Consider the following 217,500-nt stretch of genomic DNA (forward strand, 5'->3'; position numbering starts at 1 on the left):
ACACACACACACCTATGCACATATGGTTGTAATTTGGGTGGTGGAATGTTTTTTCATTAACCCACAGAATGCCACCATAATACATTGAGCTGCATGTGATGAGCTACAGCAGAGAGAAGAAAATATTTTGTGTCATCCTGCAGGAATCATGTTAATTTCACTTTGGAGTTTTCACTGACTGGTGATTCAGTGTTATCTCATCAGGAAGGGCAAGCAGCATTCTCTAAATGGGAAAAGATATATGTAATATGGCATACTTTCATTTGATCAAAAAATCAAAAGACAGAAAAGCTCAACATTTTGAAACTCAAAATATTGAAACTGTAAATTTTCCATTTCCCCGACAATTTTTAGATCTTGCAGTGTTTATATATGATTAGTAGTTCGTATGAGGGATGTAGGGAAGTCACAACATGGATGAAGGAGGAGTCAAAGGCAGTGAAAAAAGGTTCTTAATAAGAAGGACACACAGCAAAGTCTTAGTAATTCTATTTCTTTTGCCAAAATGTTCGAATGGAAGGTACAAAGATTTTTACAAAGAGTTGTACAGAGTGTATCTCCCTGACTTAAATGGTTTAGTCAGTACATCACAAAATGGCAAATGAATGATGTAGTAATATTGGAGGAAATAGTACTTAACAAACTGCCTTTGGATAGAAAGCAGGAAGCAATGAACTGGTTAGAAAAGGGAAAGGTGCAGAAAGTATAGAAAATGATTCTACTTAAGAGAGGTAGAAATTCTTTTGGAAAAATAAAAAAATGCGCCTAAGGCAATCACAAATAAAAAATATAGAACCATATGGTCTCACTTGCAAATATCTACATATTACAAGCAGACAGCAAAGAGTCCTTCTGGTATGAATTTGTGGGCATTATTTTGTACAGAGTAAATTCACAGTGTGAAATAATGAAATGGTATTTGTAAAGAAATCTGCTGTTCAGAAATGTATATGGTGGTGGTGCTGCGGTAGCGTTGTCGCCTCACAGTTAGACATTGTCCCGTTCCATTCTCAGCTAGAGCGTCTTCTGTGTGGAGACATGCGTGAATGGGCGTACCTTCATTGAAGGCTGTGTGTCAGGCCTGGCAACTCGGCACGTAAAAATCTACTGCCAATCATTAGTGGACCGGAGTTCTGCTGTGGCGACCTCTAACCGGGAAAAGCCGAAAGACACAACGACAACAACAACAATACTACAAAAAAGTAAATAAATAAAACAAAGGTTTCTTGCAGTAAGGGAAAGGGGTAGAGCATTGGAAAATAATTCTGAGTATACTCTAAGGAATGGGGGCATTCTCTTTGTTCTCATTTTCAAATTGAGATTTATTGAAAGATACTTCAGCAAAGCAGTTGTCTTGTACTAAAACATGAAAAGATGCTGGGCCAGAAGAGTAATGGTGGGAATGATTCTTCAAGGAGAGATAATAGGGTCTATATCATGACCTCAAAATGTCATAATATCGGACACCTTTTCATCGCTAAATATATGTCAAATCACAGATAACCAAGTGGCCAGATCTCCAATTGCTTTCCCATGGAAAGAAATTGGTAGGCCAACTGAACACAACACACCAGTACAAATATTACAAAGTGGGGGTCTTCACCCCCACACCTCCTAATGTGGGGGGATGTACCCACCACACCCCACCTAACTAAATATACTAACTCCGAGATCACACTATAGTGAGGAAAAGGGGAAATCTACAGTGACAGCCAACTGTTTTTTCCTTAGGCAAAACACTCTGTGATCTGGCTGTTCGGTTAACTGGGATTCGACATATATGTGTCGATGAATAGGTATTTGGCATTATGCCATTTCAAGGTTGTGATATAAACCCAGATAATATGATGATAATTCAACTTCAGCCAGTTAAATTAATTGCTACTGCTTACATTTCTTACACAGAAATAGTAAATTTCAAACTTAAATTGAGATTGGCACACAAAATTTCCTGCCAGCATAAACATACATACATGCATATATATATATATATATATATATATATATATATATATATATATAGATATATATATATATCTATATACACACACACACACACACACACACACACACACACACACACACACACACACATGACTATATTTTATAAAAGATGAAAGACTGTTCATGCATTTTTTGAAAATAAGTAAATTATTACAATGTTTGAAATTTATATGTAGTATTGTAGATCAGTGTTCCAGCATTCTTGTAATAAGCTGTATAAAATAGGATATAGACTTGTTTGGAGCATCTCATGCTGTTGTATATTACTGAATTAAAGAGAGAGTAATCATTTTTATTTCTGAAGCTTTTTCTTAATTTAGCAGAATGATTCATGACCTAGATAATGTTACACATAAATCTGTAGCACAGAAAACCCTGTAATACACATAGACTTCTGGGATTCAGAGATTAACATTAGTACATTGCAAGAACTGTTTCCAATAATTGTAATAGTTATATGTGTGCCCATCTTTCTAATGCATTGATAGAACTTAATTTGGCTTTAGTTATATTCTTCCATCATGTATAGGTGAGAAGGGAATGTAGACAAATGAATTATGAAATTATAATGATTTCTGTTATGTCACAGATCTGCATAATGCTGAGCATCGGACATGCAAACAATAATGCACAAAACACAGAAGAATGAAAAATATTAACTTAGCATTGGGGGGGGGCATGGCCCCCTACCACCTGATGAGATGGAAAGCCCCCCACATTCCCCGAACTTATATATACCAACTGCATGGTTGCAGTAACTCACTGAAGGGAGAAATCTACCATAAGAAGGGAACTGTTGCCAGTGCACACTTAGAAGTTGTATTAGCAATGATTTCCTATGGAAAACAGAGACTGAAGCTGTATTCCTACATAACATTTTCTTTGGTCTTCTGACACTTGTGGAATTTCACCTTGTGACCAAACCAAGAGAAGCCGTTCTACTGTATACCTTGCCACAGATTAATGTTTAAAGGTCTCAGAATATACTGATATGGGATGTTGCTCTTTAGCCTTGTGTTTCCATCATAATCTCAGAAACATAATCTGTTTATCTCCCACACTAATTCTAGATTCTGACTTGCCTGAATACTTTCAAAAAAATTAAGGATTTGTGGGTGCTCTGTAATTTTCCAGTGTAAAACACAACAAGCTCCTTAAGTTACCAGAGGTAATACGCTGAAATTTTCATTACCAAATGTACACCTTGTTAACAGCATATACATGTGTATGTCTATGTATACACATCTCTCTCTCTCTCTCTATATATATATATATATATATATAGATAGATAGATATAGACAGATATGGCTATATATATAGAGAGAGAGATAAAACTATATATACTGTATATATAAATAAATAGATATAGATATAATACAGAGAGAGATAACTATCAATGTTTAAGCTCTTAGACCCTTTGTTCAACATTTTACTCCATGATGTTGCTGTAAAACCATGGTGTTTCCTATTAAGTTCCTGTGATTGAAAAAGCTGTCATTGCAGACCTTGTCTGGTTATTAAGAAATTATCACATAGGCATGTATTTTATCAGAAATCTCAGATCTTTATTTTCAGACAGACGAGTGCTGCAGCTGATTTATTGAAGAATTCTCACATTCATGAAATCTTTTTCACCAGAATCTAATCAAATTGCTTATAACGCTGGATGTTATTTGAACAACTTTTGTGTATAAGCAGAGTCAGAATTATACATTGTTACAGGGAACTGTGGTCTGAAATCAGACTCTAGAATCTTTAATTATTCTATAAATGCATATTAGTTTATTTATAAAAATGAAACATTCATCTTGATGTGAATAGTGGTCATCCTTTTTGCAAGTTAACCAAAAGGGTTTTTAAATGAAATTCTGAAATTTCAGTGAAGACAAGCCTACACTAGAATGTTTAGTGACTGCCTGTAGGAAAGCCACAAATGGTGTCTTTGACATTTAAAGACATGATTTTCAACTTTTTACTATAATAATATTTCTACAAACCAATGATTGGAGAAGACTCTGATGGAGCATTGCAGAAGTTTAACAAAACAAAGGAACAAAAAGGCTTACAGAGAGTTGGCATTCATATGTTATTATCACCACCTGAGCAGCAGAACCTGATCAACCAGAAAAACTTCCTAGACTTCTACTGTTGCCGAAGGTGTTGTTGAGTAGCAGCAATACAACAAGATATTTTAAATATACCAGCAGACAAAATAGTTTGTTTTGCTAAATGACCTGTGGATGTCTTAATTTATACTAAAATATTTTTCCTCATAATGGAATGCAAATGATAAGAACATCATTTCATAGTATTATGGTCTGTCTTGCCAGTTAAGTGTTTCCTGGTATTCTTTTCTGGCTTCAACAAAATAATGTAACACTTAGGAACAAATATTGAGCAGAGCAATCCAGAGCCAGAAGCCAAGATAGCAAATACTTCTACAGCAACCATGTATTTTCCCTGAGTGCTGAGGTAAGCTGGGATAAAAGAAGCCCAGAGACTGACAAAAACAATCATACTGAAGGTTATTAGTTGTGCTTCATTAAAAGTAGCGGGTAACTTCCTTGCCAGGAAAGCGATTGCAAAAGAAGTAAGGGAGAGAAAAAACATATATCCCAGCATGCAACCAAATGCAGTTGAGGACCCTTCTTGACACTCCATAATGATTGTTCCAGGCTTTATGACCATGTTGGCATTAGGAAATGGGGGGTCAGTAGAAAGCCAGGCAACACATATGATAACTTGGATCAATGAGCAGAATATAATCACAGAGACGGGTGTCTTAGTTCCCATCAATTTCCTCATAGGGCTGTTAGGTTTGGTGGAAGTGAAAGCAATGATGACTGTAATTGTTTTAGCCAATATGCAGGAAACACAGAATGAGAAAATAACACCAAAAGCAGCTTGACGAAGGAGGCATGTTTCTGTTTTTGGATAGCCAATAAATATCAAAGAGCACAGGAAGCAGAGAATAAGAGCAAACAGAAGCAGGTAACTTAGGTCTCGGTTGTTGGCTTTGACAATTGGTGTTTCTTTAAATTTGATGAAGATGCAGAGGACAGAAGCAGTAATGATGGCACAGCTTATACTGGTAGCAGCTAAAGAAGCTCCCAATGGTTCCTTGTAGGAGAGGAATTCGATTGTTTTAGGAATGCACTTTTCATGAGCATAGGTTGGCCACTGATCATCTACACACCTTGTGCAGTCATTACTATCTGTTGGAGAAAAAAACTTGCATTAATACCAGAGGTATTGCCATTTAACCAGACTCTTAAATCAATTGAGCAATATGTTTACATCCTTATTTTGTTACTTCTGTTCTTTCACATCACTAAACAAGACAGAGACCTTCAAACTGCATGACATTCCTTAGCACCATAAAAAATCAATTTTGGAACCTTCAACTTTATTAGTAAAAAATTATAAAGTACAATGTACCTCAAATAACTTTATATCCATATTGTACAAGTCCCACAGAAATCTCTTAAGTCTCTCAAAACTGAATCTGTGTGTAAATACATTAATGATGAGCATATAAGCAAGTTACTCCATTAACTTCAATGACGCGTACTTAAAACCTGTCATGAAACCACAACTTCAGCTTCCAATAGGAAATTGCCTAGCATTTCATAAGCAGATTAATGACAAAAAATATTTAAACTCTGTTGGAGATGTCATATCCAATAAACAACTACACCAGTTATCACATTTTACCAGTGTTATGGTCTTACTGATTTCAGGCAACAAGTGCAAAAGTCCGGTCAATGTCTATGGAATGAAATCTATATATTAACTCTATAACTGGCCTAATTCAGTGCACCATATCCAATATGCATACTCAATACCCAGTTTCTCATTTTTTTTTATTTTTGCAAGCTTCTTCTTCTTTCGGCTTTTCCCACTTAGGGGTCGCCACATTGGATCACCTGTCCGCTCATGATTGGCAGTGGAGTTTTACAGTGTCAAGTTGCCAGCCTGGAACCCAGCATTGCACAGAAGGCACACACATGCACACGCTCACACTTAGGGCCAATTTAGAGTGTCCACTCCACCTATAGCATGTCTTTGGGATGTGGGAGGAAACCCGAGCACCCGGAGGAAACCCATGTGACCACAGGGAGGACATGCAGACTCCACACAGAAGGCACCCCAGCCAAGAATCAAACCAGAGAACCTCTTGCTGAGAGGCGGCAATGCTAACCACTGCACCACCATGGTCACCCAGCAATGAAATATATTCCCAAGCAATGGAAAATAGCCATTTCTCCCACTCAAGAGAAACGGGTATCAGTGGTATATAACAGTTAGTACAAGACAATTATAGTTAGTGTGACATAGTATAAAATGCAGAGTTTTAAGATTCTTGCCAAACCTGTTATTTTGGACAAATACAAGGCCCCATACTTAATTAAGTAAATTGCAGTAAACATGAAAGTGCTATGTACCATTGTTACACCATATATTTTTAGTCTGCTGTTGTTTAAGACTGAAGTGCATACAGACATACAATTTGCAGAAAACTGTGGAAGCTTAGTAATAGGCAACCAGAACAGCTGATATATATATATATATATATATATATATATATATATATATATATATATATATATATATATATATATATATATATATATATATATATATATATATATATATATATATATATATGGGTTCCTATTATGTAATCAAACTTCCAGAAGGTTGAACACCAGAAGTTCAAACCTGGAAGATCGAAAGTTGAAAATGTCGAAGTAGCAGAAGTCTGATATTCTTTCTCAGGGAAAGAATTTGGTTGGATGTTTCTGTGGCTTCGACATTTTCTCCACTGTGGTGCGAAAATTATAGAACAGGTTAAGGCAAGTGTGTGATTGTGACTGACATTGGGGTTAGGGTGTGGGTAAGATAAGAGTGCAATAGCAATGGACTTTAGGGTTAGGGTGCAGGTAAGGTAAGTGTGCAATAGTGATGGACTTTAGGGTTAGGATGCAGGTAAGGTAAGTGTGCGATAGTGACGGACTTTAGGGTTAGGGTGCGGGTAAGGAAAGTGTGTGATAGTGATGGACTTTAGGGTTAGGGTGCAGGTAAGGTAAGTGTATGGTTGTGACGGATATTAGGGTTAGGGTTTGGGTTAAGGTTAGTGCATAGATAGTTGTGTATGCAAGGTTTAGTGTATTTGCTATTCTGATGTTTTGATGTTATCACATTTCGATCTTCCAAGTTCGAACATCTGGTGTTCGACCTTCTGGAAGTTCAATAATGTAATAGGAACCCAGATATATATATATATATATATATATATATATATATATATATATATATATATATATATATACTGCATATTACATTGTTATCTAGCCAGTTGTCATGCCAAGCATGTAATTTTACCTATGGTCAGTCACTGCTGACATAGTATCTATTTGTGTACCATAAGTGATTCACTGTGTGTGTGTGTGTGTGTGTGTGTGTGTGTGTGTGTGTGTGTGTGTGTGTGTGTGTGTGTGTGTGTGTGTGTGTGTGTATGTGTGTGTCTGTGTGTGTGCTTGTGGTGGTGGAGGTCTTTTTCCAATATGTTGGTGACCATTTGGTTAGTATATTTAAGTAAAATGGATATGGCAGCAAAAAAACTCCATAGTGGTAGCACAGGGGAACTTTTTCATCTCCAAAAATCCATTCTTGGTTACTTTTACTTAGTATATTTTCTATGAATTTCTATTTGAAAAACAGAGTTTTCAGTGAAGTGAGTTTTCAATGAAATTTTTCAATGATTCTTGAGAATGTGAAATGTGATTCAATGAAAATATGTTATTATATTTATTTATGTGTGTGTGTGTGTGTCGATGGTTTTTGTTTCATTGCATGGTCACTTCAAATAAACTATGCTACTGTATGAGTTATCAAACATGCAATGTTATTGAACACTGTCGGTATTATGAGAGATCACTTTATAGTGGTGATGGGGAATTTATCTTTTCTTCATTGCTGTATGATCCTGTAGTTTGTATATCTATTTTGCAGAGGGTTTGGTAGAGGCATCCTTCCACATCGGGATAGGGAGGGGGTAGAGTCCTGCAAAAAAGCTTTTATTTACCTTTTTTTTAATAAGTTTTGGTTTGATCCATGTTGCTGAAATCATTTCAGCTTTGATGGATGTTCATTTTCTTACACAGGAAGAAGTCCTAAAATCAATATCTCTTTTTGCTGTTACAGTGTATTCATCATATTAGTTTCAGAATTTCCTGTATGACGGGACATGTACATGGTATATTAACCTTGCTTTTAATTGCATGACTGTTGTACCAGTATTAATATTATGATCACAATTAATTGCATAAATCACTGTGCAGGAACTGTAATTTGTGAAAATAGGATATTAGTAAAAATAAGGTAGGTGCATATTTAATAAATAAAAACAAAGATTATAGTTATCTGGGTTCTTTCAACATGTTTTTGGTTTTGCTAAGTTTGTTGCTAAACCAAGACATTCAGTGCACTTGGGCATTTTTATTTTCTTGTTAGAAAGAAATGTACTAAACAAAATACATTCAAAATAGTTATAGACTTCACAAGGCCTTGTTTCTTCTCTGGTTTGTGATTTTCATGGACAAGGATATGAAGGTGATGCTCTGTTTTGGGGAACATTAAGTTTGAGGTGCTAGGGTTACATCTCAGTTATTTGCAGATGTAGCTGTCCTTTTGGACTTAAGTGACTCTGATTTTCAATGTAAACTGCAGTGGTTTTCTGCTGAGTGTGCAACAGATTGGATGAGAATCCATGCTTCTAGGTCAGATAATATGGTTCTTTCCTGGTAAAATAGAAGACTGTTTTCTCTAGTTGAGGGAGCAGCTTCCTTAACAGAAGAGCTTAAGTATCTTTGGCTCTTGCTCACAAATGATGATAGAGGGGATTAGGAGATTGACCAGTGGAACAATGCAGCTGCTATACTGCTGTAGACCTTGCACTGGACTGTAATGGTGCATCAGAAGCTGAGTACAAGGTAGAAATGCTCAGTTTATTATTTATTTATTTAGGTTATCTAGGTATATATATGCTATTTGATAAGTGGGTAGGTGAACTGGTACATAAACTATTTTCAGTGATGATCCAAGCACAAAATCATATAAGAAAAAACTGAATTCATGGAATTACCTATCCACAATATAGTAGATCAAACAAACAGGTACAGAATAATAATATTCATGAAAGTATGAACTGAACAGTTTTACAATATGCAATATATTCATAAAGAAGATGAGTGATAGGAACAGTTTATCAGTCTATGTCCTCATCCACATATATAGTCAGTACCTCTGAATATTAGCTTGTGTTAAATATTAAATTATAAATATTAAGTTATAAACATTAAGCATTAAATTATTTTGTTAATGTTTTAAAATAACATACATGAGGAAACATCTCTAAGAAATCTATATTTCAGGAATACATACCCCCAAATTTAATAAAATCTGTGTAGGCATAGTGTGCAGCCTACATGGAAGGTACAGTGGCCATGCATGCGGTTCTCCATCAGTAGCGTGCCATGCATATTTATGAAGGTGCATTACTGAGGGAAAGCCATGTAACATGGTTACTGAATCAGTGTAGGAAGTATGTTACTGTGTCCAAAGATGAGTAACACAACCCTTGCACTGTCAAAGTGCAGTAAATCAATGTATGAATATGTATTACATTTTTTTTTTTGTTATGTTTGCATGGCATTGCACACTACACAGCAATGGACATGTGCCAGACATCTAAAAACAGAAACCGGATACATTTAATTATAAATCTAAAGATCAGGATTAAGAATAGCTGAGTGAGTTTGCATGGTGCAGAGCAGTACTCAGTAGTGCTTAAACGTAGGTGAGAGATAAATGTAAAAGTATAGCATTCTACACATCACTGTAGCCAAATGGTAAGAATAACAGCCTTATGTGCAGTAGGTGCAGGGTTTGAGTACACAGAAGGATTATTACACATTTATTGTCCAATTACAAATTATGCCAATTACTTTTTAAATCCTGATGTGCTGTGTTCAGAAAGCACCTCAGCTTACCACCATCAATGTTTCTTGAAACATCAGTTACAACCATTTATTTTACACTCTTCCAAATAATCTGCCAGATCTGATTAAAAGAAATACACACCTCAAAATTGTATACTCTCATCCTTTCTAGAACACTATTTCAGAACTGTTTATCCTAGCTACTATACTAATAGTCATATACAGCCAATTCAATTAAAATATTACATAGAAATACTCAAAATGCTATTCATTCATATTAATCCTGAATATTAGCTTGTGTTAAATATTAAATTATAAATATTAAATTATAAAAATTAAGCATTAAATTATTTTGTTAATATTTTAAAATAACTTACATGAGGAAACATCTCTAAGAAATCTATATTTCAGGAATACATACCCCCAAATTTAATAAAATCTGTGTAGGCATAGTGTGCAGCCTACATGGAAGGTACAGTGGCCATGTATGTGGTTCTCCCTCAGTAGTGTGCCATGCATATTAATGAAGGTGCATTACTGAGGGAAAGCCATGTAACATGGTTACTGAATCAGTGTAGGAAGTATGTTACTGTGTCCAAAGATAAGTAACACAACCCTTGCACTGTCAAAGTGCAGTAAATCAATGTATGGATGTGTATTACATTTTTTTTTTTTGTTATGTTTGCATGGCATTGCACACTGCACAGCAATGGACATGTGCCAGACATCTAAAAACAGAAACCGGATACATTTAATTATAAATCTAAAGGTCAGGATTAAGAATAGCTGAGTGATTTTGCATGGTGCAGAGCAGTACTCAGTAGTGCTTAAACATAGGTGAGAGATAAATGTAAAAGTATAGCATTCTACACATCACTGTAGCCAAATGGTAAGAATAACAGCCTTGTGTGCAGTAGGTGCAGGGTTTGAGTACACAAAAGGATTATTACACATTTATTTTCCAATTACAAATTATGCCAATTATTTTTAAATCCTGATGTGCTGTGTTCAGAAAGCACCTCAGCTTACCACCATCAATGTTTCTTGAAACATCAGATAAAACCATTTATTTTACACTCTTCCAAATAATCTGCCAGATCTGATTAAAAGAAATACACACCTCAAAATTTTATACTCTCATCCTTTCTAGAACACTGTTTCAGAACTGTTTATCCTAGCTACTATACTAATAGCCATATATAGCCAATTCAATTTAAATATTACATAGAAATACTCAAAATGCTATTCATTCATATTAATCTTGAATATTAGCTTGTGTTAAATATTAAATTATAAATATTAAATTATAAACATTAAGCATTAAATTATTTTGTTAATGTTTTAAAATAACTTACATGAGGAAACATCTCTAACACATCTATATTTCAGGAATACATACCCCCAAATTTAATAAAATCTGTGTAGGCATAGTGTGCAGCCTACATGGAAGGTACAGTGGCCATGTATGCGGTTCTCCCTCAGTAGAGTGCCATGCATATTAATGAAGGTGCATTACTGAGGGAAAGCCATGTAACATGGTTACTGAATCAGTGTAAGAAGTATGTTACTGTGTCCAAAGATGAGTAACACAACCCTTGCACTGTCAAAGTGCAGTAAATCAATGTATGAGTATGTATTACATTTTTTTTGTTATGTTTGCATGGCATTGCACACTGCACAGCAATGGACATGTGCCAGACATCTAAAAACAGAAACCGGATACATTTAATTATAAATCTAAAGGTCAGGATTAAGAATAGCTGAGTGAGTTTGCATGGTGCAGAGCAGTACTCAGCAGTGCTTAAACGTAGGTGAGAGATAAATGTAAAAGTATAGCATTCTACACATCACTGTAGCCAAATGGTAAGAATAACAGCCTTATGTGCAGTAGGTGCAGGGTTTGAGTACACAGAAGGATTATTACACATTTATTTTCCAATTACAAATTATGCCAATTATTTTTAAATCCTGATGTGCTGTGTTCAGCTAAGCTCTGCTAAGGCCTGCTAAGCAATGCCCAGCCCTGATTAAACAAGATCCATTTTAGCACCGCTTGGCACTGCACATTTCCACCTAGCTGGTTTGTGCACTGCTTAGGTTTGTCAGTTTAAGCACTGCTGAGCTCATCTCAGCTGGTTTGAGCAGTGCCAATAATTGCAAAGCATTAGCAGTTTAAGCACTGCTGAGCTCAGCTAAGCAGGTTTTTTCAGTCCAAGTGCCACACCACATTTTTAAACATGGCCAAATGGTGTGTAGGGGTGGGAAAACAGGCTATATTAAGTGCAACACGCAGGAATACAGCATAGCCAGTTTGAGTTTAAACTGTGCAGGAACTATGGCAGGTGTAGGAAAGGATGCACACTTCTTGGTGCAGTTGTGAGGCTTTCTGCAGTCCAGGGTCATGGTTGGACTCCTAATGAAAGACCATGAACACTGGCTGCTGGAGGGCTAGTTCCAGGGATAAGTGTACAAGGCGGAGGTCTGGGACTGGCTGGCATGCAATCTCACCAGTGCTACAGGTATCCTCTGCTCAGGTAAGCAGGTCCCTCATCAGTATAACAATCTGAAGCATTGGGGGGGGGGACTTCTGGTCAACTGGGTCCAGGATGCTCGGGATGGGAATGCCCCACAAATTTGTAAGTATTGTTACCATTGTTTTACCAATACCTACTCTGAATATGTGATAGACAGGTATGCATAATGATGTTCTTTTCCATGTACTGCTGCAGAGGAGAGAGCTCACAACCTAGAGGCCCATGCAGGGTACCTGGCCAGGCTGTGCTGTGAGTGTGGTAAGTACAGCATAATTTGCAATCTGTAGTGAACTACACAAGTCAGAGTAATAATTTCACTGCCAGTAGGTACATACATTACAGATTTGGGTATTGCAATAAATGGGGATGTAGGCCTGTTCTGCAATAACTGACTACTGCCAACTATAGTGGAATAAAGATTAAAGCATTACACTTGATAATGTTAATGAAATAAAGTTTCTACTGCAATTGTGGAATTACAGCTGCATTGCAGCACCTGCATTATATCAACTGTTGTGCAATAAAGAAACAAAAATATGCCAATAACTGCATTAAGGTATCCCGAAGAAAGCTGTGTTGTGCAATATGTGTGTGTAAGTAGGGCTGTTGTTCATGAAACTGAGTATGACATCTCATGTTAAATAAAAACACAAAGAGTACCACTAACTGACTCAAGGTTTACCTAAGAAAGAGTGTTATGCCAAACTGTAGATTTAGAGCTATACTACAAGATATATGCATCATGACATTTGTTCTGCACTAACATCTGAAGCAATACCAGGAACACCCAAGTTATATTGTATATATTAGGACTGTCTTGTATGAACCATTGCATTTCAACTATTTGCATTCCTGCTCCAAGGTACAGAGCTGCAGGCAAGTATGAATCTGTAATAGCTGTAGACTGCAAATATACTAGCTGAAACTGTATAAGGGTCAGGTAGCCAACCAATACTCTGATATGGTCTGTACACATCACACATATTTCCACCCACTCAGAGTTTATGGTGTATACCTGCATTCTATGTATTAATGCACAGTTTACCTAGTATCTCTGTCATGCATGAATCTCATGCATGTGTGTTCAACTGCCACTGCAGTCTTGTATGCAACTGTACTACTATTACCAGGTCATACTTTGTTTTCCAGGTAAGCTCTAGGCAAATATCAGTCAGTCGATAGCAGTGACTTGGTAGCTTAGTTTGTTAAATGCTGTGTCTGATATACATTTGGTCACACACAGACTAGGATTAGAATCCAGTGGCAAATACTAATAAGTATTAATGAGTCAATTATGTATTGTTAACAGATGTTCACCCCACAGGAATTAAAGGTAATTACAGTAGCCCTTATTATGGGTTAATAATTTGTGTGTTCAAATGTAACAGACTAACAGCATTGATTCAAAATGTGCTAAGAATATAAAATTTTATAAAAGAAAGGCAACAAGTACAATTGTAATAAAAGATAATACAATAAATATAATGTGTAATCTTGGTATGGATGTATGCCTTGTGTGTCTCTGAACATTTCCTGATGGTCTAACCCCATGCCTGAAAAGGATGGCATGATAGTTGTTTACTCTCTGTACTGTACACGATACATGTCTCTCAAGTGTCACGCTGTCATGGACTGTAATCACTGTTGCCTAATCACTCTGTCACAGCTCTATCATCATCATGATTATGTCAATAGCGCAGTCACACTACATCAGTTAACAGTACACATTGGTAGTTTTATAGATCCACCTGACATATAATAGTCCTCTGTAGTTGTGTACCTTTAGATATTACTGCTTCACCCATACTGTCCCTTGTGGATAGCTTGAGAGGTATGTACATGCTACACCAGCTATTAAGCACTATTATATATAAAGAAAGCACAGACTTGTAGAGTATATAACAGTACTGTTGCAAACTATTTAGCCTATACTGATATTAGTGGACTGTATTTCTCCTCCCCCACCCCTTATCTTCATCATAATTTATTATTGTTATATATTGGTTATGGTTTACTTTTAACATATGCTGTACTCTAAATTTTATGTTGGGCCTTGTCTTTTATTATTGTTATTTATTACAATGGTTGCATACTAACATATCTTGTTGAATTACCTATGTTGTTGACCTAATGCCATAACTATTACTTGCATGCTGTTACTACACTGACTGTTATCATACTTATTGTTGTGTTCCATATACTATGCATTGTTATGTTACTCTGTTATTTGTAATGTTCTGGCATGCTGTTATAACTAATTAATGTTTTGTTCATTACTAACACATACACACTAAAATACCTCAACACCACAACTCAACTGGGTAGGCCAATTCATGTTGATCTGCCTACACTACCTCAGCTAACCATGGCACCGGGTGCCACCATGTATGGGACCCAAGCCCATGGTGTCCCTCCAATAGCCTGCACCAACTATGGTGGAACTGCCTCAGGGGACGGGGCCCGCCCACCTGGGAGTGTGGGTGGAGGGGGTTGTCGCTCAGGATAGTTCATTGTGAGTATGAACAATGCCTGCACCAAACTGAGGGCAGACTCATCAACCTGGAGGGGCCTGGTGGCCCCAGCGCCCAGCCTCCATCACAACCAGCTTCAGAGCAGTGAGGCAGCAGTGTTGTCTGCCCATGGGTGGGGAGCTCAGACACACTGCTGCAGTCTGGGGGCACATGGACCTTTGATTTCACAACACCATCCCCATCCATGGTGTTTACTCTGCTCATGTGTCACACACTGCCCCTGAGTGTTGTCTTGTCTGTCTGAAAATGCAAACTTTTTTACTCAACCTACCTCCCCACACATTACCTATATCCTTTCTCCAATATTCCACTCTCGCCTTAAAAAAAGGGCACCTGTCCCACAAAAAAAACATTGCCCCATACATAGCTCTCCATATTGCACACATGTCCACTGGACACAACTAATTATTACATTAATTAGTGAACACATATATGTTGACTAAGCCCTCCATCTGGGGTATGAATCTCAAAATTCCAAATTCTGTAAAACCTACTCAGCTGTTGCTGTACAAAAAATGGCAACTATCGTCCTTTTCTACACCCTTCCCACACAACCCTACCTGAATTTCAGTTTATTTTTACCCTGCTCACCCCCATTTTACCATTTTCCTATCATCCCCTTTTTCTTTTCCTTTTTAAAATTTAGCACGCATTTAAGCATAGTGCAAACCTGAGCAAACCTGCTTAACACTGTTTAAAAGTGCCTTAATCATCTTATGTGTTTCTCACAATGTTAGGCACATCTGCAAAATAATCTTCCCTGCCATGTCTTGGACACCAGCCCCTGTCTACTACAGCATAGTGCATTAGCCCGCAAGGCCACACAGCTCTGAACTAAAACAGGTGTTTCCAGAAATATATACTGATTGCCACTGACACACTGCAAGTACATGTAGTGGGAATGATGGGAGTGTATTTGCGACTGTGATGCAAACATTACACCAGTACACAGCCATATAAATAAAAATGGATGTACAGTATGTGAGGCCTGGGATAGCAGGTATATCTGTCAACTATATGCACTGCTGCAGAATGTCCACAGTTGTAACCCCTACATTTGGCACAGTTTCACACAAACATATCTGGCTGGTAAAATACTGGCATTCAAGACTGAATTTAAAAAATCATGACTGACTTTTGAGTGTCATACCTCATACCCTTCACAAAACACATGCTAATGCAAATCCTGTGTCACAGACTCTAGGCATGCACATATATCTTGCAAACACACCTACTGCAGTACTGACTCTGTAGCTCAGTCTGTTAAATGTTTTGCAGGCAGTACATTTTGCCACCCATAGTCCTGGGTTTGAATCCAGTGTATTGCACTTCACCTACATTCTTGAGAGTACAGCATATAATGACTGAGTCATGAATTTTAACCACAATAGGTTGCTGCTACTGAATTAACTGCTACCCATGTTTGCAAGGCAAAGGCCTATAGGTAGGGACACACTGCACATATTGGTATAGCCTACCTGTATGTTGCCTAATACTCTCTGATTGGCACTGTTACATAACATATGTACCTAAGCACATGCCTCAACTGGACTATTATGGGTACCCTCACCCTGGCTCTGCTGTAATGAAAGAGCTGACACTACCCACTCAGTGACACATACAGGCTGCAGTCCTCCAAAGTGTTCACATTGCCCCTAGGTGTCTTAGGCTGCATCAGCAGCTGCAACCTGCAGCATATGCAGCTGTAGGTTAAGCTACCTGCTACAGACCTACCATACCTCAAAACCCACTAAAACAAGGGATCCAGATGACACCCATACATAAATGGGTGGGGGCAAAGGTTGAGCGACAAGGACATGTTTCATAGTTAGCCCCTACAGACATAGTCAGCTGACAGACCAGCAACTACTGCAGCAGCATGAATATTCTGATGGGTATGATGTCTGACACTGACATGTCTCTTCCTCTTTTTTGAATACAACCCATAATGTTTACCACTGAACTGCCAGATAATCACAATGTCATTTGATAATGGACAAACTTAGCATGCAAAACTGTGGACATACCTCATAAATCTCAATAGTGGACAGTATTTGTACCTACCATCTGCGTTGCTGTAGTCTCCACACCTCAGTAATGTCCATCTCAAAGCCTAAGAAAGGGGCCAAGGCCTACATGAAGGCCTTAAATATTGCACTGTGGTGTCAATGTCATGTCATTGGCTAATGAAAGTGCAACTCAGCTATTCTGGATGCAATTAGCAAGTTGGAGCCACAAATTGGTGGACAGGTAATTACCTGTTAATGAGCATTACCTTCAAAAGGCAAACAACTGCCTATGGGAAACAGGTCTGTAACTTGATTTACCAAGCATTTTTCTTGAGGATTTGCTCACAAAAGGATTATGTCACTCTACCAAGTATATAATACAAGTCTCCATATAACTGGATGCAGATGGGAGGATGCAGTTATGCGGAATAGGAATTACAACAGTAGGCCTGTAGCACATCTCAAGGAATGACATGTTTTTGATACTTTGCTGTCCAATAGCTACATGCATGCCTTTCAATTGTGCCTGCTGTGAATTACATCACAAGTGTGGCGCTCTTGCTCCCACCTACAATGTCCAGCTCCTGTAAGATGTCTACTGAATTATGTGCTAGACATATTGACAGTAAGTAAGGGTGGACAAAGCTGTCATATCACATGATGCACTGTCATTCAGCTCCTCTCAGTCTGTGAAAGTCACACAGGAATAGTTCAGACATTATAAAGGTGTCCCTGACTGTCCCTGATGTACTCTGCTCAGGTCACAGTTTAATCAACGTTCATATGTCATCACTTGAGAGCTATGGCTAACATACCTGGCAAACCCATACAGCAGGAAGTGAGGTCATAGCCATTATTCATGGGGGACACAGGCCAAACCTCAGCAAAAGAGTATGCATATTGGTCATACAATATAAGAGTATGAATGGAGTAACAGATATTACTGTAGAATAACTGTTTTCTGAGGGTTCTGGCATGTGACAGCTGGATGCTCTATATTCTGAGAACAACCATCAGTTATTGGCCAACCACTTGCCAGACATCCATAGGTTTGTGCCAAAAGGCCCACATAAATCAGGCACACATACACATTCTGCAAACATCTGTGTACTGGAGAAGTATGATGCCTACAGGTAGGATATACTACAGCAGGTTTGCATTGCTATCTGTTATTGTGGCACACTGATGTTGCTGGACTGTCCCCATATACTTGTAATAACACACACTTATGTGTTTGACAGTGGCCATATGACAAAGTAGTGGGACTTTGCCCACAAGTGACACACCACAATAAACTACATTGATGGGTGTGGAGACATACAGCACACTCTGTCAAGGCACACAGGAGCATAACTGGTATTTCTACTATTTTAGTGATAGCAACATACATAGTGTGTTGATAGACTGTGGGGTATGGCGTGGGAGTTAGCAGTGGATAGTGCAAGCCAGTTTGGATGTGCATAGTCTTTACATAGTGGATAACATTGTATCTGGTCCTGTGATGTGTTCCCCTCTTGTTGTCTTTCAGAAAGGATGTATCAAAAAAGGCACCCACCATTTTCAGAGGCTGAAATTAATGCCATCCTGCATGGCCTCAGACTGCATCACAACATTTTGCTGTCCAGGACTCAGCAGCATTGTGATCAATGTGCATCACTGTGGGCTGACCTTGTCACAACAGTCAACCAGGTAGGGCTACAGGACATAATCTATGAGCATGTCCAACACTGGGCTAAAGATATAGTCAATGCTGCATGGCAAAGGACTGCTGCTGTGACCAGGGATGATGCTGCCACTGGTGGAGGGCCTGCAGAAGAACAACCACTCTCAGCCACAAAGGAATTCCTGCCATATCTGGGATCAACCACCAGCTCACAAGCATCCATTACCCCATACATCGTGGAGGTAGGTGTCACAGTATCCACAGCAGAGGAGCACCCAGGTAAGCTTCCTGTGTTCATCAGTGTAATACTGTATCAGTCATTGTGACAGCCGCTGCATACCAGTACATGGGTGCCAGCTCTATCTACATTAGGGAGGGTGGTTTGGTTTTAATGTAAGTTTTGCACACATACTCAGAATGTTAGCAATATAGACAGTATCACATTAGCTACCCTACATGTTGATATACACACATATTACCCTGTAAGAATGCCACATTTGGTATTTCTGACAATACCTCTCCCTCACATTTCCATAGGTACGTCGGGTGTAGCCGGAGTCCAAGGTTCTGAACCTGGTAAGTGTGATACTGTTGATTTATGGATCATATATACCCTATACTCACTGAGCAGAGTGGAGGAGAGGTGTTGATTACAACTCTTAGCTGAGATATATAAGTATCCTGTTTTTTTTCATTATTTATACTGATTATTGTTTCTAGCAATTTATATATAGCACTTATTATTGCCTGCTGCTTAGTTTTTGAGTGTATTTTATTGCTATTAACTGATCTGCATGGGTAACTGATTTGTTTGCAGTTGAAAGTATTCTGTATCTTTACAAATCTTTATCTGTTTAAAAACTTTCATTTTGTGGCTTTCTGTAGTGCTTTCTGTCTGTAGGCTAATAGCATTAGTATCTGTCCTAGTTCAGAATTGCTGGCTCTGGGATTATTTGTTTATACAGAAATTGTTCAAAGCACATGAACAGGCCATCTTGAATTAGATGAAGCCTTTCTTTACCTTGGCTAGACTGTGTTAATTGGCTGCTGGCTAGTGGGGGTTGGTTCTTTTGTGTTTTTGTAAAAAAAAAAAAAGTTGTCTAAGGTTGTATCTTCTGGTATTTAAACCCTAACTTTGAGAGGGTTTCTGTCTATACACACTGAGCAGAGTGGAGCAGAGGTGTTGACTACAACTCTTAGCTGAGATATACAAGTATCCTTTTTTTTTTTTTCGATTATTTATACTGATTATTGTTTCTAGCAATTTATGTATAGCATTTTTTATTGCCTGCTGCTTAGTTTTTGAGTGTATTTTATTGCTATTAACTAATCTGCATGGGTAACTGATTTGTTTGCAATTAAAAGCATTCTGTATCTTTACAAATCTTTATCTGTTTAAAAACTTTCATTGTGTGGCTTTCTGTAGTGCTTACTGTCTGTAGGCTAATAGCTTTAGTATTGTCCCCACCCTTCCTCCCTGTTGGTGTCTTGCTGTTATACTTGGCGGCTTTGTAGCTGCCCGCCCCTACTGTAAATCTGATCTGGGACACTCCTCCCAGTCTAGTGTCATTAGCTCATTCTACCTAATACATAGAGAACATTTGATAAGGCTTTCTGTTTCTCCTTTTTCCCTTTCAAAAAAAATTTGCCTGAATCTCCTTGTGTTCTGACTGTGCTTCTCAAACATTTTGGAAATATAGAGTATATTTTAGAGAATTTATTATAACTGTAATTGCCTTAATATTGCTACAACTCAAATGCTCTAGGCTGCACTGCATCTGAAGTGTTTGTGTGTTTTAGCTGCTTTTCTGTATATATAGACTTCTCTGTATATGTAGACTAGCTACTTATTCTGCTGTGTTACTGCCTCTTAAATCATTTTTCAGTTGTGCACTTGCCTTGCTTCATTTAAAAAGTTTTAAATTGCTAATTTTGTAGAGTTTTAATTACATTTACTGTTTAGGAGTACACACTCAAGTGTGTTAGCCTTTTCTGTGATTATTTACTGTATTATTGCATTATTTAGCCTGTTTAAAAAAAAATACTATCTTGATTTCTTGTTTGTTCATTTCCCACCTTTGATAGCCAGTCCATATCCCAGGCTTTGCTTGTCTCAGGACTTTATTTTCTGTGCCCAGAGCTATCCAGACCTTGCTGTGGTACAGGGAAGTCCTACTGCTTACCAGTGGGACTGGTGAGCATTGTACTGCCTATCTAATGCTAGAGGAGTGATTTCCAGCTCTGGAATTGTAATTTTATTAGCCTTTTTGGGCTGATTTCTATCCCTTTCAACTTTCTGGCTTAAAAACACGTGTGCTTGCACATTTTTCACATCGTGCAGCACTGTGAGGCTACAGTTAAAATATTCCAGGTGCCAGAAAGTCTGCTCTTCAAATTTTCCCTTAGAACTAGCTGGATTCTCAGTAGTAGCACTAAATCTGAACCCCTGTGACTAGCACTTGATCTAGATCATTCTGGAAAACACTAGGAAGCCTGAAACTGATACAAGCACTCAGCTCTCCTTGTCAATAAGGAGAAATTAATCATAGGCACTAAACAGCCTATAATTGCAAAGTACCTTGCAAAGGTAAGGAAAAACAGCTCTTAAAATTTACATAAAAGCATCTAAACAGGCATGTCCAAGGGTCAGCTTCCAGTGATTTCTCCTGTCCACCTGGTGAATCTTGGCATACTGGGGCTGAAGCCTGAAACTGATACAAGCACTCCGCTCTCCTTGTCAATAAGGATAAATTAATCATAGGCACTAAACAGCCTATAATTGCAAAGTACCTTGCATAGGTAAGGGAAAACAGCTCTTAAAATTTACATAAAAGCATCTAAACAGGCATGTCCAAGGGTCAGCTTCCAGTGATTTCTCCTGTCCACCTGGTGAATCTTGGCATACTGGGGCAATATGGCAACTGCCTCATGTACTCAGACAATCCTCTCCCCCTACCACCCAACACTACAACCTGTGAGAGATGCACTTACATAGCCAAACTGGAAGCAAAGCTCTCTCCAGCCAAGATTGTGGTAGACAATCAAGAGGAGAAGGTTAACACCTGCATTACACCTTAAGCAACTCATAGCCCTTCAAAACCCACAATATCAACACCCACACATAGCAAAACTAAACCCACATATGCGGAGGTCCTTAACATTAACCTGCCCAAGCAACAAGGACCTCAGAAGCTGAAATGCAAACAAACACCAGTCACAACCAAAGTGACACATAGCTCACAACACCAGTGTGCCACACAACAGCCCCTAAGGCAAGACAATGTACCCAAGACTTTAGCCATAGGTGGCTCTATAGTCAGGCACACTGATGTCCCACTCACCAGGCTGAACAAGGAGAAAATTACAGTCAGCTGCCTGTCGGGTGCCAGGATCCACCACATAATGCATGCACTCAAGTCAGCCCACAACAAGTACAAATATGACTCTGTCATTGTCCATGCTGGAGTGAATGACTTGAGACATACCTCCCTGGACTACATGAAAAGAGACATGGAAGAGCTCTTGGATCATGTGACCCAGGCAGGTATGACCCTAGCCCTGAGTAGCATCCTGCCCTCACCCAGAATAATACCACAGTATAAGGACAAAATGATTGACTTCAACAATTGGCTAAGCTTCTGGTGTCATTCAAAGGGGATCCAGTATTTGTCTGCCTGGGATGACATGATCAACAAACCATAATGCTTTGCCAGAGATGGTCTGCATCTGTCACCCCTGGAATTCAGGTTACTGGCTAAAGCTCTTGCCACCCCTATAGTGCCTTTTTTAGGCAAGATTCAAAGGATAAAACCACCACCGTAACAGATACAAGCATGCAAAATCTGAAGGTAATGCTACTCAATGCTAGAAATCTAAACCTCAAAATGCACTCTCTCGAGGCACTCCTAAAAATGGAGAACATCGATATCTGTGCAGTAACTGAGACCTGGTTCAAGGCTCCACAGAGCACCCCTGCAATACCAGGCTACAATTCTTACCACAATTTTCGGCCACAAAACCAAGACTGAAACACTAAATGTTGAGGAGTGTCCATATTGACTAAGGATAATCACACCACCAGGCTAGTTGCCCAACACAATCCATCTGAAGTTCTCCAGGTGCAACTAACACTAGGTAAGACTGCAATCCAAATTGTAGCTTGCTACAGATTCCCCACCATGCCCGAAGATTTTCACTACACCTTTCTAAACATACTGGAAAATATTAAGATACTAGCAAACACCCTAATACTGGGTGATTTCAACTACCCTGCCATTAATTGGGAAAACTACTTGGGTACCAACTCCTTTTCCCAATGGTTCTTGGAATGCATAAATTCCAACGCACTGGATCAACTAATCCATTGTCACACCAGGGGCTCCAATATCCTAGACCTGGTCATTACCAACATGGGAGATAGATGCTCCATACCAGTGTTCACCCCCTCATTGGTCAGGTCTGACCATAAGCAAATCACCCTTGACATCCACATCCCACCCCCACCCCCCAGTAAGGAAACCTCCTTAAAAAACTTTGCCAAAGCCAACTTCATGCTACTGAAGTCAGAAGTGACAAACTTCACAACACCCACGCAGATGGGATCTGGAAGTTCAACTACAGCATACTACACTGTGCGAGCAGATCCACTCGTGCATGAATCGTGCAATGTCAAATAGAACCAAGATGCTCTTCGCCAAAAAAAGGAAGACAATCTGGTGGTCCCCTGCTATAAACAAACTATACAACAGAAGGAAGAAACTGTTGCAGAAAAGAGAAAAATCCCAGGATGCAAAAAACTCCCTCACCAGCCTCAGTAAGAAGCTGAGATCCCTCATAAAATCCTCAAAAGCTAATTGCGAAAATAAAATTGCCAAAGATTCCAAAGACAACCACAAGGCATTCTATAGCTATGTCAAGAATCTAAATGGCAATGCCCAGACCTGATCTCAGCTACAACAGAATGGCATTAAATATACTGATCCCAAGGATATTGCCAATATCCTGGCAGATCGCTTTAGTGCCAACTTTACCCTCCTCTCACCCCCTAAAGGACCCATCTCAATACCAAAAGATTGCCAAATTCCGATAATCACAACCACACAGGTAGAAACCGCACTCTCCAAATCTAAGATTACAGCATCCAAGGGACCAGATTAACTCCCAGGCTGTGTACTACATGAACTACAAAATGAACTGGCACCTCACCTAAGTGTCATGTTTAATCATAGCCTCACCTCAGGCTTCGTGCCCACTGAGTGGCGGACAGCTACAATTATCCCGCTCCACAAGGGAGGCTCCACCTTGGATCATGAGAACTACAGTCCCATCAGTCTGACAAGCCTGATCTGCAAGGGCATGGAACGCATTATCATGGAACTTATAAACAAAGACATTGGCAACCTTCAAACACTGGACTTCACCAAGTTTGGGTTTGTGAAGGGCCGATCTTGTCTCCTGAATCTGATTGACTTCTTCAAATCAATCTCCAGAGCTGTGGACGAGGGTAAGGCGGTCCACACAGCCTATCTGGACCTCGCCAAGGACATCAACACCATCCCCCACTCTGGAATCATAGATAAACTTACCAAGCTGGGCATAAATCCCTACGTCACTCGATGGGTTGCCAACTGGCTTACTGACAGAACCTAGACTGTAAAAGTAGCCGACTCCATATCCAGCTCCAGACAAGTGACAAGTGGAGTATCTCAGGGTTCAGTCCTGGGACCACTCTTGTTTGGCATCTACTTCTCTGAAGTACAGGCCAACACTAAGGGAATCTGGCTAACAAAGTTTGCGGATGACTGCAAAATGGGAGCCATTATTGAATCCCCAAATGATGTGGATATTCTTCAAAAGGGCCTTACAGAAACAGATGCCTGGTTCCAGAGCCATGGGCTCAAGCTTAATTCCAAGAAATGTATAGTTATCCCCTTTGGAAAAAAACATGTACCCATGAATTACCACATAGGTGGCAGGACACTAAACATTGAAAGTGTGATGAGAGACTTAGAGACACAGGTGGTCAGTTGTCTCACTTTCGATAACCACATCACCACAACATTCAGGAAATCCTTCTATGTGGCACACCTCATCACTAAAGACTTTTCATCCAGACAAAAGGAGGTCATTGTCCCACTGTACTCACCCCTCATTAGACCCATTATAGGGTATAATGCCCCATTTGGTATGTACCTCACAAGACATCTGCAGCAGCTGGAAAGTCCACAGAAATACCTCACTAGAAGAATCACAGGCCTAAAGCAGATGTCATATGCTGACTGTCTAAAAAAACTGCAGCTATACTCTATTGCATATTGTTTACTGAGAAGCGATCTCTGCTTAACATACAAGGCCATGTCAAACCCTGAGCTGTTGGACATGCTCCACTTAAAGAAATCCCAATCCCTCAGAGCCACACGCTCCAGGGATCAAAACCTTGTCATCACAATGAACAAAACATGCTGGAGGGATAGGTTCCTGACCCAGAGACTCCCCATACTCTGGAATAGACTGCCCATGCATGTCTAGCAGAGCGCCTCATTGGCCCTCTTCAAAAGGAAACTTGATGATTGGATAGGAGATAGGAAATTCACCCCAGGGATCATGTCAGTCACCCTGCTAGACAGAGACCCAGAGAAGTAAATATTGTGGGAAGAAATATCCAGGGAATTGTTATGGCTAGGCTTGCATAGGCCCTAGGGCCGATAGCCTAGTACCAACCTATGAACCTATAAGAATGTTAACAGCTGACATTTTGCCCTAGGAACCACTGTTCTGCTTAACCAGAGTACAATACTTGTATGTTCAATTTTTGAGGGGTTAACTGATGTGCATTGAATGGGTAATCACAATTATGTATTTGCAGGAGCAGTAACACATTTGCACTTATTTTTGAGAAGGTCTTTGCAGTCTGCTATACAGGAGGCAATCACTCACATATGCCTGTTCACACACAATATGGAGATGGTACATACCTAAGGCAGTGATACATGAACTGGCATAGTATGCTCAAGACACGTGCACTGTGTTTTAAGTGTAGGTCTATCACATACACTGACATATTGCTTATCACACAGGTGTATAATACTGGAAACATTAACCAGACATAGCTGCAGTGCATGTTATAAAGGGCCTGTCTTGTCTGTGTATGTTGTAGTCTGTGTGTTGTGCATGGGATCAGAAATAAGATGTCGTATGTGTAATGCAGTTGTGGCTTCTCACCTGTGTGTGTATGTGTGTGGATTACCATACGTAATGGTGGAGATAGTGATGTACTTATTTTGTCTTCCTCCTCACAGATTAATGTTGGGATTGGAGTGTGCCCCCTTCACAAAATTATGTCAGTGTTTCATCAGACTCTGATGATGATGGTGGCCATAGTGAGATACAGGTGGGATTGTTGGGGACTGAATCTGTCCCATGGGTTAACATCAGACTTCCTCCCCCAGTGTCCCCGCACACAGTCAGTATGCCCAAACATACCCTTTCTCCTATGACCACAAATATTGGACAGAGTGTGGCGACATTGAACAGGAGAGTGTGGCAACTATGGCATCAGTGAGTATAGACATTAGCCATAGCCAGAGAGCTGGTGAGGTCCCACACAGGCAGATTGACAGGAGTGCTCAAAGGAGAATTGCTGCCTATACACCACCTGTCACAGGTGTCACATCATAGGTCACTCAAAGCATGTTTTGGTCCATCATGGAGACACAGGCATGTTCTGAACACAACACTCGATGGATGCTCAGGATCATGGGTGCAGCACAGTCTGACATCTGTGACTTCCCCCACCACATTGGTGATGCCATGGATCGTTTCACTGATGTAGTTGTCAGACCATGGGATGAGACATTGTCAGTCCTTAAACACACATTGTCTATGCTGGAACATCTGGTGGGAGTAGGGCATCAGACAGGTGGACATAGGTCAGCAACACCATCTACTGAGAGTCCACATGGTCGTGCACATGCACACTCCCATAGTGCCATTACCTCTAGCACTACATAAGGGAGTGTACTGTCCACACCACAATGTGGCAGGCCATGGATACGTGATCCAGAGTGGTCTCATGTGGGACACAGGCCCAGCAGATACCAGTTATCAGCTACTAACACCACATCTGACCTTGAGCATGGTGGTGCCAGTGCCACTCCTGGCAGAGTCAGAAGTGGCACTGGCACCACCATGCCAATGCCACTCCTGACAGTGTCACTCCTGGCAGAGTCAATTCCCATGTTCATGCCCAGAGATGGTAAACTGTCCACTCTGCCATGTACTGTCTAAAGCTGTCCAACATACACAGGTGTAGGGCTAACATGTGGCTTGACTGTGTGCATGCACACACTCAAACATCACTGTCACATGCAGGACACCAACAGACACATAGAGCACATCTCCATGGCCTAGCTAAGCAGCACCCCTTCCTGACTCACACACATGCTGTCAACTGTTTGACACAGCCTAGGCCTCTGGCAACCCCCAAACCACACCCTGTACATGTGATGATACCTGTGCCACATGCATGCCATCAATGCCATTGATGCAGGGACATACAAATATGTGTCCGATAAACAGGGTGACTATATTACATTACATGTAGTTTTGTAGTGTGGTAGAGTTATGCCATGACAGGTGCTGTATACTTGCATGTGTCATGAGTACACATCAAAGTTTGTTTACCTTTGTTGCATGATGTTAGATTAGCAATACTGTTGCAGAATGACAGACGTCTCACAGAACTGTGTATCTTTCTGTTCTTTGGTCTAAGTGGCTAAGCTATGGAGACTTGGCAGCAATACAGCGGCACAGGACAGCATGGCAGCACAGCAGAAATATGACATCAGCAAGGTATGGCTGTATATGTACATTGTTTCCTAGGTGCATATGTGTAGAACAGTGTGTTGGGGGCAATGGGGGCAGTCAGCATAATATTGCATGCATACCCTGTCACAAGTGCTGCTACCCTTGATACATGTTACCTGAGTGTTCTGTACATACAAATTTATGTGGTAGCAGATAGCATGTATGCCTTGGTAGATGTGGGCTATTTAAGGCCAGCACCTAGTGACAGGGCAGTAAAATGCATGACAATTGCACACCCATATAGCCATATGTATACTGCTGCATTGGAATATATTTGTGCACTCACACAGTGTTTCCTTTAGGGACATTAGAACCCCTACCTATCTATTAGTATACACTATAGCACTAATTACTTATTGCATGTGCCACAGAGCTTATCAGTTTTGACATTTTCAGCCAGTGGTGTTAATGTGCATGACATCAGCAGGTTTGACAGGGAGGCCAATGTTGAGGAAGATGCTAATCACAGGGCCAGAAAATGATTGGCCATTGTAGAGACATAAGCCAGATGGGCATGTCTATACCACTGTAAGGGAAATATCTACACACACACACAATGTGGCTAATATGAGATTAGAACCACTACCTACTATTACACACTACAGCTCACAGTGCTAATTACACATACCACTGATTCCATGTGTTGTACATGTGGCTGCAGCTCCAGTACTTGTGGGCTACATAAACTGGTCTTGTATAACAGAGCCTGTGTGGCTTGCAGAGTGAACCAGCTTGATGCTGTTATTGTATCTAGTATCCTAGCAGTGGGTTATCTCTTAATACCCCTGCTATGTGTGTATGGCTACCAGTATTGCGATTTATGGCCAGTTGCAGTGCAGCCTCCCACAATAGCAATTTCAAGTTTTGGAATATTCGGTCATATGAGAATTCAAGACATTGATCGTTCATTTTTCTGACATAGACCTGGTACATCAGTGGCAAATCATTATATAGATTGACATTAGGAAATGATGACAGACATTTGAGATACTGAGTCCATATACACCAGGAAACCCATGCTACTGGATGATCTGTTATTATCTAAACTTTCTACATTTATCTGGCTATTAGTTAAACCTTCTCCTTATATTTTGGACTTTGTTCCACTACTGTTCATGGGTTTGCCCAGATTTCCTGCTCTAAGTGGTTGTAGGTATGCTGTGACTGGGGTACATAATCTAACACCACACACAGGGTGACAGTCTTCACACCTCTGACTGTACATGTTTTGCAGACTGTCCACCATTCCACCAGATATGTCTGTTCCTCATACAGTTTTGTTTTTCTGGTAATATGCTATTAAATGGAGCCCACTGAATTGCTGTCTGTACTGACACAGTTAAGTGATGGCTTTTACATCTTACTGCTACTCTGACTTGCAACCTGCTGTTATACTAGCCACCTTCTCGGTTACTCAGATCATGTATAATGTCTGTAGGTTTGGCCCACTGTCCCTCCATTGTCTTTGGCTTTGTCCAGCTTTCTTGAAGTAACAGATTGCAACATATTGGCAGTCTGTGGAACTCATACCATATGAGTACCCCACTTGCAAAAGTTGTAGATGTAGCCAGCTTTGAAACATGAATACCATAAACCATGCTAATGTACTTAGCCCAATGAGCCACACCAGCCACCAGAAAGTGAGGTTTAATTCCTTACACTATCAGCAGCAGATAGACATATATGCTTTGAACCCTGCATATTGTGGAAAATAGGACATGTAGCCAGGTTGTTTTGGACAGCCCCTGGGATTGTGTGGTCTGCTGATATATCCTTGCAAACATACTCTGTTACTGCAGTTGTATGTGAACACTGATGTTTTGGGTGTTGGAGACTGCAGCACTGAGAGTCATGCATCTGTCCTATGACCCTACTGTTTGGCAATTTCCTTACATACTACGGTGGGTTTTGCTGCCTTGTGGCCTACTGCATATTATGGGGCAGTCACTATTGGACAGAGTTCCTGTTGTCCCACAACGTGTTTGCTCTCTGCAAGTAGCCCAGTTGCCCACTCTATTCCCTTGCATAAATGCAGCATGTCCATACATATGCTACCATAGTATAGTAGCCCATACATTTGTTGCAAAGGAGAGTGACTTACCTTGCGCACACAGCAGTTGAGATACCTGTGTTTCAGGGCTGACTCTGTCTGACACATGCAGTACACATCCAATACATCATAAGGTACTGGTTGTTTGGTGTGGCTGGCATCCTTTTTACTATGTATGGGAGTCGAAGTAAGGTGTCAGTCCCCAGCATTCTAGGTTGTCAGTGCATGTGCTAAGCATTGCCTCTTTGCCAAGGACAGGGCATACTGGGCATGCTTACAGGGACAGCCTCAGGGGGTTCCTCCTCTGAGTCCCTCTGTGGATGTGGCTGTGAGGACCTTGGCACTGGTGGGGGGGGGGTTGTGCCCTTTCTCTGTGATTACCCTGCCTCAGCTGTTTCCACAGGATCATATTTTGTAGCGTAGCACATACTGTGAATATCTGTGCACATGTGGCAGGAGAGTACTGGAGGGCTCCACCAGATATATCGAGGCACTGTAACCATGACTTGAGCAGCCCAAACACATACTCTATGATGTTCCTATTTTAAGCATGTGCCTCATTATGGCATTCTTTGGTAGGTGTGTGCATTTCTGATGGGTGTCATCATCCATGGTTCCAGTGCATAGCAAGCATCTCTCACTAGATGGCTACATGGGATGTTCCCCCTGGCAAACATCTGGTACAGCCATGATGCATGCCAGAGATGGGAGTCATGATAACTGCCAGGGCTGTCAGCATACACATTCATGATGCCCTGGGCATTGCACATGACCTGGCAGTTGATGGAGTGATACCCCTTGCAGTTGACATAGACGCTACCCTGTTCACTGGGGCAGTGCTTTGATGTGTACATTTGTGCAGTCTATAGCACCCAGTACCTCAGGATAGTGTGCTACATGATAAAAGAGATGCATACTGCTTTCCATCTCCTCATGGGTGTGGGGAAAATAAATGTGCTCAATGGCATGTGTTTGCATGGCAGCCACAAACTGGCAGAGTACCCTGGATGCTGATGTCTGTGAGACCCCCACCCATCATGTCCCCAGTTGGTCTTTGAAATTCACCTGTAGCTGGTATTCTAAGGGTACATATGCCTTTGTTTCCACTGGGATGGGTTCCCCTCTGTTGGGTCTGAGTTGAGGGCGGCAGAGCTTGGTGAATTCTTGTAGTATGTCCCTGTCCACCCTGTAGTGCTCTGTAATCTTCAGTTCATGTAGCTCCTGGAAGGTTACCCTGGACCTGAACACTCTTCTTCTTCTCAGTCTAGGCCTACTATTAGCAGCAGCAAAAGCACTGACCTCAGCATCTAGCACATACAGATGTAGCAGAGTTGCAGCAGCCCCTAGCATTCTCTCAGTTAAAATTCCCAAGTCTGTACTCCAGTGGTTAAGAGTATGGGGAAAAATCAGATTGTAGTTTGTATGCATACTTTATAGTGCTCTGCTGCAGATGCAGCCTCTGAGACTGGCTACCTTTGATGCATTCCACCTGACAGGTACATCATTGAGGGGTGTAACTGGCTCAGTGTAAGTGGAAGAGGGGTTATCACTTATTTATAAATGATTGGCTTTCACAGGCAATTACTTTTTTTTTTTTTAACTGCCTTCCCTGTTAAGCACAGCAGTGCAATGTGCAAATCCGTGCTGATGGCATAAATGCTGCTCAGTAGTCAGTAGACACACCCCCATGTATGTACACACTTAAACAAGCTAAAATACCCCCCCCCAAAAACTAAGCAATGCTAAGCAGCACTGGACAAACACCCCTGCTTAGCTGAGTGGCTCACAGTGCAAACAGGCATTGTTGAGCTCCAATGTTCTTCAACATATAGTAACACACACCCTTTTGATGTCAGCTGCCTCTTCTGCAGACACCAACATGGTTCTGGAGCTGCATGGATTTTTATCTGTGGGCAAGGTAACCCATTTTTCCTATTCAGTAACCCCAGCTCATTTGCATACAGATCTGTGCACACCTCATGGATACTTCAATATTCCAAGGCCTGCCTCCTTAGCAACCACAGATATCTACCATTGTACATACACCATGCAAGACCCTATAATGCATTATTGTCACATATTTATTATTTTCCATTTTTACACTTTTTTATATGTATATATATATATATATATATATATATATATATATATATATTTTTTTTTTTTTTTTTTTTGCATAACAGCCGTTTAGGGGGTGAGGGGGGGTGAAGTTGGCACTGAATTGATCTGCCAGGATACTGGCAATATCCTTGGGATCAGTATATTTAATGCCATTCTGTTGTAGCTCAGAGCAGATCTGAGCATTGCCATTTAGATTCTTGACATAGTTATAGAATGCCTTATGGCTGTCTTTGGAATCTTTGGCAATTTTATTTTCATAACTAGCTTTGGAGGATTTTAATGAGGGGTCTCAGCTTCTTACTGAGGCTGGTAAGGGAGTTTATTGTATCCTGGGATTTTCCTCTTTTCTGCAATATTTTCTTCCTTTTGTTGTAAAGTTTGTTTATGGCAGGGGACCACCAGACTGGCTTCATTTTTTGGAGGAGAGCATCTTGGTTTTATTTGGGATGGCCCAATTCATGCATGAGTGGATGTGATCGTACAGTACCTTAGTGTAGGATTCAGCAGTTGAACTTTCAGTTCCCGTCTGCATGGGTGTCATGAAGTTTGTCACTTCTGACTTGAGTAGCATGAAGTTGGCTTTGGAGAAGTTTTTTTATGGAGGTTTCCTTACTGGGGGGTGGGGGGTGGGATGTGGATGATTAGCTTATGGTCAGAACTGATCAACAAGGGGGTGACCATAGGTGTAGAGCATCGATTTCCCATGTTGGTAATGACCAGGTCTAGGATGTTGGAGCCCCTGGTGGGACTATGGATTAGTTGATCCAGGGCACTGGAATTTATGAATTGTTGGTTATGAAGTGTTGGTACATGAGTAGTTTTCCCAGTTAATGGCAGGGTAGTTGAAATCACCCAGTATTACGGTGTTTGGTTGCATCTTAATATTTTCCAGTATGTTTAGAAAGGTGTAGTGAGAATCTTGGGGCATGGTGAGGGATCTGTAACAAGCTACAATTTGGATTGCAGTCTTACCTAATGTTAGTTCCACTGGAAAATTTCAGATGCACTGTGTTGGGCAACTAGCCTGGTGATGTGAATAGCCTTGGTGAATATGGACACTCCTCCACCTTTAGTGTTTCGGTCCTGGTTTGGTGGCTGAAAAGTGTTTGCTCACTGCTGTCTGCAGCACAAATGTCATATGAGTATTAAAAAAAAATTATATTATTTTGGGATCCAGGGAAGTAAATACTGTGGGAAGAAATAGCCAGGGAATTGTTATGGCTAGGCTTGTATAGGCCCTAGGGCTGATAGCCTAGTAACAGCCTATGAACCTATGTACCTATGAACTATATGTTTGTCTTGAAATAGGTAATACGTATGACCATCTGCTTTCTGCATTATTAATTTTATTTCCTATTAAAACTATGTTGAACAAGGTATGGAAATCAGAAGAAAGGAAAGGACTGAAAAAGCAACAGGAACAGAACATTAGTAAAGTCATTATTTGCAGATTAGTGCCCCTTTCCTACATCTAAAACAGGAAACATTTTACCCCACAAAATAAATTGCAATACATGTTTTTGCTGAGGTGCCAGGTCTTTAAATCAGGCTCATGAAACTATAATACTATTAAATATTATTTATGAGTAAATCATCTATGAAGGTTTGAGCAGGTGGTAGCACTTGTCCATTTGAATGAAGAAAAGATTCAGCATATTCTGGAATATTTATTTTTGAACATTATACCAAAACATACTATATCTCTCTATTGCTGCACATATATATATATAGTGAGAGAGAAAGCTCATCCAGTCATGCCTGTATTATTGTGAATGAAATCAGTTATTAAACAGCATTTTTTTATTGCTAGCACTGTGGTTTTACATGCATAATACACACACACACAAACACACACACACACACACACACACACACACACACACACACACACACACACACACACACACACACACACACACACACACACACACACACACACACACACACACACACACACACACATACACACCTCTGCCATGGCAATGTCAGGAGTTCTTATTCTTCCTCACATGAATTATAAATGTGTGAGAGCAGACAGGAGGCATAGTGGAGTGGTTATTTTATTTATTTATTTATTTTACATTTGTTGACCGGGAAGGTCTGACGAGATATAAGTCCATTTTCAGCAGAAGCCTGGTGAGAAAAGCTCCATACAGAAGACATTAAGACAGAACAGCATAATACAATGTGAAATACAATAGAGAAATACAATGCAGAGAAATTGTTACCTATTTACATATTAAAACAATTCAACTATTACTAAAATTCGGGATAGAGGTATACAATATATTTTTAGGTCACTTTCCAAGTTCCCAGCCCAACATTCAAAAAGTTCATATATATTTGTGTGTCTCTTTATAGGTTACTTAAAATACATGCTAGACTTCACTTAATCAACAAGTTTGTACAGAGTAACTAGGTTACTTGGTACTATTTTGTATGAAGAAACCTTCCCCCAGGATTGTTATTAGTGGATTTTCCCCTAAAAGTTATGTTACTGGAACTCGTTGGATATATAGATAGGAATATAGGAAAGATTATGTAATGTTAGAAAAGTCTCAGTATTCCTATATTAGACTAACAGGAACATATAGAAAGTGTAGGGAAATGTGCTGACTATGATATCTTGATTATTTTAGTAGACTTTAATTTTTGAAACAAATTAGAAAAATAATGCTCTATCTACTACTACAGAAGAAGAAAAGAATTATGTACTCTTGTTAATAAAAAAAAATTAACTGTCTGACTTGCCTTCTAGAGAGAAAAGCATACTAGATTTGTCAATAATAAATATCACAGTGAAGGTAGTTAATATTGAACAACCAAATCCACTTGGAGATTTTGACCATAATGTGATCCATTTCTCTGTACTGGTTAACTGAGCAAAACTACTATATTCTTAGTTTTGACTGATCAAAACTGCACTGTGAATAATTCATAGTAAAGGTCAGTTTATATGGGAATGCAATGGAAAATAAAGGAAATGTTAAAGTTCTTCTTCTGGCTTTTCCCGGTTAGGGGTCACCACAGCGGATCACCTGTCTGCTCATGATTGGCAGTGGAGTTTTACGGTGTCAAGTTGCCAGCCTGGCACCCAACCTTCCACAGAAGGCACACACATGCACACACACACCCTTAGCACCAATTTAGAGTGTCCAATCCACCTGCAGCATGTCTTTGGGATGTGGGAGGAAACCAGAGCAGCCAGAGAAAACCCATGCGACCACAGGGAGCACATGCAGACTCCACACAGAAGGCACTCAAGCCAAGGATCAAACCAGAGAACCTCTTGCTGTGAGGCGGCAATGCTAACCACTGCACTATTGTAGCCACTCAAAGGAAATGTTGAACTATTTTGGGAAAAATTTGAAGCTACTTGTATGTATCATGTGAATAATTGCAGTAAGTTGATTGTAAGTAAAAAAGACAAACTTTCTCCTGAAAGATGATCATTTAAAACATGAGAATCAAAATAAGGAAATGTAGTGCCTTAAGCTTAAACAAAAGAATAAGACTTCTTGTGAAGTCTTCCAAAGCAAACTATGAATCCAAATTAGCTTCCTCAACTAAACACAACCATAAGGTATTCTTTAGTTACATCTGTAATCTAAAAGGAAAGTTCCAGATTTATGCCGAACTGGTAGTTAATGATATCACATATATACTGAGCCTGTGAGCATAGATAACCTGTTGGCTAACAGGTTCTGTGAAGACTTCACTCCTCTGTCCCTGCCACACTTACACCATGGCATCCCTCCCACCTGTCTCCTACCTTGTATCTCTAAAGAGCAGGTCAGAAACCTGGAATGCTTTGCCAAACTATATGACCCAATAATTCTCCAAAAGTCTCTTCAAAAAAAAACCTCAAACAGTATCTCAAATTGAACTGGCTATGCCCATGTACCAACCTGGATTAAGTTATAAAACAATAGCATAATCAGTAATTATCATAACATCTAACTACATCACCATGCTATGCATCCAATCTTACTTGTAATTGAGTCTGTCCATGAGAACTGTGAGTCCCTACTGGGGAACATTACTAAACCAATGCACATAAGATATATTACCACTTTGTTTTTATATATTCTAATTGTTTTCTAACTTCTTGAGTAACTTTTGTATGTCTGTCCATGAGAACTGTGAGTCCCTACTAGGGAACACTTCTTAACCAATGTACATAAGATATATTACCACTTTGTTTTTTATATATTGTAATTGTTTTCTAACTTCTTGTGTAACCTTTTGTATGTTTGACTATGTGGAGCTTTTCTCCCTGGGCCTCCACTGAAAATCGACATGTATCCAGTCGGACTATCCTGGTAAACAAATGCAAAATAAATTATCATCTTCTTTCGGCTGTTCCCGTTAGGGGTCGCCACAGTTGATCACCTCTTTCCATTTCTTCCTGTCCTCTGCATCTTGCTCTGTCACACCAACCACCTGCAGGTCCTCTCTCACCACATCCATAAATCTTATCTTAGGCCTTCCTCTTTTCTTGTTACCTGGAAGCTTCATCCTTAGCATCTTTTTCCCAATATACTCACCATCCCTCCTCAGCACATGTCCAAACCAACGTAATCTTGCCTGTCTGGCTTTGTCTCCAAACCTTCCAACCTGGGCTGACCCTCTAATATACTTATTCCTAATCCTGTCTACCCTTGTCACACCCAGTACAAATCTTAACATCTTTAACTCTGCCACATCCAGCTCAAACTCCTGCCTTTTTGTCAATGCCACTGTCTCTAACCCATATAACATAGCTGGTCTCACTACCCTCTTGTAGACCTTCCCTTTCACTATTACAGGTACTCGTCTGTCACAAATCACTCCTGACACTCTTTTCCACCCACTCCATCCTGCCTGTACTCTCTTCTTCACCTCTCTTCCACACTCACCGTTGCTCTGAACTATTGACCCCAAGTATTTAAACTCATCCACCTTCGCCACCTCTACTCCTTGCATCCTCATCATTCTTCTATCCTCCCTCTCATTCACACACATATATTCTGTCTTAGTCCTGCTGACCTTCATTCCTCTTCTCTCTAGAGCATATCTCCATCTCTCCATGGTCTCCTCCACCTGTTCCCTACTCTCACTACAGATCACAATGTCATCTGCAAACATCATAGTCCATGGGGACTCCTGTCTGATCTTGTCTGTCAACCTGTCCATCACCATTGCAAATAAGAAAGGGCTCAGAGCTGATCTTTGATGTAACCCCACCTCCACCTTAAATGCATCCATCACTCCCACTGCAGACCTCACCACTGTCACACTACCCTCGTACATATCCTGTACCACTCTTACATACTTCTCTGACACTCCTGACTTCCTCATACAATACAACAAATAATAAACACCCTATCTAAGGCCAAAAACAGAGCATCTATGGGACTTGATAACATTCCAGGTTGTGTCCTACATGGGCTCCAACAAGAATTAGCAACAGCATTGGGTACTCTTTTCAATCATAGTCTGCACTGGCTTCATCTCAGCTGAATGTAAAATGACCACCATTATCCCCTTGCACAAAGGTGGTGCTTCCACTGAACCTGGGATCTATAGACCTATTAGCCGTCCTAGCTGTATCTGCAAGCCATGGAGCACATCAACTTGGACCTTATCAGCAAAGATATAGGTAATATCCCAATACTTGACCATACTCAGTTCGGATTTGTCAAAGGGAGATCATGCCTGCTAAACCTGGTGGACTTCTTCAAGACATTCAACAAGGCCCTGGATGAGGGAAAATCTGGGCATACAACTTACCTAGATTTAGCAACATACCCCCCATTTAGGCATCATTGACAGACTCATCCAACTATGTATCAACCCTTATATTGTTAGATAGGTTGCTAAATGGCTCACTGATAGAACCCATATACTGCAGTCAAAATAGGGGAATCCACCTCCAACGGTAGACCTGTAACCAGTGGTGTTCCACAGGGATTAGTCCTGGGACCTCTACTGTTTGGAATCTATTTCTCTAAAGTACAACCAAAAACTAAAGGTCTGTGACTGACAAAGTTTGCTGATGAATGCAAACTGAGAGTGGTCATAGAATCTCAAAATGATGTCAACCTCCTATAAGAGTATCTTACACAAACAAACAATTGGTGCCAAAGGAATGGCCTTAAACTCAATGAAAAAATGTATTAGCATCATTTTTGGCAAGCTCAGTGTTTCTGCTAACTACCACATCAATAGCAAAACATCATAGTTGACATGATCAACCATGAAAAATTTCTTCATACACTAACCACCCTAAATCTTAGCTTCTCTGGTATTTCTTGGTTTAAGAGCTACCTAGATGGTAGGCAACAAGCTGTAAAATGGCAAAATCACCTCTCTCCCTTAATGCCTATCTCCCTAGGGGTAGCCCAAGGCTCCATCCTGGGACCTCTACTCTTCACCCTATTTACTAATCAACTACCATCCACCATACCCAAAGCCTCAATAATCCAATACGCAAATGATACCACCATCATCTGTGAAGCCAAATCCCTTGAACACCTCCTCTCCCTAACACAAGAATGCTTTTCCCTGGCAGAAACATGGATCACCAACCAAAACCTCATTCTAAACCCAGACATAACTAAATTACTCCTCTTCAGCCCTCATAGATCTCCACCCTCCTCATCTAACTTTTCAATCTCCTCTCATAACAACACCACCATCCCACCCAGGAGTCATGCCAAACTGCTTGGCCTTGAAATTGACAATTGCCTTTAATTTGACATTCATATTTCCCAGACCATAAAAAGAGTCCACAGAAAAATGGGTCTACTCTATCGCAACAAGCAGTTTCTCACCAGTCACTCTGTTACCACAGCCAGGACACACCTCCTATCAACCCTACTTTATATCTCTCCCATGTTTACCAATCTCCAAAAAACTGAGCTCAACAAACAAGATAGCTGCTACAATAAAATATCCAGATTCACCACAGGATCACCTTCTAGAACCCACCATTGTGAAAGCCTCAAAAAACTCAACTGACTAGAACTCCCCTTAACCCTGCAAGTCAACAAACTAGCACTTGCTCACAAAGTACTACATCATCCAGGCAATACACCAATTCTGCAGCAACTACTACAGCCTTACACCACTACCAGATCCCTGAGGTCAAGTACCCAACACCTTCTTAAGGTAACAGACTTTAAAAATGAAGCAGGTAGATCCATTTATAGTCACTTTACCTCCAAAATCTGGAACTCACTTCCAGCCCACATAATAAATAACAACTCCACCACCCAATTAAAAAAACTACTCAAAACACACTTCCTAAATCACAGATTATGTACCTGTACTACCCCTGGATAGTAACTCAAATGTCGCTGTCTCCAGCTACTATAGTAACAGCTTATCTACTTCTTTTGTAATGTCTGCATAGGGTATAGTATAACTGAACACTGTAAAGAAACTTAAAGGACATAACATGTCTCTTGTGTTGAAATGAGTTATGGAAGTTATATACACTATCTTTCTGTCATACTTGCTGTTAAACACCTCTGTAACATGTATATATTAATGCAGCCTGTGAATGTTAGCAAATACACACTCTGCTTAACTCTCTATCTTATATGTACTATACTTCTACAAGAAGTATCAAAATTGTATACTCTATATATTGTCTAATGAACCTTTTGTTTAACATGTCTTTCTCTTGTTAATAATTTTACTGCTCCGGAGCTTTTCTCCCCGGGCCTCCACTGAAAATGGACATATCTCCAGTTGGACTCTCCCGGTTAACAAATGTAAAATAAATAAATAAAATAAATAAATAAATAAAACCTTAAGTATGCAATCAGTGGTGAGAGACCTGGGCACACAGGCTGACAGCAGCCTTACCTTTGACCACTTGTCTCCACAGTGGTAAGATGGGTATTCTGTACTGCTCGTCTCATAAGTAAGGGCATTGCCTCCAGAAAAAAAAAAGTTATAACCTCCCTGTGCTCTTCCCTCATCAGGCCAATAATTAAGTGCAATGTCCTTTTGGTATGTATCTTTCCAAGCACCTGCAGCAATTAGAGAAACAACAAAGGTTCCTCACAAGGTAAATTGAAGGTCTTCAGCATCTGTACTATGTGGCTCATCTGAAATCACTGTCACTTTATTCTGTTTTATACAGACTACTCAGAGATTACGTCTGCCTTGCATAAAAGTCAATCTCTGACCCTGCTTCATTAAAAATGCTGTATTTCTGTAAGTCAAATGGTACATGGGTCACTCGCTCTAAGACCTTAACCTGGTATTTGACATTAATAGAACCTGCTGGCGAGACAGATTTGTCTCCCAGAGGTTATCACTCCTTTGGAACAGACTCCCACTTCATGTCAAACAGATCACTTCTTTGGCCCTCTTCAGACTCAATCTGGGTCATTGGATGGGTAATCATAAATTCACCCGGGGGGTTCCACTTGTGTCCCACTTGGACAGGGACAATAAGTGCTGATCATGGAAATAAGGATAGAACTTGACTAGACTTGTAAGGGCCCTAGGGTCATAAGCCTAGTAACTTCCTATGATCCTATGATCCTACTAAATATATCATCTGCAAAGAAGGCATATATCTCAATCAGTAGAAACAACTGAAAATATCATTAAGATCAGCTAAGAGTGGGTATGAAAGCACAGTTTTGGAGTCAGGAGATAGTAAGAATTTTTGTCAACTGTGTTGGGACATTGACTCACAAAGGGAAGGTAATATAAAAGGGGAGTGAGTAAGCAAAATGTTTAATGTTTTGCTGGTGTTTGTAAACAGCCTGAATATAACTGTCTTTTAGTATTAGAGTTGTGGTTGCCCATTTTGAATTGCCAAATGCCTTTGACAGCCTTTCCCATTTTGTTATCATTAGTTCTATGTAACATATATAACTTAACCTTTATATCATCCAATGGGTAGAAAACTGGCCTAGTAACAGGTGTGAGAGATTTATGATCAACTAATGTTACTCGATATGAGAGCTAGATCATACAACAGTCCAAAATGTGTCTGTTTTAAGCCTACTTCTAATTATTGCGGTCTTTTCACTCTTTCTGATATCCAATTCCTACTGGTTTGCCAAATATGTGGAAGATATTAAAATAAGGGTCTTCTTTACAAGTTCTGGTAATAGAGATGAATGTAATGTACATCTGGGAAAGCTGTGTAACATGCTAAGAGATCATGAATTACAGATTATCAATGACAAATGTAATAGTTTTTGAAAAACATTCCCTAATTCTAGTATATGCATCAGAATTGTAAATCTTAATGTAGTGAATTAATATAAAGATCTAGGAATTTCAATATGTAGAGATCTAAATTTAAATCTCAAGTATAGATAACCAACTCAAAGACTATTTGAGTAATGAAACTTAACTTTTAAAAACTTGAACTCCCATGATCATAAAACTATTTTTACCATTTATCAGACCAGTTATTTAGTATAGCTTACTTTTCTGTATTTATAGCAAGTGTGACATGTCAGTCTTGTAGATAGAGTAGACAAAGAAAATATACTAAATTAATTTCTTTTGCTTTAAATTTTCCATATAATACCAGACTTGATCATGTTGATTTATATTCAGATTGATATAAACACTTAAGAGAAAAACTGTGCCTGGCTTTCAAGAAATTATAGGCTGAGGAATTTTGAGTAATGATGATTGCAGATCTTCTACAATCTACTTTATGATCTAGGGGAGGCAGTAGACCTCGAAAATCACTAAGTGCAGAACTGCACTGAGATCTACATTTTTTTCTCACTATATGATTTGCTTGTGGAATAAGTTACCTCTATATATATATATATATATATATATATATATATATATATATATATATATATATATATATATATATATATATATATATATATATACCTAAAGTGAGTCCTTAGCCACCTTTCTTTAAATTTAAAGTTTGGTCAGCAAACTTTTTTTTCTGAGCCCAGAGTCTGTGTTTTAATAGGTCTTTAGGTTCTTAAATAGTTGTCACAAACTATGAACAATGAACTATGATTCACAAATAGACTAAGACAAACAATGGAAGCAAAGTTTACAATTAATATGTCTAAAACTCAAAGTGGTATTTAAGGAAATTTGCACGTGAAGCAGTCCCCTGCTGCACTGGCAGTTCCTTAAGCATATCTTTTCTAAAACAGAAGCTCCTCTGAGCTTCCAATCTACATATTTAACTCAGTTTTCACATTTCTCATTTACTTAAACAATTACAGCTGTTTGAATTAATGTTTGAATGAATACATAACAATTCTACTACTGAATAATTCTATCATTTGGCAATGGTGATACTTCACATCTACAAAAGGGTTGTTGGATAAAGTGAATGTTTTAAATAATGAAATTTTAAATGATACATGTTTTGCTAGTTTTGAAGCCAGATATGACAGTATTTTTAATAATATTGAGAATCAAGTGAAAGAGAATGTGGCTAAGAAGTCTAAGAAGCTCAAGAGGGATAAATTGGAATATAAACACAAAGAGGCTTATCCTCTTCCCAAGAGTTACTATGGGTCCAACACAGATAATAACAGGGAAGGGTTGGACGATTTTTATTCTGGTTCCCTTATTTATGACCTTAGAAGGGCTGAGGAAAATGCACAGCCTGCCTTTCAGGATATGGAGCTTGATGAAGTTTCTGAACAGGAATACCTTCAACTAAGAAGGTCAGAAAGGATTTTAAATCAGAATAGGAACAGGCAACATTTTTTACGGGGACAGCAGACCCCAAGGGGGCAGCCCATGAGGGGAAGGAACAACTACTGGAACAATTGGAACCAGAACAGGTTTTAGATTATCAGAATAGGACTGAGAACATTATTTCTTTCTTTGGAGGGAAATTGTTAAGCCTAAATGACTTCAACATGTTTAATTATACAGATTTGAGCATTACTGACACTCATTTTTCTCTTTTTGAGAAGGGCTTTAAGTTTGTTCCAGCAAAGAAACCTGACATTTCTAATGTATTAATCGATTTAAAACTTTACATCAGAAAACTGACATTTCAATTATTCTTTAAAGAAAATAGGGAACACATAGATAACCCTAACAATTTTAAGAGAAAATGCGTCTATAAACCTCCTTTGCACCTGCGTTTGGTTCACTATTAAAAAATGTGTACAAAAGACATCTTTCATGAATATCAGGTACACAGAAATGATTATTTTAATTTGACTAAGGAAGAGACACTTTTATTGGATAGTTTTAGGGTGATGTCTGAGTTATGAAGCCTAACAAGGACAGAGGGATGGTCCTTGTGGACAAATTTGATTATGTGAATGACCTCACTACAATTTTATACGACATTGAGAAATACACCCTGGTTTCTTGGAATGAGATACACATAACCCATAGAGGGTTACAACTTTTTCTGGAGGATAGTTTGTACCAAGGTGTTATCAATGAAGAAATATATAACTTTTTAATAAATGAATTTCCACTTATTCCCAAGGTGTTTGGAATTCTGAAGGTGCACAAAAATGTGTAGCGTCCGCCATACAGACTTATGGTGGATGGACTGGGATTTTTTGACTAGATTAAATTGCATTATTTTGCTGAGACTACTGGCTTTTTGACCATTGATGTAGTCAATTTGTTCAGTTCTATTCCACACCACGTGGATTAGAATTGTTCCATGAGGCTTTAATGGAGTACACTAATCTTTGTAACACCTCGGTTAACTTTGTTATGTAAGTAATGGAACTAATACTTCAGATTAATTTTATAACCTTTGAAATGAGTATTTTAAACAGGCTAAGGGTGTGGCAATGGGGGCCAGTTGTGCCCCCATTTATGCGAACTTAGTCGTGGCAAGGTGGGAAGCTCACTTTGTATTCAGTACTAGGTTTAGTCAGGAATGGCTATTTTATGGATGTTATTTGGACGGTATTTTCATCTTGTGGAAAGGTAACAAGTCAGTTGTGGATAGATTTGTTGAATATATCAATGGAGTTTGTCCTTACTTTAAATTCACACACAGTTTTAATGTGAATAGTATTGACTGTCTTGATGTGAATATCACCAGAGACACTGACTTGGGAATTTTTACTTCGAAGGTTTCTCGTAAGCCAACTTATTCCAATTGTTTTTTGAGGTTTAATAGTTACCATCCTTATCACATAAAAATAAATCTAGTCCAGGAGCAGATGATTAGAGGGGCGAGAATATGTTCCACCAAGGAGAACTTGGAAAGGGAATTGGCCACTTTGGTGCAGATGTTTACATCAAGAAGTTACCCTGAGTGTTTGGCTCATTCAATGTGTTTAGAAGTTTTTCACCCTTGCTTGGGCAGGATGAGTCGACATTAAGAACCAGTTGTGAAACATTGACCACAGATAATAATTCCCTCATTAGATCATGTTGATCCAGTATGGTTCATTTGGTAAAAAGGTGAGAACTATTTTTAACAGAAACTGGGTGATTTTGGAATGTAATAATGAAATTGTTAGCTCTTTAGGGAAAGGCCCAACTTTTACTTATAAAGTGGGCAACAATTTGAAATTATTTTTTGAGTACCCAATTGTTAAGAGAGACGAAAGGGGTACAAGACCATGTGGGAGATGTAAATATTGCACTTACGTGGTTAAAGCACTAGATATGGAGGTGGTTAAAGCACTAGATATGGAGGTGGGGGATCCTCCTTCTAATGTTAGGTTAGCTGGGGGGTAATTGCAACACTTGTGGACTCATCTATATTAGTGTTTGTAACACCTGTAAAGGGTTTTATATAGGGAAGATGGAGAGGTCCCTCAAGAAGAGAATATATGAACATTTATATGCAATCAACACTGTAAATATGAATAATGTTCTTTGTACACATTCCCTTACCTGTATAGGATTTACTGGCTTTAGATTTGACGTTTTACAAGTGGTTCTTAAAAACACTACAGGGGTAATTGGGGCAACCAGGTGGATAAAAGTGAGTTAAAATGACAGGTTTGTTTAAATTCATGCCAACCCCCTGGCTTGAATGAAAATTTGTCCTTGAAACCCATTTTGGTTGAAAGAGCTGCTAATTTATAACAGAGTTTTTACAATAAGTATTTATATACGGTGTATTATTTGTACTGCATTGTTATTAATTGGCACACTGTATTTTTAAATGACTGGTGGGTTAATTGGAACCATTATTTAAATGTTATTGGTTACAAGCACTTTTTGGTTTGATAAATTCTGCAATGAGACAGATGAAAGCGCTTATCCAACTTGTTTTCTACTGTGCTTCATTATTTTGGTGGTTTCTGTGAACTGTTTGCTGGACTATACATTGTTTGTGTGGAAATTGCTATTAAATTATTTACTCCACTGGGGTCATTCATTTCTGCTGCTGGTACTAGTGTCTTTTGAATGGTTTTTGGTTTTTACTTGTTCATTGGTTTACCACTCTGACCCATTTTGTTTTTTTACATCTACAATACTATTTGAGCTCCCATTACATCTTAAAGCTGGGGCTACCACCCCTCCCCCACACTACTTTATCTACTTTTCTGCTGAAAAAGGAGAAAACAGCCCTGCAGAAAAGAAAACATGTCATGTATTATAGAACCCTCCCTGCTCAGTAATTATCCACAGGGATGCTAACATTTAGCAAGAAAAATAGTGCAGAAGGCATTGAGAAGAAAAAGAAAGGTTATCTGTGTCAGGTATCCATCTTCTGCAGGTTTTGAAAGTTTAAAATCAGTGAATACAACTGCAGGGTATGGACGGGGTGGGTATGGTTTAGTTAGAAACTGTGGACAAATCTGATACACAGATTAGTTCCATACCTTATGGGGACTTTATCACATTTATAAGTTTATATTCATATTCTGCAATTAAAATCTGGATTAGAAAGATATATATATATATATATATATATATGTTTAAAACTAAATAAAGTTGTTTGAGAAGGTAATAGGTGGTCAAGAAAATATGACAGGAGCAGCAAATAAGAAAATATTATGCTAATTCAGAAGGTAAAGTGGGGATAAGAAGAATTTAGAAAAATTAGTATATAGATATGGACAGACTGCTCTTTAAAGAAGAAGTGTGTGCGAGACATATGAATGGAGGAGGCATGAGAAGACAAAGGATTTTAATGAGGAATGCATGATTCCAATGTATAAAAACAGAGAAAATTATGCACATTAATGTCAATGTAGGATACTGACATAACTGACTGACAGAAACATGATCAAATTATAAAATTGTCTTGGATGATTTAAAACTATACAAGAAATGGCAGAATTTTGAATGTGGTCTTAAACAAGGTGGATGGGATCAGGGATGTCCAGGTGAATGCACTATTAACTAACAGTGATCTCATACATCTGTGAACTGAAGGGTAAAAAATGGTTTATGGGGTGAATTGTGTGTGTATGGGGGTAGAAGAGGATAATAGATGACATGGGAGAATACAGATAAACTGAGTGAATGAAAAAGCTATTGAAATAGATCAGAGATAGTATTCTCAGGGCTATGGACATGGATTTGAGGAATATGTTACAAGAGAAAACAGTGGCTACACAGAAATGCAAGATAAAAATAGTAAAATAGAAGCCTAGAAGTGAAAAAAAGGTAAAGACACTTAATAAATAGTTGCGGAGTACAAAAAATAAAGACATGAGTGACAAAAGAGATAGGGATTCAAAAATGCAAGTCAAGGAACATTTATCAGGAGGTGACAAAAAGTTGAATAAAGGCTTTTTAGGTAAATAGCAAAGTCACACCAGAGAGGCAACAACAAAGTACAGCTACTGAATGAACACTCAGTAATAGTTTTATTAAAGGAATGGAAGGGAGGGTACCATGCTGTGATGGAGTAATATCAAAGTGCAGAGAGCAGTAGATAGATAGTAGGATAGATGGGTCTATATGACTCTATCGAATGGACTAAATAGAGAATGCTATTTAGTTGATCTGATAGTGTCAAAATGGCAAAATAGTGAAGTCAGGGAACATCTAATTTTTTCCCAGGGAAAAAATTTGGTGGGCCGTCTTTGGGACTTTGCCATTTTCTCCACTATGGTGCGATCTTGGAGTTGGTATATTTAATTAGGAGGGGTGTGGGGCACAGCCCCCCACATGGTGGGGTGTGGGGGGGGTGAAGCCACCGACTTAAATTTGTGTTTAATTTTTTTTTTTTTTTTTAAGGAGCAGCAAATTTTTTCCCTGGGAAAAAATTCACTGTTCCGTTTATTTGATATTTTGTTGTTTCAATATTATCGGTACAATGAAATACCGTTCGCTATTTACATCACACGATAATATGATATAGACGCGGATAGAGAACTGATTGACCAAAGTGTTAGGACCAGAGGGTTGCTTATTTTCTGAGATACTCAGGAATATGACCAATGTACTAGTGTTTCTCCTGAAGAAGAGCTTCACTAGATGATTGGCCAGTGTTTTCATGGCCAGGTAGTGCTGCCACTCAACCTTGTTCTTGTCTTCTGATTAAGTTACAGGAGATTTTGAAAGCAACATACCAGTAAACATGAGTCTGCTTCATTTAGTCAAACTCATTAATCGTTGAACACCTATTTGTTGACCCCTTTTTATAGAAGTCACAAATCAGTGAACAGACTTTTCATTGAAGTTTTTCCTAGGGCAAAGCAATGGTTGGCCACCATCAGGAATGTGCCCTTTTCCCCACTGTAGTGCAATCTCAGAGTTGGTATATTTAGTTAGAGGGGTGGGAAGTGCAGCCCCCCACATTGGGGGGTGTGGGGTCTTTGACTCCCACCTGGGTAGGTTTTAAAATTTATGATTTTTATGACAGTTGCTAGGTTGGCCTACTGTTGGTTATCCCTGGGAAATTTTTAAATGAAAAATCTGTTTGCTGATGTATGGCATCAACAAAAGGGCTTGACAAATATGTGTTTGAAGATTAGTGAGTCTGACTAAGTGATATAGACCCAACACTCATATACCTGATTTTACTATAGTATTTGACTTGGTCTGCACAGTATGGTTTTAGGGGAAACTGTTGAAGTTAGGAGTAGGATCCAGACAGAGGAATTAAACTGTATTGCAGCATGAATGGCTAGTGGAATATAGAGTGTTATGGTGAGAGGAAGGAAGTCTGCAGTAATGGAAGTGGCAAGTAGAATACCATAGTAATACGTTCTGTGTCCAGAATTTCTCAGTGTGTTACCATTTCAAAAATGCTTGATGGATCAAAGACTATAGTTAACTTCTGCTGTCAGCACAAAGATAGGTCTGGTGTGTGTGGGGGGGTTAAAATGGACAAAAAAATTAAAACCAAAAAATCAATAAAACTGAATTTATACTAAGGAAGGATTTATACTCTTTCCTCACTGTTGTGCGACCTTTAAATTGGTATATATAATTAGCAAGAGATGTGGGAGATGCAGCTCAATATGTCAACAAATCTAGATGCTTCCAAACCCAATGTTTTTGCAGGGAGGAAAGTCCCCCAAGCACTTCCACACCCCACATGGAATATTGGATGCTTTTTTTTGCCTTGCTTTTCCATCATAATCTCAGAGAATTTATCTTTCAATTTCTCCCAATAATTGCTGACTTCTGTGAATACTTGTAAAAATTAAGGCATTATGGGTGCCTTTGACTTATCACTGGAAAAGACAGCGAGTGCCATAAGATACCACATATAATACATTGAACTTATCTTTATCAGATGTACATCTTGTTGAATGAATGCATAACATATTATATATACATTAAAATTGTTAGACTATGCAGTTAAGAGTTAATAGGGGATGCTGAGGAGAGTGTAGTCACCACAAAATGCCATTTTTAATGATTATTAGAATTAGTGTATGAGAATTTTGAAAAATATGCGTGATATTGTAATGTCACTGAGTCAGACATTCAGCAAATTTGGACCAATGTAAAGAGTTGGCAGCTGTAATATCTGGCGCTAAATTATTATAGTATCAGACATTTTATTTTATTGTTTATTTTATTTTAATTTTATTTGTTGACGGGATAAAACATGTCTTGATACTGGTAGGTACTTGTTAAGGTTAGCATAGGAAATATGTGTATACGTCTGTGAGGATCTTCATTATCAGGTGGTGGTAGTGTTGTTGCTGGTGTTAATGGTGGTAGTGCTGTTGTTGTTGGTGTTAGTGGTAGTGCTGTTGTTGGTGGTTATGATAGTGTTGGTGGTGTTGTTAGTGGTGGTGTTGTTTTCACTGTTGTTGGTGGTGGTGGTAGTGGTGGTGGTGGTAGTATTGTTGTTGCTTTTGTTGGTGGTATTAGTGAAGGGAGTAGTGCTGTTGTTGGTTGTAGTATTGGTGGTGTTGGTGGCAGTTACTGAACAATGCAACTATGTAAACTACATTTAAAATGGGTTTCTGCAAGGACTTCTCATGGTGTGTTTATGTGCAGCACCATATCACAGTGCCAACTAACTGCTAACTGCACCATTTTCTGTGCAAGCCAGTTGGTGTATACACACATTTGTTTTCTTCCTGCCATGAAGCTAATTAAGCACTTATATGTGACTGTGATTTCATTGTGTTGTTCTAGCATTTTATCTCATAGTTTGTTAACTAGGCTAATGAACACTAGAACCTTTATAAGCCTATCTGTGCACCCCAACCACAATTTGTTCCTGAATACCTTGGGTATCTATTAGGAGGGGGAGTATGTTCATAAGGATACAGCTAAGAGACTTGTGTAGGGGTGGTTAGTTGAAAAAACATTGTTCTTACTGATGGCCTCTTTCAGTCAGCCAGGCCATGAGTGAATTTGCAATTTCCCATCCAATCTGGTTATCATTTGAATAGGGTCAGTGATGGATTCTGCTTCACATGGATGGTGAGACTATATCATAACATGGGGATCCTGTGAGTCACATATCTGTCCCTCCAGCATGTTCTATTTATGTCACAAGAGAAGTTTGAATCCTTGCATCTAGTGTTTCTAGTTTTGTTTGTTTTGCAGATGTGCAAAACATCCATTCCAGGTGGAGCTGAGGATGCCTTATAAGCCAGGCATAGATCACCTCTCAGGAACATAAAAGATGCTGAGTACAGAAACAGGGCCCTTAGGCAATCTATATAGGACAGGGTATTCATGCCCAGGATTCTCCTGCTGAGGAACCATTGTAGGCATTCCACTTGTTTCAAGTTTCTGGTTAGGTACGTGCCAAACTAGGCATTGTACTCAATGATGGGTCTGATAAGGGCTGAGTACAGCAGCAATGGATGCCATACCCTTCTTTATAAGTTTGGCAGCATAGAAAGATTTTCTTTCTTATTATCTTTGCTACATGTTGATCGAAGACCAGATTACTGTCTACATATGTTCCCAGAACTTTGCCTACTGGATCGACTCTTAAAGGTGTTTTGACAATGGAGTAATTAATTTCAGTGAACAATTTCCTAAAGGGAATTTTAATGTATTTCTTGGTGTTAAGTTTTATAGTTTTGCATTGGCACCAGTCATTTGTCTGTGTTAGACACTCTAACAAGATTTCTCTGCCATGAGTGGAATCTATGATGGCTCCCAGTTTACAGTTGTCTGTGAACTTCGTGAGCCAAAGGCCTTTGGCATTAGCCTTGACTTCAGAGAAGTAGACTTTAAACAGGAGTGGGCCCAGCATGGGGCCCTGAGGTACTCAGCTGGTGACCATCTCTTGGTGGAGGTGGTCTCACCAATCATGACTTCTTAGGTCCCATCAGTGAGCCAGCCAGAAATCAAGTGAATTGTGTAGGGATTTATGCCTAGTTTGGATAGTTTGTCAACAGTGGGTCAGTGGGGAATATACTGAATGCCTTAACCAGGTGAAGATGTGCAGTATACACTGTTTTACCCTCAGCTATTGCCTTGGTGATGTTCTCAAAGAACTTAGCCAGGTTAAATAGGCACAACCTTCATTTTAACAAAACTAAATTGGCATGGATGGGTCTAGTGTCTTTAGGTTGCCAATATCCTTGTTGTTCATTTCCAGTGTAATTCATTCCATAGATTTGCATATTACACTTGTCAAACTAATGGATCGGTAGTTCCCAGGGTCAGTTGATGGCCTGCCCTTATTAAGAGGGATGACCATATTGGTCCTACATTTACTTTGTACATAACTAGTTTTGAGGCTGTAGTTGGAGTGCCTTAAGTGATTCTGATAGGTTATGTTTTATACTATTCAGGAGTTAGCCATGGTTGTTGTCAGTGTCACTGATGCAGTGTTCTTGGCCTTAGAAAGCACCACCAAAACCTGATCCCTTCTAATAGTTGGGGGAGTATGCTAGTAGGGATTTCATGGGGGATAGCCAGAGGGAGACGGGGATGAAGTTTGAGCTGAAATTATCAGCCAGTAGATTTGTTACGTCTCCTTGATCAGTGAAGGGGTGCTGTAACCACCAGTTCATCACAATGCTATGTGTTACCTTTAAGGTTCTGGACATAGTTGATGAAGGCCTTGTGACTGTCCTTAACTTGAGAGGCTATCCTGACCTCGTAGCTGGCCTTGTTGAACTTATTTACTTCTCTTAATTTCTTTTTTTAGTTGAATCCAGAAAGTTCTTTTTTTATATAAAAGTTGCTCTTTCTGATTTTGGTCATGGCTTTTTTTCTTTTGTTATATACCTTATTGAGGTGAGGATTCCACCAGTGAGGTTTGCGTTTGATGTTTGTTTTGGGATTGCTTCTGGTTGGTGGGGGAGCATCTGTTCAACAATTTATGTTTGTACACGGTTTCTGTGAATAATTATCTATAGATTACCATCTTCTCAGGGTTAGGAAAATCCTTGAATTTTGATAAATTGTCACTTAATAGGATGTAGCTTGCCTTAGAATAGTTCCTAACTATTACAGGTTTAATTGGCTTTTCTGATTTGATGTTTATTTCAAATGAGACAGCTTTGTGACCCAATCTGACTAGTGAGGATCTGACACAGCAGGGTTGCAGCACTATCCCATGGTGATGAGTACTAGATCCAGTATATCTGATCCTGTAGATGGGGTGCCCACTATCTGGTTCAAGGTGTTCATGTTATTAAAGTCAAGGAAGCTTTGCTTAAGGTTTGGGGTTCAACAGGGGCCTCCTAGAGTAGTGAGTGGGGAAAAGTATAAAAATACCTTACACAACAGAGTATAGCAATGAAAAGAGGAAAGGTAAGGGATTTGGAAGTCAGATTACCATAAGATGCAGAAGCACGAGACACAGCTTTTTAAAACTACTGCAGGAGAAGGGTGGGATGGTGGGAGTTCTTAATTTTCTGTTGTGGCAATAATCAGAAGCTAGATTTCTTTGTTTAACATTTAGCAAAAGAGCTCTACACAAATCAAGCCTTAAATTGACTCACTAAATTCCAGGCACAGTATAATAGCTTTAATGCATATACAATAATTCAGTTAATAAGCAGATCAGCAAACAAACAGCACCAACAAGGCCCTTATTCATCAAAACCAGTTTCACTCTCACCAAAACTATTGCTCACACAGAGATCTGTTAGCTACTATTAGCTAGGCAGAATAATCTAAATAAACAAAATATTTACTTACAAAACATTAATCAATTGCTTTTCAGTCAAATTCTTTCAAATATTTGTTCAATCAAATGATAGTAAACCTAGCTATTATAAACAAGGCAGATTAATATAATAAAACAAAATATTTACTTAACAAAAGTCAAAAAAATTACTCGCAACAAACCGAAGATTAAGTGCAAAATAGTTCTTAACTTTCTGTTGTGGAGAAAATCAGAAGCTAGATTTTTGTTTTGTTTAGTGTTTAGCAGACATGTTTCACACACATCAAGCTTTAAAATGGCTAGAATAAATTCCAAGGACAGTGCTATATAGCTTTAAGGCACTAACAAGAATCCAGTCAGTAAGTAGATCAGCAAAAAATAGCTCCAACTAGTCCTGTTCTCATCAGAGCCAGTTTTACTCTCACAAAAACTACTTCTTACCTGGAGACATTTTAGTTACTTTTAACAAGGCAAATTAATATAAAGAAATAAAATATTTACTGTCGAAAAGTCAAATTATTTATGTACAACAAGCCAGAGACTAATCAAGAACAAAAAATTGCTACAGTTGTTAGGTGACCCCTCTTTCAGCATGACCAAAACATGAAACTAATTGTCATGTCTACCTCAGGAGGCTGGGGAGGCTAGAGGCCAGTTATAGCTAGTTCTATACTCAAATGCTGAAGTGCATTTTAAATATACGCAGTCTAATTTTTAGAACACATTCATTTATACCAAACTGCTCACTGTGTCTCCTCACTGCAGGTCAAGATAATACCTATGTGAGCTTAGATTAGCATTCATCTCAGCCACTTCTAGCCCCTTCTGAGGCTGTTGCTCAGGAGCATGAGGGGGTGAGAGTGGGAGGGCCTCACTGGAATGGTACTGGCCCTTCACTGGCAGGTAGCCTAACAGCAATTGCTTGACTTGTCCCAGCTGCAGTTAGAGCAGATAAGTAGGTTATGGAGCCTGCACTGGAGTCAGCAGGGCAGGTGTAAGGACTGAATGGGGAGTCTCTATGACTAGATTATCTCACCTGGTTGACCCTTACCATTGAGCAACAAAGGCAGGAGGTGGATTATACTACCAGCCAATCCTCTCCATAATTTGTTGATGTAACACAGTACTATCTATCCTGGTCAGTGTAACAGACAGCATAGCACTGCTCATACCCCACTCTGTCTCCACCCATGTGTGTCCTCCCCTCCCCTTGTGTCATGCCTTATACCCCTGACATTATCCAGCCCTCTCTATTACCATTTTTCTGCCTTCTCTTTGTCTCTAATCATCCTGTGGCTCCCAATTCTTGAATGTGCACATTCATCCCTGTTTTGTTTCTTATATTGTATGTTTCTTCAGGACCCTGCACAATCTCTACTTCACCATTCATATCCTGCTTTCCCATTCACACTTCCCCTCTTTGCATCTCTCTCTCTCTCTCTAAATATAGCAAAAAACAGGCTATATCAACATATAAAGATATTGCCATAAGCCCATGCAGAAAGACTGGGCAAATTCATCACAGTGGGCTGAAAATAAGCAGGTAGAAGGGGGATGCCCTGCCTCACCATCCCTCATGTATACTCCTGCATGTTTCCATCTGTTTGTCCCTCTACTTCCTGTCTCTCCATTTATCTTTCTTTCTATGCATACCTCTCCTCCTGTGTTATACATCTGACAGATATCCACACATGTGGGCAATTATACCACTACAATTGCAAATAATATGTGCTCATATAGCTTTACTACTGCTGAAGAAAGTGCTGACATTTAAAGACTAGCTACTACATGTACTGTCTTATTTCTTTAGAAGTATTGGTCTGTGAGTTCACATTTTCATTTCTTGCATGATCCATGTAATATGCTCTATGGTCACTGTATGGATTATTTCTTATATGTCACTAAACGGGGTTCATTGTATAGATGCATGCACTTGCGTACTTTCACTATACAAATACTACTACTTGAATAGTTGCTCTGATCATTTACGTATCATGGGAAAAGGCATGTTGCATCTTGGTCTACATGTGTATTTGCATCCATGCCAGTCCATGCCATGCAATGCTGTGCCATGTAGTACCACCTAGCTGCATGAGGCATGTATAGAAAAGCATAGCATTTCTGTGAATCTGTTTGCTGTCTATATAAAGAAGATTTATACGTAAAAACATTATGCAGAACTTGCATCTTAAGGTATCATTGATTTCTAGCACAATTTATAAATTATTCATTTATAAAAGAGATTACTTACTCGAATGGTTTGATATTTCTCCTTCAGAGCATGGGACACAATCGAAACAGCATATAGGCTGTCCCTTGCGCATGGATTTCCTATATCCTGCAACACAGCTTTCACTGCACACAGCACGAGGGACCTCAAAGTAAAAAAAAAAGGTTAGGAAGATAATATACATTCCTCTAGTATACGCTTGATGACTAAAAAGAAGAAAATAATGATGGTTTGTAGTTCACATGGATTAATGATTCTTGTATATATTATACATTATTTCAGCACTAAAAGTCATTTGATACTCTTCCCTAAAATATATATATATATATATATATATATATATATATATATATATATATATATATATATATATATAGATAACTTCTCACTGATGTCTATGTAATTTATTTAAAAAAATGCCTATTTTGTTATTTCAATACCACTTTTAGTGGTGGCTGAGTCATCAGTAGCACTGCAGAATGATGCAACTTTTGCCATTATATCCTTTAGTAGGGCAGACAAGTTACCCTTATACCAACAGGCAACATATACATAAGTAAGCTTAACAAACAAGATTTCCTGTATGACTTATGAGGACTAAATTAGGCAAAATAATCTTTATTTACCTTGACAGATAATATGTTGTATTCCATTAAACGGACCTGAAGTGGAACATATGCCCACCTTGCAGTTTATTAATCTGATCAGTCACTAAACCTAGAAGGTACAATGCCTGTTTTGAGATACCATCTGAGACTTATCTAATGTGCTATAGTGCCAGTAGAACATCTATAGTCTTTTACTGCATTTCAGTTTATGTCTCAGCACAGATGTGAGAAACAACACCATGCCAACCATACTCTTAAGAAATAGCTTCAGGAATGATTTGCATGATGAAAGCCATATATCTCAACCTCTTACATTAAAAAATCTAGTGACAAAGGCAAAAAATAACAGGGAGGCAAAAGTTCCAAATCATGGATCAATTTTATATTTTCCTATTTCAAACTTAGAAAGTTGCTAGAATAACAAGTACTTTATTAGTATGCATTTTATGAAGGATATGAAGACCAAAACACAGATGTAGCTCATTAGCAAGTTCAACTTATAATGATTTGCAAGAAAATCTCAACTTTTATGAGGATATTACCACAAATATGAGACACACATTTAGACTTTCTGTGACATTTTGGACAGCTGAGAGGTATGAAAAGTTGACAAAGTGTGAGGTGAGAAAAGCATTCAAAAATGGATTAGTGACTAGTGTACCCCCAGGCAGGTCATCATTCTCTGGCTCATTATGCTGAAAGCAGACAAAAACTGCATTTCGTTAAATTAAAAATACAGTCAGGCACCTAAACATAACAATGTTTGCAACAGCTGTAAAAATATAAAGAGACAGAAAATAGCAACCCAAAACAGTCTTCCATTATAATCACATGCATGCTCTGACCTTTGTAGCCCCATCATTCCACAAAATCAGTGCTGTATCGATTTGGATTTGCTCATCATTGGGAGCCCATGACTTGAAGATGCCCACTTTTACACTCCGACTTGTACCATTTGGGAAACATTGAAAGTTTTGAATATCATATTGTGTTGGCATGTCACCATTAATGTCAAAATATACTTTTTGGCCTGCTGTATTCATGAAATGGACTATCTTGATAAAGGTGAGAAGCTGATGGAATATAAAATGAGTGGAAAGACTTGATTAGATTGCCAAAACTGTGACTATCTTTTAAACATTAAACAATAGATACTTTTGACTTCCCTTGTTGTTATCAATATTTCTGTAGATTGTGTATTTTCTGACATGTATTACAAAACAAAACATTGTGTGCATGTTCTTATTCACCCCCATCTTTGCCCATTTGGTGATCCTACGGCATCATGTAGCTATTTAAGTCATGTGCTGCAGTGCACAACAAACTGGACAGCTAACCTGCATTATTTTACAAATGGTGATAATTCCAAGGATTGTAGATGCTTCCATACTTTGTCATTCACCAAATCTGTTCTACAAAGATGGTGTTTGTCTCCTGGGGATAATGGAGGTATTATGACAACAAAAATGATGTGCGTGTGGGGGGTGGTATTTTGCTGTATATGCACATAAGAGCAATGGGTGCATAAGGTAAAATTTCATTATTTTAAAAGGACACACACAGAATGGAGCTGATTGCATTGCTATATCTTTAGTGTAATGCAAGCTGACCCTACTCTCACAGAATTAACTGCATCAAAAATGTTAAGATAGCTGAATGACTCTTTGTTATGACACCTACCTATGTGTCAGTTGTTCTGCCCCCTCCCCACCTTATCATCCCTATAGAATCCTGATATTTGACAGCAAACTTGCATACACTTTCTACATATAACTTGTAATTATAAGTTCTGCTCTTCTTGTTATCTCTGTTTATTTGATATGTATTCCAGCCTTTCATCATAGGTTCATAGGTAGGTACCAGTCTATCGGCCCAAGGGCCTACATAAGCCTAGCCAGCAAGGTTCCATAGCTTACACCACCCCAGAAAGTTATTTTCCTGTGCCACTGTACAGCAGAGACAAAGAAGTGATCCCCGGGGTGTATTTCCTATTTCCCATCCACTCATCAAGATTTTTCTTGAAGAGTGCTAATGAAGAACTTTGCTTAACACAGGCAGTGACCCCTCCTCTTCTGCTAATCCTGTGTGTATCTGAAAAGCAGAGATGAAGGCAGGTCATATATGTCATAGTAATAAATTTATGTTTAGCAAAATAACTTTCTTTATTGTTTGTTCTGTTCCAGATTGTTTTCATTACTGTGTTTCATATTTTTACATAAGACTGGAAATCTTTTGTATGAGTGTTTCAACCAGAAGAGTAATTCAAATCTTTCTACATCTTCTCACATCCCAGATCCCACATACACTGCTGCTGAAAATACATTGAAAGATACATGAAGGCTGACATTTGGGAATAGCAAATCTGATGAAATAATCACAAGTACAAACAAATCTTCATGACAAAATACACATTCTTTTATCATTATTGCAGGCAGCTATGTGGTGCCAGGCAGACATTCATGCTAGTTCTGGTCATCCCTGATAAGTGTTATAACAAAACTGAGATTGAAGGTTATGTCCAGATGTTCAATGGTAAATAAATAAATAAACTGAATTGGTATAGTAGCTCACAGTTGTCGTGGGATTCTGGATTTTTTTTTGTTTTGTGGACTGGTTTTGCAGATTTTTGTTAACAAAAGGTCTGTCCTTCTATTCCGTGGTTTACTTAAATGCCATGCTGCTGTGATTGTACTTAACTTGTACCTTGATGGGGATCCTTGGGGGAGAGACACAACCTGCTAGTACATCTGAAATTAACTACCAAGTAATTATACAATGTCTCATGGCTACTGCATCACAGTAAGTCCTTTAATGTGATCCAAAAATAAATGTTTTGACTCCTCTTTGGGAGTCACAATACAGTTAAACTCTGTATATATTATAAATAGTTGGGCTACATTGGAACAGTCATTTGTTATAGATTTTTTCAATGAATATTTTCATTATTGCTATGTTTTTTCCTTTTTTATCTGACCCTTAGTTTCCTAACAGCACACATTTTTGGTATATGTCATTAAAGGGCATAAGGCTTCTCTAATTTCTCATTTGGGGCATGGCATGGAATAGCACTGTCTTATGATGGAGAGTGAGGTGTGGTGGCTTTCTTTTTGATATTTTATGACACACTGTAGCTTCTCAAGTTGGAATATAAATGAGATAATAACCAGGTAAGGAGGGCCTTTATAATTACCTATATAAAAATAAGGAGGGGTTATTATAATGCTGCAAGAAATGCACTTGACACTTCAGGGACATGAGGAGTTGTTAGGAAGGAGATATCAGGGTGTTTTTTTCTTCTTGTCCTCAGGGTAAGAGGAGAGGTGTGGTTAGTATTATATAGAAACCTATTCCCTTTGACTTTCTTATACAATATGTGGATCCTGAAGGTAGATTTGTTTTACTTATGGAGGTGGTATTAGGTAGCAGCCATAGTACACTGCACTTCTTCTCTCCAGAAACATCTGACCCTGAGATAATGGAGTTATTGAGGGAATGAACTCATGAGGAGGAGGGTCTGTCTTTCTTCGGAAGGGATTTTAATGCTATGTTTACCACTCAAGACATTCTTTCTGGACCTAAGTTACTCAATGACCCTCTCCTGGGAAGACAAATTAAATGTCATCTACAGATTATGGATATGATTGATTTGCATTGGGGTGTTAATCTCCCAGCCTCAAAATGTACCTGTTTTTCTATCAAGTGTGGATGTCATTGAAGAATAGACAAAAAGTAGTATTAAAAAAGTGTATTTTTTGAGATACTTGTCTATACTGCAGTTCATCTTTCTGTTCATGCACCTATTAGAGGGGAAGCTTGTATTAAATAAAAGACTTTAGAAGCATCTTGGAAATTAAATTTATTTTTTTCTTCTAAGATGCACTTCAAGCTTTGGTCTTATTTTTTATTGGATGTGCTGTACTGTAGGGCAATATACAACTTTCTCTATTAGAGCAACAACATCAATTTAAGGTGCAATATGGGTCTACACTCAAAACCTGTGTTCATCACAAACAAGGTGAGATTTCTAATAAATTGAAAAACCTCCAAGTTGATCATTTGGCTTAGTAGGAAAACTTTATTTGGGCTAGAAGGGAATAAAATAGGCAACATCTACAAGAACTGAAAAGGAAAATTGTTTCATATTTGGATTATAAGTGATTGGAGTTTACCCAATGGATAAAAGTGCTAAAGTGGTTTATTCTGTCATTGAAGCTATATTCAGAGCAAGATATAATGGGAATTTTGGATCCTGTGGCATTACCAAAATTAAAGAAGCCCACTTCGAATTTGTACTGGTTTAACTGCACACAAGGTTTGATATGAAATTGTGTGTCTCCCATTAGATCATTGAGGTTTAGGTCTCCTTTAAATGGATTGTTATAGCAGGGTGGTCATATTCAAAACTGGCTTGGCCTTATTGCAGTATGAATATTTGCCAATCAGGAATGAGATTATGATTTCTAAAATAAGCGAGATGGAAAGGTTCTAACAAACTCTCATACTGAGGGGTAATATGGTTTGCAATTATAATCCATTCATTGCGAGGGGTTTGACTGCTTCCTTAAAATGGTTGAACTAGTTCACAGGAACACCCTTTCGGAAGTTTGAATTGACCCTCGCTTGGATGGACTATGCATGTGATGTGAGTTAAAACAATGGATAAAGGTTTTTTTTTTTTTTTTTTTGGAGGGAGGGAGGGAGGAACCAGATGTTTATTAATAAAGGAGTTACAGGTTGGGGTGGTTAAAGCAGTTTAACACAGGTGGCAGACTTATTAGAACATATTTTCAAATGTTGGGAGATGCTGTTATGGGACATAACCTAGGTCAAACTTCCCCCCAAATATTCCTCAATTGATTCATTCTGATAAGTAGAACAGAAACTGGTTATATAAATAAAGTAATAGGTTCAATTTGCCATAGTTTGTTGGGGTTTTCTACAGTTACACAAAAATGATACAAAGCTCAGTGGGAGACAGAGCTCAGGGAGATCTTAAATAAGGAATATTGGACTTATCTATTACAAATTCCTAAATATGTGACCAAAACTCAGAAGTAGAATTTTTTTCAGCTGACTGTGCCTTTTTTAAAGTTTTCAACTCTCTGATCTACTGACCAGAATGTTTTCTATAGTATACCTCTTTGCTGGAGAGGTAGGGGATTAGAATTAAGGAACTGGTATCACATCTTTTAGGAGTGACCCTGTTTTGCTACCTTTAAAATAGAAATCCACTCAGCCCATGAGTTACAACTTGGTTGCTGGATGGATATGACCCCTGCTACCTTTCATTTTGGTCCATGTTGCCTTTCTTATTGATTACATTGATCATGGTTATTATGACCGTATAGAGCTCATAGTTTGTGAATCGTATTTGGTTACTTGCTAAAAAGTGTATTACTAAGAAGTGGAAACAAAGTATCTCCCCTTGGATCCAGGACTCATAGCTGTTGTTAAACTGATCATTTTACTTTACTGTGCATTTCCAGTTTGGTAAAATGTAATTTCAGTAAGTTATTTTCTGTTTTATGATTTGTGGAAAATGATTTGATTATATATTATGATCCTGGGCTTAGGTGATCAAGAAATGGTTTTCTGGGGGAATTCATTGAGGACTCCCTAAAGTCCGATATCGAATATCTGAATGCAGAAGCACAATCACCCAATATACTGATACCAGTAATGGCATGAGCCCAAATGCAGTGCAAAATATACTGCTCAGAACATATGAATAGCACTGTGCATCTGATGAACCTCTGAAAGGGAGGATGGTAGTGGTGTAAACAACAAAAAAGTTGTAAGAATCGATAATTTTTGCAGGGTGAAAGTTAACTTTGCCAAAGAAGTAAAAAAATGTGCACATCAGCTAGAGCACTGATGGTGGAGATAATTCCCTTAAAAAAACATTTATTGTGAGTTGAGAGTGTAGCTAAATTACTGAACATTAGCATTGCAACTATATATAACTATAGTAGTGTGATTTAACATTCATTTCATACTATTTAATACACTAATGATACTCACAGTAATACTTAAGCATTGTTACATTTCTTATGGCTAGCTATAAATGTTTGCCTTGTTTAGTGTAACATTTAAATGTTATATGTAAACTGTCCCCACTCCCATAGCTAAAATTACAAAAATGATAGCATACAGATGCTGGCATGTACAATACTGTGATTAAAGCTTGCTCTGGTCCTTACATTCACAAAGCAAATAAAGCAACACACACACACATATGTGTGTATATATATATATATATATATATATATATATATATATATATATATATTATTTTAGGGTTTAAATGTAGTATAACTTGGACATTATTGTAATATCCCATAATATTTTCATATACCAGTTCTGTATTTTTTTATTTTGCTCACCTGCCATGGATGAAGATTTGTGACAGCAGCACAGGATACATTCTCTGGTATCCCATCCTTAGAATCACAGGATAACAGGTTGTGCAGCCCATGGGCTATAGCATATGCAGCATTGTATGCACTGATTGATTCCTGGAAGCTGTAGGATTCAAATACTGAAGTCTGTAGTTTCTTCAGACTTTCAACCCCTGTACAAAATGAAGTGGCTTTACCTGGAGATATTGCTGTGTTATTGTTAGACAACAATTTACAGTGGAAAACTGTTTCCCAGAAAAGATTCAGAAAATTATCATTATTTGCTGGAGAAGGAGTAATGTTCTGCACAAATTCTTGGAACCCAGGAATTTCTGGATTGTACTTTGCAAAAACTAAAGTTCCATTTAATGTTTTCCAGTTCTCTTTGTTATAAAACACTAAAGAGTTTGCCCAATGTGTAGGGGCAATCCAGACTTTGTCACTCACATTATGCATTGTGACTTCCTCCATTAATGGTATAAGGTACAACTGTGTGGAATAGACAATTATCACCTTCACTGATGGTGCCTTGATCTTCTCAACAATTTGTCGGAGTCTGCTCTTTGAATTGTATGCAGGTAGTATTTCTAGAAAAGCTACACAGTTGTCTCTCTTAGCAAGTTCCTGCAGCAAGCCCTGGCTAGCTTCTATTCCTATGTCATTATCAGAGGCCAGAATGCCAATCCATGTCCAGCTAAAGTGTTTCATCAGCCGAATGATGCCCTCTACCTGAACAGTGAAGTTGCTTATAGTGCGAAGAAAAGAAGGGAATTGTTGTTTGTCACCCAAGAGGGCTAGTACAGACCCATAGCTAATCTAGGGAAATAAAATATTATTTAAAGTATGCTGCTTAGCTTCCTCTGACAAATATTGTGCTTAAGGCAAAGTTTGCATTCTTTGTCAAAAGGAGCAATAACTCACAAAAATGCATGCTGATGCACAAATTTTACTAGAATGGTTATAGAAATTCAGTTGAATTAAATTGTAATAAATGAAATAAAACTATTATATAAATCCTCAGATATGGGTGTTTTACTTTTGTGAAGATGTTCAGTTGCATGAATTGCATTTGCTGCATATATATATATACATACATATACAGTTGTTACTCTTTGTTTTGCCCTACATCACTTTCCATTGAGTAGTATTGCTTGCCTGAGCTCCAGATACACTTTACTTGTTATAGCATCTTACGTAATGATAGTATATTGTACTCATACTGGTTATAGATTATCTCATCAGATGAAACATTACAAAATCATGCATTGCCAGCTAGTTTAGATTAAGGAGTCACTTCATCGATCAGTCCACAGCCCTTTTTTTCCTCATTTTTGTACATGGAGTCAGGGTGTCACACCAGCAGCGACAGTCATCTAGAACTAATGTTCACACCATCAGGTGGCTAGCCCTGCCATGGTTGTTCTTCCATAGCATACATAATCTCTTTAATCCCTCTGCTCAAGTGCAAGGACTCCCCGTGGTTGACCGCGTGTTGTGCTACTCCATTTGCTTCTAGTGCTTCTTATCGGGTCCTACCCTCCCTGCTGAATTTTTCACTCAATTCCCTGAAAACATTAAGGAGGCCTATACTGTTGGCACCCAAGAAGCACCCCAGCAACCATCCAAGGGATTGTCAACTGGTTAGCTGCTAATGTGTTAACCTTTGCTCATTTGCTTCTAGTGCTTCTTATCGGGTCCTACCCTCCCTGCTGAATTTTTCACTCAATTCCCTGAAAACATTAAGGAGGCCTATACTGTTGGCACCCAAGAAGCACCCCAGCAACCATCCAAGGAATTGTCAACTGGTTAGCTGCTAATGTGTTAACCTTTGCTCATTTGCTTCTAGTGCTTCTTATCAGGTCCTACCCTCCCTGCTGAATTTTTCACTCAATTCCCTGAAAACATTAAGGAGGCCTATACTGTTGGCACCCAAGAAGCACCCCAGCAACCATCCAAGGGATTGTCAACTGGTTAGCTGCTAATGTGTTAACCTTTGCTCATTTGCTTCTAGTGCTTCTTATCGGGTCCTACCCTCCCTGCTGAATTTTTCACTCAATTCCCTGAAAACATTAAGGAGGCCTATACTGTTGGCACACAAGAAGCACCCCAGCAACCATCCAAGGGATTGTCAACTGGTTAGCTGCTAATGTGTTAACCTTTGCTCATTTGCTTCTAGTGCTTCTTATCGGGTCCTACCCTCCCTGCTGAATTTTTCACTCAATTCCCTGAAAACATTAAGGAGGCCTATACTGTTGGCACCAAGAAGCACCCCAGCAACCATCCAAGGGATTGTCAACTGGTTAGCTGCTAATGTGTTAACCTTTGCTCATTTGCTTCTAGTGCTTCTTATCGGGTCCTACCCTCCCTGCTGAATTTTTCACTCAATTCCCTGAAAACATTAAGGAGGCCTATACTGTTGGCACCCAAGAAGCACCCCAGCAACCATCCAAGGGATTGTCAACTGGTTAGCTGCTAATGTGTTAACCTTTGCTCATTTGCTTCTAGTGCTTCTTATCGGGTCCTACCCTCCCTGCTGAATTTTTCACTCAATTCCCTGAAAACATTAAGGAGACCTATACTGTTGGCACCCAAGAAGCACCCCAGCAACCATCCAAGGGATTGTCAACTGGTTAGCTGCTAATGTGTTAACCTTTCCTCATTTGCTTCTAGTGCTTCTTATCGGATCCTACCCTCCCTGCTGAATTTTTCACTCAATTCCCTGAAAACATTAAGGAGGCCTATACTGTTGGCACCCAAGAAGCACCCCAGCAACCATCCAAGGGATTGTCAACTGGTTAGCTGCTAATGTGTTAACCTTTGCTGTATGTCCACTTTTTTTTGCTATTTTTAGCCTAATAGTTTCCTAAGGTGAGCAGCACACTCGCGGACCCATCCTTGGTTGTCCTCCCCACCCATATATACTAGCATTTTCTACAGTTTCCCCTCTCCCTCTATCTCTAATCAAACTGTTATACTCCTTATAGCCCCTGCTTGTCTACCATCCCCGAGGTTTCCTACCCTAAATAACAGTACATCTACTGCCTTCTCTATCCTTGGTTATCCTTCTTTTCTCCACTTATGCTCTCAGGCTATTGTGATTAGCTCTTCTATTTCCCCCTCTCACCTTTTGTCTTACCCCTTGTGACTTTATCTGGTCCCTATCTTTCTTCCTGTATAACTACTTCTCCCAGCGACTCCATTCTTACAGCTTGTTGTTGCTTAACTCCAAGCTCCTAGCGTTGTTCTTTTTTCTTACCTGTACCCCCTTAACTCTAATGTGAAGCCTATTTCTTTTTTTCTTTTCCCTGCTACAAAAGTTACTTCCTATCTCACTTTTTTCTCTCTCCTTACTCTTACATTCTCATTATACTCTCTCTTTACAAACTAAGTGGTGACTCAATTCCTCAGCTGGACTGATTGCCTACGCTCTCTCTCCCCTCTGACTGTTTCTGAGGCTACTTTTACTTCAACTCTTACCCACTCTCTCTCTCCTCTGTCTACTACCTAGGCTACTTTTACTTTTACCCACTCTCTCTCTCCTCTGTTTACTACCTAGAATACTTTTTCTTTCACCCACCCCTTTTTTTCTATCCTAATCATTCATTGGGATCTTCCTGCCCCCCCCTTTTATCCCGCCAACCTCTATATATAGAAGCCTCCCCTCCTAGGCGCCATCTTTAATCCCTCTGCTCAAGTGCAAGGACTCCCCGTGGTTGACCGCGTGTTGTGCTACTCGTAAGTTGTATATTTCGACTCTGTACTACCTGTGTTTCACATGATAAACATGTTACTTGATTCTGTTGTAAACTAGCTGCTGGTAAACACTTTGTTATCCATATTTTAACTGTATGTTTGTTTTTCTGATCAGCGACTAAGTCAGGACCTTAGCGTTTTAATACAATCCAGCTACAGACATACTTATTGTTATTACGCAGTGTGTTTGCTGGTAATCACCTTGCGCATCCACATTTTAACTGTGTGATTGTTTTTCTTATCAGCTTCTAGGTCAGGACCTTAGCGTTTTGTTATAATCCAGCTAGGGACACACTTAGTGTTACTACGCAGTGTGTTTGTTATGTAGCTCTATCTACTTGCCTCTTTTACACCAGATTAGCCGATGCTTGTTGCTGTAAGGTTTGATTATCAGAAAGCTTTAGTTTCTGATATACTTGATCCCTGATAGTTAGTAGCATTTAACTCAGCTTTATCGCTTTACTGTGGCAGAGTACATCCGCTGATAGTTGCACTGTGCTTTCTGTGTTATCCGCTGATAGTCGCACTGTGCTTTCTTATCAGAAACGTTGTGGTTTCTGTTTTACTTATCTCATGGGTTACTACTAAATGAAACGTCGGCACCTCAGCCTACTCGAATACTGCATTCAGAGTTTAACTGCTGATAGTTGCACTGTGGTTTCTTATTGGAAATGCTCGTTTTTACTATTCTTAAGCTTAGTCTAATGTTTGTATCTCAGCCCACTCATATTATTGTAGCGGAATACACCCGCGGTTAGTAGCATTGTGGTCTCTTATCAGAAACGCTTTTGTTTCTGTTTTACTTGTCCCCTAGGCTACATTTTAGAGTAGTTATTAGCAAATAAGGTACTTCCAGGGGTGGTTTAACTTAAGAACTAGTGTTCTTTTAATTTCTTTATTATTCTCCGAGGCTTGGATGTTTAGTGCTGCTCGCTTTACTTGTGCTTTACTAAGGTGCGTCATTAAAGAAAGCTGTGTAACCTTGTTAAATTAAAGAGATACTATGCATATTCTATTAATCATTGTTTTAGCGCACTGTAAGCACTAGTATCCTGAATTCACCCTTGCCCACTACAGTATGCTGAAGTGCTCTTGTTTAAAGGTAACTTATTTACTCATTACTTAAGGAGCGGTGTCTACATTTAGAGCATGCCTATCATTACTTTTGTATAGAGTAACTCTTAAAATAGTATTGCTCATATGTTAATAATCACTACATTAGCAATTCACCTGTTTTTAGTTTATTAACAAGCCAGGGGTGAATGAATGTTTGAAGTATCAGTTATCTAGTTGTACCCTGGGCCTCCAAACCGGAGTTCCTGCTATATTTGGATCTATTACGTTATAACGTAGCATACCACTGCTGTATATGAGTGATATATTCTGTAACACCTGCTTTTACGTATTTTTGAAATGTTTATTTTAACTGTTCTATATACATCTATCTGTTATATTCTGTAAACACTTGATATCATGCATTTTTTTTTTTAAATGTTTAATTTAACTGTACTGTATAGAAGCTACGTTGTTCTCTTCCATGCTCTACACCCTGTGTTTTATATTTTGCTTCTTTTTTTCTCCTAACCCATCTCTCTTTATGTCTCCTTTCAGCATTTGCTTCTAGTGCTTCTTATCGGGTCCTACCCTCCCTGCTGAATTTTTCACTCAATTCCCTGAAAACATTAAGGAGGCCTATACTGTTGGCACCCAAGAAGCACCCCAGCAACCATCCAAGGGATTGTCAACTGGTTAGCTGCTAATGTGTTAACCTTTGCTGTATGTCCACTTTTTTTGCTATTTTTAGCCTAATAGTTTCCTAAGGTGAGCAGCACACTCAAGGACCCATCCTTGGTTGTCCTCCCCACCCATATATACTAGCATTTTCTACAGTTTCCTCTCCCTCTATCTCTAATCAAACTGTTATACTCCTTATAGCCCCTGCTTGTCTACCATCCACGAGGTTTCCTACCCTAAATAACAGTACATCTACTGCCTTCTCTATCCTTGGTTATCCTTCTTTTCTCCACTTATGCTCTCAGGCTATTGTGATTAGCTCTTCTATTTCCCCTCTCACCTTTTGTCTTACCCCTTGTGACTTTATCTGGTCCCTATCTTTCTTCCTGTATAACTACTTCTCCCAGCGACTCCATTCTTACAGCTTGTTGTTGCTTAACTCCAAGCTCCTAGCGTTGTTCTTTTTTCTTACCTGTACCCCCTTAACTCTAATGTGAAGCCTATTTCTCTTTTTTTCTTTTCCCTGCTACAAAAGTTACTTCCTATCTCACTTTTTTCTCTCTCCTTACTCTTACATTCTCATTATACTCTCTCTTTACAAACTAAGTGGTGACTCAATTCCTCAGCTGGACTGATTGCCTACGGTCTCTCTCCCCTCTGACTGTTTCTGAGGCTACTTTTACTTCAACTCTTACCCACTCTCTCTCTCCTCTGTCTACTACCTAGGCTACTTTTACTTTTACCCACTCTCTCTCTCCTCTGTTTACTACCTAGAATACTTTTTCTTTCACCCACCCCTTTTTTTCTCTCCTAATCATTCATTGGGATCTTCCTGCCCCCCCCCCCTTTTATCCCGCCAACCTCTATATATAGAAGCCTCCCCTTCTAGGCGCCATCTTTAATCCCTCTGCTCAAGTGCAAGGACTCCCCGTGGTTGACCGCCTGTTGTGCTACTCGTAAGTTGTATATTTCGACTCTGTACTACCTGTGTTTCACAGGATAAACATGTTACTTGATTCTGTTGTAAACTAGCTGCTGGTAAACACTTTGTTATCCATATTTTAACTGTATGTTTGTTTTCTGATCAGCGACTAAGTCAGGATCGTAGCGTTTTAATACAATCCAGCTACAGACATAATTATTGTTATTACGCAGTGTGTTTGCTGGTAATCACCTTGCGCATCCACATTTTAACTGTGCGATTGATTTTCTTATCAGCTTCTAAGTCAGGACCTTAGCGTTTTGTTATAATCCAGCTAGGGACACACTTAGTGTTACTACGCAGTGTGTTTGTTATGTAGCTCTATCTACTTGCCTCTTTTACACCAGATTAGCCGATGCTTGTTGCTTTAAGGTTTGATTATCAGAAAGCTTTAGTTCCTGATATACTTGATCCCTGATAGTTAGTAGCATTTAACTCAGCTTTATCGCTTTACTGTGGCAGAGTACATCCGCTGATAGTTGCACTGTGCTTTCTGTGTTATCCGCTGATAGTCGCACTGTGCTTTCTTATCAGAAACGTTGTGGTTTCTGTTTTACTTATCTCATGGGTTACTACTAAATGAAACGTCGGCACCTCAGCCTACTCGAATACTGCATTCAGAGTTTAACTGCTGATAGTTGCACTGTGGTTTCTTATTGGAAACGCTCGTTTTTACTATTCTTAAGCTTAGTCTAATGTTTGTATCTCAGCCCACTCATATTATTGTAGCGGAATACACCCGCGGTTAGTAGCATTGTGGTTTCTTATCAGAAACGCTTTTGTTTCGGTTTTACTTGTCCCCTAGGCTACATTTTAGAGTAGTTATTAGCAAATAAGGTACTTCCAGGGGTGGTTTAACTTAAGAACTAGTGTTCTTTTAATTTCTTTATTATTCTCCGAGGCTTGGATGTTTAGTGCTGCTCGCTTTACTTGTGCTTTACTAAGGTGCGTCATTAAAGAAAGCTGTGTAACCTTGTTAAATTAAAGAGATACTATGCATATTCTATTAATCATTGTTTTAGCGCACTGTAAGCACTAGTATCCTGAATTCACCCTTGCCCACTACAGTATGCTGAAGTGCTCTTGTTTAAAGGTAACTTATTTACTCATTACTTAAGGAGCGGTGTCTACATTTAGAGCATGGCTATCATTACTTTTGTATAGAGTAACTCTTAAAATAGTATTGCTCATATGTTAATAATCACTACATTAGCAATTCACCTGTTTTTAGTTTATTAACAAGCCAGGGGTGAATGAATGTTTGAAGTATCAGTTATCTAGTTGTACCCTGGGCCTCCAAACCGGAGTTCCTGCTATATTTGGATCTATTACGTTATAACGTAGCATACCACTGCTGTATATGAGTGATATATTCTGTAACACCTGCTTTTACGTATTTTTGAAATGTTTATTTTAACTGTTCTATATACATCTATCTGTTATATTCTGTAAACACTTGATAGCATGCATTTTTTTTTTTAAATGTTTAATTTAACTGTACTGTATAGAAGCTACGTTGTTCTCTTCCATGCTCTACACCCTGTGTTTTATATTTTGCTTCTTTTTTTCTCCTAACCCATCTCTCTTTATGTCTCCTTTCAGCATTTGCTTCTAGTGCTTCTTATCGGGTCCTACCCTCCCTGCTGAATTTTTCACTCAATTCCCTGAAAACATTAAGGAGGCCTATACTGTTGGCACCCAAGAAGCACCCCAGCAACCATCCAAGGGATTGTCAACTGGTTAGATGCTAATGTGTTAACCTTTGCTGTATGTCCACTTTTTTTGCTATTTTTAGCCTAATAGTTTCCTAAGGTGAGCAGCACACTCGCGGACCCATCCTTGGTTGTCCTCCCCACCCATATATACTAGCATTTTCTACAGTTTCCCTCTCCCTCTATCTCTAATCAAACTGTTATACTCCTTATAGCCCCTGCTTGTCTACCATCCCCGAGGTTTCCTACCCTAAAAAACAGTACATCTACTGCCTTCTCTATCCTTGGTTATCCTTCTTTTCTCCACTTATGCTCTCAGGCTATTGTGATTAGCTCTTCTATTTCCCCCTCTCACCTTTTGTCTTACCCCTTGTGACTTTATCTGGTCCCTATCTTTCTTCCTGTATAACTACTTCTCCCAGCGACTCCATTCTTACAGCTTGTTGTTGCTTAACTCCAAGCTCCTAGCGTTGTTCTTTTTTCTTACCTGTACCCCCTTAACTCTAATGTGAAGCCTATTTCTCTTTTGTTCTTTTCCCTGCTACAAAAGTTACTTCCTATCTCACTTTTTTCTCTCTCCTTACTCTTACATTCTCATTATACTCTCTCTTTACAAACTAAGTGGTGACTCAATTCCTCAGCTGGACTGATTGCCTACTCTCTCTCTCCCCTCTGACTGTTTCTGAGGCTACTTTTACTTCAACTCTTACCCACTCTCTCTCTCCTCTGTCTACTACCTAGGCTACTTTTACTTTTACCCACTCTCTCTCTCCTCTGTTTACTACCTAGAATACTTTTTCTTTCACCCACCCCTTTTTTTCTATCCTAATCATTCATTGGGATCTTCCTGGCCCCCCCCCTTTTATCCCGCCAACCTCTATATATAGAAGCCTCCCCTCCTAGGCGCCATCTTTAATCCCTCTGCTCAAGTGCAAGGACTCCCCGTGGTTGACCGCGTGTTGTGCTACTCGTAAGTTGTATATTTCGACTCTGTACTACCTGTGTTTCACAGGATAAACATGTTACTTGATTCTGTTGTAAACTAGCTGCTGGTAAACACTTTGTTATCCATATTTTAACTGTATGTTTGTTTTCTGATCAGCGACTAAGTCAGGATCGTAGCGTTTTAATACAATCCAGCTACAGACATAATTATTGTTATTACGCAGTGTGTTTGCTGGTAATCACCTTGCGCATCCACATTTTAACTGTGCGATTGATTTTCTTATCAGCTTCTAAGTCAGGACCTTAGCGTTTTGTTATAATCCAGCTAGGGACACACTTAGTGTTACTACGCAGTGTGTTTGTTATGTAGCTCTATCTACTTGCCTCTTTTACACCAGATTAGCCGATGCTTGTTGCTTTAAGGTTTGATTATCAGAAAGCTTTAGTTCCTGATATACTTGATCCCTGATAGTTAGTAGCATTTAACTCAGCTTTATCGCTTTACTGTGGCAGAGTACATCCGCTGATAGTTGCGTTGCACTGTGCTTTCTGTGTTATCCGCTGATAGTCGCACTGTGCTTTCTTATCAGAAACGTTGTGGTTTCTGTTTTACTTATCTCATGGGTTACTACTAAATGAAACGTCGGCACCTCAGCCTACTCGAATACTGCATTCAGAGTTTAACTGCTGATAGTTGCACTGTGGTTTCTTATTGGAAACGCTCGTTTTTACTATTCTTAAGCTTAGTCTAATGTTTGTATCTCAGCCCACTCATATTATTGTAGCGGAATACACCCGCGGTTAGTAGCATTGTGGTTTCTTATCAGAAACGCTTTTGTTTCGGTTTTACTTGTCCCCTAGGCTACATTTTAGAGTAGTTATTAGCAAATAAGGTACTTCCAGGGGTGGTTTAACTTAAGAACTAGTGTTCTTTTAATTTCTTTATTATTCTCCGAGGCTTGGATGTTTAGTGCTGCTCGCTTTACTTGTGCTTTACTAAGGTGTCATTAAAGAAAGCTGTGTAACCTTGTTAAATTAAAGAGATACTATGCATATTCTATTAATCATTGTTTTAGCGCACTGTAAGCACTAGTATCCTGAATTCACCCTTGCCCACTACAGTATGCTGAAGTGCTCTTGTTTAAAGGTAAATTATTTACTCATTACTTAAGGAGCAGTGTCTACATTTAGAGCATGGCTATCATTACTTTTGTATAGAGTAACTCTTAAAATAGTATTGCTCATATGTTAATAATCACTACATTAGCAATTCACCTGTTTTTAGTTTATTAACAAGCCAGGGGTGAATGAATGTTTGAAGTATCAGTTATCTAGTTGTACCCTGGGCCTCCAAACCGGAGTTCCTGCTATATTTGGATCTATTACGTTATAACGTAGCATACCACTGCTGTATATGAGTGATATATTCTGTAACACCTGCTTTTACGTATTTTTGAAATGTTTATTTTAACTGTTCTATATACATCTATCTGTTATATTCTGTAAACACTTGATAGCATGCATTTTTTTTTTTAAATGTTTAATTTAACTGTACTGTATAGAAGCTACGTTGTTCTCTTCCATGCTCTACACCCTGTGTTTTATATTTTGCTTCTTTTTTCTCCTAACCCATCTCTCTTTATGTCTCCTTTCAGCATTTGCTTCTAGTGCTTCTTATCGGGTCCTACCCTCCCTGCTGAATTTTTCACTCAATTCCCTGAAAACATTAAGGAGGCCTATACTGTTGGCACCCAAGAAGCACCCCAGCAACCATCCAAGGGATTGTCAACTGGTTAGCTGCTAATGTGTTAACCTTTGCTGTATGTCCACTTTTTTTTTTTGCTATTTTTAGCCTAATAGTTTCCTAAGGTGAGCAGCACACTCGCGGACCCATCCTTGGTTGTCCTCCCCACCCATATATACTAGCATTTTCTACAGTTTCCCTCTCCCTCTATCTCTAATCAAACTGTTATACTCCTTATAGCCCCTGCTTGTCTACCATCCCCGAGGTTTCCTACCCTAAATAACAGTACATCTACTGCCTTCTCTATCCTTGGTTATCCTTCTTTTCTCCACTTATGCTCTCAGGCTATTGTGATTAGCTCTTCTATTTCCCCCTCTCACCTTTTGTCTTACCCCTTGTGACTTTATCTGGTCCCTATCTTTCTTCCTGTATAACTACTTCTCCCAGCGACTCCATTCTTACAGCTTGTTGTTGCTTAACTCCAAGCTCCTAGCGTTGTTCTTTTTTTCTTACCTGTACCCCCTTAACTCTAATGTGAAGCCTATTTCTCTTTTGTTCTTTTCCCTGCTACAAAAGTTACTTCCTATCTCACTTTTTTCTCTCTCCTTACTCTTACATTCTCATTTTACTCTCTCTTTACAAACTAAGTGGTGTCTCAATTCCTCAGCTGGACTGATTGCCTACGCTCTCTCTCCCCTCTGACTGTTTCTGAGGCTACTTTTACTTCAACTCTTACTCACTCTCTCTCTCTCCTCTGTCTAATACCTAGGCTACTTTTACTTTTACCCACTCTCTCTCTCCTCTGTTTACTACCTAGACTACTTTTTCTTTCACCCACCCTTTTTTTTCTATCCTAATCATTCATTGGGATCTTCCTAGCCCCCCCCCCCTTTATCCCGCCAACCTCTATATATAGAAGCCTCCCCTCCTAGGCGCCATCTTTAATCCCTCTGCTCAAGTGCAAGGACTCCCCGTGGTTGACCGCGTGTTGTGCTACTCGTAAGTTGTATATTTCGACTCTGTACTACCTGTGTTTCACAGGATAATCATGTTACTTGATTCTGTTGTAAACTAGCTGCTGGTAAACACTTTGTTATCCATATTTTAACTGTATGTTTGTTTTCTGATCAGCGACTAAGTCAGGATCGTAGCGTTTTAATACAATCCAGCTACAGACATAATTATTGTTATTACGCAGTGTGTTTGCTGGTAATCACCTTGCATCCACATTTTAACTGTGCGATTGATTTTCTTATCAGCTTCTAAGTCAGGACCTTAGCGTTTTGTTATAATCCAGCTAGGGACACACTTAGTGTTACTACGCAGTGTGTTTGTTATGTAGCTCTATCTACTTGCCTCTTTTACACCAGATTAGCCGATGCTTGTTGCTTTAAGGTTTGATTATCAGAAAGCTTTAGTTCCTGATATACTTGATCCCTGATAGTTAGTAGCATTTAACTCAGCTTTATCGCTTTACTGTGGCAGAGTACATCCGCTGATAGTTGCACTGTGCTTTCTGTGTTATCCGCTGATAGTCGCACTGTGCTTTCTTATCAGAAACGTTGTGGTTTCTGTTTTACTTATCTCATGGGTTACTACTAAATGAAACGTCGGCACCTCAGCCTACTCGAATACTGCATTCAGAGTTTAACTGCTGATAGTTGCACTGTGGTTTCTTATTGGAAACGCTCGTTTTTACTATTCTTAAGCTTAGTCTAATGTTTGTATCTCAGCCCACTCATATTATTGTAGCGGAATACACCCACGGTTAGTAGCATTGTGGTTTCTTATCAGAAACGCTTTTGTTTCTGTTTTACTTGTCCCCTAGGCTACATTTTAGAGTAGTTATTAGCAAATAAGGTACTTCCAGGGGTGGTTTAACTTAAGAACTAGTGTTCTTCTAATTTCTTTATTATTCTCCGAGGCTTGGATGTTTAGTGCTGCTCGCTTTACTTGTGCTTTACTAAGGTGCGTCATTAAAGAAAGCTGTGTAACCTTGTTAAATTAAAGAGATACTATGCATATTCTATTAATCATTGTTTTAGCGCACTGTAAGCACTAGTATCCTGAATTCACCCTTGCCCACTACAGTATGCTGAAGTGCTCTTGTTTAAAGGTAACTTATTTACTCATTACTTAAGGAGCGGTGTCTACATTTAGAGCATGGCTATCATTACTTTTGTATAGAGTAACTCTTAAAATAGTATTGCTCATATGTTAATAATCACTACATTAGCAATTCACCTGTTTTTAGTTTATTAACAAGCCAGGGGTGAATGAATGTTTGAAGTATCAGTTATCTAGTTGTACCCTGGGCCTCCAAACCGGAGTTCCTGCTATATTTGGATCTATTACGTTATAACGTAGCATACCACTGCTGTATATGAGTGATATATTCTGTAACACCTGCTTTTACGTATTTTTGAAATGTTTATTTTAACTGTTCTATATACATCTATCTGTTATATTCTGTAAACACTTGATATCATGCATTTTTTTTTTTAAATGTTTAATTTAACTGTACTGTATAGAAGCTAGGTTGTTCTCTTCCATGCTCTACACCCTGTGTTTTATATTTTGCTTCTTTTTTTCTCCTAACCCATCTCTCTTTATGTCTCCTTTCAGCATTTGCTTCTAGTGCTTCTTATCGGGTCCTACCCTCCCTGCTGAATTTTTCACTCAATTCCCTGAAAACATTAAGGAGGCCTATACTGTTGGCACCCAAGAAGCACCCCAGCAACCATCCAAGGGATTGTCAACTGGTTAGCTGCTAATGTGTTAACCTTTGCTGTATGTCCACTTTTTTTTTTTTGCTATTTTTAGCCTAATAGTTTCCTAAGGTGAGCAGCACACTCGCGGACCCATCCTTGGTTGTCCTCCCCACCCATATATACTAGCATTTTCTACAGTTTCCCTCTCCCTCTATCTCTAATCAAACTGTTATACTCCTTATAGCCCCTGCTTGTCTACCATCCCCGAGGTTTCCTACCCTAAATAACAGTACATCTACTGCCTTCTCTATCCTTGGTTATCCTTCTTTTCTCCACTTATGCTCTCAGGCTATTGTGATTAGCTCTTCTATTTCCCCCTCTCACCTTTTGTCTTACCCCTTGTGACTTTATCTGGTCCCTATCTTTCTTCCTGTATAACTACTTCTCCCAGCGACTCCATTCTTACAGCTTGTTGTTGCTTAACTCCAAGCTCCTAGCGTTGTTCTTTTTTTCTTACCTGTACCCCCTTAACTCTAATGTGAAGCCTATTTCTCTTTTGTTCTTTTCCCTGCTACAAAAGTTACTTCCTATCTCACTTTTTTCTCTCTCCTTACTCTTACATTCTCATTATACTCTCTCTTTACAAACTAAGTGGTGACTCAATTCCTCAGCTGGACTGATTGCCTACGCTCTCTCTCCCCTCTGACTGTTTCTGCCCCGCTTCGCTCCCCTCCCTACCCCCTTATCCCACCCACCCCACGCACCTCTACCCTTATACCTCACAGTCCACACCCCCTTCTTAACGCACCTATCAGGTACTACCACCTCATTTGTAACTCTTCCCTCATAATTCTTTCCAATTCCCTCCCCACACTTCTTATCTCCCATCCCTCTTATACTCAAACCTATCCAGTTACTCTTACCTCCTAGCCTCCTCCTCCTATAAGATATATCTACTCCACCCTTTACCACTTTAATCTCTTCCCCTCCACCTCTTCACTATGTCTCTAACCACTACTACTTCTACTTCCAAAACCCCTTTAGCAAAAAATATCTTAACTAAACTAGTAGCCCTGATAACTGTTTCTCTATTATTCACACTTCCTTACCTCTTGACTTGCTATGAAATAAAACTTAACTACCACCTTACAACCATTTCAAAGCAAACTGCATCTGAACTCATATCCCTAAACTATAACCACTCTAACATTACGTCTACCTCCTCCTACCTTCTAGCCAAATATCATAGACTATCCCACACCAAATGTAATAATCTCATGTCTAGGAAACTAAAGGACAAACTTAACCTAACAATTAAACTACACTCAGTACACAAGCCCACTATCCTGACAGATGGTGATATACACCCAAACCCTGGTCCTTTGAACATCCCTACCAAAGAAACCACAATAATTTCTAACTCACCCCTTCCACTACCAATCTCTAACTCTAACACTTTACTTTTAGGACACCTTAATATTCAAAGTGTCAACAACAAAATTACTCAACTTCACTCTCTTTTGCAATGTCACTCTTTTGACATCCTCTGTTTAACAGAAACCTGGTTAAAACCCTACACTAAAGATACTGAAATCATTCCCCCAGGCTATAACATCCTTCGATTAGACCGCAATACTCGTAAGGGCGGAGGAGTAGCTCTCATTTTTAAAACTGGACTTAATATTTCCACAATACCCTATAACCCTCCTGAAAACACCAACACTGAACTCCTCATAACTAAGCTACAACTTAACCCTAATAAAGCCATCTACATTATCTGTACATACCTTCCACCTGGTAATAACTCCACAAATATAGAAAGTATTCTTAGTTGGGCTTCAACCAATCACCCACAAGAAACTATAATACTTGGAGACTTTAACCTTGATTGGTTCTCAGTTAATTCTAACAACCCAGCCTCTCATATTAATCTCCATGGCTTTACCCAAACTATAAACACCACCACTAGAACTAATAAAACCAACAATAAAGAAAGTATACTTGATTGGATCCTGGTTAACAAACCCCAACTTAATTACCTAGCAGGAACCCTGCCTGATGATATCAGTGACCATAACTTAACCTATATCATTAGGCAAAAGAATATCACTACAAACACCCCTTCAGTCAGGACTGTGCGTAGTAATAAACATTTTAACCCCACTCTATTTAAAACTGAGCTAAAGGCATGTGACTGGAATCCACTAAAAACTCTTCCCTTAATGAAGCAGTTCAATACTTTAATACCAAATTCTTAACAATCTTAGATAGCCATGCTCCAAAACGGATTATCAGAATAAAAGCTAAACCAGCCCCCTGGCTATCAAAAGAAACAAGACAGAAAATATTACTTAGAAACAAACACTGGCTAAAATGGAGAACAAGTAAACTACCCTCAGATCATCAAACCTTTAGACACCTAAGAAACAATACCAAAAAAGCTATTCTTTCTGATAAAAAACATTACTATTGTAACCTCCAGCAATCTAATCAAAATAATCCCCAAAAATTCTGGGCAACATTAAACAAACTTCTTCACCCTGGACAAACTTCCACTCCCTCCCCCTTGGGATCAGACAAAATTTCTTCCCTTGAAACTGCCAACACTTTCAACTCCTTTTTTACTGATACTATCAACTCACTAGCCTCTCACCTTTCTTCTGATAACTCTAATGTTCCTCAACTTGCCTCCTCTAATCTTCCAAATTTTTCTATACAGCCCACCTCTACTACCTTCATCCTAAAATGTATCCAAAAGCTTAAACCATGTACCCCATCAGCTGACCAACTTCCATCTGAATTCCTTCAAAAAGCAGCCACTGAAATAGCCTATCCCATATCTATTCTTATAAATAGAACCATTAAAGAAGGAAACATCCCTGATATCTGGAAAATCTCACATATTATACCCTTACATAAGGGAGGAAACTCTACAGATTATTCTAATTATAGACCCATTGCCCTCCTGTCTCCACTAGCAAAAATCATGGAGAAATGTATTCACCACCAACTAATGAATCACTTAACTAAACATAACATACTATCTCATTGCCAACATGGTTTCAGACCTTTTCATAGTACTACCACTGCTCTCCTTTCCTTCACTGACTTCATTAACAAGAACCGTAACAATAATACCCTTTCCTCAGCACTTTTCATCGACCTATCAAAAGCTTTTGACATGGTCAATCACCCTCTCCTCCTAAAAATCCTAGAATCACTTGCTTTTGGACCAAATACTATCCAATGGTTTACCTCCTATCTTTCTAACAGGAAACAAGCTGTCCTCTGGGAAAGTAAACTCTCCTCTCTTCTCCCAATCTCACTCAGTGTACCACAAGGCTCAATTCTTGGACCCCTTCTTTTTTCCCTATTCATAAATGACTTACAAGTAGCTATTCCACAAGCTACGTGCATACAATATGCAGATGACTCCACACTCATTTGCTCTGCTAAAACTATCCCAGAGCTTCAAACTATTACTCAAAAGGTATTCCATACTGTTGAAACATGGTTCTTAAAACGCTGCCTACTTCTTAATGCCAAAAAAACAAAACTCCTCCTTTTCAAACCCACTACCAGATCCCCCTTTGGACTTCTCTATCTCTTCTATTAACAACACTCTCATATCACCTGACTCTACTACCAAACTGCTAGGTGTGACTATTGACAACAATCTTACCTTTGACTATCACATAAACAACACTATTAAAACAGTACATAGGAAACTGGGCTCCCTCTATAGAATTAAAACTTTCTTATCCCCTACAGCCAAAGCTACCTTGGCACACTCTCATCTCATTTCCACTCTTCTCTATGCCTCACCAATCTATACTAACCTGAAGAAATCTAGTCTTTCTAAATTGACCGCCACATACAATAGTATAGCGAGATTTGTTACTGGTAATCAATTTAGAACTCACCACTGTCTGAACCTACAACAACTTCACTGGCTTGAATTACAAAACATGTTGCTTCTCTCCCAACTTCCCATCATCCAAAGAACTTTTTATCAGCCAAACAACACTCCTTCATTTTCTAATCTCTTCACCCCTTATTCTAACCTGAACTCACTTCGCTCCTGCAGCAAACTCCTAGTTACTGCTACCAAATCCAATAACCTTGCAGGAGACTCCCTCTTCTCTAACTCCATTGGTAAACACTGGAACTTACTGCCCACTGAACTGACTTCTGTTTCATCTCCAGTCCTTTTTAAACAAAAAATTAGACTTCACCTTACAAAACACTGGCTATGTCCCTGCCTTAACCCAGACTGAAACCTGATATTTGATTATTCCTAGTTCCCCTTTATCTCTGTAATTTCTGCTACCCTCTATTTTACTTCCTCACTACTCTATCTTTTACCCCTCCTTTATACCTTCTTCTGTTTATATTACTCAGTTTACTGAGGTCTCACATAAATATCTATTTTACATCCATACTGTCTCTTCATGTCCTTCTCTCTTTCTTATGATGTTTTCTATGCTAAATAAGCTATGCTTGTGTTTTGCCTACAAGAACAATGAGTACATTATTGTACAAATGTTAATTCTGAATACAATAAGTTTGATATAATATATTTTTTGTTTTGATGTTTTTTCTCTTTATTGCATCTTATGTAATTAGTTACTATGTCTTTGTGGAGCTTTTCTCCCCGGGCCTCTGCTGAAAATGGAAATAGTTCCAGTTGGACTAGCCCGGTTAACAAATGTAAAATAAAATAAATAAATAAATAAACATATGCATGCACACTCATACTTACATCCAATTTAGTGTGTCTAATCCACCTGCTGCATGTCTTTGGAATGTGGGAGGAAAATGTTCCATCCTGAGAAAACTGGCCAAACACAAGGAGGACATGTAGACTCCATTCAGAAGGCACCCCAGATGAGAATTAAACCAGACAATCTCTTGCTGTGAAGCAACAACTTTACCTGTTGCAGTACTGTGCCACCCTGGCTGTGGCTCACTTCACAATCTCACAAAAGGCTTATGTACACTGCATAAAAACTGCAGGATCTGTATATTAAAGCATTTTGGTACAACAAACTTTAATACATATCTCTAGATGTGCAAACAAAGATTTTAAATAATTGACAGTAGCCTCAAAATAAATATTATTACACATTAATGAAGGATATCTATTTGGTGCTTCAAAACACTGATGTGCAATTGAAATATGTTACTGCAGAATAACATTCACTATGTTAATGACATGATGCTAGTAAAAGTAGTAAATCCTTGTTAGAACTACCTAATCTTACTGGAACAGTCAGCTGAAGACATAAACACTAGTGCTTATTTTACGTCACAAGTGTAGAAGTTGAATTATTCGAACAGAACAGGACATCTGATCATGGATTACATAAGTACATCCTTACTAATCAGTGCCGTGCATTAAAAGTCACATTTCTCATTTACCACTAGAGATTGATACTCATGATTATGGAACATTGTTATGTTATTATTTGCTTGCCAGAGGTGTGATGAGACAAGCAAAGAGAAGAAGTAACATTTGTATTACATAGCAAAAACTATTTCCATTTCTTCATGTTTGTGCAATCTCAGGGTTATTATATAACAGATTATGAGCAGGCTGCTGGTCCTAACTGAATTATTATGAGTTTGAGACATGGATGCCAAGAAATTCACCTGCCGGCCTTCAAAGTTTTCAAAGTGTAAAGCACTTAGTAAATGCTGTCAGAAAGACAGTGTAACACAGTCCTTTTAATATACACTCACCTTCAATGCCTCTGAACTATCTAGATTTTAGCAGAACATTCAGATTTTTGTCTCATATGTTTGGTCTGTTCCTCATAAAGACTGTGTTATTTGGACAAATCACTGAGAATTGAATTCATAAAATAATGGCATACATTTAAGTTTCAGACTTTGTAGCCTTCATAAAATGCAGGTGAATACACATATCCTGTTATTCCAGTAATGTTCTAAGTTTATAACAGGAAGTTAGGGACACATTCTCAGAGTTGCCAACAGGCAGAAATAAATAGTTTATTCCGCTACTTTCATTTGCAGGTCAGTACTGCCTAGCCTGAGATTCAACCTTAACAACTTAAGCAGGGGGAATGCTTAGCATTTTTTAAGTTGGGGTATCTCATCAGTCTAGCACTTAACTGATTTGTCATTTTTCCAAATATCTGAGTGTAATCACTGCACTCCATGCACTACATATGAACTGTGGCTGTACCGATACATAGACCCCTTAAAAAGTAGTATAGGGGTTGTTGTTTATTTAGGTTACTTTTTGTTGTTGTTGCATTGCATTGGGCAGTCTGTGTAATTGTTTGATTAGTGAATGTTTTATAGTGTGCAGTTAATTCCAGGTGATACAATTACCAGGGCATTTAGTGTGAGTTTTCATTCAATTGCTGAGTATTTTATGTGAGGTTATAGTTACAGGTATCATGATCAGTTGTCCTATAATCTCCTGAACTGTAGACTTTAATGTGATGCTGATAAACACGTATAGTTTTTTTTTAGAAATTCAGATGTTGATACAGAATTAATAACATAATAACATGAAAGTAAGTGAAATAGGTACAGTAATCTATTTAAATAAATAAGAAAGGTTGTAGGGCTCACTGCATCCCAGTGTCAGTGGTATAGTGCTTGGTCCATCCCTAACAAAATATTCCAACTCTAAAGTTATGCCACCTTAGAGAAAGAGCAATATGTGCATACTGCCTGTCCTTTCCCCAAAACAGCATGATTAAGTTACAGTGTATAAGTATGTGTTATGGGGCATCACTTCCCACATCAAGATTGTAGCATGGAGTGTTCTTCTACAACTATATACCTTATTAATTTCTTGTATTCCATGGGTGATTCTTAGTTTTACGGGAACAAAGCACAGGTGATTCTTAGTTGTGGGGAAAAAGCACTGCATACAAATATCAGACAATTAAAACAACCAGAACCTATAACTGACTGGACTAAGAGTTCATAGACTTAAAACATGAAATTCAATATTGAGCAGCTTCTTATCTTTACAGAATATGCTAAACGTGTTCATAATGTCAGCAGTAACACATTGAACATGTAAAACAAGACTACTCAAAAAACACTAACAACTAAATTTCGTACCATCTAACCAATATTTGAAGCTAAAAAAACTATTTTTAAAAAATACAGGAAAATTAAACCAACAAGGACTGAAGTTTCTCCATGGTAGAAAAAATAAGTAACAAAGGGTAAAACCATGTCGAGCACCACTCTGTCATATATAAAACAAATGCTTTAATAAAAACAAAACATAAAACAAAAGTGTATTAAACCAGCATGAAAAAATAATATCAGAACGAAAAAATAAAACACACAACTATATTAACAGACAAGTGCTTTCCAGTATAGCCCCTTCATCAGATCATTCCATTCAACACAAGGTATCTCTAAGATAAAAGAAAATTCATCCAATCAATGAAAAGGCCTCTGTCCCTTCAAAATTGGCTTAATAGGAAGTACACAAGTCAATCCAGGCAATTTGTCTGTCTGTAATTCAGCTATCTAATTATGTTCCGTCATTTCAGTATTATTCAATAAGTTTCCACCCCTCACATTCACTATATTCTTTTGCAGAACCATGAATATAAATGTGTGATTAGTATTTAATAAAATGTGATATGCTAAAGCATTATGTTTCAATTTTAAGCTTATATCACTCATGTGCTGCAAAATCCAATTTTTAAGCAGTTTATTAGTTGTGCCCACATAGAAAGAAGAGCATTGCTCACATCTAGCTAGATATACTACATTTTTAGTGGAGCAATATGCATGTAAATGAGGGCAATACAGATTTTTTTGTGATTGGATGAACAAATCTATTTTCCTTACTGATTCGTGGTCATGCTTTACAGTGCTTACACGGAAAAGCTAATTAAATATACCAACTTCAAAATCACACCACACTGGGGAAAAAGGACAAATTCCAGATGGTGACCAACCATTGTTTTTCCCTAGGAATGTTTTTGCTGAAAAGGTAGTTCAATGATTAGTATTTTTACTGAAAAGTTGTCCGACAAAGAGGTGCTCACTAAATAGTGATTCGACAAAGTGATGGAGGTCAGATTAAACTTCCACAGGAATCAGAGACCAATGTGATGCTAGAGTGAAAAGCAACAGAGGGCCACACGAGAAGGAGTCACCTACTACTAGAGGAAATTCACCCCCCAGAAGAAATTCCCCACCAGAAAGCTCAAACCAGAAGCTGTGCCCCCCAGACAGGCAAGTGGTTACTAATAAGACATACAAACTTAGGAAATGATAAAATTATACACATTATAAAGCAACACAAAAAGTGTGGGGGGGGTTATGATCATAGATCATGCAATAAAATCTGAAAGTATGTCAGATGGTAAGTTTTTTAGAAATGTAAATTTATTTGATATAAACAAGCTTAGAAAGCAATTGTGATATATGTTAATATTTGCTTAACAGATAGTGGATTAATACATGAAATATGCAACTGCCTTGAAGTGGAATTCCCAAAATGATCAAATGTATTTGGAATTCTGGTAAAGGATGAGCCACAAAAACTTTAGTCAGTTGCATGTTATTCATCTAGATAGCAAGGATAGTTCTTCAGAATTAATGATGCATTGCAAAAATGTAGACAAATTGTTTTAACATTTTTATAAATCATGAAGTTAATAGTTAACATGAATGTTTTCAGCATTATATGTTATACTTATACATTTACGCGTTTATATATTTGAATTTTATTTTACCTTGTTGGATTCCTTTAAGAGGAACATTTTAGAGGAAGGTAGATATGCTGTAAGCGACGATTGGCTTGGTTGTAATTGTTGTAATTATAGTGATTATTTAAATGTGTGTTAAGAGGTTTAAAGTTTTTAAACTGATGTTCTGAAGTTTGCTAAAGGAAGCAAACGAAAAGCGCCTCAACTTATTAAATCTTTTTGCATCAGTCAGTTATTTTCGTGCTTTTGACCGCCCCAGTGCCTTCTTTCTTGGTTTGTCGCTTGCAGCTTTTCAGTATTTATTAAATGTATTCCAGCTTAATTTCTCTTATTTCTTAAGAATAAGAAAAATGCCATACCAGATGTAGCAAACAAACCTTTAATCCACAATTTAAGCGATTTGGTTCCAGTGTAAGAGGAACTTCTTCAGAAACAAAGTATCAGTTTTACTTCCTGGTTTAAAAACCCTAAAAGGCACCAAAAGTGTAACACGTTGCAAAAAATTAAAGGAACAGTCACAAAAAAAAATATATATATATATATATATATATATATATATATATAGAGAGAGAGAGAGAGAGAGAGGGATAGGTAAATAGATATTTGTGTGTTAGAAATCCAACTACAAAGTGCAAACATCATTAAAAATCATTGAAAAGTTACTTAGATGAATCAAATTAAATGTTGGCTGCCTTGATATTAAGTACAGGATTTATGGAGATAATGTCATTGATGTTTGGGGGAGTATATGCATTGAGCAGTAGTTGCCAATATAGTTTCCTCTGCTCAAAAGCAAGTATCCAGTGACCTGCCTTTGCAAATTTTATAACTCTCTTCAACACAGAAAAGGCAAATTATTACTCCTATCTATTGTAAACTTTTTCAAAAGGGTTCAAAATGTATACCCTCTTCTAGACTTAATGTGGTTGACACCCTCACAGAACTAACACTCTGCACCAGAAAGTTGAACTTGAAATGCGTGATGGCCAGTAAGTTGGAGAGTGCACCATTGTTTTAAGGTTGGAGAGAACTAATACCTTCAACCCTCCACTAGCACCACCAATTGGCTTATTTGAATGATTGTATGAAAAATCTATTAGACATTGTGTCACACAAGCAATACTAAGTTTCACAATCTCACTGGTGACTGTTCCTTTAATTTTTTGTAACTTGTTACACTTTTTGCACCTTTTAGTTTGGATGTCTACTTGGACATCTGTGAGTTAAGATTGCCACTCAGACTGGATAAATCTAATTTTCCAGGAATTAATGAAGCAATTTCTATTTCAAGTATATTGAAATTGAAGCACATATTAGGTTAATTCTGACTTTCAATATATATGGTTTTAATTTTTATAATTTTTAATATTGTGTATGTGTATTGTCTTATTACACACATTCTTTATGATGCATTTGTTTATGTATTTGTTCTTAACATGCAAATGGATGAGATTTCTTTAAGGATTAATTAGGTATTAATTGATGGCTCATTAAAAAAGGCTGGGTTTTAAGTTCAAAATATATGTATTTTTCAAATTTGTTCTGAGGAAGTCCCTTATCTGTACAGGGAAGAAAGCGCTTAACTTTGGATTAAATATCAGTTTTTCTTGCTGTTTGTGTTCCTGGCTATACATTTCTTTTGTGTTTATGGAGATAATGTCATTGATGTCTGGGGGAGTATATGCATTGAGCAGTAGTTGCCAATATAGTTTCTTCTGCTCAAAAACAAGGTCCCAGTGACTTGCCTTTGCAGATTTTATAGGTTCATAGGTTCATACTAGGCTGTCTGCCCAGAGGCATTTATAAGCCTAGCCCGAGTGAGTTTGGCTTTCGCCACCCTTTGATTCGAGTTTACCGAACACTTACTAAAGTTAGTTTACCATGCCTCTGTCTAGTAGTGACACTGAAGTAATCCCCGGGGTAAACCTACGATCCCCCATCCACTCATCAAGATTCTTCTTGAAGAGAGTCAGTGAGGGGCTCTGTCTAACATGGACTGTGATTCTATTCCAGAGCAAGGGAAGCCTCTGGGTTATGAATCTGTCCCTCCAACATGTTTATTTCTGTGCAGAGGTTCAGATCCCTTGAGCGCATACCTCTAAGGGATTTGGATTTTCTGAGGTGGAGCACGTTCATTAATTCTGGGTTGGACATAGCTTTATATGTCAGGCATAGGTCACCTCTAAGTAGGTGGTACTCAACTGAGTAGAGTTGGAGTTCTTTTAACCGAGCCATGTATGGCATCTGTTTGAGTCCTATGACTCTTTTTGTGAGGTACTTTTGGGGTCTTTCTAGTTGCTGCAGGTGTTAGTTTAGATACATCCCAAAAGGGGCATTGTATTCTATTATGGGCCTAATTAGGACCGCATAAAGGGGCACTATGACCTCCTTCGATCTAGATGTGAATCCTTTCATGATAAGGTGGGCTATGTAGAAGGTTTTTCTAACCACTTTGGCAATGTGGTTGTCAAAGGAGAGATTACTATCAACTTTGGTCCCCAGATCCCTAATTATTTCCTCCATGCTTAGTGGGTTTCCACCTATGTGATAATTTGTGGGTACTTTGTTTTTGCCAAAGGGTATGACTATACACTTTTTGGCATTAAGCTTTAGACCGTGGCTCTGGCACCAGTTATTCATCTCTGTGAGACCTTTTTGAAGGATGCTCGTGTCAGCTGGAGAGTCAATTATGGATCCCAGTTTGCAGTCCTCCCGTGCTGGCCTGCACCTTGGAGAAGTATATACCGAACAAGAGAGGTCCCAGGACTGAGCCCTGTGGTACACCACTTGTGACCGGTTTTGAGTCAGACATGGCTCTAGCAATTCTGACTCTGTGTGTTCTGTCTTTGAGCCAGTTTGCAACCCATCTTGTGACATAGGGGGTTTATATTTAAGCTGGACAGCTTATCTATGATGCCTGAGTGGGGTATTGTGTCAAATGCCTTCGCAAGATTCAGATAGGCTGTGTGGACTACCTTCCCTTCATCTATGGCCTTGGTGACTGTTTCAAAGAAGTCGACCAGGTTCAAGAGGCAGGGTCTGCCCTTGACAAAGCCAAATTGGGTAGGATCTAGTGTCTGTAGGTCCCCAATGTCATTGTTTATGAGTTCCATGATGATCCTTTCCATAGCCTTGCAGACTAGGCTAGTCAGACTTATGGGGCGATAGTTTCCAGGGTCCATTGAGGTACCACCTTTGTGGAGAGGGACCACTGTTGCTGTACGCCATTCGTTGGGTACATGTCCTGTAGTAAGGCTGAGATTATGCAACATTTTTACATGAGGGTATAGCTCTTCTTGGAGTTCATGCAGTATGCAACCCAGGACACCATCTGGTCCCATTGAAGCAGTGTTTTTTGCTTTGGAGAGGGCAGCTTTCACCTAAGCATCTGAGATGCTAGGTGGGGCTACACTCTGCCGGGATAGATATTTGCTCATTTGGGGGGGGGGAGGTTGTACTAAACCTGTCTGCCAGGATGTTGGCAATGTCTATGGGTTCCGTGAATTTTTTGTCATTTAGAATTAACTCTGAGCATATCTGGGAGTTGCACCCCAGGTTCCTAACATAGCTGAAAAAAGCCTTGTGATTGTCCTTAGTGTCCTTTGCAATTTTTTTCTCAATAACTCTTTTCAACACAGAAAAGCAAATTATTACTCCTATCTATGGAAAACGTTTTAAAAAGGGTTCAAAATGTATACCCTCTTCTAGACTTAATGTGGTTGACACCCTCACAGAACTAACACTCTGTACCAGAAAGTTGAACTTGAAATGGTGATGGCCAGTAAGTTGGAGAGTGCACCATTTTTTAAGGTTGGAGAGAACTAATACCATCAAGCCTCCACTAGCACCGCCAATTGGCTTATTTGAATGATTGTGTGAAAACGCTATTTATTTATTTATTTACTTCACATTTGTTAACTGGGCTAGTCCAACTGGGCAAGAAATTACCCATTTTCAGTGGAGACCAGAGGGGAAAAGCCCCGAACAAAACATACAAATACATACAAATAGAAACAAGTTAACAGTATAAAGAGCAAAACAAACTTATGGATACAATGGATATGAAAAATAAATGTAAATGTAATCCAAGGAATAGTACATAGCTATATACAAGGTCAGAAGAAGGAAAGTGCAAAAGAAGATAGGAGTAGAGGAATGAAGTGAATCTAGAGGGAGGAGAGAAAAAAGAAGAGCAGTAGGATAAAGTAAATTATATAAAGAGGGAGGGTATAGAAAGAAGAGCAGATTGGATGAAGTAAGATAAGAAAAGAGGAAAAAGGTTTTAATGATAAGTCTAGTGAAGAAATGGGAATATGGAAAGAGAGGAGTTAAGTAGGATGGTTGCAGGTACATATAGGGTTGTTATGGAGGTACAAAATAAGGTCATGTTTGAAGTTAGGAAGAGAGGTATGACTTCTAATATGGAGTGGAAGATTATTCCAAATAAGGGAGATTGAGTGTTTATAAAGTATTTTACCTATGTTAATATTGGGTTTATAGACTTGTAGAAAGAGTTTATCAGAGCTGCGCAGGGATCGGGGAGGGGTGTACAAGGAGATCACCTTGTACAGAGATGGACAGTCAGAGTTAGAATTAAGAATTCAGAAAGCTTGGATCAACTGATATTTGATCAGAAGGTGTGGGAATTCAAGCCAATGTAGTTTTTTGAGAGCAGAACAGTGATGGGATTTATAGGGGCTGCTGGTGACAAATCTAGCAAATTTGTTATAAGTTTGGTCAAGTTTTGCCAGCAGGTTATATTGTAAATTGGAAAATAGAGGGGAGCCATAGAGGATGGCGGGAAGAAGATAGCTATTAGACACTGGTGTCACACAAGCAATACTAAGTTTCACAATCTCACTGGTGACTATTCCTTTAATTTTTTGTAACATGTTACACTTTTTGCACCTTTTAGTGTTTTTAACTTCATCAGGTTGAGGTCAAAGAGTACTCTGTAAGCCACGCACACGTCTCCCCTAAGCAGCCTATATGCTACTGAGTACAGTGACAGAGATTTCAGTCTGTCAGTGTAAGACATGTGTTGAAGATCCTGGATCTTCTTAGTTAAAAATCTCTGGGGTCTCTCCAGTTACTGCTGGTGCCTGGTATGGTAGGTCGTGGCCTGATAAGGGATAAGTATAGGGGGTTTTATAATCTTTTTTCTCTTGAAACTATGCCTTTCCTAATCAAATGTGCAATATAGAATGCCTTTCTTACTACAGTGGACACATGGAGGTCAAACTTTAGGTCACAGTCTACTTGTGTGCCCAAATTCCTCCCTACAGCATTTGCACTTAAGGTATTGTTGTTAATCTGATAGTTAGTAGGCACACTGCTTTTACTAAAGGGGATGATGGTACATTTTTGTGCATTTAGTTTGAGTCCATGGCTTTGGCACCAATCGTTGGTCTGTGTAAGCCCCTCTTGGAGTATACCGACATCATTTGGGGAGTCAACAATCGCGCCAAGTTTGCAGTTGTCATCATACTTGGTCAGCCACAGCCCCTTTGTTTTGTCCTAAACTTCAGAGAAGTAAATACCAATTAAAAGGGGGCCCAGTACTGACCCTTGTGGAACCCCACTGGCAACAGGTCTGCTGGTTGATGTGGAGTCACCCACTTTGATAGCATATGTACGGTTAGTGAGCCAATTTGCAACCCACCTAACAACAAAGGGGTTGACATTTAGGTAAGTAAGCGTATCAATAATGCCTGAATTGGGGATTGTGTCAAAGGCTTTTGCCAAGTCCAGATATGCTGTGTGCACAGATTTGCCCTCATCTATGGCCCTGATCACACTTTCAAAGAAGTCTATTAGGTTTAACAGGCATGATCGACCCTTTACAAAGCCAAACTGGGCTGGATCAAAGGTTTGTAGGTAACCTATATATTTATTTATGAGGACCATGATGATACATTTCATGGCCTTACAGATAAGGCTGGTCAGGCTTGTGGGTCTATAAGTCCCTGTACCTGTTGTTAAGCTGCCCTTGTGGAGGTGGATAACAGTCACAGTTTTCCATTCAGCTGGGACAAATCCTATATTCAGGTTGTGGTTAAATAGAGTGCCTAAGGGGGTTGCTAATTCCTGTTTTAGTTCATTTATAATGCAGCCTGGGATGTGTCAGGACCCATACAGGCTGTATTGTTTGCCTTAGACAGCACATTGATGACCTGTTCTTTAGATATATAGGGTGGGGGAGCTGTTGAAGGTATATTTTGTGATATATTTGGAAGGGATAAAAGGGGGAAATTTTCACCCAACCTGTCCACTATTAGGTTAGCAATTTATGCAGGATCAGTATGTGTGATATCATTTGTCACTAGTTTAGCACACATCTGGGTCCTACCTTTTAGGCAATGGATATAGCTCTTAGCTGTGTTTGCTAATTTTTTCTCGAAGTTGCCCTTAGAGGATTTTAGAAATTGTCTTATTTGTTTAGTTAGGCTTAGGAGGGCACTTTTCCAGTTCTGGATCCTCCCTTTGGTATTCTTAGACAACAGCTTTTTATACCTGTTGTATAGTTTATATACACAAGATGTCCACCAGGGTGGCTTGTTTTTTCTTGAGATTCTTACTTTGGTCATATCCAGCACAGCCAGGTCCATACACTTGTATAAGTGTTGGTACAGAGCATTGGACTATACTTTAATATAGTTGCCAAACCATCTGTGGGGACTAGGGCTTGGAAATAATTTATGCCAACCTCTGGGAGGGTATAGTCAGCTTTGATGAAGTTTTTTTAATTTTACTTCACCTCTGATGGGTTCTGGAGTTATTGCTAATTCAAAAGTGACTGACTTATGAACAGATTTTATTAATGAGGGTCGTACACCTATGGTAGCTCAATGGTCTCTCATGTTGGTGAGAACCAGGTCCTTGTAGGATTTTGTACAATTTCTTCCAGAGCATTTGAGTTATCAAAGTCAAGGAACTTTTGTGCAAGTAAGTTGAGGCTTGTATAGGTTTCCCAGTTGATGGTAGGATAGTTAAAATCCCCCATGACAAGAGTTTTAGATTGTATTTTGACTGATTCAAGTAAAGCCCAATAAACTGCATCAGAATCTTGGTTCATGGAGGGGGGCCTTTAACTACCAATGACTTTAAGGGGGGGGGGGTCTCACCCATGGAAATCTAAACTTGGAGTAGCTCCATAGAGTTATCTTGTCTGACCACTCTGGAAGAGTATTTATCTTTAATGTAGATATATACTCCACAACCTTTGGTTCTTACACTTTCATTTTGTGGTATGAAGGTGTGGAAGGCATTGTACCCTTGGAAGGCTGGGGTACTCTCTTTGGCCATGAACCAGGTTTCTGTGACTGCACAAATGTCTACATCATCCAAGGAAAAGAATGCTTCCAGAGAGTGCAGCTTTTTGTTTAAACTCCTGGCGTTCAGTAGCATAATCCTTATTTTATTTGTACTATATATTTTCATGTTGGAAGTTTTGTTTTTGAGATCTTTCCTAAAAAATGCACTATGGGCAAGGCAAGAGCCTTAGTCAGCAGCTGAAAGCCCAGAGGTGCCAGGTGTAGACCATTTCTGGCAAAGCAGCGAGGTCTATCAACCATGTCACCCCAGGCTGACAGAAACTGGATCCCCCTTGAATGACACCAGAAACTAAGCCAATTATTAAAGTCAATCATTTTTTGTTTATATTGTAGCATCATTCTAGGTGAGGGCAAAATGCTGCTCAAGGCTATGAACATAGCTGCCTGGCATACATATTCAGAGAGCTCAGTCATGTCTCTCTTCATATACTTCAGTGAGATACATCTCAAATCATTCACACCAACGTAAACTATGACTGTGTCATAACGGTACTTGTTGTTGAGTGACTTGAGTGCATGCATGATCTGACAATTCCTTGCACCGGACAGAGTGCTGACCATGACTTTCACCTTATCCAACCTAGTGAGCAGGGCATCAGTGTGTCTCACTATAGAATCTCCAATAACAAGAAAATTAGGTTTGGATGCATTGCGCCTTAAGGGCCTAGTTGGTGAGACACTGTTGTTGTTATGTGTCTTGAGTGCTGTGGGTGCTATGTCAGGTGTAGCAACCTTGTGTTTAGGAGATCTCTGGTGTTTAGGTAAAGGTTTAGAGGCTACATCCATGTATGATGGTCTTTTTGTTGAGTTCAAGCTTTGTGTATGAGTTGTGGTATGTGTGTTTTGTGTAAGAGTTGTGGTGTGTGAGCTGACAACCTCTTTGGTGTTATTGTTTGGTATGAGAGAGCAGGGATTCCAGCTACTTGGGATAAATACATCTCTGATATTCTGTACTAGAATGACTTCATAGTAGATGGTTGTGTCGGTTGCTACACTTCCTCAGGAGACCCATATCAACCAGCTGGCAGGAGAAACAAGGGTATTCTTACTCTCCATAATGATAGGTTTATGCCTGTTTCAGTGTAGAGTGTTCATTGATCACACAGTAGTTTTGGAAGATCAGTGGAGCAGAGGCAGGTCACCAAACTCACTCGAGATGTGTTAAAAACAAGCACAAACCCACACCAATGCAGGGCTTTTATAACAAGAGGAAACAGCTGGAAACAAATTAACCAATCCTAAAGCTCAAAACTGAGCCCTGTTACAGTAGCCTTTAATTATATCAGTCTAAACTCTACCTTCCTTCCACAAGGGCACAGGGGGGCCCCTCCAACAAAAGATTTCTTGATTTAGTGCTCAATTTGTGTCAGGTCTGAATCTAGCCTATGCTACAGCAACTAGAAGTGCAACCAAGAACCAGAACACAGTAGAAACAGTAAAAACAGTTGAAATTGCAGTGGATAATGTTTAAAGGCAGCAAATACAATTAAAGCTGAGCCCTGCTACAGAAACCTTCAATTAGATCAGTCCAAACTGTACATTCCTCCCATGAGGGTACAGCGAGACCACTCCAACATAAGATTTCCTGTTTTACTGCTCAATCTGTGCAACCAGAACTAGATGGATCAGATCTGAATCTAGTCTATGTTACAGGAAATAGAAGTGCAACCACGAATCAGAACACAGTACAAACAGCAAAAACAGTTGAAATTTCAGCAGATATGGTTTAAAAGCAGCAAATACAATTAAAGTACAGTACAAGTGCAGAAAACAATTTAAATAAGACACTTTGTGCGCGTTGATCACACACTAACTTTGGAAAATCAGTGAGTCAGAGGCAGGTCGACAAACCCACTAGAGCTGTGTTAAAAGAAGTGCAAACCTTTGTAAATGCAGTGTTTTTATAACAAATAAGAGGAAATGGTTGGAAACAAATTTACTAATCCTAAAGCTCAAAAACTGAGCCCTATTGCAGTAACTTTCAATTAGATCAGTTCAAACTGTACCTCCCTCTCACAAGGGCACAGGTGGGCCTCTCCAACAAAAGATTCCCTGATTTAGTGCTCAATCTGCACAACCAGAACTAGATTCAGTAGGTCTGAATCTAGCCTATGCTGCAGCAACTAGACATGCAAACAAGAATTAGAACACAGTAAATACACAGTAAAAAGTTGAAATTGCAGCAAATATGGTTTAAATGCAGCAAATACAATTAAACCACAGTACAAGTACAGAAAACAGTTTAAATAAAATACTTAGTGTTGAGCTTAAGCTAGAAAAAAGACACTTAAAATAACAGGCACAATAAGCATTCAACCAGCAATTCCCAGCTCAGAAGGGCGGAGACTATCCTCTCCTCCCCCAAGAATGTAGACCAATAAACCTTCTTAATGTAAAATAACTGGTCTAAAGCCCAAGTGCTTAAACCAGAACTAAGACACTTTTATGATAACAGACTCAATAAGCCTTCCCAGCTTTAAAGGATGTAAGCTAACTCTCCTGCCACAAGAGTGTAGACTGCAACCTTCATTATGCAAGATAGCTAGTGTGAAGCCCAAGTGCTCAAATCAAAACTAAGAATAACAGTTACAATTGAAAAGCCTACTAACAAGCAGTAATAAATGCAACTGAACACTTTCAAGAACAAGTTGCAAAAAGGAAAATAAAGTAATAAAGTATGAGGAAGCACAAATGCAGTAAAGCAGCTTAATAAAGTATTTTTAGTAAGTAGGAAGGGTGGAAACCGAAGATAATTCAAGTTTAAGAGGGTAAGTGGTTGAGCTTTCCCAGCTGATTAATAGTAGGGGCAGGCAAACTCAAAAGCCACCAACCTTAAAAGTACAACTGCTGGGAGGGTGAGTGGGAAAAAATCAAATGCAAAGAGAGAGCAGCAATAGTCAGGCAGAAGTAGGTCAAATAGGCACTCCAGCTAAGTAAAAATACCTCCAACAATTTCTAGTTAAGGGGAATGCTGTTTCTCAGCTACTCACATTAACTTAATGTCATTCACAGTCTGCAAAGGAATTCTTTTCTAACTTTTCCAACTAACCCTAGCCAAGACCTATTAAAACTCCAACAGAACAAAAATACTTCAAATAAGACAAACGAAAAATATAAGAAAATAGAAGTAACCAAACTTTAAATGAAAAAATTCACTTCCAATATTAAATGTATATATATATATATATATATATATAGAGAGAGAGAGAGAGAGAGAGCAGCAATAGTCAGGAAGAAGCAGGTCAAATGGGCACTCCAGCTAAATTTGTTACATTGGAATACAAGTGCTTAAACTGTGGATTAAAGGTTTGTTTGCAATGTCTGGTATGGCATTTTCTTATTTTATACAGTGAGTTGTTCATGCTGCATGGTTACTAGTTTCTCTGTTTTTTTTTTCTTTGTCTACATTACCAGGATGTTGCAAGTGGATCTTTTTAATACTGAAGACAAAGGTTTTTGTAGTGGCACCTATACTTTTGGTAAACGTGGATCTTACTTTGTTAATAGACTGCATGGCAAAGATGAGGAATAGTTTACCTACTTTATGGCAGCTTTAGAGAATTCAAATGGAGGTTCCAGGAATTTCAGAACTCTTGATTTGGGGACCCAATGTTGATAAGAGAATGCATGCTAACATTCTGTTTGCCAACAAGGCATCTCTATCCCCCTTTGGACCTGTTTTCAGCACCAATCAACTGACCTGTCCAATAACAGGCGATTTTACCAATTTTGACATTCAGGCTGTATCTGTTACTAAACATGCATTCAATGGTAATGGAACTGAATGGTCACTTTTGACCTGTGGGTTTTCAGGGACCCTTCTGGATGGTATTTGACAGTTTGATAAATTGCTTGCCAAGCACAAGACTTTAAACATAGACAATTCTTTCCTCAGATTTAGTATTCAGCACAAGAGGGTACCGAAGAGCCTATATATATATATATATATATATATATATATATATATATATATATATATATATATATATTTATAAGTACTCTAATTGTGTTACAGTAGGTTCAGTCTTTCACAACAAATTACTAGATCTTTTCAGCAGGATGGGGGTTGAGCTGATTGAGATTACTGTGTGGGAAAATTTACATAAACTGGAAAAGTTGTAAGCAGAACTTAAGAAGCTTGACCTTAACATCAGGAAGGATCTGTTATTCTCCCACCATTGAGATGATTTTCAACAAGCATTAGAAAGAGTTGAACAACATGAGACCATTATCTTCAAATGAAAACAGAAGAAAGTTTTGAGAGATGAAAATGATTGTAAGAACAACTCAGCCTATCCGAAACCTAATAGTAGGACCTTTGACAGTCACAGGGATGATGTGACAACTCCAGGAAATGACAAGGAAAGAAGTGGTAGGAATGCAGCACAAAAAAAACATTTTTTCGGGGAATGGGTTCCACAGAGATCAAAGAGACTAGAGGAAAAGTGGGGGAGCAGAGATACAACTTGCCCCCATACTCTCTGAGACATAATCCCCATATGAGGACCCACCAGAACAGATAGTGAGACTAAGTGATTCCCCTGATGATTTGGACATGGAATATGAAGGTACGGTCTACAATTTTTGTAACTGTAAAATGTATAACTTTTCCTCACTTGTTATTGCTTCTATAAATGGTAAACTGTTTCAAAGGGGTTTCACATTTGTACCCTCTTCTAGAGTTAATGTGGTTGTCACTCTCACAGAACTTAAACTCTATACTAGAAAGTTGAACATAAAATATATGTTGGCCAATAAGATGGAGAGTGCACCTTTTTTAGGGGGTCATGATAACTAGTACATTCAATCCTCCACTACCAGCACTACTAATTGGCTTATTTGAACGATTGTGTGAAAGCCTCATTAGAGATTGGTGTCACACAAACAATACCAAGTTTCAGAATCTCACATATGAAGACACAATTGCTACATCAATTATCTAATGACAGAAGGCTTAGTGTTATGAAGCCTGACAAGGGAAGGGATGACAATTACAATCTACCACATGTATTCCTGTAAAATGCTTCAATTTTTGAACAATGGTGAATTTTTCAGTGCAGCATCTCTGAATGAGATTAGTATTGCTTACCACCATATTGACTTGGCACTAGAGGATTTGTTTATTACACATGATTTAAAACCCCAGACTAGGGAATTCTTTGAGGTTAAGAACCTAGGGTTTTGGGGATCTTCAGGATTTCCAAAATTCATAAATCTGTTAACACCCCCCCCCCCCCCCCGAGACCAACTGTTGCTTATTCAGGCTCTAAAATGGAACCCCTAGTCAAAGTTGTTGACTTGAAACTTAAATAATTTATATAGGGGAAAACACCTATTGAAAGACTAGTGGCATTCTCTACAGGCTTTAGCTAAAACCCCTTTTTTGTCAGAATCTTTACTGGTTAGCATGATTTATTTTCATCAGCCGAGATGAAGAAAGCCTAGACTGGCTTTTTGAGGCCATGGTAATTGGCACCCAGCTTGACTATTCTGAGATTTGGTACACTAATGTATGGAGATGGTTCTGAAAATAACTTTGTTTTTATGAAGAGGAATTTTATAAACAACGCAGGGGTGTGTCAATGGGAGAAGCTTCAGTCCCCGTTTTTGCAAATATGAGGGGGGATTTAATAAAGCATACATGGACTTTTTTTTTTCTGTGTAGGCATAATGGCACACTGCTTACAAGAAAGTAAGCAGGCTGGGATCCAGTAAACAGAGCAGGGTGGTGTGCATGCATGCATCTACACAAAAGTATCTGTGGCAAGCAAATCACCTGATAAGTAGATGAATGGCATGCAAATGAGGGCGGTAGAGTGATCCAGGAAGCAGATAGGCAGTCCTACAGACCCTGTGTTGATATCCATAGAGTACATGGAAAAATTGCATGTACAGGATGTACAGAAAACAACAGGGGCTGTAAAAAGTACAGGTAGATGGGCAGAAATAGCATAGCAGATACAGATATGTGCAAAAATATCCAGTGTGTGTCCAAAACTGTATGGAAAATAATTTAAAATAATTTTATTTTTTTAATAATGTGGGTATGTTTGCACAGCATGCCACAATTTCCAAACATGCCAGTATGAAAAAAAAATTAATAAGTGTAAAAACTAAATTTAGTAGTATGTGACAGTAATGTATTAAAGGACCCTCTGTGGAGTATCTACAATGGTGGAATGGTTCTGTTGCTAGGTAAACAGTGCCTGGAACCATGTTGTTTCCCGGTTGTGTGCACGGATCTCTATGAAAATGAGCTGAGGTTAATGAATAGCACAAATTAGTATCCATGTTCCTCAGATCCCATCCTTATAGGCTCAGAACAGTGTTAGTGTCCACAGAAGACATAGCTGACATCAAAGAGGGGTTTGTCTGAGGACTTGTAAGCTCATTGAAGCTCAGTGACACCTGTTTGTATGACACAGAGCTCTACTGAGCAGGGGGGTTTGTACAATTTCTGCTAAGCTGTTTACTTTTGGGGCACGTGTTTATTCATGTTTGAGCATGATTGTGCGGTGTGCCACCATGCTGAGTGTGACCTTTCATGGGGGCATGTAGACTGACTGCTGAACACTGTTAACTTTGTAGTGCATGTTTGTGCGGCACTCTGCTGAGTGAGGAAGGCTGATCAAGAAAAAAAAAATTGGCTGAGAAAGGCACCCCTGAGGTGAGGGCCAGCAGTACGCAACACTTCTACCATGTACCACACTATCCTGAGGTACTGGGTGCCATAGATTGCATTCATGTACACATTAAGGCACCACCCAGGGAGGAGGGTGGAATCTACATCAACAGCAAGGGGTATCATTCCATCAACTGCCAGGTTGTGTGCAATGCCCAGGGCATTATCATGAATGTGTGTGCTGGCATCCCTGACAGTTATCATGACTCCCACATCTGGCATGTATCACAGCTGTACTAGATGTTGGCTACAGGGGACATCCCACACAGCCATTTTCTGGGGGATGCTGGCTACACACTGGAACTGTGGATGATGACACCCATTAGAAATGCACACATACACCCTGAAGAATGCCAGAATGAGGCACATGTACAAACTAGAAACATCATAGAATGTGTGTTTGGTCTGCTAAAGTCATGGTTCCAGTGCCATGCTATATCTGGTGGAGCCTTTCAGTACTGTCCAGCTACATGTGCACACATGTTCACAGTATGTGTCATGCTACACAATATGCAAAAGTAGATGACTCCAAGTCAGACTGCCAACCAGTCACAAATGGAGTCCCACAGGGTTTGGTCCTGGGTCCTCTCTTGTTTGTATCTACTTCTTTGAAGTCCAGGCCAACACAAAGGGAATCTGGCTGACAAAGTTTGCAGATGACTGCAAGTTGGGAGCTATTATTAATTCTCCAAGTGATGTTGACATCCTGCAGAAAGGTCTCACTGAGACCAACAACTGGTGTCAGAACCATGGCCTTAAGCTCAATGCCAAAAACTGTATTGTCAACCCCTATGGGAAAAACTCGGTTCCCATGAATTACCACATCGATGGTAGTCCACCGAACACAGAAGGCGTTATAAGAGATCTGGGAACACAGGTTGGCAGCAACCTCTCTTTTGACCACCACATTGCCACTGTGGTCTAAAAGCCCATCTATGTGGCACATCTCATTACTAAGGGTTTTGCATCCAGGAAGAAAGAGGTCATTGTCTCCCTCTACTCTTCCCTCATTAGGCCAATCATTGAGTACAATGCCACATTTGGCATGTACCTCATAGACACCTGCAACAACTGGAGAGGCTGCAGAAGTACCTCACAAAGATGATCCTAGGCCTTAAACACTTGTGCTATAAGGACAGACTCAGAAAACTCCAACTGTTCTCTGTCTCATATCGCCTACTTAGAGGCGATCTCTGCTTGACTTACAAAACCATGTCTGACCCAGCTCTTTAGAAATGCTACATCTAAAGAAATCCCAATCCCTCCACACCAAATGCTCCAGAGACCTCAACCTCATTATCACAATCAACAGAACATGCTGGAGCAATAGGTTCATAACCCAGAGACTTCCCATGCTATGGAATAGACATCCCATACATGTCAAACAGAACACCTCACTGGCCCTCTTCAACAGAAATCTTGATGAGTGGATGGGAAATAGAAAATTCACCTCGGGAATCACTCCAGTGGCTCTACTCAACAGAGGCACTGGGAACTAATGTCTGGTGGCACGATGCCAGGGTAATCCTATGGGCTAGGCTGCTAAATGCTCCAGGGCCATTAGCCTAGTGCACACCTTTGAACTTATGAATCTATATGATCTTGCAGAAACAGCTGCAGCAGGATCAGGAAAGGGAAGGGATACACAACCCCTCACCAGTGCCTAGGTCACCACAGCCACACCCGCAGAGTGACTCAAAAGAGGAAAGACTTAGGCAGACATAGGCATGCCCAGTATACCCTGGCCTTGGCCAAGAGACAATGCATAGCACATGCACTGAACACCCAGGACCCTAAGGACTGACACCTAACTTCGACTCACATATGTATTAGTAAAGATGATGCCAGCCAGCCCACATAACCTGTACCTAGCCATGTATTGGGTGTGTACTGCGTGCATCAGACAGAGTCAGCCCCGAAATACAGGTCTGTCAACTGCTGCATTCACAAGGTAAGTCACACACGTATTCATCACTTATAAGGGGTGCTAGAATATGATAGCATATGTATGCACCTGCCACATGCATGCAAGGGAATATAGTGGGCTACTGGGCTACTTGGAGAGATCTAACAGCCACTTGGGACAACAGGTACTCTGTCCAATAGTACGTGCACAATAATATGTACTAGGCCAAATGGCTGAAAAGTCCACTACATTATTGAAGGGAGTTGGCAAAGAGTGGGATCACATGACAGTCGCACAGCTATCTATGTCAGCAGAGCATGGGCTGGTCCTCCCCCATCCACAACTCATCAGTGTACCCATAAAACTGCTATAACAGTAAATCTGCAATGATATAGCAGCAGACCAGCCAATTCTAGGGCAGTGACATAAAACCTGGCCACACATTCTATGACTCACGTAACGCAGGGGTGGCAATGAATTTCTGTATGCTGTTGATTGTGTGTTGAATGACACATCCCTGTCTGGCAGCTTGTGTGGCTCAATAGGCTAGTGACATTAGCATAGGTGATGGTGTTGATGACTTGAATCTGGCAGTATCACTATCTTATGTAAGTGAGGTAGTCGTATGATGGTGTCCCTGCAGACTGTCATACTCCTCAATTTGTTAAAGCATGAAAGCTGGACAAAGCCAGGATAGGAGGACAATGGGTCAAAACTAGAGTCAGACATTCAGATGCTCTGATTTACCTAGTAGCTGGTTAGTATAAAAGCAGGTTGCATCAGTGAAGAATATCTGAAGGATTTAAAGTCCAACACTGAAATGTTTATCTGTAGTTAGTACTATTCATTGATTGCCTTATATAACATTTTACTTTAACACCACAAATGTATGAGGAATAGGCCAGACATATGGGTTGAAATGCTGGACATTATAAAAAATGTACAGTGAGAGGTATGCAGACTGTCACCATGTATGTGGTATTACATCATGTACTTCAGTCACATATTAATTACAGCACACAGCTGGGGAATGTCGTGGACAATGTCAGGGAAGGGCTGTACTGTGGAAACAGGTGCAGCTGCCAATGTCTGTAGCACACAAAATCCTGGCCTGGAGTGCAGGTAGCTCTGACCTAGATTCACCTTGTAAGTATTGACAGTCCCACTGGGCATCCTTCTACAATTAGCTAACTTGAGTGCATGCTAACTTGAGTGCAATTCTGTTGCCTCTTCCTTACAAAGACCTGCTATGTGGAAATACATCTGTACATACACACAGGTACCTATGCATATCTGTCTGACCCTATCACCCTCTCACATGCGTAGAGTATCTATCAGTATGTACCCAATATACATATAATACTGAGATATATTACAATGATATATAGACTTTCCACATATATCTACAGAAGTCATATACATAACATACACACACAGCAATATTTAGAGAAACATCCCTATTACACACACACACACACACATATATATATATATATATATATATATATATATATATATATATATATATATATAGGGGTGTATGGATTTCCCCACATACTCTTGGAATGTTGAAGTTATCTGCACTCACACATCAAAACAGTTGCCCAAAAGTACCAAACCAATGCCGCAACAGTACATAATCCACTCACCCACAGACCCCTGTGCCTGTGGGATATCAGCTTGTAGACTTGTTGACAGACGTAGGAGAGCAGGGGTTGTACTGTACAATGTTTTAACACATGTCTTGGACAGGCCATATTCTCCCTGCCAATACACATAGCAGGGATAATGGCAGGTATCCCACTCCTTGGACACTGGATACAATAACAGTACCAAGCAATATCACTCTGCAGGTCTCACATGCTGTCTAATGCAATTCTACTTTGTGTACTCCACAAATACTGTTTCTGCAATCATATACACAACAGATGTAATCCATGGCACATGCGATAAGTACTGTGAACTATAATGTGCTCATGATGTGACACCAGCAACAGGTGGTGGATGGACAGCAGTCCTCCTATGAGCACCCCTGTCAATCAACCTGTGTGAGACTTTACCAACTCTCTGGCTGTCACCACTCTCTGACTGTCCAAAATCTACGGCATCTGGGGACTGGGTATGTGTGGGCATATTGACTTTTTGCAGTAGCAATGGGGTCAAAAGAGGGATGTCAACCTCTGTGACAGATTCAGCCCCTGACACCCCCCATCTATGCCTCACTATAGCCACCATCATCATCAGAGTCCAATGAGACACTGACATCTGGTTGTGAGGAGGACAGACTCCACCCCCCCCCCCAGTCACGGACGAAAATCAAGACAAAAGCAGTACATTACTACCTGCACTTTAATGTATGGCAATCCACACAGACTCATACAAATGAAGATCCACAACTGCATTACCAGTCTCACATCTTCTCATCTCCACTCCCATGCACAACAGACATCCTCACATCAACATACACAGACAATTTAAAGCCCTTTATAACATGCTCTTCAGCCACATCCAGGTAAGGTTGCCAGTACAATCTGCCTGTAAGGTATGCAATATGGCACTATACATAATAGAACTACACACAAAACATAGTACACCTGTCTTGAGAATGATATGCCAGTACTAGTGTCACTGCTCAGGTATTTAGCATCTCATTTTGTGTTTGAACAGGCATCTTGGAGTAATTTCCTCATGTTTACCAGGCTGTGTAGCTGCTCATAACTATAAGTGCAGATGTGTCAATGGTCATTCAAATACACACGTGTGACTAACCAGTCTATGAACAGTAGTTAACTGTTCCAGAATGGAACATACAAATATTCTACTCTGGCTAAACACAACATTTGTACACAGAGCAGTATGGCAGCCCTTGACTTTCATAGGGTATATATAATCAGTAAAAAACAGTATCACACTTACCAGGTACAGGACCATGGACTTGGGCCACACCTGATGGACCTATGAAAAGGTGATGGAGAGGTATTCTCGGTGCCACCAAAGGTTGCCGCACTACAGAGTAATATGTGCACATATCCACATGTAGAATAGCTACTGTGATACTGGCTGTATTGCTGACATTCTGAGTATGTGTGTACAACTGAGTGTAAACCCTAACTCCCCCCAATGCAGATAGACCTAACACCCATGTACAGCTATGTACAGCCTGCCCCAGTGACTGATACAGTATTACACTGGTGAACACAGTATGCTTACTTGGACACTCCTCTGCTGTGGACACTGTGGCACCCACCGCCAAAATGTAAGGTGTGATGAATGCCTGTGAGCTGTCATGTGTTCCTAGGTCAGGAATTCCTCTGTGGCCTTGAGTGGTTGTTCTGTTGCAGGCCCTCCGATGGTAGAGGCATGATCCCTTGCAACAGAAGCTCCCCTTCTTCATGCAGTATTCTGCATTTCTGTGGGCCAGTGTCAGACCTGCTCATAGGTCCTGTCCTGTTGGCCAGTCTGATTGACATCTCACACAAGGTCTGCCCGCAGTGCTACCCACTGTTCCAGATTATGCCTCCCCCTGGACAGCAAGATCTGATGGTGCTCTCTCAGTCTATCCACTTTTATGTCGTTCTCCACATCTGAGAATGGGTTATGTCTTCTGTGGTACATGGTTCCTGAAAGACAACAAAAGGGGAACACATTACAGGACCAGATACATGGACGTTAACTATGTACAGATCCAGCACATCCATAATGGCCTGCACTATCCACTGCTCCCTCACATGTCATACCCCACAGTCTGGCAAAACTTTACTTAGGTAGATACCACCAAGATAGTAGAAATACTGGGGTACATCCCTGTGTGTTGTGACAGATTCTGCTGTATGTTCCATCACCCACATCTGCAGTCCACAGCGGTGTATTCCCTGATGGGCAAACTCCCACTGTTATGTCATATAGCCACTGCCAGACAATTAACAGTGCGCTATTACAACAACAATATGGGGATAATCCATCAACACCTGTGTGTCTCAGTGACATAAAACAATGCAAACATACAGTAGTATATGTTCCCTGTAGGCATCATACTTGTCAAACCTACAGATGTTTGCAGAATGTCAGGATGTTTGCCTCATAGTTTTGGACAGTTTCACACAAACTTGCGGACCTCTGACAAATATTTAAACACTGTTGCTGAGCTTGGGCCTTGGTCCCCCAATAAATTATTACTTTGTCCTGCTTTCATGCTGTAAGAAGTTGACAGGTATGTTAGGCATAGCTGTCAACCAAACAAGGACATATAGCAACAGAAACGGGGACTTAGCTAGAGTACATCTCGGACATTCAGGGACTTTTAAAATGTTAGAACTATGTATGTAAGACAGTGACTGAATGAAGGAGGTGAATTATAGTACATCATTTGACATTACAGTGTACATCCTTATTCATTGTCACTATGTATTATATGTAAGCCACTAGATTTCCTACAACAGCCAACTGTAGGAGGGATTGACAGGGACAGAGCTGAGATGTGATTGAAAATCAGACACAGTTAAGAGGTTTGCCTGTAGGTGTAGGACAGCAGAGCATCACTGACATGTCATTATCATAGCTCTAAGACAGGCTTACGGTTGTAATGTCTATTCCCCATACCTCCATCTTCCCATTTGCATCCTGTTATATGAAGAAATCTAGTGCACACCTGGTGGAGTGCAATGCTCATTTTTTGAACTTTGCTTCTGGAAATCTTATGGAAATACACTCACCGTGTGAGTTAAGTCTCATACAGACCAGTTCCCCATAAGCAGCTGCTTGACTTTTTAAGGTACAGCTTATTAGCAGGTACTTGCCTCTGCACCAATCTGTGTCTTATAATTGCTAATTGTGGCCAAAACAGCTGAATTGCACTATCATTGGTCAATGACATGACACCACATTGCAATATATAAGACCTTCATGTACAGCTGGGCCCCTTTCTTAGTCATTAAGATGGACATTACTGAAGTGTCGGGAGTACAGCATCACAGAGGGTAAGTAGCATAACTGTCAGTTGTAGATATTTGTGGTGTATGCCCACAGTTTAACCTCATATGTGTGGTAAGTGTTCCATGACATTGTTGTCATCTGGAAGTTCACTGGAAAATATTGTGAGCTGAGGTCAGTAAGAAAAGAAACACACTTCAGTGTCAGACTTCATACCAGTCAGAATATGCATGCTAAAGCAATAGATGTTATTCCATCAACTTACTATCTTTGTAGAGGCAAACCGTTACATATGTCCCTATCTGTGGGCCTTAGCTTCCCCCATTACATATGGCTGTATTCAGAGCCCTTGTTCTAGGGGGTTGGGAGCTGTGGTAGGTCTGCAGCAGCTACCTTTACATACAGCTGTGTATGCTACAGGCTGCAGCTGCTGCTACTGCCTAGAACACATAGGGGTGGTGTGGAGGACAGCAAGCTGCACATGTAACTGTGGCAGCTGTGGCAGCCCTGTTGTTATGGCAGAGCCAGGGTAAGGGTACCCTGTACAGTCCAATCGAGGCATGTGATTAAGGTCCATCTGTTATGCAGTGGTGCCAGTGACAGAGTAGTAGGCAACATATTGTTAGGCTATACAGATATGTGCAGTGTGTCCCTACCTGCAGGCCTCTAACTTGCAAAACTGGGTAGCAGTTCATTAAACTGGCAGTAACATGTGCGGATTAGGATTGCATGACTCAGTCATTGCTTGCTATCTTCACAATCATGTAACTGAACTGCAACACAAAACTGGATTTAAACCCCATACTTTGTGTAGCAAGATATACTACATGCAAAGCATTGGCAGACTGCACTACCAAGTCACTGCAAAAGTGTTTGTATTTGCAAGATATATTTGCATATATACAGGCTGTGACAAACATTTCTACATCTATCAGTATGTGCATAGCTTTATATGGCTGTATTTCTGCACCAGGGTCCCAGTTGTACATGTACTTTGCCATTGCTGCCTTAGCAAGTATCTTTCCAAACGTTGCTGATAAAAAGGCACATATACCTGCTATCCCAGGCCTCACTTACATCCATTATTATGTCTTTGCCTTTCTACTTGTGTATTATTGAACCAGAGTTCAAGGTGCACTCTCATCTTTCCCATTAGTTTTTATTCCAATTTCATGCCTAATGACTGTAAGTGGCAATCAGTATGTTTTGCTGGAAACACCTGTTTTAAGTCACATCTCTGTGGTGTGGTGGGTTAATGCAGTGGCCTATAGAGGAAAGGGGCCTGGGTTTGAAACATGGCAGAGCTGTTTATTTTGTACATGTGTCTAACAATGTAATAAATGCATTTAATCATTAAATCTCATTTAACCTTAGCTAAGCAAAGCAGTGTTGGGTGCCTAACCATGCAGCTTCGCTTACCTCCAGACAAATCCGCACTAAAAATATTAAGAAAAGAAAAAGGGAGTGATAGGAAAGTGGCAAAATCGGGACAAGCAGGGGGAAAACATAGTGAAAGGCAGTTAGGGATGTGCGGGAAGGGTGTAGGAAAGAACCATAGCTATCCATATCTTGTACAGCAACAGCTGTGGATTTTAACAGATTTTGTAAATTAATTTGGACTCTCAATCCCCAGAGAGATGGGTAAGGACAACTGAACTGTGTTATTAACCCAATTAGATGAGATTACTGGTGTCCAACAGACACATGTGTGACATGGAGAGCTATGTATGGGGCGATATATGTTTTTTTGGTACAGGTACAAATTATTTTTAAGGTGAGAGTGGAATGTAGGGGAGGACACATACGTACATGTGTGTGGGAGGTAAGTTGTGTAGGAGAGAAGGTGTTTTCATACAAACAAGACAGACATCACAGCAGGCAGGGGTGGTGTGTGACACATATGGGGTAGATACCTTGGATGGAGAGGGTATTGTGGAATCTCAGTCACACGTGCCTCTTGATGGCAGCAGCATGACTTATGTCCCCACCCATGGGACAGTCAACACTGCCCCTTCACTACCCCAAAGGTGGCTGTGCTGGAGGCTGGGTGCCAGGGTGGGTCTGCCCCACCAGGTCGGCCAGCATGCTCTCAATCTGGCGCAGGTGGCCTTCATAGCTCTGGTGAACAATCCTGATCACCATGACCAGCAGTTGATCCTGTGTGACTGCAGCCCCTCTGCTACCACTCCCAGGGGGAGGCCAGCCCTGTCCCTTGAGGTGGTTCCACCCAACACCACCAGTGGTGCAGCGGAGGTGACACCACAAGCCTGGGTCCCAGATGTGCTAGGACCAGGTGCCACGGCCAGTTGAGGCAAGGTAGGCAAATCAGCAGGAACCGGCCCACCCCGACGTGCTGTAGTAATGGAGGTATAGCAATAAGAATAGGTTACTTATTAACAAAACATTGTTAGTAATAACAGCATGGCAGAACATTGGAAATAATGCAATTACATATCAATGCATATTATGTGAAACATAGTAATAAATAACAGAACAGTCAGAATAACAGCATGCCAGTAACAGTTACAACAAAAAGGTTAACAAAATAGATAACTTAACAGGATATGTTAATATACATCCATAATACATAACAATAATAAAACATATGCCCCAAAAAGCAGTTAATGTAACAACATATGTTAATAGTAAACCATAACCAATGAATAACAATAATAAGTAAATGAAGATAAGGGATGAAGAGAGAGAGAGAAAATCAGTCCATTAGTAATATTGCAGCTTACTTCCTTGACAACAGTACTATCTACTCTATGGGTCTGTATTTTCTGGGTTCCTATCATGTTGCTGAAGTTTTAAAAGTTTGAATGTTATATGGTCATCACCATATGATTGAACTTTTAAAAGGTGGAACGTTTCAACAGAGATCCCCGTACAAAGCTTCAATGACTGCACTGTAGTGCGATCTTGGAGTTGGTATATTTAAAGAGCGGGGGGAGTAGGGGTGCTGGGGAGGCTTGCCCCCCCCCCCACTTAAGCTTTCAGGTAGTTTTTTTTCTGATTTTTATTTTTTATTTCATTTTCGAACTTTTAAAACTTTGAACATATGGTCTCGACCATATGGTGTTCAAACTTTTAAAAGTTTATTATCTGATATAGACCCATATTTTCTTTATGTGTACAGTGAGTACAGGTCTCCTGTAGCTGATGTAACATGTACATACTTCTCAAACTATATGCATGGGACACTATGGGCCAAACATTAACAACTTTGGGCACACACCTACACAGAACACTTGCACATCAGGTGGGCCTATATAACTGCCCAGGTGTTCTGTCAGCTGAAATTGTGTTACTTCACAATCTAGGTACTCATTGCCATGGTATTCCTGTAACAGGTGGATTATGCATTATTAATTACATAACCTGAAGTCATGACACTTGAGGGACATGTATGTGCACAGTACAGTCACTAAACAGCAGTCATGCCTTGGTTGGCAGGCATTGGAATAGAACCTAAGAGTGGTGACTGCAGGGGACATCTACATGGAATGTATTAATTGACCTCAGCACCTTTTAACAGACACTCCAGGCATACAGCCATACCAGGATTACACATATTATTTCTGACTGCACATTGCTGATTTTGCACATTCTTGCTAATGGTTTTAAAAGTCTGGGAAATCTAAAGACACAATTATCTACTCATAATATGGACTACCTCACCCATTTACCTGTAGTTCCTGGGGAGAGAGAATTTGTGAGCATTACGTGACTGCTACTGTAATATTTAGTGCCACATAGCGCTAGATTCAGACCCTGGTCTGTGTGTGGCAAATTGTACTACATGCAGAGCATGTAACAATCTGAGCTACTGAGTCACTGCTGATTACTGATTGACTCATATTTGCCTAGAGCTTACCTGGGACCAAAATATGACTTGGCAGTACTACTACAGTGCTATACTAGACTGCAGGACAGTCAAACACACATGCATGAAACACAAGCATAACACATATAGAAGGTATGTTATACAGCAATATAAACAATGCTGGTGCACACAATTTATTGTTAGTGGGTTGAAACATCTGTGAAGTCAACAAACAATATTAGTTCACGGAGTGGGATACCTCACTCATATACCTTGATTACCTGATGTGTATGGATGACAGAGCATTATGTGAACAACACTAGCCTAGAGACAACCATGAATGGTACTATATGAGTTAAACAATACAACTGGCAACCATTAGATTTGCATTCTATAGCTATTACAGTGTTATGCTTGACTGCAGCACCTTACCTTACAGACTGAATGCATACAGCTCTACTGCAATGGTTACAAGACAATCCTAATGCACACCATTTTCCTTGGTGTTATTGGTATTGTTTCATGTTTTATTTCAGAACAGTTGACATTATTTATTTCTTGCAATACAGCTCTAATTCCACATTTATTGCACTACAGACTTTATTGTATATACTTTAATGCAGTTACTGGTATTGTTTCATGTCTTTATTACACAACAGTTGGCATTATTCATTTTTTTCAATACAGCTCTAATTCTACATTTATTGCACTATAGACTTTATTGTATATACTTTCATACAGTTACTGGTACTGTTTCATGTTTTTATTGCACAACTGTTGGCATTATTCATTTTCTTGCAATGCAGCTCTAATTCAACATTTATTGCACTACAGACTTTATTGTATATATTTTAATACAGTTACTGGTATTGTTTCATGTTTTTATTACACAACAGTTGGCATTAGTCATTTCTTGCAATACAGTTCTAATTCCACATTTATTGCACTACAGACTTTATTGTATATACTTTCATACAGTTAATTCTATACCCTTTTTTGCTTATTTCACTACTTAGAATAATACATCCATATTCACCACACTCATGGCACAACCTGTCCAGGTGCCTAGCATGTGACTTGACATTGTGAGCTCTCTCTTCTGCAGCTGTTGGGAAAGTAGCACACCATTATGCATATCAGTTTTGCAGACTTTCAGATTACATATTGGTGAAATGGAGGTAAAATTACTTACATACTTGTGGGGCATTCCCTGCCCAAGCTTCATGGGCTCAGGTGTCCAAAAGTTCCCCCTGTCATCATTTCAAGTCATCATGGTGTTGACAACACTGCTCTCCTTTGTGGGGGATAACAGTAAGTCTGGTGAGTACTCTGGCCAGCCGGTTCCAGGCCGCTTCCTTGCACTCCAAGCCCTGAAAATCTCCATGCAGCAGCCAGTCATCATGTTTATTTTTACTAGGAGTCCAACCATGACACTGGGCTCCAGAATGCCCCAATGCTGCTCCTGAAAGCATGCATCCTCACCAACAACAGATAAAGCACTCATCAGAGGAAGAAATCCAATGGATTCTGCTGTATTCCCAACTTTTTTGCTTAGTATAGGCTGTTTTCCCTCCCTTACACGTCATTCGGCAGCATTCAAAAAAGTGCCATGTCACTTAGCACTGCATAAACCAGTGCAGCTGAGCTAAGAAGTGCAAAAACTCACAGAACTGGTGTCTTAGCAGAGCTTAGCAGTGTGCAAACAAGCCAAGCAGAGCCAAGCAATGCATAAACATTGGCAGATGTTATCATGTTTATGCGGCACTTATGTCTTAGCAGGGCTCAGCACAGCATAGCAGACCACAGCAGAGCCATATTTTAAATGATCTACAAAATTTGTATTTTAAAATTAAATACTAATTTCCCTTTCATGTATTCAAACCCTGGGCCTACTGCATATGAGGCTTCTCTCTGCCCATTTAGTTAAGTGATATTACAAAATCTGGAATACCTTCACATACTGCTGAACTACTTATAAGAAGTGTTAAGCTCTGTGCAGCACCAAGCAAACACACTTAAATATGCTTAAAAATCACATTTAAATAAATAATCAATGACATCCAGTTTCTATTTTTAGATGTCTGGCAGGTGTCTGCTGTCTTATCTGTGAGTGCAGCTTAGCATTTCTGCACTCCAACATGCATTTAAAAAAAAATAATTAGATAAAACTAAAACACTAGCACAGAGCAGGGAGTCTCTTATACCTCTATGGACATGGCTATCACTACACCACTCCCTGCACTGATTCAGTAAGTGTGTTCCTCGGCTCTCCCTCAGCAATGTGCCATCATTAGTATGCATGGTGTGCAGTCGAGGGGGAATTGTGTACACAAACATTATAACATTTCATGTAGGCTCTACACTGCGCCTACATGGATTTTATTAAATCCTGGGGAAAGAGTTTTATCCTGTAAAATTTGTGGTACCTAACCATATCTCCTGATTTAATTTTACATTTTTGAAGTAATAAAGAAGATTACATCTTCATGTATTCAGTTCCATACTAAATGCATCAAACTTATTTTTTAAATGATTACATAAAATAGTGCGCCTCTGAAGGGCATTTCCAATCTTTTTAATAGAATACCAATGGTCATAAATTCATTACTGAATTTTTCTTGCACTCTTCAAGCATATAATGAAATTCTGCATTTTCAGTATGCTAAATACACAATTTCATGTGAAAAACTATGATAGTTTTGTGGGTTCCCCAATGAGTTGTTGGAACTTGCAATGCTAAGTCCTGAGCTGTCAGGGGAGAAAATGACCAAAAATATAGTGGCAGAGTGAAAACTGAATATTCCACTACTCGGTTAAATGTGTTTTCTGTAGAGCGCCTTGCCACATGAAACCCTGATGTGTTAACAATGCCCTACACCTTCAGACATATAGATGTATCTATCTATCTATCTATCTATCTATCTATCTATCTATCTATCTATCTATGTGTAAACTCAAACATTTCCATACCATAGTGAAGCAGGAATATATCAGGAAATGGCAATTTTAGACTGAGTATACCTAAGTCTAGATTTTGACTCATTCTTTCTCCACATTCCTGGACTTGGCATTAAAGTCAGAGAATTCAAATGGTTACCAGTGTTTTGTCATGTCAATTTTCCTTTCATACATCATTACAGCACCTTCTGTGTAGAGTCTGCATGTCCTCCCCATGGTCGAGTAGCATTCGAAAGACATGTGTAGAATGGGTGTGCCTTCATTAAAGGTTGGGCGTCAAGCTGGCACCTCGGCACCCGTAAAAAAATCTACTGCCAATCATTAGCAGACCGGAGTTCCGCTGTGGTGACCCCTAACCGGGAAAAGCCAAAAGAAGAAGAGCAGCATCATTACAGTTTCATAAGACCTTGAATTTAAATATCTAAAATACTAGTAAAACCCATAGCTATAGATCCCTGGGTTTATTGAGAATCCAAAGAAGTATGTCAAAACCAGCACTACATTGCATTAAGTGAAGTTGTGCAATGATATGTGGCTGCATGGAATGGGTTACTCAGAGACACTGCAGGAAAACTACATGGAATGCTTCACATGCAAGTGACTACATAAAGATATGCAAATGATTAACAGTATGACAAGGAAAAACATTGGACATGCATATGATGAAATCAAGCATGGTGACATCATTAAGAAATGTTTTTTCCCCCTCAACACCCTGGATAGGCCTATTTTTCAAGCCCGCTGACTGGCCCAGTCCAATCACATAAGCCACAGTAACACCATGCATAATTAGGACAATTTCTACTAGCTAGTATACTCAGACACAAACTGGTCTGTTGTTTCCTACAACTCTGTAATATTAATCACTTATTGCTCTTATAAATGTACAACAATGATGTAATTGAGCTAGAAAGGTATATTAACACTGTCAGCTGTTGCATTCTTCACCACTGTAACAACGCTTATCTGCCAAATGTTGTTAATGTAATAAAGATGCATTTTTTGGACAGTTACAGACTACAGTCTTACTTATTTCTTCAAGAAAGCTCAACTTCCATCATTTGGGCTATGTTCTTGCTCTGTCCTAACTTATCATTAAGAAATGTATAAAATTTCCAATATAAGCTGAGGGGTTACTGTCAGCTTGTTGAGTAATAACTTGTTGAAATGGAAAAATGCTGGCACAGCTGTTCACAAATCAGTGATCAAATACACCAGCAGGTGTTCTGTGCAATATTGTGGTACGTTATCAGAAAGTTTAGCCTTTCCCTACTGTAGTGTGATTACATATGATTGACAGGAGGTGTAGGGGCTGCCCATGAAAAAGACACTTTTTTCTTTTGTGTTTTTGATTAACATGTTGTGATGGATTAGTTACCATTCAATAGATGTCATTTTCAACAAGTTGTAAGACATCTGAGCAGAGGTACAGCTAAATATTGTAATTTCTCAGTGAACATGTATATTGTTCATGGTAACACGCTAGCAGTAACATCTGATTTAGATAGTCAGCATGTGTTTGTGCCATCTTGGGAGCCAGAGTTTTATGATGTTGCATGTTGCTACTTTCCATATCATAGCATTATCCTTTAGAGGCTAACCATCATCTCTACCACTGGGACATAATCCACCATTACCATGTGGACAGAGACGTAATACAAGTGATAGTATATGAATACAATCCTCACAGGAGGCAAAGAATGGTACATGAGCTGCCTATTCCAGTAGACACAAAAGTTCATGCAGCATTAACCATCCTTGTTATGATGACTTCTCAGCATCCAACAGAGGACTGTTTAAGTGTTTTGCCTTCTTCAGCCTTGAAAATTCTATATCAAGTCCTTGACATGATGGTGATACATCAGACATTATCATACCCCTATTAGACAGAGAGGGAGGCAGCTCAGGCAAACTAATCATCATTTGCTTAGGTAGGAGCAGAGTGACAGAGGACAGTAGTGATAGTATCGGTGGAGAGGTCATGGGCAGTGGCAGCAGTAACTATGCACACAGCTAGGCAGTTCTGGAGTTTCAAGAATCACTTCTTCCCATGATGTGGTGGAACTTCCAGTAGCTGAATGCTGGCTGAATGTACCATCTGACCATGCAATGTCATACCTGGCGGTATCTGGCCTGAAGGATCACACATCATGATGAGTGTGGGATGACAGTGTGGCCACAGCTGTTTTGTTCTAGCAGAATAATGGTGTACACTATGTCAAATTTTGCCTATGTGTAGGTGTTATTTGTGATAGGTCTAAAGGGGAGTGTTCCAGTGTTGGACCGCACGATCCTGAATTGGTTGTCCAGTGTTTTTGCATACATTGGAGCTGCAGAAGCATCATTTATGGCCATGTTGAGAGCATTCATTTTCACATATGAGTACTGTACTTGTGTACTAGCATGTGTAATACATATTAAGTACATCCACCACAGCATCCAAGGCCATGGATGGAGACCACATTGGGAGGCAGATGAGCTTCAGTCACATCCAGCAAAGCATCCTCAGACAGAGTTGAAGGCAGCCATGGACAGTGTGGATATTATGGCTATCTTGGAAAAGTTATGTGCCATTTGTGTTAACCTGGTAAGCACTAGAGCACAACTATCCACTAACTCAACCATGGTAGCCAGTTCTCTATGACTGCATAGCTGCACAAATGTATGGCAAGTGGGCTTCCACTGCCTTCCATATCTGAACCTGCAGTAAGCCCCTAAATGAGGTGGCAATCTTCCTGGAGTTCAGAATGTCCTACATTGCCTACAATAGTTGAAGGTCTTCATGTAGTATATGCTGCACAAAATTTTAAATTTTTACCTTTTTTGCCGGTAAAAAAAAAAAAAAAAATTCCGGTTTACTTTTTTGCCATTTCAGGGGCTTTTCCCGGGGTTTTTTTATTCCTTTGGGTATGTTTCCTTCCAAAGGGGGCTTTTTTTGTTTTAGTTTGATTTAATTCACCCGGGGGTTTTTGGGTTTGATTCCTTGGACTTTTCCCTTCCTTTTTTGGGGAAGGGAAGCCCCCCTTTTTACCATGGGGGGGGGGAAAGCAGAGTGCCGCCAGTTTTGTGGGGTTTCGGTTTAAAGAGTTTTTTGGCTTTTTGGGCCCATTTTCTAGCCCCCCCGGATAAAATTTCAGTTTCCCTCTCCCAGATGGGGGCCCAGAGTAATCCGGCTGAGAACTGAAAAGCATTTTCTTAACTGTATTTTTTGGTTTCCACATCTAAATATGAACTTTTTTCCCCCCTTTTGTTACAGAATTTTTTTTAAAAAAATTTGCCTTGGAATTTTTTGTTACTAGATGTATTTGAAAAATTTCCGGGTTGTTTTAAGTGTTTGCTTTTATTTTTTTTGCGACCTTTTTGCCTTTTTTGGAAAAAAAAAAAAAAATATTTTTTTTTTTGTTTATATTTAGTTCCCATTCCGGGTTTTTGGTTGAGCCTGGTTTTTTTCCTTGCCTTTTTTGGGGGGAAGCTCCTTTCCCGTTTAAGAGCCAGCGGGTTTGTTTTTGGGGTTTTGGGGAGTTTGTGCTTTTTTGTTATTTGGGGAAGGGAACTACCTTTTTACCAGGGGGAGTAAGCTTTAGCTGCCTTTGTAGGTGGGTTTTCAGCCTCATATTTAGGCTTTTTGGGCCTTTTTTATTTTTCCACCCCGGGTTTAAAAATTTCACTTGCCTCCCAAAGTAGTCCCAGAGTAATCCACTGAGGGCTGAATAACGCTTTTCTTGATACAAGTTATTTTTGTTTTTTCCAATTAATCCAGCAAGTTTTTGCCTGTTTCTGACATTAATTTTTTTATATTTAACTTAATTTGCATTGGAATCCGTTTGTTACTTTTTGACGTAGAAAAATTTTCCGGTAAGCAGTCATTATGCTTTAAAGGTTTTGCTGTCCTGCGGTTTTTTGTAAAAAAAAAAAAAAATTTTCCTTTTTTTTCCTGCTTTATAGTTTATCCATTTCGGTTCGCCCGGGGCTTTTTGATTTGTGTATTTTTTTCCCTTGCCTTATTTAAGGAAACTTTGTTCCCGGGGGATAAGCATTACCCGTCCATTTTGTGATTTCACCAGAAACTGTAGTTTTTTTCTTTTTGGGCCAGCAGTTTTTCCAGCCCCGGTATAAAACTTTCCTTGATACTAGAAATGTCCAAAAGGAATACTGCAAACTGAATGCGCTTTTTTAATAAGTTTTTTTTTGCTTTACTTAATATGAAACTTTTTGTCCTTTTGTTACATTAAACTGTTTTTCCCATTTTTTAAAATTTGATTTGGAACCCTTGTTTTTATTTTGCTGTATTTGTTTTTTCTGTTGTGAAGGAAAGAAAAATTTTGTTCCTGTTTTCCTTTTTTGTAAAAAAAAAAAAAAATTCTTTGTTTTTCCTGTTTACTGTTTTCCTTTGAGGGTTCCGGGGGCTTTTTGTAGTTTTGGTCTTTTTCCCTTCCCTTATTTGGGGGGAAGTCCTTGTTTTCCTGTTTTACATTTTAGTAGTTTGAGTTGCTTTCCCGGGGTTTGGTTTAGCCTTTTACTGTTTTTGCCTTTTTGGGGGGGGCTCCCTTCACCGGGGGATAACTTAGCTGCCTTTGCCTTTTTTTATTTTGCCAGAAAGTTTTTAGGTTTTTTGGGCCCTTTTCATTTTTTCCGCCCCTGGTAAAAAATTTGTTGCCTCCACACGATAGGGGGGGCCACGGAAAATCCGGCTGCGGGTAATAAGCGTTTTTTTGATTAATTATTTTTGTTGCCCCCTTGTCCCTAAACTGTATTTCCCCCCTTTTCTGTTACTTGAAGCTTTTTTGCTTTTAAATTAATTTGCACGGGTCCTTTTTTTTAAGAAGAAAATTCTTTTTGCTTATAGTATTCAAGTTTTAAAGGTTTTTGCTGTCCTGTTTTGTGTTTTGAAAGAAAAAAAAAAATTTTTTTTTTGAATTTTAGTCCAGTTTCAGAGTTGCTGATTCCTGGGCTTTGGTTGTAGTTCCTGTGTATTTTTTTGCCTTAGGGGAAAGGAAGCTCCTTTTTCCGTTTTAGTTTAGCCATTTTCAGAGTTTGTTTGGGTTTTGGGTTTAGCCTGTTATTTTCCTTCCCTTTAGGGGGGAAGGGGAACTCCTTGCCCAGGGGATGGGGCAGAGCTTTTTTGCCATTTTTGATTTACCTAATATATTTTTTGGGTTTTCCTTTTCTAGTTTTTTCCCGCCCCTTTAAAATTTAGTTTGTTACTCAAAACTAGGGGGGCCACGGAATCCGGTGAAAGGACTAAATGGGATTTTCTTGAACTAAGTTTTTTTTGGGTTTTTAATTGTCCTGAACTGTTTTCCCTGCCTTTTTTTAAGAAAATTTCTTTTTCCTTAACCTTGTTTTTTCATTTGATGTATTTTGCTTTTTGTGTCTGTGTACTGTTCTGCTTTTAAGGGTTTCCTGTTTTCCTTTTTTGTAAAAAAAAAAAAAAAAACCTTTTTTTCCTGTTTTACATTTTAGTAGTTTGAGTTGCTTTCCCGGGGTTTGGTTTAGCCTTTTACTGTTTTTGTTTTTTGGGGGTTTTTTTTCCCGTTTAATTTAGTATTTCAGACGATTCCTGGGCGGGTATTCCTGGATTTTTTTTTGCCTTTTTGGGGGAAGGGGAATTTGCTTCCATGGGATAAGCAACTGTTTTGCCTTTTTTTGGGGGTTTACCATAACTGTTTTAGGGCTTTTATTTCATTTTTCCCCCCCGGGTTAAAATTTATTTGTATTAGCAAATCCCTGGGAGCGAGAAACCGGTCAAGATAATAAGGTTTTCTTGTCTGTTTTTTTTTTGAAAAAAAACTTTTTCCCTCCCTTTCTGTTACATTAAGTTTTTTTTCTGTTTTTAAATTTGACTTTCCTTTTTGACTATTTGCTGTTTTTAAAAAATTTTCGGTGCTGAGAGTACTAGCTTTAAAGTGGGACCTTTTCTCCCTTTTTTTTTAAAAAAGAAAAAGAAAAATATTTTTTTGTTTTTTGCCAGTTTGGGGCTTTCCCGGGGTTTTTGGTTTTATTCCTTGTTTTTTTCCCCCTTTTTTCTATTTTTTTGCTTTCATTTATCCAGCGATTGCTGTTCCGGGGTTTTTGAGCCTGTTACTGTTTTTCCTTTTTTGGGGGAAGGGAATCCTTGTTGTATAAATTGACTGTTTTGCCCATTTTGTGAGGTTTAGAGTAATATAGTTTTTTGGTTTTTTGGGGCCGTTTCTCTTTTTGGGGAAAAAAGGGATATCCCGTCCCGGGGGACGGGAAAATCCGGGTCAGAGGCTAAATGGCTTTTTTGATCTGTTATTTTTTTTTTTTTTGAATCCTCCCTTATTTGCCGTTTCGAATTGAAGCTTTTTATCTTTAATTAATATTCCCTTAACCTTTTTTTTGACTTTTTGACTGTTTTGTAAAAATTTTTGTGAAGTTTAAGCATTATAGATTTATTTTTGCCGTTTCTCCCTTTTTTGGGAAAAAAAAAAAAATTCCTTGTTTTTCCGTTTTACTGTTTATCCAGTTTCAGAGGCTTTTTTGGGCTTTTTGTTTTTGTTATTTTTTCCCTTAGGGGGGGAAAAGCCCCTTTTTCCTGCTTTCTTTTTACCATTTGAGGCTGTTCCGGGGCTTTTTTATTCCTTGATTTTTTGTTTTTTGGGGGAAAGGGAAGCATTCTTCCGGGGGAGTGGGAAGCATTATCCCTTTTTAGTTTTGTGAGGTTTCGCCGTTGTGAGGGGGATTTCTGTTTTTCCGCCCCTTTTAAAAAACTTTCAGTTGTATCTCCCCGTAGTCCGGATTCCGGCTAAAGGGGAAAAGCACTTTTCTTGTACAAAGTTTTTTTTGTTCTTTCCACCTAAATCCTAAAAGATTTTTTTTTTCATTGGTGTTTTCGTTTTTAATTTAATATTATTGGCCCTTTTTGCATTTCTGTTTTTAGCTTTTTTTAAGCTTGTACTATTCAATTTTTTTAAAGTGGCGTACCGCTCCCGGTGAAAAAAAAAAAAAAAATATTTTTTTTTGCTTTCATTTATCCAGCGATTGCTGTTCCGGGGTTTTTGAGCCTGTTACTGTTTTTCCTTATTTGGGGGGAATCCTTGTTTTGTTTACTATTTATATTTGGTTGCTTTTCCCTCTTTTTTTAGCCTGTGTATTTTTTTCCCTTCCCTTTTTGGGGGGGAAAGGGCTCCTTTTAAGGGGAGGGGAAATTACTGTTTTCCGTTTTTGGGGTTTAGCCAGTCAGAGTTTATTTTTTTTTGGGGATTTTCTGCTTTTCCCCCCCTGGAAAAACCGTTTTCCCTATAGCCAGCCCCAGGGGGGCCAGCGAGTTCCGGTGAGGGGAATAACTTTTTCTTGATCTTTTAATTTTTTTGTTTCCCAACCGTACCTAGAATTTTTTGCCGTTTTGCATTAAGCTTTTTCGCTTTTTAAATTCATTTGGGAACCTTTTTTGATTTTTTTACTGGAGAAATTTCCTGGAAGCTGAAGCGATTTCTTTATAAGTTTTTGTTGTTTTTTTTTTTTGGGAAAAAAGAAAAAAAAAAATTCCCTTTTTTTTTTTTCCCTTTTTACTTTTATCCATTTAATTTTTTCCCGGGGGTTTTTGGGTTTGTTCCTTTACTGTTTTTCCCTTTTTAAGGAAGTATTTGTTTCCTGCTTTAAGTTTGTCCGTTTCGGTTTGAGGGGGATTCCTTGTTTTTCCCTTTCCCTTTTTTTGGGGGGGGAAGTCCTTGCTTCCTGGGGGGGGGGTTGAGTCCTTTTTGTCCGTTTTGTATTTGAGAACAAAGGTTTAGGGGGTTTTTGGGCCAGTTTCTAGCCCGCCCCTGGATAAAACTTTAGTTTGCCTTGCCAGTAGTGGGCCAGAAGAAATAGGCGGGGCAATTGTTTTCGCTGTTTTTTTTTTTTGGCTTTCCACTCAAAACCCTAAAACTTTTTTCCCCGTTTCGTTCAGAAGTTTTTTTTTACGCTTTCTTAATATTATTAATTTTTTTGTTCATTTCTGATTTTAGAAAATTTTCTTGTAACTTGAGCTGTTATGCATTTATAATTTTGCTGACCTGTTTTCCTTTTTGTGAAAAATTCTCTTTTTTTCCTGTTTACTATTTAGCCATTTTAGGTTGCTGTTCCGGGGTTTTTGGCCTGTTTTTTTTGAAAGGGGAATACCTTGTTTCCTGCTTTACTAGTTTAGTCCAGTTTCAGAGTTGCTGATTCCTGGGCTTTGGTTGTAGTTCCTGTGTACTGTTTCCTTGCCTTATTTGGGGGGGAAGTCCGTTACCAGTGGGGGGGGAACATTAGTCCTTTTGTCCAGTTTTGTGAGGTTTCAGCCAGTAACTAGTAGTTTATTGGTCTTTTGGGCCTTTCTAGCTTTTCCAGCCCCTGGTATAAAACTTTCAGCTTGTACCTACTCAGCACAGACTCCACGTGGGCCAGCAGAGTAATCCAGGCTGCAGAGAGCTGAATAAGCGACTTTTCTTGATACTAAGTATATTTTTGTTGCTTTCCACATCTGAATACCTAGCAACTGTATTTCGCCTGCCTTTCTGTTACATTGAAGCTGTTTTTACTGCATTTAACTTAATATTGCACTTGGAATCCTTGTTTGTTACTATTTGACTGTATTTGTAGCAAATTCTTCTGTGTAAGCTGTAGTAGCTGATTCATAGCATTTATAAGTGTTTGCTGTACCTGTTTCTGCCTGTTTTGTGCAAAAAAAAAGAAAAAAATATCTCTTTTTTTTTTTTTTAAGTTTAGTCCAGTTTCAGAGTTGCTGATTCCTGTGCTTTGGTTGTAGTTCCTGTGTCCTGTTTCCTTTCCTTTTTTGGGGGGGAAAAATTTTTTTTTGCTTTACTTTTGTCCAGTTTGAGTTCGTTTCCTGGGTTTTTGTTTTTGGGGGTTTTTTCCTTTTGGGGGGGGAAAAAACCCCTTGCTTACCTATGGGAACAGACTTTTTTTGCCAGTTTTTATTTTTCAGAGTAAAGATTTTTGGGTTTTTTGGGATTTTGTTTTTCCACCCCGGGTATAAAACTTTATTTCCTTCGAAAATACGTCCGCAAAAATTTTAAATAAAAAATTTTTTGTACAAATATTTTTTTTTGCTTTCCCTTAAAACCTAGAACTGATTTCCCCTTTTTGTTCTTGAACTGTTTTCTGTTTAAAAAAAATCCTTGTTTTTCTTTTACTGTTTTTAGTTCCGTTGGGAGTGCTGATTCTGCTTTTGTGTTTGTGTCCCTGTTTCTGCCTTTTTGGGGAAAAAAAAAAAAAAGTTCTCTTTTTTTTCCGTTTAAGTTTAGTCCAGTTTCAAAATTTTTTGGGGTTTGTTGAGTTCCTTGTTTTTTTGTTATTTGAAGAATTTTTTTACTTTTGCCAGTTTCGGGGCTTTCCCGGGGTTTTTGGTTTTATTCCTTGTACTTTTCCGTTTATTTGGGGGGGGAAAGACCGTTTCCGGGGGAGGGGGAAGCATTTGTTTTGTATTTTGTGGGTTTCACCAAAACTAGATTTATTGGCTTTTTGGGGCCTTTTTAGCTTTTTCCCCCCCTTTAAAATTTCACTTGACCTTGACAATACGTGGGAGCAATTCCCAGGCTGGGGAAGCTAAATAAGCATTTTTTGTCTGAAATTTTTTGTTGTTTAAGAAAAGAATTTTTTCCCCTGTTTCTGCTTAACTTTTTTTATCATTTAATTTATTCCTTTGGCCTTGTTTGTTCTTTTACTGTTTTTGCTTTTTGGAAGGAGAGCTGTTCTAGTTTATGGGTTTTTGCTGTCCTTTTTTTTGCCTTTTTGAAAAAAAAAAGAAAAACTCTTTTTTTCCTTTTTTTTTTTCAGATTTCTGATTTGGGTTTGGGGAGTTTTTGGCTTTTCCCCTTTTTAAAAGCTACCTTGCTTTCCTGACAGTTTATCCAGTTTCAGAGGCTTTTTTGGGCTTTTTGTTTTTGTTATTTTCCTTCCTTTTGGGGGAAAACCCCTTTTCCTGGGGGGGGAACATTGAGCTGTTTTTCCATTTTTATTTCACCGAACTGTGTTTATTGGCTTTTTGGGGCCCATTTCTCTTTTTACCCCCGGGTAAAAAACTTTCAGCTTTATATGGCTACGGGGGCCGCGGTTGGTGAAAGGGGAAAAAATTTTCTTGTTGTTATTTTTGTTTTTTCCCAATCTAAATCCTCCCTGTTTTGTCCTTTCTGTTCTTGGGCTTTTTTGAAACTTTTTTGAGGAACCTTGTTTGTTACATTTGACTGTTTTGTAAAAATTTTTGTGAAGTTTAAGCATTATAGATTTATGTGTTTTGCCGTTTCTCCCTTTTTTGGGAAAAAAAAAAAAAAAATTTCCTTGTTTTTTTTTCAGTTTATCCAGTTTCAGAGGCTTTTTTGGGCTTTTTGTATTTTTTTTTCTTCCATTTGAAAATTTTTTCCTGCTTTCTTTTTACCATTTGAGGCTGTTCCGGGGCTTTTTTATTCCTTGATTTTTTGTTTTTTGGGGGAAAGGGAAGCATTCTTCCGGGGGAGTGGGAAGCATTATCCCTTTTAGTTTTGTGAGGTTTCGCCGTTGTGAGGGGGATTTCTGTTTTTCCGCCCCTTTTAAAAAACTTTCAGTTGCCTTAAAAAACCCCCGGGGGAGGGGGGGCCCTGTGGCTTTTTTGAAAAGAATTTTTTTGCTTTCCCTCTGTACCAGAAGTATTTCCCCTGCCTTTTGTTACATTAATGTTTTTCTTTTTAAAAAATTTCACGGAATTTGTTTTTCTTTTGCGTTTTTAGCTTTTTCGGGCTGTAACTTTCATGATTTATAAGGGTTTCCCTGCCCCGGTAAAAAAGAAAAAGAAAAAATTTTTTTTTTCTTTATATTTGTCCTTTCAATTCTGACCCGGGGGCTTTTGTATTCCTGTTCTTTTTCCTTGCCTTTTTGGGGAAAATATTGCTTAATGGGGGGGGAACATTGACTGTTTGCCCATTTTGTGAGGTTTAGAGTAATATAGTTTTTTGGTTTTTTGGGGCCGTTTCTCTTTTTGGGGAAAAAAGGGATATCCCGTCCCGGGGGACGGGAAAATCCGGGTCAGAGGCTAAATGGCTTTTTTGATCTGTTATTTTTTTGCTTTAATTGAAAAGCCTGTTTTGTCCCTTTCTGACATTGAAGCTTTTTATCATTTCAAATTTCCCTTGGGAATTTTTTTGTTATTTTTTTACTGTATTTTGTTCTTTGGAAGTTTAGCTTTCAAGCTTTATAATTTTGCTTACCTTTTCCCCTTTTTTTTAAAAAAAAAGAAAAAATTTTTTTTTCCCTTTTTACTATTTTATATTTGGTTGCTTTCCCTTTTTGATTCCGGGACTGTTTCCTTCCCTTTTTTGGGGGAAGAAGCTTTGTTTTCCCTTTTCATTTATCCGTTTAATTGCTGTTTTGGGGGTTTTTGTTTTCCTGTGTATTTTTTTCCCTTCCCTTATTTAAAAAACTCCTTTTAAAGGGGGGAGGGGAAATTTACTTTTTCCGTTTTTGGGGTTTAGCCAGTCAGAGTTTTTGGTTTTTGGGGCCCTTTTGTTTTTAGCCCCTGGTATTTTCCTTGCCTATAGCCAGTCCAGTCCAGAGAGAACCGGCTCAGGAGTGAAAAATTTTTTTGCTTTTAATTTTTTTTGTTTCCCAACCGTACCTAGAATTTTTTCCCGTTTTGCATTAAGCTTTTTCGCTTTTTAAATTCATTTGGGAACCTTTTTTGAATTTTTTACTGGAGAAATTTCCTGGAAGCTGAAGCGATTTCTTTATAAGTTTTTGTTGTTTCCCTGTTTTTGAAAAAAAAAAAAGTTCTTTTTTTTCCTGTTTACTATTTATATTTAAAGGGGGTTTCCGGGTTTGGTTTTTTTTTTTTTTCCCTTTTTGGGGAAAGGGAAGTATTTGTTTCCTGCTTTAAGTTTGTCCGTTTCGGTTTGAGGGGGATTCCTTGTTTTTCCCTTTCCCTTTTTTTGGGGGGGGAAGTCCTTGCTTCCGGGGGGTGGGAAGCTTGAGTCCTTTTGCCTTTTGGAGGCCCCAAAACTAGTAGTTTAGGTCGTTTTGGGAGTTTCTGCTTTTCCAGGGGAAAAAATTTCAGCGTATTAGAAGCCCCCTGGGCCAGCGGGTTCCGGGCCGGGTAATAAATTTTTCTTGATACTAAGAATTTTTTTGCCCACATTAATCCTGCAATTTTTTTTTCCCCTTTCTGTTACTTAAGTTTTTTTTGCTTTCAAATTTTCCTTGGAACCCTTTGGTTTTTATTTGCTGTTTTTGAAATTTTTCCTGTTAACTGATACTATTATGTTTTTTAAATGTTTGTTCCCTTTTTGCCTGTTTTGAAAAAAAAAAAAAAAAAAATATTTTTTTTTTTTCCTGCTTTAAGTTTGTCCGTTTCGGTTTGAGGGGGATTCCTTGTTTTTCCCTTTCCCTTATTTGGGGGGTTTGCTTTCCTGCTTTTTTTTGTATTTTCGGTTTCTGTTCCCGGGGGCTTTTTGAGGGCTTTTCCCCCTTTAGGGGAAGGAAGCTACCTTGCTTACCAGGGGGGGTGGGGAGCTTTGGGCTCCTTTGTGCCCAGTTTTGTGAGGTTTCAGCCAGTAACTAGTAGTTTATTGGTCGTTTTGGGCCAGTTTCTAGCTTTTTCCAGCCCCCTGGTATAAAACTTTCAGCTTGTACCTACTCAGCACAGACTCCACGTGGGCCAGCAGAGTAATCCAGGCTGCAGAGAGCTGAATAAGCGACTTTTCTTGATACTAAGTATTTTTTTTGTTGCTTTCCAGATCTGAATACCTAGCAATTTTTTTTCCCTGCCTTTCTGTTACATTGAAGCTGTTTTACTGCATTTAACTTAATATTGCACTTGGAATCCTTGTTTGTTACTATTTGACTGTATTTGTAGCAAATTCTTCTGTGTAAGCTGTAGTAGCTGATTCATAGCATTTATAAGTGTTTGCTGTACCTGTTTCTGCCTGTTTTGTGAAAAAAAAAAAAAAAAAAAATATCTCTTGTTTTTCCTGCTTTACTAGTTTAGTCCAGTTTCAGAGTTGCTGATTCCTGGGCTTTGGTTGTAGTTCCTGTGTACTGTTTCCTTGCCTTTTTTGGGGGAGAGGAAGTTACCTTGCTTACCAGTGGGAGTGGGAAGCATTGAGTCCCTTTTTGCCGTTTTGTGAGGTTTCAGCCAGTAACTAGTAGTTTATTGGTCGTTTTGGGCCAGTTTCTAGCTTTTCCAGCCCCTGGAATAAAACTTCCAGCTTGTACCTACTCAGCCCAGCCTCCACGTGGGCCAGCAGAGTAATCCAGGCTGCAGAGAGCAAAATTTTCTTGATACTAAGTATATTTTTGTTGCTTTCCACATCTGAATACCTAGCAACTGTATTTCCCTGCCTTTCTGTTACATTGAAGCTGTTTTTACTGCATTTACCTTAATATTGCACTTGGAATCCTTGTTTGTTACTATTTGACTGTATTTGTAGCAAATTCTTCTGTGTAAGCTGTAGTAGCTGATTCATAGCATTTATAAGTGTTTGCTGTACCTTTTTCCCTTTTGTAAAAAAAAAAAAAAAAAGTTTTTTTTTTTTTGGTTTTTTCGTTCCCGGGGGGTTTGGCCTTGGTTTTTCCTTTTTTTAAAAGAAAGGGCCCGGGCTTTCAGTTTGTGTTTCAGATTTCTGATTTGGGTTTGGGGAGTTTTTGGCTTTTCCGCCTTTTGGGGAAAATCCTTGTTACCTATGGGAACAGACTTTTTTGCCAGGTATTTTTCAGAGTAAAGATTTTTGGGTTTTTTGGGATTTTGTTTTTTCCACCCCGGGAAAAAATTTTCATTTGTATTCGCCGCTCCCGGGGGCCAGAGGTTACTGCAAACTAAAAAGGATTTTTCTTGTTAATTATTTTTTTTGCTTTCCCTTAAAACCTAGAACTGTTTTTCTCCCTTTTGTTTTGAACTTTTTTCTGTTTAAAAAAAATCCTTGTTTTTCTTTTACTGTTTTTAGTTCCGTTGGGAGTGCTGATTCTGCTTTTGTGTTTGTGTCCCTGTTTCTGCCTTTTTGAAAAAAAAAAAGAAAAAAAAATTATCCTTTCGGGTTGCTGATTCCTGGGCTTTTTTTTTCCCTTTTTTTTTTTTTTTGGGGTTTCAGTTTTTCCGGGGGTTTTTTTTTCGTTTCCTTGCCATTTGGGGGGGGAAAGACCGTTTCCGGGGGAGGGGGAAGCGACTTTTTGCCCAGTTTTTGGGTTTCACCAAAACTAGATTTATTGGCTTTTTGGGGCCTTTTTAGCTTTTTCCCCCCCTTTAAAATTTCACTTGACCTTGACAATACGTGGGAGCAAAATCCCTGGGAAGCTGAAAAAGCGATTTTCTTTATAAGTTTTTTTGTTGTTTCCCCTTGAAAAAAGATTTTCCTTTTTTCTTAACTGTTTTTATCATTTAATTTATTCCTTTGGCCTTGTTTGTTCTTTTACTGTTTTTGCTTTTTGGAAGGAGTACTGTTCTGCTTTAAAAGGTTTTTGGTCCGGGTTTTTTGGAAAAAAAAAAAAAAAACTCTTTTTTTCCGTTTTAGTTTAGCCATTTTCAGAGTTTGTTTGGGTTTTGGGTTTAGCCTGTTATTTTCCTTCCCTTTAGGGGGGAAGGGGAACTCCTTGCCCGCAATTTTATCCAGTTTCAGAGGCTTTTTTGGGCTTTTTGTTTTTGTTATTTTCCTTCCTTTTTTGGGGGAAAAGCCCCTTTTCCTGGGGGGGGAACATTGAGCTGTTTTTCCATTTTTATTTCACCGAACTGTGTTTATTGGCTTTTTGGGGCCCATTTCTCTTTTTACCCCCGGGTAAAAAACTTTCAGCTTTATTCGACGTGGGCCGGGAAAAGGGGAAGAAAAAACCTTTTTTTCTTTTTTTTTTTGTTTTTTCCCAATCTAAATCCTCCCTGTTTATCCTTTCTGTTCTTGGGTTTTTTTTGAAATTAAAATTTCCCTTAACCTTTTTTTTGACTTTTTGACTGTTTTGTAAAAATTTTTGTGAAGTTTAAGCATTATAGATTTATGTGTTTTGCCGTTTCTCCCTTTTTTGGGAAAAAAAAAAAAAAAATACTTTTGTTTTCCTGACAGTTTATCCAGTTTCAGAGGCTTTTTTGGGCTTTTTGTTTTTGTTATTTTCCTTCCTTTTTTGGGGGAAGGGAAGTCCTTTTTTCCCTTTTTACTTTTATCCATTTAATTTTTTCCCGGGGGTTTTTGGGTTTGTTCCTTTACTGTTTTTCCCTTTTTGGGGGAAGGGAAGTATTTGTTCCGGGGGGGATAAGTTGGCTGCCTTTTCCGTTTTGTGAAGAAAAATTTTTGGGTTTTTCCGTTTCTATTTTTTCCCCCCCGGTTAAAATTTGTTTGATCTCCCCGTAGTCCGGATTCCGGCTAAAGGGGAAAAGCATTTTCGAACTAAGTTTTTTTGGTTTTCCAAATTAAATTAAGAAATGACCCCTGCCTTTTTTTCATTGGTGTTTTTCGTTTTTAATTTAAATATTCCCTTGGCCGTTTTTACTTTTCGTTTTGTAAAATTTTCGTGAAACTTAGACGTTTCATGCAATAAGGTTTGCGATTTTTTTTTCCCCTTTTTTAAAAAAAAAAAAAAAAAAATTTTTGTTTTTCCCTTTATATTTAGCCAGTTTCGGTTGCTTTCCCGGGGTTTTTGAGTTTTTACTGTTTTTCCTTTTTTGGGGGAAGGGAACTTTGTTCCCATGGGGGGGGGAAGCATTCTCCTTTTGTAGTTTTGTGGGGTTTCACCCATAAAGTTTTTTTGGGTCTTTTGGGCCGTTTTTTTTTAGGGAAAAACTTTGTTTCCTACTAGAAGTCCAGTCCAGAGGAAATCCGGCTGGGAGTTGGACTTTTCTTGTATAAGAATTTTTGTTTTTTCCCCAACTAATATAGAAATGGCCTTTCGTTTTAAAGGTTTTTAGTTTTTAATTTAAATATTCCCTTGGCCGTTTTTACTTTTCGTTTTGTAAAATTTTCGTGAAACTTAGACGTTTCATGCAATAAGGTTTGCGATTTTTTTTTCCCCTTTTTTGAAAAAAAAAAAAAAAACTTTTTTTTTTTCCTTTTTATATTTAGCCAGTTTCGGTTGCTTTCCCGGGGTTTTTGAGCCTGTTACTGTTTTTCCTTATTTGGGGGGAATCCTTGTTTCCTTTTACTATTTAGATTTCGAGTTGCTGTTTCCCGGGGGTTTTTTGGGTGTTTGTGTACTTTTTCCCTTGCCTTTTTGGGGGAAGGAAATTTTACCGGGGGGGTGGGGCTTACTGTTTTGTCCATTTTTTGGGGGTTTCGATCTGGTTTTTGGGTGTTTTGGGCCGTTTCTGCTTTTTGGGAAAAAAATTTTGCTTTCCCTATAGCACGACCCAGTGGGCCAGGGAATGGGAAAGGAGCTGTGCATTTTTTGTACTAATATATTTTTGTTGTTTCCCCGTCCTACCCTTTTTCGCCCCTTTTTTAATTAAGCTGTTTTACTGCAAATTTAAATTTGCACGGAACCCTTTTTTTTGACTTTTTGACTTTTTGTACAAATTTTTTGTGCTTTAACTGATTCTAGTTTTTTTAAAATGTTTGCTTCCTTTTTCTACCTTTTTTTAAAAAAAAAAAAAAATTCCTTGTTTTCCTGTTTACTATTTATATTTGGTTGCTTTTCCCTCTTTTTTTAGCCTGTGTATTTTTTTCCCTTCCCTTTTTTGGGGGGGCCCTTGTTTCCTGTTTTAAAGAATTGTTTCCGGGGTTTTGGGTTGTAGTTCCGGTTTTTTTTCCCTTTGCCTTTTTGGGGAAGGGGTCCCTTCTTCCTTGGGAAGAAGTCCTTTTTTCCAGTTTTGGAGGTTTACCCGTTGTAGTTTTTGGGGTTTTTTGGGCCATTTTCTAGTTTTTTCCCCCCCCTTTAAAATTTCAGCTTTCCACCCCGAACTCCAGCGGAAACCACGCAAGACTGAAAAGCGATTTTCGTCAAGATTTTTGGTTTCCCCCTTAAATCCCAGAATTTTTCCCTCCTTTCTGTTACTTGAACTGTTTTCTGCTTTCTTTACATTGGGAACCTTGTTTTTACTATTTACTTATTTTGAAAATTTTTTTGGGTACTATTATGATTTTAATTTTGTGTACCTGTTTTCCCTTTTTTTAAAAAAAAAAAAAAAATTTCTTGTTTTTCCTGTTTAAAAGAATTGTTTCCGGGGTTTTTTTATTCCGTTTTTTCCTTTTTTGGGGGAAGTCCTTGCTTTCCTTTTTTAAATTTTGAGGGGTTGCTATTCCGGGGGTTTGAGCCTTGACTGCCTTGCCTTTTTGGGGGGGAAGTACCTTGTTAAAGTGGGGGGGGGCATTCTCCCTTTTTCCTTTTTATTTCACCCGAAACTATAGAGGTCTTTTGGGCCAGCAGTTTTTCCAGCCCCGGTATAAAACTTTCCTTGATACTAGAAATGTCCAAAAGGAATACTGCAAACTGAATGCGCTTTTTTAATAAGTTTTTTTTTGCTTTACTTAATATGAAATTATCCTTTTGTTACATTAAACTGTTTTTGCAAATTTTTGACTTGGAACCTTGTTTTTACATTTATGTTTTGTACTTTTTCTGTTGTGAAGGAAAGAAAAATTTTGTTCCTGTTTTCCTTTTTTGTAAAAAAAAAACAAAAATATCTCTTTGTTTTTCCTGTTTTATTTCATTCCTGGGCTTTTTTGGTTAATAGTTCCTGTGTACTGTTTCCTTGCCTTGTTTGGGAAGGAAGCTTCTATATACCAGTTCTCAGAGCTGTTGATTCCTCTGGGCTTCATTAGTTCCTGTGTAATTGCTTCCTCTTGCCTTATTTGGGGTGGGAAAGCTACCATGCTGAGCTGCTAGCACTGGAGCTGCCTTGTCCAGTTTAAACGGGTGAGGCCAGCAGTAACTAGTAGTTTATTTTGTGAGGTCGTTTTGGGGCCAGTTTTGTGGCATTTTTCCAACCTCCTGGTGAGTATAAAACTCTCTTTCAGCTTGTACCTACTCAGCTCAGCACAGACTCCACGTAATAGCAGCCAGCAGAGTAATCCAGGCTGCAGAGGCTGAATCAACTTACTTTTCTTGATACTAAGTATATTTTTGTTGCTTTCCATCTGAATACCTAGCAACTGTATTTAGCCTGCCTTTCTGTTACATTGAAGCTGTTTTACTGCATTTAACTTAATACTTCCTTGGATCCTTGTTCTGTTGCACTATTTGACTGTATTTGGCAGCAAATTTTTCTTATTAATGGCTTAGCGGTAGCTGATTCATAGCATTTATAAGTGTTTGCTGTACTATAAACATACACACTGTTTTGTGAAAAAAAAAAGAAAAAAAGAAAAATCTTGTTTTCCCTTAGCTTTACTAGTTTGGTCCAGTTTCAGAGTTGCTGATTCACAGGCTTTAGTTTATGTTCTAATGTACTGTTTCCTTGCCTTATTTGGGGAAAGGAAGCTACCTTAACACCAATTAGAATTAAGGCTTATTAGGCTACTGCTTTGTCCAGTTTGTGAGGTTCAGCGGTAACTAGTGGATTTATTGAGTAGATTTTGGGCCAGTTTCAGCTTTTTCCAGCCCCTGGGTATAAAAGCTTTAGCCTCAGCTGGGAGCTCATTAGGCCAGCAGAGTAATCCAGGCTGCAGAGAGCTGAATAAGCTGACTTTTCTTGATACTAAGTATATTTTTGTTGCTTTCACATCTGAATACCTAACTAGCGCTGTATTTAAGCCCTGCCTTTCACCAATTTACATTGAGCTGTTTTTACTGCATTTAACTTAATATTGCACTTGGAATCCTTGTTTGTTACTATTTGACTGTATTTGTAGCAAATTCTTCTGTGTAAGCTGTAGTAGCTGATTCATAGCATTTATAAGTGTTTGCTGTACCTGTTTCTGCCTGTTTTGTGAAAAAAGAAAAAAAGAAAAATATCTCTTGTTTTTCCTGCTTTACTAGTTTAGTCCAGTTTCAGAGTTGCTGATTCCTGGGCTTTGGTTGTAGTTCCTGTGTACTGTTTCCTTGCCTTATTTGGGGAAGGAAGCTACCTTGCTTTCCTGCTTTACTAGTTTAGTCCAGTTTCAGAGTTGCTGATTCTGGGCTTTGGTTGTAGTTCCTGTGTACTGTTTCCTTGCCTTAGTTGAGTGGAGGTAGTTACTTTTCTTACCAGTGGGAGTGGGAAGCACTGAGCTGCCTTTTGTCCAGTTTTGTGAGGTTTCAGCCAGTAACTAGTAGTTTATTGGTTGTTTTGGGCCAGTTTCTAGCTTTTTCCAGCCCCTGGTATAAAACTTTCAGCTTGTACCTACTCACACAGACTCCACGTGGGCCAGCAGAGTAATCCAGGCTGCAGAGAGCTGAATAAGCGACTTTTCTTGATACTAAGTATATTTTTTGTTGCTTTCCACATCTGAATACCTAGCCACTGTATTTCGCCTGCCTTTCTGTTACATTGAAGCTGTTTTTACTGCATTTAACTTAATATTGCACTTGGAATCCTTGTTTGTTACTATTTGACTGTATTTGTAGCAAATTCTTCTGTGTAAGCTGTAGTAGCTGATTCATAGCATTTATAAGTGTTTGCTGTACCTGTTTCTGCCTGTTTTGTGAAAAAAAAGAAAAAAAAAAGAGAAATCTCTTGTTTTCCTGCTTTACTAGTTTAGTCCAGTTTCAGAGTTGCTGATTCCTGGGCTTTGGTTGTAGTTCCTGTGTACTGTTTCCTTGCCTTATTTGGGGAAGGGAAGCTACCTTGCTTACCAGTGGGAGTGGGAAGCATTGAGCTGCTTTTGTCCAGTTTGTGAGGTTTCAGCCAGTAACTAGTAGTTTATTGGTCGTTTTGGGCCAGTTTCTAGCTTTTCCAGCCCCTGGTATAAAACTTTCAGCTTGTACCTACTCAGCACAGACTCCACGTGGGCCAGCAGAGTAATCCAGGCTGCAGGGAGCTGAATAAGCGACTTTTCTTGATACTAAGTATACTTATGTTGCTTTCCACATCTGAATACCTCGCAACTGTATTGAGCCTGCCTTTCTGTTACATTGAAGCTGTTTTTACTGCATTTAACTTAATATTGCACTTGGAATCCTTGTTTGTTACTATTTGACTGTATTTGTAGCAAATTCTTCTGTGTGTAAGCTGTAGTAGCTGATTCATAGCATTTATAAGTGTTTGCTGTACCTGTTTCTGCCTGTTTGTGAAAAAAAGAAAAAAAGAAAAAATATCTCTTGTTTTCCTGCTTTACTAGTTTAGTCCAGTTTCAGAGTTGCTGATTCCTGGGCTTTGGTTGTAGTTCCTGTGTACTGTTTCCTTGCCTTATTTGGGGAAGGAAGCTACCTTTCCTGCTTTACTAGTTTAGTCCAGTTTCAGAGTTGCTGATTCCTGGGCTTTGGTTTGTAGTTCCTGTGTACTGTTTCCTTGCCTTATTTGGGGAAGGAAGCTACCTTGCTTACCAGTGGGAGTGGGAAGCATTGAGCTGCCTTTTGTCCAGTTTTGTGAGGTTTCAGCCAGTAACTAGTAGTTTATTGGTCGTTTTGGGCCAGTTTCTAGCTTTTCCAGCCCCTGGTATAAAACTTTCAGCTTGTACCTACTCAGCACAGACTACACGTGGGCCAGAAGAGAAATCCAGACTGAAGAGAGGCTGAATAAGCGACTTTTCTTGATACTAAGTATATTTTTGTTGCTTTACACATCTGAATACCTAGCAACTGTATTTCGCCTGCCTTTCTGTTACATTGAAGCTGTTTTTCTGCATTTAACTTAATATTGCACTTGGAATCCTTGTTTGTTACTATTTGACTGTATTTGTAGCAAATTCTTCTGTGTAAGCTGTAGTAGCTGATTCATAGCATTTATAAGTGTTTGCTGTACCTGTTTCTGCCTGTTTTGTGAAAAAAAAGAAAAAAAAGAAAAAATATCTCTTGTTTTCCTGCTTTACTAGTTTAGTCCAGTTTCAGAGTTGCTGATTCCTGGGCTTTGGTTGTAGTTCCTGTGTACTGTTTCCTTGCCTTATTTGGGGAAGGAAGCTACCTTGCTTTCCTGCTTTACTAGTTTAGTCCAGTTTCAGAGTTGCTGATTCCTGGGCTTTGGTTGTAGTTCCTGTGTACTGTTTCCTTGCCTTATTTGGGAAGGGAAGCTACCTTGCTTACCAGTGGGAGTGGGAAGCATTGGGCTGCCTTTTGTCCAGTTTTGTGAGGTTTCAGCCAGTAACTAGTAGTTTATTGGTCGTTTTGGGCCAGTTTCTAGCTTTTCCAGCCCCCTGGTATAAAACTTTCAGCTTGTACCTACTCAGCACAGACTCCACGTGGGCCAGCAGAGTAATCCAGGCTGAAGAGAGCTGAATAAGCGACTTTTCTTGATACTAAGTATATTTTTTGTTGCTTTCCACATCTGAATACCTAGCAACTGTATTTCGCCTGCCTTTCTGTTACATTGAAGCTGTTTTTACTGCATTTAACTTAATATTGCACTTGGAATCCTTGTTTGTTACTATTTGACTGTATTTGTAGCAAATTCTTCTGTGTAAGCTGTAGTAGCTGATTCATAGCATTTATAAGTGTTTGCTGTACCTGTTTCTGCCTGTTTTGTGAAAAAAAAGAAAAAGAAAAAAATATCTCTTGTTTTCCTGCTTTACTAGTTTAGTCCAGTTTCAGAGTTGCTGATTCCTGGGCTTTGGTTGTAGTTCCTGTGTACTGTTTCCTTGCCTTATTTGGGGAAGGAAGCTACCTTGCTTTCCTGCTTTACTAGTTTAGTCCAGTTTCAGAGTTGCTGATTCCTGGGCTTTGGTTGTAGTTCCTGTGTACTGTTTCCTTGCCTTATTTGGGAAGGGAAGCTACCTTGCTTACCAGTGGGAGTGGGAAGCATTGAGCTGCCTTTGTCCAGTTTTGTGAGGTTTCAGCCAGTAACTAGTAGTTTATTGGTCGTTTGGGGCCAGTTTCTAGCTTTTCCAGCCCCTGGTATAAAACTTTCAGCTTGTACCTACTCAGCACAGACTCCACGTGGGCCAGCAGAGTAATCCAGGCTGAAGAGAGCTGAATAAGCGACTTTTCTTGATACTAAGTATATTTTTGTTGCTTTCCACATCTGAATACCTAGCGACTGTATTTCGCCTGCCTTTCTGTTACATTGAAGCTGTTTTACTGCATTTAACTTAATATTGCACTTGGAATCCTTGTTTGTTACTATTTGACTGTATTTGTAGCAAATTCTTCTGTGTAAGCTGTAGTAGCTGATTCATAGCATTTATAAGTGTTTGCTGTACCTGTTTCTGCCTGTTTTGTGAAAAAAAAAAGAAAAAAAAGGAAAAAATATCTCTTGTTTTCCTGCTTTACTAGTTTAGTCCAGTTTCAGAGTTGCTGATTCCTGGGCTTTGGTTGTAGTTCCTGTGTACTGTTTCCTTGCCTTATTTGGGGGGGAAGCTACCTTGCTTTCCTGCTTTACTAGTTTAGTCCAGTTTCAGAGTTGCTGATTCCTGGGCTTTGGTTGTAGTTCCTGTGTACTGTTTCCTTGCCTTATTTGGGGGAAGGAAAGCTACCTTGCTTACCAGTGGGAGTGGGAAGCATTGAGCTGCCTTTTGTCCAGTTTTGTGAGGTTTCAGCCAGTAACTAGTAGTTTATTGGTCGTTTTGGGCCAGTTTCTAGCTTTTTCCAGCCCCTGGTATAAAAGCAGCTAAGCAGCGTTAAGCCTTGATTTAAGCGGAGCTGCTACTGTTGCACACTAGGGCAGTGCCGGTTAAGCAGGTTTAAACTATTCGGGCTACCTAAAGTCCACTCTTCAAATTTTCCCTTAAAACTACCTTCCTCGAACTATACTACTGATCAAATCAGCGTATCCTTTAACTAAAAAGATCAACTCTACTTGACTCCAAGTATACTATTCTCTATCTATTAAACCTAGACTTGCTCCTACAGTACTTATTACCTTGATACGGCACTCTTGTCATAGATAGTACCCCAAAAGGCAACCCCCATTTCTCGGTCACCCGTCCCGGAATCTTTTTTTGAAGTTTTTCGTCTACCCTTCTAGCATGTCGAGGGATCAGTTGCTAGTGTCCTCTCCTGCTCAGCTGGTGAACCTGGGAATATTGAGGCAATGTTTCAATTGCCTCATGTACTGAACAACGCTTTCCTCCTCCCACAAAACACAAATACATGCGAGAGATGCAACTATACGGCCAAACTGGAGGCTGAGCTCTCTCAACATAGGACTGGCAAGACCAGTCAGGAGGAGAAGGTTACCACACACACTATAGACCCAGTCTCACATAGTACCATTACAACCTCAAATCATACACATAAACACACAAAGACATACTCGGAGGCTCTGATCAAAAATCTACCAAAAACAGCAGAGGCCACCAAAGCAGACACCCAAACAACCACCACCTCAGAACACAACACCCGCAACACATAGACCTCACAGTCAGAGTGTCAAACAGTCACAGCCCTTAAGGCCAAACACAATGCCAGACACACTAGTCATTGGTGACTCCATAGTCAGACACACTGATGTCCCGCTCACCAGACTGAGTAAGGAGAAGGTCACAGTAAGCTGCCTGTCGGCTAGAATCCGCCACATAGCATGAAGCACTCAGGTCTCTCAACAGCAGGTACAAATATGACTCAGTCATTGTCCACGCTGGTGTAAGCCACCTGGGTCGTACCTCCTTGGACTACATGAAAAGAGACATTGAGGAGCTCTCTGATTATGTAGCCCAGGCAGGTATGACCCTGACCTTGAGCAGTATCCTACCTTCACCAAGAATGATGCCACAATACAGAGATAAGATGATCAGCTTTAACAATTGGCTTAAACACTGGTGTCATTCAAAGGGGATCCAGTATCTGTCTGCCTGGGATGACATGCTGGACAAGCCACGCTGCCGCATGAGGGCGGCTTGCACCTGTCACCCTGGGATTCGGATATTGGCAAAGGCTCTTGCCACCCCATAGTGCCTTTTAGGCAAGGCTCAAATTCTAAACCTACCACCCTAGAACACAAAAAGGAAAAACTAAGGGTGCTGCTCAATGCCAGAAGTCTAAATCTCAAAATGCACGCTTTCGAGGCCCTTCTCAGTATGGAGAACATCGATGTCTGTGCTGTGACAGAAACCTGGTTCAAGGCTCCTGACAGCACCCCAGCTATCAGGTTTTACCTCATATCATGCGTTCCGGCCCAAAATCTGGACAATACCAAGAAAGGAGGGTATCCATATTCATCAAGGACACCCACACCTCAAGACTGGTGGCAACGCGATGCATCGGAGACCATCCAGGTGCAATTAACCATAGGCAAGACTGCTCTGCAAATTGTAGCATGTTACAGGCCACCCTCACAAACTCAGGAAACTCACATGGCCTTCCTGAAAACACTTGAGGATTAATGTATCACCAAACACCATCATACTAGGTGACTTCAATTACCCTAATATAGACTGGGAACACTACTCAAGCCCAAACACCCTAGCCCAAAGTTCCTGGAATTCATAAACTCAAATGCCATGGAACAACTAGTCACCATCCCCACAAGAGGAGATAACATACTTGATCTCATCATCACGAACATGGGAGCACAATGTTCAACACCGGAAGTATACCCTCACTGGTGAGATCAGATCACAAACTAATCTCGCTGGAGGTCCTCATCCCACCCCACCTGAAATAAAAAGACCACAGTAAAGAACTTCTCAAAAGCCGACTTCACACTTCTAAAGACTAGTGTGGTCTCCTTTCAGGCCCCGAGCGCGGAAAACAATACTCAAGCCACTGAATCACTTACAAACGCCTTCTACCAGCACCTGCAGGACTGCATGGATAAGGCAATCCCAAGCAAAACAAAGACTCTTTGTACCAAAGGCAAGCGTCCAGTCTGGTGGACCCCAGCCATAAACAAACTCTACAACAAAAGAGGAAGCTACTACAAGATAGAGCAAAATCCTTAAAAGGTAAGACACCCTTGATCACTATAAGTAAAAACTAAGAGCTCTCATAAAATCATCCAAAGCAAATTTCGAGAGAAAAATAGCTAAAGACTCAAAAGACAATCATAAGGCCTTTTAGCTATGTTAGAAACCTAGGAGGAAACTCCCAGATATGCTCAGAACTAGTTCAAAATGATGTGAAGATTACTGATCCTACAGACATTGCCAACATACTGGCTGACAGGTTCAGTGCAAACTTCTCCCCCCCAAAAGGAGAGATATCTATACCAAATGAGTGCAGCCCCCAAACATCTCCAGCCCAAGTGAGAACTGCTCTCTCCAAAGCAAAAACACAGCATCCATGGGACCCGATGGTGTCCCCGGCTGTGTGCTCCACGAACTCAATGAGGAATTAAACCCACAGCTAGGACAGCTGTTTAATCAAAGTCTTACCTCTGGATATGTACCCAGGAGTGGCGCACTGCAACTGTGGTCCCACTTCACAAAGGCGGTGCCTCCACAGACCCTGGAAATTACCGCCCATTAGCTTGACAAGCCTTATCTGCAAAGCCATGGAGAGGATCATAATGGACCTCATAAATAAAGACATAGGGAATTTGCAGACTTTGGATCCAACCCAGTTTGGCTTTGTCAAAGGCAGATCATGCCTTTTAAACTTGGTTGACTTTTGAAACAGTCACCAAAGCCATTGATGAGGGAAAGGCAGTCCATACAGCCTACCTCGATCTGGCTAAGGCCTTCGATACAATACCCCACTCGGGTATCATTGAAAAACTCATCAGCTTAAATGTTAACCCATACATCACAAGATGGGTTGCAAACTGGCTGAGTGACAGAACCCACAGGGTCAGAGTTGCTGGCGCCATGTCAGACTCAAAGCCTGTCACAAGTGGTGTCCCACAGGGCTCAGTCCTGGGCCCACTCTTGTTTGGCATCTACTTTTCCGAAGTACAAGCAAACACAGGAGGGTTATGGCTGACAAAGTTTGCAGATGACTGCAAACTGGGCGCCATAGTAGAAAACACATCTGACACAGATATCCTTCAGAAGGGTCTCACAGAAGCGGATAACTGGTGCCAGAGCCACGGCCTAAAGTTAAATGCCAAAAATGCATAGTCATACCCTTCGGGAAAAACAAGGTTACCCCTAGCTACCAAATAGGTGGCAATCCACTGAGCACAGAAGAAGTTATCAGGGACCTGGGGACCCAGGTTGATAGTAGTCTGTCATTCGACACCCATGTAGCTAAAGTAGTTAGGAAGTCCTTCTACATTGCCCACCTTATCATGAAGGGATTCTCATCTAGATCAAGGGAGGTCATAGTCTCCCTTTACTCATCACTCATCAGACCAATGATTGAGTACAATGCCCCATTCGGAATGTATCTGACCCGACACTTGCAGCAGCTGGAGAGGCCACAAAGTTCCTCACCAAAAGGATAAAGGGTCTCAAAATCTGTCCTATGCTGCCCGACTGAAAGAACTCCAGCTCTATTCAGTCGCTTACCGCTTGCTCAGAGGTGACCTTTGCCTAACATACAAGGCCATGTCAAACCCAGATTTGATGAATATGCTTCACCTCAAAAATCTAGATCCATCAGAGCCACAAGGGCGGAGACTTAAACCTCGACACGGCTATTAATAGGACGTGCTGGAGAGATAGATTCATCACCCAAAGACTCCTATGCTGTGGAACAAAATCCCGGTACATGTGAGGCAGAGCACCTCGCTGGCCTTGTTCAAGAGAAATCTTGACCAATGGATGGGAGATCGCAGATATACCCCAGGAATTACCTCAGTGTCACTGCTCGACAGAGGCACAGCAAAATAATGGGTATAGTTCCCCATACTAAAGGGGTGGCGTAAGCCACAAAACAATGGGCTAGGCTTATAAATGCCCTCGGGCAGATAGCCTAGTATGAACCTATGAACCTATGAACCTATATAACAAGAATTTACATAGCCTTGGGAAACTTACACATCTTTAAGTTACATGTCTGCCTCCACTGCAGCCTCAATATCTCTAGATGACATAAAAGCAGATGTCTGTGTTTGAGTAAACCATGCAGTGATACTAGTTAAGATCTTACAAGAATGACATGTGCTATTGCTCATCTGTGGCATCCGCCATAGACACTCAGGCAGTAGTACCCTGCAGTGTAGTTTATTGTTATTGCAGCCTTGATGTCCCTGGACAATATTAATGCAGATGTGCGTGTCTGAATAAACAATGCCGAGGTGAAGGGCAGTGTCCTAAAGGGATAGCATATGCCACTACTCACCTGGAAAATCACACTACAGATACTTGGGCAGTCATCATTAACCTATCTCCCACATCTAATCCACCAACATCTATAAGAGTTTTCTCATTGTCACTACTGAGAAACAGCAGGAATTCCATAATGTGTGTCGGAGACCACCGTGTTGAGTTCCATCCCTGTATCTGCCAGGTTGCTGTACTGTTGTTCTTCTACTAGCTAAAAATGATAAACTATTCTGATTAGTTTTAATTCCTGATTCCATTATTTTGACAGTATTATTTAATTTGTTTTTATTGTTATCATTGTATTCGCCCCTTGTTTTATAAGAAGTCTCATCTGAGTAATATTTTTATGCAGACTAAGTTTTTTTATGCTTTTAATAGTGCTAACACTCTTAAAGATAGCATCAAGATCAGTGGTGTGTGATAAGAGAACTGAAGTTATCAAGTTCCTCTTTGATTTTAAATAACTTGCTTTCACAATGTTTATTCAAAATTATTGTCAATTCAAGGCCTACTTTATCATGAAACTGTGGCAGTTTTTAACAGGAATTCCATTTGGGACAAATAACTGGAATGTTTGTTAATTATCATACTCTTAGGGTCAATTCTCTGCTGCATATATTCTTCAAAGTGACCTCTATTCAGTATGAGTTATTTATGTTTATAGGACTATTTCTCAAATGCTTTCAGAATGCTACCTATACCAGCCTTATTATCAGAACTCCCCTCCAATGGTACTGACAGGCATATCTTTGAAGACTTTTTGCGGTTTGGAATTTCATGAAATTTACATTTAAATGTGTTGCCTTCTTGGGTAAACTTCACTTTCAGCACAGACTACAGTGGTCTCAAATAGTTCTTATGAGTAACAACCATTATGAAAAGTGCCATGTCTTTCGGCCCCTCTAGACAAATACTGAAATAGCTGGTTTAGAAAGACAGATACTGAAGGACTGAGGAGCCCATCATGTGGGTACCTCACAGGAATCCATAGAAGGCAGCTTCAGCATTAAAAACACAACATACTGGAAGGATATGGAATTCATACATTAAAGGATGGGTATGCATACTTCTTCATTTTCCTTACCCCTAAAGCTTCAAGAGGAGAGTTGTACTAAACTACTTCATCTACACTAGTCAGCACCAACAACTATTCTATTCTTACCCATATAATTTATTAGGAAGGTAGTGAGCAGAAAGGCCAGTCAAATGCCATACTGGATAGCTGCAGACCAATACAAAGGGTCACAGTACCATAAGGCAAATGGTTTTATCCTGCCAGGCAAGCAGATATAGCACTGACAGTTGCAGTGAGTAAATATAGGCCTGGGCCAAACAGCCCCCCACCATTGCCAAGGCCATCACAGGCAGAGCGTGGCTCGGAGGAGGAACAACCTGAGCCTGCTCCAGTAGGCAGAAGGAGGCGTGACCAGTATGTTTGGCCTTGGCAAAGAGGCAACGCATAGCACATGCACTGGCTCAGTAGGAACTCTGGAAATGATACCTCTCTCTGACTCGCTCATATAGTAAAATGGATGCCTAAGTTGACTCTACCTGCTATCAAACATGTATAGGGAGTGTAGTATGTGCATCCGACATAGGCAGCCCTGCAGCACCACCTGAGGCATGATTGCCATGTGTTAAACAATATAAAGCAGTGCTAAACAGCATTTACCACCATTTAGTATATGCAAACAAAATTGCACACACCAACTAGCACAACTGTGGTCAATGTTGAGTAATATTGGGCAACATCCAGCAATGTTGGTGAATATTGAGCAATGTTGGACAAGCCTGGTCTAAGTAGGGCATAGCTGAACAAAAGCCAACATGCTCATATTTGCTCTACCAGCCCTTAAGCAGTCTGGTCTGCTCAGTATGAAAATGAAAGTATAAAGCAGTGATGGGCCTTGAACCCAGGATACTGTGCACTACAGTTATAGTACTGAGCCACTAAACCATGACAATATTGCAGTGGTCAGCCTGTATGAAGAAATATTGATAGGTCTATGCAAAGTATCTCATGGAAACCCTGCAGGCACAGCATAATCCCTGTTGAGTTATGACACAAAGATGAGTCCTGTCATAAGAATAGAACCTGACTTCCAACACACACAGTATAAATGTTAATATTGGTCATGTTCACACACAGCAACAAATGTAGTGGACCTCAGATAGCAACATACTGAAAGGTCACACTGGGCATGCTCACACATTTGAATAAATGAGACAAATGTCAGGCAACAAAACACGGAAAGCCTGAACTGGGCATGCTCACACACTTAGGCCATGTCTGAGTACAGCAGTGGGCCACACATAACTGGCAGTTGCATGTGTTAACCCAGGAACCTCTAACTATCCAGCAATCTGCCCTGTGCACACAGTTATATGACAACAGACACATATATAATATAGTGGAACCCTGTCATAATCAAATATGTTCTGCAGATACCTAAGTTGTTCATAGAAACTGGGAAAGCAAAGACGATAAAAACCTGCAAACAGTATCAGCAATAAACATTGTGCATCCCGAACATTATTATAGGTTCAGAGGTCGATACTAGGCTATCTGCCCTAGGGCATGTACAAGCCTAGTCAGAGTGTGTTTGGCTTTTGCAACCCTGTTAGATTACTACACTGTGCCTGTGAATAGTAGGTCACACAAGACAGCCCATGTACATTTAGGCTAGTGTGCCTCTGTCTAGCAGGGACCCAGAAGATATTCCAGGTGTAAACATACGATCACCCATGCAGTTGGCTAGATGTCTCCTGTAGGTGATCAGTGGGTGGCTCTGCCTATGCGAAACCGGGATTACAATCCGGAGTGAGTGGAGCCTCTGGGATAAGAATCTGTCCCTCCAGCATGTCCTATTAACATCTGTACTGAGGTATATGTCCCTGGAGTGTGTAGCTCCAAGGGAGTTGGATATCCTGAGGTGGAGCATGTCCAGTAATTCTGGGTTGGGTATTTCTGTAAACAACAGGCACACATCATATCCAAGTAGGCGGTAAGCAACTGAGTAGAGCTGGAGCTACTGTATCCGAACTGTGCAGGACATCTGTGTGAGTCCCTAGATCTGCTTGGTGAGGAACTTTTGTGGCCATTACAGTTGCTGCAGGTGTCGGGTAAGGTACATGCCAAATGTGGCATTGTAACCAAGCATGGTTGTGATGAGTATAGGGGCACAATGACCTCTCCCGATCTAGATGTGAAACCATATGGGATAAGGTGGGCTGTATAGAAGGTCTGTCCAACCACTTTGGCAACGTGATTGTCAAAGGCGACAGTACAAACAAGTCGTGTCCCCAAACCCCTAACAACTCCTAACGTATGTAATGGATTACTACCTATGTGGTAATGTGTGGGCATGTTGTTATTCCCAAAGGGGATGACTATGCAACTAATGGCATTTAGCTGTAGGCCATGGTTCAGGCACCAGTCTTCCATCTCTGTGAGACCCTGTTTGAGTATGCATGTGCCAGCTGGAGAGTTGATTATGACACCCAGTTTGCAGTCATCTGCGAACATGGTCAGCCATATTCCCCCTGTGTTAGCCTGTACATCAGACAAATATATAGTGAACAAGAGAGGTCCCAGGACTGAGCCTTGTGGGATGCCACGTGTAACTGGTGTAGAGTCAGACATGGCACCTGCAATTCTGACCATGTGGGTGCTATCCCTGATCCAGGTAGCAATCCATCGTGTGAGATATGTGTCCATATCAACGCTGGTGAGCCTATGCATAATGGCCGAGTGGAGTATTGTGTTGAAGGGTTTTGCAAGGTCCAGGTAGGCTATGTGGACAACCGTCCCTATGTCAATGGACCTGATAACTGTTTAAAAAATACAAACAGGTTCAAGAGGCAATATCTGCCCACAACAATGCTGAAATGTGTAGGACACAGTGTCTGTAGGTTCCCAATGTCTATGTGTATGAGTCCCATGACAATACGCTCCATAGCTTTGCAGAACAGGCTAGTTAGGCTTATAGGGTGATATTGTCTGTGGTCCATTGTGGCACCAACTCTGTGGAGCAAGACCACTGTAGTTGTATGCCATTCCTTGGGTACATATCCTGTAGTAACTCCAATATTGAACAGTGATGTAATGTGAGGGTTATGTCTGTCATGAAGCTCGTGTAAGATGCAGGCCAGGGCACCGTCTGGTCCCATTGATGCTGTGTTGTATGCTTTGGGGAGGGCAGCACTCACCTGTAAATTTGTGATGTCAGGGAGGTTACACTCTGTTGGGATGGATAGTTGCTCCTTAGGGGGGGATGGGGGGGGAGACATATGCACTGAACCTGTTTGCCAGGATGTTGGCAATGCCAGTGGGTTTAGGGTATGTTTAATCAGTATACAGTTACTCACAGCATATCAGTGATTGTCCACCCAGGTTCCTGACATAACTGAAGAAGGCCTTGTGATTGTCCTACATGTCTTGTGCAATTGTCCATTAGAAGCGGCTCTTAGATAAATTCATGAGTGTCGCAGCTGTCTGCTAGTACAGATCACAGATGCCTTCCTGCCTGGGATTGTGCTGTATCATGTAGTAGCTTCCTCCTGTCGTTGTATAGCTTATTAATGGCTGTGATCTACCAGGCAGATCCCCTGCTATTGGAGGAGTGAGTCCTGTTGTTATTTGGGATAGCACAATCCATGCAGTCCACTAGGTGTCCATAGAATGTGTATGTAAAGGATTCAGCAGTCTGAGCCATATTTACCACTGTCCCTGAGTCTCTGAAGGATACCACCTTGTTTTGGTGAAGTGAAACGTTGGCTTATGGGAAGTTCACCAAGATTACCTAGGATGGGTGTGGGGATGGGATATGGATGTCCAGTGAGATAAATGTATGTTCTAACCTTACCAATGAGGGGTATATCGCTGGTGTGGAACACAGAGTCCCCATGTTGGTGATGATCAGGTCCGATATGTATTCCCCTCTTGTGGGTGTGGTGACCGGTTGTGCCATAGCATAAGAGTTTACAAATTGTAGCGACTGTTGGGCGAGGGTGTTGGGGCTTGAGTAGTAACCCCAGTCAATGTTTAGGTGTTTGAAGTCACCCATTATAATGGTGTTTGGGGAGACCTTCATAGTCTCCATCGTTCCCAGGAAAGCCGAGCATGGTTCCTGAGTTTGGGAGGGTGGTCTGTAGCAGGCAACAAACTGAAAGGCAGTTTTGCACAATGTTAGTTGCGTATGTATGGTCTGTGATGCTTCGTGCAGTGCTACTAACCTGGAGGTGTGTGTATCTGTGATGTATATGGATACTGCCCCTATTTGTATTGTCCGTTCTGAGTCTTGTGGTCAGAAAGCATGGTATGAAGCATTACCTGGTAGTGCTGGAGTGCATTTGTGGGCCTGAACCAGGCATCTGTTAGTGCACAGATATCGCTATTCTCCATACTGAGGAGAGTCCTGAGTGGGCACAATTTGAGGGTAACACATCTGGTGTTGAGCAGCATTACCCTTAGTTTCATTTACTCTGTAATGTCTATGGAGGTGGGTTTGTCTTTTGAGCCCTGCTTAAAAAAGGCACTATGGTGGTAGCAAGAGCCTTAGCCAGTATTTGAAAGTCCAAGGGTGACAGGTGCAAGCTGTCCATAGCGAAGCTACGTGGCATGTCGAGCATGTCACCCCAGGCTGACAGACACTGGATCCCCTTTGAATGACACCAATATGTTAGCCAACTGTTAAACATGATATGTTCGTCTGTATAATGTGACATCATAATTGGTGAGTGTAAGATGCTAGACAAGGTCAGGGTCATACTGACCTGGGCTACATGATCAGAGAGCTTTTCTATGTATTATGTCATGTGGTCCAGGGAGGAACATCTGAGGTTTTACACACCAGCATGGACAATGATGGAGCCAGTCCTGTACTTGCTTTGGAGTGACCTGAGTGCATGTGTTATGTGGTGGATCCTGGCACCCGACAGACAGCTCAAAGTGACTATTCCCTTGTTTGGCCTGGTGAGAGGGACATCAGTGTGTCTGACAATAAGTGTCACCTATTACAAGTGTATTGGTGTGTTGTTTAGCCCGTAGGGCAGTGACTGTGTGGCACACTGACATTGTAAACTATGTGATATGTGGGTATTGTAGTGGGGTAGCAGTTGTTTGTGTGTCTGCTTTGGAGGTCTCTGCTGCTTAGGCAGAGTTCATTTAGAGCCTCTGAGTATGTTTATGTGTGATAATGTGGTTTGATTGCTGTCGCTATAGGTTTATGTGAGACTGATATGTGGTGTGTGTGGTTACCTTCACCACCTGATAGACTGTGCCAGTCATGGCTCGAGAGAGATCAGCCTCCTGTATTACTATATAGGTGCATCTACCACATATATCTGAGTTGGTTGGGAGGAGGAGAGGGTTGTCTGTGTACATGAGGCAGATGTGACATTGTGTCAAAATCACAATATTCACCAGCTGGACTGGAGAGTACACACAACACCGACCCCTAGACATGCTAGGATATTACGATGACATACTCCGTAGCCTGATCACAAAGGATCAGTAGGGTGTTAAGTGTGTAAAAGAGTATAACAGGGATTAGTGCTCAGGTTTGTTGGTGTTTTGTAAAGAGTAGCTGAGAAGGAGTCCAGACTGAATCCTGACACCTCCTTCAGCTATGTCATAAATAGCAATGTACACTCATATATGTCCTGAGTTAGGGCCAACTGTATCTGACTGACAATGCCGGTATCCTGTCAGACAGGCCCATATATACATACCCACCTCCCACTGATGATAGTCCCTATCATCATACCAGGAGATATCACATGTAGAATGGCTGAACAGCTCCCCCCAAAGCCAAAAGCATGGCAGCAAGTGGATTACATTGTTTTCCAATATGTGTCATGCATAAACTACAGAACAAACAGACCCTGCACCTGAACAGTCAGTTGAGCCTCACCCTCTCCACAGCATCTGGAACCGTTGAATGTGTTACAGCAACATATGGCACTCCCCACAAGTGTTGGTGCACAACACACCATGAGAAGTATAGTCCAGTAAGCCTATGAAGTCTGATCTGCAAGGCCATGGAGTCCATCATGGTTGAAGTCATAAACAGAGCTATTGGAAGCTGACAAACACACAACCCTACCAACTGTGGTATGTTCATGTGCAGATAATGGTTCCCAAACATGCTAAACTGTTTGCAAGGCAGTCACCCAGGACATACATCAATGAACCGAGCTACACATGTCCACATAGACTTGAATAGCCCTTTATTAACATCCCAGACACATGTAGTATCCACAAAACCAACAAGCTATGCATAAATATGTGTTGACATATGAAGGAATGTCAATGTATCCACAGATAGATCACACAAGGTAAGAATTATGAGGTCCTGTTCAAGCTGTTGACACCTGCCGGCCAACATGGCTCATTCCTGGAATTGCATAAAACAAAGTGTACACACATTACCATGTCCAGTCTGATGATGTCAGCATCCTACAAATATAGCAGGAGAAGAGGCACCATCAAATAAAGCATATAGCGCACCGTGTTAATGTGTATCTCTCTAGTATCATGGCATAGTTAGGTAGGGGTTTAAATCCTGCAACCACTGACAGTGTGTGATTGGGTGTGTGTATGTGTGCATCTCCTTTGAGAGTAGTGCCATTTTTGGAGACTGGGAAAACACATTAAAAGAGGTACATTCCTCTTTGGAAAGTCTGATGATGTCAGCATCCTACAAATATAGCAGGGAAAGAGAAACCACCTAGTAAAGCATATAGCGCGCCGTGTTAATGTGTATCTCACTAGTATCATAACATAGTTAGGTAGGGGTTTAAATCCTACAATTGCTGAGTGTGTGTGTGTGTGCGTGACACAGTTGGTCAATGTGCTGTGGGTTTTGCTTTTACTATGGTATGACATATCATGATTAAAACAGTATGTGCATTGCACACATCAGGTACCTGCGTGGCAAACAAATATGTGTACATGTTACCTCAATCAGTACATAGGTGTGAAGCCTGCATACTACATGAATACATTTGTTTTCTTTGACAGATTGTGCAACTGCTTCTCAGATCGTAAGTCACATATGTGTGTATGTGACAAGGCCGTCCACTGTAGTGATCTGTGGCCAAGGTCATCTGTGCCACACACACCCATAACAGTTACAATAGAGTAGTGTGAGTGAGGGTATATGCCTGAGGTATATGTCAGACATGTTCATACACAACAATGACTGGCAATAATGGACAGTCATTATAGGTGTACAACAGCCTTGTGGATATGCAGTCAGGCCTCTAATGTCTTATGTGATACATCGAGGGACTCCACAATACCTATGGATATGTGGATACCAAGGGACAGATGACAACACGTGGCTGTATGTACACATTGGTACCCAACATACATGTTGAGGGCTACCACCTATGTGGTACTGTCGGGATAGTATGTATAGTAAATGTGGAAGACTATGCCATAGTTGGCTTACTGCTATACAGCATGTATCGGACAACAGGTATCTGTCTGTATGATACCCTTGTGTAGGATATGAGTCCCATCCAGGGAATGCATTGTAGGCCAATGCATGCATTTCCAGTTGTGGATGTACATATCCCTAGTGTGTTTGCATGTACCTAAGTGGGCTATATGCCAAACAGGTGTGGTCCCAGGAATGGGTGGCGACCAATACCACTGGTTACTGTTATAGTATAGTTCTGGAAGGATCTAACTGTTACTGAGTTCTATACAACTGTGTGTCATTTGTCAGGACATCATCTAATGATTGGTTATAGTCATGCTGTTGAGGTTGTGTATACTACCAGACTGCAAATCATTGACAGATATCAAAAGTATCACCCACAGCATAGTGTCAACCTATGTCATACACACTTGTGTACCCATGTAAGTACATATCTGTAGTAGAATGCATACTGGCCATTGAAAGATACTATGAAATGTTAACAATGTGTACAACAGGGTATGTCACATGTCCCATGTGTCCACTATGCACGTACATGCAGGCAGTGCGCACCCACCATGTTCACAGATGTATACCTGCTAATCTGTACTGCACACATCACACACGTACTGTCCACTCACTAACACATGCTGGCAACACTTTACACTTCAGCCAAGTGGCACATGGGTGGACAATAGATACTCAGACCTAACACTGGTGTAAACAATGCTACATTGACAATCAGAGATTTGATGCATAATGCCTGCTCAGATATACCTACAAGGATATCATTACACTTTCCTGTTGACAACTTGCTAATATTGCTAAACTGCTATAATGTCACCCTGTGCATCAGCACCATGTTATCCTGTTCCTGCATCAATGTTACAGATGACAGGAGGTGGCACGGGTGTCATCATATGCACAGGGTGTGTTGTTGATTTGCCAGAGCCCGACATTGACCCATCCAATTGACATGTCTGTGTGTGTGTGTGTGTGTGTGTGTGTGTGTGTGTGTGTGTGTGTGTGTGTGTGTGTGTGTGTGTGTGAGGGACAACAGTACAGCATGGGCCAATGTTGATGTAATGTGTGTGTGTATGTGTGAGCCCTAGTTGTTTGGTTAATGTGTGTGTGTCTGCATGCACACAGCTCCACCATGGGGCTGCCATATATGGGGTGTCGTGGGACAGCCACAGACTGTACCTGCTAGGCTGCACAGATCACTGTCTCAGGCCATGGACACAGTACCTGTGCCTGGCAGGGGTGCTACGGACAGTATCAGGTACCAACCCTGACTGGGTACTATCACCAGAGGCAGAGGTATGATGACTGGACCCATGTCCCTGCTGGGACTGGCCGGAGCCATGTGCACGTGGTCTACTAGGACAGTCAATGGACAGGCCAGTCCCACTACGGGAGCGGCTGTGATCTGTGGGCCGTCTGTGATGACTGCCAGTTGTTGCTGTTGCTGGCATGCATCTGCGTCGACGTCTCAACCATCCTGCACGGTCCTGGCTCATGGAAAACACATTGTGGAAGGCATCTAATGTCTCCCCCCAATGTCTATCAATGACCTCGGTGTAATTCCGGATGGCATTGGCAAGGTCACAGATGATGTCATTGATAGCGGTGTAATGGGCCCTCTGTGCCCTTATTCCCAGTCTGGTGTACCATTCCATATGTGCCTGTGCCTGCATTACAGCACGGAATATACTAGAGGTTGTAAGACCTGTGAGGGCACGTCTGCCAGGGGCAATACGACCAGCGGTGCTCCCCTGAAAACCCCCGGACATCCACCTATGTGATACCATTCCAGGAATCCGGCTATGGTTGGTGTGAGGGGATGCAAGTGCCATTGGTACCACACTCTCCTGGTCAATGCCAACTGCATGCTGTCCCTCGGCTAAGGCCATTGGTGATGATGGATGTATTGGCAGTATGAGTGTGCACATAGATGGGGTTGAACGCTGTGTACTGTCGATTGGCAGACCAATGACTGACCCTGTCAAACCTTTCTGTGCCAGAATACATGTCTCATCATCTCACTATTTGTGGCAGTGACTTCAGGTTCCCTGTTGCTTTCAGCCACTCCAAACTCAGCACCTGTGAGAGGAAGACAGGAAACACACTTTACAATCTGTACATGAAGTTAGCACACATGCACACATGCACACATGAACACATGCACACATGAACACATGCACACATGCCCACATGAACATATGCATACATGCGCACATGCACACATGCACACATGTACACATGCACAAAAATACATTCCTCCCTACAGCACATACACACACACACCAGCAATCCAACACATACTCAATAGTGGGTGAAGGTGGGTGACAGTATCACAAGGCAAACAGTCACCTCACACGTGTCAGCATGCAGAATATGTGTTGCTCAAGACCATGCAGTGCAAGTGTAGACGCCCCTATTTAATGACAGTATACATGGCTTTGATGCATGTGTGTAGTTGTTCAGTGATTGGCTACACCCTGGAACACAATGTGTACATGGACACAACATTGCTGTGCAAGTATTATCAGCTCTGCAATATCCTGTGCACCATCACTCACAGGTATACATACCATGGCTGCATGTGTTATCTGTGTGACACATAGATTTCCATGTCTGATTACAGTGTCTGTGTCCATAGCAGATACTAGTGGGCACAGGTGTAGCACATGCATGCTATGTACACACACGGGATGAGTGGTGCATGTAGAAGTGAAGGAATCCCAATGCTCGACATGGCCATTGTACAGTGGTTATGGTGAGTGTGGGACATATTTCAGATATGTCGGTGTGAGCCATGACATGGCATGCTACATGACTGCAACAGTAAACACCACACATACCCAATGTGTGTCAGGTGACCTATACACCCACTAGCATTCCAGGACATATATGTGACACTTTGTACAGATGACGACTGCTATGCATATTGTGTATACTGGCATATGTAAGCACACACACAACATGCTATGCATATTGTGTATAGGTGCATATGTTTGCACACACACAACACTGAGATGCAAAGCAATGACTGCTATGTGTAGTACTGTGGTCACTGTAACTGGATGGGGTGTAGTACCATGTGCCATCATCATCATGCATCTTGTGGTCACTCATGGCTACTAATGTGTGAAAGACCACCGCCTAGCATGCTGTACCTGAACTGCAGTGCCGTGGCTACGTTCACAATTACACAGCCACTATGTACATGGGTGTGTGAGGTGCCCAATAGGGAGCATTGCCTAACATGACTGTGGTATATGTTGAAGAATGTTGCACAGTCCCATGATAGGCCTCTACCCCTGAGGTACATCATGTGTGTGTGCATGACATGTGGGATACTGAAGTGTGACCTTACAGTGGGTGTGTGGTAACGCCATATGTAGCATGTTTTCGTGTACTGCATAGGATAAACATGTTATGTTGTGTACAGCTGTAGCAACTATGACTATCCAATGTGCAGTACGGTGTTGCCACAACTGTGTCTGATGCTCTGTGTATTGCATGTCATTGAGGCAGCTACTGACATTGCTGAGCTGTGCAACGTCTTACAGCAAACATGCGCGGCATGCATTGTGCGTAGGTGTGTTACGTCTACATGGCCTACACCTCACCTATGACATGCACATTTCATTACCAACATTGCAGTTATACCACACTCACCAGCATGAATCGTCTGCCCTGCTGTCACACCAGAGGGACCTACGAGAATATGAGAGAGTTCGTCAGTGGCCACAACTGTGGCATTACTACGTGGGTATGCTAAACTACAGCAGAACAACAGCCAACAGTCACATGTGTACAGATAATATTCCAAATATCAGTATTGCACAACACTAGGCAGCACAACTGCTAAATACACAGTACACATCTCACGTAGACATAATCTAACAATACAGTTAACTGTAGTCTTCAGATAGGGCATGTTACCTGCTCGCTCCATGTGAACATGCTGGGTGACTCCGGCCTCCAACACATGCCAGTGGGAGTTGCTGCTGTTGTCCAGGAGCCACCATGCTTAGGAGCAGCTCCTCCACTCTGGTGAGGAGGGATGAATGGCCACCCCACCACCTGTGGCAAGCTGTTGTCTTTGGATATCAGATGCACGCCGCCGGACATGTTTAATTAAATCACTGCTGTGATGGTGTACCTGCTCATATGTCCAGTTATGCCTGATGAACAAGATCCTGCCACAGTGTAGTCTGCTCCTGCTGGTGCTGGCTGCTTCTGGAAAACAGCATTGTGTAGTGCTGCACCAGGTTTTGCTGAATCTCCTCTTCCTCCGCTGCTGTGTAAGATGGGTTACGTTTGTGGGCCATCTATCTGAAAGAGATATGAACAATATGTGTGAGCGAGTCCTGTGGCACAATTTACACCTTTAACCACAGATATCACTTTACTGACATATATACCATCCATTTGTCTGTCAGAGGATACACACATTCAACACCACTTATTGGTTCTCAGACCACAACTGACTAACAGTGCCTGGCACACTCTATATAGCAAACCACTATACAACAGTACCCGGCACACTGTTTGTGACACAATGCACAACCTCGCCACAGGGGTATATATCATGCCAATGCACAAACAGAGATGTCATCCATTGCAATGAATGTAAAGTACAGTTACAGTAGTACCATCCAACCGCCTTAGTCGTTGATGCCATAGCCCTGCCTAACATATGTGCACAGTTGTTACTATAGGTGACATACTGCTGTAACAGAGTATATATGTTGCTAGATACACATGTATACCCTGTAACACACATACGATTGCAGCCATGGTACAGGCATAATTACACACACATCAGACAAACATACAACACACCACTGTATGCCAACACAGATGAGCTTTACCTGTGTACCATACAGTACTGTGTGCCACTACTTACAAACCCTTATGCCTGAGTTATGTCCTCTGTGCAGACTACAGGAAACACACAAGACAATGTTTCTAAGCAATGTGAACACACACCATACTGTGCTGTTTAGGCCTACAGTTTCAGGTAGTACTACAGTTCATATGGGAGTTGGATTCACCAGCAGTACCACTCAGTAAGCATATATGTATTGTTTTAGCCTACAATGAGACACCACGGTCATCAACAAGGAACTACGTCACATCGTATGCCATAATACTGTGTCGGCCTAACAGTACAATACACATCTTTTGCTGGCCTCACAGCTAGGATAGACACTACCATGTCAGATACAACTTCACACTAACCTATCACACCTTTACAGACCTTGCACACATTCCGCGTGACACTTATTCAGCCTCACATAGCAGGTATTGCATTGAGTACACGTGTGAGTGCATAATGTCATAGGTAGGTAATATGCTATTGGCCCTAGGGCTTATAGCAGCCTAGCCATATGCTACCCTGGCCTTTGACACACATGTACTTTGATTTCACTTGCCCCTGCCAACCAAAACCACAAAGGGGATACCTGGGGTGTATTATCAATCTCCCAAACAATCATCAGGGGTATTTATGACAACTGATAATGAGGAGCCTTGTGTACTATTGCTAAGTGGTCTATTGCAGTGTATGGCATATCTCTGAGATAGGAACCTATCCCTCCAGCATGTGCTGTTTAGTGAGATGACGAGGTTTAGGGCCCTAGAGCATGTATCCCGGAGGGATTGTGATATGTTGCCATGGTGGTTGCCACCCAGCTATGGGTCTGACATACCTCTGTATGTCCAGCAGAGGTCACCTCTGTGTGGCCAGTATGCAATACAGTCTAGCTGTGGTTTTGTGAGTCAGTCTGCATAGGGCATCTGTTTGCAGCCAGTATTACCCTTTGTGAGGTTTGTCTGTGGCCTTTCCACCTGCTGTAGTTGTCATGTGAGGTACATACCACACAGGGCATTGTGATGAGTAGAGGGGAACACTGACCTATATTTCCCTAGATGACACATCTGTTGTCATGACACATACCACACAGACAGATTACAGGTCTAGTGTGGCACTGTCTTTATCAAAGGGGAGGCTACTGTCCACCTGTGTCCCCTGTTCCCTTATCACACTTTCAGTGTTAGGTAGATCGCTGACTATGTGGTAGTTAATGGGTACAGTGTTTTGAAAAGGTGGAATGGCACTGCAGTATCTACACTTGTCTACAGTCCATGCCTTGGTCACCACACACCTGTTGCAGTACATATGACCCCATGTCACTCTCTCTCTCTCTATGTATATATATATATATATATATATATATATATATATATATATATATATATATATATATATATATATATACATACATATCTATACACATACATGTACACATCCATTTCTGTACATATAGATGTACATATAGGCACATGTACAGTCCACCTTTCATGGTGGGGATATCACTTATGCAACAGTTGTGGGATGTACAGTTATGTGATTATATTGCACACTGTTGTGCAGAATGCATTTTGGTGTCCTAAGCCCATGTAGCTTTGGCAGGCCTCACTGGCTGTAACACAGCAGATCTGAGAAATCAGTCCCACAGCGTTTAACCACCACATGACATATATCAGCACTGCATGCTGTTTTCTGTGCCACACACTACAACCTACATAGATATATGCACATAACAACCTTCAACGACAGATATCTGTCCACCCTTCACTAACAGTTGCAGTATGTCCCTTGCCCTATGCACATGTGCAGATACAGATAGATACATACTGCTGCCACACATGGATGATTTGCAGTGTGTAGAGTACTATTCAGGAACATCTACTACATGTAAGTACATACATATGAGTTACATACCTTACCTTTGTATTTCCCTGCTCCGTCTGTTGTTACAGCTTTGTTGGGTTTTTTTTTTGGTTGTTTGTTTTGGGTTTTCTCCCTCTGTTTCTGTTTCTGTCTCTGTTTCTGTCTCTGTTGTCTGTGTCTCTGTCTCTCTCTCGCTCTCTATCTCCCTGTACCTGTAATGATATTATTGCATGTGTGGACAGCAGGTACAGCCTGCTTTTCTAGGTATCTGCACATGTGCATGTGGCAGCCTAAGCACCAATTGCTGCCCACCATTCAGTAATTGCATGCAGCCTGCTGTGTGGTGATTGCAGTACTCACTGTGATTGCAGCCCACTGCTATAAAATGCTAGGTTAGGTAGGCGTAGCCCTTTCAGCTTTCCAAGGTGGGGCACATGCTTGTTTGCTCTGGACACCGTTGTGTCAGTCAGAATGTTGGTATATGTCTCTTATCTGAAGCTGGGGTTGTAGCCAGTGATATGCATGTTGTACTCAAACCTGAATGTTGCTGCTTCCAGTACACACTTCTCAGTGTAGACATGTACGCACCCCTCCAAATGCCCTATTCAACTTTGCCAGTGTTTATCCTGGTCTGATACTGTGTGGTGTTTTTAAGGTGCTACTGTCACATTATTCCCTGCTGGGATGGCTGGTTCTCTTTTCACAGTCATGTCATGCAATTCCACAACAACTGCTTGTAAAGACCCACAGAAAAGGACTTGTGTTATGCCATTCCTAATTTCCATTTACATTCCCTCATTGTAATGCATGATATATTTATTTCAGCACCAAGCTATTTGTATATGTGCTATGGCTTAGTGGTAATTCATGCAGTCTATTGTGTCAATGGTCTGGGGTTTGAGACTGGCAGAGGTTTTTTCTTTTGCTGCTGAGTAGAACAAGGACCCTGACAGAGTGACTAATGCACTTTTAAGCAGTTGTAAGTGGGTTTGCGTGGGTTTATGCGATGCTTAGTGATGCTTAGCTAAGCACACACATGCACACACTCGCTTAAACCCGCTTACTACTGCTTAAAAGTGCTTACTCCCGCTAACCCCCACTCTAATTTCTTTTAAAGAAAAGAAAATGGGGAGATAGGAAAGTGGTGAAAAAGGGGGCACTAAAGGGACAGACAGTAGGTAAACAAGCTTGGGATGTACAGGACGGGTGTAGGGAAGGTCCATAGCTGCCCATTTCTTTATCAGCAACAGCTGTGAATATGCAATAAATTTGGAGTGAAATTTGAAACCTTCCACCCCGGGAGAGGGGTGAGGACAACAAAGTATGTTGTACTGCCAGTTATAATTATCAATTTACATGTCCAGTGGACATGTGTGTGAAATGGGCAGCTATGTATGGGGCATATTTTTTTGTGGGTACAGATTGCCCTTTTTTTTTCAGGTGAGAGTGGAACGTGAGGTAGAGGAAGTAGGTATGCTCGGGGAGGTAGGTTAGGTAGGTAAACAGACAAGACAGACAAGACGCATACAGGGGTGGTGTATGACACATGGGGTGGGTGAACACAATTGACAGGGATGGATGTTTGGAAATTACAAGCCCATGAGCCCACAGATGGTAACAGTGGAACTGAAATCCCCACCCATGGGCAGTCACCACTGCACCTTCACAGCCCCGAGGGTGGCTGTGCTGGGGGCTGCGTAGGACGGGCAGGCTCACCCATGAGACACGCCACTCTCGCCTTGAGATGACATAGGGGATTTGCGACTGAACTCTGGATCTCCCTACGCACCACAGCCCGGACCCTTCGAAGGGTGACAGGTGGCCCTTCTCCACCCACGCTTGCACAGGGAGGATGAGCTTCATCCCCTGCAGCGCTTCCACCTGAGGGTGGGACAGGATCAACGGAGGAGGGGAGCCCGGGCTGGGCACCGGACCTGCTGGTGCCAGGTGCACTTGCCAGCTGAGGAGGGACAGGTGGGTCCGCTGGGACCGGCCTTCCCATACATTCTGTGATTAGGTGTGTTTAATTACAACATGAACAACAGCATTCCAGATTAGTTGTAACAGCATGCACTAATATTCCCATTAACCCAAAACACCAAGGTTCCAACAGTTGAACAGCAAGCATAACACATGCATATATTGAACGACAGTGGATATTCCAACAGCATGCAGGGATGTTTGGTAGCAACAGGCCACCATGATTGTGGTGTTTGAACAGGGCACATGCATCAACGTGAATGCAAATATTTATAGGACAATAGGACATATGTCCCAACAAATATTTAAAATTACACATACCAATTGAGGTGTGGAATTGCATGGTTTGTGCACATACAGTAGGGTGTGGAAAAAAACCTCAATTAACATCTTATAATTACTTTTAGTATACACTACATTCCTAGTGACTGCAAGTGTATATCCCCTACATGTATTATTACACTTGCCACCATGCATTAGGTTGTGTAATGGGTTTGGCTATTTCAATATATACCTGACCTATATCTGACATACTAACTGTCCAATATGCAGATGTTACTGCTACATATTTCTTGATTGCATTTATATTTCTTTATCTACATATCTGGATGTTTTCACATGACATTTTCACTTCAGTTTGTACAGAACTCTGCATTTCTTGAAGCACACTCACATTTCTGGGGAACAAATTAACATGCTACTCGTGTGCCAGATTTACTTATGCATGCCAGCCAGTAACTGACTGTTGAGGACTGTATATATGCTTCACAGCTACTAGCACTTCCATCACCCACTTCAGATGGGACTGCACAACTCTGGGTTGCCAGCACTTTTTAAAACAGTACTATTTGTATAATGCAAGGGTACAACAACATTTCAAACTAAGTGACACAGACACACTCCGGGATTTAGACCTTTATTAATTACATTACACACTTTTCCACAGGCTCAGTCCTTTATTTGTTATAACAGTGCATATGGAAGACATATTCAAGACATATTATACCTTTATTAATAGGTTTTCTTAATGGGTTACTACACTCTTTTTCTGGCTCTCTGACTTTTTTATCTGACAGTACATGCAGAGAACTTATTCAGGCCATTTTATGGCTGTATTATTGGACTACAACACTTTATTTCATGCTCTCTCCCCTATTTTATATAACAATACATGCAGAATAATCACTAACCTGCCTGGTGGTGCAGCCTTAGCAGCCTATCTGCATAGGCTTGCTGATTCGCAGCACGGTCACCTGCAGCTGTAAAGTAAATGAAGGGATATTGAGACATACCTATCCATTATACAGAATCAATTATCAATTCTTACATATTGCATTCCATGGCTACCTACTCAGTTGTGGGGCATCTTGCATCCCATGGGCCTCCTGTATCCATTGGTTCAGGTGGTCCTGCTTCCATCTCTTCAGGTCTGCATGGTGGTGACAGACCTGCTCACCAGTCTGAGGAATGCCTGTGACACTGGTGAGGTCATGAGCTAACCAGTTCCAAGCCTCTGCCTTGTACTCCATCCCTTGGAACTGGCCCTGCAGGAGTATTGACTCATGACGGTGGACAAGGAGCCAAACCATGTATTTTGACTGCTCGATGCCCCAACGTTGCGCTTAGAAGCATGTACCCTCTCCAGCACTAGCCATTCTAACTGCAGATGTGAGCTACAATCAGTTATGTCGAGTATTCCCACCTATGGGGCTTAAATATGCCGCATTTCCAACACTTTGTTGTGATCGGCCATTTTTGAAAGTTCTCGGCTGACTGCAGACCTGCTTAGTAATGGTTAATCTACCATTTCAAAGTATATGTATGTTAACAGTGGCTGTTCCTCCTAAGTTGTCATGGGTTAGTGGTTCTGTACTTTGATTATGATGCACAGAGTCCTGGGCTCGAAACGTTGTCATTCATTTTATTTTAATACTGTCCATACAGGATAGGGGGTGTGGCTGCATTTAAGCAACTTTGCTCTATGTTGCTCAACAGTGCCCTACAGTGCCCTGGTTGGCTCGGCGCGCACATCCGTGCCAACACATTGCGCTGGATAAAGTGCTATTAAACTGTGGACACCTCTATGGCACTGGGTAAAGCTTTCTTAAACTTTGGGCAACTCTATTGCGCTGGGTAAAGTGCTTTTAAACTATAGGCAACTCTATTGCGCTGGGTAAAGCACTCTTAAACTTTAGGCAACTCTATTGTGCTGGGTAAAGCGCTATTAAACTATAGGCAACTCTATTGCGCTGGGTAAAGTGCTGCTTAACTGCAGGCAATTATATATATATATATATATATATATATATATATATATATATATATATTTTGTTCACTGATTCATTGGCCATTTCACTGCTTTTTTACTAATATTTTAATCATATATGTCAGGTATTATTTCATATACTGATTTAAAACATAAATAAGACAGGAAGGGTTGGGACTCGAACCGTGAATGCCTCCTCTTTGTGCAATCTCTCTACCATTATGCTATTGCTATTTGGTGTGATTTGCATAAACATTCTTTCTTATACTCTTCCATGTCGGAATTGCTAACTACAGCTAAGCAATGGGCACACCCACGCAAATACGGGCAGCTATATCGGGAATTTAAAAAAAATAAAATTAATGTTTTACTTTTTATAACTGTGATGGGGGTTTACAATGTCAGGGAGTGTGGTGTTGGGTGCAAGGACATTTGAGCAGACTTGCTCTTGTGTGTTTTCATTTTACTTTTCCAACCACTGCAGGGGCGTGGACATTTAGACTGCTCGGCAGTCGGACATGCCCCCTGCTTTGCTACACGGTCCGTGTAAGACTTACGGTTGAGTCAGCATGCCCTCATGAATATTCATGGCACACTGTCGTCATACTGTTCAACTGCAGCCTCCGAGTAAGACTTATTAAGTCTTACACTGAGGATTTGTGAATCCGGCGGACTGTGTTTTCATGCTTAGTTTTCATTTCTACTACTTCTACACTTGCACGTTTATGTTTTTGGTTGGTATATAGTGTTCTCTACTGCTTCATCTTTTGATATTTTACTTTCCTATGCATTCACTGGTCAGTTATGGCCATGCAGTTGCTTTACATTTATGTTGATGGTATGTAGACTATGCTTCTCATTTTATCGAATGGTTTTTATTATGGTATCAAGGGAGAATAATTCACCCCTTGGAGTGAGAAGGGGGCATGTACAGTATTGGAACAACACCTATACAATGCAAACATGGAGAAGACAGTAAGTAATACTGTTTTCAATATCTCTTCATATACCCTTACTGTTCATCAGCTTTCTTTATTGAATAAAAGACTTTCTTTATTCCCTCACAAGCATCAGATCTCATAGATGTTCTGTTTGATGTAAGACTTTTTGCATGTAACATATCTTTGTCATGGATGAACATTGACCAGCAGCATGCTCATACTGTTTTTAAGAAGCCCAGTACCTTTATTCCAGATACCCATCCCTTGGTAGAAGCATTTGTGTTGAAGTGTGTGACAAAGAGATACATGATCTTTTGACTAAAAGACATAAGCATAGTTTTACAATTTGTCACCAGGCCAGAAAAGAGCCCCACATGAGTTACAGAAAGCTCAATATTTAGAAATATGCCATGTTGATAAGGGAGGGAGCATTGTAGTCCTTGACAGAGATATTTTATCTTGATCAGATGCTGTCTATGCTGAGTTACATGACCACATATGTTAATATAGCTAAGTATAAAGTCAATGGTTTCACTAACAGAGTTCATTTTTAGTCTATGATTTATTGATGACTGGGTTATTAGTCAAATGCTTTTCAAATAATTTATTGGTGAGAATCCAGAAATTCCTATTTTGCATGGGCTGCCTAAATTTCTCAAGAATCCTGTGGAACCTCTCATGAGACCTATCCTCTGCAGCTGAGAATGGATGACTGAACCTCTATCAATCTATGATGAGAAGACATTAGGTCTATCTCAGACGAGACTGACACAACTTTGAAAGACTCTTAGAAGATTAGTATATATGGGCCGAGTTAATTTTTTTCAAAGGAGATTACATTTTTGTGACTCTTGATGTGACATCTTTGTTCACAGTTATTCCAAATAATGTCAGAGTGGAGAATGTTAGGCAGTTTTTGACATTTAACACAGCATTTTCCACTAATAAAATTGAATTGATATGTTTGTTACTTGAAATTATACTCGAGAACAATATTTTTGTTTTTGATGGTAGTTTTTATTTACAGAAGACTGGTGTTGTGATGGGCACTGCATGCGCAAACAGTTATGCCAATCTAGTTCTTTCATATTTGGAGAAGAATGTGGTTTTAGAGGGTAATGTTTTTCCCCTGTGTTTGCTTTTATAGGCATTTTGTGGATGACATTTTTATACTTTGGAGAGATGATGAATATGAACTCAGAACATGTATTGATTTTTTGCACAGTACAGCGAGTTTTCTTAAATTTAGTTATGCATGTTCCAGAGATGCTATAGATGTTTTGGACATTTCTGTGTTCAGAAATGATCTGTATGATTTGGTGACATATAGTCACAAAATGTCCTGTAAGAAAAATACTCTTCTACTAAAGGTAATATCACTCGTAACATCTTGAAAGGACAATTTCTTAGGAATATGAGGTTACATAATAGAAAAGAAGATGTGGAAACAGCTTTTCAACTATTGGAGAAAGATTTTATGGGAAAAGGCTATAGTAAGTCTGTTGTTGATAAATGTGCTGAAGAAATATTAGTTTTGAGAGATACTGTGGTGAAAACCTTTTTTTCCAAGAGAGTGGAGCATAGACATACTGTTCCCTCATTGTCAAATAATTATGCTGGGAAAAGATCTTTACTTACGTATTCCAGTGATGTCAACTTCGCTTGTGATGTCATATGGAAGAATTGGCCAATTCTATTAGCAAACTCTGATGTTAGTAAAATTATTGATCTGGAGCCTAGGTTCCATTTTAAGAACAATTTATCGCTGAAAGGACGATTGCGTCACAAGAAATTTAATAGCTATGGCATGCCTGATTCTGATAGGAAGGGGACTTTCAGGTGCCACAATTATAAGGCCTGCAACTATATTTTCACTTGCTCTTCATTTATTCATCAAACCTCTGGTACCAATATCTGTCTGAATTTTTATGCCAATTGTAGGAGTAGAGATCTGGTATACTATGCTACCTGTTGCACATGCAGTGCCTTTTATATAGGGAAGACCAATAGGTTGTTTAAAGACAGGATACTTGAACATCTAAATGACATTGCCAAATGTAGAAGTACTAATGCTCTTGCTAAACATGTTATGGAAAATGGAACAGGGCATTCTTTTAGGTGTTTTGTTTTAGAGCTTTTGAGGAGTAAGAGTTGTGAACAAAAATGGATATTTTTGTTGAAAGCTTTTAGAGAACCAGGTTGGAATGAAAAGGTTTCACTTAAACCTATACTGTGAAAGAGACCTTTGCGCCATTGACTATTTTGTGTTTTGAGCTTATGTAATTATTTTGTTTTGTCTTGTTGTTCATTTTTTATATGCGGTATATTTTCATTGTTTTTTCACTTAGATTCATTATTTTTTTGTTATTGTTTTTAGCACCTTTTCTTTATACTATCATTTATGGATATAATCTTAACCATAGGATGTGTTTATTTTCTCATGTTTTTTTTTTTGTATCTCTTTATTACACTGAGTTTTCATGTTTTGTTTTAATTTTTACTGCTTCTGCAGGTGCATGCATATGTTTTTGGCTGGTATATAGTGTTCTGTGCCGCTTCAGCTTTTAATATTTTACTTTGCTAGGCAGTCACTGGTCAGTCATGGCCATGCAATTGCTTTACATTTAGATAGATGTTGATGGTATGTAGACTATGCTTCTTATTTTGTTGAATGATTCTTCATTATAGGTTCTTTTGAAGTTAAGTTAAGTCTTGAACATATCCGCATTGTCGAGGTTGTGCTGGAAAGTCTTCAGAATGTGAGTTATTTATGTCAAATGCAAGTCCTGTACATCTTTTGTGCAAGCCTGTATTGATGCAATACCTAGATTCTGCCATTAGTTCTGCTGAAAGGTTGTTTTTTAAGACTCTAGCTTTAAGAAGACTTTGTTTTGCATTGGTCAGGTTAAGTCATGTAACTGTTGCACATTCCACTGTATAAACACATACATGTTTACTTTGTTCTAGTAGTTGCTTTGTTTATGGTAGCTTCTAACTTAAATATTAAGATTTTTATTCAGCAGGTATGAACATTTTTTTAGATTACATTGTTTATATTTTTAACACCTGTGTTGACATGTTTTTTATCATAAGCTTTTAATGTGAGTGCTACTTACTTTATACTGTATATGTTAGTTTACAATTATTAAGGACACACTATATAAGAAATGAGCTATTACTTTATCAGCTGCTATTCTCAGAAGCAAGTATCTAATCAATTTAATTGAAAATAAATATTGAGAATATATTTTGCATTCACATGGATATCTTTATAGTAATGTAGCTTCAATGAACTGTAGATTTTTAAGGGTTCCTGTCAGTTCATCAAAACTTCAGCAGTTCGAACACCATATGTTCGAACTGTGATGTTCAAAAACTGATTATCGCGAAGCTGCGGAACACCAAATTCTTTCCCAGGGAAAGAATCCGGTGGGCCGTTTCTGTGGCTTCGCGAGTTTCAGCACTGTGGTGGAAAGTTACGGGTTGGGTTCAGGTAAGTGTGCGATTGTGTGGACGTTAGGGTTAGGGTACGGGTTAGTTGAGTTAGGGTTAGGGTGTGGGTGAGGTGGGTGTGTGATAGTGACAGACTTTAGGGTTAGGGCGGAATATGTGAGTTAGGGTTAGGGCGCGGGTCAGGTGAGTGTGCGATAGTGACGGACCTTAAGGTTAGGGTTTGGGTTAAGTGGATAGATAGTAGTGTATGCACAGTTTAGTGTAATGTTAGATGTAGGATTTTAAGTGTATGTGTGTGGATTGCTGTTTTTTTGGTGTGCTTGTGTTGTGTGTGTGTTTCTTGGAACAGCAATTTTTTTTTCCCTGGTGGGTTGCACTTCGATGTTAGAAGTTCGAACATATGGTGTATTTTATTTATATATATATATATATATATATGGTTCTACCTGACATAGCCGAAACCACACAACACCGACAACCACATCACCGACACCACATATTCGACAGTCCATAAACACGAAACCACACATAACCGACAACGAAATAACCGACGGTACACAAACACGAAACCCCATACACTGCACACACCACAATAACAATTATTAAAAACAAAACACATCCCCATTCCACAAACCACACACACAACACAAGCACACCAAAATCCTTACAAGCCCACACTAAACCTTACCCTAACCCTAAGGTCCGCCCCTACTTAACCCACCCCTATCGCTCCCTAACCCTAACTCACTTAACCCACCCCTATCCACAGACCGCCAATCTCCACACTTACCTGCCTCGACCCGAACGTCCGTCACTACCGCATACTCACAGCCTTTCCCCATGTCGGCATCTCGGCGTTGGTGTTGTCATCCGTCGTGTCGGTCTTCTGCATTGTCGATGTTCTGCAACCCTTGATTAGCGTGTCTTCTTTCTTTTTTTTCTCTCTGGAGCTCAATTCGCTGTCGGTCTTCTGCGCTGTCGAAGTCAGGTAGAACCATATATATATATATATATATATATATATATATATATATATATGTGTGTGTGTATTTTATATATATATATATATATATATATATATATATATATATATATATATATATATATATATATATATATATATACTCTTCTTGCTATAGTGTTAATTCTATGTTCAGTAACTTAGCCGCATTTATGTTGCACTGCATATATTTGTTCATAGAAGGACACAGACACAGCAGGCCTTAGGCATAGGCAAACTAGGCGACTGCCTAGGGCACTGTATAGGCCGGCCATGTAAATGGCGCAATTTGCAGTTATTTATTTATTTATTTACTTTTCTCATTATGTAGGCAGCAGAACCATAGGGCATACTTTTGTAGCTGCAGGTTGGTTAAGAGGCTACAACAATTAAATAATGAAAAAAAGCTTCACCCTGCGATAGTAGAGAGTCAAGTCTTCTCCTTTAAGGAAGAACATGCATGCATCTCATGCATGCATGCCAACGTGAATGCAAAGATGCCCTGCAGTAGCGCGGACGTTCAACTACTAGTTTAGTTAAGAAAGGTGTTAAGTCTACATGTGCATGTGTGGCTGTTCATTTTAAAAAGAACCTAAATGTATATGTGTGTCTGCATCTTTTAAACCAGGCTTCTGTATGTGAGGGAAAGTGTATACGTATGTACATGTTTGTATGAGAGATAAAGTGGGAGTGTTACTGTTTCAGAGAGTAGGTGTGTATATGAGAGAGAAGGTGCATTCTGTGCATTGTATGAGTGATTAGGAGTGGGTGGAATTTAAACTAGCCGTTAGTTGCTGTATGTAAGAGACGGTATGTTTGTGTGTTACATGAAGCATGTGTGTGTGTGTGTGTGTGTGTGTGTGTGTGTGTGTGTGTGTGTGTGTGTGTGTGTGTGTGTGTGTGTGTGTGTGTGTGTGTGTGTATCTGTGTGTGTGTGTGTGTGTGTGTGTGTGTGTGTGTGTGTGTGTGTGTGTGTGTGTGTGTGTGTGTGTTTGTGTGCATTGCTATGTGAGGGTAGCTGTGTGTGTGTATCTATGCTTTAGAGCTCAAGTTTGTTTTACTCCTCTAGTCTTCATGCTGGCTTATTAAAACTTGTAAACTTTTTTTTTTCATCTGGGCATCATTTTGTAGAGACGTTATAGTTTACCACTTCTGCCACTTTTGTACTTTTAAGAGCATTATGGAAGCTGCTGCCCTGTTGAGACAGATAGGAATAACACTGGGCACTGCAGCAGGATCTCTCACTACCCTGAACCTCCAGTGTAATGGTTGCAAAGGTCCTATGTGTAAGTAAAGGACCTTTATTAGTAGAAAGGGTTGTTCATATGCCTAAAATAAAGCTTTCCATAGTAGGTTTCATACCCTAGTTTTCAGCATTAAAGAAGTGTTTCCCCTAATAAGGAATTCATCTTTCCTAGAACCCTGCTTTTGTTGCCTTTTCTGATTTAAAGAGTTTGCATCAATTGTTTCCCTGTGTATCCACCTTCTGCTAGTTCCCTTACATGAACTGAACCTCTGGTATCTTTTTTAACAGAGTTGTGCCCTTCTCACTTTTTTTTTTTATTTTTGTGCTTATTTTTCTCCACATCCATTTATTTTTGATTTCTGTAATGTAAAATACCTGTCCTTTTTTACACTGAAGGAGATTCAGTAGTACTCTGCAGTGCCTTAACTGTTTTTTTTAAGTTTAGCAATGCACTTAGGAAGCTCACTGGCAACACTATTTCCACACTGCCTTGCTCATCACCCTACTACTATTCATATCCATCCATGTCATTTCTGAATATACCTTAGTCCATCTCTTTTGGTTACATGTCCACTATTTAGCCAGTCAGTTTAGTTGACCTAGTATATGCTTAATTGCCAGTTAATTCCATGTAATATACACGAGTGCCATTTAATGTTGTTTTAATATTTTGCTATCTTATCCATTATACCTTATAACATCTGTCCTTTCAGTCATCCCATCTACCCCTTATATATTTCCTCCTTGTAGAACCCCAGACCATTTCAGCTTAACTTTCCCTTTATTAGTCCCCCTTAGTCTTCTGTAAAATCCTTTAGTTCCTTCCTAAGTTCACATTTACTCTTGGTTAATTTTCAGGCAAATACTGTTGTTCTAGCAACTTCTGAAGTTAAAAAGTGCAATATTTAAAATCTTTCCCTATTTTTTCAGCCATTGCATCCTCATTGTTAGGCTTTGGCAAGATTTCTTGCACTAAGAGGTTGAAAGGTATGTATACCTCTCAACTGTCCAGATTTGTTCATCATAATTGTGGCCTATTCCTCTTAACATTTGTGGTTTTCTGGCAAATCACTGAGGATTTAAATTACTAAATGTCATACATTTGAGTTTCCCCTTCATTTCCTTCAGGAAATGCATGCTAAGACAAATGCTGTTATTGTAGCAACTTTCTAAGTCTATGAGCAATATTTATAATCTGTCCCTGTTTGGGGGCCTTTGTCCCCCTCATTATTTTAGCCTTTGTTCAGATTTTGTGTGTCAAGAGGTTGAGAGGTATGGAGGCATGGTATGTAATGCCCTAGTTGCTGATTATTTGTTGCATTTTAAGGGGGGATAGGGGTTCTGCATTCCATAGAGTGCCCACCTTTATTTAAGATGTCTAGTAGCTATGGACTTGTTGGCTTCTAAGTCATTCGTTATTGCAATATTACCAGTGTACCAATTTTTTTCTTTAATGTAATGTAGGCAATTAATTCTTCAAGAGAACCAGACAGTGAATTTGTAGATGAAATACTGAAATGTAAAGTTGTTTGCCAGCAACAGCCTCTTCATTAGTTACAAATCTCTCTAATATGGAATTATTTGGATGAATTTTACTTCTGCAGAGATTGTCCTTATTAACTGATAGTGGTGGGTTGTAATGACAAATGTTTGAGGGGTCTTTTATGGTTAAAATATTCTGAAATAGTAGTGTTGTCATTTATTGGTTCATACATTTTGTTTCATTGCTTACTGGAAAACTGTTCAAAATTACAAATTTAAAACACACTCTGACAAGTGTAAATGTAAACTACCTGTAAATTGCATTTCACCTCCTTCCCACACCTTCCATCACAACAGATAATTACAGGAATGTGAACGGAATTAACTCTTCATATTGTTCACTTAACTCTGCGACCTGTTGTTATACATTCTGCATTTAGATCACAATGTAAGTGAAGGGGAATGGTGGGTTTCATTCCTTTTACTCATTCTGTGATTCATTGGTGGTGTGATTTTTCTGGTGAGATCAGATAATAGTGGAAAAGGAAATTTATCATTTGCCCAATACTGTGCAGTCTCAGAGTTAGTATATTAACAGTTAACGAGTGTGGGGGTGTAGGGGGACTTACTCTGTGCAAAAATACATTTTACGTGTTTTTATACTTTCAAAATTTGCACCACAACAGCAGTGTCATGAGAAGTAAATTGCAACAATACAGTAGACAGTTTAGCAGTACTATTCAAATATGATTCCATACCTATAGAGACAGCAGCACTTGAAAGCTGATTAACTGAATAGTTCAAATAAGCCTCTGACAGTCTTATTGTATGCATCCACATGATTCTCTGCTACAGGCACTTGCTCTAGGTAAGAAAGTTCATAGGTGAGTAATAGGAAATAGGCTGCATGACATTACAAAACCAGCTAATAAACCATTTCAAGTTCCCTCCAGCACAAAGGAGACCAACAAAAGGTACACAGAGGGAGAATATGAGGCTATTCATCCAATTATCTCAGTTTACTTTGAGGATTGTGTTGATTCTTTGAGCATGTCATGTAACTGAAGCATGATCCAGAAATTTGGGATAATTAAGAATATGTATCTATCATACCAACATGTTTTATTTATCTGTTGAAGAAGGTTTAGGTCCTTTAAATGGGTATTTGAGGAACCGTTTGTTCTGCAAAGGAAAAGGAGATCAAGGAGGTTTGTTTTTTTATGGCTCATAAGGCTAGACACAGAATGCCACAGATAAGTTTATAACAGGCTGAGCACAGGGAGAGGACTGATAGTCTCTTGACAGAAAAGAGGGTCTTGCGGCCACTGATATTTTTAGGAATCTCTTAAGTCTCTCAAGCTGAGTGATATCTTCTGAGTGATATGTTTCAACAGATATATACCAAAAGGGGCCTTATATGCAATAATGAGTCTAATAAGAAATAATAAAAGGGAAATTAAAATTTCTTTATCCTTCGAGAAGATGGCCTTGGAAATTAGTTGAGACAGATTGAGGGATTTCCAAACTACTACAGAGACATTATAGTGTGAAGATAATGTGTTCTTAGCCATTTAGAGGGCTAACAAGACTTGCTGTACAGTAACAATAAGAGGGCTAGGAATATGGAATTTAGAGGCTAGGTATAACTGTGGGTGTAGTAAAATCTGACCTATACATAGCCTGATCTTTAGCTTACTGCTTAACCAGCTATACTCTGTTACAGAAATACTGTTTATCTTTCAGGTGAGAAACCATCTTCTCACTCGCAACCATCAGGTGTAGGAGCTGGGCACCTGGAAGGGCTGTCATCCATGGTAGAATGAGAGATTTTTATGATACATTGCCCTCACTCCTGTGTCACAACCTTAATGTCCCACTTGTGGCTTTTGGCTAATGGACACTTGCTTCCAGACCTATAGTACCTGGTTGCAGTCCTAGGCACTAATGTGCAAGTCATGGATGTCAGGACCTTCCCAGCTGACCAAGCCATTGTATCTCCTCAGAGGTTATCATGCTCACTCCCACCTCATCTTCTCTAGTGACCATGCCAATAATCAAGCTTTGGTCATCTGTGATGCAATCTGTCTGTACCACTGGAGTGGACTTTCAGTATAATTAGTTATTATCAACACCACAAGAAAACTTTCTGCAGTCAAAACAACTTGAGTAGATTCCCTTCACACAATCTTTGTTAGTTTAATGAAATATAGAATTTCTTTGTCTTTTACCAACAGCAAAGCACCTGAAGTAATTTTGTCAAAAATATCTTAAGAAACATATTAGAAACAGTAACATTTCATGCTTCTTACCTGTGGGAATCTGTAGATTCCCAGTAGCCTTGCCATTATGAGAGATGACGCTGATGGTGAGTCCCCAATGATGGCAAGTGGCCATGATTCACCCCCACAGTGATAATTTGGGACCAGCTTCTCCCCAGACAGCAGTCTCATTGTGACCTCCAGTGCTCTCACTTCTGCATAGCATGAATCATACATGATATAGCCCAGTGTATGGTTTGGTAACAGGTAAGGGTTTCTGTTTATTTCACTGACCGCAAACATCATGGCAACAGCAAAGCGGTAGTACAGAACACTAAATCTGTATGACAAAAGAAAAAAAAATTGACTAAAAGTGCTGTCTCATTTAATTGTGTATAAAAGTCACAGCATATACTTAGTAACACGAAAAGCAATGGATATTAATTAACTCCTGCAACATCATGTGCAAAATGCTTTTTTGGGAGGGGATTAAGAGAGAATCATTTAAAACTATTTCTTTTCCCTAGTAAAATGCAACACATTCTTTTAAGCACATTTTTCTCTCTCTGAGCAATTGTTTTTTAAGGCATGAGACTTTATTGCCTACTATAATGCCATAATTGTCAATGTAATGTTTAATATTTGTCTCTGAAAGATCTAAGTCTGTATATTAAAAATAATTCTGATAAAAGAAAAGAAAAGAAACGAAAAAAAAGTGTACAAAAAATAGTAATGGAAAAGAACACAAACAAGCATTCACCATGGTTCTCCAGAAATAACATTGCCTAATGAGTAAATTTGAATGTTACACTTCTAATTCAGTTCATTAGTCAGCCAAACACAGTCCACTTTTTAAGGTTTTAGAAACTCTTGTTTCTCTCCTTCTAAATTATTGTTTTGCCCTGCAGTATTTTCATCTCAGTTTATGATATGGACATTTCCTTAAATGGCTTTTGCTATATTAAGCTGAGACATGTTCACTCTAGTTTAGCTTGTTCGAAACCCTAACTAAGTTATATTTGCTTTTGGTAGCCTTACATGTTCACCAGCATCTAATAGACACACTGTCAGAATCATCAAATGAACTGAAATAACAAAACACCATTCTACTTATATTGATGAATTGAACTTGATGCATAGCTGAAGAATTAGGCCAACAGCCCTGACTTTTAACTTTGAACAAGGCAGGCATGTGACTCTGGCTTGATGGTGACCAACACATGGTTCAGCAAGAGATACAGCCTCAAGATCACATGCAAGAGTGGCCAACATGCAACTCAGGTAGACTTCCTCATAGTAAGGAAAGAGCAATGTGGCAGAATTGGCAATAGTAAAGTTTTCCCAGTGAAACAGCACAGAACACTGGTTGCCACAATCAGCTGCAAGCAGTGGTCAGGGAAGGCTATAACATCAATAGACACCAGGCTGAATAACTAAAGTTGACTGGAGAGAAAGCACAATAGTTCAACAAACTACTCAGAGCTCTAGCACGTCAAGAAGAAGAGGAAATAAGAGGAGATGAAGAAGAATGGCAGTACCTAAAACCAGCACATGTGAGGATTACAGAACTGATATGTAGCTGTGCCAGGAATGGAAATTAGGTGAATAAGGAAAGCTGGTGGTGGAATGCAGAAGTCCAGGAAGTCATCAAAAGAAAGAAGGAGTGCATGAAAAAGTGGGAGCTAGAAAAGATGGACTAGGATTGAAACGAATACTGGTTGGCTAAAAATGAGTCTAACAGAGGACTTGCAATAGCAAAAGACAAGGCATAAGATGTATTCTTCTGGACAATAGTTGGTACAAAGGAACTATATTAGGTTACAAGGCAAATACAGAAAGATAAAGAAGTCAGAAACTGCTCAAAAGGGATGTTGGCAACAACCTGCTTAGCAGTCCACAGGACATCAAAGGCAGATGGAGGAGTACTTCCTGCAGCTTCTGAATGAAGAAAACCCCACAAACACAGCCTACAGTGAAAGAAGAGGAGGAGTCCACCATAGAATAAATAAGAACAGCACTAAGAAAATGAAGTCAGGGGAAAGTAGCAGGCTCAGATGAGATCACAGCAGATATTGTAAAGATGTTTGGTGAGATAGGGGAGAAATGCTCCAGAGGGTAATTTTAGCAGTATGGATAGATATTTATATCCCTGATGACTGGAGAACAAGCATACTAGTGCCAGTGTACAAGAACACAGTAGACATTCACAACTATGGACAGTATAGAGGTATCAAACACCCATCACATTGCATGAAAGTTTTGGAGATGGTGATTCACAAATGAATATGCAGAGTAGGAGAAAGTAAGATGGAAGATGAGCAGTTCCGATTTTGATGAGAATGCAACACAACTAATCTGACATTTGAAGTGAGACAGATACTTGAGAAGAAGCTACTGAGGAAAGAGTCCAACTGTGCATTTCTAAACTTGCATATGACAAGGTCTACATTAGCAAACAGGTCAGAGGGGAAAGATCAACAAATTTGCTGTATGCAATTGATGTGGCATTAGAGGCAAACTTGAGCAAGAACTTCAGCAAACAATAGGGGGATAGAATGCAAAACTGAAGACACATGGGATAAAACTGATTAGATATAAGAACATTATAGTGACAGCAAATGGGGGAAATCAGAGAAGAAATGAGATGGAAGGGAAAATAGTGGAATAGGTTAACAGCTTCAAGTATATGGGAGGGGGGTTGAAGAGAAGGGAAATCTAAATGAGGAGGTCAAAGCTAGAATCAGAGGGGTTGCAGCCAAATGGCATCAGAGCTTCAGGGTACAGTATGGCAGAATAACTCCAAAGAAGCTGAAAAGTAAGGTGCAAAAAACAGTGGTGCAACCAGTACTACTGTATGGTAGAGAAACTTTGTCAGTAAAGGCAGAGCAGTTGAGGAATCTAGAGGTGCTAAAGATGAAGTGCCTGAGATGGGTGGTAGCATGCACACTGTGGGACAGATAAAGAAATGAGGACATCAGAGCAGAAATCAAAGCAGCTCCAATTATAGAAAACATAAAAGAAAACAGATCATGGTGGTTCTAGCACATGCACAGAAATGCAGACAATCTGATGAAGAAGATTTGGGACAGACAAGATGAAGGCAGAAGGAAATGAAGGCTTCCAGGAAGGAGGTGGATGTACTGTGTTTGAGAAAACCTGCAAAAATCAGGTATGAGTGTCAGAAAAGGTAGAAGAGTGGTATTGAACAGAGAAAGAGATGGCAACAGTTAACGAGACATCCCACCCCATTGTAGAAAAATGGAAAACAGTGGGTTGATGATTTTGACCAATGGGATCAACACTACAACACTATGGCTGGTCCATGTTGAAACACATTCCAGGCTAAAGGCAAGGAGATCATGGACCTTGTATTACATTCTGTTCAATGATTTCTAAAAACAGAGACCATTTACCTTGCATGACATTTAAATCAAGCATTTCTACCAAGACTACTGAATTGTATGTCTGCTCAAATAGTTACTCACCACCACAGACACCACACTAGCTAGATACTTTCCCATCCCCTCAGTGCACACACACATATGCATAAACACATGCATACAAATGCACACACACACACACACACACACACACACACACACACACACACACACACACACACACACACACACAAACAATATTTACTGAAACATTTCAAGTTGGCATTATTTTAAACTCTGTACATTAACCTGTATGTAACCTTTGCTTGAAATATATGTGCAGTCTCTTTACCTCACCTAATTGCACTTCCAATGTAATTTGAATTTCTTCTCTTGTACTCCAGCAAATATTATAGTAAAATCGCCAAATAAAAGATTAGGATTGTTTATATGCACTTCCAAGGCAGATTTAAATGGCATCATCTCCTCTATTCTTCCAGGTATGCCTCACTGGTGCCAGAACTTTATTATAACAGTCATTGAGGTACAGTCCAGTCTGAATGATACTCTTTTCAGACCAGCTAGTTTCATGCCCACAATGAGAACTTAATATATTTAACAAACACTATCATTAATATAAACTGTCATCATCTCTGTATTTATTACACTGTTTCATCTAGTCATACAATACTGTTGAATCCACTTATGAATAGGTGTTATAGAGTTGTAGAAGCAAAACTTCTATTTTGTTTTGAATATCATAAAACAGTCTCTGCTTTTGTTAGTTTCTGGTGGTGCTGTGTTCCTTGTTGAGTATTACAGAAGACAAACTGGCATTCCAATCATGTCACAAACTCCTAAGGGATGATGGGGTGATGACCTTAATCAACTATCTGTCTTCTTTCCTTTAAATCAGTCAATAGTGAGATGCAAATGACAAAAGTCTAATATCAAAACTGCAGATATGCTTGTGGCTTTGCACCAACTTCTGAGGAAAGTATGATGGATAGGAAATATAGGGAAACAATAAAAACTTCAACTCCTAAGGTATGTAACAAATACCACCAAACTTTCTGACAATGAGGTAAGGCTAATATGAAATCTAAAGTTTGTGTAATCAGGGTATAGTTGTAAATTATGCTGAAAGGGTAGAAGAAATTGTTTCTTATAAGCACATACCTGACTGCAGGTTACAAAATCTGCCAAAATATGTATATTCAGAATGTACAGGCTTTGAAGCACATAACTGAGTGCAGACAACAGGAAACTATGTTGTCAGATGAGGTAATGGGGATACGAGAGTAGATGTAGGTCAGTTAAGAGACTTATTGTCATCCAGCACCTGGAAGTCATACAATGGGAACTGCAGGGTAAACTATGTATTTCTGAACATAGCAACATACACATCACTCTTTCAGCATTTTATAGAAATGTGTAGTGCATAGATGTTTGGAAGGAGTGGAGTTAGAACAATCTGAGTCTGCCTCAGCTACACATTTTACCTGCAGTTAGGACAATTTCAGTCCTTCTCAAAGCTAAGAACACACCAAACATTGGTAAGTAGGCAAGCTGTTAAAGGGATGGATCAGAAGGCAAGGGAAATAAGAATTAAAGATGACTTCTGGTAAAGGCAATACTCTCCAGACTTCTTCATGATCAAATAGCATTGCAATTCATTATAAAGACTATGCAGACTTAACTATATTGCCAACATCTCTGCACTAGGGTACTAGGGTGCAAACTTCTAGGGTATAGGTTCAAAGACACTAGCTGTCCTTTGATTTGAGACAACATCGATATTTTACATGACAAGATGGTCACATGCATGGGGGGGGGGGGTAGATGAAAAATAGACAAAGCCAAAAAAGGTCAGCAAGTCACATTGAGAAGAAAAGAGTTTATTTTGCTTTACCCAGTAAGGTGATCCATTTACTTAGATACACCAACCTGAGGACCTGGGTTGATTCATTGTGTATTCCCCTCCCCAGAAAAACAGGTCTGACAAATTATTCCATTTGCTGCAGTTCTTAAAAGATCATAGGAGGGCAATGAGACATTTCAGTAGTTATAAGGGAAATTAGGGGTATTGCTGGCTGATGTAAATTGCAGAGACCCTCAAAACAATTTGTTATCCTAGTGTGATTTTGTCCCAGTAATTAGGATGGCTATAGCTACAGACCCAACAGAATATGGGACCTTTATGGATATCATTCAAAAGAGTGATAGATGACAATTTATAGTATACGAATCTTACATAAAAATGAGGTGTGGGGATATTCCTGAAGCAGAAAAAGTGGAGAAGATAAGGAGTTAGTGTACACTAACAATTATTAAATCTCTAGTTGGCCTTGCAGGAAAAAGATGGTGTTGGTTCTTGAAGACTTGCACATATTTTGGGTTGAGATTAATAAAATGGTAGGAAGTAGGGAGTTAGTGAACATTAACATTTATTAACTATGTTGTTTCCCCTTGCAGGAAAAAATGGTGTGCACTTTATACATATTTTGGGTATAGAAATCTGATTAGAAGATACAAAGAGGCAAAGAGATAGAACAATAATGTGGGATAAACAGAAAAAGCAAAAAAAGCCACTAAAAACAGCAAACTAAATCATCTTGAACCACCACAACAGCGGAACAATTTGTTTAGCGCTTTCTCTCTTCAGTTATTACAAGAACTTCATCAGAACACTTAGATTCCAAAAGCTTTCCAATAAATAAGTTTGAGTATATGATGTAACTAAAATATTTAAAACCTTTTTAACAAATCACGTCTCCCAGTCTAGCATATATTAGACAATTAAAAAGTTAACTTCCCTGAATGTGATAATTTCCTCCAAACAGATTTATTCTTTAACAAACATTTGATGTTTATGACACCATTTAATCCTGGCTCTTTGTTTGCTACCAACACTTTTTGCCATTTAACTGTTTTACATTCCAGCATGTTATTAAAACTTTCAATGAATACAACCTGATCAACTGCTTCCAACACAGAATTTGTTTTTTAATTAGAACACTCTGATGCATGCTTTGCCCACACATTTGAGTAATCTTTCTTTTTAATCACTGTAATATGTTCATAAATTTTCTGTGAAAGCATTCTAGTAGTTTTACCTACATAGAAGTTCTCAAAGCTACAACATTTAGCAAAATAAACAATACCCATAGAGTTACAATTACATCAATTACTGGCCATAATAGTCTAATTTACATTTCTTAAAAATACACTATCCCCTGGATTCATTAAACTCCATGCAGGAATAGCACTATTCCTGCATGGAGCGGATCATGCCCGTGTAAAACAGCAGCATGACTTGCATATTAATGAAGGTGCAATGCTGTATTCTCTACACAGACACAATCTGTGTACGAGCGTAGGGGGCATGTCCAAGCATTCCTCACACAGTACACATGTCCCTGCACTCTAGAATTGCCGTACACAATTATAAAGCAACTAACAGTGTCATAAACCAATAAAATCAAAAGCAACCAAGCAACCAGAAAAAACAAAAGCCACGAAGGTAGAAACAAGTAAAGCAAGTGCTCAAAATAGCGTACACAAGGTTTATTTGTCCGCTTTCGTAAAACACTTCATCAGAATAAAAAACAAAGATAAAAGACACACCTTAAATACACTCATTAATTAAATAATTAGATAATTAAGCAACAGTGTACAATTAAACATTTTAGCTAAAAAAGGAAGAAGTTACTTTCTGCTTGTCAGTAATATATAACTTACGATGTTTTAAAAAACATTTTAAATTGATACATTCATTTAACCCAGGTGGCCTTTCTGATTTTAATTTGATTTGCCAGATTGCTTCTCTTTGTTCAAGGTAACATTTATAATCCCCTCCCCTGGGATCAATGGGGCAAACTTCTAACACTGTAAACAAAAATTTCTTAAAGGAAAAACAATCAATTGAATGCTTATATAAAGCATTAGTACAATCCCTAGATTTAATAGCATAAAGGTGTTCCTTAATACGAGTGCTGAGTTTCCTGGTAGTCATCCCTACATAAAATGCAGGGCATCCAGAACAAAAAGAAATATAAATAACATTTGTCGTATTACAATTGACTAAACCAGGTACCTCAATGGTATATTCAATAGTACTAACAGCTATATAGGGACTAACCAAAATAAATCTACAGGCAGTGCATTGATGACAACAATGCATGCCTCTTTTTTTAGATAAAACATTTTTAACTACAATTTTATTATGTTCCAAAATTTTTTTAAGATTGTATTCATTTCGAAACACAAATTTTGGTTTGTCACCCAAAACCTTATGTATTTCGGAATTACCCTTGATAACTTTCCAATTGTTTTCCAAAATAGAAGAAAAATAAAAACTGTCGTCACTCATCTCGAATGAACAAATTAAATTAGAACTACTCAAACCAACAGATTTATCGAAAGTAGATCCAATGGTACCACTAGATGGACCACCTAAAATGGCAGGAAAGTCCATCAAGCATCTGTCAAGAACTTCATTGGCTTTTCTATCCAACAAGGTGATGTCATATCCTCTTTTGGAGAACAGTTCAATGATAAAATTAAATTCACTGGACAAATCACAATCTCTGGTGGTCAAACGACATGCTCGAATAAACTGGCCCTTAGGAATGTTTTTGATCATGTATTTGGGATGCCCACTGGAAAAATGTAGGTATCCATTGGTAAATGTCTCTTTACGATGAATTTTACTTTGAAACTGACAACCAATAGAATCCCACCATAGGTGAATAATGGCTGAACCAACATCACCTTTAGTGAATTTCAAAAACCTAGAAAGTGAATTCACCTCAACCATAAATTGGTCAACAATATCCGGTCCCCCTTCCAAAATAAACACTAAATCGTCAATGAACCTGCAAAAAAATTCCACTTTAAATTTCTGTTTTAATAAAGGCAAAACTTCAAGCTCCCACCAAGCCATGACGATATTAGCGTAGGCTGGAGCAACTGGAGAGCCCATCGCTACGCCTCTTTTTTGTTTGTAGTATTTATCCCCAAACAAAAAGAAATTGTTATCCAATACTAATTCAATGAACAAACAAATAGTATTGATAGTGGAAGTAGAAAAACATTGTTTTTTACACAAAAAACTACAAACTGCCTCCACTCCATCATTATGAGGGATACAAGTGTAAAGAGACACAACATCAATGGTAAAAATAATATGTTTGTTAACATCAAAAGAAAAAATTTTTAAAAAATCACGTAGCTTACCTAAAAAATGCCAAGAATCCTTAATATAAGATTGCTGACCCATCAATAATGGTCCTAACATAGAATCAATAACTAAGGCAACTCCTTCAGTAACTGAATGGGGAGAGGAAACAATGGGCCTAAAAGGAGGATCAAAAACATTTTTGTGTGTTTTCGATATACCGAAAATAACACCGATCTTGGGCTCTGTGATGAAACAAAAGTCGTATAATTCAAAAGTAATGTCCCCAGACATTAAACAGTCGTATAAGAAAGAATGTATCATTCTAAATTGACGCTGTATAAAATGTAAAGGAACCTGTTCGTATTCTGCAACATTGTCCAATAATTTCAACATACAGATCTTATATTTCTCCTGACTCATGATAACAACAGTGGAACCTTTATCACTTTTCATAAACCTAATCTGATTAGTCAATTTTTGTAATTCAAACAAAGCAGATTTTTCATGAACAGTTAAATTATGGTGCATATGTCTGTTCTTTCTAGATAAGTGATCACTGACATCTTGAATACATTGTTCCTGAAATACCTTTAAGATGTCATTGATGATGGCAAATTTTGTAATATACCATCTGACTTTGTTTCAGCCGGTGTTTCCAAGAAAAATCAGGGAAACCATTACAAAAAGACTGTACTAACACGCAGTCGGACTTTTTTGGGGTCAACGTCCTCAGGGGACGAAATATAACAGAACAGTTAGACTTATTTAATGTTATTAATTTAACAGATTTTGTTTTTTCTGATGTGCAACTTAAAGTTTTAAAGTTAGGTTCGAATTTTGTACCATCACATAGGGGTAATTATAGTAGAACAGTAATAGACATCATGAAATTTACTAGAAAATTTAATTTATCCTATTTGATGCACAATATGCAAGAAAGAGATAAGTTTCTTATTAAACCATCAATTTACAATCCTACTTTACATCATACCTTAAAGGTATTTCAGGAACAATGTATTCAAGATATCAGTGATCACTTATCTAGAAAGAACAGACATATGCACCATAATTTAACTGTTCATGAAAAATCTGCTTTGTTTGAATTACAAAAATTGATTAATCAGATTAGGTTTATGAAAAGTGATAAAGGTTCCAATGTTGTTATCATGAGTCAGGAGAAATATAAGATCTGTATGTTGAAATTATTGGACAATGTTGCAGAATACGAACAGGTTCCTTTACATTTTATACAGCGTCAATTTAGAATGATACATTCTTTCTTATATGACTGTTTAATGTCTGGGGACATTACTTTTGAATTATACGACTTTTGTTTCATCACAGAGCCCAAGATCGGTGTTATTTCAGTATACCGAAAACACACAAAAATGTTTTTGATCCTCCTTTTAGGCCCATTGTTTCCTCTCCCCATTCAGTTACTGAAGGAGTTGCCTTAGTTATTGATTCTATGTTAGGACCATTATTGATGGGTCAGCAATCTTATATTAAGGATTCTTGGCATTTTTTAGGTAAGCTACGTGATTTTTTAAAAATTTTTTCTTTTGATGTTAACAAACATATTATTTTTACCATTGATGTTGTGTCTCTTTACACTTGTATCCCTCATAATGATGGAGTGGAGGCAGTTCGTAGTTTTTTGTGTAAAAAACAATGTTTTTCTACTTCCACTATCAATACTATTTGTTTGTTCATTGAATTAGTATTGGATAACAATTTCTTTTTGTTTGGGGATAAATACTACAAACAAAAAAGAGGCGTAGCGATGGGCTCTCCAGCTGCTCCAGCCTACGCTAATATCGTTATGGCTTGGTGGGAGCTTGAAGTTTTGCCTTTATTAAAACAGAAATTTAAAGTGGAATTTGTTTGCAGGTTCATTGACGATTTAGTGTTTATTTTGGAAGGGGGACCGGATATTGTTGACCAATTTATGGTTGAGGTGAATTCACTTTCTAGGTTTTTGAAGTTCACTAAAGGTGATGTTGGTTCAGCCATTAATTTTTTGGACATTCACCTATGGTGGGATTCTATTGGTTGTCAATTTCAAAGTAAAATTCATCGTAAAGAGACATTTACCAATGGATACCTACATTTTTCCAGTGGGCATCCCAAATACATGATCAAAAACATTCCTAAGGGCCTGTTTATTCGAGCATGTCGTATGACCACCAGAGATTGTGATTTGTCCAGTGAATTTAATTTTATCATTGAACTGTTCTCCAAAAGAGGATATGACATCACCTTGTTGGATAGAACAGCCAATGAAGTTCTTGACAGACGCTTGATGGACTTTCCTGCCATTTTAGGTGGTCCATCTAGTGGTACCATTGGATCTACTTTCGATAAATCTGTTGGTTTGAGTAGTTCTAATTTAATTTGTTCATTCGAGATGAGTGACAACAGTTTTTATTTTTCTTCTATTTTGGAAAACAATTGGAAAGTTATCAAGGGTAATTCCGAAATACATAAGGTTTTGGGTGACAAACCCAAATTTGTGTTTCGAAATGAATACAATCTTAAAAAAATTTTGTAACATAATAAAATTGTAGTTAAAAATGTTTTATCTAAAAAAAGAGGCATGCATTGTTGTCATCAATGCACTGCCTGTAGATTTATTTTGGTTAGTCCCTATATAGCTGTTAGTACCATTGAATATACCATTGAGGTACCTGGTTTAGTCAATTGTAATACGACAAATGTTGTTTATATTTCTTTTTGTTCTGGATGCCCTGCATTTTATGTAGGGATGACTACCAGGAAACTCAGCACTCGTATTAAGGAACACCTTTATGCTATTAAATCTAGGGATTGTACTAATGCTTTATATAAGCATTCAATTGATTGTTTTTCCTTTAAGAAATTTTTGTTTACAGTGTTAGAAGTTTGCCCCATTGATCCCAGGGGAGGGGATTATAAATGTTACCTTGAACAAAGAGAAGCAATCTGGCAAATCAAATTAAAATCAGATAGGCCACCTGGGTTAAATGAATGTATCGATTTAAAATGTTTTTTAAAACATCGTAAGTTATATATTACTGACAAGCAGAAAGTAACTTCTTCCTTTTTTAGCTAAAATGTTTAATTGTACACTGTTGCTTAATTATCTAATTATTTAATTGATGAGTGTATTTAAGGTGTGTCTTTTATCTTTGTTTTTTATTCTGATGAAGTGTTTTACGAAAGCGGACAAATAAACCTTGTATACGCTATTTTGAGCACTTGCTTTACTTGGTTCTACCTTCGTGGCTTTTGTTTTTTCCAACTAACAGTGTCTGTGGACACTGTTATCACAAGCTATCAGTGCCTGCGGACAAAATATAGAAACACAACCCCCCCCCACAACATAGCTCTCAACTGCCCAGATTTTCACAGAATGTCCAGAATTTTCCATTATACTTTTGGCCTTTCCTCATATCCCTCTTGTCTGGCAAATCATTGGGATGATCTAAGGATTGAAGTTACTAAATAGTGACATACATTTGAGTTTCATAACTTATATCCTTCAAAAAATGCATGTTAACGCAAACTAATTTATTCTAGCAGCTTTTTAAGTTTGTAAGAGTAATGTTACACATTTAATTTTTTTTCCCATCCCTAATAAAGTTTAAGCACAGTTGAGCGGGTGTGTATGTCATGCAGCTATGCATAGCATAGCTTAAACATTCAAATGAGCTAAATATAACTATACAGCCAAAATAGGCAAAGTAAAATAGTGTAATGATTAGAGCTTTTGCTTACCATGCAGTTATTCGTGGTTTGAGCCCCAATACAAGCTATTCATTTTTATTTGTGAAAACAGCACAAAACATATATTTTTCTAGAAATAGGTAGTGAAAAATATATATTTATTAACCTGGGTAGTGTAGCAAGTCCAAATGTGAGGTGTCAGTGTAGTACAGATGTGAAACCCCCATGTAAACACAAGTGTTCCATACAGTATAGCCAGAAAAGAATGTAATGTAATGAAAGCACAGAAAATGATAATAATAATAATAATAATAATAATAATAATAATAATAATAATAATAATAATAATAATAATAATTAGTAATAATAATACTAATAATGATAATAATGATAGACCATAAAATGAAAGCTGAACAATGCTAAATTGTGCCCAGCTGTGCTAAGCTGGAGTAAGCATTGCTTAAATTTGTATGCCTAATAATGATTAGCATAGCTAAGTAGATGTGCACACTGGCAAGCAGTACTTAGCATCTACCCATTTAAGCAATGCCTATCTTTGCTAAGCGGGTTTTCTCATCACTTAGCTTAGCTCAGCATATTCAAAACCATCCAATTACAGCATAGCGTGGGAAATCATCCCTATTTAAACATCACAGGTGGAAATACAGCTCATAACCAGTTGTAGCTCCCCACTGCAGGCATTATGGCTGGTGTTGGTAAAGGTGTGCCCTTTCGGGCACAGCGCTGGGGCATTCAGGAGTCCAGGGTCATGGTTGGGCTCCTAGTAGAAAGCCATGAAGGGAGACTGCTGCAGGACCAGTACCAGGGCTCCCAATACAAAGCAGAGACCTGGGACCATCTCCCGTGTGACCTCACCAGTGCCACATGCATCCCTCAGACTGATGAGCAGGTCCGGCATCACTTTGCCGAATTGAAGCATAGGAAGAGGGAGCTCTTGGACCAGTGGGTTCAAGATGCGCAGGTGACGAATGTCCCAGTTGTGTGCAAGTATCAGTATCAATAAGTGTTTTCCAAAGTCCAGCCTGTATATGTGATGGATAGCTATGCATAAATGTTTCTCTATCTCCTGTACAACTGCAGATGAGAGGGCTGCATCACAAGGCTGATGAGTACAAATCTAGCTTGTAGTATTCATGGCAAATAAATAGTAAGGAGTAGAATGTCACCTCTCAGTATTTAAAAATGGGTATGGCTTGTACTGAATAAATGAGACATTAGCACAATAATCGTGATGTACAGGGTATATATCAATAAAAGTGTCAGTACCTGTCAATAGAAGTCAAAACATTTACTTTGGTATGTGGTGGTATGAATCGAAATGTGCGCAGTTTCTGCACAGCAACTATAGCTCTGAAAGCATTAAATAATCAAGGCTCATCTGACAAAGATTGTGGAGTTGTAAAACTGGAGGTTAACTATATGAAATGTTCCAAGCACCAAGATCTGATACCTGAATAGTAATGTTGTATTAACCAGTGTTTTCCAGACTGTGGTATGTCAAAGTATGAATACACAGTATTAGAACTATCTGCCATGCATGAATGTCAGAATTACAAAGTCAGATTATACAACCAAGAGAGTATTAGGCAGAACACAGTCACATAAGAAACAGCAGTTTCTCAATAGCTCATTCTGATGAAACACAAACTTTGTTTTCTTTTATGCACAAACAGGCATGGTTCAAATCCCGGGAGTAGTAGTAAGTTGTATGCATATTTTCACTCAGGAATATGTGAATATGTGTATAAACAGTCAGGTTTTTGTTAACTGAAATTTCCTCCACAGGTCTGCCAGGTAAGAAAAGGTATATCTTAGCTATAAGAAGGCTGTAATTATACACTGTGTACAACACCCACTGTCCAAACCCAAGGCTGCAAATGACAGCAAGATAAGTACATACACAAAGTAGTCTCCTCCAAGAAATGTGCCTCAAGTGGCACGCTGTCACAGCTGATGGTCACTGCCACCCACACGCAGGGTGACCGATACAAATCATGGCAGAGTATGGCAGTAGCACACACACACACACACACACACACACACACACACACACACACACACACACACACACACACACACACACTATGACTGCACATATATAACCCTGACAATGTGAATATGGGTGCAAACAGTCAGGTAGTGTTAACTAAACTTCCTCCACAAGTCTGCCTGGTAAGAAAAGGTATAAAGTAGCTGTAAGAAGGCTGTACTTATACATTGAGTACAGACATACCACTGGCAACCCAAGGCCATAGGATGATGTAAAGTGTGGTAATACCGGCAGAGGAATGATTAGAGCAAAGATCATTAAAGTTGTGAGCAACTGAAACCTATACAGTTGTGAACTGACATCTCTCTTTCTCCCCCACCCTATCCGCACCAATTATCCAAACACATAAAGCAATGGGTATATTTTTCCCCAAACCTACTGTTGGAACATGTGTCCTATTGTTATACAAATATTTAAATGTTTGACTATTAATGTTCCCTGTTCAAATACTATCACTGGTGGCCTGTTGCTATCAATGTAACCTGTATGCCATTATAATGCCCACTGTGGTTCTATATATGCATGTGTTCTGTTTGCTATGTAACTGTTCAAAATATGTTGTTTTGGGTTAATGGGAATACCTATGCATGCTGTTATAACTAATCTTGGAATGTGTTTTTCTTGACTAACCAACATATGTTATAAAACTGCAACACCACAGCACATCTGGGAAGGCTGATCCCAGCGGATCTGCCTGCCCCACCTCAACTAGCCATGGCACTGGGTCCCAGCACTTCTGGGACCCAACCTGGGACCTCTTTGTGTGCTAGTCTTGCACCAGCTTAGGGTGGAACTGCCTCAGGGGATGGGGCCTGTTCCCCCCGGGAGCGGGCATGGACAGGACACTGTCACCCAAAGTCAGGTCCTGGGATTGGTGTATAGTGAGCTTTGAAAGCAGTTCGGAGATCTGCTATGCCAGCTTGAGGGCTGCTTGGTGCATCTTGAGGGTCAGCCTGCACCTCCTGCTCAGCCCCCAGCACAGCCACCTTTGGGGCCATGAAGGTGCAGTGGTGACTGCCCATGGGTGGGGACCTAGGTCCCACTATATCCATTTGGGGGCTCATGGGCGTACGATTCCCAACCACCATCCTCATCCAAGGTGTTTTTTTTTTTCCCTCTACATGCCCGATTTTTCACCACTTTCCTATCATCCCTTTTTTCTTTCAAAGAAATTAAAGTGGGGATAGGTGAGCTTGTGTAATGCCTACAAAGATTAAACAGTTCCCCATTTAACAATGTGTTGGCATCATAGGTCTTGAACCCAGGACCCTATACACCAAAACTTTACCACTAAGCCATCTGATTTACAGACATAATTGATGCTTTTTCAAACATATTATTCAGTAGAGTCATTCAACAATATATACATGAATCAGTCAGGTTCTGTGTGTATACATATACATATATATATATATATATATATATATATATATATATATATATATATAAATGTATATATGTATGGAGATGCATATATATCGAAAAATAAATACATAATATATGTACATATATATACATATAAAATATATACATAAATACATATAGATATATACAGAAAAGTAAATAAATACATATATATATATATATATATATATATATATATATATATATATATATATAGAAATATATATGCATTCATAACATGCAGTGGAGTCGTACCTCAGAACCATACCCCCAACCTCTTACTGCAACAAATCTGTCCAAAGGCTGTCAGAATGGGGGGTCAATGGGCCCAAAGTAAGGGCCTATTTTAAATATTTCTCTTACCCCACTGTCTCTAGCAGCCACTGTCCTGCTGTGTAAAAAAAATTACCAATCCTGCCAATTCTCGAACCCAGGGCCTTACACCCCACACTCAGAGGAATGTACCACTACACCATGTGAGCCCTAAGAAGTAGTGATGCTTGTTCAAGCATATCAGTCAGTAGAGTCAGTCAACAATAGGGAAAATATTCTGGAGAATCAATCAGGTTTTCCATATATACATGTATATATCCAAGGAGATGCATATATGTGGAAAAATCTATACAACATACATATATATATATTTGCATACATAATTATGTAACCCCACACACTCCAGTGGAATTGTGGGATACCAACTTTCAAAAGCAAACTGAAGAACAGACAACAACAATATGGCACCAGACTCCCCCTGCAGCCATTCCAATGTCCCATTACCTGTCTATTTCTCTACATTTATCCTAAACGAGGGATTATCAAAGCTGATAATCCCTCGTCCCTAATCAACCTTCATGGATTCAGTCAAACTATAACCTCCACTACCAGAATCAACAAACCAAACAAAAAAGAGAGCATACTAGACTGGATTCTTATAAATAGACAACAACAAAGGTACAATGTTGGAACTCTACCCGACGATATTAGTGATCATACTTTAACCTATATCCTTAGACATAAAAATGATATCTCAAATCTCCCCATTTATAGAATCATACGTACCAACAAACATTTCAACCCAACATTATTCCAAAATGAACTAAATGCTTGTGACTGGAACCCTTTAAAAATTCTACCACTTGAACAAGCCATTGACTATCTAAACTCTAAATTTCTATCTATCCTTGATAAGCATGCACCCAAAAGGACCATCAAAATGAAAGCCAAACCAGCCCCCTGGCTTTCCAAAGAAACCAAACAAAAAATCTTACTTAGAAATAAATCCTGGGCAAAGTGGAGAGCTAACAAAAATACTTCTGAGCAACTACTGTTTAAGCAACTGAGAAATAGTACAAAAAAGGCAATACTATCCGACAAAAAAACTACTACTATAAACTACAACAAAACCACAAAATAACCCCAGAAGTTTTGGTCTAGTATAAATAAACTCCTTTCCCCAGGGCACTCTCAGACGCCAGCCCCACTTCCAGCAGACCCAAACACCCCCCAGCAAACAGCCAATGCCTTTAATTCCTTCTTTACGGAAACCATACAAACACTAGCAAGCCAACTTACTCTAGACAGCTCAAACCTTGCAACTTCCACACCTAGTACTCTACCTGCTTTCTCAATACAACCAGTCTCTACCACTCTTATCTTCAAACTCATCCCAAAACTAAAGCCCTGTACCCCTTCTGCTGACCAGCTACCTTATGAATACCTCCAAAAATCAGCCAAAGTAATTTCTTATCCTATATCCATCCTCATAAATAGGACCATTAAGGAAGGGAATGTCCCTAACATCTGGAAAATCTCCCATATCATTCCCCTTCACAAAGGCAGAAACTCAAATGACTACTCTATCGGCCAATAGCACTTTTATCTCCCTTAGCTAAAATTATGGAAAAATGTGTTCATCATCAACTGTTAAACCCTTTAACTCAAAATAACATGATAGCTAAATGCCAACATGGTTTTAGGCCATCCCATAGTACCACGACAGCCCTGCTATCCTTTACAGATGTTATAAATAGAAATCGCAATAACAACAACCTCTCATCTGCTCTCTTTATTGACCTCTCCAAAGCTTTCGACATGGATAACCATGCCCTTCTTATCAACATTCTTGAATCCTTCACCCTTGACTCTTTAGCAATTGAATGGTTCAGGTCCTACCTAACCAATAGACAACAAGCAGTTCTTTGGGCAGATAATATATCATCTCTTCTACCTGTCACCCTGGGAGTCCCTCAGGGCTCTATTCTAGGTCCACTTCTCTTCTCTCTTTTTATTAACAACCTGCATGTAACAATCCCAAATGCCACCTGCATTCAATATGCAGATGATTCAACATTAATCTGTTCAGCAAGCTCACCATCTGCACTACATTCCCTGACACAGAAAGTATTCAATTCAGTTGAAACTTGGTTCACTAAACGTTGTCTCCTTCTTAATGCTAAGAAAACCAAGTTCCTTCTTTTTACACCAACCAATAAGTCCACCCCAATAGATTTCTCTATCACTTCCAATAATGATACTATCATACACCCTGACTGCACAACCAAGTTGTTAGGAATTACTATTGATAACAACCTTACATTTGATAATCACATAAATAACACCATTAAAACTTTCAACAAGAAAATTGGTTCCTTATATCGAATCAAATCCTTCTTAACTCCAACAACTAAGACCCAAATTACACACTCCCATTTAATTTCTACTCTTCTTTATGCCTCTCCAATATATACTAACCTCAAAAAGAATAGCCTTGTCAAACTAGAGCATGCCTATAACAACATCGCCAGATTTGCCACGGGTAATCCTTTTCGTACCCACCACTGCCTAAATCCCATGCAGCTGGGCTGGCTAGAAATTCAAAACCTTCTAAAAATCTCCCAACTAACCATGGCCCACAAGATATTTTATCAACCTAATAGAACTCCTATACTATCCAATCTCATAATCCCCTATAAAAACCTAGATATACTACGCTCCTCTAACAAGCTTCTAGCTAGCATAATCAAAACTAACAATTTGGCTGGAAACTCCCTGTTTTCTAACACTGTGGGAAAAGACTGGAACCTACTTCCCAAAGAACTAACATCACTCTCTTCTTTGCCTCTCTTTAAACAAAAGCTCAAAACACACTTTAAAATACACTGGTTATGCCCATGCAGTAAACCAGACTAACCCTTCCTTGCCTGTGCTCATATTTGTCTATACCATACTAAGTTTTTTTGTTTTTTTCCTCATTATTTCTCTTATGAGGAACTGAACTGGTGATCACAATGATACATACTGGTTGACAAAAAAAAAAAAAAAAAAGATGCATACTTTATTTCTACTATGTTTATGTACTATGTAACAATTATGATTCCTTCATTGTTTGTATTTCATGTTTTTACTGTTTGGAGCTTTTCTCCTCAGGCCTCTACTGAAAATAGAAATATATCCAGCTAGACCAGCCCGGTCAACAAATGTAAAATAAATAAACACTAATGTGTGCATACTGCTTTACTTCTACAATGATTATCTGGATTTAATTTTTATATTTTACAGCACAATGCACAAACTCCAGACTTGTCTTTTTTTTTGACAGTACAGTTTGTTAAAGATGCAGAAACAGAATGTCACCTAGGTGTGTCAGATGTATTTCTTACCCAGTCCATATCCTCGTCAGCAGTGGATACTATATTTAGAAGAACAAGGACCTTTTCTACTGCAGTCTACTTGAGTTTTACTATAAATTTTTATCAGTATATTTTAATCTTTGTTGTTACTTTTCTTTAATTTGTCTTACTGCTTTAGAAAACATGTTTATTTTTCTTACATTTCATACTGTTTAGTTTTTATGTGGGTGGCATGACAATGCTTAACGCGAGCATTTTCAAGTGTGTTGTAAACATGTTTATCAAGCATCCTTTTTTCTCTCTTCAGTGATTTGATTTCTTTACAGTTATCAGACATCTGCTTCTAATTATCAGTTTTCCCTAGTCCTTCTTTGGAGGAAGGTTTATTAAAATGCAGGTTATCTAAGTCAGCAATGCTAAATAGAAACATGACTGATCAAGTGATAGTAATGGCTACCCAAACAAAGGTGTTGAAATCCTGATTATTTGCTCAGAGGCTCATCCTGTCTATGTCCTTTATAGTCTCTCAATTCTAAGGAAGTGTGTGCGCTTATTTATTTATTTATTTTTTTTTTGGGGGGGGGGGGTAGTAAGATCCTAAAACCAGAAATGACATTTGCTGTAATGAGTCTGCATAAAGATAAACAGTATGCATATGCCGAACTGTATATTTAGTGCTAAATGTTGAAATAATTATTTATTCATGTTATCCATTGCTTAACGCTAGGGCCCAGCATTGGCATTACCTTACTAAGATCCTCAGTGGGAGTAGCCTTAGTTTTTCTAAAAGATGATGCTATCCTTATTTTCTCCAATCTCCCTTTTGACTGGGTGGGTACTGTAGTATTCAGGCCTGATAGCAGATTTTTTTTGAAAGAATTAAGAACCACCCACTCCACAGGATGTGCACGCAGACACACACACACACACACACACACACACACACACACACTGAGTCTTCAAACCTAGGGGGTAAGGGCTACATCGCCCTGATTTCCAGCTCTTCAGCTTATAACTTAAATATCTGTACTTCCAGGCTACAAATGGCCATAACCATCCTGTATGAAACATAGCATGAAAGGGTGAATGCCAAAGTTATGTGGCTGAAATAAAGAAATTATAGAACAGACTGTTATTCTGCATAAAGTTATGAATCACTATGGGTAAGTGTTTCGCATTGAAAAATGAGCATATAAAAATATGCCGTCTTTCAAAACATGGTCTGAGTTTCATTAAAGTAATAAAGGCCACAGTAGAAAAAAAAACATCAAGAGATGCTTTATAAGCAAAAGGAAATACAAAGCTGATGCTGCTAACATGATCAAATGAACAGCTATTTTAAACTATACTGCTCATCTGCAAAAATGTTACAGGTGCAGATGACATGGACATAAACAAGAAGAATTTTATTTTAAGAGTAAGGCTTCCTACTGCAACTGAAAAGAGGTATCATCTTTAGAAGGTTTGACATGCAAAAGACATAACTAAAGTAAAGATAAATCAAAAAGGAAATGTAAAATAGTCAATCAAAATGAAAGCCATTATTTATAAAGTAGTGTAATTACTGTTATTGCTAGGAAGTGCAGTTTTGGAATTATTTAGGAAACACCCAGTGCAGGAAGTAAACCTTTGCAAATGAAACATGATACTGGATAAGCCAGCAATATTTGTGATGTCATGGAACAACTATGAAAGGCTGCTTCAACATGTTAAATTAGACAGTGCCAAATATTGACAAAAGCCTAATTAAAGTATGACAACTGCATTAGAAGTTATATTAAGAGCTTCAGTTGAATATGTTGGAAAATGTGTAGCCTGTAATTTCAGACAGTATAAGAAGATCAGTGTTATCTGGCAGACAGGCTACATGAAACAAGTTAATGTGGCAGGACCCGGTATCTCTGCATGCCATATAAGCAATAGAAAGGGATAGAAATATAAATCTGCAGTACTACATCAGTTGGATGAAAGTTCAGACCCCACTGTGTTACTGGTGAAGGTACCCGATCTGGTAAGAATTTAGAGTTGTTTAAACAATAGTAAGTGGTGAACCCAGGTTGAGCTGTACACACACCTCTTCACTCAAGCCAAACAAAATAAAACAACATACTATACCCTGGAATTCCACTTCCGTTCTCCCCGGTTCCTGCTTGTCAGCTGCTGATAAATCCATTTCAATAATAATGCAAAAGAGAAACGCTGATACAGCCGCTCGCAGACTGCTGCTGATAAATCCATTTGTAACACTACGCTGATAAATCCATTTGCACTTCAGTTTTCAGATACCTGTTTCCTGATAGATTTGAATAAAATGTTTCCCGCTTGCATCCATTGCCGGAAATGTGTGTACTAGCTCAATTCCAACAGGCTTGTAGCCCTGACGGTGCTGATGTCATCACGCACGTGATGACGTCAGCTCAAAAACGGAAAAGAAAATTAAAAAATAAAAAAAGCTGGAAAAAAGTCAGAACTGAAGGGATGCCGCTCAGGAATCGTGGCACTCCCGTTATTTGGACCCCCAAACTCAGTAAAAGCTGAGTAAATCGGTACGGATGGGAGGTCTGATATATATATAGAGAGAGAGAGATACATCTAAAATATATACATATATACATACACACACATATATATATATATATATATATATATATATATATATATATATATAGAAAAGTAAATGCATGCATACATATACATAAATATATATATATATATATATATATATATATATATATATATATATATATATATATATGTATATATATATATATATATATATATATATATATATGTAGACATAAATATAAATAAATATATAACAGCTGCAAACAAATGCAATCTGAGGGTCATGTTGCTCAATGCTATAAGTCTAAATCTCAAAATGCAGTCACTTGAAGCACCTCTTGAAATGGAGAACCTCGACATTGGTGCTGCAGCAGAGACCTGGTTCAAAGCAACAGAAAGCACGCCTGCACCACCAGGCTATAACTCATTCCACACCTTCAGCTACAAAGCTGGTGGTGTTTCCATATTCAGTAGCTTGGGCCAGCTTGTTCTTACCCCCACTACAAGTTGCAATATCCTTGATGTGGTCATTACTAACATGGGCGACTGCTGCTGTACACCAATAATCACCTCCTCCCTGGTTAGATCTGACCACAAACTAATCACCTTGGAAACCCACATCCCGCCCACTCCCCCTGCAAAGGTAACCACCATGAAAAACCTTTCTAAACGTAACTTTGGGCTCCTACAAACAGAGCTGGCTAACTTCACGGCAGCCATGCAAATGGAGAATAGATGCATGACCACCGAATCATACACCATTGCAATGTATGAACATGTCCACAAATGCATGGATTCTGCCATACCCAAAGAACCAAGACACTCCTCTCCAAAAAAGGAAAGACAATCTGGTGATCCCCTGCCATAAACAAACTCTACAAAAGAAGGAGGAAAGTGATGCTGAATAAGGTGAAGTCCCAGAACTGGAAAAATTCCCTTACCAGCCTCAACAAAAAGTTGAGATCCCTCATCAAATCCTCCAAAACTAACTATGAAGACAGAATTGCAGCAGATACTAAAGACAACCACAAGGCCTTCTATAGTTATGCAAAGAATATCCCTGGCAATACCTGGATTTGCTCTGAGCTGCTGCACAATGGTACCTCCTATATTGAGCCAACAGATATTGACAATATACTGGCTGACAGGTTCAGTGCCAACTTTACCCCTCTCCCCCCTGAAGGACCAACCACAATACCATTAGATTGCCATGCACAAACTATTACTGCTGCACAGGTTAAAACAGCACTGACCAAGGCCAAGAATACAGCAGCTATAGGACCTGGCAATATCCCAGGCTGTGTTCTACATGAACTACAGAGTGAACTGGCACCTCACTTGTGTGCCCTGTTCAACCACAGCCTCATGTCCCTACTGAATGGCACACTGCTACAGTCATCCTTCCCCACAAAGAAGGAGTGACCACAGACCCTGGGAACTATCTCCCCATCAGCCTGATGAGTCTGTTATGCAAAGCTATGTGACGCATCATCATGGACCTAATAAACAGGGATATAGGAAATCTATAGACTCTGGATCCAACACAGTTTGGTTTTGTGAAGGGTAGGTCATGCCTGCTCAACCTTGTTGACTTCTTCGAGTCAGTCACCAGAGCTGTGGATGAAGGCAAGGTGGCTCATACAGTCAACCTGGATCTGGCCAAGGCCCTTGATACCATTCCCTACTCAGGAATCATGGAAAAACTCACTAAGCTAGGCATCAACCCCTATATCACTAGATGGGTTGCAAACTGGCTCACAGACAGAACCCACACTGTGAAAGTAGCTGACTCCAAGTCAGACTGCTGACCAGTCACTTGTGGAGTCCCACAGAGTTCAGTCCTGCGTCCTCTCCTGTTTGGTATCTACGTCTCTGAAGTCCAGGGCAACACAAAGGGACTCTGGCTGACAAAGTCTGCAGACAAATGCATGTTGGGAGCTATTATTAACTCCACAAGTGATTTTGACATCCTACAGAAAGGCCTCGTTGAGTCCAATGACTGGTGGCAGAACCATGGCCTTAAGCTCACTGACAAAAAATGTGTCATCATACCCTTTGGGAGAAACCCGGTTCCTATGACTTACCAGATCAACAGTAGACCCCCTGAACATAGAAGGTGTTATAAGAGATCTGGGAACACAGACTGACAGCAACTTCTCCCTTGACCAACACATTGCCACTGTGGTCAGAAAGTCCTTCTATGTGGTACATCTCATTACTAAGACTTTTGCATACAGGAAGAAAGAGGTAATTGTCTCCCTCTACTCTTCCCTCATTAGGCCACTCATCAAGTACAATGCCCCATTGTCATGTACCTCACTAGACACCTGCAACAACTGGAGAGGCTGCAAAAGTACCTCACAAACAGTATCCTAGGCCTTAAACACTTGTCCTATATGACGGAATAAATATGTTGATAAAGGAACCAAAACTCCATGTAGTAAATAAAAACAACTTTAATAAAAACTAATAACATGAAGCGCTTTTCATCCAGTCCTGTGAATGAACTTGTTCAGATAGTAAACGTATGATTAGCAGCATTTAAATATCTTTGGCACACACCTCATGAGGCCATACTCCACTACAATGTAGCAAAACACTTTCAAAACATTATAGGTTCATAGGCTCATGGATAGGTACAAGGCTATCGGACCTAGGGCCCATACAAGCCTAGCCAAAAAATGTACCCTGGCTTTCGCCACCCAAGAAAATTATTTTCCTGTGCCCTTGTCGAGCAGAGCCACAGAAGTGATCCCTGGGGTGAATTTCCTATTTCCCATCCAATCATCAAGATTTTTCTTGAAGAGTGCTAATGAGAAGCTCTGTTTGACATAGATAGGAAGTCTGTTCCAGAGTATGGGAAGTCTCTGGGACAGGAATCTATCCCTCCAGAATGTTCTGTTTATTGTGGTGACAAGGTTTAGGTCCCTAGAGCGTGTAGCTCAGAGGGATTGGGATTTCTTTAAGTGGAGCATGTCCAGCAGCTCTGGGTTTGGCATAGCTTTGTATGTTAGGCAGAGATCGCCCCTGAGTAGGCGATATGCAATGGAGTAAAGCTGTAGTTTTTTGAGACGGTGTGTGTAGGGCATCTGTTTGAGGTCAGTAATCCTCTTTGTGAGGTATTTCTGTGGTCTTTCCAGTTGTTGTAGATGTCTTGTGAGGTACATACCAAAAGGGGTGTTGTACTCTATAATGGGTCTAATGAGTGATGAGTAGAGGGGAACAATGACCTCTTTTTTTCTGGATGAGAATCCTTTTGTGGTGAGATGAGCCATGTAGAAGGATTCCATGACCACTGTGGCAATGTGATTATCAAAGGAGAGACTACTGTCCACCTGTGTCCCAAGGTCTCTTATCACATTTTCGGCATTAAGTAGACTACCAGCTATGTGGTAGTTCATGGGTACAGAGTTTTTACCAAAGGGGATGATAATACACTTTTTGGCATTGAGCTTCAGGCCATGGCTTTGACACCAGGTATCTGTCTCAGTGAGGCCCTTTTGTAGTTTGTCCACATCGTTAGGAGTTTTGATTATGGCTCCTAGTTTGCAGTCATCTGCAAACTCTGTTAGCCAAAGACCTTCTGTGGTAGCCTGCACTTCAAAGAAGTAGATACCAAACAGGAGAGGACCCAGGACTGAACCCTGTGGTACTCCACTTGTCACTGGTCTGATGTCGGATTTGGAATCCACTACTTTCACAGTGTGGGTTCTGTCCATGAGCCAGTTGGCAACCCATCTTGTGACATAGGGATTTATACCTAGTTTAGTGAGCTTATCTATAATTCCAGAGTGGGGGATGGTGTCAAAAGCCTTGGTGAGATCTAGATAAGCTGTGTGAATCATTTTACCCTCATCTATGGCTTTGGTGACTGCTTCAAAGAAGTTAATCAGGTTTAGGAGACATGATCTGCCTTTTACAAATCCAAATTAGGTAGCGTCCAGAGTTTGGAGATTACCAATGTCTTTGTTTATGAGTTCCATGATGATACGTTCCATGGCCTTGCAGACCAGGCTCATCAGGCTAATGGGGCTGTAGTTCCCGGGGTCCGTCGTGGCTCCCCCTTTGTGGAGTGGGATAAAAATCATGGTGCACCATTCAGTGGGTACAAAGCCTGAGGTGAGGCTATGATTGAACATGGTACTTAGGTAGGGTGCCAGTTCATTCTGTAGTTCTTGTAGAACGCAGCCTGGGATATTGTCAGGTCCCATGGACACTGTGTTCTTAGCTTTAGAGAGTGTGTTTTTTACCTGTGCAGCCGTGATTATAGGAACTTTGCATTCTTCCTGTATAGAGATGGGCCCTCTAGGGGTTGAGAGGGGGCTAAAGTTAGCACTGAACCTATCTGCTAGGATGTTGGCAATATCAGTTGGTTCTGTATATTTAGTGCCATTGTGCTGTAACTCAGAGCAGATCTGAGTGTTCCCATTTAGATTCTTGACATAGCTATAGAATGCTTTGTGGTTGTCTTTAGAGTCAGTGACAATTTTGTTTTCATAACTAGCTTTGGTGGATTTTATGAGGGATCTCAGCTTCTTACTGAGGTTGACCAGGGAGTTCCTCCAGTCATGGGATTTTACTCTTTTTTGCAACAGTTTCTTTCTTCTGTTGTAGAGTTTGTTTATGGCAGAGGACCACCAGATTGGCTTCCTTTTTTTGGAGGATAACATCTTGGTTCTATTAGGGATAGCATGATCCATGCACTCGTGTAAGTGCTTATAAAGTGCATTTGTGTAAGATTCGGCAGTCATACCTCTATTGTCCATCTGCATGGGTGTCATGAAGTTTGCCACTTCTGTTTTAAGAAGTGTGAAGTTGGCTTTGGAGAAGTTTTTTACAATGGTTTCCCTAATTGGGGGTGGGGATAGAATGTGGATGTCTAGGTTGATTAGCTTGTGGTCGGATCTGACCAACGAGGAATTGACCTCTGGTGTGGAAAACCAGTTTCCCATGTTGGTAATCACCAGGTCTAGGATATTGCTGTCCCTGGTGGGGTTGTGAATAAGTTGACCCAAGGCGTTGGAATTTATGAATTCTAGAAAACGTTGAGCAAAAGAGTTGGTACATGAGTAGTTTTCCCAGTTAATGGTGGGGTAGTTGAAATTGCCCATTATTAGGGTGTTGGGTTGTACCCTAATACTTTCCAGTGTATCAAGAAATGAGGAGTGGGAATCCTGGGGCATGGTGGGGGGTTTGTAGCAAGCTACAATTTGGATTGCGGTCTTGCCCAGAGTTAGTTGCACTTGGATAATCTCGGATGCATTATGCTGTGCAACTAGCCTAGAGGTGTGGATATCCTTAATGAATATGGACACGCCTCCACCTTTAGTGCTTCATTCTGGGTTAGGTGGTCAAAAGGTGTGGTATGAATTGTAGCCTGGTAATGCAGGGGTGCTCTCTGGAGCTTTGAACCAGGTCTCTGTCACTGCATAGATGTCAATGTTCTCCATTTTAAGGAGTGCCTCGAGTGAGTGCATTTTGAGGTTTAGACTTCTAGCACTGAGTAGCATTACCCTCAGATACTTCAAACCTTAAAGTTCTAACTATACAAATACCCAATAAATAAAATGTAATAAGAATTTTTAAATTCATTTTTAAATTAAAGCTAAAATATATTCTTAGCATTATATTATCTCTAACTAACAAATTTATCAAAAGCCATAAAAATGTTTAATATGTGTGAACTACTTAAGACAGCTAACAATCACATTGCTAATATATCTTGAGGGACTTTTCAACTTCAAAATGCATGTAATAGAGGTTATCTCATTCAAACCTGGGTATCAGCAAGAATCTAATCATAGCTGCCATAATAGTTCTTTTTTCTCCAATAATAACAAAAATGGTCCCCTCCCGGTATCTGGTACTATTTGGTCTATAACCCTAAACTGAAATGCATGTGTTGGGTGACTTGCACAATGCCGTGCTAGTGCATTCTCAGTTTTGTCCTTACTAATTCTGTAAGTGTGCTCATACACCCTTTCTCTCAATTTCCTGTCAGTTTTACAGACATAGAAAGCTATACATGACTGGCATTGGGCTAGATAAATCACTGATCTTGAGTTGCAATTATATCTACCATTGACTTTATATGTATTATCACCAATTGTAAAAGTGTGTCCAGTTGCCACGTATCTGCAAAACCTACATGACTCACACTTAAACATTCCTGGTGTCCTGTTAGTTGTAAACTTCTGTGTCTCAAGTAGGGTTTCATATGCCTACCCTTTTTAAATATTATAAAAGCTAACTCCCTATCAGATAATAATAAATCCCAGTTCTTCATTAATATACTCCTGATGCTGTTTGCATCTAGACTAAATGGGATAATAAAACTAGTAATAAACCTTGTTACCTGGACGTGTTCGACATGACTCATATCTGTAAATTCATAGTTGTCCCCGTTAATCAAACCTGGTGATATATTTGTTCCAAATGTTGTTTCCACTGTACATAATATGGGTCTATATTGTACTTCAGTTATAAGTTGCAGAATCAATGCATCTGGGTAGCCCTAATGTAAAAAAATATGTCTTCAATTTTTGCATTTCACAATAAATGCCTCATCTTCAGTGACCATTCTTGCCTCTAGCACTAGCTGACCTTTAATTACTGATCTTTTTTGATGAAATGGGTGTGAGCTGTTGTAATGCAGAAAGGAATTTTAATAAATTTTTACGGTAAATTCTTGCAATATATTGCCCCTTCCTATTATCTTTCCTGAGCTTAGTGTCTAAATATATGCGATCTTCTCACTATGGAAGGTACTTGTAAAATTTAAAAAAATAGTGGTATTCTTTAAGTAGTTCATCATTCCTTCAACAGCTTCCACATTACCTTTAAAAATAATAAACACATTGTTAAGGAAACGTGTGTAAAAGTGAATTAAATCCTTAGTTTGAATGTGGTTAAAGATAAATTCATGTTCCCAATGTGCCATCACCATGTTAGCAAACCTTGCACGACATGGTGAGCCCATTGCCACTTCTATTTTTTGTAGGTAGATTTCATTGTTAAACATGACAAAGTTATTTGATTAAAAAAATATCCAATAACTCTTCCAATTAACCTAATTTCTTACTGCTGTGCCCCTTGCCATCTTAATCTATCAGTAACCCATTCTATACCGGCCACCGGTGGTATTGAATACAAGTCTATGACATCTATTGCAAGGAAGTTTAGTTCTTGCCCGTACTCCAGTGCATTAATAGCTGATAAAAATGCCCATGAGTCCTTATAAATTTGTGTCTCCCATTCTACATATTTCTTCAAAATTAAGTCCACAACCTTTACATTGGCATATGTTCTAGAATGTCTGGCATCAACTATTGCCCTCAACAGGGGATCAGTGGTGCTCTTGTGTATTTTAGGGATACCGAATAGCACTGGTACCCTCGGCGAAAGAGATGACAAATAATTAAATGTGTGCACGTCAACCATTTCATCAATGAATAAATCATTCATAAATGATTCAATATGGTTGTATGCTATGTTCAATTCATTTAAAATTACTTTAGCATATGTATCACTTTCTAATACTGTTTGTATCCTCCATATAGTCCTGAGTGTCCATTAGGACTAAGCCGCCAACTTTATCTGGTTTAAGTATACGTTCTGGTAGCATTCTAAGTTCACTCAATGCACCCATTTTCACTTTTGAAACATTAAAATGAGTGTCATTCACTTGTTTCTTAACACAATTATACAGAGACCTAAAATCTAGTTCACAAGTATAGTCAAGTAATATTAATAATGGATGAATGGGAGGATTGTAAGTACTTGCAACTCTCAATCCATCTTCTTTAGTAGAGTTGTTGCTAAACATTTCAGCCATGTTTAACTTTCAGATATACAATTTCAGGTCTACCAATGTCCTAGCCAAGTCAAACCGTCTCGACTGTACAAATGTTAAACCTTTGGAGAAAAGGACAACCGGCTAAAGGAAGTGTTAATATTGCCTCTAAACTTAAAATTGTGGATTATAAACTCCTGAAAATCAAGAAATTACAGTTAGATGTTAATTACTTCACAAAGTGTAATAAGGAAGGCATAGTCCCAAAAGGACTTCGATCTTGGCAGTACCCTACAGGACTTGAGGCTGGCTCAGTTTTCCACTAAGAGCTGATTCAATTGTTTAATAAACAAGGTCTTGAACTGATTAATCTGATGTCCAAACACTATCAAATAACAATCAATAGTCTGGCAGGTGAAATTATGGACTTGGACAATGCAATAAAAATGGATCGTGACTTCATTCCTTACCAGTTTGACTATAATAGAATTTTTAACACCATTAATGAACAGTTTCTAAATGTACGAACACTAAAATTAAAAAAATGGGTGAGAGACCTCAATGACTATAAAAACGGAGTAGCGTATCCGAAACCACCCCTTCACAAAACAGGAACTTTACTGGGGTTTACCTCCATGCCCACAAAATTAGAACATGAGTTTGGAAATGAACAATGAGGATCTGACGTAATCAGTTCTAGGTTTGAGTAATCAGTTCAGCAATGACCAACAAGGGTGGATCCATATCACACCACTTTATAAATCGAACAATAACTGGAGGGCTAACAAGGAAAATAACCAAAACAACAACAAGACCATTTGGGTTTTTCCAACATCAGAGGCCAAAACCACTAATGAGTGTACAACACCAGGGGAGGCAACAAAAAGAAAAGGTAAATAACCATAGTGTGGAAATGACATCAACAAATAACAATAAATAAAGAATACACAATCGTTACAGATAGAGATAGAGACTTTAAAATTTATAATTTTTCTACATATGAGGTGGACCCATTATTAATTGAACTGTTCTCTAAAGGTTTAACATTTGTACCTTCAAGATGGTGTGACTTGGCTAGGACATTAGTATACTTGAAATTGTAGACGCGGAAGTTAAACTTGGCTGTAATGTTTGGCAACAACTCTACTGAAGATGACGGATTGAGAGTTGCAAGCACTTACAATCCTCCCATTTATCCATTTTTAACATTATTTGACCATATTTGTGAACTAGATTTTAGGTCTCTGTATAATTGTGTTAAGAAACAAGTGAATGACACATATTTTAATGTTTCAAAAGTGGAAATGGATGCATTGAGTGAACTTAGAATGCTAACAGTACGTATACTTAAACCAGATAAAGGTGGCGGCTTAGTCCTAATGGACACTCAAGACTATATATGGAGGATGCAAACAGTATTAGAAAGTGATACATATGCTAAAGTAAGTTTAAACAAATTGAACATAGCATACAACCATAACCATATTAAATCATTTATGAATGTTTTATTCATTGATGAAATGGTTGACAAGCACATATTTAATTATTTGTCAACTGTTTCGCTGAGGGTACCAGTGCTATTTAGTATCCCTAAAATACACAAAAGCACCACTGATCTCCCATTGAGGGCACTAGCTGATGCCAGACATTCTAAAACATATACCGATGCAAAGGTTGTGCACAAGTTTGAAGAAATATGTAGAATGGGAGACACAAATTTGTAAGGACTCGTGGGCATTTTTATCAGCTAATAATGCACCCGAGTACGGGTAAGAACTAAACTTCCTTACAATAGATGTCATAGACTTGTATTCATAAATACCACAGGTGGCGGGTAGAGAATGGGTTACTGATAGATTAAGATGGCATGGAGCACCACAGTCAGAAATTAGGTTAATTGAAGAGTTATTGGATATTATTTTATCAATTAACTTTGTTATGTTTAACAATGAAATCTACCTCCAAAAAATAGGGGTAGCAATGGGCTCACCTTGTGGTGCGAGTTTTGCTAACCTGGTGATGGCCCATTGGGAACATGAATTTATCTTTAACCATATTCAAACTAAGGATTTAATTCACTTTTACACACATTTCCTTGACAATGTGTGTATTATATTTAAAGGAAATGTGGTAGATGTTGAAGGAATGATGAACTACTTCAAGAATACCACTAGTTTTTTAAAATCTACAAGTGACTTCCATAGTGAGAAGATCGCATATTTAGGCATTGAGCTCAGGAAAGATAAAAGGAAGGTTCATAGGTTCATAGGATGGTACTAGGCTATTGGCCCTAGGGCCTATACAAGCCTAGCCTTAACAATTCCTTGGATATTTCTTCCTACAATATTTACTTCACTGCACCCCTGTCTTGCAGGGCAACTGATGTGACCCCCAAGGTGAATTTCCTATCTCCCTTCCAATCGTCAAGGTTCCTTTTGAAGAGGGCCAAGGAGGTGCTCTGCTTGACATGTATGGGCATTCTATTCCAGAGTATTGGGAGTCTCTGGGTCAGGAACCTATCTCTCCAGCATGTTTTGCTCATTGTGATGACAAGGTTTAGATTCTTGGAGTGTGTGGCTCTGAGGGATTGGGATTTCTTTAAGTGGAGCATGTCCAACAGCTCAGGGGCAATATACTGCAAGAATTTACCATAAAAAACTTATTTGAATTCCTTTTTACATTACACTAGCTCGCACCCATTTCATCACAAAAGATCAGTAATTAAAGGTCAGTTAGTGCAAGTGGTAAGAATGGTCACAGAAGATGAGGCATTTATTGAGGAATGTGAAAATCTGAAACATGTTTTTACGTAGGGGCTACCCAGATACATTGATTATGCAACTTATAATTGAAGCAGAAAATAAAAGGGAAAATTATACCTATAGACCCATATTATGTACAGTGAAAACAACATTTGGAACTAATATATCATTGGTATGAATAATGGGGACAACTATGCATTTACAGATATGAGTCATGTCGAACACGTCCAGATAACAAGCTTTATTACTACTTTTATTACCCCATTTAGTCTAGATGCAAACAGCATCAGGTGTATATTAATGAAGAACTGGGAATTATTATTATCTGAGAGGAGTTAGCTAGAAGAGTAGCTGAACACCCTGTTATAATATTTAAAAGGGGTAGGAATACGAAAGCCCTACTTGAGATGCAGAAGTTTACAACTAACAGGACACCAGGGATGTTTAAGTGTGAGTCCTGTAGGTTTTGAAGATACATGGCAATTGGACACACTTTTACAATTGGTGATAAAACATATAAAGTCAATGGTAGATATAACTGTAACTCAAGATCAGTGATTTATCTAGCCCAATGCCAGTCATGTAAAGCTTTCTATGTAAGTAAAACTGACAGGAAATTGAGAGAAGGGGTGTACAAGCACACTTACAGCATTAGTAAGGGCAAAACTGAAAATGCCTTAGCAAGGCATTGTGCAAGTCACCCAACACATGTATTTCAGTTTAGGGTTATAGACCAAACAGTACCAGATACCGGGGGGGGGGGGCATTTACATTATTATTGGAGAAAAAAGAACTATTAAGGCAGCTATGGTTAAATTATTGCCGATACCCAGGTTTGAATGTGATAACCTCTATTACATGTATTTTGAAATTGAAAAGTCTCTCAAGATAATATTAGCAATGTGATTGTTAACTATCTTAAGTAGTTCACACATATTAAGCATTTTTATGGCTTTTGATAAATTTGTTAGTTAGACAATGTTTGAAGTACTAATATTTTGAAAGTGTTTTGCTACATTGTATTGGAGTATGGTCTCATGAGGTGTGTGTCAAAGATATTTAAATGCCGCTAATCATACATTTGCTATCTGAAGAAGTTCATTCACAGGACTGGATGAAAAGCGCTTCATGTTACTAGTTTTTATTAAATTGTTTTTATTTACTACGTGGAGTTTCAGTTTCTTTTTCAGTGGATTTATTTAGTTGTTTGTCATTTACTTGGTTTGTCACTTGTCCTATATGGATAAACTCCAAAAACTCCAACTATTGTCTGTCTCATATTGCCTAATTAAAGGTGATCTCTGCTTAACTTACAAAGCTATCTCTGATGCAGCTCTGTTAGAAATGCTACAGCTAGAGAAATCCCAATCCCTCCGCACCACATAATCCACAGACCTCAGCCTCAATACCACAATCAACACAGCATGCTGGAGGGACAGTTTCATATCCCAAAGAGTGCCCATGCTATGGAATACACTTGCCATACATGTCAATCAGAGCACCTCACTGGCCCTCTTTAAGAAAAATCTTGATGAGTGGATGGGAAATAGAAAATCCACCCCAGGGATCATTCCAGTGACTGTACTGGACAGAGGCATTGTGAACTAAGGTAGGGTGGTACGATGGCAGGGTAATCCTATAGGCTAGGCTTCTAATGACTCCAGGCCTATTAGCCTAGTACACACCTAAGAACCTATGAACCTATATATATATATATATATATATATATATATATATATATATATATATATATATATATATATATATATTTATATATACACACACATATACATATATATATATATATATATATATATATATATATATATACACACACAAACATATATATAAAGATATAGATAATATAGATATATATACATATATAGATATATACATATATCTGCTCAGAATATGTGAAGTTGTAGCTCGGAATCATACCTCTCAAACTCTTAGTGCAACAAATCTGTCCAAAGGCTGTCAGAATGGGGGGGGGACAATGGGCCCAAACTAGGGACCTCTTTTAAATATTGCCCTTATAAATGTAGAAAGTTGCCAGAGTAACACGAGTTTGTTTCAACATACATACTCTGATGGCTGTGACATCTGAAAATAAAATGTATGTCATCATTTATTGAAAAAATCCCCATATCATCACAGTGATTTACCAGAGAAATGAGTCTAATCTGTAAAATAGACCAGAAATATGAGCAATAAACCTGGGCATCTTGAAACAATGCAGACAGTTGAGAAGTATGCTCAGAACCCCTTACTGCAATTAATCTGGACCGAGGCTGACAAAGTGATGGGTGGAAGTGACGAAAATGGGGACATATCTGAAATAGTGGCGTAGATAAGTTGACACACTTGCTGCAGCAATACCCTCCTGTCTGCTGTAACATATATTCATTGAAATAGCACAAGTAATTGAAATAGCAAATCCGCTATGGGGAATTATACATGTATTTGCAAACACATCAGGCACTGCAGGGATGTAACAGTACTGAAAAACTGACAGCAGTGTGAAAGAGCATACCCACAAGCAATTTCACCACAGTCACATACTGGTAAGTCAAGTGAACAGTAGAGTATATGGACTGGTTGAACAAATACATCATTGTTTGCCACTCACACACTACTCCTACATATAATGGTCCAATTCACAGTGTAGTCTGAATCCTGACCTTGGTACAGGACATGTCTCAGTCTGCCCCTACAAACACATACAGCCAATAGACCAGCAGAAACTGGAGCAGCATGCACAGTCAAATAAAAATGGAGCCATAACATTTACATCTACCCCCTCCACACACAGCCCAAATAACATGCGCACATGACATGTCTACACAATCCTGACAGTCTGTCAAAAATGGCCAGACATACACAGACTTCTCAAATGTACAGTTCTCCTCAGAATGTACAGGCGCAGGACTCATATCTATGGCCTCTTCCCGGTAACATGTCTGTGGGTCTACGACATCACTGGTATGGTAGCGGGAAAGAAGGCAAGAAATAATGATACTAAATACTTCTGAGCCTCATAGTGCATGACATCTGGACAAAGCCTAACATCATTTGTGGACAGAGGCACAAACAGAGGTGTGGACTGGACATATTGCTGTCATAAATCGAGACAGTTGCTGGTGTGACAGGGTTTGTTGTAACATATCCTTTATGAGGAATAGGAAGTCAGTAATAACAATGGATGTTAGTATTTACTAACTGTATTCCCCTGAGTCCCCAACTGATTTTCCAAGGACAACAACTGTCTGCAAACAGACAACACATAACAGGCAAACATGTGGCCAGTCTGTGGACAACATGCCAGTGAAGAGGTATGTCAGAGACATATCACTGTCAAACATGAAGTCACTCCGTAAATGCATGTCCACACAAATCCTGTCAATCTATCAACCCACCATGTGTTCACAATTCTGGAGATATGCTTTTTCAAACATATCATGCATTACAGCCAGTTTACAATAGGGAAGACACACTGTGCAATCAAGAGGAGACAATATACTAGACCTGAACATCACAAACATGGGGACAAAATGCTCCACACCGGGAGTATATCCCTCTTTGGTAAGATCAGACCATAAATTAACCTCACTGGAAATCCACATCCCGCCCCCACCCCCTGCACAAAAGACCACAGTGAAGAACTTCTCAAAAGCAAACTTCACACTTCTTAAGACTGAAGTGGTATCCTTCAAGGCCCCTGGGCCAGTGGAAACCACAACCCACACTGCTGAATCCTTTGCAAATGCCTTCTATGGGCACCTTCAAGAATGCATGGATCATGCAATCCCAAATAAAACCAAGACCCATTCCCCCAAAGGCAGGCACCCAGTCTGGTGGACCCCAGCCATAAACAAACTTTACAACAGGAGGAGGAAGCTACTACATGACAGAGCAAAATCCTAAAAGGGAAGGCATCTCTGATCAGTACTAGCAAAAACTACGAACACTCATCAAATCATGCAAGGCCAACTTTGAGAGAAAATCACGAAAGACACAAAAGACAATCACAAGGCCTTCTTTAGCTATGTTAGAAACCTGGGTGGAAACTCCCAGATATGCTCAGAGTTAGTCCAAAATGACACAAAATACACTGAACCCACTGACATTGCCAACATTCTGGCAGACAGGTTCAGTGCAAATTTCTCCTCCCCCCCCAAAAGGAGAAATAACTATCCCAGCAGAGTGTAACCTCCCTAACATCTCAGATGCCCAGGTGAGAGCCGCCCTCTCTAAAGCTAAAAACACAGCATCAATGGGACCAGATGGTGTCCCGGGCTGTGTGCTACATGAACTCCAAGAGGAACTAAACCCACACGTAAGGCTGCTGTTTAATCTTAGCCTTACTACAGGATACATACCCAAAGAGTGGCGTACGGCAACAGTGGTCCCACTTCACAAAGGCGGTGCTTCTACGGACCCTGGAAATTACTGCCCCATAAGCTTGATGAGCCTGGTCTGCAAAGCTATGGAAAGGATCATTATGGAACTCATAAACAAAGACATTGGGGACCTACAGACATTGGATCCTACCCAATTTGGCTTTGTCAAGGGCAGATCCTGCCTTTTGAACTTGGTCGACTTTTTTGAAACAGTCACTAAGGCCATTGATGAGGGTAAGGCAGTTCAGCAAAAAAAACAGCAAACCTTGAGTCCTGGAATTCTTCAGAAAGACTTTAATAATCGTTAACAAGACCAAACAAATGGACAGGACAATATGCTCCATGAACCAAAATACTAAGCGCTTTCACCCGCTCACATGGGGCATCATCAGAGTACAATATACGTTAAAAAGTCATCCCTTATATAGTGCATTCAGAATCAATTGACTGGCAATTAATCAATTAACTTAATCGAAATTACAAGGCAAGTGTTCCTAGTCTTAAAAATGTAAGATGAAATGTTGTTTAGAACAAAACTTGTATATTTGATAATTGTAAAAATCAATTATACATTCAAATACAATGTTTAAAAATACTCACATTAAATATAAAGATAAAAATATTTAAATATTTAAAATATGAAATATAGAATGTAAAGTATTGTAGGTTAGACCAAAAGGTGTAGTGTGTTAAATAAAACTAAGTGTAAATAGTAAAATGTATGTTAATAATTATACTGTTAATTTAATTCAATATCATGAAGTAGATGAAAATAAATGAAAATAATTAAATATACATAGTCTGAAATATAAAATTTGTATATAAATATGTGTAGATATAAAAATAACAATTTATAATATAAATATAAATGAGAATACATATGAATAATAATATAAATATAATTTTAAGTAAACATGAAAATTGTATAATAAATATAAATTAATGTTGATCTGAAATGGATATAGTAAATGTGATTCTAAAAACATGAGTTTAGGTAATAGGTACTAGTATTAATCTAAACTTACATAAATAAACCATTAAAACGAAAGATAAAAATTGTGTAAATATAAAACTTAATTCATATAAACTGTGATCTTAATTTTAATATGCTAGACATAGCTATATGTTCATTAAGTTCACACAGCCTACCTTGACCTTGCAAAAGCATTTGACACAATACCCCACTCGGGCATCATAGACAAACTCACCAGCTTAAATGTAAACCCATATGTCACAAAATGGGTTGCAAACTGGCTCAAGGACAGAACCAACGGGGTCAGAGTTGCTGGAGCTATGTCAGACTCTAAGCCAGTCACAAGCGGTGTCCCACAGGGCTCAGTCCTGGGACCCCTCTTGTTCGGCATTTATTTTACCGAGGTACAGGCAAACATAGGAGGATTGTGGCTGACAAAGTTTGCAGATGACTGCAAACTGGGCGCCATAATTGATACTCCAGCGTACACAAACATCCTTCAGAGACCCCTCATAGAAATGGATAATTGGTGCCAGAGCCATGGCCTTAAGCTGAACGCCAAAAAATGTATAGTCATACCCTTTGGGAAAAACAAGGTACCGACAAATTACCACATAGGTGGTAATCCATTAAGTACGGAAGAGGTAATAAGGGACCTAGGGACCCAGGTTGACAGTAACCTCTCATTTGACACTCACATTGCCAAAGTGGTTAGGAAGACCTTCTATATTGCCCACCTTATCATGAAGGGTTTCACATCTAGATCAAGAGAGGTCATTGTGCCCCTGTACTCTTCTCTTATCAGGCCAATGATTGAGTACAATGCCCCATTTGGGATGTATCTCACCCGATACCTGCAGCAGTTGGAAAGACCCCAAAAGTTCCTCACCAAGAGGATAAAGGGTCTTAAACATATGTCATATGCTGCCCGACTGAAAAAACTCCAGCTCTATTCAGTTGCATACCGCCTACTCAGAGATGATCTGTGCCTGACGTACAAGGCCATGTCCAATCCGGAATTAATGGACATGCTCCACCTCAGAAAATCCAAATCCATCAGAGCCACGAGAACAAGAGACTTAAACCTCAACACAGAAATAAATAGGACGTGCTGGAGGGACAGATTCATAACCCAGAGGCTCCCTACACTCTGGAACAGAATCCCAGTCCATGTTAGGCAGAGCCCCTCACTGACTCTATTCAAGAGAAATCTCGACGAGTGGATGGGAGATCGTAGGTTTACCCCGGGGGTCATCTCTGTGTCACTACTAGACAGAGGCACAGTAAACAAAACCCTAAATGGGCGTAGTATTCTCATCCTAAGGGGTGGTGAAAGCCACACACACTCTGGCTAGGCTTATAAATGCCCTAGGGCAGATAGCCTAGTACGAACCTATGAACCTATGAACCTATTGGTATCTACAAATATATGTATGTAAAGAAAGATATACATATAGAGAGAGATAGATATGTATGGTGATACATATATAACAATATGTAGATATATTACCAATAAATACTGTGTGTGTGTGTGTGTGTGTGTGTGTGTGTGTGTGTGTGTGTGTGTGTGTGTGTGTGTGTGTGTGTGTGTGTGTGTGTATATATACACACATATATATATATATATATATATATATATATATATATATATATATATATAAAAGTATATATATATTGTCCTCGCTGGTGGTGCTGCGGTAGGGTTGTTGCCTCACAGTAAGACGCTCTCCTGTTCGATTCTCAGCTAGAGCATCATCTGCGTGGAGACATGCTTGAATGGGCGTACCTTCGTTGAAGGTTGTGCATCAGGGCTGGCAACTCGGCATGTAAAAATCAACTGCCAATCATTAGCGGACTAGAGTTCCACTGTGGCAACCCCTAACCGGGAAAAGCCAAAAGACACAACAATAAATATATATATATATATATATATATATATATATATATATATATATATATATATATATATATAGATAGATATATGCATACATGTCTCAAAATGTCCATGCAAACATATGCTGCTGATAGACCACCCATAATTGGGGCAGCATTTTGCAGGTGATACAAAAGGGACCCATGGCACTGACATCAGACACTCCAAATAATATGTAAAGAGTACACTGTTACAAAAACATGATAGGCCATACACAATGGCCAGACATACAACGACTTCTTAGCAAATAAACTAACATGACTGAAGATGGTAAAGAGAAAAACAACCAGCCAGTAGTTCACACAAGTTTATTATACTCTGATGTCTTGGCCAAAGTCTTCAAAGAATAAAACATTACAAGAAATATTTTGCATTACATGCAAGAAGCAACTAACACTTATAATTACATATTTAAATACACATCCTCCAATTACACTCCTCATTTAACCCTCTGGGGAATAAAATATCACATTTATAGATATAAACTGATTCTGTGCATAATAATTGTTCTTATATGACTTTTGATCAAACTCAGAAACAGACATTTTCAGAAACAGTATCTTGTAACCCACTACTGTCCCCATGGTGAGATTTATAAAAATGTACAGCTATAGAACTGTCTTCTTTCTTATCAGTAATATCTCTCACATGTTCTAACAGCTTAATTTTAAAACACATCTTAATCTCCCATACACAAAATATGTTACAAGGGCATCTAAAAGCATTCTCTAAACACTGACCTCTTGACTGTACAGAGTACCATGTTATTCAGCCTTTGCCCTCAGCAGGGATGACAGTGCTAAATAATAATAGACCATACCTATCAACCTCTTACTGTATAACATCTGGACAAAGCCTGACATAGGGAACATAGGCTCAAAAACATGGCCATAATTAGAATATTGCTGTTATACACTGACAAAGTTGCTGGTGTTACAGGGTTTGTTGTAACATATCTTTTCTGAGGGATATAAAGGCAGAAGCACAAATGGATGTTAGCATTTACTGATTGCAGTCACCAGAGTATCCTACTGATTTGCCAACTACAACACCTGTCTGGGGAACAGACCAAACATATCAGGCAAACCTCTGGCCATTATGTGGATACCACTACAGTTGAGAGCTATGCAGACACAGAACTTTGTCAGACTGAAACCCATGCAGAAGTAGCATGCTCAGACAAACCCTGTTAAACTAGCAGTATTCAAACCATATAACAGCAATACTCACATTCTGCCCCTAAGTCTTGAACCTTCTCCACCATTTAGTTGGCTTGTCTCCACACGTCTTGTTGTAAAAAGTATTAGCTTACACAAGTCCAGGATGTCTTCCTCACAGGTAAGGTAAAGGCCCAACGCCCACCTGGAGTACTCAATTATAGGAGTATGTTGTCATGACAGAGGCTATAGGAATAACTACACAACTGCTCTGCAATTAGCAACTGGGGAACACCAACTGGTGGACAGGCCATCACATGGTCATGAGCATTACCTACAAAAGTCAAGTTGCCATCTATTCAAACCACCTTTGTCATAGACAGTGCTACAATTAAAAACATAAGTACAGAACACTGACAAAGTATTTCACCAAATCCAATTTTAAAAAAAAGTATGCATGTAATTGAATGCAGTAGGTGTTCTGTAATAACAGAAAATATGAGTTTAAAAAAATAAGTCTCAACAAGACTTGCTGTACTGATGTACCGCTGAACAGCACCGATGGCCATAGCATGTGACTCTGTCTGTAGTGACATAGATCACAGCTCAGGCCCCTGACTCAACCCAGGAAGGACAGCTGACATTTGCCAACTACTGCAGTGTCTGTCAAACACCATTGATTGTGCCACTGCTAGGTCAGCTACTGGGATGTTGTACATATTCATATGTTACCTGTGATACACATTTTGTCTTGTAAATATAAGAGACCTATACAGAGCGTGTGTATAGTAAAGTACTGTTGCAGAAGTGTGTGTTGAAATGCATGTGACATAATGAGTTCATACCATTCAGCTGTGCAGTCTTATAAGCACATGTGTGCCTGATATCTTTAGTCACTTACACAAAGAGTTGTGTTATGTTAGGCAAACCATTGACAAGTCTGTTAATGATACCGTAATATAATAGCCTAGATATGAATGTGGGACATCTTCCAGGTTAGCACTGTGATAACAAAGCCTACTGTGCAATCAACTTACTTATCTATGTATGTAAATAAGTTGTGCATGTTCTATTTGTGTGTAATGTCAGTTTCAGTGCATACAACAGACGTAAATGTTGACAGGTACTGGTTGTTGCATTGCCATGACAATTATATGGGTAGTAGAATACGTATGATTATCAGGTTGTAATCGAAGTGCGCAACTGTGTTATGACTCTCTGTCCATGCCTACCATACAAAAATGAGACCACAGAAAATCTTTTTAAAACATTTCCCACCTTGAATGTGACCCATAACCTGTACAATTCTATTGACAAACAAACACATCTATTCGGGGAGAAAATATAACACATAAAAAACTTACTATAAACTGGTTGCATACATGTGCACACACATAAACCACTACTTGGTTGATGCAACTCTTGCAGTAATCACAGCATTCTCTTTTTGGTTACACACATGCCATCAATTAACAAGACTCTGATTAACCCCAAATAAGGGCAAACTGTCCTTGTAAGATTTATTTGACATTTACCCAGTTGTCTGCTACAGCAAAAGATGTCCAAAAGTAAGTTGCTAATGCAAGTGAAGTCAAACACAAGTATCAGCCGGTAACAAACAATTTAATAAAGTGCTTTTCGTCAGTACGTTGTACAGACTTTTTTAGACCTGAAGAAGTCTGTACAACGTACTGACGAAAAGCGCTTTATTAAATTGTTTGTTACCGGCTGATACTTGTGTTTGACTTCACTTGACTTAGCAACCTACTTTTGGATTTGTTTAGTGTGTTTGTTTGTTAATTCACAGCAAAAGATGTGTCTGGCAGAGAGCTTTCAAAGCATTGAAGAGATTTTATTATGGAAAGGTATCAGTCAGGAGAAGAGTAGAAAAAGTGTCCACAGCATTGGATATAACATGGAATACAGTGCAGACAGTCATCAGACAGTGGAGAAGATATGAGACAACAGTGACACTGCAAACACCTGGACGTCCATCTCAAAATGGATGACATTACAAGATGACAACTGGCCATGGAGGCTGCCAAGGGACCTACAGCAACACTGAATGAGCTGCAGGAATGCCTGCCAAGTACTGGGTGTGTACCACATGGGACGACAATTTTCTGTATTCCCCGTATGTCTGCCCTATGGGATAAGGCTGCCAGGTTGAAGCCTTTTCTTACACAGAAAAAACATCCAGGGCTGGACAAACATTGCCAAACAGCACATAAAGTCTCCAAAAGCATGTAGGCCAATGTATCATGGTCTGATGACACCAAGTTTGAACCTTTGGCCCACAATTCCAAAAAGTATGTTTGGCCTAAAACAACACTTTGCATCACCAAAAGAACACCATCCCCTGGTGAAGCATGGTGGTAGCAGTATCATGCTGTGGGGTTACTTTTCAAAAGCTGGAACCAGGCCTCTATTCAAGATGGAGGGAATTATGAATAGTTCCAAATACCAACCATTTTTGTCCCCAAACATTCAGTCATATGGTAGAAAGATGAAGATGAAGAGAGATTTTATCTGTCAACATGACAATGACCCCAAGCATAAATCCAAATTGACAAAGGAATGGCTTCACCAGATGAAAATTATAGTTTGGGAATGTGCCAGCCAGTGGGCAGACCTACACCCAATAGAAAATCTGTGGGTTGCCCTGAATAGGGCTGTGCACAAGAGATGCCCTCACAAAGTGACATATTTGTAGAACATTGCAAGGAAGACTGGGCAACTATTACCAAGTAAAGATATGCCATGATGATAGACTCTGACCTAAGATGACTGAATGCTGTCATTATCTAAACAGGTGCTTCCACAAAGTATCTGTTTAAGGGTCTGCACACTCATGCAACCAGCTTATTGTACTGATTTCAATTTTCATATGTTTTCCCACAACAGATTGTTATGTTTTCAATGGAATTGTGCAGACCATAGGTCACATTAAAGGTGGGAATTATTTTGAAATGAGTTATTGCGGTGTTAAGTTACAAAGACCAGGCATTGTAACAGGGGTGTGTACACTTATATATCTACTGTAACTGTATGGACTCAGCAGTACCTAACCAGTAAAACCCACCTCCATCAATGTAGCGTAATCCCCTTTGGTGGACAGCAGCAATACACAAACCACATAATAGGTTGCTATATTGCTGTACAGGGCCACATAGGTGCAGACAACAACTTGGAAACATGTACATCTCTATCTGAACAAGCATGTAAGGTCACAGGTGACACCTTGTAAGGTTTTGAGTAAAAATCACACATATCCACACTGTAAAGGTCAGTCACAAGGGTGTCTTCACATATGTTGTCAGTCTCAGAGACAACGATGCAATTCCTGTACTGGTGTTAAGTCACATCTCATACACACATGCCACAGCTATAGGCAACCTGCATCAGACAGGTTAGGTGTGAACATCACCGCCCTGTCTCCCCATCCCTATAGGGAGATATCCACATCAACCACACCCCTCCCCTCATCAGTGGTGAGCAGGTACATATTGCCTACTGAAAGGCAACAAAAGCAAGTCTCCATGGGGCCTGATAATATCCATGTCTATATCCTACATGAACTTGGACATGTGCTCACAGTTGCATCACACACTGTAGTCAAACCCAGCCTCGGCAACATCCACACCCCTCCACACAGAAATGAATGGGGAATAGAGGTTTATGCAATTAACTATCCATCATCAGGGGCAATATGACACATAAGGGCCAGTGCAATGCAAGTTAACATTGTGCTGAAAGATTACAGGGGTATGGTGTAGGTGTGAATGCTGGCAACAGATATCCACTGTTGATGTGCAATTTCTGTCCATATTGTTAATAACTGTATGAGGTGCTATGATGTGTTTCACTGTTTATGTCTTCCAGCCAGGATGCAGAACCCCCCAAAATCCACCCTACAGTGCAGCAGAAACATCTGACATAAATGACACCATTGTCAACCATTATAAAGTCATGTTTAGCCATACTCAGAAACATCTGTGGGAGTGGACCACCCTGTGGAATGATTTAGTCCACAAGGCAAATGATGTCGACCTGCACACAAAAACCTATGAGCATGTCCAGCATCATGCTACCGACCTCACTCATAATGACCAGTGAAGGGCTGCTGCCATAGCCAGAAAAGTGACAGCCACAGGTTGGGGCCCAGTCATGCAGGCCCCACTGACACCCACCGAACAGCTCCTCGCCAACCTTGGTGCACCCACCCCAAGCACACAACATTTTGCTGAATCCAGCATTTTGGATGTGGGGTCCCCCACACAATGGACAAGGAGCATACAGGTAAGGCCCTAGTGCACATTAGTAGAGTGCTTTAACATACATACTTGTATCTGTAGAGTAACTGCATGCGTATGTCAGTTTCACTTCATAATCTCGAATTACTGAAAGCTCAAAATTCAGTAACCCAAGACTATGAAGCTGAAAACCAGAATGCCGAAAGTGCATAACAGTGAATTTGAATATCTCAAATCCGCACTTATGCATTTCCATTACATTGCGTGTAGTGTTATGGTGCCTGAAATGGCAGGTAAGTGAGTGTTTGTGTGTGTTTTTATATGTTGTGTGTGTGAGTAAGGGTAGGGAAGTGTAAGTGTGAGTGTGAGTGTTGGATGTATTAGTGTTTGTGTATGTGTGATGTGTATTTGTGTGCTAGCAAGTGGAGGATGGCATGGTATGAGCTTTTTTTTATGTTATGTGTGACTTCGGAGTTAGTATATAAGTAGGGGGGTGTGCCCCCATGCTTATATGTAGTGTAGGGTTGTGTGGTTTGTGTGCTGTGGGTGGAATGGTGTGTATGTTAAGTGGTGTATGGTCTATGTATGTTCATGATTGTGTGATTCAGGATTGTGGTTTTGGTGTTGTGAATGGTTCAACTTTATAGTCTTGGGTTACTGAAATTCGAGCTTTCAGTAATTTGAGATTATGAAGTGAAACCGCATATATCCGATAAGATAGTTGAGGACAGGGTTTGGTAATGCACATAAGTGGACATCTGTGGTCATGGACAGCATATTTTGTAGTATTGGGGGCTGTACTGTTAATGTGTAGAAATGTTACTCCCCCCCCCCCCTGTACCAAGGCCACATTTGAGTCTGCTGACAGTACCACTCTCCCACACCTATTTATCTCCTTCTGGTCTACAAGTGGGACAGCAGCCTATAGCTGGTGAGTATGTAATTGTTTTGTTGTGCTTTGCCAACACACACCTAGACATATTGCTTGATGTCCATGTTCACTTGTGGTGGTAACTGTATTGCATCACAGTAGTCACCATGGGGGTCTATCTGAAGGGTAATGTAACATTCCTGCAGCATACATCACAACCTGTCAGTGCAAGACATCTGGGCAGAGACCAACAAACTGGGATGACAAATGGGCTACAGTAGGGACATGTATGGCACATTAATTCTATACAGTGGATACCACAGTGTACACATCCCTGTCAAGATGCAAAGTGTTTCTTATATATACAATGAGAAACCACAATATTACATTTCACACCTTTTTCAGTCTGTAATTTGACCATAACATGAACAATTACCTTGTAAAACCCAGCAATATGTTAGGCCACCAAATATGGGGTATACAAACCTTACAATACACTGGATGCATATGTGTGCACACCCTCCAAATAACATAATGTAGGAGCAGCTTGTGATGCACTGACAGCAATCACTCTGCTGGGGTACACACCTGCCATCAAGTACAGGGACACAATGTAACAACGAATAACGGTCCACTGTTGGAGTGGTGTATTCATGACATTTGCTCAGTTGGCTGTACCAGAAGCAGCCATGGCTTGCACACATCTTACAAAGCATCATAAGGATCTCACATTTGAAAGGTATCAGTCATTGGTAGGGTGCAACAACATTAACACAGCATTGCATATACCATGGGACACAGTGGAGACAGTCATCAAAGGGTAGATTAAATATGTGACAACAGTGCTGTTGAAAAGAACAAGAAGTCCTTTCAAAACAGATGGAAGTATATGTTGAGAACTGGTCGGGGAAGCTGCCAGGAGACATGCAGCAGCACCAAGGGACTTGCAGGACTCTCTGGCAAGTACTGGTTGTGTAGTACATGTGGCAACACTCACCTGGATTCTGCATAAGTCTGGCCTATGGGTTAGGGTCAGTAGATAGAAGCATTAAACAATTTACCCACACCAAGCACCATGCAGGGCTGTGTACAAGTAGTAAAACATAACACCAGGTCTCCCAAAGGCATGTGTTGAAATGTGTAATTGTGTAATGAGACCAAAGTTCAAACTTACAGCCACTATCCCTAAAGCTACATGTGGTGCACAAGCAATACCTCACTTCACATGAAGACCACCATCCACATGTTGAAGCTCACTGGTGGCAGTGCCCTGTTTTGGGGTTTCTGTTCATTAGCTGGAACTAGGCCTATAGGCACAATGGAGGGAATTATAAACAGTTCAAATAACACTCACGTGTGTGCCAAAGCTGTCAAGCATCTGCAAGATGGCTGAGGATAGGGATGGGTTTCAGCTTTCAAAACAACAATGACCTGAAGCATACATCCAAAGTTACCTAAGAATGGCTCCACCTGAATGCAATCAAGGGTATGCATTTGGCAAGACAAAGACCAGACTTAACACCAATAGTAAACCCCCAGTGTGACCTCCAATATCTGTGCACATGAGCTGCCTTTACCAACTGACAGAGTTGGGGAACCTTTGCAGGGAAGACTGTTGAAATAATGCCAAGTCAAGATGTGCCATGCTGATACTCCCCTTCCCAGGAAAAGTGACTGCTGTAGTTCACTTAACAGGTATTTCAAAAAAAGCATTGGTTTAATGGTGTCCACACCAATGCAACCACTGCATCGTACACATCTCACTCAGTATATTTCACAATTAACACATTTGTTTGTTTCTTGATAGGATTGGACAGGTCATATGTCACATTTATGGTGGGTAATGTTTTTGAATGCAGTATTGTGGTCTCATTTTATAAGGTACAACAGCCTGCCATGTTAACAGTGGTGTGTGCACTTATCATATCCATGTTAAGCTTAGAAGGTTGTCAATGTAATGGGATTTGTCTGAATATACATTCACTGCTGGTGATGAGGTCTGCAAATCAAATGTATGTCATTAATTAGTGACATCAATCCTCATATGATCCCAGTTATGTGTCAGACAAACACATAGGAGTTGTGAGGAACAGAGCAAACACATGTGCCAGATATCTACACATTCGTCAATGATTTGTACAGTTGTGAGTTATGGTCTACAGTAGTTTCTACTGTGCTATACAGGTGAACAGCAATAATGTGTACATGGGTGCAGTGTGTGCTAGGGGAATGTAAGTCCCCTATTAACAGTACTCATTCATCCCAGAGATGTATATTGTTTATAACAAGGATTTAGAATGGCTGCAATGCATGATGATAAGGGCTGTGTGTCATGCATGTCACCTTTTGGGTAATGTGAGGTCTATGTAATAGCTTTGTGCCACCTCACCTGTAAGTGTCTGTGTGCATGTCTGTGTGCGTGTCTGTATGTGTGGCAGCCAACCTTTATGTACAAGTATTAATTTACATTTATTGTCTTCCCCTCACAGGTGGCAATGCGAGTCAGGGTCTCTCCCACTTGGGAACTGATGTCAGTGTCTCTGCAGACTCTGACAATGATCATAGCCATAGTGAGGCACAGACAAGGTTGTCAGGGGCTGAATTTGTGCCATTGGTTGGCATCCAACTGTGGTCCACCCCATCCCTGCACATAGTCACAATGCCCGCACATACCCCATCACCAGTGGTCATAGATGATGGACAGTTGGTAGGTGGTGGCATGCGACAGGCAAGTGTGGTGACTATGACAAGTGTGTCTGTAGACAGCCATAGCCAGATAACAGGCAAGGTCCCACACAGGGGAATGGACAGGGGTGCTCGAAGGGGGACTGCTGCCCATCATGCCCCTGTCACAAGTTCCACATCAAGTGTCACTAGATGCATGTTTCAAACTGTCATAGAGGCACTGGCACATAGTGACCATAACACAAGACAGCTTCTCACGGTCATGAATGACTCTCTTCCTGCTATGCATGACAACATCCATGACAGTGCTGATACCCACCATTATTATACTGAGTTCATGGATAGACAGTTGGGTGAGATGGCGCCAATCCTCGACTGTGGAATGTCAATCCTTGAACATGGAATGTCTGTGATACAGCAAGTAATGACAGTTGTCCGTCA

At 39.5% G+C, this 217,500-nt stretch overlaps 1 protein-coding gene across 1 annotated transcript; it reads right to left on the reverse strand.

Moving 5' to 3' along the window:
* Positions 1 to 4,303: 4,303 nt before the first annotated feature.
* On the reverse strand, positions 4,304 to 176,661 carry LOC122814116 (extracellular calcium-sensing receptor-like). The gene is made up of 5 exons (XM_044086732.1): positions 175,943 to 176,661; positions 168,349 to 168,637; positions 61,456 to 62,282; positions 54,482 to 54,666; positions 4,304 to 5,220 (listed from the first exon to the last, which is right to left on the reverse strand). Exons 1-5 carry the CDS (start codon positions 176,659 to 176,661, stop codon positions 4,304 to 4,306), a joined length of 2,937 nt encoding a protein of 978 aa, XP_043942667.1.
* Between the last annotated feature and the right edge of the window lie 40,839 nt (positions 176,662 to 217,500).

This window comes from Protopterus annectens, chromosome 10.part0 (assembly GCF_019279795.1).
Source record: "Protopterus annectens isolate FY-2018-M chromosome 10.part0, PAN1.0, whole genome shotgun sequence".
NCBI classification, from domain to species: Eukaryota; Metazoa; Chordata; order Ceratodontiformes; family Protopteridae; genus Protopterus; species Protopterus annectens.

Excerpts from the sequence above, each read along its gene's own strand:
- LOC122814116 (XM_044086732.1), bottom strand. The coding sequence starts at position 176,661 with ATGGGCTCTCCAGTTGCTCCAGCCTACGCTAATATCGTCATGGCTTGG. Across the intron at positions 168,638-175,942 it reads GGTGACAAACCAAAATTTGT|ATTTAGTGTTCTGTACTACC; the intron begins GTTTCGAAATGA and ends TTTGTCATACAG. Across the intron at positions 54,667-61,455 it reads GTCACAAATCTTCATCCATG|TCATCAAGCGTATACTAGAG; the intron begins GCAGGTGAGCAA and ends TCTTCTTTTTAG.